The sequence below is a fragment of the Hyaloscypha bicolor genome (assembly GCF_002865645.1).
Source record: "Hyaloscypha bicolor E unplaced genomic scaffold K444scaffold_98, whole genome shotgun sequence".
NCBI lineage: Eukaryota > Fungi > Ascomycota > Leotiomycetes > Helotiales > Hyaloscyphaceae > Hyaloscypha > Hyaloscypha bicolor.
The window spans coordinates 682,608-928,553 of record NW_020194600.1 but is presented as its reverse complement, the minus strand read 5'-3'; the positions used below and the strand labels follow the sequence as shown (position 1 = coordinate 928,553).

Sequence of the window (245,946 nt, the reverse complement as noted above, 5' to 3'; positions counted from 1 at the left end):
AAGCACCGCCGCTAATTCATCTTTGATCGCTCGGAACTCAAGTCAGAAAGAGCACGGGCAAAGAATTGTCCAGAGCTCAAGGAGTCTACAAGAAATGTTCGTGCGCCCCGTATGCGGAAGCATACGGGCAAGCCTAAATCACCTCTCTTTAGCACACCCGCCGCGGCGTTGGGGTATTGTAGCTCGAACTGACGACTCATCCAATATAATTCCCGCGCCCCAGTGCAGTACCAGCAATGCTGGCCAGAGCACGCTCTACTCTTCGTTGCCACAAACTCAGTCAGCCCAATGCTTGGGGCTAGCGAGGAATTCTGTCCAAAGAGATAATGACAACCATCTAGAAGTGACAGCAAGTTCGTCCGAATATTTCTAGACCAGATGAAGTCTGCTGTCAAAGATGGCTCTTGTACAGCCACCTTTTGCTATTGATGCATCCATCGGATTGAGGTCCAAGAGCTCTCCTACTGAGCCTGAACCCTTGCCGATGGCAGAGGCGCTGCTGCTGGGGATGGCCGGCAAGGTTCTGCTTGAGCAGCGGGAGCGATTCAAATCTCATACATCTCGTGTCCGACGTTGGAGGAAGAGGAACGATTCTATATGCACTGAGAGCAAGATCGGGAGAAAATGGCTTCAATGTCTAAGCGTTCGCCAGGTAACGTGCATATTTTTATTTTTTTTAACGCTACGAAAGGAATTTTCATCTACGTTTATCAATCGAGCTTTAGGTTGATTATCATTATTTAGCCTGGGGAGATATACGCGAAAGGGATAGTCTACACCAAGAAAGCCTTTGTCCACAGCCCCAGACTAGCCTAGTACGACCACCTTTTGGACCTCCAGGCCATCCGCCTCGGGAGAAAGCCCGAAAACTCCCCTTCTGGATCTCGATCCGGTTATCGCTCCTCCAGGATGAGTAGTTTAACGTTCAGGGACGGACTCCGGCCGTAGACGCTGACGCTTGAAGGAAGAGGGACGAAAACCATTCCACCAAAGTCTTCTTATTATCCGCAAATAATCCTCATATAACCTCCAAGCCTCAATATGCCTCCATAGCCTAAGCCTCTTGATAATACAAATAAACCCAAGTGCAAAAATGCCCGTTAGATGTGTCCCCAATATCTCCTCAACCCCGGTTAAGGGTACGCGTTATCAGCGCGCAAAGGGTGGGACTCCCTTCGTTGGCGAGCGGAATAAGGTACCGATTTCTTATGGAGTCTCAGTCGATTAGAGACTGGCGGGCGAATCTTGTGTGTCGATATTGAATAATAGAGGAGACACGAGTCTCGAGTCGAGGGGAGGAGTCGATTCGAGTCGGAGCGGTGGCGGCGGTGAAGGAGGAGGAGATTCGATCATTGTCGCCAGTTCGGGACTCAATCCTAGCCCTGTACCTCTCTAAAGAGATAGAACAATCGGTGGACCGATTGCTACAGGTTACCAGACCGCACCACGAGGAGGTGTTGAGTCGTCGCGGTCCCATCTACGTTTATCAATCTCGAGCGAGATTGGCTTAGTGAGCGCTGACTGAAGTGAAGTCGAAGGAGGGTGCGAAGTTACAGAAGAAGCTGACGATGGTCGGACTTTGACGTCACTCTCCAACTGTTGTGGGCCTGCCTGCATGTTAAGTCCGATAATCATGCACAACTTCCAATTAAGAAGAAACGCTGCAGGGGTCTCGCCATCGGTGCCTACGGCTTTTACAGTAAAGTTATGCCATAAGTACCGCGTAAATTGAGGTTCTGACTGCATGTCTCCGAGTTGAGAAGAGTATAAAAGGGTCAAAATACCAGCAAGTACTGGTGTGTAAGATCTTACGATTGCCCCTGTTGCGATGCGCCGCATGAGTCACTCGGCATTCTTCGCTAAGCTCTTAAGCGAAGTCAATATCTCCCCCTTAAAGAGAAACGCCACAGCGGTAATGCAGCTGAACACTATACTTGTATACATACAATGAAAATTTGTGACCGCTGAGCTGTAAGTTATCCTTTGCACATAGCTGTAACACAGATTTAATTGCCAGACGTACAGCTGGCATTCCTCCGATTCATCATCACCCGCACACCCCAGCACGACCTGTGGCTTCACATGCAATGTCTCCAACCATTCAAAACAACACCATTTTTCTCTCGCCAGAAGAAGATGCTCGTCTGCGCAAGAACTTCAAAGACAGGTTACAGAAATGTCGCGAGCTTTCAGGCCAGCGACGCATCCCTTCAGATCCACAATCTCTTCGAAGTCAAGTGATATACGCGGATCTGATGTCCGATATGCAGCCTGGCCCACAAGCACAGAAGGATGGAGCAGGCTTAATTGTTGCTTACGCCGTCGGTACTCCGTACCCGCCGTGCACTGTTCCCCTGCAAAATCTGAAGCCGATGGGAATGCATGAGTTGAGGATAGATACGCATCATCGCGGACGTGTTCTTACTGTCAGGCGGTGGGGGGCGACGCCTGTGGTTAAGCTTAAAATTTGTTCTTGGACTGTCGTGCAAGAAGTGAGGGAGGAGGGAGAGGGAGGTGGGGAAGTGGACAGGCTGGAGGTAGGGTTGTGCAAGGATGTGCATGGTGTGGATATATTGGAGAGCGGGGAGGTTTTTAAGGTCTTGGAACCGTGGTTCACCGTTGGTGAGCAGGGAGAGCTGACAATCCGTATCGACCATCGTTCGGACCTTGTTTGCATTGATAGCACCCCTTCCAAAGCGGATAAAATTGGCCGGTTGAAAAATACGAGGATGGAGGTCACGAAGATAGCTAGGGAGTACAAGGAAGAAGGCAATGCAGCACTCAAACAACGAAACCTGCCACTGGTCTATTCGAAGTATACCCAAGGTCTGGAAATCATCGGGGCAGCAAAAGAAGACATAGCCTGCGACCTCTTCCGCAACCGCGCACATGTCAACCTTCTGCTTGATCGACTGGATGGAGGAAAGAGCGATGCACTCGCTTCTCTCACTGGTCTTCCGGACCAGAAACACAGAGAGCTGGATGGCAAAGCATATCTCCGCGCCGGTACTGCAGCTTATCAGTCTGGTGACTTTCAGGAAGCGAAGCACTTGTTTGAGGAGCAGCAGCGCTTGTTGCCAGGTGAAAAAGAGGCGGCAGCGAGGATAAGTAAGACTGAACAGCGTCTCAAGGAACGGGAGACTGGCTGTTATGACTTCAAGAAACTCAAGGCCAGTCTCCTGCTATCATCGTCTCGTCATGGGGCAAGGGTCGACGCAGCAAGCTTCACCCGCAACGTGGAGATCAAACCGAGTCCAGGTAAAGGTCGTGGACTGTTCGCAACGAGAGGCATGGAGGCTGGCGAGGTTATAATGGCCGAGAAGAGTTTCTGCATCGTGTGGGCAAATGAAGAGGAAGCGCTGACGAGTATGACGTATGATTTTCGCGATGACAGGATCCGTGTGTTCCCTGCCGGTTTGTGTAAAACTGTTGTTCGAAGACTCATCGACAACCCCTCACAAGTTTCCAAATTTTTGGATCTGTATGGTGATTATCGGGGAACTGAGAGTAAAGGGCAGAGCGGGCGAGACGGAGACCGGGGAAAGGCGATCGATGTATTCCAAGTGCATGATGTTGTTGCGAGGAATGCTTTTGGTCCCGATCCTAGGAGCGCCAGCGCAGGCCTCTGGATCCTCGCATCGTATATCAACCATTCCTGTCTCCCAAACTCGGAGAAAGAGTATGTCGGAGACCTCATGCTCCTCCGCGCTACTCGTTCCATCGCTGCTGGAGAGGAAATATTGCATGCTTACGATTTATCATCCGACTACGACACGAGGATGGAATCGTTGATGAGGACGTGGGGATTTTCTTGTGATTGCAAGCTATGTGTGGCAGGTAAGGCAGATAGTGAAGAGGTGAGGAGCAAGAGGAGGGAGCTAGAGCGCGAGGCGGATGCTTTAATCGAGAAAGGAGAAGGTAGTAGTAGGCTTGCTGTTGTGAAAGCGAGGAGGTTGGTGAGGGAGATTGAGGGGACATTTGATGAGGAGAGGTATAAAGGGTTGCCGAGGATGGCGGTGGCGAGGGTGCAGAAGTGGATTAGTGAGGCTGGGAAGAGATGAGGATTTTGGGAATTTTAAACTGTTTAATTTTGAGGATTACGGATGCTGCGAGGTTGCACACACACTTCCCCATTGTAACTGCATATTGGGCATTCAATCAAGGATAAGTCACCATGACACATTGTCGTCGATGGGTGCTCATTCTATATCACGCCGAACTTACTCTGAGCCTTGTGTCACATCCGAGATGCAAAGGGTGTTACAAGATCTGGGCCGATGCAATGTGTATTAATCGGCTAGGCACAGCGTAATGCAATACACAGGTGCAACAGATGGGAGCCATATATCCTATCGCCCGTCATACGATCATCTAACTCGGTGCGGCGTCCAAGGAAACCGACGCTATTTACGCCGTCTTAGAGTCTCTGGCTTATGGCGGACAACTTGCTTGTTCCCGCCGAGTGGTTATACCACAAGTACAACGATACAGAACTTGAGAACCTGTGCAATACCATTCACAACCACATCGCCAAACACATACTACACAAGATATTCATTCAAGTGCTTCATTTATGTTAATTGAATGCGTATATCAAAACATCACAATCTACCGAGTTCGAGGATCGAGTTATGTCTCCACATAGGTTTCAAACATTTTATCTAATACGTCAAGGTAACATGTAGATTTCAGACTATCGAAAGTATTTCATTTTTCTTGTCGCTGCGAGTGCTCATTCGCCTGCTCACTGTTATTCTTCCACAGCGTCCTAAACTCACTACTTATAGTCTCCGAATTTGGATCCTCCAACACCTTAATCTGCCCTTCGCCCTTAGGTATTTGCCATACTAAATCGTTGCAATTTTTGCGCCATTCGGGGAGACGTGGCAACATCACATGATTATCTCTCTTCGGCCTGCTTTCACGGAGAAAATATGTCAATCCCTCGTCTGGAACGCCGCATATCTGTTCTCCAGGAAGGAAGCTGCGAGGCTCTAGATACTCAACTCAACATAATGCTTCTAATATTAGAAATTTTTTAAGGCCTAAAGCGTCCTGCAGTTCCGTAGATGCTTTCCAGTCTTTTTTTTACGGGAGTTCTTTAGAACCTTTGCACCGCCACCGTTGTGTCGATCTTTTAAGCTCTTCTTTCAAGCACCCAGTATTGGAGTATAAACCTATGGTTGAAGTAGGTTGCGCGATGGGTACCCATTATCGCCACCACAGATTTGCGATTTCGGATGATATGATCAGCTTCATGCGAACGCTTTTCCGTTGAGACTCGAAGACGACTTTAAATTTACGCGATTCAGGGGTGCGAGGTAAATTCGCTTCGATGCGGGGTAAAGTAAACAGTTTCTGCTACCCACCAAGGATACTCTTGGCTCTCATATTAAACTAGATGATCCCACGCTGGTTCTTCTGCACCCGAAACTGTGCTCATTACTTGTTCTTTGATACTTCTTTTTTGTCGTCTTCCCGGATTCTGACCGATTATCTGTAAAGACTCTAGGGCCTCTGCTTCAGCTCTGCCCGTCCAATGGTTTCTCATCGCCATGATTGTGTACAGATTCACATCATTTGTTTTCAATTACTAATTCTAGGAGTCACTACAAAACCTTATGGAATCAAAATAATTACCATTTATGTCCCATTTCAAAGTGTCACTTGCAGGAATAATCTCCCCACATCGCTCAAAGTGGCGAGCAGAACCAAAGATACCAATACTGTCTCAAATCATGACCATACCGTCGAAAACCTAGATGCATAATGGATCAAGGATAAGAGCCAAGTCAAAAGTCTCCCGATTTTCAACAATCGGATCAAGTGCACTAAAATTCAGTGATTCGCTACGACAGAAGACTATAATCCTGATGCTGGACTTCCTACGAAACGTCTTCATCCGTTTCTGAAGAAGAAGATGATAGCCACGGCGATCCCATTGCGACCGCAGAGCCACTCGTTGTTTTCACCCACGGCGTAACTCCACCTTAGAGGATGCACATCTCACTGCTTTCTGTCAAGGTTTTGCGCGTGAAGCTCCAATCCTGCTGTTCGAGGATACGAGGTCAGAACTTGAACGCATTCATGTGTTTCTTACGTCAGGAAATACCTATCCAAGTATCAAAACATTTGCTCGTCAAAGTGCTAGTGCCAGAAATGCAGCAAAAGCTTCCAGTAAGACCTCTGACCCCTGACAATCCCAAAGTTAGCTAACTCTCAATTCTAGTCCACACTCCTATCAAGCGCCTAATCTCCTTCATCTATCCTCTGGTCCAAGATCTTGATTAGAGCTACGCGGATCTTCTTGCCCTGAGCCCGGACGTCGAAGTGCTTTTCGTTGTTGGAGACGACGGCCCCTTGGCAGTCGAAACCCACTTGGGCGAAGTCCGCGAGCGTATGTGTGCAAAGTCCTGGATAAAATTGATCAGAGGCAATCACGACTTAACATGTGGACCCCAGAAGAGATTGAGAACACGCTGGGTATTGTCTGGCAAACTGCTGCGCTTTGGGCTAAAACGGAAAGCCTAGATCCAGACTTATCGGAGTTGAGCTTGCAGACTAAGTACGACACGAGCAAGGCCGAATGGACGTCTTGGCAGACACCTGAGCCCGATACCCCCCAGGCTGCTTCGAACTTTAAGGTACAAGCTGAGGGCGGAAAATGCCGAATGGTGGAGGGAGTTTTCGGTTCACATTGCCGGGGAACAAATCCAGAAGAAGGGGGAAGAGAAGTAAGGGAGTGAAGAAATAAACAAAGCGAATCATTTTACTGGGAAGCCGTTTCTATCTATATTACACAAGTTTTAATTACAGTTGCACTGACTAAAGCTCAATCTGCTTTCGGAATTTGGCCAACCAAGCTTATTGCCTTTGTCTCATTTTTGTGACGTTTTTAGAACGGCTTTCTTTATATAGGTATCTGTATAAAAAAGATTTAATAATAAAGAAAGCTGATGCAACTTATCGTTAGCAAAGCTCACAGGACGATGGAGATCAGTACAGATCGTGTTCTTGCTCTATCTAATGGGTCAAATTTAGCTAAAATTGTGAAGACAAGCACTAAGAAGTGCAGAAGTTAATCATGAGGGGTAGGCAAGGCAATGGAAAATCCCCATAATAATAGACAACATATAATTTCAATCCCTTAGCATCACCGTTTTGCGATTTATTATGGAAGGAGAACCCCTTGTTTTAGAACTACTAGGCCATAAAGCTCAGCTTATTCACAGTGAAATAGAGGATCGGGCTGTATATCAAGTACATCCGCAGACAGGCGTCACAATAGCGGCAAGTTGGCTTTCAATTCCAAACCATCGATTGAATATCTTGAGGCAGCGAGCTTCTCTACTGACCTATATTAACCCACTCGGCTTCATCCCTCCATAACTTCTTCTCCTTCCTCTCCTCATCACTCACGGCCTCCCAATCCGGATCATCTCTCACCTTAACCCACTTGCCCTTCCCACTCGTCTTGCCCCCATTCTCAGCGCTCTCTTTTCCCACCTTATCACCCTCGGCAATATTTCCCCCTGTAATACTCTCAGGAGTCGAGGCTTCCTCACTGTTCCCAAACGGCCACAAAATTGTCGAAAGAAGTCCCTTCTTGCCCACTCTCACGGCCAGAGGCGCCTCTCCATTTGGAGCTGAAGGCCCTGCAACCGCCCACCTTTCTTTCTTTCCCAACGTATCATCCGAGACCTGTGAGTCTGAAGGTTGTTCGAGTATTTGTTCCTTTGCTGGTATCTGGCTGACGTTTTGAGAGGTGAGCGCTGGCTCAGATTCAGGCATAGCTGGAGTCTCTGTCAAAGTCAGGGCCTTCAAGCCCCGCTCAATCTCATCAGAACTTCTGCCCCAATCTTCAGTCATAGTTGAATTCAACACCTCGTTTCCTCTTACCTCTCCGTTGTCCCCTCTATCAGGAACCAGCCTTTCAAAGTCCCTGAGCTTTTTCTCGGCACCGAGATTATGAGGACGACATTTGCTGCAGAGCTCGTTGATTTGTATTTCCCTGGGTTTGGAAGCCATGTTGTTGCAGCGTTTCTTGCTGGCGTTTAACTGATCGTAAGGGGAAATCTGTGAGAGGATTGGGCTAGCGGTGGTACTCGAAGAGACCCCGTAGAGACAGGGCGAGATGTGCATTATGCGGGGTGATTGAGAAAAGGATTTGTGGGTACAGGTGTAGATGCGGAGGGTGTAGTGGCACTTGCTCGGGAAATCCGGTGTTGAGTTCACGCCTGGCTGGTTGGATCTGTTGGGGTGGGGCATGTCGAAGTTGAGGAGCTTCTCAAGTTCTTTGGGGTTGAACATTGGTGCTTTGGTGGAAAGTTTCGGGCGATTTTAACGTTGAAATAGATGGAGAAATACTTGCAAGGGTGGAAAGGAACGGAAATCACGTACAGAACAGACGGTGACGACGTGTTGAATCATCCTTTTAGTCATGGTGAAGATAGGAGTGCAGGAAATGAATGTTGGTTGCGAAGATTGAAATATGTTTGCGTGCATATGAAACGTTACTCGAGTTCTGAATATAGTTCCCCTCACGTAGTGTATGGAAATTTGATCTGCTTAATTCACCCGCTTCAACGCTTCTAAGCGCCGAGGATTCACTGTCCACTTCGAGGACAATCTCAATGTACCAGCTCAATGTGCGAGAGATTTGGGACACTGAGCCGAGTTGCAACAAGGCTAACTGCCAGGACTGCCAGGATTCATTCTCAATTTCAAGGACAATGAAGTTGTCCCAAAAAATTCGGAACATTGAGGTTTTCGACGGTATAACTTTAAGATCGTATAATCCACTAGAATGGAGGCTTTCTGTGTGTTTTCGTTTTCGAGGCAGTGTGGCTATTGCAATTTTACCAAACGATCACGGAAGCAACTCCTGAGAGCCTCCCCCCACGTGGATCTCCACATCCAATGGAACCTCACAGATGCATGTGGAAGAGGGGTTGTGGCTGCCTTTTGATAAGCCATTCATTGGCGAGAATGATTAGGCTTAATCGGCACCAGGTCACACGAGCAAGAACAAACGTGCATATCGCCCGAGACTTGCAGTGTTATCAGAAGCCATTTATGATTCAGAGTATGGACACGTTTTTAGTTGCCTACTCCAGCCGCGTCCTTGTCGTCTTCTTCCCCGCACTTCCGGGGTCTCCCAACTCAAAGCCGACTTCGAAGAAAGCAATACTACAACGCTCAGAGTCCTAGAACACGATTAAGAAATGGAATCTCCAGAAAATGGATCAGACTCGACTTGCCCGAGCTGCGGGACTGTAGGTGTTGAGGAGAAACCCTTTCCTATTTTTGACTGTTTCATAATTTGCTCCTTAAGACAATGTCCTCTCCCGAAACAAACTATTTTTGGGCAATTGCTAACCCCCCCTTCATCCAGGGAGACTTCCATGGTTTCTGCCATTACTGCCAGTATGGCCTTGGTTCATGAGACTTTGCGTGGGGGGGAGGGGGTTTGGTGGGAGCATACGCTTGTAGGGTTTGGAAATCCTTCGTTCTGATGGACAGAGGGGATGCCGGATTGAGACTTTTTCACCATGCAGTTGCATAGCAAACCGATGCTGTATCAGAAACCTTGATACCTGGGTGCAGTGAACAAAGACGAACATCAGAAAGGATCTTGATTGTACGACAAACCATCGAGAAAACATTGCCTACCTCGAGGCACCCCCCAACCCAACGAATGTTCGAGTACAGCAACGTGCAATATACAACGCTTCCAATCAGCAAGTAGACCGTACCCCGGAGAACCGTCTCCAATTACTTCTTTCTTCGTGCAAACCGACCGCCAAAGTTTGCCTTCGATACGTGGTGCTCCGCCGGCTTCGACTCATCGACGATGATATCTGAATCAAGATCCAACGCCTGATCTTCTCCATCGCTCGATTCTGTTTCCTTTCCACCACCGTGCGCTGTAACTTTTCGATCACCAGGACTGACTATCGATCTCTGCCGAGCTGCTGTCGCTTCTCTATGTTTGTACTTGCGCACAGAGATGGGCTCATTGAGTTGCGCTGGGACTCGGTGGAAGTAGTAGTCTTCCTCGGAGGGCTCGCCTTGGTATGAGCCGTTCTGGAGGTACCAGTCTTCTTGTTGAGGCTGATCTCTGTCATTGCCTGTGTCCCAGCGACATGACACGCTACAGTCGACATGAAGATATGAGAAAAGTTGCTTGGGCTTGCAGGGCCGTCGGGACTCCCATGATGAGCAGCGGTGAATGTTGTCGGATGGCTTTTGAGCAATGCAGCCGCATTTGTATTGCCTATAAATTAGCGCTGTATTGTAAATGGATGGTACAAGGGGGCTGAGCGTACCATGCGTAGGAGAGACACATTTTGGAATCAGTGGGTTTGTGATCTGCATGAAGTTTGTCTTTGATTATGAAATCTGGAAACAGAGCAAAAAGCGACAGGTCAAATTGTTAAATGCACTTATGATTTCCTGCTCCTTTGTGAATCACCGAGAGGAGGATGCTGAATCAAAGCGAGTCCTGACACGCAACGCAAACCCAGCGCTTTTGCGCAAGCATCACGAGAAGGCCACGTACAATTGATACTACATCGAAAATTGAAGCAGCAGTAAGAACCCATATTCTCCAGAGCACGGAGGCTGCTGTCTCCCAGATTTGCCAGATTGCACAGGAAAGGAGCTATCCCTCTTGGTCCCAGGTTTCTTGCCTTTATTTTCCAACGTTATATCTTTGGAGAATGAAAGTTCAGTGAACCTAAACTTCGAACCATCCGGCATCATCCATTATGGGTGAGGCAGGGTCTGTGAATAATGCAGAGAAACTCGTCTCTCAAGCTGAATGCAAACTTATGAGTGAGGACAGACATCGAGGCCAGTTCGTACTGCAAACTCGGTCGCAGGACAACCAAGGATGATTTACAGAGCCCTCATGATAAACCACATTATTTCCGCATCTTCGTTTCAGGCATTTTCAAGAATTCGGATCGAGATCTTGCCCATCCTCGATTCACTCAACTCGACGAATCAGGGAGCACTCTTGACTTCTCCCTAGATGATGGAATCGAACAATATTGATAGCATGACACCACTTGGTGTAGCAGTGGAGGTTCAGAGAACACTCTTGTCTCTCCTTTGAATTTCGTGTGTGAATTGGAAATCCGACTTCGCAACGCACGTGACCTTCTTTTTCTAGCGCCTCGATCCGCGCCTATGCTAAGCCAATCTAGAAAATCGTCGACTCACCTCCTCTTCTTCCTTCCCACAATCACTATTTCACAAACATCATCCACATCACAAAATGGCGTGGAGACAGCAAGGAAGCACAGGTTCTAACAACATTCCCTTGGGAAACAAGCGCAGATTCGGCGGTGCCGGTGACAGCGCATCCCCTCAGCACGACAGCAATGGATACCAAGGTTCTGGCGGAAGCTCCGATGGAGGCTTCAAGCGTGGTCGCAGCCCCGTTAGATGTAAGTTCAATACTTCCCGTGGACGCGCATTGATTAATGATTGCTCTGCAGCTGAAGATCCTTCCGGTGATGGAGCCAGGAGACGCAAGAAGAGAAATCGTTGGGGCGACGCCACTGACAACAAAGCTGCTGGCCTCATGGGACTTCCGACTGCCATCATGGCAAACATGACAAGTGAACAACTTGAGGCTTACACTCTTCATTTGCGTATCGAAGAAATCAGCCAGAAGCTTAGGATCGAGGATGTTGTCCCTGCCGATGGCGACAGGTAAGTTTTCCCTCCAACTCGCAACATTGCCGAGGCTAACATTTAATAGATCCCCATCCCCTCCTCCTCAGTATGACAACTTCGGTCGCCGTGTCAATACCCGGGAGTTCCGATACAAGAAGCGCCTCGAAGACGAGCGTCACAAGCTGATTGAGAAGGCGATGAAAGTCATTCCTAACTACCATCCGCCACAAGACTATCGCCGTCCCACTAAGACACAGGAGAAAGTTTACGTGCCAGTCAATGACTATCCAGAGATTAACTTCAGTATGATTGCTAACCCTCTAACGTTTCTAACCTGTTCCCCCCACCCCCCCTATTTCATTACTGTGTGGCCTTGCGCGGCATTTGAGAAATGCGGCGCCCTGTCATCACTAACCCGTCACTCAATACATTTTGCTATTAGCTTTTGATCATACACTAACACTTAGCTTGCGCTTCACTAAAGTTGGCTTACTTATCGGTCCTCGTGGAAATACCTTGAAGAAAATGGAAACTGAGTCCGGTGCCAAAATTGCCATCCGAGGAAAAGGTTCCGTCAAGGAAGGAAAAGGTCGTTCTGACGCCGCTCACACCAGCAACCAGGAGGAAGATCTTCACTGTTTGATCATGGCCGATACCGAGGAGAAGGTCAACAAGGCCAAGAAGTTGATTCACAACATCATTGAGACTGTAAGCCCCCCGCGAATGTTTCATAATTCAGCTCTAACCATCATAGGCTGCCTCGATTCCTGAAGGCCAGAACGAGCTCAAGCGCAACCAACTTCGTGAGCTTGCAGCACTCAACGGTACGCTCCGAGACGATGAGAACCAAGCTTGTCAGAACTGCGGTCAAATTGGTCACAGAAAGTACGATTGTCCAGAGCAGCGCAACTTCACGGCCAACATCATCTGTCGCGTCTGTGGAAATGCAGGACATATGGCCAGAGATTGCCCCGATCGGTATGGATATCGTCGCTACTGTTGACAGATGAGAATGCTGACTTGTGGCAGACAACGTGGTGCCAACTGGCGCAACGACGGTCCTGGAGGTCCCCCTGGCCCTGCACCTGCAGCTGGGCGTATTGGGACTGGCGATGCTGTTGACAGAGAATATGAGGCATGCCATCCTGCCTTTCTTAATTAAACCAAAACTAACGTGATCTAGCAACTTATGCAAGAACTTTCTGGTGGTGCACCAGCCAACGGAGAAGCTCCTCGACGCATTGAAGGCGGACCTGGTGGAGGCTATGATCAACCACCTCAAGATGATGTCAAGCCATGGCAACGAGGACCTACTGGCGCAGCTGCTCCGTGGCAGAAGAAGGATGACCGTGGATTCGACTCTCGTGATGCGGCTCCTGCTGGATCTGCTGCTCCTTGGGCTAGAGATAGACCTCGCGGCGATGGTCGTGGTGCCGATCCTTATTACGGAGGCGCTGGCGCTGGTACTGGCTACAATGCCCCCGCTGCTGCCAACCCGGCTCCATGGGCTCAGCAGGCTCCAGCTTACCCAGCCGCCGCTCCATACGCAGGATATGCAGCTCCTGGCTACTCCGGCGGTTATCAACCTCAAGGAGCTCCACCTGGCCTCGCCGCTCCGCCTGGATTGAGTGGTGCTGGGCTCAGCGCTCTCTTACAGCAATTCGCTGGCAGTCCCCCACCACCACCCCCAACCTCGGCAATCCCCCCTCCGCCACCTGGCTCAGCACCCCCGCCTCCTCCGAGCGACCAACCTCCTCCCCCACCACCTGGAAACTAGGGCTTTACTGAATCTGGATCGCTCACCACTAACACATGATGCCCGTTTCATAGGATGGACTCTGGATGTAGATTGCTTTGGGCTGGCTTCAGGCTGGCTTGGTCGCTTTGAACTTGCACCCTGACTTTACTTGCTTCCTGCGGATGTGCTGACTGCAGTACATAATTTGTAGTTTTAGAAACAGAGCTTGTTGCTCCCCTATTTTCTCGTGATATTGCTTTCCAACTCGATGTTGATCTCTCGTTCATTTGCAGAAAGATCTGCATGTGGAATGTAAAAGTCCTGCCTTATTTTTGCCACGCTATGCTCTCCTTGATCCAATGCTTGAGTAAAACATAGTATAAAGGCGGCCAAAAATTTGAGACATTGAAGTGAAGTCAATTAATGTCCAGTGGTTGGGGATGGGGAGGAGGAGGGTGAGTTACTTGTCAAGCAATGTATAGCTCCCAACGGGACACTCCCATCCGCCCTTCAGGTTTCTTTGTTCCTGTTAAGCTGAGATATCAGGGAGAGGCTACTCTCTCATTATTCATGTCTTAGTTGGGATATTAGAAGTTCAGTGCCAGGCGGCGTCGATACCGCCTCGACGGCCACAGGCTGTTCAGTGCACAGCAGTGAAGCTGGACATCGCTCAACATGATTGTGACTGTTATGCAGTTGATGATGCTCCTCCCGGGTGATACCAATCACAGACACTTTCTGCAGGCAACACACAAAATCAAGATCAAATGTGCTCCCCACAAGAACATTCGAGTGACTCGTTGGCTCTCGAGGTTTTGGAGCTAATTGGGACTGGTGCGATTAAGGGCAACGACATTGCTCTTCGATGCAAGGGAATCGGCAAAGCAAGTTAGAGGTAGTCTGTGGGAAGCTGATTGAGGGTGGGAAGGATTGAGGGTGTGGAGGGAAGTCTGCTATACCCTGCCAATGCTGCACATCGGGTTCCTAGTCAGAATGGAAATTGACATCTCTTCTCGACATTTAAAAGTCCCTTGAACTGTGGTATATTAACAATTAACTAAATACTGAATGTCCCTTGAGATAAGGTACATTTTAAAACCACTCCCCCTTGAATGTCCCTCGAGTTGCGTACACTTGAATGTTGTTAGTCCCTATATACCTCTTAAGGTAGGACATATTTAAAGTTCATTCCCTTCTGAAACCTCAAAGTGTGGTACATTAAAATCCACTCCTCCCCAATGTCCCATAATGTATGGGACACTGAGAACCCGTTCCTTCCTAGATGTACCCTCAGGTATGGTATATTCGAAACCGCTCCGACCCAATGTTTCCATATGCAGGGTGCATTCAATATCTGCTTCATCTCAAATGTCCCGAGAGTTGTGGTACTTTCACGTAGAGAGCGGGAACAAAATACAAAAAAACCAATAGAGAGACAAGGGTTCCATTGTCTGCAGAATCTCAAGCATCAAAACTCCATACACCTATCTAAAAAGTGACTTTCATTCCTACCCCCAATCACTTCGTCCTCCGCCGTTTCCCAGGTCTATCCCGCTCCGACCTCCACCACCCGCTTCTATTCCACTCCTCAATCTGAGCAAGCGCCGGATCAATTCGATGAACACTCGGGCCTCGTGGGCCCCTATTCGCCGCCGCCAAGCTCCTCATCCTAGCTCTACGCTCTTGCCAAGTTTCAAAAGCGCCTACGCATATTAGCATATTTCTATAAATTTGGGGAACAAAAAGCTTACATTCAAAAAGTCTCGTTTGCAAATCCTCCAGCTCTGTTTTCAGCTTGTCAATGAGAGCTGAGAACTTCTGATATTTCTGCGACTTGTCGGTGTTGCTGTGGTTCAGGGCGTCGATCTGCAGCTTATCATTTGCTGCTTGCTGTTCGAGAGCAGCGATCTTTTCTTTTTGGGCGATTATTTGGTTGTTCAATGCCTCGATCTCTTCGTTGCATGCTAGATGAGGATCGAAGTCGTTATCATCCATGGGCAGGGGGCTGTTCTCGCCAGCACCGTCACTTGCGTTCCCCTGTTTCTGGGAATATTGTTTGACGTCGTCATCATCGTCTTCGCCGTCGTCGTCTTCCTCTTCGTATGCGTCCACCTGCTTGGTCAGACGTGTTATCTCAACCTCAAGACCAGCGATCTTGTGCCTAAGTCTTGCGACCTCAGCTACACAATCCTCTAGGTTCTCATCCGGCTGGTTTGGAGCTGGTCTCTTCCGACTTCTCAGTCCTGTGCTGGGATATTGAGCATTGAGATCAGCCAACTTCTCTTCGCACTTCGTTTTTTTCAAGCGCTCTTCTTGCCAGGATTCGAAATTCTTATTTGCAGCTTTCCGAGATGACTCCGCCCTCTTTTTCTCCGCCTCGAGCTCAGCTTCTGCTTGAGCTAACTGGTTCTGGAGCTCCTCGACACCGTGAGAAATGGCGTCCGTTTCTTCAGCAGTGTTTGCCTTCTTCACGAAATACTGAAGCTTCTGGCGGAGCGCCGCCTTCTCTGCTTCGCACTTTTGCTTCTGTGTCGCGAGCTGCTCCTGGAGTTTGTCTTTGTCTTCTTGGCAATAGTCCAGATCCTCATTAAGAGCATCAATATACTCATCGTTAGTAGTGGCATGTTTTTGGCAGTCTGCTAACTCTTTCTTCAGTCTTGCAACTTGATCCTTTAGTGGTTGCACCTGCTCCGGGACGGGTTGGTCTTGGCCCGCAAGCGCAGCTTCCAATCGTTCGATTTCTTCGCAGCGTTCCTTCAAACTTTCTTTCAGGCAAGCCGTTCCCTGGATACCCGTTTCCCGTGTTTCCAGGCAGTCAGAAAGATCTTTGTTTGCCTGCGCAAGAAGATCGTTGAACTTCTTGGCCATTGCTTCGTGAGCAATTTCACTGCTACTCAGCTTCTCCGTTAGCTCCCAGATGGTCCCTCTGTAGCTAGCTTCTTTCTGCGCCTGTTCCTTTTCTAGTTCTTTGTCTGTGTCCAAGTCCCGCTGCCGAATGGCTACTTGGGCTTGAAGCATTTTTATCAGACGGTCTACTTCTTCCTCACACTTTTCCAGTTTGTCGGTGGCATCTTCGCGTTCATCCCTAATTTTTTGAACTCCCTTCTTCAGAACAGCCATGGATTCAGCTTCCTCAGGGTTTTCAACCTTCTTTTCATGCTCTTTCTTGCATTTCTCCAGCATTGTCCTGACCTCCTCCAGAGTCTCTTTCAGGTCCCGGATCTGTTGACGGGGATTTTGGAATTCCAAGTCTTCGTCAAGCTCGGAGTCACTGAAGAATGTTTGGTCGTTCCTCACAGCTTCCTCATACTTGATCCCAAGAGCCTTCAACTTGCGTTGCAGCTCAACAATCTCCTCGATAAGGGCCTCGTTATCAAGTCCTTCCAGGTCGTGGGGTTCCTCTGGTTCTTCGACTCCAAGTTTGAGGACATTGTCTCTGAATTCCCGACAATTTTGCAACTTGATCTTCAAACTAGCAAGATCAGCTTTCAAACTGGCGACCTTCTCGTTCTGCACCCCGAAGGCCTCGTCTTTCTCGGACATCTCTGACGCATGTTTGATCCTCAGCTGTGCATTTTCCTCGATCCACCCACGTTGCCGAAGCTCGTCGCTCTGCATCATTAGGTCTCTCTGATCGGTCAGGAATGCAACTTGAGCTTGAAAGAAGGTTCGCCTCGCCAAGAGCTTGATCAGCTGATCCCTTGACAGATTCTCGTAGAAGCGCAGCAGAGCATGGTGTTCTTCCTCGTCCTCGTCATCCGAAGCCGACTCGTCCACGTCTGAGCCTGACTCTTCCTCCTCAACTGTATTGCCCCGAGCCTCCTCACAGATCTTCAACCGGTTCTTCAGATCAAGGTTCTTAGCTAAGATAGCTTGGTATTTCCATGTTCCCCAATCCATGTCGGGCTCCGCACCCCATACAACAGTTTCGCCCTGTCGATAGGCGTCCAGCTCCGCCAAAAGTTTCATCCTTTCCTCAAGGAGCGATTCTTTGTGGATCCTGTCGATCTTCCCATCTATAATCTCGAGATTCAGTCTCCTGATCTCCTGCTTTAAAGCTGTGACGGTTGGCTCCAGTATATCAAGATTGTAGTTGTAGCAAATATCGCGACGTCGTTCCACCTCGAACTTCTCTTTCTCGAGTTTCTCGACCTTGGCTCTCAAGGCTGCGATCTGGTCCTTCACTTCCTTAATCCTGGAATGGGTTGGATTAGCACTTTCGAATTCCTCATCGAGGTACTCGGCAAAATCGGTGCGCAACCGTTTGGTTAGCTCTTTGAGCTCATCTTGCTTGCTCTTCAGTGGGGCAACAAGAGACTTCAACTGCTTCTTCGCCTTCTCGAGCTCTTTCGGACAGTCCTTGTCGCCGCCTGTTGCTACAGGGGAATGGCTCTTGAGAGTATGAAGTTCAGACTCGAGGTCGGCGATTTTGTTAATTAGGTCTTGGTTCTGCTTTTTCGCCTGCTCAAACTCTCTTGGACAATCCTCTCCAGCAGCGGATCTTGCTTGTTCTTCTGATTGGCTGTTGAGATCAGCAAGTTGAGATTCGAGGTCAGCGACTCTGCTGTTGATCAGATCTCTTAATTGGGGCCCCTGAAATTCTGCTTCAAGTTCGGCGAGTCTGTTGGTAAGAATTTGGATTTGCTTCTTGGCCACTTCAAGCTTCCTCGGACAATCTTCGTCACCCCCCGGCGCTCCTGAAGAATGAGCTCTGTGATTGTGGAGTTCGGATTCCAGCTCGGCGATGCGGTTAATCAAGGTTTCTCCATTTTGGATGTTGGCCATGTTGATTTGAAGTAGTGCATGTGTGTCAAGATCGCCGGTGTTGCTCATCTCATCTCCTTCATCCTGCAACCCTGAAGATAACTTCTTCTGAGGAGATACATCTCGAACCCGCTGTTCCAATCTGGCCCTGAGAATAGTTAACAATTCCCTGATCTTGGCGACGAGATCGGCTTGTGGTGGTATCTCGTCCGCCAAACGTTGAATGAGGGCTTGGAGGACTTCGGGGCTCACGCCAGCATGGTAACCATCGCAGGCCCGTTTACGCTTGCTGTTAGTTTCGCCATCCCCGATGCAGCGCTCTAAACATCCGAGTCTACCGATGAGGATCTGACCGCTCGCGATGTTGGACTTGGCCATCTCAAGGTATGCTGACAAGATTATCTCGTCAGCGTTAGTTTGGATAGTTCCATTGGCTTGGAATTGCTCGAGCTTCTGATTACAAAGGTCGGTTTCCAAAGTTTTCGTAGCAAATGCCAGTTCTGCTGTTTTGGCTTTGACTTTGGCTTCTCCATCCCAGGCTCTCTTATCTGCGTCTCTCATGACGGCGAACACGGTTTTTGAAGGTCGTTCTGCGTATTGGGGAATTGCTGGTAGTGTTCGAAGGATCTTGCCTATGGTTATCGTGTGTTCAACTGTCTTGCGGAAACTATCAAGCACTTGGTCGAGCCCATAAGTGTTGACTATCGGCTGTGTGTTCTCATCTTTGGCGGCGTCGGCAGCATCATCCTCGTCTCTTGGTTCGATTGGCTTCATTGCTGTCTCCAGGTGAGCGCCAAGAGCCTGCAACTCCACCAGAGCGATTGCGACGGTTCTATCAAGGGATAGTTTAGCCTCCAATGACTTGAACTCATTAGGGTTATGTACATTGGCAATTGTCTCGAGCGCGGATCTTTGGATTGCAGCAAAGGCTGTCTGAGCGATGTCCCTCTCGGTTCGGAGGACAGCGGCCCAATTTCTGTGGATGGCAGTGCGCTTCTTTTGGTGGTTGAATTGCGTTTCGGTATTGGCATCGATATAGAATTCAAATCGCACAACCTTTTTCTTCAAAACGCCGAGTTTCAGAGCTATCGAGGCGAGCCTTGAAATGTCCAGCCCTGGATTGTCGTTCTCAACATCATCCAGAGCTCTGCTGAATTCTTCATGAAGCTCTTCGAGAGCCGAGCAATTGTCACTACGAATCTTGCGAGCTTCCACATTGTTGTTTTGGAGTTCCATTGCCCCTCCAAGAGAGAATGAAGCTGGTTCGTGGACTTTCACCTGCTGTTTCAAGGTTACCTCGATCTTTTTCCTCTCTTCGACTTCTTGGAGAGCATTTTGAAGCTCGCCCAGAAGGACTTGGACTGAATCGGTGCCGTCATCTGTGATTCTGGCTTTGATAAGTGCGAGTTTATTAGCAACATCTTTGGACGGCTGCGCCGAGACATGGCCTGGTACAGACATCGTTGGGATCTGGGTTCTCGATCTCAATGAACCGAGACAACTTATATTGAGCTGAAACGATATAATTCTATCAGGGAAGTGCAGACTGTGAGACGAAAAGATGGTGATATGTTTGAAAACCGGCGGTGTCAACATATGAGTACTCTGGCATGCTTTGTCAAGGCTCACAACCCTTCTGGGGAAAAAACTCAACACTCCTGCTTGCGGCATGACTTCAATGCTAGAGTCATAGAGCGTGTGTTCTTTGTTCGGGGGAATGTGAACCGCTATTGCCGAGTCGTTATGGGAGGATGAAGACATTGTCTGAAATCGGTCAAAGAAAAAAAATGAGGTGATGAAAGAAACACAATGTGATGCTATCGCGAAGTATACCACTTAGGAATCTGAAAGAAACTCCAATATTCTGGACTAGGAGGGTTTTGGGGGAAAGCTTGTGATAGAACATGGCACATGGTAATAGAAAGCTTAAGTACTCTTGAATGCCCTTCCAGAACATGGCATTTGGACTTGACAGATGGCCGCTGCAGGTGACTCCAACCACAGTTATGGCGCCAATTCTCAAATTTAAACTCAAGATGCCCATATTTTTGGTAGACTGCTGTCTGCGTAATCGTTCCGGGTTTGAAGACTGTTGCTGGGGTGGAAAAGGGGCACGCGGACTGGAAGGATAGTGACGGCTTGCTGGAAATCCAGCAGACTTTTATCCCAACGACATCTCCTATCCGAAGAAACATGACACTTGTCTGTCTTCCCGCTCTCCTTGATGAAGCTGGCACTTTTTAAGATGCTGGATATTAATTGATGGAGGAAGCGAGGTCGGTGAAGGAGTTACCCCGGATCGCCGACGGGGCTTCATTCAGGATAGGTCGATGATGGCCCAGGATGACCCGTCCCTGGACCTCGGCACAATTCAGCAAGGCAAAGGGAACGGACAACCACAACTCTCGCACCCGGGGACGGACAGCTTGTCTCCCTTTTCCGTCTGACAACTTGCAAGGTATAAGACCCAAGGTAGGCCCAGCTGTCTTCTGCTCACTTCGGACAAGAAGCAAGCAGGAGCCCTGAAGATGTCACAGTCCCAAATCCCTCCGGGACTTGAGCATTTCTCTCGTCTCAACGCGTCTATTTGGTACCACCAGCCGGCCGCCAGAACACCCTCCAAAGATCCGGATTTTGTCCTCCTGTTGGGATGGATGGATGCGAAACCTCGACACATTGCGAAGTACACTTCAGGCTACGAGAAGTTGTATCCATCTGCCTCGATCTTGGCTATCACGACAAGCTCCTACGACGCTGCGCTCTCCTCCAATGCCGCGAATATTAAACGCATCTCGCCTGCGCTCGACATTCTTTACACGCTGCCACCGAACGCGAAGCTCCTTCTGCATTTCTTCTCGAACGGCGGAGGGTTCACAACAGTGCATATTGCAAAGTGTTACATGAAGAAAATGGGGAAAGCTCTGCCCATGACAGCGACTGTGTTTGACAGTGTGCCTGGATATGCACGGTTGCAAGCACAGGTGCGAGCCTTTATGGTAACCCTGCCCAAGAACATGATATTAAGAGCCATTGCGGCTCTTATGCTTTACATCGCGTACCCCATCTTCAAGCTCAGGTACTTGTTGACGGGGACCGTGGATGTTGTGGAAGATATGCGGTTAGCGACAAATGATAAGAGCTTGTTCGATCTTGATGCGCCAAGGCTATATATCTACAGTGAGGCAGATGACATAGTCGAGCCGAAGGATGTAGAGGAACATGCAGACGAGGCCAAGACACTTGGTTACACGGTTTCTAGAGAGAAGTTTCTCACAAGCGGGCATGCTGCACATATGATTCAAGACCCGGAGAGATATTGGGGTATTGTACGGAGGCTTTGGAGTATGGTTTCATAGAAGAAAATTGATAGATCGATTGTGGCGTTGTTCAGGAAATGATAGAACGTTGTGGCTTTGTTCAACTCTCGTGGGCGTCGGCATCTCATCGTCGATCTGCCAGTTCTCCAGTCTGCGTCTTCTTCGGCTTGAATCTAAGCCTCATTTTGCTTTGGGTACTTTGTGCTACATGAAGTTGTACGTGGGGATAAGGAAGCTAAGGCAAAGTTGGAGCTGGATCTTTCTTATTCGTGGAAAAGGTGAGATCGAGATCTGAGGAGCGCAGCATCCTATGCGAATAAACTTTCTTCTTCTTCGAGTCTCACAAGAGATCCATCTTCCTGTTCACGCCCTCATCTTCAATTGCACCTTTCCCCCATTGCATCTGTTTCCAAGCTACTTCTCACTTCACAACAATATCACAAGGAGCAAACAAACACCCCTTCAAAACATCGAAATGGGTTCAACAGTTGGTCTTCCTGTCTCCAAGTTGCTCCGTAAGTCATCTTCTCCCCTCAACGCATAAATCCTATCGACCTATCTGCCCTATCATCGGTTCACCTTACCATTTATCCGCCTACTTCTGTACAATAAACTAACAACTATCCAGCCATTGCACCTTTCACCCTCTACTACCTGCTCCTCTCGGGCCGCAACGTTGCACAACGCTTGAAGACCGAAGTCTTCATCGGACATACCAGCACTTTTGTCTGTTCCCATTTCCCCTCCCTCATTCCCCGCCTATCACTTCTCTAACAATCCAAATCCCCAGACCGCAAAAGACGCTGCCAATCCAACATACAGACCCAAGCCCGATCCTCTCCATGGGTAACTTATTCTTATACTCTCTTACAATTTTTATTCTTTATAAAACAGTATTAGAACTCTGAAGCAAGACTAACATCCCCAGTCGCAATCCGCTGCCACTCCAACTTCCTCGACACCGTTCCCCTCGCCTTCATCTTCCTCATCACCGCAGAACTGAACGGCGGAAACCGCAAGACGCTCAACTATATCATGGCCTCTCTCCTCGCGCCCCCTATCGCACAGGCTGAGGGTAGATTGAGACTCCAAGGTAAGTTTGGCAATAATGGGATCGGTAGGCCGGTGGGGTATTTTGGGAGCATGGGTGTCCTTGGGGGACTTGCGGGATATGCGGCTTTTCTGGTGAAGGGTTACTGGGAATTGTAACATGAGAGAGATGGGGTGATGTGTAAAGGCAGTGGTTGGGACACTGGCGTGGAGTTGGTTGTGAAAGCACTGATTTGTGGGAAATTGATATTTGCATGGTAGACGGCTGCAGGAACGTGGTTATAGTATGCTGCGGGCATTGAATAGGGATAGGATGCTTCTCCTCTGCCGTTCTTCACAACGGGCCATTCCAGGGTCGGTTAGGTGGAGCTTTTTGCGTTGCTTTGCCTGGAACATCAATACAATAAAATTCTTTGTTTTGCTTTGCTTCCATCATAAACACGATGCTTTGCATTGTTTACATTACTAAAATAAAATAAAAAGGGGGCGGGGGGATATAAGCGAACTAATGTCCAACCACTTTCCAAGATCCACCCCCTTCTCATCCCACCTCATCCGGATGAAACCATTTCCCATGCCTATATACCGAATCAGGCGGTAATTCCTGACTCTGTAGCTCAAAGCCCTCACCGCAAACTGCCTGCCTCCTCACTGCAAAATCAAAATACAGCTTCAACCAAATCGCCCGATCCCTGCAGTCGCTCGCCCCGAACCATTCACTCTGTACACACTTCGGCATATATTTATTCAACACCTCTTTCGTCGCACGCATCCACGGCTTCGGAATCGGCCAGTCTGAATAATGCAAAAATTTAGCTTCCGCAAGAACGAAATCCGGATCCCATTTCTGATTTCGCGAGGAAGGTCGAGGATGCGAACGAAGGTAGTGCGCATGATTTTTTCGTCGGAATTCGCCAGACAACAGGTTATACGGTCGTTGCGGGATCCGCAGGATATGGTTTCTGAAGAGCGAGTTCAGGATATCCATATCGTAGTCATCCGGCGTTGCTTTCTCGATTGCAGAGGAGATTGAAGCAAAGGAGGAGGCGGATGGGGTGACGAGCAGCATTTGGCTGGAGAAGGACCAGCCGGTTGGCTCGCCCCAGTAGACGAAGGGCATTGCCAGTGGTGCTTTTTGGAGCAGGAAGAGGTCGTCGAGGTTTTGGAGGACGACGGAGTCCGAGTCCAGGGCTAGCACACGGTCGAAGGATGTGAGGTTGAAGGCTAACAGCTTGGTGTAGGAATCGGCCCAGGTTGATTCTTTTGTGCCGTTTTGGTGGAGGACGTCGACAGGTTGGAGTTTGACGAAGTAGTCCTTCTGAGCTTGTTGGAGGAGACGTGCGATTGGCGTGAGGTCTTGCGAGGGGGAGACGTCGTCGATTTCGTTGGGGTCCCAGGAGGAGGGGTAAAGCATGATCCTATGGGCAATTAGCTCTGGAACTGTATATTTGAGAGTCGCCTTGCCTCTGCGCACGACTTCCAATGTCCTCAATCTCGCTCCATACCATCAGCGCGTTGCAGAGGTACTCGGCTGATGTGACATATTGCGCGTAGTATAGCTTGCTCCAATCGATGCTCGGGTCCTCCACCTTTTTCACCGGCCTTGCAATAGGGGCGCGATTGCCATCGTCGTCATCATGATTATGCTGCAGCACCCAGCGGATCGCAAAGAACAAAAGGCAGCATACTGAGAGGATCTGGATGGGAGACTGCGAGACAAGGCGCCGGATTCGTCGTTGGTAGTAGTGATAATTGGCCATGGACTCATACGTTTCCCGATCGCATTGAACCGACACTCCCTCCGCGCATAGGGTACACCGGAACGGTCCTGTAAACGGGGATTTTCCTGGTGGGAGGCATCTTGGTGTTGTCGATACATGGTGCGGGCGAGAGATGCGGCCCAAGACTCTAAAAATAGACCCTTGCCGTCCGTTTTTTTCTTTTTGCCGGTGGGGGTGTCATCTTCAAACCCAGCCAAACAAGCACTTCACCGTGTAACGTGAAAATACAATTCCACCAGCATCTCGTGGAGTTCACGAAAACATGGTTACAAATCCGATCTTATTTAGATCACTGGGAACAACATGGAGTTCGATGTGCGGTCCTTATCGACACGATTATCCGAACTTGATGGCATTCCTCGAATTCTGGGAGCAATTGCCTCCTTGGAGACACGAAAGCTAGCCTCCGTTCTCCCTCTACCCGAGCTCGAGCAACGCCAAAGACTCGAAGTTCCACTTTCTAAACCTTCCAATTGAAATTCAGATCCTCATAGTTCGAGAATATGTGCAAGACTAGCCTATTGGCCAAACTCCAGACCTGATCAAAGCTCTACGGCCGGAATCTGGAATCTATCAACAAGCATTGGCGGTTTTCTACTTCTTGAGAACCGTCTCTATTTCAGATAATAACGAGCACAAAGTTTGGGCAATGCCAAAATGGGTTCTCAGGAAGGCGATATCTGTTGATCTTTGGTACGGGTAGGTTCATTCGCTTTTAACCTCAAATGTTAGCCCCTCTCTCTGATGGTCGCAGAACAAAACTCCGCAAGGACAGCTTTTCATTCTAGTCTGACCTTCCGGCTCGAGTACTCTCAACCTTTCAGTATTCCAACATTCGCGCCCTCACGCTATTGTCCACCTTCCGAGACGAAAGACTCTTGTTGGATGAGAAGCAGCTTTTGTTGTTTGTACGAGTCGTCATCGCCCTGCTTCCACTGCTGGGAAAATTAACTCTTGAGATCCCACTGGCTATTTGTAACTGGAAAGCCTATGCCCCAACCGCGAATGGATCCTGGATCTTGAGTACCTTCTGAAAAACACCAAGAGGGCCACTGACGTACTACACTAATGGGTAGAATCTCAGAACTCGCACCACGTAGTTGTCCTCTGGGATACAGGAGGCAATGGAACATTGACATGGACAGACGCCATGTACTGGCGCAGTATTAAGTGGGGAATCGTGCTTGAATATTTCGCTGCCAAGTTATACTTCAACCACCTTTACCATGTGCTCTTTTTCTGGGAAGAAAACTGTCTACAGTTTCTTGACCTCAATCCACGATAGCTGTTGCATAGCTGCCGTGGTAGGTCCTGTAAATGCTACAGGTTCATCCCAGCAAGGGTGACAACTTTCGATCCGGAACCTGATCACCACCTTGGGCCAGAGGAGGAATCCGCTTCGCAAGAAACGCGACCCGAATCCAATAACTATCGCGTTCCAGACGGACTTTTTTATCGTCCTCGTGTACCGAGTAGACACATGCGGCTAAAATCAAGACACCGCGAAGCTGATAGGCCTTTCGAATAAAGATCAGCCGATCTCGAGGGACCTTGCACCAGTTGCCGATCACTTTTACTTCTGTGCACCAAGCATATCTCAAGAATTGTGAATACATCTCCATGCTTACCGTCAAGTCGTGTTTTTGGTTTCTCGAAAGAAATCCATATTTGGGGCTGCAGAACTTCAATCTAGGTCTACTCCTTGCTTTTTGTTGGTGTTTCGGCTCAAGCATGCAAGGGCGATTGATTGTGCAACGATGAAAATTTGCAACGCGTCGTCCGGAATAGTCTCCTTGTTTGCATTTCCAATATGCCGTCCCCAAACGTAACCATGAACTTGAATGCTCATACGACGAAGTTTTCTCCCATGATAAGGTTCTATGCAACAAGTTCTCGGAGCTAATGGGGAGAAAGTAGCAGTCATTCACGAAGTCAGGCCAAGGGAATATCACCCCAAGCAAGCACCTCGAAAAGCAAGTCAAAAAAAAAACGCGATGACAGCTCTCCAAAGTTTGATATCATTAGGCTTCCAGTTGAGCTCCGGGAAGTTGTATTTAGATAGGATCTGCTAGAATGGACAGATGGCAGACCAACTCCGAATTTGATCAAGGCATTGCGACCGAACTCGCGGTTGTACAACCAAGCGCTGGACCTTTTTTATTCCCTCAAAGTTTGTCCGATTTCACCAAGAAACTGGGGTGAAGTGCTATTGGTACCACAATCTATTCTCCCGAGGGTGCTTTCTGCCGATGTCTCCACAGGTCCACAGGCTAGTCAAATGTGTCCTCTCGTACACCATCTGCTTAATTCTAAGTGACATAGTATTGCTATCTATACCCTGCCAGGGCTGCCAGGGTATATTCAGGTCCGGAAGTTGCGGCAGGGCTCCCCTATCATCGGCTTTCTGCAGACTCAAAACTTCGGTAGTTTCATTTTAACACAACCTTATTAGACGGAGATGGTTCCACGACTAGAGACATCCAGTCTCTCGCGCCATACGCCGTTGCGAAATTATCCACGCTTGTCCGTCCGACAGTGGATATACTTGTCTATGTCGCCAAGTCGAAAAAAGATAGCCCGATCAAAGAAATCAGCAATGGACTGGGCGTCCCTCGCAAATGGGGCTTCTAGAGAGCGTCCCTACACGCTCAGAATACCGTACATTATACAACCGGCGTATGCTTAGCGAGAAGGTGTGAGTTCAAGCCACGAGGAACAACTTCGTAAGGAAGGCTCACAAAGCAGCAATTCTGACATGTTTCACATTTGACATTTGCTATAAAATAAAACACCAGAAACATGTCCAAACCACCAAAATCAGCCAAGCTGCTCTTTGTTTTCTGTTTTCAGATACTCGCAAATCATTCTAAGCATGTGCACCGTTCCTCGTTCTCTTCTTCTGCGCTGATGACTTCTCTTCAACCTTTTCGTTGTCGATTAGGCTGCCATTCTCACCACCATCAAGACGAATCACACTCTTAATGAAATCGTGATCCGAGAACTCTTTGTACGCTTCCGCTGCGTCCTCAATCCGCAATTCTCTATCAAAAATGAAGCTAGGCTTTGCCCTTCCGCTCTCGATAAGTCGCTTGAGTGCAGGTTGATACTGGCGCAGCTGGACGATACCTGACTTTATGCTCTGGCCCTTGAGCCAAGATTCGCCGAATGGGATTTCGAAGATGCCTTTCTTCAAAGCTAGAGTAGCACCACCTGAAATTTCACGCCGTCAGTCGTGTCCCTCATGGCGATGAATTAGTCAAAAGAGACATCACTTACCAGCATCCTCGGGAATATAAACACCAATCACCCCAATTCCACCCCCAGCTCTTACGACATTAATAGCTTGTGTGAGTACAAGGTTACCCTCGTTGACGCCCTCCGCATTTACACATTCGTAGCCGATGCAATCACAGGCACGGTCAACACCTTCGGGCTCGTACTTCATAATCTGGGCAACGGGATCTCCTTTACTAAAATCGATGGGTATGGCGCCGATGTTCTTTGCTTTGGCAAGGCGTTGCGGCACACGATCAACGCTATAGACCTTGCTAGCCCCACGAAGGAAAGCAGAATAAGCACAGAGTAACCCAACAGGACCTATACATTCGTCAGTCAACCAGGAACCCACGATCCCAATCGTATAGTCTCACCAGCACCAAAAACAACTACTACATCCCCGAACACGAAGCCAGAACAGTCCAACGCCCAATTCGCTGTCGGGAAGATGTCCGCCAACAGAACATAATCCAACTCATGCTGCTTCCCCGTCGGCAGCAGCAGCAAATTTTCACTTGCGAACGGTACCCTGACGAAATTGGCTTGACCGCCGTTGAACTGTTGCAGTCCAGGGAGGGTCCCGACCCCCAGGCCGCCGATCACGGGATCAACGCCTTCGAGGCCGTCTTCGAAGACTACAGCGGAGACGATTACGCGGTCGCCGATTTTGAGGTCGTGGACTTTGGAACCAATTGCGTGTACGACGCCGACGATTTCGTGGCCCATTGTCATCGGGGGCTTGACGGGGAAGCGGCCGTGGAAGGTATCTGGAAGACGGATTATGGGTTTAGTACACGAGATGAGAAATTGGAGAGAGTGCTTTGAGGAATGAGGACTTACGGAGATCAGTGCCGCAGATTCCGGAAGATGTTACTCGGATTACAGCATCGGTAGGCTGGGTGATCTTGGGGATGGGCAGGGTTTTGACTTTCATGGAGAAAGGCTTCCCGTCAAATTCGACGGCTTTCATTGTCTCATGATTGCCGTTGTGCGGATGGGAATGCTTCATGTTAATGAATTGGATGTGCCTTTAACTTGAGGAAAATATTCTTAATGGAAATTCGGCCAGAAGAGATGGTTTGATGTGAAAATGCAGCTATGTCCTTGACAGCAGATGACTTTCAGACAAACCAGAAAACTGAGAGGTTCTTTTTATTTCTTTTATATTATTCAGAAGACCCTGACGTTCTCCCAGAATAGAGGCAGCCACAAGACGCAGTCACAAGACGCTTGAGATGAGATGAGATGAGATGAGACGCACGATTACTCTGTCACGATCTCTCGTATTCCCTCAGCTTCAGGATTCCATATTTCCATTCCAGTAGGGGTGGACAATTAAATTTAATGACTACTCGATTAAGATACAATTAAATATAACGCTCTTGAGCCGATTAAGCGTTATATTAAGGGGGTCCGGAGGAGGGTTTGAATCAAGTCAACCAAGGGCTAGAAATTAATGCCCTTGACATATACTTCTCTCGCCTTGGAGAAAGATTCTTCCTACATATCAGGTCAGATATCAGTGCTTTTATTAACTAGATATTAGTATTAGAGGATATTAATATGAGTGGGAGGAGAGGAATAGAAATATAGCTTTAGTCCTTTTCACTATTCCACGTCACCGTTATTTTCAATAAAAATCATAAATTTACGCATAAAATAATGCAGATAATAAGGGTGAGCCCATTATTATATATATACGCTAAGCCGATTAAATAATAATTAATTCATTAAAAATTTGCTAACCCTACATTCCAGAGACACAAACCCCTCTAGTTCTTGGGCAGCCGGGTGTGGGAATCCAGGGGTTATAGCCTCAAGCTGACAGATAATGTCACGCATCAGCCCTCAGCCCTACGCATTCGCATAGTGTCGGCCGAAATGTGGCGACATAGGCTTCCTCAGTCGGGCGGAAAGCTACCCTTGCCGGCGAAAGGAGTAATCGATTCGATGCAACAGTGTATGGTGATCATTATTGTAGCCTCAGAAGCCGTTCTTCGTTCCTCGTTTAAAAGGATTGCCCCTTTTTACAGCAAGAGCCAAGCGAGGAGGGCATGGTCAGGGCAGGAGGCACTCAGGAGCAGGGATCCGCCGTATCGGTGCATCGGAGGCGTACCAGGCTCGTCAATCACAGCAGGAGAAGTTTGAAGCAAAACAAAACCTGTTCGAAAACATGTTGAGCTATAAACTTACTCGAGTAATTTGCACATCGCAATTTGTGGTTGAGACAAACATGCATGCCACAACGCGTTTTGCGCATCACATACCGGACGGTGTGGCGAGTGGCGGGCACAGCCCTGCCAATCACGGGCCGATGTCCTACATAGGTAAGTTAGACGCTACTACGAACCTTGACTATGCAATTCCCTTTCTAACGGCCGCGTGTGTCTCCTGTCTTTTGTTCATCTGTTCCCAAGAGTCCTCGCGATATGTAGACCTCGCCATCATGAGGGGACGGCCAGTTGCGATTGTCACTCTCTCTTGCTTCATCATTTTCATCATCACTGCGACGACATATTGGTGGAGGACAATCGATGACGATGGGAATCACCGATCCCTCTCGAGCCTGCTTGCTCCGTTGAGCCATGGTTTAACAACTCCCAATTCAGCATCTGGCGATTTATTCCCAATCGGCAAGAAAGTCGCTGTGATCGTCGAGACACGTCCTCTACAAACCCTCATCCCACTTATCCTCCACTTCGCAAGCATCCTGGGGCCCGAATGGCCCATCCTCTTCTTCACGCGCGCCTCGACTGTCAGCACACTCTCAGCATTCGGCCACGGCTCACAGCCCTTCAAACGCCTTGTAAATTCCGGACAAGTTAAGATCATCGAGCTTCCCACCGATCCCTATCTAGGGAATTACCTGGGCCTCAGCCACTTCCTCGCGTCGGAATGGTTCTGGGGGCAAATGGGACCTGCTGAATACATGCTCAACTTCCAAACCGACAGTATATTATGCGCAAACAGCGGACGACAGGTAGAAGACTTCTTCGGGTACGACTTCGTCGGCGCGTGGCACCCTTGGGTTCCAGGGGCTTTCAACGGCGGACTCTCCCTTCGAAATGTGTCCCTTGCGCGGAAAGTCGTCAGCACGTATAATATTGCGGACGATGTGGGTGGAGGAACAAAGGATGGGGAATACGAGGATGTCTGGTTTTGCAGGAAGATGAAGACTCTTGGTGGACGATTTCCAGATGAGAAGAGGGCTTCAGAGTTTGCAGTCGATCTTGTGTGGGGTGAGAGACCGATGGGCTACCATGGTGTTAGTAAGGATGTGCAAAAGGATATCCTTGGAAAGGAGAGGGTGAAGCAGATGTATGAGTGGTGTCCTGAAGCTAAACTGGCGGTCTCTCAAAAGGAAATCATAGAGTTGAATGAGGATGAGAAGAATAGCGGCGCCATTGTTGAGGATGTCCAAACTACAGGCGGAGGAAGCTTATCTTTTGGGTAGGATACATAGAATAATGCTAATCAAGGCGATACGGTTCTATTTGCTGATAGCCCTTTTACGAGGGGCAATGCTTTTGTTTCTACTTCACCGGGTTTTTCTGGCCCCATAGGCTGAGATAGCCATCAACAGGCTTTTGACTTCAACCCTTCAACCCTTCAGCCCTCACCTAACTTCTATACCTCCGCAGCAGCAGCGAGTCTTCTATCCTTCCTCCAAACCAGCAGCCACGACAACAGGATCGCTGAGATCGCCACAATAAGGAAGCAGAGACAAATGACATACGACTCATGATACCCCGGTCCGAAAATAGTGCTGTAGACATGTGGACCGACGATTCTACCAAACTGAGCACATGCATTGGTCAAACCGATGCTGATACCAGCAGCCACCGTGCCGTCGAGGGCTCTGATGCGTTCGGGCCAGATGACTGGGTACGCAGAACCGGCACAGGACGTTGCGACGATGAGGCAGAGGTATTTGACGGTGGCGTTTGGAACAGTAATAAGTAGTATGTAACATATTATGATGGTGGATTCAACTACCTAGAATTAGCAGAGAGAGCAAAGGGAAAGCTGGGACACTTACTCGCAACGGCGGTCGTCCAAGGTCTGATCCACTTCTTGTGCAACATGTAGCCCATCAGGTTGAGGAAAAGGAAGCAGCAAACATAAGGGGGCTATGGGCAAGCCAGTACTGTAATATTCGGATAGGGGGGTAGACAAATCTCAACTTACGATGTTCATCAACTGAGAGAGCGAAGTAGTGGTGAAGCCAAGCTGATAAATGACGGTAGGCAGTGCATAACCAACACCGAATCCACCAATTCGATGAGCGATCCAGTAGACTGTGAATGTGTATGTAGTCGGATCAGAGAAAAGCGCTTTGAGGGTGTTGAAATCCCAGTGTCCCTTCTCCCCCGATGGTGCGGCATCGGACAGTCGATGCAAGATGAAAGCTTTTTCTTCGGCATTCGGAAAGCGAGCTGTTTGGGGGTAGTCTGGAAGTCCAAACAGTGCCACCCAAGCCAAGAGAATTGCAGGAAGTTCTTCAATGAGAAAAAGCCATCTCCATCCTGCGAGGTGTCCTAATCCATCCAGGAAACCGATTGCGTAGGCCAAAAGTCCACTGAGAGCGCTGGCCAATTGTCCCACAGAGTAGAAGGTCGCGATACGCCAGCGCATTTCAATTGGCTTGTACCAGAATGACATATGGTAGAGAACTGCAGGGTAAAATCCAGCTTCAGCCAAGCCAACTGCAAATCGTACAACCATCATCCCTTTGAAGTTCTGAACTGCTGCCAAAGAGCAAGCACAGACACCCCACATCACAATGAGGACAAACATCCATCGTAAACGTCGAAAGCTTTTCAGAAGCAGCGTGTTGGTGGGCTCGAAGAACAGGTAGCTGTAGGAGAAGATGGAAAGTGTCCATGCCCATTGATTCGGGCTCAAGTGCAGTTGCTTCTTGATGTTAGTGCCGTTTTCGAGATTGATGATTGCAGCATTCGAGTAATTGGAGGAATCGATGACTCGGAAGATGTACACGAGGGAGTAGAACCAGACAAGCCAGAAATCGGCTTTCTTCAGGACCTTCTTTTCGTATGCTTTGCCCAAGAGCCTGTCGGCAGATGCGCCATCCTCGAGATCTTCACTTCGCGGCGGAGAAGTAGCGTATGAAGTATACCCCCCGTTCTGATCTTTCTCGACGCTCATCTTGCTCTTAGACTGGAAGGGTATCAAGAAATTTGATAAATCTACGGAATCCGGAGATATTGGGGGCGAAAGGACTCCCTTGGAGAAAAAGGGAAAGAGATCTCCTATTAGAGAGCGACGGTTTATAAATGCTCAGAAATTATACAGTGCTGGATGACGAGTGCGTTGTCGGTAAGACGACATAGCTGCAGACTGGCTCAGACCCATTATTACCACGAAGAGAACTACTCATTCAAGGTCTCAGCGATAAACTTTTGGCCTCCAGGGACGGCATTTCACTCTCCCCTTTGAAGGTTGACTCGGATTCTTTCACGATGTAGGTAGATTGGCTGTGAGTTGCTAATGGTGATGCTATTGACAGCTCTTGTCACGGAATTGTACGATCCCACTTTCAAAGTCATTTCAACTCAACTTCTTCTTTTAGAGACGTGATTTTGCAGCATGCAAGAACCCCTCACGGTGATAAACTGGTCTCCTTTCCGTTCCCAAGAGATAAACGAGAACTGCACTAATGCGGCACTATGGCACTGGAAGAACATGAATCAAATAAGATCGGCTTTTAACAGTGATGCAACGATAAGTATTATCACAACATAATCTTATTGTGGGGTTTGCCAATGATCTAGGGTGGTTCGTTGCTGGAAAGTGGGGAAGAGGATGATAGCCGCTTCCAAGCCACCCGTGCTTTGGCCAAGCCCCTATATACAAGGGTAAAGTATGACAGAGCGGGGTATTTGAACTTCAATCTGTGCTTGTCTGGGCAGAAATGCTCTTTGCAGCAAATTAAAGAATCCTTGGGGCAATGGTCTAGAAATCATGTGATAAATAGCAAAGCACGCAATCGATGCAGATCTTTGGCAATGTTGTTGAGTTGCCGAGTTATCCATTTTCGATGTATTAAGCGGCGCGAAAGCTACTCGACGCCTCAGAACATCTATAGCATTGTCGTTATTTGGGTGAATTGTTTGATCTAGGCTCTTTGTCTCATCATGGCTCCATCAGCTACCGAGCCCTTTGAATCTCAGACAACAACTACCAACCGAGTTTTGGTTAAACCATGGAGTCGTCCACAGCCTACAACTGAGAACCTTGAATGGGCGCCACTTGTGAAGATTGATCTGTCTCGTTTTGATGAACCAGGTGGGAAACAAGAACTTGCGAAGCAACTTTACGATGCTGTCACTCGTGTTGGATTCTGGGTCGTTGTCAACACAGGTATTGACGATGAGCGGGTTCTCAAACAATTCAGCATTGGCAATACATTTTTCAAGGAGCCTTTAGAAGAGAAATGCAAGAATCCTTGCAACTTTGCTGAGGGGGAATACTTCGGATACCGAGAAAATTCGCGATGGATCGGGGATACTAGAGTGAAGGAGAACATCGAGATGGTATACTTCCGCCTTATCTTAAGAACCATGTGCTAATAACTTGAAGCTCAACATCCCTAAGGCAATCCCGACGTATGAAAATGAGCCCAAACATGAGATCGTGAAAGAGAACTGGGAAGAGATTTCAAAATTTCATCGCGACGTTTGGGAGAAAGTTGCACGCAAACTTTTTGTGCTTATCGCCATTATTCTTGAGCTCCCGGAGAACTACCTTGCGGATGCACACGCATACGATGAAGACTCAGATGACCATTTGCGATACATGATTTATAATGTCAGAACTCAAGAGGAGTGGGATCGTGCCCAGGCCTATTCGAAAGGCGGCCATACCGACTTCGGCAGCTTGACTCTGCTCTTCTCGCAACATGTTGCTGGTTTGCAGATCCGGACTCCAGGAGGAAAGTGGCAATACGTGAAGCCAATCGAAGGCGGTATTACCTGCAATGCTGCCGATACCTTGACCTTCTTGACGAAGGGTAAGTACTACCCTCTCATCCGGACAGCTTCCCAGCTCACATCCAACAGGTTTCGTTAAATCTACCGTTCACCGTGTCGTGACGCCTCCAGCTGACCAACTCAACATCGCTCGACTGGGGCTGCTCTACTTCAGTCGGCCTGGAGATACCACTCCCATGAGGCCAGTTCCCTCGCCTGTTCTCGACCGGCTCGGCCTCCTGACCCCTGAAGACAAGGACCTTAACGAGCCAGTTGTCAGTGGCATCGAATATGTTCGCGCCCGAGTGAAGGACGTTCATCATAAGACCGTAGTGGATAAACGCGAGGGGACTTCGTTCGAGTTCAGGGGGTTGAAAGTTCAGAATTATTACGATTAGGAAGGAAGGTGTGGGTGACGTCGGCGACACAAGGCTTCGGAGCCATCCTGTTCGGGACTAGTTCAGAGGCTCCTCCTTTTCAATCCGGCTCCACGCGTGCTCCTGTAGACTGACCGTAACTAATTTCCCGACATCTTCCTTCTTTGTGAATGGGAACATTTTGGATACCTCTCAACTCTATATCATTTGAGAAGACCTTAGTATTGCGTGGTCTAAGCAAATAGGGACTGGGATCATGTGACCATGATCTTTCCATGATGTTTTGATATTCTTTCATCTGATTTTGTACTTCTGGTAAAAGTCATAGTGTTGCACTTCTGTGGAAATCACACTCTCTACACACTCAAGTTTCTTTGAAGTCGTTGGTCGAATCCCAATTCTGCTACCCAATTGTTGAATCCTGATTCCTTACACTGCAACCCACATATCAGACAAGAAGCGCACTCTTGTTAGGACTGCACAGGAAATATAATGGATTGTCTTCGTTAGAAAGCTTTTGTGACTTGATTTAATGGAAGATCTATTTCCCAGTCGCCATCCCAGATTTGCTTCCCATTGTGCCTTACCCTGAGCTGTCTGCACCTTGTTGAGGTCAGCGGCCACAGCGCGGTTGGAACTGCCAGCCTTCCTGATTCTGGGTACAATCGCCAACGGCGGGGGAGAAGGCACCCTAAACAGCATTGATACTAGCTTAGACTTAGGCAAGAGCGCCGTAGTTCTATTCAGTGCTTTAGACTATCTGAAATGCCGCTATGTCTTGATTGCCGGCTGCGAGGTTCTTGTTGTTCCGTCAGGGAAGGCGTTGTCTGCCTGGGCGGGCATCAGGATTGCGGATGCGAGAAGGGGAAGGAGGAAGACGAGGGAATGATGCATCTTGAGTTTGGTGATTGAGAAAAGAATAAATTTAGGATTGTAATGAAGGTGTTACTAAAAGATTGAATGTGATCAGCGCAGCTCATGGAAGAAAATGAAGCAGAAACGAATGTAAGAATTGAAGCTGTGATGATCAAGAAAGGTTTTCGGAGAGACTGCTCTTCTTTATCTTATTCTCACTCCAGCATATATCATACGCATGAGATTGTATACTCACTCTCGCCTGAGATGTTGTCACTGTCAGCCCATTCGATTATGTCTTGTACCTCCGCATCCTGTCAAGAAAACCGAAACGTTTTTCAAACAAAACATGAGCAAGAGTGCCCTTGTCCAGCAAGAACGTAGGCAGCAACCAACAACTTCTTGAAAGTATTTGCATGTATATTTTGTTTGTCGTAAAGGTCAAAGGATAAGATTTGATGGGGGCGTTGGCGGCAGGGAAATCAAAGCCGAACCCCTATTTCCCTCGGCTAATCGCAGTTTGGGTCCTGGGAACCAATCAGATCATTGGGATCGGATGGCCCATACGATTTCAAGCATTCGGACGTTGATCTTCCTAGGGCCCGGGTCGAGTTGCGCATATCAGAATCAAGAAACGACATTGTTGCTGACGCTTAGATGCTCGGTCTGCGTCGCAATGCCTTGATTATGCTGCATGTCATGCGATAAACGGTCGCCGTGGGGCAATCAAGTTGCTGATGGTTTCCAGATTAATAAAACCTAGAACTCTCGGATCTTATCACCCATCGTACATTCACCTTTTCATGTTCGTTTTCACAATGTCACTTATCTCCCAAGCCCAATGATTTTTTAGCAATCGTATGTATCTTCCTTCCACAAAGTGAACTAGCAAGTCGCATCACTCAGTCTGCGCCCCCCCCCAAGCTTTCCGCCCCCGAATGTGCATTGTCTCAAAGATAGGCGGAGCGCCAGAACGTACCGTCATAAAGATCAAATCAAAGAACTCGGAAGTATCACCTCTATCTGACAAACTCATGGTTCCTGACCAATTCAACAAATGTGGATTTTCACAGCTGAGCGTTCCGCTGTCTCTTGCTAACCTCGTTAAGCGATTATAAGGGGCAAGGGAGGGACGTTCTTCTTGCCCGCCTTTTGTGCGCGTACCAGGGGCTAAAGAATAGCCGAAAAATAAGCCCTACTTTATGACAAAATTATAAAATTTAGCCTTCTAAGCGTGGGGAAATGGGGCTAGAAGGGAATGAAATTCTTAATTGCATAAGCACCCTGCCAGGGCTGCCCTGAAAGGGTGCTTACACGTATCCTAATCAGAGTTGGCCTCCTGTTTTACCCCTTTGGGCGGACAATCCTGGTTTGAGAATGCTATGCGAGCAGAACAGAGTTGTTTGCAGGGGTTGGCAGGGGCACCTGATATGATATGTATGGAGCTGCACAGGGGAGTGGTGCTCCGCACTGCCACTCTTGAGACGCAACACGGCTTGTCTCGAGAAAAGAGGGAACTTCCTTCGTTGGAATTGAATAAATAGACAGCAACCACAGCCGGTCAATCCCTGGCGATCTTCAACAACACTTATGAGAAAAGGACTAACTGAGGAACGAGTTAGTTACGTGACCATTTTTTAATGCCACTAGCTCTGGCTTCAAATGCGGTCTCCAATGCGGATTCTCGCAATATCATGAGTCCGAAATTCTCGATTCCGGCCTGGAAATGAGAACGAGGATGTTGCAACGACAGGAGTGTAATAATATGAAGAGCACAATGATTGGACCGAAAGAACCCCACGAGGCTGGGGCTGAGTCAAGCCACCTGACGCCCGACGAGGCTCAACTTGATGTATTTCATCTTCACTCTCTGCTCATGATATCGCCAAAAATGAAGATAACGAACGTGAAGTGAGATCTGCTCGTGTCTCTTAGCTCGTGTTGTGAGCTCGACTTCTCCAGAGTGTATTCAAGAGGAAAAAGGTGTGAAGGTTGCGACAGCCTCGCCTTGAGCTTTCCAGAATGGAAGTCCTAGCCACAGCCTCGAGCGTCCTTGCCGTCGTCTCCTTGGCCTTACAACTTGCTGACAATGTCCAAAGACTCGTTGACTTTTGGGATTCTGTCAAAGAGGCTCCAGTCGAAGCTGCGGAGATTAGATCCCAGCTCCAGATACTTGGTGCACTTTTAAGGAGCATCGAACGAGAGGGTCGACGCTCACCAAACGACGATGGAAGCAGTCTGGGCCATGGTTGTCTTCTCGTTTGCAAAGGGAGCGTCGCCAAGCTGGAGAAGCTGTCGAATGGATGGGAGCAGGAATTGAGCCGTAACGGCTCAATTCGGCGCAAATGGTCGTGTTTGAGGAAGGCTTTGAAGGGGAATGAACTGGATCGCTACTGGTGCGAGCTTGAACGGGCCAAAAGTACACTGATTATGTATTTGTGCTTGAGAAATGGGTGAGCTATGGCATTTATGCTTTGTTCACTTCAAATACTGACTTCGAACAGCCAGCTTCAAGACTCGTTGCATCGACTTATAATGAGGGTGAGACCGGCACCTCTGGAGGACTGTAAACCATCAACCATCATTAAAACTGTTGGATCAGTTGTCCCGACAACCATCGGTAATCGATTCAAGAAGCTGCATCTTGGCACAGCGGTGTACGAGTTGCACCTGAGCTTTGGGGTCATCCGCATACGAATGGTCAGGGAGACAGTCATCGATAAATGCTCTCCGCCAACGCACTCGCAGATGATCAGACACCCTAAACATTGGAATATCGTTGCCACCCTTTTGCCCAAATTCACGCTGTGGAGAGTACTCGAATTTTCTTTCACCCAGAGATTCAACTCTATTGGCGCTGGACTTCGGACCTTCAACATTCGGCCGGGCTGGTCTCCGATCTTCGAATACTCTGGTCGAGGGGACCTACAAAGCGTCAGAAGGCTCGTCGAAGATGGTCTCGCATCGCCCAATGATGTGGATCCGGATGGGTGGACTGTACTACACGTAAGCTCCGCCTTTCTTGGGAATATTGTACATCAACTGAACTTCCATTTTAGTGGGCTGCAGGTGCTCACCAAGCAACAATGTGCCAGTTGCTTCTTGCTCTTGGTGCTGTACCAGATCCTGTGACTAAACGTCAGGAGACACCACTTCTCGTCGCAGCACGGGCAAATGAGCGACCTCTGGGCAGGGGCTATCTTCATCCAAGACATGACGAAAGCACAACCCTAGATACGATGAGGGTCTTGGTTGAGCAAGGGAAAAATGACCCAATGCAAAGTGGCGATATTGGATACAATTCCATCTTCATGGCTTCCAAGAATCGTTCTGGTAGATCGCTACTATGGCTCATACACCAAGAGGAATATGAGCTTGACCTCAGTTATACAACACCAGGGGGGACCACAGCAGCGTCTTTGTTTGTACAAAGAGAAGACTTGTCCCCAACACTATTTGAACCACTTCTCAGTAAGTGGACGGCAATTGAAGCACCCTGTGCAAAATGGTGGCGCCCTCAATTTGCCAACCGTCACGTTAGAATCCTAGGTATGGTCCCAGGCGATACCACGCAGAACTTTCACTGACAGAAAGCAGAACCTTCAATGATCCAGTATGCTGTGTGGACTTGGTACGACAATCTTCTGAACTCTTATGACGAACGTTTCCCACACCACGGCCCCGTAGAGGAATTTAAATCGGTTCCGTCACCGCTGGCCACTATAGAAACACTAATTGCCTACGGAGCGGACCTTTATTGCAATGGTAGTTTGGTCAAAACGCTCTTGAGAGGATTGGTGCTAAATATAGTTCAATTTGATGGAGAGGAGCGCCCTCTGAACGTTACGAGATACTGCATGTCTAGATGGCTGGAGCTTGTCCAACAGCTTGGTTTCGACCTCAAGGATTACCTCCGGATTGAAGCCGAAAAGCAAAAGGGGCGGTGTTATAACATTGGAGCTGGAATTATAATGGGTGTGTGCTTTGATGAGGATACTGCACCACATATATGGACCGTCTTTCAAGGGCCTCCAGAAAGAGAGAAGAATGTGGTTGTGGATCGCATCACCAGTTGCGCAAATTGGAAAGAGTGGCAGTTCCTTTTTGCGCTCCCAAAACCGCCACCTCGATTAAAAACACAAGAAATCCTGGAGCAGTCGGTAGGAGTAATCGCGTTCCAGAAACAATGCGCTTGTCCTGAGTTCGGGGTTCATTTGAAATCCTGCAAGGGTCCAAATATTGAGAACATAAACGACGGCTCTAAACCCTCACCGGGCACACTCGCCTCCGCGATCCCCTCAAGGAAACGCAGAATTGTTTCTGCGATACTATACTACATGATCTCTGCGACGCGATATCGACACGAATTTACTTTTTATGTCTTCGTTCTGGCGTGTTTATTTGGATGCAGCTACTTTGCTCGATTCTGGATTGCGGGTGGGGTTTTCTTGGCTTTGAAACTATTTCAAGATACCATTTCATACTGGATTTGATATGAATATTTTACAGTTGGTCTCTTTCTTGGGAAAGGCTTGGATGAAAGGGGTGAATGTTTATTTTCCGATGACTTTCTCTAACATAAGATACCCTTCAAGTTCAATTCAGCAGATATCATCTCCCTCCAGATATCAATAAATCCCTACAATGACTAACGCCAAGGAAACAGAGGATCAGACGCTGCTACGCCAAGAAATATCTGAAGCCCGAATATCAACTTTGGGGATAGCTTCACCAGCCATGTCTTACATCTACATTCAGCTCCAGCCCGCCAAGAAACATTAGTTTTGACAACCAACACAAGAATTCAACGTCCCCTCAAGATCTTCAAGTCTAAACCACGAACCTAAGATACAATAAACTGCCCTCCACACTTAAAATGCATCTCCAACCTCCAAGCCTTTTGCTACTCGCGGTCTTCATCGCAACTGCTTCAACAAAAGCTCTCCCCTGCACCACCACACACAAACCGGAGAAAACCCACACTCACACACCGTCAAAAACCTGCACTCACAGCCACCAAACAATCATACCAACCTGCGACCCCGTCTTCACCTGCGGCAATCCAGTAATATGTCCGCCGCAGGACCCTGTCGTCTGTATTCCAACGGATCATAAGTGCAAGATCGCGACGACTTGTACATGGTTCGTGATCTGCGATAATGTTGCGACACCTTGTGGCGGGGATAATGTTACTGAACTATGTGTTGATAAGAGTATTCCTTGTCGCTCACTGGCGGGATACGTGCCTTGAAGATTTTTTTTATTGTGTAAGGGTGCGCGGAGGGTGGTCGTGGGGAGATGCGGGTTACTGAATTTGAGTTTGGCTCGTGGAGTTGTTGGGGAGGTGCTTTGGGAAGTGGAAACGAAATCAAAGACATATGTATTGAGAGCGGATTTTATGGGAAACGGCGTCTTCAAAAATGGTTCAGTCAGTTGCAACACTCACCTCGGTAACAGTTACTGTATGATGAAAGGAGCGCGCTTGCCCGCCACGAACCATAATGATAATACTCGCTCCTCGTCTCTACCCAGCCCCTAATGTTCGCTGACCAGTATGTAATTCTCCAGCGGGCCGTGAATCTGGCATTTCATCTACTTCTGGGTTGAGGGTCGACATGACCGTTCATATTGACAACACTTCTTCTGTGGCCAGAAAACGTCCTCCGCGGAATCAGGTCGGTCCTGCTCGGAACTCAGTGCCGAACTCTGACCTCGACTCCCATCACACAACCAGCAATTGCTGGCGGTGGCAACGTGCGACACAGCAGCAACCCATCGATGACCCTGCATACGCTCGTCGTCACGTGGGTGTGCAGCCAAACGACAGAAGCCATAACCTGGTAGCTGCTCCTGCATCTGCATCTCGAAGCAGGATTACCAGCCGATCGCAGCCTCAACCTGAACCACCTGCCAGGTATCAGCTCAACCCGCGCCTCCTCACCGGGGAAGTGGACTTTCAACTTCCCCACCGTTCACAGACCACAATCGCCATCATCAGGAAATGAGCTGACCGCCTCCCGCCCCAAGCTTCCAGCCTCGAGTCTATTCGAGCAATACGTAATCAAGACGGGAGGCCTTTGATTCGTTATATTCATCCGATGATCCAATTCCGTGGGGGCAAGAAGGAAAGGGTCTGAATCATGGATTCATGGTGATGACCACGGTCAGCCATTTGGGCAAGGTACTTCGCGATGAGTTTCCCACTCCGTTTCATCGCATGTGGAGATGGGGAGAGAATGTGAGACCTGACGTTGGGACATGCTTTGCAGGTATGCAGCAAGGGTTTTTCTGCAGATCGGTAGAGGGGCCGTGCAGGTTTCGGGGGCGAGAGGAGATCGTTTTTGCCCTGTGTCACCGTTTGCGGTTGTGCGATCTGCCGGGTGGCTTGCAGGGGGATATTGGGCGATGTTGAGGCGAGCTGATGGCCGGTTCCAGCGGCCTTGACCAGAAGATGAAACGAGATCGGTGGCTGGGGTGAGGCAGCGCGGGCGTGATCCCGTGTCGGATGTGGTTGAAGCTGGTGCTTGCTTCTTAACTACCGTATACGCTGTCGCACGGCTCGGAGGGAGGTTGAGGCACAGCATCGGGATTTTTCTCCAGCCCCGGATTTCAGCGACCTGGTGTGGATCCCTTTACGACCAAAGCGTCCAGCACCGCAGGGCCGGTAGGGTTCTCTTGAGATCGTTTGCAGCAATGTGTCGTACAGCGCGAGCTCGGCTCTGTCATGCAGGTAGCCGTCAGTTTGCCCCTGTCAGAAACGGCTGTTCACCTCTAGCAGATGGGCCATGAGGGAGCAGTGCCACATCTGCAGAATCATGAGACGAGCGAACACGTTCATTCGCAGATCTGGTCTGTGTCACCAATGGTCGGACACGTGCAGTGGAGCTGCTGGTAAAGTCTAGCCGGACTGGCAACCTCGCCTGCTGCAGAAGCCACCCCATGCACTGGCCAATCAGAGAAAGACCGAACTCATCGAGGATCAGGAATGCTATTGGGAGACATTAGCAAGTGTGAAAGATGACAGATATAAACTTTTGCTGCTTCAACAGACCTGTCCGTGTCCATCCATACTGGGTAGGAGACGGGAGGCTTGGTGGGGCCGTGACTTTTCACAGTTCTTAGATTGAACAAGCAGGAGAATAGCAAGCAATGAGAAGGAAAGATTGATAGCAAATGCGGAGGAGGAACGGTCTTTCCCGCCGGCTTCTTCGGTACCTCTAGAAGTCCAGCGTCTCATGTCTGCCTTGGAGTATCACTCGGATCTACCATCCCTTGTGGATAAGTCAGTCCCATTTGAACTTCTAGCCATATAAGTGTATGTGGGTCATCCCACAAACATCATGTAGAATACTTTCCACTTGGTTCTAAGTTTTGCTTCATATTTTTGACTTTTCTGCAAGTATCTGTCCATAAGCAAGTGGAATTAGTGGGAGTTTCTGGATATTTCAAAAAGTTTGGTACCGTGGTGGAAACAGGCTTCAGTCTAAGGTAAGCAATACCGCCTTCCTGCTCTGCTGGCGGTGAGGCGAGCCCAGTTTGGTAACTTGGAGAAGTGACATGCTGTGGCAGTTTATCTTTCGAGCGTCTCAGACCAAGCGACCCTGGGCAGGAGATAAGCCGAAGAGCGATTCAAAGCCACGAACCGCAGTGTTCTCCGCTTAGATTGTCGCACTCTTGAGAAGGAGCAGTTATTTGAGGTCTCAATCCTGTACGGCGCCAATTCTTCATAGACTGACCGCTTGAGTCTTCTGAAGGTTTAACTTGACCGCTTGGAGTCGGCCGTTTGGAGGTCTCCCTGCATTGCATGCGCAGGAGGCTGACGGCTGTTCATGTACATCGGGCGTTCGACGTGGAAATAGAACATTCGCAAAGCTACGTTGAGCTAAGACAGGGTAGCGGTGAGGCGTTACCAAAATGTTTATCAACGCAGAGCCCCGGATTGCCCCGAACGGCTTCGAAGCCTTTGTCCCATTCCACAGAGCGGAGTCAATGCATCAAAGACTTGTTGAGATGACGAACAACGACGTGAACGCTTGGAGTGTCTGCCGGCCCGTGGCCTTGTCGACTTCCAGTATCTGGGATCAACAGATAGATGACTTCGGAAACGAAAACTTCTCTGTAAATCAGCTCTCGAAGGAAAAGATGCAGGTTGAGCTAATGATCAATAGGTTCAAAGCCCTTATGCTGGATACTTCCAAGAAACTTCCTTGGCCGTTCCAAGACAGGCTGTCGATTGCCCGAAGACTTCTTCGTACACAGTCGCTCACAAGCCCCAGTGCCAGTCAAACAAGAATCCAACCGCTTCTGAGCAGCCATACCAAGACTCAGCATCTGATATGAATTTCATTCAGAAGCAGAGCCCAATGCTTGGACATGACTATTCTCAGTGGAGTCTTGGACGTGGGCGTGGCAGCTTTACGGAGTTTTCGAATTCGAACATGCGAAATGTGCTCAAGGACTTTCCATGTCAAACCTCGATCGAGTCAAACCTCACCACGTTCACGCCAGTCTCTTCCGCTCAACATTTGCAGGCGTCCTACCGAGACGAGTCCTTGTCGATGGGCACCAGTTTCAACATGGACAGAACCAGCCCCAACATAGCCTACAACAGCTACTCGCCAATGACCACATCTGTGAACCCTCAGTCACTCATCTCTGGCCTCGACAACGGTCACGGCTCATCGAAAAAGGTGGGATGGTGGCCGCAGACTTTGGCCGATAATAGATACCGAGATCAAGTTACTTGTGAAGTCCCACTGACCTACGACGGTCTTCCAAAATGCCAGACTCAACAACTTCAGCAGCAATACTGTGATCTTTGGAACACCACCACACAGGGGACTGATGATTGGACAGCACAGACCATCGCCTCAAGCACCATTTCTCCAAAGGTCCTGACATTGAACGTCTCTTCCACTTTGTCATCTTCATCTGGTTCTAGTCAAGAGGCTATGATTGGGCTCTCCGGGCTAGGCACTTTTGCAAGCAGCAGCGAAGAATCATCTGACCAATCTGGACCGGAGACCTTGGCCGTTGTAGAGCCGCCGCCGTCTCGTCCTCATAGACAACGTCAGAATCTCCCAGAATCGGCGCCAACTTCACGCAGAATCATGCCGGTCCTCCCCAGCAACGACTTTGCGCAAGATAGAAACACCAAGAAGAGATCAACGAAGTTTGTCAAGTCAGCAAACAGTGCCCGCAGAAGATCCAGTCCTGTGCCAACCAGTAATCAAAGCACCAAGCATTCATCGTCCTGGAGAGCTGGAGTATCTGCTCCACGGCCGAAGAAGATCGAACCAAAGTATGTGAGCCCAGAGCCCGAGCCACTCTGGGCCACGCTGGCTCAATCATCAACAACGGCGCAGGCAATGCATCACCGAGACGGAAAGGACGATTTCCTGGTCCGTTCGAAGCTAGCTGGCATGTCATACAAAGAGATCCGTCGTCAAGGTAAATTTTCCGAGGCAGAGTCGACACTGCGAGGGCGCTTCCGTACTTTGACCAAACACAAGGCCGCCAGAGTGAGGAAGCCCGAATGGGATGACAACGATGTAAGTCAGCTGTGCTCTACGACTGATACAGCTGACCTTTAGGCAGATTCGACTTCTCAAGAAGGCAGTCCGCAAGCTAACCCACGGTGACCCAAAGAACTGCAAGGTTCCCTGGAAGCAAGTTGCTGAATATATAGCCAACAATGGGGGCTCATACCACTTTGGCAATGCCACCTGTCGGAAGCGCTGGGATGAACTTCAAGCCAGATCGGACTGCTGATTAGATTGAGCATGGATTTTAAACCTACGGACGATCGAGGGCGTGTATGAATTTCGGAGAGGGTTGCATACTTGCATTTCGATAGGTGATTTTGTGCGCTGAAAATCGGAGTTGAACTGCATGGCATGTGCGTTTGGTGCAAAATGGTGTGTTTTTTATTCTGGTTGGATTTGCTGTTATTGATTATAGACCTTTAATGGTAGTCGTATAATTCATGGCCTGGGCTATAATTTCCCTCCTTTTGCATCTGTAGCTGGCGGTACACCAATTGCCAGGAGAATATCTTTCAACTTCTCCTCGTCATTGCGAAAGGCATCCCATTCTTGCTCGCTTTTCACTAAAAGAGTGCCTCCAAGAATGGTGCCATTGAGAAGAATGGGACCCACAAGGTCTCCATTATTGGCCTTTATCTTCGAACCTTCTGACAGTCGTGGACATAGTACCATGGCCTGATTGGTGAGGCAAAGATTGTAGGAGAAAGGCATCTTCTCTGGAGATAGGCCAGAATTCATGTCGTCTGATCTCTTGGCAACGGCTACACACCGCTCAAGTAACGACGTATATATGTCGTGCAGGTCTTTCGGGGTTGGATCTTTGGTCAATGGGTTGGCAAAGTACGCGAACGGGAGGACTGCTTGAAATTAGTCGCATGTTGGTCGGACAAGAACACAAATCATACCGGGTTCGAGAGTATTTATGAGCCTATCAGCTAATACCTCCCAATTGCCGCCTTCCTGTATGCCATTACGCATGGACTCGACGGGAAGGAATTGAATATGCCGGTGCGGCTGGCTCGCCCCCGAAGCTTCCCCGCTGTTGAAGAAGCCAAAAAGTTCTTCTCCATTTTCCCTGTATGCCTTCATGCAGGCGTATGCAGCTTCAAGATCGTCTTGTTCTAGTGGGTCTGTCTGTTGTTTAAAGGTTTTCGTAGCGAGAATGAAGTGATTCGGAATTACGGGGAATTTGTTGAGGACGAGGAAGTGGGACGGAGATAGGTCTGTTACGAAGAGGCCTTTGGGAGGGTTCTCAAAGGGGTCAATTGACTTGGAGTCCGAGAGTTTGTTGGACTTGGGCTTGTTGGCAAGAGCTGGGGAGAAACGAAGTTGGAACTGAGTGATGTTAGTCGCTTTTTCGAGGATTCGAAATGAAGTTTCATACTGGAAGGCCTTCGCAATGGAGGATTGAGACCCGCGTTTCGAAGAACGTTATATCTCCAGACGCTTGAGCAGCTTTGAATTGTTTGCAAACAAGCGCTGGCAGATTTTGGATTGTGGACATCTTATCTTATGTTCCTGAATTGATGGAGGAAAGAGGTGGATAGTCTTCGTCATCCGAAGGTTCGGAGCCGGTTATAAGTTTTTCCGGTGCAATTCAGCTGGGAAGTATCTCCAGACTTCTTCAACAGTATAAGATTGAAATTGGATCTATGGAATCTTGCAACTATTTGTTGTTTCTTGTTCAAGTCAAGCGTCAAAAATTTGTACACGTTTGGATAAAGACATCTTCTACTTTCTGATAGATCGCGTTCCACCTATTTTGAAACAGACATCTTGTTGTCACAGCACTCACCATCATATCTCCTCCCCAAAGTTCGATTCGAGCTCAGATTTGGTGACCCCAGCACCTTCAGCAATTCCATCCCCCATCCCCTCCATACACAGCGCCAGTCACATAGGAGCTCTCAGGTCCCAACAAGAAAGCAATGATACTCGCCATCTCTTCTGCGGTTCCGTTCCTCTTGATGGCGGTGGGATTGTCCTTCCCCTCATCGGGATTCCCTTCCTGTGCTTGAAGCAACAGAGGCGTCATGATAGCTCCTGGAGCCACGGCGTTCACACGAATCTCCCGATTACCAACTTCCTTCGCCGTACATCGAGTCAACCCAACGACGGCGTGCTTGCTCGCCGAGTATGCTGCACTTCCTGGAAAACCTGGAGCATATCAGAAGTTTGATCACAAGATAATAATGGGAGAAAGATACCCATGACTCCCTGAATGGAAGAAATGTTCACGATGGAACCTCCATCCGAGATCTTCTTCAACTCAGTTCTTAGGCAGTACATCAACCCCGTCAAATTGACCGCCATGATCCGATCCCACTCCTCATCTTCCACATCAGCCAACTTGGTAACTCCGTGATATTTCCCTATGATTCCAGCACCGTTCACAGCTCCATCTAACTTGCCATATTTCTCGATGATGCCGTGGATCCAGGAATCCACATCAGACCGCTTGGTTACGTCGACTTTGGTGACGGTGAAAGGGACGCCGAGGGGAGTGAAGTGTGATGTTGCTCCTTCCAGAGCTTTGGGGTCGACGTCTGAGATACAAACTGTTGCACCTCGAGACGAGATGAGCTTGGCAGTCGCAAGACCAATGCCAGATGCTCCTCCAGAGATAGCGACGACTTTGCCTTCCATTGCTGGTTTGTCTCTCAGATCATCCGGATGGCTCTTGGGCTGGTTCAATGTGAGATTAAAAAACCTACCAGAGTTCTCAAAAACAGCTGTCACGCTTTCACACGGGCTGTGACACCCCGCTGGTTCTCCTCGGTGCGTCGTCCGGAGTCTTTCCACCAACCCCGCGTTGTGGTGGTCGTCATGATTTGATTTGCTCGTGAAGGAATGCGCCGAAAAATAACCTCCCGCATTAATGCTGCACTAATGCTGCATAAATCTGGCAAGGAATTTTTCTTAGTGGGGCAGCAGGGGTGCCGGCTTCCCCATGTTTCAGGCGTATGACCGCGTGCTGCTTTGCGGAACAACGACCGCTTCTCTTAATCCGCGGCACTTTCTTCCCATTCCTCCTCCAGCTCCTTAAGTGTTTTGGGGACACTCCATTATATCTTGATCAACTAGTCTTCATGACCTGTTAATTCGACCTCCCTCTCCTCATCTTACTACTTCGCTGCGGGGTCAGGAAACCTCCGCGCTTAAATATGCGCTGGACGACTTACCTCCTAGCTGCGGCTGCAGCCGTGAGGACCGAGGCTTCTTCGTTGCACCCACCAGTTTTGCCTCTCTTTATTCGGAATCCTTACTTGAGCACTTGGTTGGGCAGAGCCAGAGGGGATCCCTGGGATCGCTGGCCGATATTCTGGACTGGGCAGGAGGTCTGAAGATATAGCTCAAGACTGTGGTCAGAGAGACTAATGTGGTCTCTAGATCGGATTCTCCGTACTTGCAGCAGTACCAAAGTCCGACACAGTGTTCCCGCTAATTGGCAGACCCCACGACTCCCTTCCTAAGAATGGAGAAAGGTAGCGTCCCTCTGCTCGATATTCGGGATCGAAGCTAATGGGTTTGCAGTTTCAATGTTTCATACCCAACCTACCTAGGAGCTACCTTCGATGCTTCGACTACGAATCTCACATACAAAATACCTGCTCCTAGCTACAACATAGATCCTGCCGAGATCACCCTATCGTTCCTCTCTCCCATTACTCCAACGTCGACCCTACGACAAGCCATACCTGCTTCATACTTGACAGTACATGTTACCGGATCCTTTGATATCGATGTATACATTGACCTCAATGGGTTATGGGTCAGCGCAAATAGGGGCAATGAGATTGTCTGGGAGCTCAGCGATACCAAAACTTCTACCTCGAAAGGCTTGAAAACCTGGAAGGTCAAGAGAAGAGTGGAACAATTACTGACTGAGGATTGGGATCGAGGAGAATGGGGTACATTGCACTTTACTGGCCCTTCTGATGTCAACCATGAGGCCGGGACTTCGGCGCTCTTGAGAAACCGCTTCTCTCGCACAGGAAAGCTGCAAAACACTGTTGATGGCAACTTCCGCGGAATCATGGATGACGAGCCCGTCTTTGCATTCTCTAAGTCTTTCAGATTGAATGGTACCTCATCAGCTAGTGGTCTGTCTTACGACAGCGTGCTCTTTACAGTTGCCCATATTCAAGATCCTGTCATCCAATTCGCTTCAGCACGCGGCCTCACTTGGATGAAACCATTATGGGCCTCTTACTACCATACGGCAGATGAGGTGCTCGAATGGCATTATCATGATTTCGACACTGCTTTCAAGCTGGCCAGCAATTATTCGCTCCAGCTAGAGGAAGATGCCCTGAAGTCTGGATCGGAAGACTACAAGGATATTCTGGCAGTCAGTGCACGCCAAGTCTTGGGTGCCACCAGCTTTGCTGGTACACCTGATGACCCAATTATCTTCTTTAAAGAGATCTCGTCTGATGGTAATATGAATACCGTTGATGTTATTTACCCAGCCTTTCCATTCTTCTTGTACACCAATCCTAAATGGTTGGCGTGGCTGCTGGAGCCGCTCATCGAACATCAACTCAGTGGTCAATATCCGTAAGTCCAAAGTAACTTTCCCATGAGGTTCAGTATCTAACAATACCCCAGAAATGATTACAGCATGCATGATCTAGGTGCAAGCTTCCCAAATGCTACCGGGCACCCAGACGGCCGTGACGAATACATGCCTGTGGAGGAATGTGGAAATATGCTCATCATGGGTCTTGCGCTGGTCAATTCATTGAAATATGACACCGAACCCGCTAGTATTTGGTCTGCTGAAGGAAACCCCAGATACATCGAATCAGAAGGAGGAAAATTATCCCTCTACATTGATGCTGATAAGATGGATGACACTTTTGGTGGACCAATCTCAGCAAAGGGAGAAAAGCAAGCTCGTCAGTGGGTATCGAGATCATACAAACTGTGGAAGCAGTGGACCGGATATCTTGTCCGGGAAGCCCTGATTCCAAGCAATCAACTATCAACGGACGATTTCGCTGGCTGGCTAGCAAATCAAACGAATCTTGCTTTGAAAGGAATCATTGGCATTCGAGCAATGTCGGAGATTTCAGAGCTTGTGGGAGAGACTAAAGATGCAAAATACTACCGCAACGTTTCCGAAAGCTACATCAAGCAGTGGCAGGAAGAGTTTGCTGTCTCTCGAGATGGGACACATGCTAAGCTGGCATACACCTGGTTTGGCAGCTGGACAACGCTCTATAACCTGTTTGCAGACTCGTTGCTATGCTTTCATCTACCAACCTCTACTGTGGACTTGAATGATGGCCTTGCACAGAAGCCGATGGCTACGCAGAAACCTATCAAAGATCCAGTCTCGAAGACAGCTTTCGTCGGCGAGAAGATTTACAAGATTCAAAGCGATTGGTATCACAACGTTCGGCAAAGATATGGTTTACCATTGGACAGCAGACATTTGTACACGAAGAGCGATTGGGAATTCTTTGCCGTTGCTGTTGCAAGCAAGCAGGTTCGGGAAGAGGTAGTTCAATCAATCGCGCTTTGGGTAAATGAGACTTCAACTGGTACGCGTATCCTGGCTTCTTGGCTCCGTTTTTAGGCTTTTATACTGACAAATCGAACAGATTCACCACTTACCGACTTATATGACACAGAAGGAGACGGCGGGTTCCCTGGAATTGCATTCAAAGCTCGTCCTGTGGTTGGGGGTCATTTCGCCTTCTTGGCATTGGAGAGAGCATGTGGTGGAAAAGCGGTACAGGCATTGAGCTTCCTGGATTCCGAGCCGCCTAAAGACCTCTCTTATCTCATGGACGGCAGGAGTGACGAATTGTGATGTGGATAAATGACTGCTACCGAGAATCCAGAGAGGCAAGGGTCATGTTGATCATTGAACTTTGCTGGATTCCGAGCTCCATCAAGAAAACAAGATCATACAGTACTTCGAAATGAGCTCGACATCAATGTAAATGCATGATTCAGCCGCATACGACATTTTTTAGAACTTTCAATACTTTTTGCCCCCTTTTCCCAAAGGGTGGTGGCTCTCAGACGTCTCAGCTTTGTGGAAAGTTGCCTGCGTCTCATTTGAGTTTAGCGCTTACGCTAGTGTGACTCTCGCTCGCTTAAGGCATGCGTGAAATAATATTTCGATCTGTTCCCTCGCAAACACGACACCATCAACCTTCCATCCGTGATATCCTTCATCAAACACTTTCCATTCTCACATCGCCTTGAGATACCTCCTACTTTACCTGTCCACAATACCCGAGCGGCCTCTAGCTCAGTGTTGTTCGGACAGACACGACAGCTTTTGTCAATACAACAACCTCCCTCAACCTCAGCTTCACCTTCCACACCCCCGATTAACAACTCCACCATCATGGCTTCCATGGACTATGAGAACGAGAACGGCACTCGTTATGATGGTAAGTCGACTAATTTTCATCTTCCACCACTTTGCGCCCTATTTACTGGCCAAAAAACTTGGTGTTAACTTGACGCGCAGACGAGGCTCCCCGTTATGAGCGCGATCGCAGCGCATCTCCCCGTCCAACCCGCCGCAACGACAGCCCTCGTGGTGGTCCCCGTCGCTCTGCATCTCCCAACGGCAATGGCCATGCCGAAAGCCGGTCAGTATCTTTCGCCTTCGCCACTGACACATTTTTCTGACATCTCCCAGCGGTCCTCCCAAGAACGAGCGTGGCCCTCCCCAAGATGACGGTGCAGTCAACCCAGGCTCCAACCTCTTCGTCACCGGCATCCACCCTCGCCTTTCCGAGCAAGAGGTTACCCGTCTCTTCGAGAAATACGGTGATGTTGAGAAGTGCCAGATCATGCTTGATCCCCACACCAAGGAGTCTCGTGGCTTTGGCTTCGTCAAGATGATGACCGCCGAGCAGGCCGATGCCGCCAAGGATGGTCTTCAGGGTGAGGTTATCGAAGGTCGTACCTTGAGCATCGAGAAGGCTCGTCGTTCCCGTCCTCGTACCCCAACTCCGGGCAAGTACTTTGGTCCACCGAAGAGAGGCAAGCAATTCCTAACCCTTTGTCTTACACAATTAACTAAAACACCAGAAGATGACCCTCGACATCCACCCCCAGGCCGTTATGGCGACCGCTACGATGATCGTCGTCGTGGAGGAGGAGGCTACGGAGGACGTGATGATTATCGCGGATACCGCCGAGATGATCGTGACCGTGGCTATGGCAGAGACCGCGACGACGGATACGCCCCCCGCGGAGTCGATCGCTATGCTCGCGATGACCGATATAGCAGCCGTGGTGGTGATGACCGACGTGGAGGCGGTGGTGGCTACTCCGATCGTTATGAGAGAGGAGGCGACCGTGGCTCTGCTCGCGAGGCTCCGCCAGCAGCCGCCTATGGTGATCCAGCACCTCGTGGAGAGGCTCGGGAACCATACGGAGGTAGAGGCTTCGATGACGAGAGATTCTCCCGTCGTGATTATTGATTGCTGACAGACCTAGGTGGTGAGCGCCCTGCTCGTTAAACTCGCACGATCTCGACACCGGCAAGGGCTTTGGATCTGCGGTTTTCATTGATGCAGGTGCACTTCCACTTGTGCATTAATCTTTCTTTTGTCTTCATCATGGTCCAAAGCTTCGAGCGGCGGAAAAAGCGGGTGCCTTACACTTTCATCGGCGGATCGAGCGAACTCACTGTGTCGATAATGACTTTCTACGGATGCTTGGGATTTCCTTTTGCTTTTCATCATCAAGTCTCTTCGGCACGACATTCGGTCAGTCGGGCGGGTTCAGCACAAGATCAGCTCCTTCATTGGAGTTCGGGTGTCTTTCCCTGGATTATCGATGGGCCCTCACATTCAGCACCTCATGTCCCCATGTACCACTATGCAGCTTTGCGCAGAGCATCTATCACATCGCACCATTGAATTTCGGCCATTACGCCTGACGAATCTGTCTCGACTTCGTCGTCTTTAGTCGCCTAAAGCAGAAATTCGATAAGCACACAAAAAACAACCCACTCGCAACCTTCGTGATCAACAAAATTATATCTCGCATTTGGACGCAGTACACTGACTGATCAGCAATCTTTCCAACGTGCTCGCTCGCTCGTTCGTTCGTTGAGACTCTCTCGAAGCTCGAATATCTTGATACACTTGCCAATATGCCAATCCGCTCCTCGTCACTATACGCCGTAAACAATCAAACAATACAATCCATCCATCTATCAATAATGAGGCAACTAATCGTAAAACGCTCAAATCAATCACAATTCCGTGCCTTACCAAAGACAAACAATCAAACATCCGCCACCGTTCAGCCAATACTAACCAGAAAGCTGCCGGCACATTCCACACACAAGATCCCACGAAAAATTGAACGCCGCGAGCGGAAGAAGGTAACACCCTGAAATGGAAATATAGGTGGCTGATATATTACATTTTATAGGTCTTGTTTCAGTCCTAGGTTGAGCCGATTCCTTGCTATACAAGCTTTCCTTGCTATATACTCGCTTTACAGCTAACATTCTTGACTTGATTCTGCAAAGGACAGATAAGGGGAAATGGGGTGACTAACTAGGATTCGATGGCGCTGGAATGGAATGGGGAATGTGGCGTGTAGCCAAGATTCCCATTATGGGAAAAGGAATATTGTGGCGTTCAGGGGGCGTGAATTTCTTCCCGTGCCGCAAAGGGTGTTGCCCTGAGAACCGTGGCGGTGGGTGACTTCAGTTGTGTTCCTTCATGTGATGTTTTTGCTCGTCCGCTCTCTAGATTCCAGAATATATACATTTTCAATTGAAGAAATTTTTTCCAACTTGAGACGTCCTTGAGTTTTATGTCAAAGACCACCCGCCCATTCAGAATTCCCAGTCCTAGCCAACGGGCGTATTGCAAAAGTCAGCAAGCATCCATAGTCTTCCGGGCCACGCTACCATCTCAAAACATTTCCTCGTGGTAAGCAAGCAACACGATCCAGAGTGTCGAGGTACAGAGTGGTGTCACGGTGCCATGGTCTATCACATGAGCAAGATCTACCACACAGAGAAACCAACCCAATCAGGCTTCCTTGAGGTAGTACAAACACAATCTACCAAGCTTCGCCTAAGGAAAGGCAGCTTGTGAATACGGAATGGCGCTGCCTTCATAGTCACCCTCAAATCCTCCTTCGGCAGTACGAGCAAGGCAGAGAGCTGCTCAGGCAATGCAAATGTCAAGTTGAATCATTCTTTTGTGTCTTTCGTTCAACACCGTGATTCGGAAGCACCTTGTAGAATTTCCTTCTATGATTCAAGACACTGAACTATACCCCTAGAAGCTCGGATGTTCCTTTCTCCTACAAGGGTTCAATACTCCTCTGGCGTCCAGCTGTTCTCGCGTTTCTCTCTGTTTCTCAAACATCTGAGCATCTCCACTCTCCGCTTCGAACTTATCGAGCTCCCAAAGAACACAATACAAAAGAATTCACTGAACATCAACATGTCCTCACTAGACCGTCTACACACTCCCCCAACAAGCTTTTATCTCGCTCTGCGGGGGATGATGGCTAACAGTAAGGCGGCTGAAAAGCTAGAACCCGTTGAGGGGGGAAAGAGAGAGGTACTGGTGAGAGGAAGGAAGTCTGGTGAGAAGTGGAAGGAGACTGTAACACCAGAGTCGAAGGGGACGAAGGACGAGGTGGTTAAGCAGTGTAGCGCCGGTAGGAAGAATTGAAGAGGATTGCTAAGTGTCATGGCGCTGGGAGGGATAGGATAATACAGAGAAAAGGGAGGAAGAACGGGGTATTGAGATACAGTGTTGAAGGGAAGGCGTTCTCCTTAAGCCGCGAGCGAGACTTTCGCAGCTTCCACGTGGAGGTGGAGGAGGAGGTCATTGCATCATGCAGGGGTTATGAAACAAATGTACATATTCTACATACTCCCTTCAATCTCCTTCCTTGTACTGCTCTATAAGTCGAGCGTGTTGGTGAATCATCAACCACAATCATCTCCAGGCATACAATACCCGCCTCCCTCACTGTCCCCGGTAATCACAATCTTTCCCCTCGAGTTCAACACCTCTCCTTCTCCAGCGTCTCCTTTACTGCTCGTAGGTCTCGAGTTAACATCTACATCCATAGGCGTGAATTTTCTCTCTGCACTGGGGTGCGATTCTTCGACCGAGAGGTGCTGGAGACGGTTTAAGGCGCGTGGGATGGGTGGGTTGCCCATATAGTTTTGGGGTTTGGTGGAGCTGCTCGCATTTTGAGGTGTTGGATTTTGGGGAGGGGCGGAGGGTATTGCTAGAGGGCATTAGTTGGGTTCAAGATGGGAGAGGAGTGGTGAGATGGAAATGTGGTGGGTGGTGGGTGGTAAGCGGGGAAGGGAAGGAAGGGAAAGGAGAGAAGTTACATTTCTTTCCGTCGACATGACCGAGGTTACGGTTTGGGTCTATAATGTCTCTTACTCGGCGCTTGAGCTCTTTGGTTTCTGGGTATAAAAGTTAGTCCATAGTTCGTGACCTGAATAGAGATATGTTCTCATAAGAAGAGGCTTGGAGAGGGGTTTTAGCGGAGGTGGAATAAAGAAATATTCATACCCGGAAAACCACCTTCCGCTTTTCTATCCCATAACAGGTACTCTTCGATAGTTGCCTCATCCTCCTCAGTTGGACCAGGCTCTTCGTCATAGAGATGAACCTTGAAGATACCTCCCGTTCCTGGCTGCAGCGAGACTTCTCCCAAGTCCGTACTAAAAGTTTGCAACAACTCTTGAGCAAACTATGTACACCAACAATCAGGTATGTCCTTGATATCAAGTGACTTGGAAATATTGTGGGCTCGTTTCACTCGAAAGAACTGCCGGATCGGACCGCGACGGAGACAATTTGAGACTGCGGGGAAATGACATGAGACCCGGACCGAAACCAGGCCGGCATGAGATCGAGAGACTGGAAATAAGGAAATGAAGGTGTTAACGCACGTAGGCGGCTCGCAGATTCCATTTGCAGGCCGTACAGAACTCGATGACAATGCGCGGGTATCGAGTCGACAAATCCGCCATCGCGTGCTCGTTCGTGCTCTGCCCCGCTTTGGCGCGATATTGTTCAAGGTAAGTGAAGAGATGGGGGTTGGGACAATGAAATGAGGTTAAGAACCGGTGGATCAGATCAGAGACTTTCGTTGAATATTGCGGTCGGCTTGTGTTGATTCACGAAGTTGATACGCCAAGTTGATGCTAGGATATCAAGGCAAGGTTGGTTTGGTGGAGCGGCTGTTCCTGGCCGATCGCTTCAAGCTTGCTCCTCCGGCAAATTGGAACCCGCTCTGCTGGGACCGAGTTGCACAGCAGCCAAATTTTTATGGGATGATTGTCTGTCCAAATCAATTTTTGAAGGCTCTAGCCTGAAACATCCCGCGAAAGTCCGTAACTATACACATTGAAAGGTTGCTCCTGCGAACATTACAAGCGTCTCCCCAGCCTCCTAAAGGCAGACCACCTCCCGACCGCTGATATGTACGCTTGAGGTATTATCGTAGAGACTAATCCGAATACGCCTGTGAACGCCCTCATCTTCTCGAATATCGTATCGCTCTTGACTCATCCCTTGATTCTTCACATCACAGTGCAGCAGCCTAGATTGTAGCAAGATCAGTATGTCGACAACGTCACGATCCAACTGATTTGAACCCACCTCCTGAAGTTTGGACAACATATGGGTCTTCTCCCTTTGGAATACCACCCCAGATAGACGGAACCATGAAATCTTTTGTGCCATTGGTGTAGGAGATGGTGCTAGCGAATGTTTAGCCCGAGGTTCTCTACTCGATCGACGGAGCACTAAGTCATAGAGGGGCAGAAGGGAAGAAAGCAGCAAACAAAAAGTAAATGTAGATCAAAACTTTCAACGATTTGTGAAGACGAAGGTGAAGTACCGTACCTCTTTGCGGCTTGAGAAACGGGGATGCGCTCTCTCTCCAAATCCTCCCGAAGACGAGAATTCAATTCTGTGAGACGTCGTAGCTTAAGATCTGCCATCGATTGCTTGTTCTTCTTCATCTGACCGGGGTCTTCTCGGGAGGAGTAACCTGAAGGCATGGTGAAGGTGTTGCCGGTTGATGTGTATCGCGACTCCTAATCATTACAGCAATTGATCAGCAGGCTGTCCGAACACGACGCGAAGGAGACTGATCGACGGACCTTGGCTCGTGTGTGCAATTGCAATTGCAGAGCTTGCGACCACTCGCGCGACCTGTTTTCGAGGTGATTGAGGTGAGGAGAGGAGGTTTGAGTGTGCGCCGCGGTGAGGTCCTGAGCACAGATTCGGAAGCAATTTGGGGGTGCCGAAAGAGGAACAGCGCTGATTTGCTAGCACAAACTTTCGCGTTCACGTGCTCGTCTATTTTAGCCCCATTTTGATTCTGAGCGAGATCCCACATTGAGAAAATACGGTGATCCTCATCACCAGCGCTCGACATCGATCCGCCATTCTACCACGATACATAGAACAACCAGAATCGATCGTCGAAAAGGCAAGCCTGCCTAAAATGGCTCCACCACCCCATCAGAAGCCGGAAAATGTTCTCAAGCGCGCCCAAGAGCTCATGGGCGTCGGCCAGTCCCCCGCGGCCTTAGTTTTACTACACGAACACATCACATCCAAAAGGTCACGAAATGTTCCCATCGCCTCCTTGGAGCCGGTTATGCTCCTCCTCGTGGAGCAGTCCGTTGAGCAAAAGAAGGGAAAGCTAGCGAAGGATGCCTTGTATCAATACAAGAACATCTCGCAAAACACAAATGTTGGCACGATTGAGGTACGTGATGGCAGCTTTGGGTTCACCATACGTGGGAGTATAATGCTAAATACTGTACAGTTGGTTCTCAAGAAGTTCATCGAGCTGGCAGAAGAAAAGGTGAAGACAGCGCAAGCAAAGGCAGACGAAGTCCAGTCCACCCTCGAAACGACTGCATCCACCGTCGATGATTTGGAAGCATCTGAGACACCAGAGTCTATCCTCCTATCCACTGTATCCGGCGAACAGTCCAGAGACCGCACAGATCGCGCTATCGTCACGCCATGGTTGAAGTTTTTGTGGGAGACATACCGGACCGTTCTCGACATCCTCAGGAACAATGCACGATTGGAGATCATGTACCAGAGCACTGCCATGCAAGCATTCGAGTTCTGCCAAAAATACACGCGAAAGACCGAGTTCCGCAGACTGTGCGAGTTGCTCCGAAATCATGTTCAAACTGCTGCCAAGTATTCTGCTCAAATGCATGCCATCAACCTCAATGAGCCGGAGACACTTCAACGACATCTCGAGACACGTTTTCAACAATTGAATGTTGCAGTCGAGCTTGAATTATGGCAGGAGGCTTTCCGAAGTGTTGAAGATATCCACAATTTGCTCAACCTTAGCAAGCGACCACCGAAGAACATCATGATGGCGAATTACTACGAGAAGTTGACCCGAATCTTCTTGGTCGGGGAGAACTATCTGTTCCACGCTGCTGCTTGGTCGAGATACTACAATCTTCTTCGCCAATCCGCCGCTATGGTCGCGTCAGGTCAAAGCAAGAAGGCAGACAACCCAGCAACCTCGGAAGCTGATCTCTCTAAGGCCGCCTCCTTCGTTCTTTTGTCAGCCCTCGCCATCCCTGTTATCAGCACTTCAAGATCTCGAGGTGCGTTGGTCGACATTGATGAAGCTAAGAAGAACAAGAACTCCCGCCTCACTCACCTCCTCGGTATGGCTCAAGCCCCTACTCGTGCCGTTCTCTTCAAAGATGCCATGAGCAAGGGTCTCCTGAAGCGTGCCCGCCCTGAGATTCGCGAGCTTTACAACATTCTCGAAGTTGACTTCCATCCTTTGTCTATCTGCCAGAAGATCTCTCCAATTCTGGCTCAGATTGGCGCCGATGCCGAGATGGAGAAGTATGTTCTCCCTCTTCAGCAAGTCATCCTAACCAGACTCTTCCAACAATTATCCCAAGTTTACGAGACTGTTGATCTCGCCTTTGTTGAGAATCTTGCCAAGTTCCCCGAGCCATTCCAAGTCACCCGAGATACAATTGAGAAGTTCATCATGAACGGAAACAAAAAGGGTGACCTTGCAATTCGAATGGACCATGCTACCGGAGTTCTCAGCTTTGATACTGATGTTTTCTCATCAACTAAGGCTATCCAAGCTGGCTCTAGCTCCGGATCAGCTGAAAGCGAAACATCTTCAGTTCAACGACTCCAAAACACCCCATCCGAAATTGTCCGCACGCAGTTAGCCCGCTTAGCCAAATGTCTTTATGTCACATGTCAATACATTGATCCTTCGTTCAATGAAGCAAGAGTCAAAGCTCGAGAAGCAGCATATGCACGAGCCAGGGCTGGTGCTAATCAAGAACATCGGGAGACACTGGCACGAAAAGAGATCATCCAAAAGCGGAAGGAAGAAGCATCAGAAATCCAAGCACGGAAGGAGAAGGAAGATGCCACCCGGAAGCGCATCAAGGCTGCACAACTCCAAGAAGCTGAGGATAACCGTCTCAAGTTGGAACAAAAGGAGCGTGAAGAGAAGCGTATGAAGGCTGAGCTGGACCGGGTACGGAAAGAGGAACTCAAGAAGCAAATCGCCGATCTCAAGATTGGTCCCAAGGCTATTGACATTGATGTCGATGACCTGGACAACCTTGATGCCAATCGTCTCCGTGCTATGAAGCTTGCCCAACTTGAGCGTGAGAAGAACGACATCAACGAGAAACTCCGAGTCACTGGCAAGCGAATCGACCATCTCGAGCGAGCTTTCAGAAAGGAGGAAGCCCAGAAACTGCCAGAAGACTATGCTCAGCAACGTGAACGAGACTTGGAAGCTTATGAGAAGACAAAGGCTCAGACTCTGAAAGAAGCCGAGGCTAAGCACAAGGAGAATGTTGAGCTCAAGCACAGATTGAGTCGATTGGTCGACCGCTATGAGAGCTACCGCGAAAACATCGTTGAGCGGAGACATGATGAATTCGAGAAGCGCCGTCGTGATGCCGAGAGAGAGTTGGAGAAGGCGAAAGCAGCTCGCAGAAAGGAGTTTAGAGATCGCAAGGCTCGTGAGAAGCGTGAGCGTGAAGAGAGAGAGCGAATGCTGCGGGAGGAGGAAGAACGAGCCGCTAAGGAAGCAGAGGAGAAGGCTGAGAGAGAGGCCAAGAAGAAGGCTGAATTCGCAGAACTGAAGGCTATCCGAGAAAAGGAACGTCAAGAAGCTTTGGAGATGGCTGCGCTGCAGGAGCGACGAGCTGAGGAGGCTGCACGACGCCGAGCAGACGCAAAGGCTGCACCTCGCGGGCCACCAGCCATGGAACGACAAGACTCTGGCAGCGGCGTACGACCCCCATTGCCTTTGGCTGGAGCCAAGCTCGGCTGGAGAGAGAAGGAGAAGCTGCGCGCGGAAGGAAAGGAGGTGCCATCTGCTCGCACCGAGTCACCCATGGCCCGTGCCTCACCAATGGGTCGCGCGGTCCCCATGGAACGCACCGATTCCAACGAGCGCCCCGCCCCCTCTGGCCCGCCACGTCTCGCCCTCGCGGGTGGGAAACCATCCTGGAGAGACCGTGAAGCTGCAAAGTCCGGCGGCGAGCCTGCGCCATCCTCTTCCCGTGTCCCGTCGTCATCCGGCGGCGCCCCTCTCTCCCGCGGTCGCTCTGGTCGAGGTGAGAATGGCCGTGAGGATGCCGGGTCACCTGCTGCTCCTGCTTCTAGCGAGTCTCTTCGACCCTCGGCGGCGCCTGGCAAATTCGTGCCTCCTCATCTTCGCAACAAGACTTGAGTCAGGTGACCTGACAGATTGGATGGGTGATGGATTGATTTGATTGTAGGAATTATGCATTTGACTGGCGTTTGCGTTTCCCTTTTTCTGAGGTGGCGACTGGATGGATGGATGCGATGTTGCTCCGAAGATCTGGTGTTTCTTAGATTCGCACCGGGAAGAAATAAAGTCATGACTGCATCTCATCATCGCTGTTCACTGCTTGCCCACTCCTGAAATGATCTGGCGCAAGTGTAGATTCTTTTTAACAAGAAACAATGTAGTCAAACTTCCTGGATGTGAGACTTTCCCTCCTCCTAATCGGGCCAGCGCTCTTCTCAAGTCATACATTATTGGCCATCAAGTGGGCTCTTCTTTTATGCTCGGCACCACTACCTCTGATGCCTGCTTGTAATGAAGCTAAGCCGGCTCAATCCAAAACCACCAAATCCCCCTCTGAACCAATTCATCAGACCTTCCATTGTTTACAATATCGTTCCATAGCGGAAAGCATTGATGCGGCCGTGAAAATTGAAGTGAGTAAGAAATGGAGTTTCGAGTCTACTATGTGCTGCCTGCTGAATCACCCGAGAAGATTATCGCATAGAGGTTATGAGGCGCGCCACTCAGCGAGATATGTCTGTCGATTTTTCTGCCTTGCACATTAAACGCGCTGAAATGAAGGAAGGTACGAGGTAAAACGTAAGACTCAGATGGACTTAAGTATGAATATACAAGAATCGTCTTATTTGGTCCATCCAGGAACAATGGAAAGGCGTATGGATGCGCTTCGCATGGATAAATCCCCAGTGAGTCTTAAGAACGAGGTATAACACTATTTCTGGACTGTGGACAGAGTTGTTGTCTCCGTAGACATCTGCTTGGGTCTGCAACCCATCTCTCGCGGATCAATCAGCACTGAACCACTCACCCCAGGAAGGCTCATTGTTCCAATCCTGCCACCTGAAGGTATCATCTTGACTATCTGGTCCCCCCTGAGGGCAAGTGCTATCCGCGGCTTTTCTCTGAGAACTGCTAGTTGCTGCTGTGTGCTCGCTGCCGTATCCGGGACTGGAGAGTACAGTTTCGCTCAACGATGAAAGAGAGGCACCAATTGTGTTAAAAGCCTGTGGGTCGTGCATTGGCTCGTGACTCTGAAAATTGGGCTCAAATGCCGTATCTTGAAGAGGAGGCGGTTGTTGAAATGCTGCATTTAAAAAGTTCGAAGGTGTGTGCATCGACATTCTCTCAACGGAGGGATATTGGGGGCCGAGGGACAGATCCCGAGGACTTGGAGACGGAGGGCTTATCAGAGCATCTGTCATCGAGATAGACTGAATGTCTGCTTGTTGATCCTCGTTCATCCTCTCCGAATAAGACCTGAACAGCCTAGCTTGGCATTCTTGAATGGTGTCAACCAGATTCGCAATGAGCGATGCCTCAACTGGTTGCATCTCCCGACTGAAGACCTCCAGCACACTCGCCCTTACTAGACGTGGCAGCTCCCGGCGTGCATACTCTTCATAGTTTGCGAGGTCCCAAGAATCAGGCGATAAGGGAGCTCCGTCTTGCATTGGCTCAAAATCTGATTGTTCAGCGCCATGACTTCATTTGATTGAGGGAGTAACTTACAAGGTGAGGGAACATCTTCATTCGGAAACAAAAGTCGATACATATCTCTCCATCGATCTTCATCGGTCTGATCTCGGTGAGCCTTCTTCCTACTCCTCAACTTCCTCTCCATCTCAGGCGTGAGCCCATCAGGTGGATGGCCAGGCTTCACCTGGCAGATTTCAGTGGCGTCGACAGTAATGTGTGCGTTCAGGATCTGCTGATTATCGAAAGTCTGCCAGCATCGTTCGCAATATGGTGCCATTTGGTGCTTCCTGTTGAGATGTTCCCTTCAAGTGATTAGTAGCTAAGTGAACGCCGATGATGGGTGCAATACTTCACTCGAGCGATGCTTGGCCAATGCGACAACGCGCAAGAACGATGAGAGTAGATACTATACCGGCACGGGTCATGCTTCCGAAACATGCAGGCAAACTTGGGGCGCTCGGTAGGGCCATTTGCTGGTGGTGTGGACTGGCTTGGGGGCTGATGACTTCTGTCACTACCTCTATCAAAGTCTTCCCCGTCGTCCTCCCTTTGTCTCTTTCTTTGAAACTGCTGCGATTGTGCGGAGTGTTGATTTGTAGTCAATCTCCCGAGTTGCCCAGGCTCGGGGTGTGAATCTCCGGGGTGCTGTCGAATATCTGATGGCCATAACTGATTGAAGATCACCCAAAACTCTGCCATAACTCGGTCCACCATAGCTTGACGAGCTGGATCTAACATAGGTGTGACAAATTGCTCTTCGTCAACATGGGCATCCGCAAGGCGTGAGAGAAGCTCGTCGGAGGTGTCTTCACTTCCACTTTGTTCTGATTCGCTGCTGTGGTAGTCGGATGAAGTAGAAGATGACATGTCTCTATCCAAGCCTTCGCTTTGGTTGGTATGTAAGGCGGTCTGATCCGCACGAACACGGGTTCTTTTGGAGACGGGAGGATCGCAATTGGTTGGAGGTGAGATTTCTGGCTGGTGAGGCTCCTCGTTACTTTCGAGAAGTTCATTTAACGCTTCTAGGCCGTCCAGCAGCCCTCTGTCTCTAAGTTCTATGATGTAGTGTATGATCATATTCCTGTGCTTCTGAATGAGAGGACTTGGGAAGCCTTCCTCTATAAGTTCCTTCCGAAGCTTCTTCCAAATTGGTTGGTCGTCTGTACAATCAGAATCAAGTGTTGACCCTTCATAGCCTCTTAGTTTTGCTATAATCCAGCTAAGTGATTCTCGAACTTCCGGTAGTGCATCACCAATCTCTCGTTCGGCTCGTCCTTGGGACCCTGCAGAAATCAGGTTGAGTTGTAGGGTAATAGCAAAAGTATATGTAGATATCTTGACTCGAAACTCGCTCGGGCTCTGTATCTTTCTCTTCCCAAATTGAATGTAGTTCCATAGTTGTGGTAGTGGCTTGTCCACACTCACAGTGTTATATTTTTCAAAGATATCATGGAGTACAGAAAGAACCTTCCTGCAATGTTCGAGTGATGTTTTCAGACCTTCTTTTCGACTGCTATTTTGTCGGTTCAGTAGCGATTCTGGCCTTGTGGATTCGTCTTCTAGACGGCGAAGCACCTCCTGTAGGCTCTCAATATCGCTGCTTAACATAACGTGGCCCCCACAAGCTCCGCGACAACTAACACCAACGTTATAGGCCAGCTTAGAAACTTTACGGATGTCCATCATGCATTCGATTGTGCTTTCACTAGAGCCTTGTGCGCTGTGGGCAGCAGCATTGCTCTTCGCAGTTTCACTGAGAGTTGCCAGTATTCCAGATGATCCTGGAGTAGCCAAGGATGGTTCAGCATCGCAAACATTTTGGATATCGCTCTCTGAATTTTGCCGCTGGATAGATTTATCATCGATTCCTTCACTGACCGGAAACTGAAAGGAATTGACAGTTGGTTTCCAATAAGAGCGTCCCTTAGGATCGGTTACGGGAGAGACATGGCTCTCTGAAGCCGTACGGTGCGTGCTACCCTTGGAATCGCCGCACGTAGTATTTTTAGTCTCGAAGATGCAATCCCATGTTTCTAGCCTGGTCGCACACCTCCTGCACGGCTTGTTCCCGTCGCACTGCAGACAATTAGTTCCAAGTAGCCCGCTAGCGCTGTGGAAGTACAGTGGTGTATAGCGAGAGCGCATATTATCATCAGGTAATGGAGACACGAATACTGACCATTGCTCGAGCCTTCTTGCAATTAAGACACGTATATCGTGAGCCCAACTTAGGATTCTTTCCAAGAATAGGTCCGGTAGGGACTTTAAGTCGACCCGCGCTGCGATCTTCTTTGACAAAAGCACTGCTTCGCCATCTCATAACGCCATATTTTTGGATTCCACTTGACGTTCTCGCCTTCTGTAACGTCAACTCCTCCTCAGTACCCCAGTCCTTGTCAGCAATCTCGGAGAAACTTTCGTCCTCATCGGGTGTCATTTCCCCTTGGAACCGATACTCCGTTGTATCAACGATTGACTTTTCTCTTCCTGGTCCGCTCAGTAGTGGGCTTGGAACGTACGGTTTTGAAGTTAAGTTGTGGAGGACGCATTGCGGGTTGAACGCGATCATGTCCCCGACTAAGGCATTAATATCACGGATATGGCTGCTGGAAGCCTGTCGTTGTACGTTAAGTTGACGTTGCGGTGGGCGACAGGCAAGAGTGCCGCCTCGTGGGTAAGGGGGGGAGGTGGAGTCCGGTAAGGACTGTGTAGAATTTGATGCAGGAACAGCGGTCATCCCACGCGCTGTCGATACACAGCCAATACTTGTTGTATTTGACGCACATTCTCCACTTTCTAGTGCTCGCGATGATACCGTACTCCTTCCACTGGGTACATCTTCGTCCAGAGGGGGGTCTTCGCCTTCAAGACCAGGATTCACCGTCGCAGGACTCCGATGATTCTTCTGGTATATCATTTTTCTGAATGAAACCAGCGAAAATAAGCGGATATTCAAGTCTCCAATCAATCTTGGGTATTGTGTCTTCAGCTGTATCCTCAAGTTTCGTCCTTGAAGCTGTTTTTGGGCAAGGCTTCGACAACAGTGACCGTCACGTGGTGAGAGTGCACTTGCCCCGGCTGAGGTTATGGGTGTGACGATTACACTAGTAGAAGATCACCTGGTCATATGAATATTGACCACAATGTAGAACTCCACGGCGACGGATAACCTGTATTCTCATTGTCGATGATGTTAAGGTCGGCAAAACTTTGCCCAGCGGAACTCGCAAATGCGCATAACTTCTGCAGCCATCCCGTCCGCGTATATGATTGGCCAGGCACAGCCCCCTATGAGACATTGCAAACTTGCGCGACATGCGCAAAACTCGGAGAGAGAGGATTTGCAACGGTCTGTGAAGTTGAGACTCGTGACGAGAGAAGAAAACCGAAATGAACATTTGAAGGATGGGCTTGTCATATATATTTGACAATGACCACTGGGTCTGTGGATCTGGTATCCGGCAAAGCGTTGAACAGACTTCGATTGTACATTGTATTACTGGGAGATTGTTTACAGCTGAGTTCCATTCCTAAAGTGAGATTGCGTGACGAAAGTTTAGCGTCCTCGCACTGACGGCTGATGCCCTTTTATTAGCGAACCAAGAGAAGCGGGTAAACATGCCTGATAGAATTAGCGGCAGCTCAGATCAGACAACTAATGGAGTCGAGTAAGATGTCCTGTTCATGTCTATTTCTAACTATATTAACACGGTATTACATTAGCAAACCTGCAAAGGGAGAGAAAGCGTTGTCGTTGAACGCGTATCTTTACGCAACGGACTCGATTCAGGAACGCATGGTTTATGGCCCCAGGGAGGTACTGCCTGTCACTGTGAAAAGAATGGGGACGGATTTGAAGAAGCTAGACAGGGAGATAGCTGGAAACCCAGCTCATTCAGAAAGAAGTGCAGGATAAGTAACCGTAACGCAAACAATTTTCTTTCATAGACAAGGTTTCCAGGGTTTAGCACGGTCGCGAAGACTGTTGGATGATGTTGAAGTTGGGGTTGGAAATCATGTGAGCGGTCTGTGAACAGGGGAGGGGCTCGGCTAGTCACGGAGCTTGTAACAAAGAGGAAGCTCAGTCTTGAAACTCAAACTCTTCTGCTCCTTCTACTTTTGGACCGTTCCAATAAACCGTGCCGCCATGGTTCAGTGCTCCATGATTGGGCCAAAATAGGGGGAAATGCTCAAACGGGCCATGGCAACGTCTCAAAGGCGGCTCACTTTAGGAAGCTTACACGGTTTTTAGAAGACTTCCACAATAGTCACACTCGACTTTTTCTTTCGATGGTTCTGTTTTAGTCCCCTGACATGAGCTGCTGCTGCTTTACCCTGAGCCGAAGGTGAGCATGCCTGAGCAGAGCCTGAGCCCCCGTTATGGAGCCTATTTTGGCCACCTGTGCGCCACGGCTACAGTTACCCTACCAAACTAGGTCCGCGAATCTGTTTCTACTCCCTCGTAGGGGTTTCTACTAGAGCTGATTTTAGATCCATCTTGTCAAAGACTATGTCAGTAGCAATTTGGCCTTATAATTTAGGTTATCGTGTATAACCCCATTTTTGCTACTTATTTAATATTTGTAACGGCACGTGTGAGCTGAGTCGGGGAACAGTTTAGTAAAGGATGTAATGTCTTAATCTTATATGAAGTAGCTTATATATAAGGATCTTAAACTAGAGAAGAAAGAAGAAGAAGAAGAAGAAAAAGTAGCGAGAGCTATAAATATCTTAACGGTTAGTTACGTAAGGGTTTGAGCCTCAGTTAATATGGAAAGTAGATAGTAGTCACACGACTAGGTAACGGTTTGTCTAAACCGTCACAAGCTTCTTATCTATACACGAGTAATTATAGTATTGTGAATTTGTGATAGGCATTGTTTTAATAACTTTATGAGAATAATGCCCTCTCTGATAACGAAACCTGAAACTATAAATTTTGATAATTGATAAAGAGAATACCTGGATACCCAGGAAGCATCCACAACAGCATAAACGCTCACAATATATGAACCACACCCTCACTCAAGCCCCTGGCATTATCGACCAGAGACCAGTCCCTCGCAAGTAGCGCACTTACACAACATGGAATGCATTCCCCCGTCCTCAGAAGATAAGTAGTCTTACGCTTCCCCTGTTCACGAGTATTATATAGAGTAGCTAAAGCAGCGCACCGCGCAAAGTCATCTCGAAACTCCCATACGCAGCAATCAATTCCGTTTTGGTAATGGAGATTGTCGTAAAACTCTTTATCCATCTCCCATCCTTTGCTGATAAAAGTGCAAAGCCATGGCAGTGAGAGACAGGAAATCTTGTCACAAGACGTGCGGCCAGTCGAACTGATGATGTGTCGACCAGAAAATCCCGGCTGGATGTAAACAGTTCCATCAGAGATAGACGCCTTGTAATAGAAGTATTGGAAAGTGATCGATTTATTGATGATAAATCGATATATTGGAGGTTGACAATCTGTAAAATGACTAGATACAGGAGAGTGAAGAGTAAAAAAGGAGAGGAAGGAATCTAAAGTACAGTTCTTATATACCCACTAGTGGGTGGCGATTTCCTCCAGTATATTATAAATCAGATGACTCATATATATTAGTGAGCGTTCCCTGAGCTTCCATAGTGAGTCATTATAAATGAGAGTGGCGAAGCTAATATTAGTAGTTGAACCTGGTACTGGAAGGACTAGTAAGCTAGTACCAATTCAACAAGAAGGCTACTTCACGTTCCGTTGATCGCTCTGTAACCAAGGATGTGATGGAAGCCTTATCATTCCGTAATGCGTTCTTTGGAGGAGTTCCCACCGCCTCCTCGAACACAGCCTTCGGGACTTTAGGGATGAGGCTGTCGTGGTATAAACCGTCAACAACGGTGTCGTAGCTTCGGCCTTGCCATTCGATATGACCTGGGATGATATGCACTTTCTGGGCAAGTTCTGCACTGGAGCTCAGGAGTCGCAAACTGTCCTGATAGAAACAGAGCCCCATAGAACAAAGTGCTGTACAGATATCTGCCGTGTTAATGCTTGCACTATGTTGCGGCCAGATGCCGACGAAAATCAGAAAAGCAGATGCTAACGATCCAGGTACGGGCTCCTTGAATTCGTCCGCTTGTCTGCGGTTTATATCATTACTGTTCAAGGTTCGGAGTTGATCAAGACAGTATTCCCAAGTCTGATGGCCTTTTGGGGGCGATCCTATGCCGCGGTATCCCCATATGAAAGTGCAGTTTTGGTATATTTCTTCAAGACCGGAAAGCGTTGGGTGTAGGTCTGGCGGGTACTCTACGCCAGAAACGATTAAGACCAGGTGATAGAGGGTGAATGCCATAACAACCAAGCAGCGACTATGGTATTTCAGCATATGCGGGTGACAAGTAAGACAAGAACAAAGCGATTGTAACGACCGCAGTTGAAATTCGATGTCTCGGCGAGCAATGTCAAGAGTGACCCCGATAGCTGTGTCCAGACTGTCCAGAAAACCAATCCCGCATTTGAGCTCTGGGAAAGTCGAGATAACGCTTTGAGCGAAGCCTCGCCCGTATACAGTTTCTGAGAGATATTTGAAGTTGGACTCTGTCACTGATTTCTTTGATTCTGATTCAAGTTCCATTTCGCCCTTGGCAACAGCGGCGTATATACGGGCGATGCTCCCGAGAAAACCGCCAAATGTTTTGGCGTTCTTGATGAGTCTGTTGTTGAAATCCGCCACTCCGAAAAGACGAGATAAGCATTCATCCCAAGGTGCCCTCAGTGCAAATTTGAGAATACTCTGATCCGGGGTTTGGATGAGTAGTGATGTGTGCGACCGTAAAACGTAAGTTGTATTTGCCAAGAGTAATGAATGCCGTTGAAGGTCGACTGCAACATAGCGCAATGTTACTTGAGCGGTTTTATGCTCAGGCGTATTCGTGTAAACCAGACGTCCGTTCTCTTCCTCCACCCGAACAGTAAAGTTGAATAGCCACTGCGCAATCCCGGCGATAAATGCACATTCATTGTATCCGAGCACCGTAATGTTATCTACTTCACCACGAGAGATTTTGAAGAGCCCGTTCAACACTCGGGCAATATCCGCTGCTGGAGAGACCATGATAGAAGACTTCTGCCAGTCATCCCATACTTGAAGATGCATTCCAGCCACCGTGTTCGAGAAAGAAGTTCGAGTAAGGACACCAGCGCACGCTTTCGCCAAAGCCAGGAACTGTGAATGAGGCGGTTTATAGTCGTCTGGAAAGCCTTCAATAGACCAAAGTTCCCGCAAGACCCAGGCAGTAACGGTCTCGCTATGCATCTCGCCCAGACAAGAGCAAAGAGCAACAAGGTCAGTCCCTTTCGGGTCTTCAGCAAGCAGCTTAACAAAGCTCTTATGCCCAAACCCAAAGTAAAGGATCTGCTCGAACCCAGGTACTCCCCGTAGATTCTGTAGAGCGTCATCTACCCGTTTCTCTCCAAGACCCCCAACCTTGAATCTGTTCGCCAACGCAATTCCTGCCGCATAGGTGGCTGGCTGGACACCCGCGGATGAGAAGCGCTGAAGCGTGGAAGCGGTCAGTGAATACAAAGCGTTTCCAAATGACACCCAATCTACCTGGCCTTGCTGAGGAAAGGCTGTATTAGTCGAGACCAGAAATGATGACGGATCGTTAGACATGGTTCTCAAATGCCACAGCAATCAAAAGTTGGTTAGGGAAATGGTTCTGTTTGTTAAAAGTTTGGGGTTTTTACCTTCGAACAAGAGGCTGCTGCCTTCTCTTTCCAAATGTGTTGTCATGTTGTGGCTGCGCCTGCAAGCCACCATCGACAAGTTGGCCAATCATAGCCGCATATTTGTTTCATACCTTTTTGTTGCCATGCCTGAACTGAGGCACGCGTCTACCAGGCAGCCTTTTGCCTTAAGCTTTCAGGTAAGCCGTGTCTCTCTTACTAACTACTCATGGTTTCAGGATTAGTTAGTTGACGATAAGAATATGCCGGGTGTGGGGTCTGATAGCAAGATTCTCGTCAGAGTGGCCGGACTTCCTAGTTCAATGTCAAGGATTTACCTAACGGACAGATGTGAGGAGTTTGGCGTTGAAATGGCTGGGGTTGGTGATAGAAGGGCCTTGGAAGTACGGGATTGATGGCGCTTCGATGGCGAGGAGTTGACCTTACAAAGTGAGAAGGGTGAGGAAACCGCGAAAAAACTCGGTTGATGGCAGGAGGGAGAATCGCCCCATTAGTGGTTCAGTTCTGGTGCATTTGCATCAAAGCCGGTATAGCTCGGCAGGGTCAAAATTGATCCACGATCAATTGCCATGGAATCTGCTTTCCAACCTAGAAGAAACCATCGAAATCGGGGTTCGGAGGGGTTTAAAGCTGAAGGTTGTCATACCACCTCTTTGGTTTTCTACCTCCGTGGCCGATATGGGTTTGACCTCACGGTTCACAGATGTTTTATCCCTCCTACCTCGTACAAAATAGATACAATTCCTCCGTTCGAGCTGCCGGGACCAGTTATAAGTAGTTTTCCTACATTGTACTTGACGAAGACTCATTTTTTTTTTTTGCAGAACTTTGTGGACTGAGAGCCGACTTTTCAAGTGGAGTCCGTAAAATTGGTTTTGAGGATGAAGGTTCAATGGGAGCACCTAGTCAGGTCAACGGGCTTAACTCAGATCTAGAGCCTGTCTCGAATATGGCAATCCATGCCAATTTTGGATTCAACATCGATTTCTCTGCACCAGTGGAAAAGGCTCCACTCCAAATGGTCCTTAAACAGCAAACCGAAAATTATTAAACTGCTTCTAACATAAGTTTGCTTAATATATATATTCCTAACTTCCTCTATTTTCGACATTCAAAGCTTAGATTTCCCAGATTGTCTCCAATGTATAATCTATATTTTATAGCATTAATTTCTTGTAGATTTTGTAATACTTGGACAAACCACGTGATTGTTAGTGCCGTGTTAGATGATGTCCTCAACCACACAAAACCAACTTCAACAACGCATCCATCCTCATGTCGAGCCGCACCTTAATTATGATCCAGTTTCAAGTGCTTAGAAACATAAAGATATAAAAGGGTTAGACTCAATTTCCCTACAAGAAACATTCGATTCTATAAAGTTTTAGTATCTAGGTTTGGTCTAAACTTTTGGCTGGTGGGAGTGTGGGTAGTAAAAAGTGGTTCGGCACCTTAGTGCAAGATAGTAACCAAAAAGTGTTGTGCTTAAATTTGTGCGTATTGCCTTAGGCATAAATATGACTTTTAGTGCTTAAGCATTATAATTTAGTATGCTTACCCTATAAATTAGTAAGTAGAGGCCTATAATTATAGTGCCCTCACTTACTAATTAATAGTACTCTTATTAACTAATAGTACTCTTATTAACTAATAGTACTCTTATTAACTAATAGTACTCTTATTAACTAATAGTACTCTTATTAACTAATAGTACTCTTATTAACTAATAGTACTCTTATTAACTAATAGTACTCTTATTAACTAATAGTACTCTTATTAACTAATAGTACTCTTATTAACTAATAGTACTCTTATTAACTAATAGTACTCTTATTAACTAATAGTACTCTTATTAACTAATAGTACTCTTATTAACTAATAGTACTCTTATTAAACTAATAGTACTCTTATTAACTAATAGTACTCTTATTAACTAATAGTACTCTTATTAACTAATAGTAACTCTTATTAACTAATAGTACTCTTATTAACTAATAGTACTCTTATTAACTAATAGTACTCTTATTAACTAATAGTACTCTTATTAACTAATAGTACTCTTATTAACTAATAGTACTCTTATTAACTAATTAATAATACCCTTACTACTTTTAACTAGATAAGAATCTCCTCTTTGTAAGGCTCAAAATTAAGATTAAGAGGCATTTTAAATACTATATAATATGTAGAAAAATGGAGTAACGAATAGTTACGATTATGTAAAGAAGAAAAAAGTCGCTTATTCGCAAAACTCTGTTGTCCCTTTTGGTCATTGGTGCGCGCCGGACGGACAATTAACGAGGAAGCTACGAGCACAGCCACTACGTAATATTCCTATTTCTAAACGTCTCTTCTACACTTCCAGAATTCTCATCTACCTACCTATCTCTGCGCTGCCCCAACATCTCTATTCCCGACGCTAAAAGAAGGATCGCATCTCGTCGTCTTCCTCAACCATATTTTCTATCCCGCTTTCTAGGAAAGGGATTTCACTAGCACACATGAGAAAACTCATCTCGTCCTAGCCACACACATCACACGAGATGGCACCCTTCCCAGCCTGGATGGGCGGATTCCCCTACATATCCTCTTCTGGTTCATCGCCATCATCAACCTCTAAATCAACCATGACAATCCACATCGGCAAATCGGAAACCACATCTTTACGCTCCATCTTCCCCCGCCGCTCCCCGCGCTCTCCATTCGGGTATTTTTGAAGAGGTTAAAGTGAAGAACATATACCACTTTGATCCCGATCACAAAAGAACAACTCACTCTTCAATTCATACCCACAACCATAACTGCCATGCTCCAAAACCAAAGCCAAAACCAGCGACTTCAATGACTGAATTTACTAGGTTTTTCCAACGGGAATGGAAGTGCATAAATCGAGGACGATGGGGGCAGTCCAAGATTGCGGCATTCAGCTCGGGTCCAGTGTTAGTTATTGGGTCGGTGATTTTGCTGAGTTCGTTCTTGGAGCGTCGGGGCAGAAGGAAAAGTGAGGGGCAAAGGGCTGCAGAGAAGGAAGGGGAAGATTGGGGTGATGGATTTCAGTACAGGTTCCAACCGAATTCGAAACTCGAAATACATGTCTCTTTTCTACACTTGCAGTACCCCACCGCTTCTAATAAAATCCTATAAAATCGTCGAAAACTGTCCGCCAACTAATCCCGCAACTCTCCGATGACTTCCATGCTCCAGCCAGGAGCGTCATCCGTCCAGGTGATTGCCTAACCCCACCTAAGCCCAGATCTCAAATCCAACATCTCAAAACACTACAAAACATATACGGAAAATAACTCAGCGCCCTCCCCCCCCCCACACTATTCTCCCAATTAGTGGTATTTGAGACACTAATCATAGTTTCTGTCATTCAAAATTGAGCTCTGCCTGATCTAGATCACCGTATCGTCTCAGACACCTCTTCCTGACTTGTGCCTTTCCTGAGTCCTGCTTTCTTGCTCCTCGTACCTGCATCTTTGTCCTTCTGGGACCCGTACAGTAATGTGAAAAGGAATTTCAAGGCGTGCTTTCTTATTCAATCCAAGTGCGGCCACCAGTGTTTGAATCAACTATCCGTTTTTTGATTCAATTTGAGTGCAGTGTGGCTAAAGCGACAGTTCGTTTACCGATTTGAAGTAGCCGACTCGTCACAAAGGCGAGTGAAGTGTACTGGAACTGTGGAAGTCTTGCTGATGCGTGCTTGTGGTTACCGAGAGTTGCTTGGTAGACTTAGCCATGAGTCTTGGTTTGAGGTAGACCGAGAAAGTTATTCGTGCTCAAGTTCGTTGTACTCTACGAGTGATAGTGGTGACAGAAATTGTTGTGAATACCATCTTCAGTCCATATCGATTGTGGTAGGATCGGTGTTTTACATAACGCCGCAGAGGTCGGATCCCGTGAAAGTTGAGCGGGATTGAATTGCGCTCATCAGCATGGCGAGACGTCAATTCAGGGGCTTTTATTTGTGAATTCGGTCGTTGTGTAAGCCTTTATCTGACCGGGACGGCAGGTAGTGCAATGATCGGGGCCGAGGGAGGGTAAGAATCTCTGCGTATTCTTATCTGGCTCTTTTGTTAGTCTCCTCGGTCCTTGGTGGCCGATTCTTAATCCTTCTGGGCTCTCGTACCGTTATGTTGTCACAGCCTTCTACCCTTTTACTCTCACAACAGCAATTATTCTCCCGGAATCCCCAATACCCATTAGGAAAGAAATTCGTTGTGTACTCTTCGCGAAATGTATACTGTGCGCCTGCTGATGCCAGGGTAGCTATTTGGCAGCTGTCGCGGAGTGTCTGAAGCGCGAGGACGAGTTGCTGAGTGAGAAGCTTCTCCAGCGGGACCCCATGGAACACATGAACTGAGGGGTTTTTTTTTATTCTGGTGAGATATGGATCGAGAACGTCGTCTGGGAGGACCAAGAAGACGAAAACCCAGGCGGGCGGCCTTGAACTGAGGGGTTTATTATTTTCTTTTCTTTTTTTTAAAAAAAAAAATCGATGTCGTAAGTGAAGTCCAATGCAGGGAAAGTAGAGCCGCAACGCAGAGATGCGATGTGCAACGAAAATCCTTGGTTGTGTCACCCTCTATTCACCTGAAAAGTAAAGCAAGCAGGTTCGATATTAAAAGCAAAGGCGAGCCGGTTCGACGCAGAGATGAGATGTGCAACGAAACCCCTTTGTGGGCTGCGCTATATTCACTTAAAGGCATGTTGGTTTGACAACGAAGTCGAAGGTGAGTTGCAACAGGAGAGGTTGGACGTGCAACGAACCCCCTTTTCCATAAAATAGAGCCTTTGATACAAGTGTTTACTTCTTTGAGTGCTTTGAGCGTGGAAGGTGCCTGGACTACTGTAGTCTGAGGACTGGTTCAGAACGTGTGATGTGCAAAAGAACACCCATCCATGGTACTCACTCTCCCCTAAATCTTCAGATGAAAGCGACTTCTCGTCTGGAGTTTGGGAGAAACTATGCGACTTACAACAAAACAATGGCAAGGGCAATAATGACACGGAGTGGCTGGCGAACAATGGTGAAGAAGTTAATAATCGAATGATGGAGCAAAATGGCTTCAAGAAAATAAGTTGTTTAGACGGTCCCTCGATTGTCGCTACTGGGGGGATTGAAGATGAAAATGCGAGGGTACTTCGAAGGATTCCAACTCCCTCACTAATGTGAACGAGAAGAGAATGTGGATACGAAATCGGTGAGAAGTAATTGCATAGCCCAGACCCAAACTCAGTCCGATGAGTGTGATTCGAAGACATTATGTAAGACAGTTTAACCTAAGTCTAAAGACTAGCTGTTTCTATCCGTAGACTCAACTTGAGCAAAAACAGAAAAGCTTGCGAGATATTTTCCGCAGATCTCGTACTTGTGGACAAGGCACTTGCATGTTCTCTCGAAGGCGAAGGGCGAAGGGAAGTGGAGTGGACTTTGTGGAATGTTGAGAAGTGAGTGTACGGGTAGATGCACGTGGGAACTATATCTGCGCAAAGAGAAGGAAAATGGAAGGGCGATGTGATGTCTTGTAAAATGATGAGGAATGGCTTGGAAATCCATAGCGTCGGGGACATGTGCAGTTGGTTGTTTTGCTCGGGAAAAGGCATCCCCGAAGGTCAGTTGGCGAAAGGCTTTTCGAGGTTCTACGATGCTGTCATGAATTATTAGTTCTCCCGAACATCTGCCACTGGCGTGTGCTTAGAAGTGTCGATCAGAGACGCAAAGTTATTGAACTTTGAGTCCAGGACGTTAATTGCCTGTAAGTTAGACCATTTGGATGAAAATAAGGGTGCTCAATGTGGAGTTTGGTTTAGTAAGCCCACCTGGTGCACTGTGACCGCAGCTTGTTATCTTTAGGCTGGGGTTGTGGTCCGTGGCGTTGTTGATTTGCGTTTCACAAGACACTTTCTTTTTGAAGATGACTGTTAATTAGTTGATATCGGGTTGCCCGTGAAGGGTTCTCGTGGATTGTGTTCATCTCAATGATTTGGGTTTTACCTAATCGATAGTGGTTGCGGCTGGGGTCGACGACTCTCAAGGCATCTCTCAGGAGCTTGGGATTTTCAAATATTGATTGCACGAGAACCCATTGGAGTTCGTGTGAGGCTGTACGAAGACGAGCACGATGGATCTCGTACCTGTGATATGTCGTATCGGCACTAATGTGGAGTCTGGACCGACAAACACCGTACATAGCGTGAAGCTATCACCACCGGCCTCCAGCACGAATTCAGGATGTCTAATTATGATGACAGCTGTAATGCTTGCCTGAGGGAGCTGCAGAATTCGAATCTCAAAGGCCTGCAGAAGGTAGAGAGCAGCGTCAAAGCGCAACATGAAACGAAACATTCGATCTCGCTCCCTGCTCAGATCTGTGCGGTTGCGGCTGGAGTTGTCGTCTGATCTTTCTGTGGCGTTTTCGAGCAGGGGAGACGAGTTCTCGCGGTTTCTTGCAGGTGGAGCGCGAGAAACATGTTTTCTGCGTATGACTTGCGGGAAAAGCTGCGGCTGGCTCGGTTTAGAGCGCAGGAACGAGTGGCGTGCAGTTTGTACAAGCTGTACGGTGCAATCTATGTTGTGAGACGGGAGTTGTTGTTCCCCCGTTATTTTGGGATCGGAGAGTTCAAGAGTTCCAGAACCCCACCTGGTGCACAGGGGCAGTGGGCTCGCTAGGGACTCCATTGGTGATCTCCCGGACTTCTCCCTCAATCCATACATGCTGTGCTCTTGGTTCTGGGATGCTCCCCTTGCGTTTCCATCCGTCCTTCAAAAGATGCAGCTAGATGAAGTGTACAAGCCTATCTCCACCATCACGAGAACCCAAACACCCCTTCATGCCCATAGCCACGAGCCAAGAAGCTCTCTTCCACTTGTTCCTCCGTGCCGGACTCTTCAAACTCTGGATCTTCAATGGGTCCTCTCCATTGGCATCTTCCGATTCGCTGGATGGCGTCGAATGGAGTCACAAGGCGCAGTAAGCCTCGCGAATTTCGTCCAAGCCTTATGCACGCTGTTGCGTTACTAGGCTCGGGAGTCGGGCACTTCTGTGTTCCTGACTAGGCCGTATCGGCCAAATTACGCGCAGGAACTATTGACAGGGCCTCCCAAAGGGGAAATTCTGTGGTCTTAGCAAACTTAAGCGAGGAACGGTCTCATTGAACAATCGCCTCCCTGAACAACGCAGCCAATCGGCAGCCACCTGCGGATATTTGTTGTCAACGGCCTGTCCTTGGCACGGCTGCGCTTCTCTCAACTCCACATCTTGAATATACCTTCGTCCTCCGTCCACCACGAGAACGGGCTCACAGCAAAATCGTCCGAAGTCTATTGCACTACTTGAACACCGCCAGCGTCGCCCATGAGCGATGGACGTCTCCACGAGCAGTCCAGCTGGGTTGCACGTAATTTGCCGATTTGGCCGACTTCCAGAAGCGCTTGGCAGTGACACGGCAACATCGAGGCCAAGTTCTGGACCCTTGACATGCCCACTCTCGGGTGGAAGTCCTCAGGACCGATGCCTTTCACGACTTCCACGCTCGGATTACTCGAGGTCCGACCTCCTGGTTGGCTTTGACCCTTCGCTTTCTCCGTCCGGCAGCCAACCTGCGCCACGCGAATCTGTTCCTGGCCATATTGGCAGCATGGCATCGGCTGGCTGGCCAGGATAGATCGGACCTACCATCTTCCCTGCTCAGGTGCCCTACCCCAAGCTGGACAAGGGTCGGCCGGGCATCATAGCCTCGTCCGAATATATCGGTGTTTGACAAGGGTTATGAGGAAGGGCCTCGTCGTGGGATTTATATATTATGCCCTTCCTCCTCTCTTCCTGTTTTCTAGGTCAGACTCCGCTTCAACAGTGGGCAGCTCTTCTCTTCTTCTCAATCTTTCTTTCATCCCGTTGCTCAAGAGAGCCTTCCATCATGTTGAACCTCAACTTCTTTACTGCTGCCGCCGCAGCGTTCACGCTCGTTTCCGGTGTCAGTGCTGGTGGTTATCCTGTCAATATGATGAGGAGAAACCAGGAGCCCTCTCAGCCATCTTGCACAAACTTCACTCCTTTCAAATATGCTGGATGTTTCAAAGATCTCAGCAGCCCAAGAGCTCTTCTTTACACCGGTCCCTCCACCCAAAACATGACGGTTGAGACTTGTGTGGCTTTCTGCAAGGGTATGCCAACGACCAACTTGACATTTCAGTAACTAACGGCATCCAGGAAATGACTACGAATACGCCGGTCTGGAATACTACCGGCAATGTTTCTGTGGCGCTTCAGTCAATGGTCCTCAAGTGGATGAATCATACTGCAGCTTCCCTTGCACAGGTAATGTTGAAGATGGCAACATTAATGCGATTTGACGCTAACGGGACCCCAGGGGACAAATCCGAGACTTGCGGAGGCAACGACTACATCAATATCTACCAAGATCCTACTTTCCCAGTAGTTGACGACTCCACCATTGCGGACTACCAACCACTGGGATGCTACTCCGAAGGAACGAATGGCCGCTCTCTCGCCTGGAGACAAAATCAACTCAGCACGACCAACTTGACTGTCGATGAATGCCTTTTCGCTTGCAAGGATGGTGGATATTCTTTTGCGGGTGTCGAATATGGGCAAGAATGTTATTGTGGAGTCGTTTTGGGCAACGGCACTCTGCCTGTGGACAGCTCCAGGTGTAACTTGAAGTGCACGGGCGATTCAAGTGAGATTTGTGGCGGCCGATCAACTCTCAATCTCTATGTTGCTCAGGATTTGGAGTCTTCTCAGCCATGCGATGGCGGATCTTCATCATCGAGCTCGAGCTCTGTACCTCCCACTACGTCTTCCTCGCCCCCCTCGACACCCCCGAGTCCTCCTACGACATCCTCGAGCCCACCGACAGCAAGCACAACTCCAACAGTGAGTTTTGTCGTTCTCTTGTGTATTACTAGTAGCTCGTACGCTAACATCCGGGCTTTCAGACTTCAAGCACTCCCACAACAAGCTCGACCCCAACCGTGCGAAACCTTCTCTCACATTATCCATTCAAATTTGGCTAACCTTGGGAATTCAGACCTCCCCCACGCCCACAACCTCATCGACTCCTACGGCATCTTCAACACCTACAGTGAGTTGATTTCTCTCCTACGTGTCAATTATGAAACGCTAATATGATAACTTCAGACGTTATCTACTCCTACAGCATCCTCAACACCAACAGTGAGTTAATTTCTCTCCTACGTGCCAATGAGGAAACGCTAATGTGATAACTTTAGACGTCGTCTACTCCTACGGCCTCTCTTTGCACGTCCACATACGCTGTCACTCCAACACCAACCTGTGAATACAAGTGTGGAAACTGGTGTTCAACTCCACTTCCTACATGGAGCGGCAAGACCTCTTGTCTGTCCGCCGTTGCCAATTGCGAGGTTCAAATTGCTTCCTGCTTCAAGAACGCCGGCTTCCCAGCCAGCTTGAATTGCTTCGCCTTCTCCTCGTGGTGCTCATCAGTCTCAAACTATTGCGGTGGCTACTGCCCAGGCGGAAGCTGCTCCAAGAGTGGTTGCACTTCTAAGTACCCACCAAGTGGCCAACCATCTCAACCAACCGAAACCTACTCAACCTCAGTCTATACCTGCCCGGCAGCGTCAACATCATCAGCAAAGCCAAGCACCACGAGCTCCTCTAAGCCGTCAAGCACTAGCTGCGTGCCGATTCCCACGAACTCCAACATCTGCTCTCAACCACACAACCCAAGCAAGGGTTACAGCTCCACGTCCCCGGTCGGCAGCATCCCTCTTCCATGCCTGACTTGCAACAATGTTTACTCGGATTACAAAAAGGGTAACACCCTCAAACTTTATTCCTTTGCCGACACCAATAAGTGCCCATCATACTCCAAATCGCAACCCAAACAAGGTTGCCAGGACGCATGCGACAACCAATACGACACCTGCATGGACACATACGCTCAAGGCTGCAAATCCAACTCCTGGAGGCGCGGCGGATCTGACACCTATTCTACCGCAAGCACCAAGTGCTGGAACCAGTGGAACGACTGCTACAGTGTGAACTCTAACGTCAACGCTGGTAGCCGTTGCAGAAGCTGGAACTCTGGGTGGTCGTAGAAGTATTGATTTCTGGGATGGTGAATAAAATGGTCTGCTAGGTCAGACGTAATTACGAGAGATTTTGCAAAGAACTATACTTTATGTCGCTCCTTAAATGACCCTTTTTATGTAATGTTTGGATCACAGTATGAGTTGAGGTGGGAATGGGGTGGTAGTGTGATGAGTAGCTGGAAGAGAACCAAAAAGATATATATTCAAATTTCATTTAATTTCCAATTGATGCGTCTACTGAATTGACGACAGTTGAGGTTGGGCCTCGAAATTGGCCAGTGCCAAAAAAATCCAACATCAACCAACATCCTGTCTAGCCTTTCTGAACACGCTCCTCTATACTTCACAGAAGCGATAGTATTACCTCCTCATCACTTACATTCAAGCATCTTGTTCAGGTAACATTGTTTCTGTACGTTGCGTGGATATTTCGGGATAGCTGGGTAGTTAGTGGAGTCGTTGGTGTGTTTGGAATATTTTACTAGACCACGGGATTGGATGCTATGGGGAAGATGCTGCAATGATCATAGCGTGATCGTGGATAGGGGGAAGATGACAGGAGGTCTACAGTTGTGATCACGTGACAAATATCTTACTTTCTGGGCTCATTTAAACTCAAGAGATCAATCTTCCCAGAGCCAATCAGAGTCAAAGACAGCTTTCCCATTTATCTCTCCATTTTTGGGGATATTTCCCAGAAGAAAGAGACTTTGGTCAGTCAGCATTTCGTGATTGCAGATTACCAAGCATTCGGCATTTTCGAGCAGTGTTACCCGAGGGGTGAGGTCAATGTGGGGTAACATCCCATCCTTAGTCCAAATTATCCTACATAAGACGGCGTAACTTCTCTTTCACACCACTTCATTCTCAAAACTCTATCTTTATCTGAGGATAACTCTATATGACAAGCCGCCTCACACAACTCTCAACTCAACTCACCACCATGGCGTCACGACCAGACATCCACCTCTACACAACACAAACCCCCAACGGGATAAAAATTTCCATCACGCTGGAAGAGCTCGGGTTGCCTTACACAGTCCACAAAATCGAAATCAGCAAGAACGTACAAAAGGAGCCTTGGTTCCTTGAAATCAACCCGAACGGCCGGATCCCAGCCTTGACTGATACGTTTACCGATGGGAAGACGATAAGGTTGTTTGAGAGTGGTAGTATCCAGCAGTATTTGGTGGATCAGTATGACAAGGATTATAAGATTAGTTATCCGAGGGGTACGAGGGAGTACTATGAGATGAATAATTGGTTGTTCTTTTTGAATGCTGGGGTTGGTCCGTAAGTACTTCCAAGTGTGAGGAGAGTTGAGGGAGGGGAGAGGCTGACGGGAAACAGGATGCAAGGCCAAGCGAACCATTTCAGCAGATACGCACCAGAGCGCATCGAGTATGGTGTTAAGCGCTATGTGAATGAGTCGAGGAGGTTGTATAGTGTGTTGAATACTCAGCTTGAGAAGTCGACATCTGGGTATTTAGTTGGTGATAAGTGTACGATTGCGGATATTGCACACTGGGGGTTTGTTTCTCCTCCACTTTCCGGCTCCTGGGACTGACCAGATTTCCAGATGGGTCACTGCGGCATTCTGGGCCGGCATTGATATTGATGAATTCCCAGCGTTGAAAGCTTGGGATGATAGGATGCTTGCTAGGCCAGGTGTTGAGAAGGGCCGTCATGTTCCAGATCCGCACCGTATGAAGGAGCTGAGTAAAGATCCGAAGGAGATGAAGGAGCAGGCTGAAAAGAGTCGAGCTTGGGTGCAGCAAGGCATGGCAGCTGATGCGAAGAAGTGAGGCGCCTCATGGCTACAAAAAGTGTATATTACCACGGGAAATATGCATATTTTGGTTTACCTTTTAGCTATTTATCGTGAAGGGCATGCTTGGGAAATCCATGGTTGCTTACTTCCAGGGTCAATAAGGGGAAGGTCAAGTATCGACGGAAGCTCATCATTCTGTCTAACTTTCTGATCTATTGGAAATCAAGTAGTACTCTCCTCCGATGACAGCAAGTGCTGTAAGCCACCGCCTTCATTCTAAAGGAGAAAATCCCATGCCTTTCAATCATAAATGCGCTCCTATCTTACAGGCAGTAAGCGCTGAAAACCAACTCCTTCGTTCTAAAAAAGAAAATGCCTTGCCTTGCCTTTCAAATCACCAATGCCCTCCCACTGTACAGCGAGTGCTGCAAATCCATAATAATTCCACTTCCGAGAGAAGAAAGAGCTGTCAGTCTTCGATCCCGAGCACCTACTCCGTATCCTCATCGTCCAAATAAACAACCTTCAACCCACAATCCGGCATCACCTCCATCTTATTCTTGAACTCCGCCCAAACATCCCGAAATTCTCGCTTGATATGCTCCATCAGCCCCTCAACCGTCGCATTCTTCTTCTCTACCATAATAATAGGCATCCTATACGTCTCCTGGGGATCATTATGGCAATTCGCGGGACACCCAGGGAATGTCAGAGTCTTGAGGGCAGGCCACCCACGCTGTGGAGCGAGGACGATGAGTGCGGCAATCGAGTTGTACTGACGCATACGTTGTCCAATATGGAAGGGTATTTCAAGATGGCGAACACGCTCTCTGTCTCGGACGATCGAGGGGGTCTTGGCGCATGCCACGGCTTTTGCGGTCTCGACGCTACCGCCGCTGGAGAGGCGCAAGACGTCGATTTCGAAATTGAAGAAGGTACAGGCTCCCCGAAGGAGTGTGGTGTTCTCGAATGCTGGCTGCAAGGTGCGGAGAGCTATGGCTCGGGCCTGTGGGCAGACTTGTAGAATTCCTGGTGGTGGGTTTTTGGGCTGGAAGAACTCGAGGCCGGGACGGCTCTTGGGGGCTGTCAGGCAGACGGTGCGAGAGTTGGGGACAGAGAACTCCCAAATTCGGTGTTGGAGCTCAGTGGGCAGGTTGTTGAAGAGGTGGAATTCGGTGAGTGATGGTGGGGGAACCTTGAGCTTGATGATGGGTCGTGGAAGTCCGATTTGAGAAATTGGCACGAATGTAACCATGCGTTGAACCATGGGTGACATGCTCTGCTTCACTGATTGATAATGTTCCTTAGAGAAGAGAATTAGTCGTTGTTTTTGGTCCTTCTTAAGTGCTGCAACTACTCCAAGTGATCGTGGTCCTTGCTGGGTGTGGGTGGTTGAGCTAGATAGTAAACCGACCATACGGATCTCAACTTGATCGAGCATTTCCGAGGACAGTTGCTCCATCTCCCTCAGCAAGAAGTCGAGATGTTGTTGATCGAGAGCGGTGAAGACGTACTTCTGGCCTTGGCTTGCGAAGCTCTCCTGCGAGAGGTTGCTAGAGGAGGCTTGACCATCCTTGCTGCTCTGGAATGAGGTTCTTTGCTTCTGTGTGTTGTTAGAGCGCAATGGAGGACCAAATATGGCAGTTGTAGGTAAGATCGGAGTGCTTGGAGCTGTGGTTTCTTTGGAAAACAAGCGGCTCTTCTTAATAGGACGGTTATCGGCGACACGAATTTCCTTTTCCTGCTCTTTCAAAGGTGTAAAACCGGAATTGAGTTTCGAGAGATCGATCGTTTGTTGGTCCTTTGGACCGAAGTCGAAGTTGATGCTATGACCTGTGCTGAAAGGTGCTAGTGCCGCTTCACCACCATATCCACCACGCTTCTTTGGAGTCGAAGGTGCAACGCTTTGTGAAGTCTTGTGATATGTGTGAGTATGAGAAACAGCCCAAGAAGTAGATGCCAGTGGAGCGAAACTGATTCCAAGACCAACAGGCTCTTCGGCGCCGAGAGATATTTCGGGGTCCAAGTCGAATCCGACGATCCCCAGTCCGGTAACATGGCTTGAGAGTTGTCGGCGTACCCCATGGACCGAATCGGATGGGATCTGATGGCTGGCTCGATCTTGTGAATCAATTGAAGTAGAAGTGCGACTCGGGGCACGAGCAAATGTAGGCAAGATCGGGGAGAATTGATAGCTTTGGGTGAAGGCGTCTACCTCAGACGGGAAAGGAGACTGTGGCTGGAACCGAGAGATTGAGTCCATATTGTCCTTGAGCGCGAGATCGACAATCGCAAGGTTGTTATTGTTCTGCTCAGAGTGACGTTGTTGTGGAGAAGGAAAAATCTACTGTGCGGTTCTATTCTGCGATCGCTAAGAATGGGAGCGAAAGTGCCGAGAACATATTGCTCACAGGAGTGAATCTCAAGGCCGGCTGGCACGAGTCCCATGCGAGCCAATATCGTCCCCAAGTGCGGAGAAAAGACGGCTTTCAGGGGTGAATTTCGAGGTTGGCTTGGGCGATTGGTTTTGTTTACGCGAGCCGATATCGACCCCTTTTACCCCTTTTGGGTCAGCGGTGTGCAGTTGAGAGCACCTTCGTAACATGTAAGGACTACATCTTTTGAATGTCTCCGCAACTCTGATATAGCGAAGACCGGTCGTAGATGCACGCCTAGCATTCACTAGGGATATTACAAATTGGTGCTATTTTTTTGATCCTTCGTGAGAGGGTATCGGCACTTGGGGATGCGAGGAAGTGACGTCGCCATTTGAGGTCCTGGCGGCATTCTTCACCACTGATCATTATTATTGTTTCTAAGTGTAATGAGCAAGCGAGTACCCCTCGCGAGAGAACAATCTTCATTATGAGCACCAGGATATAAGGGGTAATTCATACAGAGGGCCCAAGTTATCTTACAAGCTCATGACGCCGGTCTCTATGCTTCCCTAGCCCTATACTCCCGCTCAAATACATCAAACCAACTCATGTTGTCATTCCAATTCTTCAGTGATCTTCGTGTTCCTCATCATTACGATTTATCGGCGGGGCGTTGATGAGCCATCCAATGCCCGAAGCTAGACTACCCACTGCCGCATTCTTCAATTGATCCCTCTTCCGGATAGGAGCTTTAACTGTTGATTGTGATGAGGAATCGCCGGTGGATCCTCCTGAATCTATGCTCTCCCTTGAGGCATTTTGCGCTTTCTCTTGGACGGTATGGTTGCCTTTAAGCATAGAAAGTGCTGAAAATCCATTCTGCGCACGAGCCATGCTGGCACGTGAGAGATCGAATAGGGACATTGGAGCTTCCTCCACTGCACGAGAGTTTGTTGTCTTCTTCGCTGGCGTTGGTGCATATCCACCTGGCATAACTTGCTCATCCCCTTGAGCATCCCATGCTTCTTCTTGTTCCGCTTCTTGTTTAACATGTGACTCGAGCTCCTCTTCACATCGTCGATAGACATTCAAGATCTCTTGCAATGTTGCCTTTGGTGCAATTCGCAGTGCCTGTGCCAAGCAATCCATTCGCTGCTCCAAATGGCGAATCTCGAGATTTCCACTTGCATTCCCAAGATGAGTGGGCTTCGTGGTCTGGGACGTTCGTCGGTACTTTCCCGCTTGCAGTGCTGCCCGCCAAGACCAGTCATCAATAACCTTCGGCGGCGGTTCAGCAAAGAGGCCGGTGCCTCGACGCTCAAGCTCGGGCGTACGAGCATGCGCAGGTCCAGCAATTTCTTTCAAACGAGTCACCACGTAGGAATAAGCGGTCTCGAAGTCGTCTTCGACCAGGGCTGCATCAATACACATGCTCACAACTCGCTTCTCGGCGACGGACTCCTCTTCGATGACCTGCTCGGGTTTCAACGCAGTTTCGCCGTCAACTCTTCGAACAGTCAGGCCTGCTCTAACCATGTGCTTCCCCATATCAACAAAGTCGCCAATTTTGGTATAACTTCGGGAATTCTGGTCGAGGATCTTGCCGATGATTGATATGGGGTCCCCATGAAGTCGGAGACTGACGGGCTTGAAAGGCTCGCCCTGCTTGAATACAAGGCGATATGCTCCCATATAGTGCGTAACGGTAATTAGATGTTCAAGCTGGTCCTTATCGAGGGAACCATCCAACGTATCCGGGAAGGCTCGCAAGCTGCCAACCTGCATCAGCTGATATCAAGCTCAAAACACTTCTAAAACTTACATGTCATCACATTTCTTTACTCCCCCTCGAGTTCTATTGGCATTTGTTGCATTGTCGTAGGCATTCATCGCAGCGGATATGATGGCGTCATGGAGAGCCTTTTTAGACAAGGGCCGTTCCGGTGAAGTCTCGTATATTGATCGCGCAAGAGTATAACCTATATGCGCCGATCAGCGATTGAATGTACAATTTATTGTGTAACTTACGTGTATTCGCTAGAAGTGCTTTGAGAAGTTCTGCTTCAATTGACTCTTTTGGAAGTTGCCCCAAAACGCCCTTTCCGTTTCCAGACTCGCTCCCTTCAAAAAGCTCTTCAGCACCCCAGGTGCGCAGCCAGAGAATTTCGCTCCTTGTTTTCATCCAATACCTGTCATCGCTTTTCGGGCCGTCTCCAATCCGTGACATCAGCTTGCTGAAGAGGAACTTCTGATCACGCTCATCTTGCAGAAACACAAGTTCTCCAGCCCGCCTCACGCTGAGACTGCAGCCTGCCTTGGTACACAAGAAAGCACTTATCAACAAGACATGAAGCAACTTTAGTGACTGCTCGTTTGGTGTAGTCAAAATATTGTGGTCCTCCAGAAAATCATTCCGGAGGTAGGTGGCAGATTTGGAAGACAAAATGTTGTCCTCAAAATCCGGTACAGGAGACAGTAGAGCGGCGGCAGCTTGCAAAGTCGGAATTCTGTCTTTGTCAAGAAGAGTGGTCATCCTGGTCAAGATACGCTGGATACCATTCAGAGCCTCCTCTGATTCCTCGGAGATCAAATATGCCGCCGCGAGCCCCGAACGGGCAAATCTTCGTTCCAGGTGGATTTCGTCTTCCTCTGCCAGCCATGTTGTCCCATCTTCATAACCACCAAGATCTACATCTGCCGGACCATCCCATTGCTCTACAGCTTCGACAGCAGTCTTCCATGATGTCCCAGCCTGTCCCAGAAGCCACTTGAACACTACTTCCCAGCCAACATATTTGGGCTCCACTGAGGGGGTTTCATCCAGCCGCTCAAGAGATTGTAGACTGAAGGAGGAGTTTTCACGGACTTTCCTCCGCTTCCATCTTGTATCTCCGTACAGCCATGGCCCAACTAAGCCTTTCAAGTCTCGTCCAACGGTTGGATCAGGTTCCGTCGTCGATTCTTTTCCCGTTTTTGAGAGCAGCAGTGACACTCCAGCCCGGTCGTCTAGTGTTTCGAATTTGGCAATCGTGAGGGCGGCCCCATCGTCAGGGTGATAATCATAGTTGAATCGTACCAAGGGCAGAATTGTAGATATCATCCAGGTTCGTAGGTAATCAGAGTAGTGTAGGAAAGGCGTGAGCAGCCCAGGAAGTTGAGTTAATAACCCAGTGTTTTCGTCAATTCGTAGGGCTCGGTGGATGAGAAATAAAATAACAGGATCTGCTGGTGCATCTGCCGGACAATTCGGCCATTCTAGAGGCAGAAGATGCAGTTTCCGGACCTTCTTCTGCGCTTCCACCTCGGTGAGTTCGAGGAGCGCTGAAGAATCGACGGGAGTTTTTGAATCTTCCACGATCCGCCCACTTATGAGATCTTCAAAGAATAGCACATATGCTGAAGAATCGAGGCTTTCTGGAAGGTGGCTTAGGAGGATACGTAAGACGAGTTCGGTATGGAGTGTCTTTCGATGCTGGGAAACCAGAGTTCTAAGGGTTGAGAGGTCGGATTTGCTGGCTAGCTGCACAGCCAGGAGTACGGCTTTGGCTGGAGATATCCCAGTTCCTGCCATGCCTCAAGATTTCCCCAAGGGGCGCAAAGTAAGGACGTGGGATATTTCTAGAAAGTTGGCCAGCTCTGGACAGCTTGTTTGTCGTCGCCTGATTTATAGGGCACCCATGCATAACCTCGTGCTAGTGCATTGATCCGCGTTTAACATCACCTCTCCAAAGCTTCACGGTGAACATTCGGAATTGACTGCGCAAGATGTCTTCTGGCTTCGGACTCAATGGAGGTATGTGGCAATAATACGAAGAAGCTCTAATATCATGTTCTGGACCCAGCTGCGAGGTTCAATGGCTGACCTTGCTCTGTGCAGGCCCCTCACGCTGCTTCCCCTTCTGGCAAGAGGTTCTAGCTTGCTATGTTGTCAACACCACATCCGATGATGATTCAGGAAAGCGGAAATGTGCTCCGGTGCTAGAGGATTACTATGAGTGCTTACATCACAAGAAGGAGGTGGGTGAAGCTCTTAAGCGAGGAAGCATTTCAGTGTCAAGGAGCAGGCGCTGATTGTTACTTCTTTCACAGGCCACAAGAGTACGAGCATTACAAGCAGCATACCGAAAAGCAGAAGCAGCCCATCCTCGAGATGATGCACCAAAGGCGGGTCAGATAAGAAATCTGGGACTGTTGGACAAGGGTGATGATACCAAGGCTGTGCTGGGCAAGTGAGCAATGGTCATTGGGGATTGTACATAAGGCATGAATGGACCATATCAGGACCGTCCAAAAGATGTTTTTCCATGGGGATGATCTAAAAAGGGTTCTTTCTCTCGACGTTTGTGAGTATCGGCATTTTCTCATGGTGGGAGTGCCAATGGGCCCTTCCTATGTTTCTCGATCCTTTGTATGACTTCTGAATCTACTGCAAGCTCGATTGTGGTTAATTCGGACTTCTTTATTCATTGAATCTCTCCCTGTTTTTATCCAATCCTTGCATGGAATAACGATTAGCTCAAGATACTTCACCGTGGACAAGAATTCACCAAGGCTACAATTCCAAGCCTCGTGCAACATTGACGTGGATTATGCATATCTTGCAGCTCGTCTCTCAGTTCAATACGTTTCGTTCACTACGCATCTACTCAGCCAGCATTCTTTTGGGGTAGCTTTAGGTGCAGCATTAGCCAACTTCGCGAGAAGTACGCACCATTCTCATCTAACAGAAGGATAGCCGCACACGAGAGCTGGGTTGAGAAAACGCTGACAAGACCGAAGTAACTTTGCCCCATATCATCCTTGCCACTGTGATGTCTCCACGTTTCCCACTACCACCTGAAAATTGCATTTTTGATCTGCTTCTCTCAACCCTCTTTCGCTCCTTCCGACGAAAGCGAAGCCGCTTTAGCCACATCATAGCATTCACCCCGAGCAAACCACGTTAAAAATCGCCTTACATGTTGGAACCTCGCTCTTTCCAAAATCAGGTTCTCGTGTTCAACTGCAAAAGACAGGATCATCCGTCAAAATGCCCGAGCATAACGGCATCAAGCTGTCCATCTTCTCTCAAGTAGCGCAGACCCTTCATCCTGAGCTTCCTCACTTGCATCCCGAGTTCAATCATCCAGAAACCTCGCAGTTCGTGAATTGCGCGTTCAGGTCGACCGACCTGCCGCATAGCGTTGACCGGACTCCCCCATCTGCAGGTTCGGACAGCAAAGCAGATCGTATCCTTGGGAGACAGCCATGTGTCGCTGTCTATATCCCGTCTGTACCAGGTCTGCTCCCTTGCAGCTTAGTCTTCAAGAGTTTCTGCTAAGGTGTAAAGGAACGCGTTTCTGGATTCGATACAAGATCGAAGAATGGGCCGCAACTCAATCCCAATGGTACTTCTTCAAGTTACTCATGAACGGGAGGCAAGTCACGACGTGGGGTGCGCATTCGAGAAGAGACTCCTGCGGGCAAATCATGAAAGGTCTCTTCGACCCGAGCGACCTCTGGAATTACGAACACGACGGAGTCATGTATAAGAACATGGGATTGGAGCAACGTTCCTTCTTCTTTACTTTCGAGAAACAAGACAACGAACGCTCTGCGGCAACAGACGGAGGTCTCATCGAGATCAAAGTGTACCGTGCGAGGGGCCGATGCAGAAGGATGCCAGCGCCAGCCGAGTTCAGGAGTCAGGACGACTATGGAATCACGTAAGGGCAACACATAGAATGCGCCGAATGCTTACTGATACTCTCTTCAGGATGCCTAGTCAAGGACTTTTCGACAGACCGCAAGATGCAAAGTTTTACGACTGGCATCTTAAGGATTCGAGTGATTCGCCATATGCTACATTCAAGTTCCACTATCGCAGTTGGGAAAGCCTCCAGTCCCTCAACCTAATTCCGGCGGACCATGCGCGAATCCTATTTCCACCATCAGCAAGCGTGCTTTCTCTCGTAGGCCTTTCTCGAGAAGAACAAGAAAAGCTTCAGGAGGATGCAATGCCAACCAGTGAGGAATCACCTGCGAAGGCCTCCGAAACCTCTGAATCTTCAGTGGTACCATGGCTCACCTCAGTATTCGATGACAGCCCCGAGTCTGGAAAGAGTTGCGACAGGAGAGAGTTCGTCGTCCCGCCGGAAGTGCTGGAAAATTATTCGCTTCGATTCCCTGTTCCAACATCAAAGTTCACTTCTGCCGTGATCGACAAGCGTTCATCGCCAAATGGTAGCCCTGTACCACTCAATTTAAATCGGCCACTGCCACCGATCCCGAGCCGCAAGAGTTCCCTCAGACATAGGAGAAACGTCTCCTCGGTCTCGACGAACGCCCCATCTGTCACTGCGTCCTTAAAGTCTTATTACGAACGCGACTGTGAGAGTCCGGAACCAGCAGACATTGGCATTGCACAAGCCGTTCATGTTGCCTATTCCAGTCCAATCGTAGCTACTACAGAGGGAAGCTTAGACACCGCTTCGATTTCATCTCTGTACATGGATGACCCGTCAGGGAACTCGCCTCTGTCAGAATTGGCAACTAAGAGACAAGGCATGGCTTTAGAATCTGCGTCCGGCACTTTCTCCCTTCCCAATGTAACGATTCGGAAGTTCCGGCTCTCAGGCAGCAAATTCTCACCCGCAAACAAGACAACGCCTGCAAACAAAGATCTCAAAGAGAACGAGCATACCCCACTACTTGATAACCAAACATCTCTCTCGCTAACGGAGTCTGAGTGGATGTGTCGAACTCCTTCACCAATGAAAACTCGCCAAGACGATGGGTTCCCAATATCCAAGCTTTGGAGCCCAGGACTAGGTACAAACAAGAAGAGCCCCGAAGGGTGTGCGCCACGGAGGAGATCATCGCTGCTGAGTCCCAAGGTTATTGGTATTCCTGAAGAGGCGGCTGATAGTCCGGCGCCGGATGAGTTTGATGACGAGGAGAGGATTCGGACTGGAAACTGGATTTGATTTGAAGCTTGCCCTCATTGCAAAGCAGATCCTGAACTTCTTCTTCTTTGGAGTTGTATTGACGAAGATGGTGCGAGATGCTGGCATTTCTTGTTTCTCCTCCTGGAAGGCTCGGATTTTTTTTACCGCGTACGATCGTGGGTGAGAGGGTGGTTGAGATGTTAGAGTACAATGCTTTGTAATGTAGAGTATTATTCTGGGGTCAGAGAAGGGACCTCGAGGATTGATCTGGCGTCGCATATCGAGTAATCAGTGCTCGAGACCCTCTTCAATAATGTAGTAATGCTTAATAGATAATCTTCAATGACAATATTCCGGTGTGAATGCACTTCTTGAACACACTGCTCTCCTCGTGTCCCATTAACACAAGCGGAAGTTGTTATAGGAAAGGTGGAACTGTGTGACTCAATTGAATGCCGCTCTGAAGTTGGTGCATCGACTTACATTTTGAGTTGTCGGACACTAGATTTCGAAGTGTTCCAAAGACAACTCCCCTTCTAATCCATCGACGAGGGGTGGCAAAGCTTGGGTCTCGTCGCTGTTTGCTACTAGGCCATGCGTATTTCTTCCTTCAAGTAGTGAAGGCACAAAGAAAGCACAAGGACTTGTAGACAACTTTGTCTGGACGATTTCAGCAATTGGACAACTGGCAATCAATTTCATAGAGTCTAACTGCTCTGGCTAGATACCGCGGTTCTTGTAGAAGAGGAGTTGGACTTCTTCAATGTCTCAATGATGTGAACTTTTGGGGACATCACGAGCCGGGAAATAGGGGGAATTGTCTAGCTGTGTTGACTCGCAGCAAACTCTACGGCAACGAGGGGTTCAAATTTCAGTTCAGTTGAGTCTCTCATCCCCGTGGTACGGGCCCGTTTTATATTCAGTATGATGTTCTAAGACGTAAGTAAGGGAATTGGCGGGATATTGATTGTGGAGGGTTCTGTGAGAAAGAGGGGTTGTTCTGCTTAAGCGAGGCTGAAAAGGGGTAAGCTTGGCAACTCGAGAAGGATAAATACAGGACTCGCAACTCTCTCGAGGTCCCTCACCATGACTATGTTAAACAACCCTAGAATATAAAATTGTTCTCCTCCACAAGTCCTCAGATCTGAGCACTAATGGATTCTAGACTCATGAGCTCAAGGAGAACGAGCCCAACAAGTTTTGTTTTCAAGTTTTGTTTCCGCGGATGTGGAGGAGGCGGTAGACGATATCTTAGCTGTACATCACCTTTAATAGCGTTTATGTGGGGGGAAGTGATATAAAAAGAAAGTTTGAAGGCGTAGAGCAGTAAAAGGAGAGACCAACACCTTTCGGTGCTATCAAGTATTATGAAATGTCTTTGTCATTGGGACTTCCGGACACATTTAGGAGAGTCGAACATGTATTGTTCTATCACTTTCAGGTCCATTCACAGAAAATGGAAACATGGGGCAACAAGTCACTTCCTTCGTTCTCGAGATTCAATATTTATTGTTCATTGTTCTAAAACAACTTCTGGTCACATTGGACTGAACGGAGATTTGATTATTCCATGACTTCCAAATATACTCGCAGAAGTCATCTCCAAACTCAACACTCACTCGCGCAAGTAAACCGAAACAAAGTATAAATTTCTCTTTTATTCCAGGGTGAAGAGGATTGGGGGATAAAACACTATGAACTCAGTCTCAATGGGGAGAAAGGCCGCTATAGCCACATGGATTAATTGGCTAAGGGTTTTCCAGAGCTTTTGGAAGGTAGAAACAGGTGGGATTTGTGCTTCTCGAAAAAGATCTTGCCAGCCGAACTGGAGCGAAGACCGAAGTATAAGTTGAATGAAGAAACTATGTCAGAGTCCGGTGCTCACTGGGGCAAGAGAAGACCATATAAACCCATTTCGAGGTAACAGAGAGACCAAGAAAGAATCTGGTATCGCTGGAAATACAATAGATCACCGAGGGGAACCCGGCGTTGATAGCTTAGGAACGTCCTTCCTTCCTACCGCTTGTGACTCCGTCGACTATTTCAACTCTCACCTTCCTTCTTCGCATCAGCGCGGCGCCGACAAGTCTGCCTCCCCTTCTTACTCCGTCGGGTATAATCCCTTCATTTCTGGCTATCTTGAAACTTTGATACCCCTCTCCCTAGGCGTCGACGAATAAGATTGAAGTACCTACTTCAAGTAGAGAGAAGAGTAGCTGCGACTGGGCAAGTTTGTGTTGAACGACTCACTTTCTAAACCACATTTTGAATTTTCCACGCTGGCTTTCCCAGCAAGCGAGAAGTGTAAAATAACCCACTCGAGGCAAGGAATAGACCAAGAGAGAAGGAAGTCTTCCTATGCCAACGGCAGGGGGTACCAGGACTCGCACTCCCGTTCCACGGCCGGGTAGCCATGTATATAAAGAACGCCGGGTAAGCACCCAAGGAAGCACACTCTCTGAAGAGACTCGCAAGTGGTGTGGCAGGACTTTGAAAAGGGCCGAGGATTTCCTTTGAATTTGCTACGATTTAAAGTTTTACCATATGATACAATGGCAGGTGGCAAGACATATTGATGCAGAGGTGAGACGAATCGCTGTCACTGTCCGGTCTTGTTGTCAACGTCTCGTCCGCTATCAATTTTCGGCTCAGCATTAAGTGGCAGAGAATGGACCCGGCAATGCTTTGTACTCCCCGGGGAGAACAACATAAAAAATATTTCTGAATCGTCATGGCGGCCCATACAAAATAATTGCTGTATACCAGTCCATGGTATCTGGTTTTGTTTTGCTTGAACTTCGTGCCTCTTCTTGAGGGCTAAGGGGCAGATGGATATATCGAGAGAAAAAATGTGCTTTAGCAGCATAATGAAGCAGAAATGGGAAAATTTTACAATCTTTAGCTTAAGTAGAAATTCAGCAGCCACGCAGGTCATATGAAGCATGCAAACCCTCACTCGAGGGAATGAAATGAACATAAAGGAAGCAAAGTGAGGCAGGGTGCTTTCAGGTGGTCATGGGAAGAGGTGCGGCTCCCGCACTAGCAAGTGGAAGAAAAACCTTCCAAAACCCAGAAGGATGCGAAAGGAAACCTAATTCTGTGAGACCCTCAAACTGCCTTGGCGACTGGATAATAGTAGAATCAAACTGTCATTGCCAAAGTCTGGCTTGTTGCCGCCTCCTTTCCCGCTGTCAACTACCTCGCCTCTTATCTCAGCAAAGACCGTTCTCATTGCGACCACCCTATCAAGTAATCGGCGGCTGACGAAACTTGACTTAGCTCTAATCTGGAAACCTCATCCACAACGCCCCATAGAACGTGGATAACAAGTCAAATTGTTGATCTCCTCCTCTGGCTGTCCGCTAGCATCTCGATTACTGTATCGTGATTCAAGAGAATCACTCTGTGTGGAAGCAGGAGATAGATATATGCTAGCCTTGTCTACTGAACGAGACTGGATTACTATGTCAGGTAGGAGTGAGTGTATAGTTATCGTTATAATTTAAGGTGAGATCGAAGGTGGAAGTTCAAAAGTAAGCCGGAAGCGAGGGGGAAGGAACTGGCGTGCCAACCTTCACTCGAGCTCTGTAAAAGACCAAAGTTACAAATCCCTAAACGCCAATTCTTCGGGTGAGGCGTGTGGCTCCAGCACAAGGAGAAGCAAGAGGCGACAACCATGCACTAGAAGAATGTAAAGGGAAACGTCACTTGTGCCCTCACTCCCCTAATTTGCATCGGCAGCTACACATGGCAGATTAAATTTCTTGTTGTCAATTCCCTACCTGTTGTCATCCTGTTCCCCATTCTCATCCGTATAACTAGCGAATTAGGATCTGAATTTGCGTTGACTGGGAAGTACGTCCACGGCGGAGCTGGAAAACTGCTGCTGCGCCTGCTAGCCAGGCAGTTAATGCTGGGGCTAAAGCCAGGGACCACAGCACGCTTGGCTGTCTGGAGATCAAGCCACAGATGGCGATGCACAAGATAAACATGAGGATGAGGGGCCGTGTTCAAGCCAATTCATGACTGAGCTGGCTGAAGAGCAAAGTTTCTTTGAAATGCCAATGCATCTAATTCTCCCCCCCCCCTGAGAGCAAAGGAGTCTCCGTACTTAAATAAGACGGGGGTTGAAATCTAACTGCGAGGCGGGGCGCGAGAGCTAGATATAGGGATTGTCCATGGGGTGGTGGTTGGAGAAGTGGAAGCTAGGAGCAAGAAGTATTCAATCTTACACCCCTATTCAAAGAGCCTCAGCCCAAACACCATCGCTCACTCAAGACACCTCCCAGAGTATAAATCTCACCCTCTCGCTCTCGTTTCCACTACAAAAACAAAACCGATCTCGGATAAGAAGAATGTAACGCGCATCCAACAGGCAGGAGTCGCTGCCTTTTTGCTTTGCCATCACCACTTGACGGGGTGGAGCGTACACGCAACCTTTTCCAACACAGTGGGGCCCTGGTTCGTAAACACCGTTCTCATTCAGTTGTCGATGCCACCCTTGCTGTCACGTCCGCGTCTGCTGTCACTGGCCCTCCTCGTCATAACAATCGCTCTTGCTCCCACCGTACCCTGTACCACGCAATACTTGGGAGTCGACGGCGCACAAGCGCAAGTCTGCTGGCCTCGACTTTGGATACCTCGAGCACAACGCTGCGAGGACGCAGGCGCCATATTACGTATTCTGATCAAATTCTCATTGAGCTCAACAGCGATGGAGAATTGGAAGATAGACATAAGACCAAGCCAAACTCCAGTACGAATTACGTTTGGTGTTCAAGCATACCCCTCCGCATTCACTTGAGCCGGGCGATTCAACCCCTCAAAGAAGAAGGGACCAGAAAAACGCGGCCGTAGGACGTAACGCCGAAAGGATCAAGCAAGCCGAGAATACTTTAAAGCTCCATCATCCCCGGAACCAGAAATCAACGAGACACAGCAAGCGAGTCCTTTCTTCTGGGAGACCAATTCCGACCTCACTCGGGGAGCAAAAATTGGGCTTTCTTAGAAGCAGGAAAGTGAGGCTTATGAGGAGTACCCCGAAATTGATGAAGAGAGAGAAGACACCTATAATCATCTACCTAGACGCAGTTTGAGTTGTGTTGTCAAGGCCTTGCTTGTTGTCACCACGCCCCACTCATCCCAACAATCCTCCACTCGCACTCGACCCATTAGCTGCGACTCTCGAGAATACATGAGCCTGGAAAAGTTAATACCTTATGCACAGCCGTGGGAAGAAGAAAGCGAGGAACGTAAAAGGCGTCGCTGTGTTTGCCGAGTAGTTGGGAGTGTTGGCATGAAGGAAGGTGCCGCTTGTCTGGACGGGGTTGTAGATAGGTGATGGACATGGACAAAGGGAGGGCGGGAAGGAGAACAGTCGGAGACTGCATGACAAACTGAGAAGTTTGGCTTAGGTGGACCAGTGGAAGGGCTATACCAGTTCCGATATCACCAGGCACGCCAGTGGGGGTGTGCGTTCGGGAACATAGTGGGATGGAAGAGAGGGCTAATATCGCCGTGAGGTAGGTTTGGTGGTCCCGGCGCTGAGATGCTTGCGGCCTGCTTATTGATATGCGTTGTCTCCTCTATATATGCGTTCTCTGATGCCATGGTAACCACCGTGTCTGAAGGCACGCGAAATTCCTCCATGAAGGTATGATGATGTATAAATTTGTGTGAATAGGAAACCGTGCTATATCAAGACGAGGGGGTACCTGCGTAGATATAAGCCAGACCTGCGTGTTAATAGAAACGGGATTGCTATATTAGGATACAGCGACGGCTTAAGTTGTCGTATCAGAGATCGAAGCAAGAAGTTCAACAGTAAGCGAGGGAACAAAGTATATATAAGCCCTTACTTGAGGTAAGGAGGAGACCAGCAAGAGCATGGATGGAAATGGTGGTGGAAACACGGCCTCGGGGAGAGGTGCGGCTCTTGCAGCAGGAAAACAAATTATCGAATGACTGTCCAGACTCAAGAAGTATGCAAAGCTGACTTCATCGGCCATGGATACAGAGTACGGCAGGTTTCCCGGTTGGCCAGTTGACCCCCCCCCCCCCCCCCCCCCCCCCCCCCCCCACCAAGTCTGAGAAAGAGAAGAACGACGACTTGTCCCATTATCTGCAGATTCAATCCTTATTGTCCCATATGCAAGGAGGCATCGAGAATGGGGAATGGGAAGAGCAGTTGCAATTGATAGCAACGGTCAAAGTCCAGCAGCTCCTTGTTAACTAGCCCATCGCGATGACTGAGAAGAAGAAACACAGTCATCCCCCGGAAACAAGAACAGGATGAGCGAGGAACCCGAACACGGCAAGAAGAAGGCCGGCGGTTCGCGACGAGAACGTTCCAGATAACGAATCGTCCGATGATTCAGCCGATATCCCTCGTGTTCCAAAGTCAAAGTCCGACAAAAAGAAGGGGGCAAGAAAACGCTGTAGTCGCCAAGTCTTCCCAATTCCAAAGGCAAGAACAAGGAAAATCGACGCGTCTTCCACCAAGAACGACGAAAAGCCAACGAGAAGGGCCACAAGTTGAGGTTCGACGTTTCGCTTTTCGTGGAAACAAGGACGAACGAGCTGGAACAGTCATCCGACGAATCCGATCACACACACTCAAGGCAAAAGCACCGTTGAAGAAAAGGACATTTAGCTGCACCTTCTCGAAGCAGAGCCTACCGTCGTGCGTCCGATGCTATGAAGGCCCGGTGCATCTCCTCAAGAAGACGACCTACGCAAGCTTCTCAAAGTACATGAGCGGCGATTTTACCACATCGTGGAAGCGCAAGATGAAGAAGTTCGTCTCAACCCCGTTGTCAAACCCTTGCATGCCGTCATCTCCCTCTTTCCTGTCCCCTGCCCTCCCCTCCTATCCACTACCCCTCCGTCTCAACATACACCGTCCCCTCGCCTCCGCACGTCACGACCGCAGCTCCGTCAGCCTCTGATCGAGAGACACAAAGCTGCGCAAGGGCGAGTATTATAAAAGAAAGCTTCTTTGGCCGGAAATGGATTGGAATTGAATGTTGGTTGTGAGGACTGCGAAGTAGGAATAGATCGCCTACTCAGGGGATCTGGGGGTGGGGCGAGGTTGAGTATCGGAGGGATGGAGCGAATAGAGGGAGGGACTTGGGCAACTTTGCTTGTAAAGTAAGACCAGGCAAGATCTTGCAAGCTGCGGATCCTCGATAGCAGGATATCATATTACGGCAGATCAGAGAAACGCTCTTCTTCAGAGCATTCGGAGATAGTGGAGAGAGGAGCCTTGTCCCATAAACAAACAATAAAGGGGGAAAGGGGTTCACGGAAGAGCAGCATATCAAACACAAATACCAAAATATAGTGGAGGATCGCGAAGCAGGACACATATCATCATAATGTAAGAAATTAACTTTCATTCACCCTTAACAGATCAGCGTCAGCAACTGTGGCATGCATACGGAAGGCTATGGAAAAGGACGCCACCACCCAGACGCCACCACCACCACCACCACCACCACCACCCTCACCGCACAATCATCATTCCCATCAACATCAGCATCCAGCACACCCCAGAGATCCATCCATCTTCCAACGTCAACAAGCAAGCCAGTCGAGAGCTACACAGACAAAAGCACCACCAGAGCATAACATTCGCGCAAAAGCACCCTCCATTTGATTGGGAAGGAAAGAGAACCCCTCCTCCCAAGCTCTCGCACATCGCAAGTCTCATATACACGCAGAAAAAGGTACGGAAGCAAGGTCGTTTCCACCTCCACCCAAGTCTCAGTTGAACGGCCATTGAATGTCTAGAAGTACCCCCCAAAAAATGCTCAAACCGTCTCTTCTTTTGTGTATAGTCGTATCGTTTCGTAGTCGTGTCAAAGTCGGATTCTCGAGCGATTTTCATGGTTCGTTGGTCGGTCGTATTATCTGAGGCGAGGAAAATAGGAGATGTGTACAGTCAGGATGCGTTGTGTTGAGAGGGAGACTGCTGGATTGCGAAAAGTATGCTGCACGCGACCACCAAGTAGGTATGTTTCTGACAAGGAAGGAGTTTCGAGATCGAGAGATATTTCGAGTTTGTTGCAAGTTCGGGACGATCGAGAGGGAAAGGAGACAGACAGTGTCGAGAGAGGTAGCGCGTGGACGATTCTTTGTCATGAAGACTCGAGAGGAAAATCGAAGATTTTGCTTATCTGCGGAACCTGCTATACACAAGGAAGTTCGTAATTGTTCATCTACTTTTTATTCTGCTTCCTCGGAGGAGTGACGGGCCTGCTGGCACCAAGGCCACCGTAAACGTACTTTGGTTTCTTCTCCGCTGGTTTCAGGATCTGCAGGGAGTCAATGGATGTAATTTTTGTTGAGATCAGGGGAACAAACCTGGAATGAACATAATAGACTCTCATCCACGCTCATCATCGCACCTGCGTTGTCAAACTCTCCACAGTAGTTAGGCGCACTGAACAGCGTAACCAACTGCCGCTTTGAGAAGAACTCGTAACCGTCTTCGACAACTTGATGAGCTCGGCATATCAAATCCATATCATGCTTTTGTAGGAATCGAGAGACGACATCGGGTCCAAAGGTGAAAGATACACCACGGTCGTTTTCACTCCAACCGGTGATATCTTTATCTGGATCAGACCAGAGAAGATCGCAGAGGAGACCACAGTCGGGGATCTAGGTGTTATCAGCAAGAGCTCAAGCCCTCTCTCGGTACGCCGAGAGATGGCAAGAAAAGACAATTCATAGACTTACATCCGTTGGGCGCATGACACGGCGGATCTGCTCCATGGAGTTCAGGTCGGGACTCAAACCACCGTGCATTGTGAAAATCTTCTCGTCAATGATTGCTGCAATAGGCAAGCAGTTGAAGCAATCAGTGAACGTCTTCCACAGCTTGATGTTGTACCGTCTCTTGCATTCGTCGTAGAAGCCATAGATGCGGTTGATGGAGGCGCATTCGTGGTTGCCGCGCAAGATGAAGAAGTTTTCAGGATATTTGATCTTGTAGGCTAGGAGCAGGCAGATGGTCTCGAGGGATTGCTTGCCTCTGTCGACGTAATCACCAAGGAAGAGGTAATTTGCCTCGGGAGGAAAGCCGCCGTACTCAAACAAGCGGAGGAGATCATAGTATTGGCCGTGAATGTCACCGCAGATCTGCGAACAACAAATGTCAGCTCAGGGTCCTTCTTCGTGTTTTCGACGATCCACAGCGCAATATGTGTACCTTGATGGGAGCTTCCAGCTCTAGTAGAATAGGTTGGGAGATGAAGATCTCACGAGCTTTGGTGCACAGATAACGGATCTCTGCCTCCAAAAGCTGGACCTGTTTGCCGGGGCGGCTTCCTCTGACCTCCAGCAGTCTGTCGATGATGGAGTCGAGATCAACGTCGTTTTGGTCCGCCATTGCTTCTATCCTCTCGTGGAAGGTGACGGGGGGTTTGTTGTGGTTTCCGCAGTGAGAGGGTATGGAGGGGTTATCTACTTCCTAGATTCGAATTCGCTGTTACGAGGACTGTGATTCACTTCTCGATCTGGGGCGCGTGTAGATTCAGTAAGAGACTAAGCAGGTGGGGAAAAGCAAATTCAGACTGGCGCGTTGAAGAGGACCTCAACACGTTCCGCAGGAGCTGGAACACATACAATGAAGTGAGATCGGCCTCAATGGAGCTTTCTGCGAAAAGCCGCGTCTCCCTGGACCCTGCGAAAATTGTATTCCGCCTGTGTGGTCGTGGGTCAAGGGTAAGCCGGAAGAGTGTCTATCGGGGTCACCTCTTGTCTATGGCGACTTGACGCAGAAGTATGTGTCGGTGGGCTGATTATTCGCCGCTGTCGACTTCGCTGGGTGATTCACGGATTGCTCGTCGATGAATGGTGGGGTGGGCGTGAGTGTGTCGAGGGATTCAGAAATCCGAGGCCCGCAACCAACTTGCGTTTTCAAGCGCGCTTGATAAACGAGAGCCTTAAAAAGGTTCTGGAACGCTGCTGGGCGGTGACTTCGAATGCACGCAATGGCCTCGCAGGAGTGCGCGAGGGTTGACTCTGCTCGAGTATGGCAGGATGGCGCTTTGAAGGGCAACTTTCGTACGGTGCTTTCGCAGGCAAAGGGGGCTCGGGGGCGGATGGTGTTTGAGGTTCGTGTGGGCAGGAAGCTGCTCGGCGTTCTGGAATGCTAATGTTTGGGGGCTGACAAAAATGTCAAGTCGTCAAGATGAGGGCAGCACAATGAATTGTTCGGATTCAAAGGGTCGCTGTCGCGGTGTCGTCGTCTTTGTGAGTGATGTTGGAAGGGGGGAGGGAAGAGGCAACAACCTCTTGGCCTCAACTCCTTGCGCTTACCAACAGGGGTTCTCAAACACCTTAAGCAGCGATCCGACCGGCGCTTATACCGCCCATAGCTGCCGTTTTCTCTCGCCGCTTCTAGATTGGATTTCTTCGCTCGGCCATTGGCCAGCAGCACTACATACCAAGAATATCTTTTTACTTTTTGATATCAGTGACGCTCCTTCCCCACTTAATCAGTGCGCACACTCCACAACGAACACGAAACCATACACCAGATACGTGGAGATTTGAAGACGTCCAAGTATTGACACTAGCTGATCGACAGCCTAAGTTGGCTGAATGTTGGGATCGGGGTTGGAAGACCACGGCAGGCAAATCTTGATCTGGATTTGGGGAACGAATCGAATGTTCTGGCCTTCCGCAGGGGGCTCAAAAACGTTTTCTGATCCAAGTATAAAGCATTCAGTATTGAAGCACTGTGGTTGTTTGAGCTTCGTCCAGGAATGTATTGTTCAAAGCAAACACTGCAGGTGGAGTGATAGAGAATTGCTTTACTAAGTGTGGCCTGTCCTCTCGTTCTAGTCAAATATGTATATCTTCGCCCGCAATCTTCTTTCATACCATATTCCCAGCCGATGATAGTGCATGGTCGCAGACAACATAGTTTCAAGTTAAAGATGCTCAGATGCCTTCACATTCTATGTACTACAAACACTTAAATACCCCACCCGTTTCCAGCTTCCAGCAGTTGATTCAACTATCTCAAGAGTGCCTCGACCATGCTCCCATCAACCTCCCATTCATTGCCAAATTCTTTCTTGCCATCAACGGCATGACTTCCACCGCCAATAGACGAAAACCCGAACCTCCTCCTTCGACAACGACGACGAGCATTTACAGAGAGCCACTTTCTTTCACCGTTCTACATACGTAAAGAAAATGAGTGAACGACCCTCTATTTTAAGATCAGAAGCAGACCTTTCCTTGTTCATGTTTTCTTCAGTCGATATGCATCCTGTTCACAAATCAGCTATGTCGACGTCCGTTTTATCGTTACCAGGTCGTGGATAAGAACGGGTTAGGTTTAGAAGCCAAGAGGAGCAGGGAAGTGGCTTTTGGGGAAGGGGGGGGGGAGGTGAATTATAGATGTCAAAGATTTGTAGGCATATCGTTTCAATATCCCAAAGGTTTCCTGGTACATTTCGAAGTCCGAAGTGCACTCTGAATTTTCGGAGAATCGGGGAGTCTTCGGCTTGCCAGACGTACGTGATGTTCCTCTCGATTCTAGGGCACGACTGACTTCTATCGAAGCGTAAGAGCAGTTTAGGGGATTAAAAGTATAGATGCGATGGGCAACAATGATCGACTGAGATTGTATCCACACCGTTCTATTAAGAGTGAAGCAACGAGCTCCAAGGGGATTAAAAATATACTTGCAAAGTGCAACAAACGTAGCCTAAACATAAGCGAAAGAGTGAATACTGCCAGCTCAAGCTTTTCGTTGCACATCGCTTCCATGTTCAAGGGATTCTGGTGCATTGAGATTGTCCCGATGATGTCTCGAGGTGGATTGGTGTCGAGGGACAATTCAGGGGCTCGCTCGGTAACTCGGCAATGCGCACAACATCAAATCACCACAGCATCAAGACACAAGAGATCTGTTTCCAGCAGCTCGAAAAGGGATTTCATTATACCATCCACCCACCCATCCCCATCCAGTCATGAACCCAGCCCGCTCGGTGATGCAAGTAACAAATGCCATCGTCCATCATAAACGCCCCACAGACCAACCGTTTAAAAGCCCCCATATTTTACACATAAAAGGTCCATCAATCAGAAAAAAAGAGGAGAAGAGGAAGAATTTCCCAACCCGGAAAAAGAGATCTAGTTTGGGCCGAAAATGCTCATCATAACGATCTCCCTCACAATTGGCATCATGTGGCATGCATTAGGCAAAAAGAGAAACACACAAGAAGAGAAGAAATGCAGAATATCAAAGTGACCCTCCGACCCGTACGCTATGCTGATGAAACGACAATGATGAGAAAGAACCCGGAACCAATTTTTGATGGAGATGATGCCGAAAATGCAAAAGCCTGGAAGAAAGGAGCAGAGTCGCGAGGATACAATGCCGCTTTATAAAGACGATGGGTATCAAGAACAGCCTCCCAATGCAACTAATTGCCAACCGCCTCTCCGAATATAAGGTACAATCATCCCAGTCAAGGGGATTGCGTATGGACATGTTCATCCTAATGTCCGACCACTATGTATTGTTTGTTGAGAATTGGCGCGAGGTGTGGTAGGGCTCGGCCGTATTGTGCTTGCAGGACTGTAATCGGGTGCTACAAAGCCTTGGTGGGGGTTCTTCTGTGCATCCCACCCTTCTTCGCTCAGCACACTGAGCCACCCATTTCCAACCTCGTTGCGAAGTGCTTCGAGTTTCTTCTTGTAGATCTCACCGCTTACCTTCCAGTCCTGCAAGTCGTTTTGAGATTTGATCAGCGGACCATTGTAAGATAGCGACTCGATGGGAGGTAATCGAGGTGCCACTGACGTATCAATCCGAGGGATATCTGACGAGCTTTGAGTTTGACGGGGTTCTGAAGGTACGTATGATGGTAGAGTCCGAGGTGAGGGGTCGGGACTGACACCATAACCGCTATCCGATCCGGCAGCAGTAAGAGTAGCTTCTTCTGCCGTAAACTTGACCGTAGGTTTGGAAGGAGAAGTTTCGGAGGTCGAGAGATCCACAATCCTCCGCTTGGGGGTCCTTCTTCGCCGCCCGGAGGAGCTGGTATAGACTTCGCTCGTTGTGGATTGGGGCGCCGGCCGTTCCTTGTGCAGCACGGCAGGTGCACGCTGTGTTGGGTAGTCAATGATGGGTTTGTTTACTTCTACCGCAGACAAACCATGATCTTGTGGAGGCGGCTTGACGACAGGCACATTGGGCTTCTCCGCTGCACGTTCGACAAGGTGTCTTCGCTCCGTGTACCCTGGACCAGATGCATCAATGGAAATGTCCTCTGTATAACCAGGGGTGTTCCTGAAAAGGTTGAAGATGGTGATTCGGTAATTGCTGTGTGTTCTAGTGAAAGGGTTACCCAGGACCCAGACTTCTCGAAGATCAGGAATCCCAGTCAGTCTAGCCAGTTCCGTTGGATCAGTCATCCTATTGTCTCTCAGATCTAGTCTCTCTAGGGGATAGAGTCTTTCCACGCCAGCGATAGATATCAGTCGATTCGATCGTAGATTCAGTGCGGTGATGGCTGGTAGAGGATTTCTTGTCAATGAATGAAGTGAATCTATCATGCAGTTTGACAGGTTGAGCGCTCTGAGGGCTGTAAGTGTCGCCAGGCAATCAGGGATCTGGGCGAACAGGTTCGACGACAGGTCGAGGGAGTGAAGTGTATTGGCCAATGGGGCCAAACTTGACGCCGAGATCGAGGTGATACCATTATCAGCAAGACTAAGGTGCTTGAGGAATCTCCATTTCGACAACGGCAGTATGCCCATGGAGAGCAGATTCGAAGAACTGCCTCTGGGGTTGTGCCATCCTTCTGACATGCTTGAGTGGGAGCTTCCGGATCCGGAACGCTTCACCTTGTATGAACCTCTGAGGTGTCCGTGTGATGACCCAGTCCGTGAGCTTGGTCGCCGCACCGGAGAATTGCTCCTTGGTCTTGACTTGGTGGGAGATTGTGCACCATCCGAACCTGATCTCACCAGTGAGACGCCTCGCTCGGCCTCCTCCTCGATATGACTCTGTTGATCAGGAGAGCCAGGTGCCGAGTTGGATTTCACCAATTCCGCATGTGGCAATGTCGGACTCCGCTTGGGGCTTTGTGAAGCAGCCCACTGGGCCGTTGGGGACAGTTGAGCTTTCGAAGAGCGCCGCCGACGCTTGTCCATATCATCCAGCACAATGTTTATGAGAAGGTCTGCGGGGTCGTCGACTCCTGCGCGCTTCACAGTCAACGATCTCAGTTGTTCGGCCAGTCGATCCCAGCCAAAGAACTGCCGAATATCAATGTCACTTATTTCCAAAGCACTGATGTTCTTGAACGCGTATAGTGGAACGGCACTGTCGAATGGGAACTCCTCGTAGCCTTCGATCAATCGGGCCCGTCGGTCAGGAGCAAGTCTGAGACAGGGGATCTTGGTGAAGGCGGAGTATAGGTATTTCAAATCTGCTTCAATGGCTGCCTTTTGCTTCTCAGTACGTGCAGCGGCCCCTCCAGAACCGAGGCCAAAATTGGACCACAGGGAAGACATGCCAGACATCACGCTTCGAACACTAGACACCGAATGTACTGAGCCATGGTCAGAGCCTCGACCTTTGGGCCTTTGTGACTGACCCAGGAAAGAGACATAGTTTGCTGCTGAGGTATCTGCGTGAAGGTTCTCCAGCCTTACGTTCATGGGGCCAACAACGATGCCTAGATCTTCGAAACGGGAGAGCAGGTAGAAGAGATGGTGGGGTGTTAAGGCAAGCTTGGCAGGCTTGATGTTATGGGACGCAAAAGTCAGGTACGGTAGAGACAGAGCCGCTGCGAGTGTACTCGATGTTGTTGAGGACGACGCGGAGGACGGTTGGTTCGTGGTTGTTGGTGATTGTGGTACCGCCGAACCTCCAACCGCACCGGGCACAGTCTGAGACGAGCCATTCTTCGAAGCTTGTTGGCGTCGTAGTTGAAGAGCATTTGCCAATGCCTTCTCGTGTGTCCGGACAAAGTGGGCCAAGTTCTGCAGACAGACAAATGTTAGCACGCGCGGCTGAGGTAAAGTCGAGCCTCGACAGCGAGAACGAACCTTTATGAAGAACTGCCCATCCTCGGTGTCCATCATTGAGGATGCATAGGGTTCGATGTAGATGAATAGAAAGTCTAAAGCCCATCGGCGGATCCAAGACTCCCGCGGAAAGGCTCCCTGCTGCCTTGTATCTCGACCACGGAGAACCTCGTGAGGCAAGCGTACGACTCGAGCCGGGAGACGGGAGGATGAATGGCGGTCTGCACGTCACACAACATTAGATCGATCTGCAATTCAGGGTGCGTGATAAGGTAGGAGGACAAAGTAACGGTGTATCAAGTCGGAAGTCAGTGCATCTGGAGCCTCGAGTCGCTCATGGGCCTTGTGTTGTTGCTCGAGACGGCGAGGAGGCACGGAGACGGAGGCTTGAAATGATAGATTCTCAAGAGGCCTGACGCACATGCAATGCAGCGGCACACACAGAGGGAAAGTAGAACGAACGTACCTCGACAACCACCCTTCTCGTCGTCGTGGGAGTGCTCAGCACCGAGAGCAGAGCAGCTCCAAGGCACTCGCTCGCTGAAGCAGAAAGGGAGGGGAGGTGGACGGAGGAAAATCCCACAGTCCAGCAAGGACTTAAGAAGGGAACGATATGATATCTCAGTTTAGTTCAAAGTTCTGCCGCCGTCTCAAGAGATGGGGGGCACTGGGACCGGACCAATGATGAAGGGAATGGGAGTTTGGGAAGTTATGCAGGCGTATGCAGGCAGCGAGGTCGCTACAGGTTCGTGGAGGGTCCACCTCAGCCAGGATGATATTGGGTCGGTTGGCTCGTGTGGCTCCTGTTCGTGCAGGAGGAAAACGCACACTGCGAATGTCTGCTGCGAGTTGAGGGGGCAAAATGCGCAAAGAAGGAATGAAGAAATGAATGAATGAATGTGAAGAAATGCGAGGCTCGGGAGCAGCAGCGCTGCAAGAGAGGGAGGGCGCGGTGCGGTGCGGTACGGGTACGGGGTCTACGGGTCTACCGAGTGGCGGCTGCGTGAATGGGAGCCAAATTGGCAAATTGGCAATGTTGTGTTGATGCTGATGTTTGAGCGAGTGAAGCTTCCCTCCCGCGATCTAGCGGCTGGCTTGATAACCGCGACCAAAAAAGGCCGCCCGAGCCCGAACATATTGATTGAGATTGAGATTGAGATTGAGATTTCGAGATGCCCGCCGAGCTGTATCCTTGCGCTGCGGGTTACAGTACGTGCAGTCTTTCTGGCCATGTTCATGTTCCCTATTGGGAATGTCCCTCTTGGGGATGTCCCTGTTGGGATATACCATACACAGGCATGCATGGGAATTGATTGAGCACAGCTTGCCTCCTCCCCACGAGCCAACCGCGTCCAGAGGTTCTCCCTCTCTCATGCTGATGCTGGTGCTGATGCTGAATGCTGAATGCTGATCTTGTTCATCAACAGCTTGAGATTGCCCAGTGGACCCTGTGAACTCTGTGCACCCTGTGCGATCCCTGCTGCAGATGGGGTGGGGCTGTCTTGAGCCGTGCCAAGCCAACTTTGCACCGCCAAAGCGGAGACGCCTTCCCTCCAAATCTCCCTCCTCGGCCCAATCAGCTCCACCTTCTTGATCTCTTCGATCAACCCCCCCTCCCCTCCCTCCGCGAACACCACCTCGCCGTCGACATGAAAGGAATGTGAGAAGCGGCTGGGGTCGTCGTCGCCAGCCTGCCTCTCGCGACACCTTCAACATCCAGCCAGCGGCAGGCTAGTCGTCCATTCTTGCCCTCACCGCTTCGATCCGGCAGCCAAAGGGCCACCCAAAGGGCAGGCAGGCACTTCCCCAATACTCGTCGCCACACACGGTGCATTCGCACACACGCAACATCATACACACCCTCTTGCGCGGTCGCTGACCACAGTCACATTATCGCTGATCAGCGAAGGTCCGAGACTGGTTCAGCCTCACGCCTCGCGCACAGGTCACCAGAGAAATGCGGCCAATCGTTTCGATTCCTGATCGACACTCCTGACAAGAGCCATCGCAGCCAGTGCCCTCAGCTCACTCAGATCATGCTGGATTTGGCTGTGTCTCACGGGTGCACCGTGTGGCGAAGGTGGCTTATCAAACTCGATTGCGATTGATCGGTCATCTGAACAATTTTTATCTTCAGATGCAGAGAGGGAACGCACTTACCAGCAAGCGAACGGTGTGCAACAAAAGCAACGACATGACGCTCCGTTGCAGCGGCCGGCGGCCTGCGATTCGACAATGGAATACTCGAAGTGGCCTACCGCGAGCCTGCAGCAATGCTGCCGGTCATGGACTCATTGGGATGATTCTGCATGTGCTTGGCGTCTGCTCTCGGCTGCCAACCCACTGAAGCATTCAGTTTGATAATACCGCGCATCACCCAAGATGTGGGGTTTGGCCGCTGAGATTTCCGAGGCAGGACTAGAAAACAGAATCACAGACCAGACCAGCTGACATCATTTGCCCAGGTAATCAGATCGACTATCCCAGGATTTTCGGCTTTATTCTCCCAGAAGTGGCAGGTTGGATCGGCTTTGAGTAAGCTCGAAGATGGGGGCACAACTCCATGACGAGGTTGCCCCTCCAAGAGTCCAAGGATTTGTGGGATCCTCTGGGATTCTCTGACAGCGGTAGCGGTGAGGGGTGCAAGGGGGTGCAAGTTTGAATCGGACCCCCAAAACGCTGGTACAGGACAGTACAGTAGTAGGAACCTTATTTGATCAGGTTTATCCGTGCTCCGTGCACTGTTTGAGATGCACATCACTCGAGGCTAAGCATCATGGGCGGCTTGCGCGCCTCATCCAGAATGTCGTCCGGTGATTGTTCCGATGCCGCCGAGGAGGGGCCCAGCCAGTTCAACGGCGAGATGTACGAAATTTTCTCGAAACGCTTTCGAGAAATATCGTGGAGTGTGCATCAACCGACTGGGGTCGGCATCGCTCACCGATGTTTCGACAATTGACGAACACCAACGAAACACTTCCCTCGGGATCACCAGCCGCCAAGGCTGCATTTTAGTCTATCAAAGTATGTATATGCCGAATTATTGCTGCAGTGTTGTTTATGTTTGGATCAGACCACCACACGGCGTTTCGCCATCAGCGAAGGCATTGATTCCTCTGCGAGTTCATGGAGAAGTTTTGAATCAGTCACTCTCGGCGGTCGAGTCAGCAGCAGCCGACCAAGTTGGTGTACCACGACCCCAAGTCACGTTCTGTTATCTTCCAAATAATCAAGTTTGGTAGACTTGGCTGTCTTACAATCATCCGATAATCAAGGCAAAAGTGATAGAGTTTTGAAGAGCATACCAAGCTTTACGCAATCACCAGTGATACACCGGAGGTATCCCCGAGTTGGATATCGTAGGTTTGAACTATTCTTGGAACATGATCAAGGTTAGTCGACCAAAGATTCAGATCTAGTTTTGAATCGGCTTCAGTGGATACTATTTGATCAGCCACGTTTTCAGAGTTCGCACATGCAAAGGATACCTTCGAAAGTTCGAGCGGAACCAAGCTTGCAACGGAAGAAGATTTGAGCTGGGTCACATGGTGCTTCACGCCCTCTTCTTGATTAGTAAGAAAGGCCTTATATCCTCGGAGGAAGATAAGGGCGAACTTGTTGATTATTCTCATAGAGGACTTGAATTCAACACACCCTCAGCAGCCCTGTTGTTTGGAACTTCATGTATTGAATACTTACTAATCCACAGCAGTATTGCTAATGTGGTGTTTGATCAATGTTTCTTTTGTTACTAAGTTCATGTCATCTGACTTTATCTCACGGTGTTGCATTACGAACATTCTCGTTCAGGAATCATCCCCGAGTGTTCTCCAAGGTACTCCGAGAGTTCAGTCGTTCAGATCCTTTGAATGAGACCAAATGGTACGGAAATGAAAGCATTTCTTATCAAGCAGAATTGCTGATCCTTGAAGTTAAGTTACGCCTCTGTAGCTCCAGAGGAATTCCCAAGTAAAACTCAGCAGAATCCTCAACCCAGCGATTGAGATCTACAAAATGGCCAAAAGAACACAGCAACTCAGAATATTCATAACCCTCGACGTCAGCGCTTCATGAACCCCAGTTCACTTTGCACCCAATCCTTATTAATCCGATGATCGCAGCCCCTGCCCCGCAGCGTATAATTTGTACCCCGCCGGCTCATTGCCCATCCACGGCTATCTACTTGTAGCAACTTCGAGATGAGCAGCCCAGAGTAGGCGTACTAGACTTGTACGTTGCATTCTGAGGCATCATGAGTGATTTGGCCACTACAGTATTCAAGGTTTGAATACAGCAAGCTAGTGTCGGATATGCAGTGTTTTCGACATTGAGATCATGAGCTTAGGCGGAGCGGCTTGACAACAATAAATGAGTTGTCTCGTCCCGATAATTGACAAATTGCGGAAGTTTGACAGCAGATTTGTGCATGGAAATCCCAAGCCAATGTACTACTAAGGCGCGGGCTTTGAGAAGGTACAGAGTCAGCAGGCGTAGGATCAAACTTCTTTTGTTCTTCGATCGGCGCTTAGGGGGTACCTCCACAATTGCTTACGCATATGCGAGGTATTGTGAGCATAAATGTTTGTGAACTCAAGGCAGCGAAGCGAGCATTCAAGTATATATATGCGATATCCGATCTTGGTACGTGTTGCATGGCACTGCCGCCGCCCCCCAAGTGCCCTCTGCGTGCCTATGTCACGTGTTCAGGGGCTTGGCTCCTGGGCATGTTTCACCCCTATAAGCGCTCCGGAGCACCCAATTTATGCTCCTCAGAGAGCGCATTCTGCACTTGCGTCAGTATGCCTCGAACTTTATTCCTCGCTCGAAGCATATACAGCTCTCAAAATTGCCGGTAGCTGTATGTACGATTAGAGAGCGCGCCGGGACCAGCTACAGGAAACGACGCAAATACTACAAAGTTTCTTCCCTGCCAACCAAGTATACTTCATCGTCGAAGGGAAGGAAGTGCAGACGCAGGAGGAGGAAAATGGCCGGCCTTCTGCCTTAGAGTAGCCACATTCGCAAAAAGCTGTGTTGAAGTCGTGGGTCGTCCATCCATGAGCATTTATGTCGTGAGCCAACAAACGCCAGCGCGCTTCGGCGGATTAGAGGGCAGTATGAGAGTTTATTTCTGCCCTGCCACAAACGTAGGAATCAATCGAAGCCCCGAGAAAATCAATCCAGTCGTCAAAGCTCAGAGATTTACAAGTACTGTACAGTCCAAAATCCTAGTCACCCCATTGTATTCCTTCTCTCGATACTTCTTTAGAAAGCCTCACCCTATCTCCTTTCTCTCTGTCTCCTCCTCCCCATCTCCTTCGCTCCCCTCACTCATTCACTCACGATTCAGATCCCGATTTAGCCTGCTCATGTCTCCCTCCATCCCGCTCTTGCATGGAAACCCGCAGCTTCGCCACCAGTCTACCTCTCATCAGCATGCTATCCCAAGCCTTCACACACTCCTTTTCCAAGTTTTGATATCAACTCACCAAATCGTCATTCCCCGTCCTCCCAATGCCGCCCGGCTTCGGGACAAACGCGTCCTTCACCTTGCTCAACAACCCATACTTCTTCTTCCCTCCCTCGCCTCCTCCTCCTCCTCCTTCTCCCTCGTGGCGGTCCTCACCCTCCTCCATGTTATTGTCGTACCCCGCGCTCTGCGTCGACGGGTCCCGAGGCCCCGTTTCTCGCCTCTGCGTCTTGTCTGTGCGGGTTCACGGGCGCTTTTCTGCGGGCATCGATATCAGCATCGCTCTCGTTCGAGAGCGTGCGCCCTTGGTCGGAGGGCTTGTCTGAGCGGGACGGGACGGGGCGGCGGAGGGGTGGGAGAATGTGCCGCTGACTTGTTGCGAGTTCGTACCGGGGTTTCAAAGAGGGGGGAAGCGAAGGAGGGAGGGAAAGGAGGGACCTATACCAGAGGCGGTTGAGGCGTCTGGACATGAGGCGTCGGTGGTGTTGGAGAATATGCCGCCTACTTCGTTGGAGCTTATTTCGGTGTTGCGGGTTTGATTTGGATTTCTTTTGTTTGCTGTGTTGTAGTTGTTTGAAGAAATGTGTGAAGGGTCCCTTGAAAACTTTTATAACGGAGGAAAGGTAGGAAAGGGGAGTGAATCGAAGGGTTGCTGGATATAATGTTGCTCTTCCAAGAGAGGGGGAAGGTTTGACGTCACGGATTATTGTCACTTTGAACCCCGCACCCTTGTGCCGTTGAGTGATTTGCCACGATAAGAAAAAGGTAAACGGAAGATTGAGCCATCGAATTGAAGGCAAGGCTCAGAAATGGTTGTCCTGTAGGGATTTAATTGAGGCGTTTGGTTGGGCTCTGCTAAGGTGTCAGTCGAATAGTCGCTTAGGAATGATTGACCCCCTTTTGAAAGAGGGCACGTGCGTCGCCCATATACTTAAGCTCACCCCCGAGACGCAATCCGTCGGTCTGCATACAGGAAAGATAAGTTCGAAACCTCAACTCTGATCATCGAAACTTCTGTAACAAAAGAGCTCAATGGACAAGATTCAAGATTGGGACTTCCCAGGACATTGGTATCACGTTCTATTCGCACCTACTGTACATACAAGTATCCCCCCATTACAGCACAAGTCTCCCAGGCTCCTCCTCTAGCACCATCTTCACCCTGTCCAGGAACAGCCTTGCCCTCCTCTCCTCCCCCTTCGGCACCCTGACACTAAACACATTCACCTCCCCCGACAAACCAGGCAATGGCCTACCTCCCAACCCTTTCGACGCAGGCCTGCTCTTCCCCGTTAAGATATCAATGATATCCACCTCTTTCCTCTTCGGCAATTTCGCCACAGGAACCGTGCCGGACAGTGCCGTGATCTGAGGAAGGAAAGTGCCTCTCACGCCACTGGGGATTTTGTCCAGCCCGAGAACTTGGCTGAAAAGCTCATCAGCAGACGCAGCTTGCGTTTTCGATCTCGGGAGATTATCGTTGGCTACGTCCGTAGCTCTTGCAATGAAAGTAGAGAGGGGCATGAATACACCCAGCGTGCTCTGTATCCGTTTCTGCACTTCGATGACCGCTCTCATCGAGATCGGGACTGCGACTTCGAGGTCCTGAACAATCGCTGCTGGGATCGGTTCCGCAGCGGTTTTTTTGGGTGGTGCTGGCGCCCGTGCCGCGAGCTTGATGTTGCTCAGGTCGAGGTGCGTGAGTTTTTCGATTTTGGTGGAGAGCTCGGTGGGGTAGGAAGAGGAGATGGAGCCCATGTATGCTAAGACGTCGCCCTTGAGGAGACGGTTGTTTGGTCCACTGGGTGTCATTTTGTCGATTGCTGAGGGCGCGAGGCCGTGTTCGTGGATTAGGTGCTGGACGGAGGGTAAGAGTGGGTATGTTTGTTTCTTTGCCGGCCCGGATGGCTTCACAGGTTCGTCCGCAGATGCAGCAGGTTTGGGCGTAGGAGAAGCTTCTACTTTTGGTTCCGACTTCTTTTCCGGTTCTAGTTTTGAGGCTTCTTTTTGAGGTGGATGGGCAGCACTTTCTTCAGCCGGTATTTCCAAGGTACTCAGATCGTCTCCTGGTTCTGCGATGACTCCAATTCGTGATCCCACTTTAATCCCCTTGGCCCCATCTCCCTGAGTGATCTTTGCGAGAATCCCATCATCCTGTGCTTCCACATCCATGGACGCCTTGTCCGTTTCAATCTCAAGCAGGACGTCTCCAGCGGAAAACGAATCCCCCTCCTTCACAGCCCACTTGGCAATATTTCCCTCCGTCATCGTCGGTGATAGAGCTGGCATAGTGAAGTTCTGAGCAGCAAGACATGCCGCTGAAGTCCGGAACCCTGTTCAATGGATCAGTAGCTTTTCTTTGAATCCCCCCCCCCCCCCCCGAATAAGTCCCTACCTCGAGCAGTGGCATCTTGCCGCAGCTGCCTAGCGGTAAGCCTAGCTGACAAACGATAAGCTGTCGCAAAAGATGCCATGTTGGCCACAAGAAAAGGGAGCTCAATTGAGCTTTGCAGGTTGAAGGGCGCGGACTAAGACTCGTGAAATTGTCAAGGTGGTTGAGTCCCGCCAAAATCCGATGGTCGCGCTAGACAGGGGTGTGCTCGATTCGCCGACAGCTCCATGAATTTTTTGGACGACAGTGAACCGTGGACTAACTTCACGAGTTTCTTCAAGGTGAGCTCTGAGCAATCTTGAGGAGGCCAATTGGATGTGTAACTAATTGACTGCTATTACAGATGTCAGCTTTCTCAAGAGGATGCCTCTGTGCCTTTACTCCCCGAATAATCCACCTCTTCTCCACCAAGAGCTTCCAACGCACCCAATTCTTCTCTACATCTCCTCTTCTCCGCGCAGCAAAGAAGGCCCGACCTCCCTCGGCCATCAAAAAAGCTCTTCCAACCTCCAAACCAAGCTTCATAGCCCCAAAAGCCGTACCCCAAATCACACAGGCAGCGTCAACCTACCAATCGTACGCCGCAACCCTAGCTCAAAAGCTCCATCCTACACTCCTCTATACAGCGCCCTCACATACTATGTTCATGGCAGCCTGCTACACAGGCTCAACCTTCTGCTTCAGCTACGCCATCGTATTTTTATGGTCAAACATCAATACTGCCGAGGGTCTCGCGCCTTGGGTTTCCACCGCCCTGGCCGGCGTCGCCATCTTCATGGCTGGGTTCGGCACCTGGCTTATCCTCGGTCCTGCGAGGCTGATAAAAACCATCACCGCGATACCGAAAAATGCAAACGCGATATCTACAGCTGTAGGCAAAGCCGCAACCCCCGAGCTGCAGATCGAGGTAGAGTTAAGGAAGATGTTTCCCCTCCCTTTCTTCCCAGCAAGGAAGATATACGTCAAGCCCGAAGAGATAATCCTGCCTCTTCCGCTCGTACCGCCACCCCCGAAAGCCCTTACTGTAACCGAAATCCGCGAACTTCGCATTGCAGAAGAGGAGGAGAGCAGGAAGTTGTTAGAGTATGAGCGGAGCCATATCATGACGGCGCCGTTCCGGCATATGTCGAGGGGCTTCTTTCAACTGTTTAAGGCGATTGGGAGGACGTGGCATAGGGAGGGGTTTATGAAGGTTGAGGTTAAGGGGATGAAATATAAGTTGGATGTTACAGGGGGTTGGGCGTTGGACAGAGGACGGGCTTTGGATCGGTTGGCGAGAGTGAGGCCTGGGTTGTGACAGCTTTAGGTATGAGTATGAGGGAGAACTCACGTATTATATGTACATCTAAGAGACGTCACTCCTGTCTTCAGGTATGGATTCAAAGGCCGAGTCTGCTGTAGATTAAAGGTTACTCAATGATGACTTGGGGGAGCGAGTTGAACAAATATTTGAACTGGTTACCTGGATTCCTCGTTCTTTTCATTCCATATTCCTCTTCACCACTTCAAAATAATCAGACGAAATCGTAACATGTCAACAGCCTCATACAGTGAATACCATCTGTAGCAGGCCTCCTAGACCCCCATGCACTGAAGGGAGCATAGCGTTACTACTTGGTCATGTTCTGCTCTCCACCGAGGGAATGTGGAAAGTCAGCCTTCAACATCTCATTGTACCAAGAACATTTGGAACATTGAAGTAATACGCAACGAAATATAAATCCCTACCTGAAGGGTGAATTTGAGGGTAAACGTGAGGAGGGTAAATGTCAACAAGACCGCGATATTCAACAAACGCAAACAGCTCGGAGAAATTTAAGAAGAGTGAACATAGCTCTAAGAGGAGTGAGTACCCCAGTTGGAAAAGTGGGCCTCAAGCAACATTAATGGCGAGCCGAATCAGTCCACTCCTTCCCTCTCCCTGAGGAACACTCAAAAGAAAAGTCTGCAGACGAGCAACAGAACACCGGTTATATCCAGCGGAAATAACTCTATTCAATTCTAAGGTTCACATCGTTTCAAGAAAAAAAAGTTTGAGTGTATGAGACAAGGAGGAGCCGAATCGGGAACAGCGAGTCGGCTTCGTTCTTCGTAGTGAACATAAGATGAGTAAGAATACGAGAAGAAAAAAAGAAGAAAAAAAGAAGAAAAAAGAAGTCGTGATCAGATTTCATAGATAGGCAGAAGGGGAAGGTGTAAACGTGTGGGTGTCATGAACGGAGAGGAGGGTTGAGTCGATTCGGTCGATTTGCAAACCTATCAGACTCGTAGCAGTGCTAGCCGTTAGATGGGATATGCAGCAAAATGTGCTAATTCAGAAGTCCCCCCGAATTGCATCGATCAGTGACATGGATCAGTGACTATAGAATCCCCTCCTGGTGTGATTGCATCAATATTGTGCGTTGTCCTTAACCGAGAAGGATTCCTTTACCCCTTTCCATCCTTTTGTCAAACCCTAGCAAAAACGCACTTTTGTCCGATGCCCTACCCCTAATACTACCAAACTTCCTCTCCCATATCAATTCCCTCCAAACTCACCATTCCTCATCGCAAACAGCGGCACGCTACTATCACTAATCCCCTGAATATCAATTCCATTCGGCACGGCCGCCAGCACCGAACTCTGACCCGGCCCAAGTGTGGACGTCAATCCCAGGCCCGGCCCCAGGCCCGGCGTCAAGCCCGTCAACCCGTTGGAGCTGGGCCACTGCCACAGGGACTCGAAATCGATCTCTGCGTCGCCCAGAGAGTCGCTATCATGAACGCTATCTGTGCTGTGCGGATGGCTGGAGGTACGGGCGAGGTCGAAGAACGCGTCGAGAGAGTTGTGGCGAAATGCCATCATGTCCGGGTCGCCTGGGGAGAGAGTTTCGTTCGAGCTAGATGAGTTGCGCTGCATAGGTAGTTGAGATGTGACATTGGCCGGGCTCAGGCTTGCGGTCGAGTTGTTCCGACCTGAAATTGGGTCGGTCGCAGCGGATGGATGTTCTGACGCATGTGTGCCTTTCCCCTGGAAGAGTTTATCCATAGGGTCATTAGCGTCATTCACGGGGATCAGTTGCTGTTGTGCGAATGTCTGGGCCTGAGCTTGAGCTTGCTGTTCGCTGAGAGTCTGCTGATCACGTGTGGCTTGCTCTCTCTGGACAACGTCTCGGAAGGAGGTGAGAATGAAGAGTAGCCGGCTTCCTTGCGGATCTTGCTGAGCAAAATAATGCATGATGTTGATCGCATTTGTGATATTCGAATTTGCTGATGGATTATTATAGATGCCCGAAAACTCATTTGCAAGAACTATGAGAGCAGCTGCAAAAAGGAAGTAACTAGATTTGTGAGCATTGGTCAATCGTGCTCACGAAGATCAGACTTACAGGACGAAGGGAGTTCGATGTGGCAAGTATCGACCCTCCAAAGCCGTCTGAACCAAGGCAATGCTGTGACTGCTGGAAATCACACAGGCCTCCGCAAACTTGTCCATTCTGGAGCTAGATCTTTCCGAACGCTGACCGGCCTTGGTTGGATCTTGATGAATCTTATACATAACGAACAAGAAGAACGGTCTAGTAAGTAGAACAATTGAATGGCAGTACAGAAGGTTGACATGCAGAATCGCAATTCCTTGAGCTGGGCTGGCAGATTTTGCCTGCTGGTAGTGTAATGACGGATCTAGGGTTTTATTCCAGGCTTTGCAAGCATCTGCAATTTCCTGTGCGATCTTTGTGGAAATCTTCCTCTTGGAGTAGACCTTTTCAAGAATGACACCAATCACGTGACAACTACGCACCGACGCCTCAAGCCCGAGAGCATGAGGCCCAGTGAAGTTTGCGTTTGCAGCTGTTGGAAATGGCGCCTGAGGGAAAGGAGCTTTCTCTCTAGTAGATAAAGTGGTGCCTGAGCAATCGCTTTCTCGAATGGCTGTTGGTCGACCAAGTGAAGCGGCCAGAAACCGGTCGAGAACAAATAAAGAACGCCAAAGGTTCCTTCTAATGGACTGTTCAGCACTGCTGAAGATACACATTGTCTCTTCTCTATGGAGGCCTAAAGCGAAAGCAGAACGTACGGCCATGCCTGAGATATGATGAGATCAAGTGAATATTTGAAGGGCAAGGCCACTCACCGTAGAACGCATAGGCTGCGTTCCTTTTGGAGACCGCTAGGTTATACACGGCCATGAGAGTCAGTGCCTGTATGCTCCAGAATCCCGCATCTTCAAACCCTGCTGACGGATCTTTAAGGTGCTTAGCGTCTAAGTAGAAGACCTCGGCCCGATCTGCTCGCTCCCCTTTCAGCTTTTGTATGATTGCATCCTCACGAGTCCCAGGTGATGGAGCAGCCATGACGAGACCGATCGCGAGGACAAGAAACAACAAGCAAAGCCAATTCGGGTCCACGCTCAGTGGATCTGAATAGCACGTGTCGAGGGTGGTCATGAATGATTTTCGATGGAAAACCTCCACTAGTCCATTGATCTGTTCAAGCTTAGAAACGTTTCAAACAACAAGAGGACTGAGCTTACATTTGTAAAATACGATTCGACAAGAATATTGGCCGTTTGCCTATCAGGAAGCAGGTGAGTATGTCGAATGTTTTCTGGTAAAGTGATGATGTTTTCGACAATTCTGTGTCGTCTGGGGTCTAAAGTGAAAGGTGACGGGCCTGCAACATTGTCGACAATCATTCGTATCAATTGAAGGAACGACAGGGTAGCGGAATCGCCAATGTATACTGATGGACTCATATTAATGACCTTTCCACGTCTCCAAGTGCTGAATGGCAAGAGAGCATGCCGATAAATGACTTACACAATCGCCCACTGGGGTCTTGGAGCATTCTAGTATAATTATACACCTCAGCCTCCTCATCCTTCTCACTCACAGATCCCGCAGAGACCAGAGCCGAATCAGCGCCGGGAATGTTGAGTCCTGCCTTGGGCGCATCTCTTTGGCCTTCCAGGAAGAGGCCCTTCGGCGGAGCAGCCAACTTCACATCGTCATCCTGAAGCTCATTGACTATCAGTCTATGGCTATCAGTCACTGAAGTCCATTGGGGGGCTTGGGGGCTTGACTGGGTGTGGCCAGTTTCCGGGGATATCTGATGAGCAGGGCCGGATGTATGTCCGTTCGAGGGAGGGTCAACCATCCGACGCTTCGGTGAAGGAAGTATCCCATCGGCATCATCTTCGGAGGCTCCATACACACAACTCAGGCCTCGTTTTGCACAAGTCTGACAAGGTTTTACTCCATTGCACTGGAGTTTGGGTCAGTCTAACGACATATCTTGGAGAAACGGTCATGAAAGCCACCAAAGTGGGTGTTTCGGTGTGGAAGCAAAAAGCGGTGAGACATTGAGAACTTGGCAAGTTGACGGAAACTGTTAAGGCATCAAGAAGAAACCAATAAGAAACCCATCGTGTGAAGTTTTGACAGGAATTCGCCCACGTTGGCTAGCGCACTGGAGAAGGAAATATTGGTCACATGACCCGGTAGTTGAGGCACCCGTCGAAACGTCAAGGGGCCTCAAAGGAAACCATGAAAAAACATCGATTTGGATATGAGATTCCTGGCTCTCCACGTGTGACTGAAACACTGGAGCGGAGGGCCGAGCCGGCACTGGGTCTTCCCGACGGTGTCGATCAACTTGAAGCGGATGCTGCCCTCCCTGCGCCAAATGAAGTAATATCCCTCATTGTACATGAGATTCTAGACTACAGGAACGTATCATGTGATGGCGCTCGAGGGTGAGTGACAGAAGAGGGACTCGGATGGAATAGGTCACAGTCAAATGAGACCATTCTCACTCACTTTCTGTTTCCTCCGCTTGCAAGACTCGCATGCTTGGGCAGTTCGCTGCCTTTTGTCAGGGTCGACTTTGGGGCGAGTCATGGCGACTATCCAGTCATGTCATACTGATTCGACGGTGATCCTCCTCAAGGCCTGGCTCGTTCTGGCTGTGGCTCTGGATCTGGACGTTGAGTCGTTGCTTTTGCCGGGCGAGTGGCTTGGGAGCATGGGACGCCTTCTGGACACTGTGGTTCGTTGGGTTGCTGCGGGTACTGTATCTTGTACTGTATCCGCCGGTCTGAGGCTGCGTTCGAGATGAGCAGTATCGGATGAGGGCTTGAGGAGAAGCTCGAAAAGTTGGAAGTCGCGGATGCTGGCCGTCTTTGAAGGGCGCCGCACGCATCACACTTCCAGGGCACAACCACCACGGAGAGCGCCAGACACTAAAAAGCAAACCAGTCCCAAGCCGCTCCTCGCTCTTCAGCTGTCGCTGTACCACCCTCAGGTCGCACAAATGTTGATCGTATTGCAAAGCAATCACCAAGATCATTGAGCAGAAAAGAGTTCGGCGCATCGCCCCTGCCGCCACGAAACCCATTTTTCAGCCGGCGCAGATTGCTCTGTCGAATGTACGTCAATCCCCACCCTTGACTCCATCAAAACTCTGCTGCAATTGCCAACTTCCCTGCTCTTATGCTGTATCACCATCGGATGAGGCCCTCAGTCCCGAGTTCAAGAGTTCGGGACGCCCTACTCCCGTTTAAATCTGGATGTCGATGACTACATTGGCGCTCTCGAAGCAAGTGCTGATGCGTTTTGAAGGGTCCAAGGGGAGTGTGGCTGATGAGAAGGTGGCTTTCCAGAGACATCACCTCTCGGTCCTCCCCTTCAACTCCCACTTCCGGGGTCCCGCGGTTCCCGCCGACCTTTGCTATGGCTGACACAGGCCGTCCGGCCTGGATGATTGGTTTCTGGGACGGCATCTCTGATTGATCAACAGCTTCTTCTCCGGAAATGGCTTCGCAGCCCGCGACAGCTGTGAGCCACATCTTCGCCATTGGACAGCGTTACACTACACCAGCCCAGCAAGCTGACCGTCCGACCCCAGGTTTGACGCGAGCTACCCCACCTTGCTGGGACCTCCTCCACGCTGCGGGGTCTTGGGACTGCCAGCATTGACCGCTACGTCCCCTTCTGCATTGAGAAAGCCCCGAGGAAGAGTGACGAAGCTTTGCTCCTCTGTCGGGTAGTGCCCCAATGCCCAGACGGCGAACTAGCCTCCAAGCTCTTATTCACGTCCCGGGCCCTCGACCATATCTTATCATGGGCTTCAGGATCAGCAGCAGATGCAGGCCGAAGCATGCCATCATTGACACTTTGACCTGCGCTAGCAGTGACGACCAGGCCCCAAGCCGGGCTCGGGCCTTCCTCCTATCGATCTCAGACATACATAACAGAGCCGACGAAACTGCGGGCTTTCCTTTTTCTGACCAATTCAGAGACAATGACACAGACCAATGGCATTCGCACAAGCAGCCGGTACTCTGTCCTGGATGGCGCCAGGAAAGCCACCGGAGCTCTGCGGAAGGCTGCAGCCGAACAGCTCTCCCCAAGCATCCTCCAGCACCTTGAGGCCGTCACTTTGACGACCACTACGGATGGAACTCAGATATACTTCCCTTGCCCGTTCAAGGAGACTGAGGCTCTTGTCGCCTTGAAGTCAGTAGAAGCAAGCGTTGTTGCAGCTATTGCTGCCGAACGGTTCAATCAAGATGAGTCGAAGAGGAAAATCGAAATCGACCTCGAACGAACCGCGGCCTTCGGGTTCTCAACATACATCGCAACAATTGGAGGATTTGGAAAGCAAGATGCCAAGGTGAAATCGAAGCTAAAAGGTAGTCATGCGTCGACAGACCGTCGACAATTCACTCTGGCTGATACAAAGTTTGTAGACACCGATTTGCTGAAGGCGCAGTCCATCCTGTATCGACGATTGTCCGCAAACCTTTACGCAACCAAGAATCCTGGGGAATATTTCCACATCCATGGCTCGCTGGAGGCGTCGACGACGTTGCGAATGATTGGTTTGGAGCCATACCGACCCGATCTCACAGATTACCGAGGGTGCCTCGACACGATCGAAAGTCATGTGAAGCAGTTTACGACCGCAGAATTGGAGACCATGAATGCCAAAGAACGACAGGCCGGTGTCACAACATTAAAATGGGACGATTTTAAGCGCACGAACCATGTAAGTTGCTGCTCGTGTCTCATTTTTGGAGGAGCAGAACCTCATATCGTAACTAGGGCCGCGCTCTTCTCGCTCTTCCACCTTGGGAGGTCACCAAGATTAATGATTCTTCTCCTCCAGCTGCATTTTCATCTCCTCCAGCCCCAGCTAATCCCACCTCAAAACCGCAAATCCTCTCCGGCATACGGGTACTGGAACTTTGCCGTATCATTGCCGGTCCGGCTATTGGCCGAATACTTGCAGAATACGGAGCCCAGGTTATCAAGGTCACTTCCCCGAATCTTTCTGATGTTCCCTTCTTTCAAGTTGATGGCAATACTGGAAAACACACCTGCGATTTGGATCTCAAATCCTCTTCTGGACGCCGAACCTTCGAACAACTTTTAAGGACCGCAGACGTTGTGCTTGATGGCTACCGACCCGGAAGCCTTGAGAGATTAGGATATGGCCCTGAGCAAGTCGTTGAGCTTGTGAAAGGCAGAGGGAAAGGAATTGTCTACGTGGCTGAGAATTGCTTTGGGTCCGGAGGAGAATGGGCAGGTCGACCTGGCTGGCAGCAAATTGCCGATTGCGTGACTGGAGTCGCTTGGGCCCAGGGCAAGTTCATGGGTTTGGACGAGCCTGTCGTGCCTCCGTTCCCAATGTCCGATTATGGAACTGGATGCATGGGAGCTATCGCTGCCCTGACAGGACTTTTGAAGAGGGCAACAGAAGGTGGGAGTTGGGTAGGGAGGACCAGTTTGTGTCAATATGACATATTCCTGCTACAGCTGGGACTTTACGATGATGCGGTGCAGGAGAAGATTCGGACGGAGCATGACGCCGCATTCTTTGATCTAAGACATGCTGATAGTGTTGATGAGGTTGGTGGGAGAGCATTGCAGAGCATGAAGCGGGCTCATCCAGAGCTTTTTGATAAGCAGCTGATGCAAACGGCGTTTAGTAAAGGGTATCAAGAAGAGATATCATGGTGCAGAAGCCCTGTCACCATAGAGGGTTTGCGAGTGGGCTTTGACCGCACGAGCAGACCGAATGGGTTTGATCCTCCAACTTGGGATGGATGGGAAGTTGAGGAAGCAGTGGTCGATGGATGAAGCAAAAAAGCATGGGATCACGACCCGCGGACGGCATACTTGTAACTATGTCTTAACATTGCCTGATTTACCCAATTTCTTCAGCTCCACATACTCTACATTGCCAGAGCGTCTTTACTTCTTTCCACACGTGAATATGATGTCAATGTCAAGAGATCAGGAGCACATATCTCCAGCCGGTGAAAGTATCCTCGTACGTAACCGCCCCTGTACCCGATCTCACGCACGTGTTCAGCCTTGTGGTAGCCTTGTACTGTACATCGGCCCTGGCGATCGGTTACGGTCCGAGTTCCCGGGTTCGGTTCCCCTTTTCCCTGTGTCAACACCACATCAACCGACCAAACAACGTCACTCTCTTCCTTGCTTCCTTCCCTTTTTGTTGCACATCGCTCGGAGAAATTCCAGCCGCGAGTGCTTCTTGCTCTTGAGGTCGTTCGATGTGGCTTTTTTCCATCAGTTTTCCTGCTTGTTTTCCCCTGGGAGAAACATCACAAGGGAGGCCACTGATGCACAGCATCATGGAACGAGCTCCAATCATATCTCTCAAGCAAGAGATTGAGAAAACTTTGTTGCACTTCGCGTAGTTAAGTATCTAGTACCAACTCTCCATGTATATAGAAATCATCCGATGTGGCAGTTTTCTATCATGTACCTCCCCTCCCAGCTCTTCCCCGAAGGCTGATGTCGGTAAGCCTTTCACCGCACATTGCTTTTGGTCAGGTGCTTCGAAACCCCTCCTTGCAAATATTCTCTGCATGGGCACCTGATGGGAAGGCAAGGTGTCAATATTTATGCCCGCGGAGATCTTCAAACTCTCCCGTGTACTTTACGCAAACTGGATCAATGCCAAATCCAAGCACGCCAACTCCCCGCGAAACCATATGTATGGGGGATACTCCACTCTCTTCAAGGCAGCTATGAAAGGCCACTTGAGAATCGGCTGGAGCAGCGCCACGATCATCATATACACAGGGTCAATCCGCTTGGCACCATGATATCATGGGCCATGGCGAGGCAGATTCCACACTCTCTATTTGAGTTGAATGATCATCCTGGATGCTATTCACCACAGGATCCAGTTTCGTCGACCAACAACAAGCTGCGACAACAAACAATGTGAGTACAAAGTCCGCATGATGCGCTTTGACTAGTCCTTTGGGGGGATATTACTTGCTATGGAGCTAGGTTTCCGATGAGCATTCTAGCCAGCCTGAGAGTACAGATACCTGCCCCAATAGTAGAGAAGCGAGCTGTTGACCGCTTCGACACAAGCCACTTGCAGGTATCCATCTCAGTTGGAAAACACCCTGAGTGCTGGTTCAACCTTGATGACAAGTGCGAAAACGAAATGCGCCTTGGTACCAAGTCTGCCTCTGAGTTGGCGTCACCCGATGTGGCAGTTTTCGATCGTATACCTCCAGTATTATCCCTTGGAGAATGGCGTCGGTGAGACTTCCACTGCACAAGCCATTTTAATACAACTCCAATCACTTCTCATTATCAACATCTTCAAGCATCTTTGTTGCACGTCGAGCATCTCATGTGGAGCCGAAGGACCTTACACAGTTTTCTTTCTCCGGACCTTTTCTCCGATCCCTTCGTCCTATTCAGGGGTCGCGTTGTCAAAGTTAACAACACACACACACAGTCTCCACTCCACCGATTCCACATAGCCAAACAGAACCAGAATAACCAGTCACTTATTTGATATTACCCCCCTCCTCACCGCTTGCATAAATCCTAACCTCGAGATAGAAACATAACACCACTTTCTCCTCAAATAATCCATGCAGCTTCTTCAAGGGTTCACTGCACCACAAACTCATAATCAGTAATCAATCCTATCGTTAAAGCCTCACAACACATCCACACATTCTCCATCCCTTCAATAATTCTACAGCTTTGTTGCACATCGTAATCCGGCTCGCTCCATCCGTTTCCGTGCCGACTCGAAAATGACTTACAATCATGCTATCTTCAGCGCCTCATGTCCACATGCAGTCAATTCTTCCCATTGTCCACTTCAATGATCAGTAATCCTTCTCCCGCCCCCTTTCGCCATCACAATCCACCAATAGCAGTACTTTTCACACGAAGACGAGTTGGACAACGCTCCAGAAACGCGGAAATCGTACGTCGGTGACATTAATCGGGACGTATTATTATTGGTGGGGTCCATCTTCGGCTTCTGGGTTTCAGCCTCTTTGGAAGGTGGCGCGGTCTGGACCATGGTCGATTTCTAAGAAGCCCCTTGTGGAGACTGTGTGGGGGAGGGTTGTAGCCGACCCGAGAAATCGGGTATGGGATTTGTGGGTAATTGGAATTTTTCTTAATTGATTGGAGCTTTGAAGGAGGGGGTATGGATCCAAGGAAGTTGAATAAATGGATCCAGAGAGATGGGCGAGACGTGATGTAATTGAGAATCTTAAGGAAGGAGTGAAGTTTGCGGAATGGATTGTGTTGAGTGTGTGGTGTTCGTGTTCCACAAGACCCAATGCTCCCTAGGATCGTACCCGAGAACTCGGATCGGAGGACCACCTACATCATGCAGACCCCTGTTTGATGTTCTAGACTTTTGAAATTCGCCACGAGCTTGTTTTTCATAGAAAACACTTCGAAAGAAAATCTGATTGCGTCCTTGAGTTGAAAGTCTAAAGTCCACTTGAGGTGGGTCGGATCGCTGCTTATTTTCAATTGCAGAACACATTAAACACTTCGATATTAGATGACCTTCTCTAAACAAATTTCTTCTCCTCTAGAACCGCATTACGTATTTGATGGAATTGATCTCCTTTTACTTAGCTCATGCCAATAATAAATTACGTTGCTGCAAAGATTACTTGAAGTGTTTGGTGTTATGAAGCCATTCCGCAGTCCGTCGGAATACCACCTGGGCAGAATACGTTAGTAGCAAACAAACTGTCGAGATTTGTTGCACATCGTCGAATCTGAAACATTCTGCTTGCAGCCGTTGAAAGGGGGGGGGGGGGATTAGATATTTCTCGACTCTTGGAAGTTGGGGTGCCTCGAGGATTTCCGTTTGCGGAAGGTGGATAAGGAGGAGAATACTGGATTCGTTCTCGGACGAGCAATCGACCTCAACGATAAGGATTCCACCTCCTAATGAGTGACTGAAATTTCCCCAATTTTTTGGACTACTTCCTTGGGTTAAGTAATCTTCAAGTCAAAGTTCGAGTCTGAATAATTGCACTGCTGGTTCCTGTTGGATGCAAATAGGGGTCGATACAAAGATAATGAAGCCAAGAGAAGGCCAAGGTTGCCCGGAAATGGACTGCAAGAACATAACTTGAGAAAGCAATTGTGTGTATTAATAAATTCTCCATGCTGAGTTCATGAACAGAAGACTGGTATGGGTAAAGAATAAGCTTATCCTCTGGGTCTCTTACAACATTTCTTTCCACTTGAAATTGATCTTGCTGTCACTTGAGAGCATCCATATTGTTACCCCCCCCCCTTCTATGAGATCAAGAGTTTTAGGCCACCTCTTAAAATGTCTTCTTTGAACGAGACAAGATGGGCATCACCAGGAGCAAGGGGAGCTCTCCTCGCAAGCCCGCCTCCAAATTGCCACCCAAGTATCCATTCAACAACTGCAATCGCAGATCTCTTCATCAAAGTCTCCGTCCAATTCGCAATCCATCTCAGAAATCTCCCTCTAAGGAACCCAAATCCCCATCTAGACCCCCTACACGACCCCCCAACGAGATCCCCCTCCAGGTCTACTCTCCCGCACTGTCAGGGTCCGACCTCCACTCCACTCCCATACCAGATAGCCAGACACGCGGAGAAAGAGGCATGCAGCCCAGTTTGGATCTGAATCCTGCCGTGACTTCGAATTTTCACCATGTGCCTTCGTCATGCAAGCTATTTCTGCAGGAAGCAGCAAGCCGTTGCTCTTCAGATCCCTAAGTCTGCCTTCCAGATCCCGATACAGCTACCAGCAACAGGATCCAGACCCCCGCACCATCCATGTCACATTCGACATGAACAATCTCGTGTATCATGGCTTGCCAGTGCCGGTGCCCTACACCCTCTCCTATCCCATAATCGACGGCCCCTCAGTCCCCACTGCTTGCACCCACACCTCGTACCCGCGCCCAGACGACCTCTCCTCAGGGCCACTCACCACCGGCCGAAGACCGATTTGGATGTTGTCTTGTCGGGGCTGAAGAGGAATACTGTAAGGAGGGCTCGCTCGCCAGAGGATTGTGGTTAAGACTATTTCGATACACCTCGCGGCGTAAAATTAGCGAAGGTAGCAAGGAAGGAGCTGCACCTATAGCAAATGACATGCATTATCTGTCTGTCCACTCGCCGCGAATGAGTCGACCTCAACATGCATGGTATAGACGCAGAAATGCCCAATTTTGCCACACCAACCCATTATATACACAACTATTCCATCCTCTCCTTATCTAACAACTCCTCCCTTTCCATCACCGCATCCTCAAACTCATCCCCGGTAGTCACAGCATCGGTATCCTCCTCCGTCGCCGTCGCGTTCTCCGTATTCTCTTCGCTGTGCCGCAGCAAGCTCCGCATATCGTCTTCACTGAGGATACTCTCGATGCTTCCCCTTCTGACCCCAACTCGAGTTTCCCGCCTCCCTCTCTCTATGACTCTTTCGATTTTCAGGCGATTGGCAAGGAATTTGAGTTTCGGGAACGCGCTCTGTTGGCCGACGTGGAGCATCCTAGCTAGTTGCTTCGGGTTGGGATCACTTAGTATCCGCCAGAAATCAGAGATGATGGAGCGCGGCCAGATGGTGATTGTGCCTGAAAATTGCTGCAGCCAGATCTCGCTCCAGTCCTGCCCCAAAGGTCGAGGTAAAAGCTCGAGATGCCGGACCACTTTAAGCCATTTGTTGAGATCGAGTTTGAGGTATTGCTCGGTAGCACTTCCTAAGAACCCGCCTCGCCAGCCGCGTCCTCGTCTGTGGGTGACTGGCTGTCCGACCGAACCGCGGGAGGAGAAGAAAAAGAGGTTGATGTGTGGGTTGACTTGTGAGACGATGCTGAAGTTGACGTTGAAGTGGAGGTTGAGTGCTTTGAGTGGGATATCGGTACGGAGACTGCCGTCTTTCCATTTATGGCCGAAGGAGTAGGGAACGAGGCTTCCATCTCGAGTCTTCATCATTAGCACCACCGGATTCAAGATACCCGGTACCGCGGCTGATGCTAAGACTGCTGACCAAATGACACAGTCAGGGGCTGTCAGGTAGTTTGTTAGAATAGTTGGAGAATGAGGATCAGCAGGGACACAAGAGACGTTGAGTATTCTCCCTGTCCTCTCATATGCCTCTCGGAAAGTCATGCTCCCTCTTGTGAACCAACTGCATCTCTTAGCCCAATCCAGCGAATCGAATCTGGCACCTGTTTTCCACCATCTTGGCGCCCAAACGGTGAAAGGCTCTGAGCAGGCATTGATTCTCCCTGCTAGTGCTGGAACGAGCAACTTTTTGAGCTCGTCATTCGTCCTTGTCGCTACCAGTGCAGCAATCAACGCTCCACCAGAAGTTCCTGTGATAACTTCCGGTAATAGATCTGCGTCCAGGAGGGCTTTCACCACACCAAAGTGGTAATATGCAAATGACGCTCCCCCGGATAAACAAAGTGCTGTTCGGCCGTAGTTTGTATGCAAACGTTTGAACAGCGTTCTCTTCTCATCCGGAAGGAGTTTGTCCGTGTTGACGAGTATCGTCAGGCCTTTTTCGACTGCAGAATCGTTAGTTAGTTGATTTCTTAATTGGATTTAGAATACTCACCTTCGTCAACAAATTCCTGAACCAGGTTCTTCGTCCCGTAATAAGTTTGAGAATATAACCTCGAATTCTCCACCCCCACAAAATTGTTCTTCACACACGCCTCAATCAGGGCTTTCAAGTCGTCCACCGCTTTCGAAGGGCCCGAGTTCCCATTTCCCATCCCTATCTTACTACTACTCTCCTCCTGCTCAATCTTCCTCCTACACTTCCTAATCTGATCCAAGACCCTCCTAACAGTCTTCGAATCATAGTACGCAAACTCGTCCATATCCTTCCACTTATCGTTCCCCAGAAACGTATCCAGCTCCTTCGCCTCCATGACCCAATCCGAGTAATTACTCGTAGCATGAAGCTTCTGCCGTATACGCTCCCTCTTCCCCCGCCACGCAACAAAGTGCTCATAGAGCCAAATATACAACCGCGTGAACAGATAGCTGATGCCCAGGCCCACGACCCACGCTCCTACAACACCTAGGAACGGCCATTTCAGCAACGTATACAGATACCCCTCTCTCGTCTCATCCCTGCTCCTCCTCCCCCCGCCCCCAGTCTTCCCCTTCTCCTTTTCCTTCCCTTTCGAAGACCTCCCTCCTTTCCCCCTCCTGCTGTCCCGTTTCCGCCACCGCTTGGGCGTCACAGGCGCCCAATCATTCTGCGCCGTGATAAACAGACTCTCCCTGCTCCTCGCTCCGTCTCCCCCGATCACGCTGTCCCTCCGACTCACAACCGCGCTCTCCCTTCTCGAACTATCGAAGCTATTCCTGTTTGTTGTCGGTGAGTGTAGTTGCGGTGAAAGGAGAGTCAGGTCTTCGGAGCTGGGACTTGGATCGGGCGCCGAGAGGGCGTTGGCGAACGCTGCTAGGTCGGCGTCGGAGACGAACTCGTGGTCGAAGTCGGGGAGGAGGGAGGCATCATATCCTTCTGCGGAGTCTGGGGCTGGCCCGTCGGTCTTCTTCGACATGTCTGCCATCTCCTCATTCGGTCCGTACTTCTTTGTGTTTGGAATGGAGTTGCGGTGTGAGTAGAGCTAGGTTGGCAAATTCGGCGTGTGTTTTAATTTGGAAGAGGTGAGCATCGTGTCCTAGCTGAGAGCCTGAAGAGGAGTTATGAATTGAGTTTGGACTGAAGTGGTTGCTTCTTGAGGTGTTTAGGTTTGAGAAAGGTACTTTGTTGGGAATGTAACTTCAGATGGAGCGAGGCTCGGCCTCCCACAATCAGATGACGTATCTGGTGCCTTGGCGCGGCGAATTTCAAAGGGGCAACAGTTTGAATTATTTGTTGGGGAGGTATAGTTTAAGAGAGCTTGAACATTCCTTCACTCTTTAATCTTGATCAGGTATCTTACGTAGGAGAGTGTTCCTGCTAGAAATGGTGGGGTCAAAGTATGGGGAGGGCTGGCTCGGACATGGGTCCGAAATAAGCAGGGCGGGTTCAAGCCTCACTCAGCCCAAATGGAAATGGGCTGGCGATATCAGCCTCAAGAAGAATCTAGTAGAGAAATGTTTCTTGATCGCAATACTATGCTGGGTACAAACATGCTGGCAGGTCCAAATGACTCGGAATGGCAAAGTCTTCAAAACCGAGGCACGGAAAAAGACCTGTGTAAACGCCAATCATAACGTTCTCCCCCTCTCATCAGCCCTGGCCTTCTCTCTATAGCCTCCTATCTAAACATATTGCGACAACCATCTGATGCCTTCACCGTAACCTACTTTACGTTAGAATACTCCTCAGAAGAGGAGATTTTGGCAGCACTTACCCTGTCTCATAACAACGGAGCACATGAAAACCTCGATAGGTCTGATACCCTCAAGAGGAACCTTGCCCTTGCCCGTTGTCTGATATAGTCCCAACTGATGTCTCAACTCATCCTCACTGACCGCATCCGGGTGATCGATCTTGTTACCCAAAACCACGAACGGGACCTTGCTTAACTCCTCCATGCTCAACAGAGCGTCGAGCTCAGCTTTTGATTCAGAGAGACGCTCGTGGTCCTTAGCGTCAACAAGGAATACGATGCCAGAGACTTCTGGGAAATAGTCCTTCCAGAGACGGCGAGCTGGACCATGTCAGCCTCGTCTTACCATGCTGAGAATTGGAGCAGATTATGCCATACCTTGTTGATGACCGCCCAAGTCGAAAGTTGTGAATTTAACGTTGCCAATGGCAAGTTCTTCGGATGCTGGAGAGCTGTCAATACATGCGCACGTGCTTGCGCCTGCCAGCGCATCTGCTTGAGGACAACTCACTGGGATGGAGAGTAGGTTGGAGGATAGCGACTCTGTCATTCTGCACGCATCCCAACATCAGCCAGTGTTTCCTATCCCTCGAGCACGCAGCCAGCCTTCTATCCAAGCCGCAGATCTCGATGATTGTGAACGGGTCCATCTCAACGCACCTTCAACATATGCAGCAGCGTCGTCTTTCCCGCATTGTCGAGACCGAGAAACAGGAGTTTTGCATGCTTGTTCAGGAGTCCCAGCGATGCAAGAGTATCCCAAACTATTGAACAGATAACAATCAGCTCGCCATCCGGGCAATGTCCCCCATTTCTCAACGAGGGTCTGCGAGAGAGATACTTACACCAGTTAACAATCCACATCTTGAATATGTGATTACGGGGTGGCGATTTCGGTATTAAAGGTTGCTGCAACAAGAGTGCGAGATGGGGGGTTATTTTGTAGAGTGAACAACTTCCTTGATGGCAATGGAAACTTAATTTGGCGCTAAGTTTTGACGGCCTCAGTTTCAAGGCATGTACGGAGCGACCCGTGTCCAAGTGCTTTTATTATAAGAGATTGACAAGTTAATGACTGAGTATGCCTATTAGAAATGTTTTCTAGAACCTTTATAAACGCCTGACACGCTTTGTGTAAACTTGTCATATATATTTGTGGTTGAAATTCTAGCTCCTGGTAAAAATACAAGTGTCCTCACCTGATTTGTTTCAATATGTGATTGAGAACATCATAGGACACGTCAGTTGCTATACTTCAGTGGCTATCCGGAAAATATGTCTCTGGGAAAAACAACTAACCAACTTGACTGGCCCAAGCTGGTTTTGTTGTTGGTGATAATAGCCAAGTGTCCTTAGTCCACAAACGTAGCATAATGTGCTCGATCACACTGGAACATTGAGAAGACAGTTCAAATAACGAGCTCAAATAACGAGCTCAAGTAACGAAACTAAAATTCCGAAACAAGCCCGCTAAAAGCCAGATCAAAATTGAACGAGTGGCTATTCTTCGCCGCCCTCCCATCCCCTTGCCTTCCCCTCCCCGATCCACCAGTAACAATCTCAATCGACCTCCCAAATGCTGCCGGCGCTATGCTATATGCTCTAAAGGGCCCAAACAATGACCACTTTCAAGTCGATCTGGTATGATGCAAGAAGATTCATGTGCTGCACGCGTTGGTGACTTGACAATGATCTTGGTAACAAAGGAAAATTGGGTATGCACAAATCCGCACCGCGCTATCAGTCTCGACGGATGGGTTGTAGAAGCAGTATTTACAAAAGAATAGAATAGTATGGATGAGCAAAGCAGACTTGTCTGCTTCAACATCCGTGTCTCCGAAGACTCTGTACAAGGAGCCTAGGCAGACATCATGTATGGGTCTTGTGCTCCGATGGTCTTGCCGGCCATCAGCAAGCCAAGCTCCCGCATTCGCTCGGCTCCTTTGCCAGGTTGAGGTTTTGGACGCTCCCCCTGCTTGTTTTTGCGATTGCAATGCTTTTGATAGAATTTCTCCTTGCGGCGTTGACGCTTCTGCTCGAGGCCCTTGACGATGTCGATAGCACCGCGAGTGGGACCATCATTGTCGTCGAGACCATTGCCTGTGGCAGCATCGAGACGGGAGGCTTGATATTGGCGGCAAAAGGCATTGGGGGTGCGGGGTAGAGACTTTGTGTGAGTGAGACCTGGTCGGGACCCTAGCGGCGCAAAGGCAATAGCATGGCTGACTCCCTGGGTTGTCGGCGAGCCAGGTGGGGAGCGGATGGTTCTCGCTGGTGGAGGAGAATACATACGTCTTGGAGAGTGACCGAAAAGCTTGCGAGGTGGAGGTGAGCGAAGCCGTTGCTTTGGCGGGGGAGGAGAGTGCATTCTCCTTGGTGGAGGGGGCGAATGAAGTCTTCTTGGAGAATGGCCAGGTGATTTGCGATGAGTTGCGATAGAACGACGGCGACCTTGATGTGGCTCTTCGTCTGACTCCTCGAACTTGCCATGAAGCCAGACATGCTCATCACTGTCGTGGGCAGCTTCAACCTGATCACGTTCGTCCTCCTCGTCTTCGGGGTCCGAGGTTGGAAAGCTGGGGTCAATATCTTGCGGTGTTTGCTTGTGCTTGGCGTTTTTCCTGGCCTCCATGCAGGAGACATAGGCAACCTCGAGAGGACGGTCTTCGTCAAGAGTACCACAGACGAAGTCGGTACTATCCGGAAGATCAGGGGTGCCAGGACGAATCTTGATTGGGCGGCGCCGCAGTCGTCTCTCCTCTCTCGGCGGCTCCATATGATTCAGCGAATCTATGGATGAAGCTGATGCAGCCCTGTGAGCAGATGCTCTATAAGTGCTGGCTTCGCCAATGGCTCGGTTGCGAATTTTCTTCCCGGGAGTCCAGAATGCGAAATCTCCCTCGGCGTCACTCTCGTCATCTGATTCAGCAAAGCCAGCTTCATTATCTGTCTCATTTCCGTCTGAGGCTTCAAAGTCGGATCCTTGGGCAATGTCGTCGACATCTTCCAGTTCCTCTTGGGAGTCCGAATCGCCTTCGTCATCTGACATATTGCCATCCTCATCGTCATCTTCCTCGTCCTCCAATGCCTCCTCCTCGGCCTCGTTACCCAGCCTTCGAATTCGGTTCTCTTTCTCCAAAGTGTCGTTGATAGTCAACTTCGCTTTTTGGACTTCTGCGTCCTTGCGAATCCACTCGTCCTCGTGTATCTTTTCGCTTGCAAATTCATTGAATCGAGTAGCTTCTGATGCTTCAAGGGTATCCTCATCAGTAGAGATATATTTCGGCTTGGCTCGAATAGCAACTGGTGAGACATGTCGAACTGTGGACGACGAGTCACGATGCGGACGTGAGGGGGTGGGTACGCGGGGAGATTTCTTTGAGATGGATGGGGATTCAGGCGTAACACGCTTCTGAATCTCTGACGGTTTTGATTCCAGATTGGTTTTTGGTAGGGTCTTGATTGACTTGTCCGAAGGCTTGGGAAGAGCGCAGGCAAATGTACATCTCCGGCGTGGAGCTTCCGTGTTGGTCGTCGCAGGTAGAGGCTCTGGCACAGCTGCGAGTGTCGCCTTTGGCTTCGCGTCCTTCTTTGCATCACACATGAAAGAGATGGTCCGCCTCTTGGGTGCTTCCTCAACAGGCTTAGTGGGAGAAGTACCGGCAATCTCTGGGACATTGTGACTGGCGATTATAGCCGTTGGCGGGGGTATAGAGTTCGTTGCCAAGGAATAAGGTGCGAAACTGGTGTAGGTAGTATTCGGGAACGGAGGGCTCGGTGTGTTGGTGCGCGCAGGACTGGTCAGACCACCATCGCTCGTAAGCTCAGCTGTCGAGGCAAGACTGGCATTGCTCATCATCGAACGTCGACGAGTTAGGTCGGTGCTGACCTGCATTCCGGGTTTGGTGGCTTCCATCTCAGGGTTCTTCTGGAAGGCCTTTGTGAGGAGGGATTTGTTTCGCTCGCCTTGTAGTCGAACGGCGGATTTGTGAAATCCTGATAGTGATTGCTCTCGAGGAGCGCGACGATCCGGTGGCTCGTCGACGTCTGCTGGAATCTCGTCATCCGTAATCGCAGGTTCATTGGCAGCTGGCTGAGCGCGCCAGGCAAAGAAGTTTTGTATTCCCATCTCGATGTTCTGATCGCGATGGCGGTTCATGGTGAATATTAAAAGGTAAAGGGCGAGAGCAGCCGACGCAGGGCAATTGAGCGTCTACTCTCGAGGGTAAATTGAAAGCTTTTCGGGCTCGTCGTAAGTGGCAATAGCCAAGAGGAAGATCGAAATCTTGTTGTGTAACCGAGAGTCTCGGAGACTCTATGGCGTCCCTGGGCACCGTGGGCGGTGGGCGTGGTGCTATAATCGAACGGCCATCTTTGCTGTGAAGGAGCAATCCAAGTGACTTCGCGGGAAGCAAAACGGACAAGAGGTTTGTTTCGAGGAATGAAAGTTGAAGCAAAATGTCGGTGGTTATCGGGTTGTCGTCGCCAGGTGAGGATCGGCTCGCGCCTGACAAATGGTGGCGGTAGAGAGGATTTCTCTGACGGCAAGAGCGCTTGGCTGCGCTTGGCTTGGCTTGGCTTGGCTGTGTGAGACGGAGAACGAGAATGAGCCAAGGCCGGCTCAAGTCAACAAACAGGCTGTTGTTGACCAAAAAGCAACAAAGGATTTGTCGTTAGTGTTGTGGAATTGGGACGCAGAGAAGAGTGCCAGTGCCAGTGCAAGTGCAAGAGCGTGCGGGTGCGGGTGCGAAAACGGCGGAAAAGACTTGCTTAAAGATTCAAGCAGCGGCTAACGACGTGGTGGAGCAGGCAGGGCTGGCGCATCCTCCAGCGGCGTGAGCGATCGAGCGAACCTGGTGTGCGTGCGGGCGGGCGGGCGTGCGTGCGTACAGCGCGCGAAAACTGGGTGAGTGAGTGGTGACACTGATGTGGTGTGGGCCGCGCTGCTGGTGGCCTCCTGCCGACCTCCTGCCAGTCCTCCTGCCCTCCTCTTTGCCGAAAGCAAGAATGGCGCGCCAACAGAGGGGCCTGCTCATCAAACCTCCACGGCCTGCTCTGTCTGAGTCTCTGACCAAAATAGTGTCGATTGTTTCCCACTCGAGTTCTGAATGCGGCAGAGGAGGCGCCGAAGAAATCTCCGGCTTTAACTCTCCAATCTCTTCCACACATCATCGAAACGGATCCGTCTCTGCAAATTTCTGGACGTCATTGTCATACATATAGTAGCTCATTTATACTGTAATCATCATTGATCGTTCGTTCGTTCCTTGTTTCCTTTCTACAGTACTTCCACCACCCAGCAGAACTGCCGCCCTTTCAGCTCTTTTCCTGTCTGTCAGACCAATTTGCTCGCGGGACCCTCGAGTCTGATTTCCCGGTGGGAGCACATCATTCCATTACGACTCAACCATCCCAGACACCTCCCCGAAAGCCAAGGTGGGGTCCGTCAAACATGGTTTCGAGGACGTGGGGGTTTGTTTTTATACTCCGTCCGGCGTACGCCCTGGCCGGCAGCGAACGCGCACCATCACGACTCAACAGCCCGGAATGCTGAAAAGGGGTCGAAAAGCTTCGATCAATCTCCCATGCAATGATGCAACAAATGCTGCACCTCGAAGCTGCAAGCTGCAATGACCCGTGCTGCCGTTGCTCGAAGAACGAAAGCTCCGCCCGCGTCTTCTCTCCGATCTTTTGGTCCTCTCGCAGCCTCCTTGCGCATGGACGGGCCCCGCCGAAGCCGCACGATCTTCCTTTCTCCGGCCAATAGCATGGCTGCAAATTGCGAATTAATAATCCATGCTGACCGCCAAAAAGTAAATTTACTTCCAAGCAGAGGAGGGGTTCAAATTGTGGGGTACCGTACTTGCGACACGTCAAGTCGAAAGAGCTGCAAGTGCGTGTTTGCGCTCAGCTGTTGCAGAGTTAGGGGCTTTTCAGACGCTCCTCTATTTCGGATGCATCGAATAATCGGCCTTCTTCCTATCTTTCAGGAGATGGTGTTGTGGCACTCATGACTCTCATTCACCAGGTCGGTCCTAGCAAAAGTTGGACTTGGAGGCGGTGAAATGTTAGCTCCAGTGATCCTCATGATACTGCAACTCATCCGTAGTGGTCGGATGAAGGATGAAGCTGACACACAGTAATTAGTTCCCTGGGACCGGAGATGGGCGGTGAAAACGATCTTTGTGCACGCAAACCACAATCAGAATCTCCAGATGATGATGTTGGACGTCTTCTCCGTCCATCGATCCCTCGGCGCGTCTAGCCGGTAGCACCTACCAGAGAGAGAGAGCGCAGCGTCTCATGCCTCGGAACTCCCTGCATGACAAAATGTACACTTGCACCGGTGGACAAATTTGACATGGTTGACCTGCATACTTGCATGGAGCCTAAAGTGGTTGGTGGAGGTTAATCCCTCATACTGCAGATTCCCGGCCATTCTTCGGGATACCGTTTTCGCACTTAGTCGGAAAGCCTCCTCGGTTCCTCTCGGCCGATGGTTTCACTCGCAAGCTGCGGCTAAGAAAAGATTTTCCATTGGTGAGAGGATGAAAGGATCTTGTACGGGGATCGGAGGGCAAATGACGTCGATGAAGCTATTGATGTTCGACTACGTCTCCTTCAGGTGGAGCGAAATCTCTGTCACACCTGCAGGTGTTTCTCCCAAACACTTCCTTTCATCGATAGCTGTTTCCGTCTGAGTCGACAATGTCCCAAGACAAGCCGGATCATTTAAGACACTTTCCATGTGGATATTCCATCGAGTTGTAGGACATTCAAAGTATCCCTCTCCTCCTGTCTCCGAGATACTGAAATAGAGAAAATCTGATTCCTCTAGTAGTCTAGACAAATGTCCGACTACGAGTTGGGATAGTGAAAATTCAGTGCCGCTTTATTTGTTCGGTGCGAGGCAAGGCACCACGCACTCATCTTGGACCAAGACTCCCAGGTCCACACACATGCACTGTGTGGTCCCGCAACATTAAAGATTGGGACTGGCTGATAGCATCAGGCGATGAGCCCCCTCTTCTTTCTGTTCTCGTTGTTTGTCCCTCCCTTATCCCTCAGCTGGGACTTCCATAAAATTATGCCCAACCTCGTTGAAGGTAATCTCGCAGAAGTCCCCACAAGCAGTCCGCAATAATAGGTGCTTCAATGCGGGAGCATAATTCAATGGAGAGAACAGCGAAGAATGAGAACGCAGGAGTCCATCTCGACCGAGTACAAGAGATGAGGAAGAACGGGCAGAACAAGTACTACTGACTAGCGGCACTTCATACCCTCTTCTTGATTAGTAAAGCACGTAATATATCTTCGGGGAAAGATAGAGACGAGCAAGTTGATTATTCACACGAGAAGCCATAAATTCAACAGACCCTCAGGACTGCTGTGGTCTGGAAGTTGATGTATCGATTCCTGACCAATCTACCCGGTGTTCTTGAAATAGATGTTGTAGCGACAGAATCGGTCAATACGCTCGGAGGCTGGGAGCAAGCCTCATAAGGTAAGGGTTATAATTGAAACAGGGTGGGGAGAGGTTTTAGGTGTGCTGAAAACCAGTGATGAGGTTGGGCTTGCCATGGAGGAGGGAGCACTGAGAAGCCCCCCCAGCGGTGGACGAAAAAAAATGGCCCTAATTTCCAATGTTCCACCTCAAGTTGGACATTCATCTGCGATATGATTCTGATATGCTGGATAATTCGAGATATTTAAGGGGACCAGTTTTCGAACGCACTATAATTCAGATGTACATTTAGAGGAGAAGCATTTGCAATGTCCAACTTTGACTGGGTACATTGAAATTGGGTGTGCCTTTTCTATTCCTAGTGAGCCGTTTGGATTGAGATACTCCTCGAATCGAAAGCACATAAATTGAGGCTATTGATTTCTGACCACAGCAAAACTCGAGAAGCATCTCACTTATGGAGTCGTCGTAGAGAGTACGAGGAACAGAAATAGCTGCAGCTTTGGGCACTTCTCCCACTGTTGTGAAGATGTTCACTTCCCTTGCTTCGCGTGGTACGTCTTCAACGAGATTCATGGGCAGAATCATGAGAATATTTTTATGGAACGGGTATGATTTAATAGCTTTATGAAAGGAAGGAACTGATCGACTTTATAACACGGTGGATGCCAAAGGAGGTTTGGAGCACCTGTGTTCCATTTTACGTTTTAGGAATGAGTCACGTGATAACCGCGCTAATTTCAAAATGGGAGCCGAGCGATTGAACCTCATCGGAAGCTCAAGCTGTCCAGCTCCTCAACGACTCAACATCTACCAATTGGACATCATGAACTCTCTCCGTATCGCTCGCACAGCTCTGCGAGTACGCCCTACGGCTGTCAGGGCCCCTCTTCAACGCAGAGGATATGCTGAGGCAGTTTCGGATAAGGTCGGTATTCTTGGACAGATTTTGCGGCCACAGCTAACATCCTCCAGATCAAGCTGAGCTTGGCTCTGCCCCATCAGGTATGTCGAAATTGGTCCGGGACTGCATGCGAATATATGGTTTGAAGTTGGGAATCGATTGAATTGGGAAGGGCTGGTCGAACGATGCGTGGGAAAGGAGGAGAGGTTGTTGATTCGGAACTGACCACAAGTCAACAGTCAGTCTACAAGTCACAAGATGTTGTCCAGGTCAACATTCCCGCGGAATCCGGCGAAATGGGTGTGCTCGCAAACCACGTTGCTTCCATTGAGCAGCTGAAGCCGGGACTCATTGAAGTTATTGAGGAGAGTGGTGGAAGCAAGCAGTTCTTCCGTAAGCATGCCAGATCAATTGACACGAACGAATGGCTAATGTATCATCTATAGTCTCTGGAGGCTTTGCGATTGTCCAACCAAACTCGGAATTGAGCATCAACGCTGTTGAGGGATACCCATTGGAAGACTTCAGCATAGACGCTGTTCGATCACAGATCTCGGAGGCACAAAAGATCGCAGGTGGAAGTGGAAGCGAGCAAGACATTGCTGAGGCGAAGATTGAACTTGAGGTATGTAAAATTGTCTGTACTGTGTGGCACCAACTAACGTTATGCCAGGTTTTGGAGAGCTTGCAAGCTGCTCTCAAGTAAAGATGAAACTTCGGTTCTGGGGAAGGAGGAGAGAATTATAGAGGTAGCGACTATGTACATCATTGTTCCTTGAAATGCATCCCGTGGAATATTTGCTTGCACGAGTCTTGATTTGCTGTAATTCGTTGCTGGTCGTCCCTTCCCCTTTTGTTTTTAGGGTTTTGGGCTCCCGAGGAACGAGAACAAGCACCCTCATCAATTTCTTCGCAACCCTCTTTCAATTAACACAAGCTTACATCGAGTAAAGCTGCTCGGTGACTTGTTTGCTTCTTCTATTCATTAAAGGACATTCTGGTCCTAGGTATTCTTACATAATTTTTGGAAGCTTGACAAGTAAGACTCGATGTCTCGACTCACCCAGATCAAGCACATCCGGCTATGAACTATCAGTGGCGATCACCAGGAAAAGGTCGGTTTTCCTACGTCGACACACCAGTCCCGATCCGCAGCAGCCTCCAAGATGCAATACGTCCAGGTACTGTTGCGTCGCGCATCGAATCTCTTCAGAAACTTGCGAGCCCAAGTCTTCCACGATCTCATCCTCCACCTATCTCAATCACACGAGGCGAGGATTCGCGCATTGGTTTTGGTCGGCGCATAAACAATCGTTTTGGAAACCCCGCTCTCCAAAATACCAACCCAGACGAAGAGCCGCACAACGAGACCGCATGCCATTCCTTTCTTGGCTTAAATACACCTAGAGTAACCCACGAAGAACAACATGATATCGCTGGTCAGAGAACGAAATACGCTCGGTCGCCAGGAATCAATGGCCAAATATTTCCCGATGGCAGGCCAGCGAGGACACAGCACGATGCTGTCGCTCCATGGGAAGTGCTTTCAAGAAGCCATCGGACTAGAACCATGGGTCGACATGTCACGGACCTAGAAAGTGATATGCAGACGGAGAGCAACATCTCTAGGAAACAAGCACGTTTTACGGCAGAGAGCTCAACATCCCGCTGGTGCGATGAGGCGAGGTATCTCGACCTCTACCGTCGAAATATCGAATCGAGACCAGCAGATACCATCAACTCAGAGGCCTCCAATGCTACAAGCTCTACGACCCGTCGGCAAAGCGTGCGAGATCTTTTCAAGGACTTTGGCATCGAAAGACCTGCGGGCCTGGCTTCTAGAGAGACATTTTATGATAAGTCAGAGGCTCCAAAGCTCATGAGGCGAGGGACACAGTGCCACATCTGTTCTAGTGTGAATCCGAGCGTTTCCATCGCTTGCTCCAGATGTAGTCACAAACTCTGTCTGAGGTGTGATGCATCGCGTGAAAATGAGGTTGTGGGCGCCAAAGAACCAGATCACAGCAAGGAAAAACTCACTTCAAAGGAGAATCGGTCAACATATCGAGCTATCAATGAAAGTAATTTCAAGTCAGCTGAACCGCGGAAGCAGGTGCCGCTGCCATCCCTGCACATACCACAGCTACCAATCAAAATCCCAGGTATGCAAGCTGTCGACTTATTCGCTTTGCTGAAAAAGTCGTCCCAAACTCTCAAGCAAGACCAAACTTTTCGGGAAGAACCATCAGCAATTCCCTTTCTCTCAAGATCACAGGTGCCCAGGCGTGTGAAGGACTCGCCATTTATGATCGCTGACTTACTCGCTGCGAAGGGGTCTCTGTCTTCGGGTCTGATTGAAAGTCCAGCCAAGAATGATCATCTTAGTTCTCGAAATGCCCAAGACCATCAGCTGAAGGAGGCGAGAAAGCAACAGGAGGCTACCTCAGCTTCCGACGGTTGCAAATGTAGTAGTTCAACATGCCGAGCGACTCATCACGGCCATCAGCCATATAGACACGCAGTATCTTGCATCAAGAGGAAGAGGCATCGCCATGTCCAAAAAGATACAGATAAGGGCTATTCGGCTGACACAAGCCGAGTTGAAGAAGCAATTCATTCACACTCCAAGTCCTCTCACGCCAAAGAGCATCGTACTGAAAAGCACTCCCATAGGGTTAAAGCAAATGGTCGCCCTCCTCCCATCCAGAGGTCATCCGCCATGGGCCCTCAGGTATTCGGCGAACGGGAAGCATTGGAGTTCGTGGAATGCCATGGCTATCCTCGAACTGGCCACTCTCGCCTTGGAAGCCCAGTCTCCTCTGGAATTGTTGGGGAGTGTCAGCACTGTCTTCATGATTGCCACTGTGAAGCTTGTAAAAGCACACATCACAATGTGCGATGCTGCGTGCACGCTGATCACCAAGCAATGGCTCATCGCCATCTCACCCCCCAAAAAGGGGCGTCGGTGGTCTCTGAGAAGGAACCCTCTGCGAGTGAAATGAAACCATCCGATATACTAGCATCATATAAATCTGCTGGGGCTGCTGCTCAAACCTCTGAGCAGAAAATCATCATAGCAGCGACTAAAGCTACCAAGGATTCTATTCGCCAAGGTCAACCACCGAAGAAACCTCCAATTACTAAGATGCCTGGTATGCCGAGGGCCAAACGATCTTCTCTCATGGTGGACCACTTCGCCAAACCTCCCACGCCACCTCCTTGGGTGACCAGCCCCCGGAAGCAAAGCAAAGCAAGCATTGCTCAAGCTGAGCGATGGAAAGAGATAGGACGAGAAGTTGTTGAAACTGTGTTTGGTGTCGAACCTCGAGGAGACCCTCCACCTTCTTTCAAAGAAAGACCTGCTTCCCCGCCACTTGCTCCTTATCCCGCAGGCCACCTTCGCAGGAGTAATGATGCGTTGGCTGCGCTTCGTTTTCTATATGAACATGATGAAGAGCGGCGGGCGAGTCTCAGACGGCCTTCACAGAGGTCGATCATTGAAAAGCTTTCGAGACCATCCAGCACCCGACCCTCACCAAAGATGCAAGTATCTCCGCCTGGCTCAAGAAGAGCTTCCAGAAGGTTGAGTGCTCTATTTCAGCTCAGAGAGAAGAATCCAGTACCACTGTTGAATCAAAAGCTCTTGGAACACCAAGAGGAGCTGCGACGTACACAGAAGGAAGGCGATGATGGATTGGAAACCGTTGCTAAGGATGCCCCAGATGAGTTTATCTGCGATCACGAACGCGGGGAAACTGACCGCAATGGCAGCCGCAATGTCAGGCCTGAAGAAACGGGCAGAGCAGAGACGATCCGCAATGTGATGTCTGGAGAAAGAGACAGAGATGGGAGTATCAAGAGCGATGCGATGGATACCGTCAGAAAGAAAGCATGGAGAATCAGATTGGTCGATCGAGTACCAAGTCCAGCCTGTGTCAATGATCAGCCTGTGGAGCAACACAGGCTAGCCGATGACGAGGTTCTTAGCAGCAAGAAATCTCTTGTTTCTCTGCTCGAAAAGCGGACTGAGGTACCACCGCCGGACTCAGAGAATCATGATTGTGTTTGGAAGAGTAGATTGTTTGAGCTAAATAGGAGGGGATTAGGTATTCAAGGTGTCACGGTTTTGTTGCATTTGGAGAGGAGGGAGGATGTTATTTTCAAGGCTGTTGATTGGAAAGGTGGGGACTTGAGAAGGGAGGATTGAGTAGTGAGATTGGAGAATGTTCATGCTGGGTTTGGAAAAGTGGAATAGAAGGAATTGAGACTGTTTTGTCTTCTCATGAGCAACTCCTGCTCTTACGTAGACTTGCTCCTCTCTCTTCGTCGTTATTTCTTTCGGGAATCTCTATTTCAATTTGCTCTTTACCATACATTTACAACGCCTTTGTGTATCGCATGATTCGCATACGACCCTGTTGTGGAGGTGATCAATGGTAACTATCGGCTGAATGCCGATGATGGGGGTTTCATGGTGCTCGATTCCGAGTTGATTCCGACTTCGTCCACGATTAAGCGAATCTCGTTGTCCCTAAGATATCCCCGAACCTTGAATCAATGTACAGCAAAATATTCAGGGGTTAAAGGGGGGTGTGGTCCGGTGCTATGGTGAAGGCGAGCCCGGGATGACGAATGTAAACAGAGGTGCTGATTTGCAACAAAAGCTGCGGAGTCAGGATTCACTCGAGAGGTTGAGGATCAGATGAAAGATACTCTTGAATAGAGTTCACTGTGCTGAGGAGCGCTTCCTATAACTAGCCCACAACATATGATGCATCGGGAATATTTCAAATATCCCAGGGACTTCTGGACATTGGCGGAGTAAATGCTTCCATAAGCTAGGACATTGAAAGGTCTGTTGCGAAGCCATCCTTCTCCCATTAGTGAAGGCAATTAGTGGATTCGCGCACCCTCATTTCAGAGCTCCAGAGGCCAGTAGCTTTTTGCTTCCGCAAATGATGAGGCGTCGATCAGGCACAGGACCTCACTGCCCCTCAAGCAGAACCCGTCTTTCTTCCCAGGCTAGGAGAGGCTAACCTCCCTTTTCTTTCAAGAAACGTTCCCAGCTCTCTTTCCCTTTCACCAAACGTCCTCCGGGCTAACCATATACTTCTCCCCATCGCTCCTCACATGCTTCCCATGCACATCCCGTTTTAACTGCTTCCTCATATCCCACCCATCCTCACTATCCTTCGTCTCGTCCGTCGGGTCATCATTGTAATAGTCCTTCACTACCCTGAATACACTGTATCCCAGCCCTTTGTACAAGCCTTGGGCAACTTTATTGCTCTTCCGAACGAAGAGATCCACGAACCAGGCATCATACTCGTCTCCGGAATTCTCGAGGGAGGAAGAGAGAGTGCGGGCCAGGCCTAAACGGCGGGCATGCGGGGCAACAGTCAGAGCGGTAATGTGGGCGTGGAAGGGGAGGTAATGCTCGGAATGGATGTAGTAGCTTGGGGAAGATTCGAGCTTGCCCATTACTGGGACAACGTTAGCGGAGACTTTCGTAGAGGGGATAGAGGGGCAGTGCTGTAGCCATCGATAGTCCCGTCCAGACCCTCAGCTACGTTGAAGAGGTGTGGCCATCGAGCTAGGTAGGAGAAGTAGAAATTTAGGTCGTAAGTCTCGGTCAGAGGGTCCAGGTTGGTGGGGTTGAATTTGAAGACGTCTGTTGCGTGGAAGGGGCGGAGGGATGTCATCTTCGGTGGAGTAGCTCTTGGGAGGTTGGTGCCTGTGACGGAGCGGAATTTTTGTGTGGTTTCTCGGGTTGAAAAGGACTTGATGTAAAGTTCATCTGATCAGGTGAAGTCACGAAGGTTCCTGGTCCCGCGGAACGGATCAACCCCAGGTTCCAGCCACGCGGTGACCTCACCAAACACCTCGAAACCCCCGATTCGGATTCACAACGTGGAAAACGTCACTTTGTGTTCTGGTATGATTCGTAGCAAAAGAAATATCTGCGCATGTTGTCATCTTGTCGACAGGGGTCACCGCCGCCAATCGCAGATACACGAGCCTGGTTATTGACCAGCAATTCTGCTATGGGATCAACGTAAGAAATTACTGAACCCTGCCGTCTCCACGTCGACCCGGACAACGACCAAAATAATACATCTCCTGTCTCGACGTCCACGGCGCGCTTTCCGACGTGTCATACGCACATTCCCACGAGACTTTGCTGACCGGAGTGCGAAACCAGGGGCCAGGGAGCTCAGGGAACAAAGGAGGATCGTAAGCTTTGATCAAGACATTTGGGGGTTAAGAAGGAAGACGATCGAGCCAGGACGAGAATATAGACTTGGTGTATACTACACAATGCCTTCATCTCCAAAGACGCCGAGGCATAGCAGACACCCGTCGAACATCGATCTCTCCTTTGCTTCGCCGCAATCATATAACGAAAGCCCTCGCAGACACTCCAAAACTTCTATACATACTCCTACGACGCCTAACCGGAACAGTCTGCAACGCTCGGATTCTATCGGAATAGATGTGTTTAGCAGTGGGGGGCCGGCGCCGCCTTCAAATGGACTTGGGAATCTGGCAGATGAGCTGGCGGATGCTTGGGGTGACGAAGAGGGGAGCGGAGAGGAGGATGAGTACGGGGAGCCGGAGATGAATTTTCAGGAGGTGAAAGAGGAGGGAGATGGTGGGCAGACAAGAGATAGCGGGGTGGATGTGTCGAGCTCGCCTGTGGAGGGGTCGCTGAAGCCCTCCGGATTATTCCCTCCTGGCGGTGGTCGAGGACATAGGAGACAAACGAGCGAGTACGATGGGAGTGATTATGGAGGCGATTCAGATCTTGAGTCGGCTGGTATGCCTGTTGGGCTCGTGTCGAGGATGGATATGGTTGAGAGTTTGGCTCGGAGGGGCATGGAGAATAATGGCACTGATAGGGATGGCGTTGTGAAGAGGGTGATCGAAGGGCTGAAGGATTTGGGAAGCCAGTCTGGTGTCGAGGGTGGAGCTACAAGGTATATATCTCCATTGAGTTTCTACATACCTTTTCTAATGATCATACAGACTCATAACTGCACACTCAGCGCTCTCAACACACTTGATGCATCAATCCCGGCTCCTGCAATCCCTCGCATACGCCGTGCTTTCTCCTGTAGTAGCACCACCCGATGAAGACTTCATTGACGACCTAATGCCCCTTCTCGTCACCATTGGCGAATCTATGCCTCGGCCCACAGCGGCAGCATTCAACTCCCTAACACAGCTCCATACCCTCACCGCCGACCTAGTCCAAACACTGAACTACCTATCTGACACCCTTCACATGTCAAGACAGACAACAACCACTGCTACACGACGATTACGAAGTGCACGAGAACTAGTAGCTGAGATGAGGAAAGAAGAAGATGCCAGAGAAGAAGGAGAAAGATGGCTAAAGAGACATAATTGGTCAGAAAGACTGGGCAACCGAGAATGTGCTGGCGTATGTGGGGACGTTGTAGGAGGCTTCGAGGAGGTATGTAATGATTGGAGAGCGAGACTGGTTGCCCAAGCGGAGGCTGTCTCTTGATTACCTATATATCATACGATTGAAGGCTTTACTTTGTTGCATATGGCTGTGGGAAGCGAGTGGCGTTCTTGTTGGTATAGATAATAAAGCCAATAGATATGTGTGTGATATGATTTCTGAAGTTCTCAGAAATTTCGTTCATTTCCGTTTCCTCTTCATATATCTCGTAGACAGCCATCAAAATCGCTCTGTGCCTTCGTCATTTCTACTTTCAGAAGATATCAGAGGCAAGATGCTAATGTCCCTTGCATGATAATATGCAAGCCTTGTTTTATCAGGCCAGCCAAAACGCCACAATCCCCAAATGTGTAACCCTGAGATTCGGTGGCTTTGCACAGCCCCATGGTGGTGCCACGTGAGCTCACATGCAAAAAGACGGATTTCCTTCAACCCCTCCAAGGCTGAATATTGCCTCTTCCGACACCTTCGACAATCAATTTCTAGCTGAGAAGTAAAAAATGGATGCCGTTCAATGTCGCGACTGTGTGGGTGGAGCTATCCATACAGGCAAGCCGACTGGAGTTCAGATCCAATTTCACGGCCTCCCAGCCTATGTGACTCGGCCAGATGAAGGGACACCAGGAAAAGGAATAATTATATTCATCACCGACATCTTCGGGTGGAAGTTTCCAAACAGTAGGCTCCTTGCCGACAAATATGCCAAAAATGGTGGTTATACAGTCTATATACCAGATTTCATGAGAGGTCAGTAAATCCTTCCACATCTATCGCTCCATGTATTCACACTCGATTGCCAGGCAACGGAGCTGCTCCAAAGGCTGCCGAATGCATGCGCGTCACAGCCGCCTATGAAGCGCCCTCCTCGCTTCTCTACAGCATCTTCGTCAAGCCATTCTTGGCCCTCAAAGCTGTCTTCCTCCTTGCCGGCCCAGCTTTCCATACCCGACGATCTAAGGCCAAACCGGTCGTCTTCGACTTCATGCGAGCGCTCCGAGCCGACCCGGCGACCGCTGATACCAAAATCGGCGTCGTTGGATTCTGCTGGGGTGGTCAGTACTCAATCCTTCTCGGTCAAAACGACTCAGGCCATGGTTCAACAGAGTCCATACCTCTCGTTGATGCAGCATTCACGGCTCATCCTGCTCGATTTGAGATACCGGAAGATATCAAGAAGGCCAAGGTTCCGTTGTCCATGGCCTTGGCGGAAAACGATCTCTGGGTGCCGCCGAAAGAGGCTCAGATTCTGAAGAAACTGGAGAAGGAGGAGCCGTATGAAGTTGTGATTTTTGAGGGGACGAAACATGGGTTTGCGTTGAGGTGTGATGAGAAGGATGAGGTGCAGATGGCGGCTGCTGAGAAGGCGGAGGAGCAGGCTTTGAGGTGGTTTAAGAAGTGGATTGGTTGATGTTTTGCGGGTCGGCGCTTCGGTTTCTCTTCCGTTACCCTACAATTGGTCCGAATCTTCTATTAAAATGGTTCTAGTATACATTCCCCTCGTTTCGCCTTCCCAAGTCACCGGTATCATCTGAATGTATACCCCTTGGAGTATCGGCACATCCTTTGTTGCTGAATGCGCTCGGATCGTCTTCCTTGGATAATCTGTGTCATCTGGCTTGAAATGGAGTGCCTTGACTGTGCCCAAGATGTGTCGTGGGTTATCGGCGTGGGATTTAACGAGTTCTTGGCGCTTTGTTTCTGATTCCAAGGCATGGATCAGGAGCGCATGCGCCTTGGCAACTATATTGAACGTGTTCTAGTGGTGGAAGTTAGAGTATATCTTCCATTTATCTAAGTGGTGGACTTGCATACTAAAGTTCCCATCTGCTGCTTTGCGCTATATAATCTTAAGAAGGTGTCTTATATATTGGATTCCCCCTTGGTGTGGTGCTAATGTACCAAATTGTAGGGGACATTCAGTTATTCCTCTTCTGCATTGTCCAGTTATTCAGAATAATGGTCTGTTTGAATTATCGGGAATATTCAGTATCTTATATATTACCGACTTTTTGAGAATATCGAGTCGATCTGAGTGTCAAATAAAGCCCTTGAGTTATTTGTCACGTTTGGAATTGGGGGCCATATCGTGGAGAGCGTTGGCGGACGAACGAGGGACGAGCTACATGTGACGCCTACAAGCCAAGTGTGCATCGATTTGACGAGCGAGCGCCGACGATCGAGAGGAAAGGCTTGATCTTGAAGGCAAGATGCAAGCGTTGCAAAGAACCAGACTTGCCTGCACATATACGCACGAACAAGCCCCAAGTTGTGGGAAATTGTAGCAGCTCAATGTCCCCACCGATTTGGTACATTCGACGAAATAAAGATTGAAATGTCCTCGAAAAATTGTGACATTGATAGGAGACAAAGCTGAGCATTCTCAAGTCACGAATTGAATTAGGCCTATTTACCCAAAGTCGAATCCTCGTAAGTCAATACCAATACCCTCCTCTCCAAGCATGTACTCCCCCATTTCGTCTGCGCCAATCCCGCTCATATCCCAAATACTTGTCGATATCCTACTCTGCTTTAATAACTCTTCAATGATCAGTCTACTTCGCCGAGCCCCAGCCCAAACATTTTCGAGTTGGGTTAGAAAATGAATACATGCTTCAACGTCACCGGTGGCGTCTTCGTGGGTGAGAGACGAAAGGCGGAGTCTGGGGTGAGATTAGAACTGATGGCAAAGATGGAAGAGCCAAACTTACATCAGGACTCCTGAGAGTGCAAGGTAGTGCGTGCAGAATGCTAGGTGGTGGGACGGAGGGACGCGAGCTTGGATGAGTTCTGCCACCCCGATACAACTTCTCGCTGCGTTGACGCATTGGAGGAAGGAAGGGTGCTTGCTGGAGAAAGAGACACGGTTGAGGTCGGGAATGAGAGGTCTGAAAGAGTTAGGACATCCTGCATTAAGGAGTGAGGTTCGATCACCTGTGGAGATTTATCACACAAGCCGCATGCACGATGTAGAGAATGACGCCCACCGTCAGATGAGGCGAGTCATAATTCACACTATTTGCAGAGAATCTGATCGAATCAGGTACTGTGTTGAGCCATTCAAATAAATCGGCGTCGAGCGACTCGAATAATTTCTCCTTTCCGGATAATCGACTCGTCGTAGACCTCCTGCGGCCGTTCTGCCATCGAAGCGGATTGACGGCACGAATAACCTTTCCAAATATTTGACAGAGCTTGGAGAAAGCTATGAAGCCGGCGAGTTGCGAAGGTGTTGCTGGCTTGATTCTGAGATCTGGTTGCTCTTTGCAATACGATTCTAGCTCGTCATCATCGAGGTCCAGAGGTATCTCGCAATCGCAGTCAGAGTCTTCTACGCCCATGGGCCGACCGAGGCAGATTGAAAGGAGTCTGAAAAAGGTCAGAACGGTAATCCGGGTGGAACTGACTGGGATTTACCTGTCTAATCCGTAAACGCTCCACCAGACTCGGCGGCATAACTCTTCTTTCAGAGTCTCACCAGTCCCTCTTTCCGGAGATCTCTGGGAGAAAATTCAGCTTGATCAAATATCATGTGGAGACAGATTTACATGTAACCCTAAATCTTGAGCTGCTCGGACTGCTTGACCAGCAAACTTCCAGCTTTGCGTGAGGGTATTCCAGCAAGCAGTGCATATGGAGAGCAATGCCAAACATTGAACTTGTTCAATAGAGCCCTCTCCAGTCGACTTGTAATACAGTAAAAGAGCGCTTTCATAGTATTGTAAGCCCGTGAACATGCCGGGATTTCCAGGCTCTCGAGGCAACAGTCCAGAAGCGCACGCACAGACAGCAAAGAAGACAGACAGAAAGCCAGGATCAAGAGTTTCCCCTGACCGATCATTAATTAATACATTATACCGCTGCATGAAATGTGGCTTGTATATCACGGGCATAGAGAAATGCAAGTGATCAAAGTAGAGGTTGACAAGAAGATCGGAGACGTAGCGAGGAGGTCGAATCAGTTGTTCTGCCTTTGGGAGGAACGGTAATGGAGGCCAAGTTCGTCCACGATCGAAGAAAGGTAGCTCAAGAATGCTCGTATTAGTTTCACGATGTCGAAGGTCAACTGGAGTCGGTGGAGTGTTGCCCGTTCCGGCTTCTGGGCTCAATGTCTTCAATGCTTCGATCAAGACCATTGTCCCAGTGCCTCCAACATATCTGAGTTTGCCGTACGAATCTCGGGTCATCACGTGGTCCTGGATATTGATAGGGGTTTCGTCGTCTGCCTCTTCATTCCCATCTTCGAATTCCTCGCCCTCATCGACTTGGCCGTCCTCAATAAGAGCTACCTGAGCACCATTTGAGGACATCGTGTCACCTAAATCAGGTTTATTCGCTGTCTTATTGTGCATTGGCTGGGACATATGGACAGAAGTATTAGGAACTTGATGTTTGAGAGACTCAAGACTTCCAATAACTTCATTAAACTTGGCCAGCATCTTCTCCATATGCTGACATAACGTATCGACTTTCTGGAAACGCTCATCCAGAGTCGCCAAGAACCTAGACAGAGTCAGCAACAGTCAAAATAGTAACAGCGCTTACTCACTGTCGGCTTGTTGAAGCATTGTCATTGCTCTCAGGATATATACAGGCTCGGTTTCGATTCCTGCAAGGCTTGCAAACATCATTGCCGTCACATTTACTCTACATCCAGCGGTGAGCGGAAGTAGACGATTCTGAGCTACGAGGCTTCTCATACCTTTTTCTTCCGACACTCAAGACATGCTCGCCATACTCGTCCTGGGCGGCCGCTGCTTCCTTGTTGGCCGTCGTCTCCGAGCTCGATGCCGAGCTCTGACATGCTTCAATAGTTGCCGGGGAGAATTGACACGCGCTTATTGTATGTACTTTTTCGAGGCAACAAGGGGGGATGAAGGAATTCCCACCGCAGAACCAAAGACTATACTGGCATTGGCGATGTATAAAGCCCACTCTTGAGCGTGAGCGTCTTGATAAGGAGTGATGAGGCCCACATTATCCCCGCTTTCCCAAGGGTCCGACCATGGCATAGAATGGCCACATAATTTCGAGGGTGTCAATGCAACTCGAGTCGTATTTGGGAACTTTTCGCTATAATTCGAGCCAGTTCAGTTATGGGGGAAATATGCTGTCGATGAGATGAAAGGAGGTTGGATTAGATTGGGAGTGAAAGTAGCCATTCCTACATGCACCTACCTCGCTAAAATGCGGGAGGTCAATAAATTTAGAGCCTAATGGCTACGCGTTCTCGCACTTTCAACTTCTCACGCTTCAAAATCGAACATTGCTTATCGAGACCTTTAATCTTGGGTGGACGGGCGTTCCTCCGAGTTGGGCCAAGTTACTGAGGCCATTAGCGGGCTAGCGGACAAATCCGAGAAGCGAAAAGTGATTTTCTGATTTTCTGATTTTCGCGCCCACACCCCCCCACCACACCTTACTAAAAAAAAAAAAAGTATAGCATATATACCTTATTCTCGACTACTCCTAACCTCCCCTTAGCTTATATAGTCCGTAAGGCAAATCCCATAGATTATGAGATATATCTCTATCTCCCTTACTTTCTATATTCTCTATACTACCTATATTACTCGAATTATCTATATCTTCTTTATTCCCTTTTTCTCTAGTATTCTTATCCTCCTTTATTATAATCTTTTTCCCTATTATTTTCTAATCTTATATCTATTTTTATACTTGCTTTTTATATTTTATAGATAGTTAAAGCTTTAATATAAAGGGTTTTATAGATATAGAATAAGGCTTTCTAGACTTAGTAGAATTAGTATTAAGTTAATAGAAAGTATAGATTTTATTATTATTATTATTATATTTATAATTTATATAAATACTATTAAATTTGCTTTCTATAACTATATAGTATTTAAAAGGGCCTCTTGATTTCTTCTTATTACTATAAGTAATATAAGCTTAAGAGAATTTGGTTCCGTAAATATATACTAAGCTTGCCTCTAGATTTGCCTTATCTTTCTCTAATTTTTTTAGCTTCCTGCCCTAGTATAGCTCTATTTCTCTAACTTTAGCCTTATTATTAATTCGCTTTACTACTTTAGTAATATTATTAGGTAATATAAGAAAATTAAAGTATTATTATAGAAAAGAAAAAGAAGATTATATATAAGAAGGAAATTAAAGAATAAAAGGATTTATTAGTTAAATATATTAATAAGAGAGAATATTATAGACTAAGTCTAAATTATTAGAGGATATATTATAAATATTTTTTATTTATTTATTTATAGCTTTATTATCTTTTCTATTACTTTTGCCTTTACTAGAGCTATTACTTAAAGCTATATTTAATATATTTTTAATAAAGAAAAGCTTTAATAATAGTATTATATATTAGAATTAAAGTTATTTTTAGAAAGAGGTTAAGATTAAGATTAAGGCTAAGATTAAAGCTAGTATAGTTATATTTTTATTATTTATTTTTAGAATATAAAAATATATATTTAATATAATTATTTAAATCTAAATAAATTTATAATAAATAATATCTAAAAATAGAAATATTAGTATTTAATAGCCCTAGATTAAGTATATTTAAATATTAAAAAAATTATAATTTTAGGTATTATAGTTATAAAGATAAAGATATAAATATTTTTTCTCTTACTAATTTATAAAAGCTAAGATATACTAATAATAATTAAACTATACTTAACTTATATAATTAGCTAATTTACTTTACTAATTATAAATAATTCGAGGTAATTTAAATCTCTTTAAATCTCTATATATAGCTTATTATATAAACTTCTATATCTCTATATTTAGTAATACTATAATTATAATTTTTAGATAAAAAGAATTCTCTTATTCTAGTATATATAATTATACTTATTTCTTATTTTTTAAATATATAGTTATTAAATTAGAAAGGCTTAAGAATTCTAAATAATACTTTTTCCTAAGAAATATATATTCTTAATAAATAATAAAAGTAAATATGAAATTATATAATAATATAATTACCCTATACTAGTAACTTTATTTTCTATAAAACTATAATTTTATTTTATTTTTATTCTAAAATCTCTATTTTTTTTCTATATTTTTTTAATTTTACTATTAATATTAAAAGCTTTTATTCTTTACTAATATTTTCTTTATTAATACTTTTATTAATATCTTTATTAATATTTCTATTAATACTAAGAATTAGTATCTAACTATCTTATAACCTTTCTTTCTTCTTTCTTATTTTTCTTTATTTCTTTTTTTTATTTCTTTTCCAAATTCCTTTTCTAAATCCATCTTTTTTTAATACTTCTTCTATTAATACTAAAAGCTAGTATCTAATTACCTTATAACTTTTTTTTCTTTCTCTAAATCTTTTTAAATCCCTCTTCTAAATCCCTTTTCCAAATCCCTTCTTCTTTAATACTTTTATTAATAATACTAAAAGCTAGTACCTAATTACTATTTCCGGATTACTTTTATCTAGAACTTCTATACTATAAGTTTTTAATCTACTTACTCTTTAGAAAACTAAATTTTAGATCTCTTTTTTCTTTCTCTAATATCTTTTTCTTTCTTTTTCTAATATCTTTTATATTTTCGGGCTCTTTAGAAATATCCTCTTTTAAACTTCTAAAAAAAGAAACTAATTCCTATTTAGATTCCTCTAAACTTTAATATTTCCTTTTCTTTTTTAATATTTATAAAAGCCTTTAGGCTATTACTAAATACCTTTATTTTTTATCTTAAAATATATACTAATTTATTCTTATAGGAAATAGCCCTTCTTTTTTTAATCTTAATTTTTTTAATATATACTTCTTATTTTTAGGCTATTTAGATATCTTCTTATTTACTTTTATAAAATATATATTAACTTATTTTTTAGTTTTCCTTACTTTACCTTTTCTTTAATATTACTATATATATATCTAGTTAGTACTAGTTCTTATAACCTATAATTAGGCTTTTTATTTATTAAATATTTAGGTATTTTATTTTATTTTTAATTTATATATTTTAATTTATATATTTTACTTTTCTTTTATTATAGGTTAGAACTTAAATAGTATTTATTTTAAGTACTTATATTCTCGGGTATATAAGACTTTTATAGATTTTTTAGAATTATAAACTAGCTTATTTTAGTTTAGGGAGCTTTCTTAAAAGTATTTCAGGAATTATAATATTTATTATAACTTTTTCCAAAAATTAATATAATATAAGTATTTCTGGTCTATTTTTTTTCTATAAAGCAAACTATTATCCTAAGTTTATATAAAAGTCCTAATTATTTCTTAAGTTAAAGTATAAGTATTTCTTATTTCTATTAAATTAAATATAAAAGATAATAAGTATCTTTAGGCTAGATTATAATACTAGTTAAGTACTAAGACTTCCTATACTTATTTCGCAAACTTATAATTCGAGATATATTATATTTAATAAGGCTTTTATATCTAATTACTTTATATTATAATAAAATATCTTAGTATTATAATTAGGGAAATTCTACTTTATAATCTTATTTACTATTTATAAATTTTCTAGCTAATAAGTCTTAGCTAATAGCTAAAAAACTTATTAGCTACTTTATCTAAAGTCTCTAGAAATAGGAAATTATTTTAATAAAGACTTAGTATTAAAAATAGGTTTAATTAATTAATCTAAATAAGGAGTTTATAATAGAAGTTTCTATATATAAGTAATTTCATATAATAAACTCAAGTTCCTATCTCTAGTTATATAAATAAGCTATATAAGAAACTTTTTCTAGTCTATTAGAATAGTTCCTATCCCTAGTTATATAAGTTATAATATATAATAAACTCAAACTTTTTTTAGGTTATTTTTAGAAAAATTAGTAAGCTTTTCTAGATAAACTTATTAAGGCCTTGGTTTTTAAAGATATTAGTCTAGCCTTCTTACTTTTTCCTTAAATAATAGTTTAGCTCTTAGAAATCATATATAAATATTAGAATAAATAAGGAAATATACTATATATGCTTTCTAAATAGATTAGAATAGAATTTATAGAATTCCCGTAATATTTTTATTAAATTTATAGTACTAGCTAGTAAAGATTTTAATAACCTTAATAAGACTTGAATTATAAGCCTGGCCCTTAGATTTCCTGCTTAATTTAAAGATTAAGTAATCTATAATAGGTTATTTATTATAAAATATATTATATTCTTTTCCTAAAAAATACCGGGTACTAGTAATAGTTTAAAAGCCCTAAAGCCCTTGAGATTCTTTATAAGTTTTAGGCTTTAAGGCTTTTCTATAGCTAGCTAATTATATAAAGTTATGTAATTATATAAGTCCGGTATTAATATAAAGCAATTAGTAACTTTATATATAGATATAATATAGTTTTTAGTATAGCTAATCTAATATATTATATATCTATATATAAATACTTATAATTTTATTATTATAATATAATATATCCTTAATATATCCTTAATATAAAAATCTTTTTATAATCCTAGATTTTTAAGAGCCTTCTTTATACTAAAGGCAAAGTATATAATATTATTTAGGTATTAAACTTAAAAGGCAAAAAATTATAAAGGCCCTAATAATTATAAGACTTTATAAACTTAAGTAAATTTAAATATTATAAAAATATTAAATTTAGTAGTCTAATTTTTAAATTATATAAGAACTAATTAAAAAGTATTATTTTAAAGTATTAATTATAAATTCTAAGTATATATATATTTATAAGAAAATAAAACCTAAAATAATACTAAGCTAATTATAAGATATAGGAAAAAGTATATTAGATATTAGGCCTATTTTTTCTTAATTACTTTAATCTCGGCAAATATTTATATATAATTTATTAGATCTTATATAATAGATTTACTTAGAAGAAATAAGATTAATTAGCCTAGGGAATTTAATAATAATAATTAGACTTTTATTTAGGGTAATAAGTAAAGTACTAGTAATAGCCCGAATATCTTAGGTTTTACTTATAAAACTAAAAATATTATATCTATTAATTCTCTATATCTAATAAGAAAAAGAAGTAATATATTTATATCTCTAATATACCTATTACTATAAAGTAATACTTATATAATCTATAAGATTAATTATAGTTTCCTTTATTAAAAAAGAGAATAGTAAAATTAAAAAAGAATCTAATAACCTATTATTATTATTATTATTATTACTATTAGGATTAGTTTTAGTAATACTTTTAATAGTACTTTCTGTATTATCTTATAGCTCCTAGAGATTAGTAAATAAAGAAGAATTCTAATATATATAAGTTAATTAAACCTAAAAATAAAAAAGAATTTATAGAAGAAATAAAAAGTAAAAGCCAGAATTAAAGAAAAGAATTATATATATACCTTTATTTACTTACTAGTTTATTAGATTCTTTCTTATTCTTAAAGTCTTATACTTATACTAGTAGGTAATACTTTTCTGGGCTCTCTAGGCCTTTTTAGTCTATTATTTAATTTCCTTAAGTTATTATATCTTCTAAGTATTTTCTAGCTTTTTATAAGTAATTTTAAGATAAAGATCTTTATATAGAGTTTTCTTTTAAGTATTTTTTAGTTTTTTATAAGTAATTTTAAAACAAATATCTTTATATAAAGTTTTATTCTAATATAAAATAAGGAAAATTATTCAAATACTTTTAGGGCCTAGATATATACTATAGTAAGAAAGATTAAAGATAGTTTAAATAGAACCTAGTAAGACTATAAGTTCCTGGGTTCTTTTACTATTAGAACTAGTATAAAATACTAGTTTATTTATATTATTAATAAATTAATAATAGTAAATAGGTTTACTAATATAAAGAGAGAAATAAGAAAGTAGCTACTAAGAAACTATATTAGAAAAAATAGAAAAGACTTAATTATTTATTTCAAATCAAAAGCTACTTATTAAAAAACATCTATTAGAATTTATATAGAAAATCTAGTAAAAGAAATAGGAGAAAACTTATTACTAATTTCTTTAGAAAATTAGATAGTTTTTTACTTAGCTCTCTAATTCTTTATATTATTAAATACCTATTTATAAAGAACTAGCTATAAAACCACGGTTTATAATTTCATAAGACTAGATTCGGCTATATTTTAATTTATAAGACCTTAAAAAGCTCCAGGTAGCCTATTACTAGTATAAGAAGCTATAGCCTAGATAGTAGCCTAAATAACTCTCGTATTTATAGCCTATTAAGCTTATATAATAATATAAATACTACTAGAAAAGTAATTAGGTTAAGTAATATAGCTTATAATAAAAGGAAATATAAAAGAAAGTAGTTATAAGGCTATTAAAATAAGAGAAACCTGAAATAAAGCAAAACTAGTACCTAGTAGTTATATAGTAATAGTAATTAAAGAAATAGATATAATAAATATTTCTAGAAAAAAAGATATAGGATTAGGATATTAAAAAAAGCTAGGGATCTAAAATATTCCAGATATAAAAAAGAAAATAGATATAGACAGAATTCTAGAGCTATAAGATTCAAGTTTACTAGTATTACTACTCTAGGCAAGTAAAGTAGTAGCCTTTATATTATATTTATTATTAGTAAATTAATAGAACTTATAATATTAGATATTATTATACTAGTATTTAGCTATAAAATATATAATATTAGGATAGGTTTTAAGAAATAATAATACTATTTTAAGAAATAAGAATTTAAGAATATAGAATATTTATATAATAAATAAACTTAATAATTCTATTAGTATTACTTTTAAAAATAAGAAAAAGGTTTCGAAAATAATATATTTAATAATAAATAATACTTATTTTAATATATCTAGTTATTTTATAACTAGCTTATTTAATTACCTTATATTATTAGAAATATTACTAATAAAGGGCTATTTCTAGATAAAGTCCTAAACTATTAGGAACTATATAGGTATTCTTCTAGCCTATATATTATTTATATACTTTATATTTATTAGAATAACTTATTTAAGAATCCTATTTTATATAATAATAGTATTATATTTACTAGTTAGCTTCTCGGACTCTTCTAATATTAGTAGCTGCCCTAAGGCTATATATGCCCGGACTATATATTAGAGCTAGTAATAAGCTTAAATATATAGTTAGTTACCGTTTCTATTAGTATCTCTTATATAAATATTAGCTATATTTATATTATAAAACATAAGCTTCTAATAGTACTATTCTAGTATTTCTCTTAATAAAAACTTATTAATATCTATATTAGTATATAAGTAAACTATTTATATAAAGCTATATAAGATTATATTACTTACCTTAAACTAAATAATTATTAAGGATTATATTATAAAGCTTTATATCTATAGGGTAACCCTAGTACTATACCCTATCTAAAAGCCTCGTATATAGTCTAAATAGCTTACTAGCTACTATATTAGGCCTAGATCTGTTTTTTCTAATCCTATAAATATTTTATAAGTCTATAAACCTATATATCTTATTTTGGATTTACTATATATAAAATACTAGTAAAATAATCCGGTCCTATAAATATTAGTAATTATAATTCCCGGTATAGGCCAGTTCCTAAAAGTAATTCTATATATACTAATTAGAATTAGTTATATAATCCAGTACTATAATACTAGATCTAATAGCCTTAATAAAAAGTAATATAATTATTAGTATCTAATATTTCTTTCTAATAATAGAAAGAATAAGAGACAGATATAGGGAAACAGAATTACTTATATACTACTAGTATAGCTAGCTTTTCTAAAGCTCCTACTATTAGGATTTAATCTACTAATTCTCGGTATTTTTCCCAGAAATAAAGTAGTCTTTTATATATATAACTAATAAATTAGCTATTTGCAAGAATATAAAGTATACTTTAGTAATAAGAGAAAGTTTAGAGCCTTAATTAGCCCTAAAGAAATAAGAATAGTAGCCTATTTAAATATAAATCTAAAAATACTATTATATAACTAAATAAGTAATCTAATTAGAGATTCTAATATATACCTAGATAATATTATATAAATAAGTATTAATATAAGTATATATCTTAATCCCAAATAATAATAGCTTATTATATTTATTAATTAACTAAATCTAGTCTGGCCTAGATATAATATATTTTCTTTTCTTAAACTATATCTATTATATTTATAGTATAATTACCTTAGAATCCAGGAATTATAATATTATATATAAGTTCTCTTTATAAATAATAAAATATATTAGTAAATAAGGCCCTAATTTTCTAAGCTAGGGCAAAATAGTAAAGTATAGAAAAACTAACCGGGTTATTAGTAAACCTTATTAATAGAAATATATATATAAATACTACTATTTATAACCTATAACCTGCCTATTATTTAGCTCACTTTATAGTATTATAAATAGTTACTTATTTACTACTTACCTATCTATTATAATTATATAGTAAATAAGACTAAGCTTCTTATATATATAAATAATTCTAGTAATTAAAGCTATATAATTATAATTCTTAAGATCCTTAAGTATTTCCTTATTTATATTTCCCAGATAATATAGGATTATAATCTATATATAAAGAAAAAACATATTTATTATTTAAATATATATTTAGATATTTTATTCTTATAATTATTATTAGACTATATATAAATTAACTAAGATTCTATATAAATATTTTAATCTATTTATAATTTCTTTTTAATTAATATTTATATAAGCCTATTTAGTAATAGCTTTATAATATAGTAATAGATTTATTAAAAATTATAGTATTATTTTAATAAAATCTATTAAATTATTTTAATAGGAATTAAGTTCAGGGTATATTTTACTATTATAATATACTTTTTAGTAATATAAGTACTAAAAAACTCGAGTAATATTATTCTTATATAATTTTATTAATTAATTACTAAAAAAAAAAAATTAGCTAGCTTCTTAGTTATTTTAATAGTTTAATTTTCTTATTTCTAATCTCGGGAATATTAAGGAAATTATTAGATCCTATTAATAGTATTATCCTAGAAGGGCTTATAGCCTATAGTTACCTAATTATAGTAATTTGTAATAAATACTTAATTTTATATTATACTATCCGGCCTAATTTTGGTATAATTTTATACGGTAGTATAGGCTCTTATTTTATTAATTAGATAAGCAAGCAGTCTTACTATTATTATATTATCCAAGCCGAAAGTCACGTGTGGATGCTATATCCCTAATTAGGAATTCTGCCTTGGGGAGGAGGGGGGGGGGGGGGGGGGGGTGTGCGGGGCGCCAGTGCGAAAATCAGAAAATCAGAAAATCACTTTTCGCTTCTCGGATTTGTCCGCTAGCTAGCTGTGGGCCTCAGTACAAGTGGACATTTCCCGGGACCAAGGCCAAAACTAGGTACAGCTCGTACTATCGATATCGAGCTCAGTCGAGCAAGTGCAAGTCTTCGGGTACGTCAGCTTAGAAGACTATTGCCAGGTATGAAGCGCTCTCTAGAGAAACGCGTGTCAACTTTCTGGGGTTCTCAATAACAATCTGCGCATTTCCACTTGGGCCCGCTCTTCTCCGTTCTCCTCCGCTACTCAGAGGCAGAGGCCGCCTGCACTGGCTGCATCATTCGCATGACTCTCCTTTCTCCTCTTGCCACCTTGGGTGGGTTTCCTCAAGTTCTGCCGTCACATACCAGAAGTCAAATAATGCTCCCATTCTTGAAGGCGTTACGCGTTGGGATATTACTGGTATGTGGATGAGAGCAAGGGATCCGAAAGGAGACGGTCAAGTGGGGTCTGCCCCAGCTCCCACCCCCTCCCACCTTTGCTACTAAACACTCTAGCGCTATCCCGTTTCTTCCAGACTTTCAATCTTTCTTTAGTCACTTGGAACTAAAAGTCGAACCAAGCCGAACCGGCCGGAGCTGTTCCGATATTGTAATCTTACTCTACATCCGGCACGCCATAATCAAGTTATATAACCTGCAAGCACTTTCCAGTCCTGGTCAACAACCAATCAAATTCATTTCAAGATGTCGGCAGAATTCACTTCCGCAGTTGTTTCCAACACAGGGAAGACTCGATTTCGAGCAGCTCTGGAGCGAGCACGAGATGGCGGAGCGCCATGTGTAGGGCAATGGATGGAGTTTCCCGGATACAATTTAGCAAGAACAATTGCTGAGCTAGGCTCTGATGTATGTCTGTTTTCAATTAGGTTGAATTTATTCTGACATATCGCGATAGTGGGTGTTGGTGGATTGCGAACATGGAAACATTGCAGATAATGAGATGTATCTTGCCGTTGGTGCTATTGCTGCAGCTGGAGCGTCTCCAATTGTGAGAATACCGGCAGGTGAGGCATGGATGATGAAAAGAGCACTCGATGCTGGAGCCCATGGGATCATGATCCCCATGTGTGAAACCAAGGTGTCCTCATCCCCCTCCCCTTTATTTCCCCCTTGTTATCTCAAAGAAAATTGCTGAAGTAGACAGGAACAAGCAGAAGCCATCGTCAATGGCATGAAGTATCCCTCGAAGGAGTGGCCGAATGGTATTCGAGGTGCGGGAGCTATGTTTGCCCCTGCCTACTTCCAGCAAAATGGCCAAGATTATTTGAGGCACGCGAACGACAACATCGTAGTCATTGTTCAGATCGAGTCAAGAAAAGCCGTTGAGAACTGTGAAGAAATCGCGGAAACGTCCGGAATTGGTATGAACCATTCAAGCTCTCCCACGAAATATCGTCAGGAGTTTATCTAACACGTGAACAGATGCGCTTTTCATTGACCCGAATGATCTTGCAGCTTCAATGGGTTATTTTGCTTTCGACCATCAAAAGATTGAAGAAGTGCAGCAAGCAACTGTGAGAGTTCTGAAGGCCGCGAAGGACGCTGGAAAGTTTGCAGGACATTTTGCCTTGTCTGCAGATATCGGTAAGCTGGTGATCATAGATATTCTCTCTTTCTATACTGAGGAACATGAAATAGCTGCACAAAGATCCAAGCAAGGATTCCATTTCATGAACTGTGGAGCAGGTATCTCGGCAATCACTGTCTGGATGAGCAATGAGATGGCGAGAATGAAGACCCTTATGGACAAATGAACTGGGAAATAAATGCAAGAATATATATTTGGTTATCTAGACTGTATTTGATTATTCTTGGTTCATTATCACAATTTTAATATCCTTCCTCGCAGCTTGGGCCTTGAAAGCGTCATTAGCTTTCGTGAGCGGATATGTTGAAGTGATCAGCGGTGCAAGGTTCACAGCTTTTCTATCTAACAGATCAATCGCATCAGCAAAGCAGCCAGGGGTATAGCGGACGGTTCCTTTTTCTCAATCAGCGACAATCATTTCCAGGGATTGAAACACCATTACCTTTCATATTCAGCTCCTTTGCCGTGAAGAGGAAAAGCGGAACCGAAGTCAGCGACTTTCCCAGCCCAGCTTGTATAACTGAGAAAAGTTAGATCTCGGTTAACACCGGATTTCATAATTGAAAACTCACATGTGCCTCCTGATTTCGTCAACACCACGGCCATTTGAACGCAGGCCTCAGCACCAGTTGCTTCAATCGTCAAGTCGACACCAGATCCAAGTCCATGCTCAGCAATAATCTTGTTCATGAAGTCCGTAGCGAAGGCCAAGGGCTCTACTTTGTCAGTGTTGAAAGGGCAGACAACCCCAATATCGGCGTTGTACTTAACCGCAAAATCAACTCGGGACTTCTCAATATCAAAGGTAATGATTTTCTTCGTCCCGTAAGCTCTGGCCACGGCCATCACAAGTAAGCCGAGTGGGCCACAACCACTTTCGATAATTATTAGCAAGAATTTCAAGAATTTCAATGCAACGGGAAAACTTACAAGACTGCCACGGTTTGATGAGCTCTCATATTTGCTCTCCTCCCCAGCTGAACAGCAATAGCCAGGGGTTGGATACAGCCAGCTTCCAGCCAGGACACCGACTCCGGAATCGGGACAGTCATGTGAGCAGGACACACAAAATACTGCGTCAGGGTGCCATTTTCAGTATGGCCACAATACGCAAGATTCGCGCAGATGTTAGGATTTCCACGAATACAGAACTCGCACCTCCGCACTATCAGCTTCCGTTTCCATGGTGATACTGGAATCAACTCACTTCATACAAGCAAACCCCGGCTCAATCGCAACTCGCTGACCAACGGTCCTGCTCGTAACTTTCGATCCAACTTTTGAGATCTTGCCTGCTGACTCGTGGCCAAGGACAGGAGGCGCTTTTGCTGGGTTGGATTCCCAGACATGAGCATCCGAGCCGCAAATACCGGTTGAGATCACTTCCACGAGGACATCTTCCTCGCCTAGTTCTTTCACGTCACGGTGCTGGATGTCGACGTTTGAGGGTGCGACCCAGACGACCGAGCGATTTGAGGTGATTCCATTGGCTGAGTGACCGTTCGTGAGTGCTTCTGTCATTTTTGCGTGAAGAAAATAAGATGTATAAAGAACTTTCAATGAAATTTCTTCCACTGGTATACAAATCAACGGCGTCTTTTAGTTAGTGGTGTGGAGCACAATACAGTTCTATTTTCACCTCGAATCCGCCAGCGGCCGAAGCATAAGCTTGAAATTGACGGATCTATTCCGACGATATTATTAGGTTATCATTGCTAACTTAAACCTCCTGTAACATTTGCAGTTGTGGTTATTAAGTGTTGGGCAATCGCCTCTCAAAGGTGGGGAGCTGGCTCGGTCCGAGATCCGGCGGAGTCTTCTCCAGGGACTTTCCAACATCTTGACAACAACCAAACGCTAAAGGGAAATGTTATTCAAGGAACCCCTACATAAATTCATTGAGGGGTGCGAGGCCGAAAAAGATCGAGGACTAGAAGCACTTGCTTAATGATTATACATGATTCATCACAATTCTATACATTCGGTCTTCTAATGGCAATACTTATGTTCACAGCTGTACTTGGTGAGAGAGAAACTCAATTCAGAGCAAGGTGACAAGCTCCGAATCCAGCATTGTCCTAGATAATTGAAAACAATGAAGTCCTTGTCCCTTGAATTCTTCGAATCCATTGAGGATATCGATTTAGCCCACGTATTGCAATGTACTAAAGTCTCGAGGATAATGTGGTCACCGTCTCTAACAGTGTCCCAAAATTATTGAGAAGAACAATAATGTCCTCGGGTCTTGCATTATTTCGAACTATCACGGAAATTAAAGTGCCTCTTCCTAACAGCGATGAGGTCATCATTCTTACAATGTGACTAGATCATTGGTAACATTGTACTATTGGCTTCTTGCACAAAACTGCACTGTGGTGGACATTGACGTACGTGCCCCTTTCGGATATCGCATGACTTGAGGCACAATCAAGTCCTTTCTCTTCTAACTGGGACGAAAACACAATCAAATTCATTGTTAATTGCCCTTGAATTTACGATACTTTGAAGCTCCCTTGTCGACCCTGCGAGTATTTGAAATTGGGGCCGTAGCATGTGGCCTGGGTGCGCCCGGGGGATTGGCCTCGCTTAGCGATAGGGGCAAAAAGGTCAGCACAAAAGCACCAAAAAATCGAACAAAAGAATGCATCACCACAAGCCATCTTCAAACCATGAAAAGGAATTCCAAAAAAAAAAAACAATTTCTTCTGTTCATTTCCGAAACGGGGAATCGAACCCCGAGCTCCTGCGTGAGAGGCAGAAATGTTAACCATTACACCATCTGTTGCTTGTTAGTTATTGTACACTTGAAATTTGTGTTGGTTGAACATACTTCGGATTTTTGAATTGTGCTAGATTTTGCTTATTTTAAATTATTAAGGTGCTTGCAAAAGTGGGGTTTACGGGATCCAAGCACGTGACTCATTCCGACAATCATCCGCTGCCCATCCATCGTCTGATAGGATGCAACACCTTTTGACTTAGAAGACCAGAATTACTATTTTTGCTTCTTGTACTTGCAATCTCTATATATTGAAGCAATGAACCAACAAGGCAAATTTCAAAAATCACTTTCTCGAAGGCTGCTTGCTCTGCATATTTTAAGCGCGTTCTGCCAAAGAAATCTCAAGCAATACTAATGGAAGGTCCCACAGGTCTGAGCCAAATCTTGAACTTGAGTTCTTGATAGAAACGAATTTTTATTTTATTTCCTTCTAAGACCACGATAATCCTGTCGCCAAACCTCACATTGGCGACACCGCCGGGTATGATAATCTCTCTCCAAGCCCACACAATCCTGACTCCTCTCCAAAAAATCTCTTCGCAGAAAATGCTACATATGCCATCTATGCGTCATATTTACACGCACGCACTCTCTCTATTCGTCATCGGAATCCGTCCCCAGCGCCTTAAAATCCAACCTCCCTCTTTCCCCCTCAAATCTCCACCTCACACCCTCCCACCCCACTCTCCTTTTAACCCCAACCTCAACATCAGCAACCGGTTTCCTCACCGCCGTCCCAAGTTTCTGGAATGCTCGATCGGGCACAGAATCCATCCCTGCCACTTCGAATCCCACAACGATGCCAGCGACGAAGGCGAGAATCTCCATCATTGCGAAGTGTCGGCCAGGACAGAGATGCTTGCCGCCGCCGAAGGGGAAGTAGCCCTGGTTTTGCTTGCGCCGGGTTTCTTTGTCGAGGGCGCCTTTTTCTGAGGGGAGGAAGCGGGTGGGATTGAAGGAGGAGGCGTCGGGGCCCCAGATTGAGGGTGAGGTGTGCGTGATTCCGGATGGGAGCTGGATCACTGATGGTGATTTGAGGGAAAATGTGGAAGACGAGCTAGATGAGGTGAGTGTTGTTGGTTCTACTACTGCCCGAACAGAGGTCGCGGCGTCGATCAGACGGAGTGTTTCGTGGAAGGTGGCCACTAGAAGGGGACAATGGGACTGGAAGAGAGCGATGTCCATCACCGCTTCCTCGGTGCCATCTTCTTTCCTCTCTCGTTTTACTATGCCCTCTACCTCTTTCTGAATTTCATGCAGGAGGGATGGAGACGAGAGGATATAGCTTAGTTGCCAAAATGATGTGGGCACAGAATTTGTAGTAGCTAAGAAGAGAGTTGAAATCTCGAAGTTAGCGATGTCGTCGGCTGAAAAGCCCCATTTTTGAGCGCAGGCAAGATGTGCGCGGATCAATGTGCTGCCGGTGAGCTCGTCGTGATTCTCGTAGTATTTTCTAAAAACTTCCTTGATTGCTGCTCTGCCTCTGTAGGCTTTTGGTGCGATTATTGTCGGAAGGAGGTTCAGCATGAGCAAGGTCATATTTTCCTCGAAGTCCCTGGAAAACATTAATTTTCGAAGATATCTGGCTGCAACGCGACTCACCATAAATTGTCTATGAGGCTATGGTCTGCGTTCATGGGATCATGAGGTCCGTATAGCGCGTCCGCAGTGGCCAGAGTCAAAACATCCCTAACCCATCTGTAAAGACCGACCTTCTTCTCCCCTCCATCAATTACATTAAGATGTTCTGCGACTTTATCCAGAACTCCCTTATTTAGCTCCGACAAACCAGTGCCTGGAGAAAGCGCTTCTAGCATAAGCTTGTGATGCTCGTTCAGATACGAGTCGCCTTTATTTCCATTCAGACATGGACCACTAGGGTCGTAATTTGGCGCGGTTTCGCCCCGAATAATCTTCATCCCCGCTTCTCCAATATCGAATGCTCTTTGTGACGACTCCACAACGAATTGACCGAAGTCGAAGGCCTTGGTATTCCGGTAGACCGCTTGAATTAAGGAAGGATCGCAGATGACATAGATCCGTGAGGAGAAGATCCGTAGTGTGAACGCAGGATGTGTCGGTATTTTAGAACTAGAAATATATTGATTAGCTCAAGGCCTCTTTTACGGACCCAACTTTTCCACTCACCTTAACATCTGCATGTATCCAACTTGCCATCTCAGCATCCCAAACAGATGTCCAATTAAGGGAAATCTCGGTTTCAGAAGTATTGGCTCGTCCGCATCCAACTCTCCCATCTTCGAGGCCACCACGAGACTCATCCCCAACACAACAGCAATTGCAGTGGCGATTACCACGGCGCTGAACATACTGCTGCCATGGCGCTGGCTCCGGGCGAGCTCATTCGAAAATGAGATTGCGCTCGCATTGCTGAACTCCATGATGCCCCTACACCGATTCGAATCACCTCAATTGAGGTCGCAAAGCTCCCGTTCCACAGTCCTGGCCCGTCATTCGATGACCGAAATGCCTTCCAAATCAAATTGACGGAGATTAACAAAAAAAAAATTGAATAGCAATGAAGGTGTACTTGGCCTCTGAGATTTCACAACAAGGAGGCTGCGCCTCGGTTTCTTCTATGAGTTTGAGCCACTGGGCTAAAGACAAACCACGGTCAATGCACAAATCAGGAACCATGTTGCCGACGGCCTTTAATTCGGATTGCAGCAATCACCTCTGCGGATCTGCGTTTTGAAGACGCAGAGGTGTAGGATGTGGCGTCTTTGCCTCATCCGGGTTTCACACTCCCGTCCACGGCGTTAACTTGCGCCAAGCCACGGATGGCCCCTAGCCGGACTTGCGGCTGTTTGAGCCTCCGAGCCAACCGCCGTTTCGAGGTGCTGGTATCGTGACATGATTCGTGAGATGTTTAGTTGGACAGGGCGTCAATGATAGCAGAAGTGAGAAAAAATTCCTCCTGAAGCTCGGGGGCAGATGTTGTCCATGTGGCCGAGATGAGCGGGCTGGAGGATTGTTGAAAGTCGAGCCGAGAGCCCCCTAATAAAAGACATCTCTCTGCAAGCGAGTGACCAGCTTCCAGATCAACAAATGGGTCCCAGACAGCACCACAGCCAGTACCTATCCGCAAATCCTCAGAAGGATGCCACTTATTCCGAATATAGCTGTCGTTTAAATCCAGGACGGAAGATCCAAACTTTTTGAAGCCATAAATAAGAGCCGATTGTCGGGCAGAGCAGCAACGGCAGCATCGTGCTCCAGACTTCGCTAGTTTCAGCCCCGGATTTGAACTTGCAAAGAAGTTCCGGGGAAGGGACAGCCGCTAAAACGTAGAACACTTCACTTCCTCACACAGCTGTGACAACAGCCACCTTCGTCACTCACAAACAATGTTTTATTGAAAATGGATCATCAATAAAATTTTCCTGCTCCATATCTTCATTGGCAGTGATGGCACGAGAGTGGTTGCGGTTAAAGTTGCCAGTTGGCTATCGGGCAGCTCCCCGGGAGCTGCCACATCCGAGACCACAATTTCTTCCCTCCCCTCTTGATCAACGAACTTCTCGTTTCCCGCCGTTTTTGTGCTCAAGACATTGAACAACATCAAAAATGCTGGACACAGGCTATTGTAATAGGCTTGATTTTCCAAGTCTTGGAACAGACTCTGTCTTGAAGACCCAGCCACCTATGTTTCTGCCCTTCTCCTTCTCCTTCTCCTTTTTGTATCTTGGAGTTGAAACAATTGCGTGCATCAACTTGCTGCTACGCACTCGCTGTAGGACGAAGTCACTTACCAGTCATAGGAGAACACTGTTCTGTCAGGCTTATTCATTCATTGAAGGTACATGCAAGCGATGCCATTTAGTGAGCTTCTGATGTTGCACGTTGGATCACTCAGTGTGAGATCTCCAAAGCAATCACCCTCGCACAGCGAGTTGAGGTACCTCCAGTGCAACAAGATATTTTCTCGTCCTCCAATTCCACTCCTACATGCCTTTCATCCCCCAACTTCCCCCAAAGATCCTCTACATTCATTCCACCCCTAATAATCCGGATTGGTAGTCTCGAGCAGGTAGCCAAGGAATATAGCACTCGGCGACCTCGCAACAAGCCAAGTGTGCTTCCACTTCAGTCCGGTAATCAGATTGACATCCTGCTCCAAATCCCACTCCATGCCCTCCAACGGATTCGGCTCCGCCACTGTCAAATCCTTATCATAAACCTGACTGAGCTGACTCGCTACGCCGACACCCATCGCCTCTCCCTCAATCCCCTCAAACGCACTCCAAGGATTCCTCACCTCTCCACGCTCACCGATCGAGACCCCATGCACAGCAACCATCGGAAGGTATTCCCACGCTGCCAGCGTCCGTACCTTCGCCAGATCCTGCACCTGCTTAGCCAAGCAATGAAAGCGGTGAGCCTCTGCTCTCAGCATCTCGAAGCTCACCCCGCGCAGGCTACCACAGGGTCTAGAGCCTTCCGTGTCGATAAACAAGGTGTCGCGGTCGAACGAGAAGTATATCTTCGGCTCCACCATCCACGACGATCCTCCAGGTTGCGAAAAGCCCTTCAGGCCGAAGCTGAGCTCGTAGACTTCCTTTGCTACCTCACGAGAGTCGCGGCAGACGTGGAGTGCGATTGGGATTCGTGCCCTGCCTAGAAGTTCCAGTTTAGCATGGATTGCAGGCGAAAGAAATCTCGATACTTGATGAAGAGAGGACACGTACTAGTACACTTCGCATCAGCTCCCTCCCCTCGATACCTCAACTTAACCACCCTCGGTCCCGGTAAACTGGCCTTCCAAATCTCGAGCTGCAGCTCCTTGGGCAGTTTCGGGAAGCAGGTAAACTGCCTCTCTGCTCGCGCGAGCGGAGTGAGCAGTGGCTGGTGAGCAAGCGCGCAAACAGCAACCATCTTCTCCACTGCCACACTGACGGCTTCCTTCTCGAAGCTGCGGGATGTTAGGCCTTTTGTCTGCCGGAGAGCGTGCAGTTGGTTGGTGGCTGACGAGATCGAGGACGCGTTGGCGAGAACGATTTGCGAATTTCGCTCCGAGTTCGTGAGCTCAAGAGGGTCACGGCATTCACTGCGGCGCTGAAGAGAAGTTTAATGTGAGTCGTGCTAATAGTGCGTTGAAAACTGGTTTCCTTTCGGCTGGATTGCTGTCTTTTTGAAAATTGGTACTGTTGGCCTGGTCTCAACCAGGATCAGACAACACGTTATGATCAGGAAGGAAGGAGGGAGATAATGGAAATAGTAATGGTAATGGCGCATTCTAGGTAAGCTCGTTTTGGCAGCAATAATCCACCCACCCCGTCCATCCCAAGCCGTAGGTATATTTGGTCATAATCCCATTACACCAACTCCAGAAGCCGATCCAAGCCCTAAAAGACCTGCGGAAAGTAGCAAAAGTAGGTTGCTTCCCAGCCTTTAGTAAAGCAGATAGCCATCAAAGATTCGCACTCTTGAAAATGATGCATAATTATTCAATCCTCAAACTGTAAGGACTTCCACTCCCATCCATCTCATCGTGGCTTCCTGTGCTGCTCCGTCCGCCTTTCACACTTGCATCTCTATCACCGTTTATCAAGGCGCAATCATGCAGGCTGCCTGCTTCATTTTGCTGATACGTGGGTATGCTTTGCCCAAACTTTGGGTCAACAGGTGGTGCCATCTTGAATCGTCTGGAAGGTAGTACTGATGCTTCGTCGTCGACGATAACGACCATCCAGACACCTATGGCTCCGTTGCTCCCAATGAGAGGTGTGCAATGAATCCATCTATTTCTTCCTTCCAAGTCCGTCTTTGAGGCCCATTTGACCTTGGCTGTAACACCACGACCATCAGCCAGCGCTTGTATCAATCCCTCACGAACGCGATTTGACCCGCGGATCTTAGCCATGAAAGGGCTCTGCAAGATGCCGGGAATACGAAGACTGGGGCTGGCGAAGAGGATCCGAAGGCTGGGACAGGGGCGAACAAGGAGGTAGTTCTCATAGATGCCACTTAATCGGCCAGCGCCGTGGCTCAGACCACCATACTCGGTGTTAGCATCAGGACTCCCGGAGCTGATGAGCACGCGAGGCTTGCTCCAGTTTCCGTCGATGTAGTTGCCATACTTAGCTTCATCCTGATTTTCCTTCCGCATTCTTCCCCCCCACCGGCGGACAGTATCGAGTTCTTCGAGGTTGAACATTTGGCTGAGATCTTGGAGCTCATCTCTAGGTAGCTCCTCCTCCCTCACTTTTCCATTCTCTGGGGTTTCCGAAGGTTCTGACTTATTTGCCAGACATCTCAACGAGTCCATACCCGAGCATTCCTTTACCAAGCCAGAAACGTCAACTTGGGCTCCGATGAAGTATCTGATCGTGCCGCGACTGTCGCAAAGCGGTGCACACATCAGGAGGTTCATGAATGGAGATCCATCTCGCCGACTACAATGGGCATTAGTTTCAGCTAAGACCGTTCCTTCGTGCTTTACTTACTAGTTAAGAATGACTTCACAGTGCTCTTGACCCGCTTCGATCTTCTCGCGAATTCTTCTGACACTGAACGGATTCGTTTTTGGGCCTTGAAGAAATCGGCAATTACGGCCAAGCACATAGGACATTCCGTATTGTGTAGTTCTGTGAAATTCTAATAGACTGTCAGCAGACGCATGAGAGAATAGAAATGGTCGGAACACCTTCGGATGCAAAGACAATTGGATTGTCGGGCCTCGAAGGATCTGTTAAACAAAAGACTTCTGCTAGACCTTCGGACGCTTCCCTCAAGTGCGACGGCAAAGTTCCAGTGATCCTCCGCTGGATTGACAAGCTCACAGTTTGTATATAGGAATGTGTGATATAAGCTGGAAGATCTTCTCTGACCAGAGCATCAAATGCTAGTCTGGCTTTCTCCTCCAATTCCGTATTATCAGTTTTCGTCACACTGGTCACCGTGAAGTCAAAACCTGATATTGGTTCCAGTGATTCCGCAATTGCATTCGAATAGTTGATGGCTTTCAGCGCCTTGACCGCATCCATGTAGTAGATCAAAATCGAACAAGAAGCTTGCCTATAAGTGTTCATAAAGCCCATGAATTGCAGCAGAAAGTCTGGGTCTCTGAAGATTTCTTTGAGATGTTCAGTTGAAAAGAGGAGTTCTGATCTCGTTTCCAAAGAGTATTGCTTGATTACTTTCTCAGCCGGCGCCACCAGATCGAATGATTCTGGATCCAAATTCTCCTCGTCCAAAGGCTCAAGTTGATCATGTTCGTCCAGTCCTTTGTGCTGAAGGGGTGGCAGAGATATCGCAACTGTCCGGTACGATGATATTTCTGAATCCGCTCCAGAGTCCGGTCGAGAACCCAATCGAGAATCGGCGGTTAATGGAGACTGTGGAAGCGATCTCATATTGCGTTGATGACCTTGCCTTGAGCTTGATCTTTCTCGAAACTCCATCTGATCTTGGTCTGCTGCTCGGTCGGGGATTTCTATTGGGCCCGGCGGTTTTGAACAGGGTTTGCTGCTAGTTTGAAGTCAGCAAATGAGAAGATCTTGTAATTAGAGTTGTACTTACCTCGAGCGTCTTGGGACGCGCGGCGAAAGGGGTGTAACTAGTGCTTCGAGCTTGCGAGTCTGCGGCACATAACCTGGGATCTCGGCAGATGGTCTTTTGAAAAAAGATTTCTCGGGAGTTGAAAAGTCAGGCCGGTGGAGGAGAATGTCGTTTACCGCGGCGCCACATTCCGATCCTTCGTCCGGACTATGTGGAATTGGTGACAGCTTGTGGTCCGAAGGCATACTGGCTGGAAGGTTCAGTCCTGGGGGAAACTAAGCATGATATAGCGGTCACTCGTGGCAAGAATCTCAAATCGAACAAGCTCTCATAAGCGCAACACGTCCGGGACAAGATCAGCGGGTCTTTTGCCAGTGCTAAATTTTAAATGGAACCCGGGTCCTGGGGATGGGAGGGTTTCTAATACCATAGCGCAGAGCTAGAAAAACAAAGGGAGGAGCACGTACTAAAGACCAACCTTGGGGCCGGCTCCTTGTGCCCGATATCTCGCACTGATGATGGCTGTGCAGGACAGGGTTAACTATGCTGCAGTTGTGCTGGTGAGTGTGGGTCGTGGATACTCGATGGCGTTGGAGCCACGCTATTGACTCTAGATGCTGGTGTAGGCTTCATAGACGCGGAAGAATATTGACAAATTGGCCAATCACCGTCAGGATCTGGGGGTTTTTGAAGGATGGGTAACGACTGTCCAGCCCTTCCCCTTTCCGTGGGTCTTGGGTGGAGGCAAAACATTTCCCTGGTCTTGATGGTGCAGCAGAACCAACGGTGCAGAGCAATAAGTGCAGAACCTTAACGTCACCATCCTTCCCACAAGGGAAGTCGCACTGGTCTCCCCAATCGAATGCCATATTCTTTTTCTCAGAACTCCTGAGATCCGTTCACGGCTTTGAACAGCCCATTCGTAAGTTTGATGTCGACGACGACGTTTCATGAGGCCAAAAGAAGGCTCTCTTCGCCATGAGAATGGCGATGTGCGCACGTTGAGAGCTTTCTACAGCTACCTGCAGGCCCCTGCAGCCGCGTGTTCGGCGAGGTCCTCCAGAATGATAAATCGTAAAATCCAGAGATCTCCACATCTCACGCGGGGCTGGAGTAATCGCATAAGGGGGCGGTTTGTGGCTAACGCGAGACACGCCATGAGAAGTTTCTCCAGGCTTCATCACCCATCACTTCTTCACGACTTGGAAGAAGATCTTGTGCAAAAGTCGGTGAACATCCCAAAGGGGTCAGCCCCCGGATTACGTAGTACGCGCAGACCAGACAGGGGCCAGGGCCCGATAGCCCCTGTTTGACATGATTCACCGTTTCAGCCTTGTCCATAAGGTGGTGTTGTATTTGCAACCTCACTTGATGGTTAGCAGTATTTTCGTCCGAATCTTGACCTATTCCAAGAGGGTGAAAGGCTAGAAGCGTCTCTGCGAGCCTTCCATCTTGGCGGCCTCATCCCCCATCAGCCAAATCTCGAAGCATCGATGACGGAGGTAGGTAGCTCGCATGCCCAGTGGTGGGACCTCCCAGCGGCCCGGGCACCCCCCTTTCGTGGAACCGTAGCGAGCATAAGTACAAGCCCTCCTCCAAGCCTTGTGGATGTTGACAATCTGACAATTTGACAAGGACGCAAATCGATAAATGCCGTCATGGTTGTGACGGCATGCATTTCTGTTTTCGCGGTTTACTCGTACGGAGTACCTGCATGCCATGTCGCTGGCTTGCTTCACGCGTCTATTACCCCCGATACACTTCGCCCAGGCACCAAAATTGAAAAATTTGAAAGTAGACTCTCAAATCTGCTCTACAAATATCGTGCAATACGTCTATTCGGTGTTTGGATCGCCATTGGCCTCCATATATCTGTACCTATACACTTTATCCCTCGTCCAGATTTCACTTCTCCCCTTAGGTGAGAGCCGGACATGAAAGCAGGTTGTACTGTACGTACATCTAAAATACTTCTATCTTGACATTTCGATAGTCGGCGGAAGTGGAAAGACTTCTTTCTGGAATCCTGGACTCAACGGCTTCGAGTCACAGCGTGTGGCAGTGGCTCAGAACCCATCCCCTGGACTCCACTCCCTACCTGCTTCCCTCGCTCGATACATAGCCACGTCTCCCTGTTCTTTCGCTTCCTGCTTCTTCTTATCACACCAAGCTACTAACTCATTGATCTTCTCTTGGAGCTGGCGGCCTTTCTCTACGTCAGGTCGACCCTGGGCCTTTTCCTCATCCGTGAGGAGCTCCGGGGTGCTTTCCCACTTCTGAGACAACGCGCGGTGGCCATTCTCCTCTTCCTGTAACATTGATCGCTCTTTTTCCATGGCACGGAACTCCTCGTACTTCTCTGCTCCTCCAAAACAGACTCCAAACCCATCGCAATAGCACACATGCTCTGCTGGACATACAATTGGCTTTCCCGTAAACACAAACTGCCAGACATACTCCCACACTCTCCCACTAATATCATCTGACAAGCTTGTCTTCGACAGCCAATCTCGGTAAAATACGTACCTTGCCAACGGTAAACTTTGAATCCTATCTCTCGATATAGCAAATTGAGCACAACATGGTTGAGCTAACACATTCGGTACAGGATCGAGGGGGAAGAGTTCGGACCACGACTTCGCCAGCACTGTTTCTTCCTGCTTGTTGATATCCTCTTCCACATTCCCGGGATGCATCCAAGATGGGCAACCAGGCCCCCAGCTACAACGCATATTCATGAAGCCTTCTCGTTGGACTCGCTCTGCCGAGAGCCTTGAAATCATCTGGACCGAATCGCTATCGAGGAGTTCGTTGTTGTGCCAGGCGAACCTGTGAGAATGCATGAAGATGTTGATATCGGAAAGATTGTGGAAATGATCGATGATGTATGTAAGGTATACCATAACTTCATGTCCTTTGTTCTTCGGTGGATGTAATTCCGCATTCACGTCATCTACAGTATATATTGCCGCCTTGATAAAATCGCTTCCACCAAAGTTTTCCCTAATCCACGAGACATCCTCGCTCGAAGTCCGCGGGGTGACCAGCGTCTTTGTATACGGCATTCCAACGGGTTTGACCATCCCGGGCTGGAATGGATTATTCATCATTGGTCTTGAATTCGTCTGAGGGTCGTCGTGCTCTGGTGCCACAATAGCCTTTTGCTTCCCGGTATCTTGCCCTAGCAATATCTGGGCAAGTCCAGATTCCAGTACAGAACTCCAACCTATAGTCGGAACAGGCAGCAGAGGCTTGAACCAGACGATGAATCCAAGAGTAAGAAACGACAGTATCGGAATCAACTTCCTCGGAAACAGCATCACTTGTTTGAACATCGTGGGCTGGTAGTGAGGGTCCTGCGTAAAGAAATTAGCAAATTTCAAGATCACCTGAGCATATGGAATTTTGGTGACGCACCTTCTTCACAGCTCCAAACATCGCCGCCAGGACTCAAGCCCATATCCCACCGGGAAAACAAGAAGAAGCGAAGGTGCTGTTCCGTCCTTGCCAAGGTGAATTAAGGGCAACAGGGAGGAATGAATGTCCGGGTGGACGTGAGCACACACTGATTTCAGATAAAGTAAGGGGGCGCGACTTCCCTTTTCAACTTGATGAAGGCTCTCTCCTTTTCGCTTTCAGTACCAAGATTGTGCCCCTCACTGACAATTTATTCATTTCGAGGCAAATGCACGTTTCCTTCAACAAGGCTTTGTGTGGAACGCTAGCTTTTGCGGTTACCGTTCTGTTTTTTATGGTCGATGATACCGCGATCAACGTCACCTCTCATTGTTCCCAAAAGTTCCAGGACCCTCAACCTTGACAAGGTTGATGAGGGAATTTTTGGAAAATGTTATCCTCGACACAGTACCGGCTGCTCTACGGAGGTCCCGAGGCTGCGAAGTAACTCGCAATACAGTCGGTCCGATCCAAAAGCGACAAAATGAAAGAAAGTCTACCAAAATACTAAATGATATAAATCGTATTAATCGGAATTATCGTATATCTTATAGTAATCGATTTCATGTTCTCCGATTTTTAATACCTTTAATATTGCGAGAGTTATAAAGCACGTGGTCATTTTTATACGAGCTCGCATAGTTCGCATTTTGTATGGTCAAAAAAAAAAAAAAAAAAAAAAACGTCCGTGCACTTTAAAACTCAATTACTAATTAACTACGGATTGCATTAAAAATCTGATTAATAGATTTTATTCGCCTGGATCTTGTCCATAATTGCATTAGTTGGTATTAATTAATCGGGGCTGTGGTTGAAAAGCTACTGTGGGCGTAAAATGGCGACTGTTTTGTCGCTTTTGGATCGGACCGACAGTACGAAGGCGGGCGGCATTAAAAACCGTCCATCCGCAAAAAAGCGAGGAACACCAAAATCGCTACGTTTAGAAAATTACACCAAATCTCAACGTAACATCTAAAAGTCTTTAAAATAGCTTTGCGAGATAGAAAGGAAGCAGATCTAACTTTTGTGGAATTTTTGCGATAATTAAATGTGATACGGAATTACAAGAAATTCTTATTGCAGGGGTCGGGATTGTGCCCGCGCTCGCTTAGCGAATTGGACGAATTTTAATGCCGTCTGCCTTCGTACGGAGATCACGGCATAAAGCGACGGGATTACGGGGTATTTGTGCTTGAACGGCATTCCAGTGTCTGTTTCTGGCGCACTCGGCCACTAAATTGCCCTATTTCTAGGCCATTGCCCTAAAATACGCTAGAAGACGGGAGCAAGGGGTACTACACCTTTTCGGGGCTTCTCCCCTGTACTTACAAGGGATAACTCGCTAAAGAGCCCTATCGTAACTACCCGTTTAGCGTCCAAGGGCTATTGTTGCTCTACTAGCAGCGGCATTTACCCCTGGAGATATTCTCATATATTGCGAATGTCTTACAGCGCCTCTTGGGATCTGCTTAGGCCATCTAGCCTAAAGTTATAGGGCCTCACAACGCGGTTCAACCCCTAAATTGTGCCCTGGGGATGCCAAGGGCCCAAATGCCCTGTAATCCCGTCACTTTATACCGTGATCTTCGTACATGCGCATGCAAGGGACGGATTGTTGTTTCCCCCCTTTGGCTGTTCATAGCCCTTTCCAGAGCAACATCCCTTATGCTCTTTTCATTTCGACAACAACAACTGGTAACTGTCCTCGATGACACTTTCGAACCAGTTCCCAAGAATACTTCTTCTATTTATGCAATAGCAGCTGATAAGTGAAGCACTTCCCTTTGGCCAAAACCGATCCAGCTCTTCAAATTCGAAATCCGTCGAACTGGCGTTTGGATTCTTCCCAGAGGTGTTAATTAGTGAGCCAGAACAGACGTTTTGGTTTATCGCGTAGGTTGGTTCTGTGAACATCTGGTTGGTGAAGACACTACATATCTGGGTGCCGTATATTGTTAATATTGCTCCGTGGCCACGTATTCTTCGCGTTCTGGCCCAGAAAGCAACCGGACTATGATTTATCAAGCTTGGATGGGGTGCGGACTGTGACTTTCCCTGGCAGCTGGAGCGAGGGGCAAAGGAGAGAGGTCTAGGTGATATTCTAGACTTGGTGCATTTGCTTGGAAACATTCAAGGGCTAGAAAAGCTAGTCATTGAAGGGTATTATGCAAATAATTGGCTAACATATTTGGAACGTAGAATGTCTGTGCGAGTGCGAAGTATATGCAGAAAGAGCGTGCACGGAGTAGATTTTGGCGGTATTGGATTTGGGTATTGAATGTATGCAGAGACAATACAACTCCTTGGGCCGTGGCCCGTAGGAAATGAATTATATATTTTCATGGAATCAAATCTTCTGTTCCCTGCTGATACTTCCTAAACGTCTCCAAATGTCTCTGATTATACTCACATATAAACTCTTCATCCTCCAAATCCTCACCAGTCAAACATCCCCCTTCACGAAAGTCACCACTTCAAGCGGCCTGCTTCGAGATACATGCTCCTCGCCTTTGGTGCTCACGAAGGGAGCATGTCCAGTGCCTCAGCTGCCGAGATTCGATCTGAAGGTCTGAATCTTGTTAACCCTCGAATGACTGGAAGTAGGGGCTGCAGAGCTGGATCTCGAATATTGTCGTGGAACTTTTGGTCCAATTTTGGCTGCGTGGGCGCTGTAGTTGCTTAGGTTTTACGATGTTAGAGAAGTCTATTTAAATGGATCAAGGATTTTTGAAGGGCTCAACGACAAACATACTGCGCTGCTTCCCCATTTGTCCGGCTGTTATCTGCATAAGCTCCCATTGGGGCTGCCACTCCGCAGGCAACTCTTCCACGAAACTAATCATCTGTGGTACGAGCATATCGAGGCCCCCCCAGTGCTGAAATGGTCGTGATCCAATTAAGGACGAGTAAATCTGTTGATCTGGATGTCAATTCATGTCCATTCATGGACGTCTGAAAACTATCGCACCGTAATTCCTGCACGCCAGAGATTGAGCCTGTGATCAAAGTGGTCAGTAAAAATTGTCTCAGGAGCCCTCAAATCTGGTGGCTGAGCGAGACGATTAGGCTTCGATCCTTGAACGAACGCTTCTCCAAAGTCTATAAGCCTAATGTCTTCATCATCTTCATCTATCCAGTTCACCCATTCGGCTTTCTTGACAAGTTGTTTCGGCACACCCGGTTCCAAGGCCTGGCCGTCAACACGAGCCAACGCTTCGAACTCTGGTAATCTCATCGAATCTAAACCTCCCTTCCGTCCAACGCGGTTAGTCATTATCGCCGCTTTGCTCAGGCGCTACTCACTCTCGCCTCGCCCTCTGCTCAGGTTGCTCAGTCACGTTCCTGCTCCTTCCAAAGCCCTAATATTCACGTGACCTACGACCCATGACAAACACTCTTTCGACTTTATTACCAGTATTGACTGAATTACATTAATTTTGATTTCTCTAAAGAGTATATTAGCGCAAAACGTTATCTAGCCATGCGATATTTAAACTTTCTATTTTATTATATAGAGCTAAAATCAATAATAAAGCAAACACAAAGTTGATTGGCTAGCTGCCTCAAATGTTTTGGCAAGATTAGAGGCAGTAAACCAATTAGAATCGCGCATTTTCATCCTACTCTAAGTGTGAGCTACATCTTGCAACTTGATCATTAAATCTGTTATAAGTATTTAGAAGTGTTTAAGTTACTATTGTTGCCCACGGCATAGGTCTATGAGATTTAGAAGTTTGTTTTGGCACGTGATCTGATCATGCACGAATGGGGATGGACGGCTGATGAGGGCATCGAGCCACCTCAAAATGAGCCTCCGCCAATTATCAATTGACTATACTTTCCGTTGAACAAAACCGCATTATTGTACTAGAGAACTATTACCAGAACGGTCTGTTCCGCCAAATTGTATCTTACTTCATTACGAAGCAGGGCTTTTGATTGTAAATGCCGAAGACGTGTCAGGAATCCTATAAACGATAGGTCTCACGACAATTAGCCTTAAACCGGAACGGAATTCCCAGTTCTTAATTATTCGTAGTACGAGAACTAGTAAATATTTTAAATCATATCCTATTGGCTACGCTGTCGAGCATGCCCAAATTGAGCGGGGAATAAGGTAAAGGGATTCGCTATAGCACCACAAGCACCTTCCCGGAGGAGCCCTGCTCCTGTAGCTGAATGTTAGGTGCCTAAGGTTTTAAAGTGAGCCTTCTTCGGAAGCCATTAGCCAGCTCTGAGAAAGTACCAAATAGGTAGACAGAATGTCCATCGTTACATGGCGGTGAGATTTTATTAGAAGAATAAACACACTCGCAGCTAATCTCTTTAATATTCTCTTAGGCGTTTGAATATAAGTGGCATACAAAGACAATAGCTGCAAAAGTATATCAAAATACGCCATTCACTCCACGAGCACTCATATGGAACAAAGCTAAATTAGAATTTTTCCTCAGAACCGAGCAGAGCATATCAGCCTGGGTTCAGACCCTTATTTGGATACGTTTCCCACAGCGTTCGCCACCGTCCACAGTTTTTTGCCAATTTTTGCCATTTTGTAGAATCACTCTCTCAACATGTTGCTAAGAGCCTGAACATCTGCAAGCGGTCCACCATGCTCTTTCTTCAAAGAATTGCTTGAAATGACACTCGGGCTCGCTGCTGCCCCTCCCAATGTCCGCCCGACGGGGGCTACACCCTCACATGTATTTTGGCCACGGGATTCAGTTTCGGAGGGAGTAACAGGAATGGGGTCCTGAAGGTTCCGTCAGCTTGGAACGATCGGAGCAGTGATGCGATGAAGAAGGGAAACGTACTGGTGGGATGGTTTCAGGAGCCTTCACTATACCCACACGGTCGCAGATGTTCCCACTTTCATGCCTTCCCTGTACCGCAATTAAATGAGAGAAGTTATCCAGGTCTGGAGATCCCACAGTCAGTCCGGGCGATGCCCTATTCCAAGTGTCGTTCTGCAAGTTTTCGGCCATGTGAGACCTCTCTGTAGTGTGTCTGGTCATTCTGAGACGTGGAACTTCGCTGCTCGCAATACGCAGGCTGTATTTGCTGTTCTCAGAATCGTGCTGAGCCAGCTGGCTTGCCATTGCTGTTGTCATTCAGTTCGTGAAAATATCGGCTCCACTTCGGTTAGCGACAGAGGACGCTGTTGGCTAGAGTGTTCCTCCTCGATCGCGACGAAAAGCCATCACCGTCTGCTTCACAACAGCACAGAAGGTTCAATGCTCAGTTGATCTAATCGACTTGATCATTGCGAACGCGAATACAATGCCATTTGCCGGCCTAATCTCCCGTTCAAGGGCACAGGTTTCAAGGCCTTGAAAACATGCCATTGCGAGAATATTTATGATTCCACGTTGCAGCTGCACACAGGCCCTGGGATTTCTGGCCAAGCGCCAATATATTCACTGATATATAGCGTCAAGCTCCCTGTTTAAACTGCGAGCCTGGTCCAGATCGAATCAAAGGTCATAATGTCACGTGATCTACAAAACAGCAACTCGTGAGAATATTCCTTCGTCTACTCCTAGCTGACATCCGTCGTTTCTAGCCAGTTTGGACTGTTGAAGCTTGTGCTATGCCAATTCTCCCACTTGGAAGTTTCAAGCATCGATTTTTAACGAAGGGGAACACCAAACGGCTGCCGCTCACCAAAGAGATTTCGCCGTCAAGACAATATCCACGCTCAACACTTGGTGGCGCGAAATAAAGCAATCTAAGGTAAGATTAAGGAAGGAGGCGCATATGATTGTCTTCATAACTGCCCGAAAGTTTGGAGCTTGCTCTTACTTAGGGAGGTCACCCGAAGGGGAACGCTAGAGCGAAATTTCTCGAAGTGTTAGGCTGAACTCTGGCTTTGTTGGCACCCAGTGTTAATGTTGAACCTGGCGGCAGGGACTCTTCATAATGAATACACGGTTCATCTTCCTTTCCTCAATGAGAATCCAGGGCGATAGCGAAAAGTTAGAGATTGTAATGGATCGTAACGATACGCGACGGGGACCTCCTCGTTGAGCACAGAGGCATCGAGGCCATTCTAATATGGAAGGTAGTCGCCACGTGAAGAGAACTCTCATCGAGCGTTGACACAGAGATGGGTCGACGAAAGGAGTCGACGAGACACCGCGCAGGCTGCGACGGCAACAATGCGGATATCCCCCGCAGCGTTTGCTTTTCAACACGATGTTGATGCCTCGACAGACGTTCTGAAGTGTTTGATAAGGACTAGTGCTGCTGGGATGTAGAACGGCAGGCTTGGGTATGTCCGTTGGTGAGTGGGATTGACCAGCTGTGTCCGCGAAGGACGGCCACAATGTGGGCTCGGGGAGCAAGATGGTTGTGCAAGTCCTGGTGGTCAAGATTTTCATCACGCGACGGACCACGTGCCATCGCGCAGCTGCCAGTCCCCGGGAGGTAGGGCAGAAAGTTAGTCAATAGAGGTTGGATGACGAATGAATAATGACGCATGGGCTCTGTGCGCAGGCGGTTGATGATGATGATGCTGATGCTGATGCTGATGCTGATGCTGATGCTGATGCTGATGCTGATGCTGATGCTGATGCTGATGCTGATGCTGATGCTGATGCTGTGATGCTGATGCTGATGCTGATGCTGATGCTGATGCTGATGCTGATGCTGATGCTGATGCTGATGCTGATGCTGATGCTGATGCTGATGCTGATGCTGGACGTAGACTCGCGTTCGGAGCGTGAAAAGGCTGGCAAAGGTCGTGGTGCTCGGTTGGCCTCCTTTCTGCAACTCTGGCAAAGAAAGTAAGGTGAGCACTCGTAAAACCAGCCGACGGTACTCGTACTGAACGGCGACACACCGCATTGGGTTTCAGTGAGGTGCATTCTACGCTGGACACGTGTGGCTTCGGCCTTATAATAGCGTACACTTCAAAATTCTATCAAAGTTTCAACAGGCTCACTAGCTATCACACCAATCCATCCAGGACCGCCGTCTTCAACGTGGTGAGCTTCTAGGAACGAATCGTCTCGAATGTAATAACACCAAAATCTATCGTCATTTACTCGCCTAAAATTAATCTCGCCATCACGTTCATTATTTCTGCGAAAAAAGATTCTACACGAAGTAATTCATAGAGGATCTGACGTGTATCGGTTCGCATTATTTGGGCCTTCTTCCCCTCCCCCTGAGAGGCCCCCTCAGCGTAGTTTGAGCCCAGGTCGGCCAGAAAATCTCAGACTCTATGGAGAGCCGACTTTGACAACTGGTCGGAAAATTCTCGTGGCGCTTTGCTTGCCAGATACTAACAAGCTCATATATTTCCTGCACCAAGGAGGTGCCACGATTCGTGGAAATTCCAAGTTTACACCCCAGCTACAACTTCGCAACGCAATACAATTAAAATAGGAAATCTAGATCGACAACAAAATTCGCATTTAGCACTATACTTCCATCCACTTTTCGCGTGTCCCGATGTTGTGTTTGGCCAAGAAATCGCAGCTTTCATTTTTGGTGTTCCGCCCATTGTGGCATGGCTGGGAAGAAACCCAGGCGTTCGCAGCAGCGTCCGAAAGGACCAGCGCAGCCATACCAAATTTATCTACAATCAGGTCAGATTAGTCATCGTAACTTTTTCGCTTAAATCCTTGCACGCTTCACCCTACTACCATCCCATAATAAAATTTGAATTAGTTCTTACTTCTTTAATAATATTCCTCCAAACTTTAAATTATGGCTATTGTATCAAAGATTGCCCGAAAGGAGCTTACTCCGGCCAAGAGATCAAGGCTTTGGACTCTCCATTGCGAAGGCTATACACCCACTCAGATTTCAGCCAAAACTGAGGTACCCCGTACTACCGTTACTTCATTTATCCAACGGCAATCCCTTGCGAATAATAATACGTTCAATTCCAAGCCAAGAAGCGGTGCTCTACAGAAACTCGATTTTAGAGCCGCTCGGAAGCTTATACGAGATGCAGTTAAGGAGCCAAGGACAAGTCTAAAATCGCTTGAAATACCTTCCAAATCCAGCAAGCATCTTCATTACCGTACAGTCGCAATTCTCCTCGAATCCTTTGAAAAAGCAAAGCGCAGACCACGCAAGAAGCCTTTTTTGACCCCCTTGTACAAGTAAAAGCGTCGGATCCATTGCCGGGAAGAAAAAGCCATGAAACGGAATAATCAGAGGATGTATTAAAGTAATAAGGTGACTTTTGAAATTAGAGAAGATTTGAGGGGTTTCTGGGTAACCAGGGGAACTGGAAGGGAAGAGAAGTATACGAACAAGAATTTACGACCCATATTTAAGAGCGGAAGGACTAGTATGGGTATATAAAGTTGTTTTTATAAAGATGAGATGGGGCCGTTATATATACTATTAGAAGAAGAGAATATAATAGCAAAGTAGTATAAGTAAGTACTTTAATACCTATTTATTCTATTCTATAATAGTATAAGAGAGAAATATAGTAATAAGATTATAATATAAGAAAATAATACTCTGTAATATATTACTAAAATTATTACTAAGTATTCGGAGAATAAGGGAATTAAGTAAATAAAATAGCTATTATAACAGCGGGATTAATATAATAGTTAAAGGCTCAAAGTTCAAAGAATCTCATATATTAGAAAATACTAAACTATAGAATAAAGTAAGGAGAATGCCTCGACCTTTAGTATTATTCCGCCCAAGTAATTCTGGCTTAGCTTCGTTTTATACCTATTTCCGATATCCTGTCTTTAGTAGATCATGCCCTTATACTAGCTATTATATTACTCTCTCTCTAAAGAGAAGTCTAAATGCCCTTATTTAGGGAATTATTTAGCTATAATATAGAAAAGAAAAAAGAGGAAATAATAGCTACTAACCCTATTCCGTCTAATCCCTATAGCTTACTTATAATTAAAGTATAGTCTTAACTCTACTAAAATAACCTAGTTCCTAGTATATTCCGGCTAGTTCTTAGTATTCGTTACTTGTATTATACCTATACCTATATTAATAATATAGTCTGGGAGTGCCATATAGGCTATAGCTAATATTAGAACTATTATTATTAGGTAGTCTTTAAATAGAAATAGTAGATTAAGTCTATTTATTAAGGCAGGCTTTAATATAATAGCTTACTTGCCTTTCTTTTTAGTTAGAGTAATAATATTTAGCTTAATTATATTACTTCTAAGCTACTTAATTAATTTCTAGGCCTTTTTAAGCTTAATATATATATCCTCAAGTTAATTCTCTATTTTAAAGATTTATATATTAAGGCCAGATATTTAAGCTACTTTATTATTAAATTCCCGGGCCTTAAGCTTTATAATTCTAGTCTTATAAGAACTTCTAAGAAGTTTTCTAATTTCTTAAATAGTATTATATACTAATTCATTAATATTTATAAGGTATTACTTTTTTACTTTAGCCTTTAGCATTATTTACTAGCTCTTAGTTTTAGACTAATACTTTATATAATAACTATTATTTAGTACTATATATTTTCTAGTTATAATAGGTATCTTAATACTAGTTTAGCTATCTTTATTATAATTAGAATTTTCTTTATTATTAGAATTCTTATTATTATTCTTAGTTTTTTTATTATTAGAATCCTTACTATTATCTAATATCTTATATTTCTTAGATATACTAGCCTTATTTTCATTAATCTTTTTAGTAACTAGCTTAGTAAGGTTAATAAGGAAGCCCTTATTAGTATTATTTATTCCGCCTATTAGGCTATTAGGCTTATTATTACTAGTAACTAAAGCCTCTATTTTATTATTCTTAGAATATTTTACTAAAATATTCTTTATAATAATTTCAGATATATTTTTAAGAATAATACGGGCCATATTTTATATATTAATCTATTCTTAGGTAAGGAAGTTACTATTTTTATCTATAAAAGTAATTTGGCTAGTAATTATATTAATAATAATTATAATTACTAAACTTGAGATACTATTACTACTATTTAAGTTATTTAGGATCTAGTAAATAGCCTTATTTAGTCCGGCTATAAATAATATATTACCGGGATTTCTTATTTATTTCATTTTTATTAATAGTTTTATTAAAGTAATAATAATAATATAAATAATTGAGATTATAAAAATTAAAATAATTAGAAAGGTTTCTCTCGATTTTTAATAATATTTCGAACTAATATAAGCCAGTATTTATTTTTAGCTTAGCTTTAAGAATTTACTTTTTTTAGTAATTTACCTAAATAGTAAAATATAATCTAGTATAATAAAAAAAGATATTTTACCCAGATTTCTAGAAAAGAAAATAAGTACTAATATAATAAAATAAAGGAAATATATTAGAATTTAGATAAAACCCGGGAAATATCTAGATTTTTTTTTTCTTCTCTAGTTATAGAGGCCTTATTATTAAGGTTTATTATTATCTAGATAATCTTTATTAAACTTATCTTCTTTAGTATATTAAATCTATTTATTTAGCTAGATAGAAAATCCTATTTTATTAGAGTTCTATTTATAGAATTTATATAATTTAAGTATTAAGTTCTTAAAGTTTAATATAAGATATTATTTATTATCTATATTTTATTTCTTTTATTTAATTTTATAATAGAGCTTATTATAAAGTACTTTAGAAAAAAGAATCTTTTCGATTTCTTATTCGAGTTTACTATTAACTTTAGTAAAATTGAGCTCTTTATTAGTTTAGCCAGGTAATAAGTTAGTAGGATTCTTATAAAGCCTATTTATATAAAAGATTAGCTAAATTCTATATAATAAAAAAAGGTCTAATTAATATAAATAGCTAACTATTTTATTAATTTTAAATAGTCTAGTAAGGAAATAGTCTAATTTATTAGATAGGTAATCTGTTTTCTATATTTTTTTAATTATATAAATTATATTCTCTAGATTAAAGTCTAGTTCTTACTATTTTTTATTAATTTATTTAGTTTAATATTCCTAAACTACTATTATATATTCTCGGGTATAATTAATAATAGTATTAATTCTCTTAGCCTATTATTATACTTTTTTCTAATTAAGTTTCTTTTTTAGTATTTTAAACTCTATTATTAGTAATATCTAGTTAAAGTTTAGCCTGAGTTTATATCTATAATTAATTATTAAGGGAAATAAGCCAGTTAATTTATATAGGTAAGTAATATCTATAATATTAAGTATTAGAAATAAATCTACCTAATTATTCTAGAAATAATTAATAAAAAAATAAAGTCGGGTATTAATAATCTAATTAATAATTTCTATTTATTTATTAGTTTAGATATATTTTATAGTCGAGAGCTTTAGCTTAGTTCTAATTAATCTTAATAATTTATTTATAAAGTCAGAAATAAACTAGGATCTTTAATTACTTATAATAATAAAAAAAGAACCTCGGAATTATTAAATATAATAGTAAAATAGGCTAGTAATAGTTCTGGCTATAATATTCTTAGTTATTACTAAGTAAATATATTATTATATTCTTTATTTATAAAGCTAGAAATATAAAAGTTTATAAATAAATTATTTTATATTCTTAGGAGAACCGATAATAAGTATAATAGATCTAGTATTTTATTTCTTAGCTTATAAGACCTTTAATATTTATAATAGTTTATTATAAAGTAATTAATATTTATAGAAAAAATAAGCTATTAATAAAATTTTTAAACTAGGATTTTTATCTTATTTTAACCGGGATATATAATAATTATTATATTATAGATTTATTATAAGAGCCTAGTTTATAAATTATTATATTTATCTAATATAATAAGTTTTTTATTATAAAATATATAACTATTTAATATTTCTTATAGATTTGTATTTTCCCGGGCTTTCTTATATTTATTTTCTAGAACTAGGTTTATCTAATTAGCTTATAGAACTTTAATTATAATAAATAGCTTATTTATTTATTTTATTTTAGTAGAAATAAGAATTAGGTCTAATAAAATAACTTATTTAGTTTTTTTAGTTTCCTTAGCCTATTTCTGAATTAATATAAGTTTATTTTTTCGGAATAAGATATTAGTAATAATATTATCTTTATTTAGCTAATAAGTAATTTAGTAATAGAATTATAATAGGAAACCTATTTATTAGATTTATTATTTATTTAAGAGTCTCTTAATACTAAAATACTCCCGAGCTTTATAATTAGTAATAATTAGAAAATTAGGTAAATATTAGTTTACTAGTAATATATAATACTATTATATATTTATAAAATATTATTTATATATAATTAGTAAAGTTATTATTTAAAAGTAGGAATTATAGTATTATAGTATTAATATATAATCCTTAAATCTATTAAGCCTAAAAGAGTCTAGTTTACTAGTTAAGTTACTAATAAGACGCGAGGTTATATAACTATATCCTATTATTTATATCTTATTACTTATATCTTATTACTTATATTCTATTACTTATATTCTATTACTTATATCCCGTATCCTATATTCTATAACTATATATGTGACTTCTAAAGAAATAGCTATACTAATACTAGAAACTTTCTAAAAACGCAAAAAATAATATCTTTCTCTAATTATATATAAATTTCCTAATCCGGCCTAGTACCAGATTTCCTAAATACTTTATATATCTATATTGCTTCCGAGGTTTTAGTTATATACTAAAGGCTATAGCCTTTTATATATAACTTTCTTTCCTATAATATTCTCTTATTTTATATATTTATTTCCTGTTTTATTTATACTTAACCTATTTCTCTATATCTAATTATATAGTATTTGTATTAATTAGATACTTAAGGGTATTTATTAGCTTTAATTTCGTTATAGAATTAGTAGAATTTGATTTTCCCTTAATTTATTTAACTTCTATAATCTCTCGTTATTTATATATCTAATAAAGGTATATTATATTAATTATTAGATACTTTTCTCGAGTAGTTCCTAATTTAATAAAGCATTTATATAATAATTTCAAATCTATATAGATTACTAGTAATAGTTCTATTTCTAGTACTTTATTAATTATAGATTTAACTAAAGTACTTATATTAAAGTTATAAGTAATACTATAAAGTTCTAAAGCTAGAATACTTCTAGTAATTCTCTTATATTTAGTAAAGAACTAATAAATAATATTAGTATATCTAGTTCTATTTACTAGAACTAGAATATATCTAATTTAAAAGAAAAGATCTCTATTATTTATAAATAAAGTATTTATAAAAATAATTAAATATAAGAACTTCTTTACTAGCTTTATAAATCTTAGTTCTCTAGTAATATTCTTAATTTACTATTAAATATATTTATTAAATACCTTTATATTAGTTTTTAAGGGTTTAATAGCTTGAATAGTAATTAATAAATTATATAAAGCTTCTGGTTAATAGACTAATATAATATATACTTCTCTAGTATATTAGGTAATATATTAGTTCTTAATAGAGAGATTTTAATAAATAGTACTTCTATTACTTATAATAGTAGTATTTTTTATAGAAATAATTTAGAGGTTTTTATACTAGTATTTTTATATAAAAGTAATTCTAGTAGTATTTATATAAATAATACCTTTATTAAACTTAAGATTATAATTAATAATAAGGTATTTATACTTCTTAGCTAAGAACTTAGTTTCTTAAAGCTTTAGTTACTTTATTTTCATAAAATTATTAGTTCTAATAAATAGAGTATTATTAGTTTAAAGGCTAATAATTCTAAAGAGTTATTTATTATAGAAGAGGCAAGAGTTATAAGTTAATTTTTTTATAGAAAGCTTATTAATATAGTAAGAATAGTAAGTTTTAAACTAGTAGTTTCTAGCTTCTAGTATATTATATAATAGTTTTATAATCTTTAGAACCAAATTATTATTTAGATTTAGCTTTCTAGTAAGCTTATAAGATAAGTTAATATAAAAATTATAATTAAATAAGGTTATTAATTAGATATAAGCTTATAAGATATTATATAAATATAGCTTTATAATATCTATTATTATAGTAGTAATATTAAGGATAATTCTTTAGCTAATATATTAAATAATAAGTAATTATATTAATACTATATGTTTCTTATTATTATTATAAGCCTAAATAACTAGTCTCGACTTCTTAAGTTCTTTTTCTATATTTTTAATTTTAATCTTATTAATAAACTAAAAGTTAAAGATATATACCTCTTTTAGTATCTGAGATCTAGAAGTAATTTTAAATATATCCTTTTCTAGAAGGCTAGTAATTTTAACTTAACGGGAGTTCTTATATAAGTTATTATCTTATAAAAATACTATAATATCCGGGTTCTTATAAGGGTATTCTCTATTATACTTTAGTAAAATAGCGGGAATAGCAGGAGAAATTATACCTATATTACTTTTAGTTTTATTATAAAGTTCGGAAATAGGTTTAGGTTTAGGGCTATTAGTAATAACTTTAATATCTCCTATATAAAAGGGCTTTATAGAAGTTAAATAGAAGATAGTATTACTATATAATAGAGCTAGTATAGAGTTCTTTTTATTAATAGCTACTAGCTTATATAGTTTATCCTAATTACTAGATTAACTAGTATTTCCTTTATATTATATAAGAATATCCGAATTTAAAAGAAGTTTATAAATATTAGTAATATTAGAACTATTTCAGGTATTTAGGATATTTATAATCTGGTATTTAGCTTAAAGCTTCTAAATTTCTATTATTATTTTCTTAAGTACTACTAATTACTATAATATAATTAGTAATAAAGTATTATATTTAGTTATTTAAAGTAAAGTACTATAAACTAAGAGAATTAGGATAATACTATTAGGTCTAGTAGAATTATTAATAGCCTTAAAAGCTATTTAAAATATAATATCCTTATTAATTCTATTAATTTCGGCTATAATAATAAGGTAAGTATATTAAATTAGGCTATAGTAGTATTCTATAATTCCGACAGAACTATAAGCTTTTATAGAAATAATTTTAATTTTAATTCCTATAGTATTTATAAGCTAAGTAAATTTCTTACTAGTAAACTACTTTCTAGTATCTACTATAATCTAATTAGAAGGGCCTAAATAGGTATTAATCTAATACTATTTTAGGGTATTTTAAATATATAATATACTAATATTTTAAAGCTATTAGCCGGCTTAATATCTAGTATTTTTATTAATAATATAAAATATAGGCTTACTAGAAATATAGAAAATATTATTAATAATAAAGTAATTAAAGCTAATATTATTTTTTAGGTTAAACTTAAATTATTTTAGTAATTATTCGAATTTCTAGTATTATTTATAATATTTTATAAGATATTTAAAGGCTTCTATATTAATATTATAGCCTATTTATTCTAGTATATTTCGAAGTTTATTAATAAATAAATAATTAAAATAGTAATATAAATATTATAATTTGGCCTTTATAAGAAAGCAGGAATTATAAATAAAGAATTCGGAAATAAAGCTTTATAGAGTAATATTTTAAAATAGAAAAAGTATTTAAAACATTATATTATAAATATAAAGTATTTATTAGAAATAATAAAATAATTAGTAAAATTATTAAAATAGATTCCTAGTTTATTTATATTAGCTAAGCTAAATAAAAATAAAGTTTTTATAGATATAATATAGAATTATATTTACCTAATTAGTATTCTTATTATTATAGATCTAATAGAGAATATAGATCTAATACTAAACTAGATATTAACTTAATCTTTAGTAATTTCATTAAGTTAGATACTATTATTAGTTTACTATAAAGCTTGGAATTAGTTAGAACTAGTAATTAAGAATCTAGAGACTCTAGTATTAATTATAATTCTATAAAAGTAATAAGTATTATATCTTAATATATTATTAATTATAAATATCTAGATATCTTCTATTTATTTAATAAGCTTTAAGGTATAGTTTTTACTTATTATCTAGTATATAAAGAAAAGAAATATAAGGTTATTTATAAGGGTATTAGTTATAGAAATAGTAGGAATAGGGGCTATAGGAGTAGCTAGAAAGCTCTTAATAGAAATAAAATAGGAATTAGAATAATATTTCTTTTCTTTATTTATTTTTACTAATAAGGCTTTAAAAGTATTATTTACTAGTTTATTCTTATTATTCTTATTATTTTCTTTTTCTTTAAATTTAGTAATATATTATATATAAATACTACTAAAGTATTTATTAAAGTTATAGGTATTTCGGGATCTAAATTAGTAAATATTTCTATTTTTAAATCGAGCCTTTTTAGCCTTTTATTTCTCTAATATATACTTCTATAAGCGGTATTTGGATTTCTTATATATAAAATATAACTTCGGAGTATAATTATTATAGTTACGGGACTTAAAGTAATTATTATAAGTTCTAAAGTTATAGCTAAATCTATATTAATAATTTCCAGACAAGTAATAGTTTAGAGAATTTTGAAAATAGTATTATTAATTAGTAAAGAAGATCTCGGTATTAATCTATTATTTCTTTTTATAAATAATAATAGATAATTAGAGCTTATTAATAAGTTAGTTAAGATTAGGAAAAGAATCCGAGACTATATATTAGTATACTAGTATACCTTAATAAGAAGTAATAATCTTATTATATAGAAATTCGGTATTTTATAGGGCAGGTACTAGTCTATATTATAATTTATATAGGTTATTAATTAGTAACTAGATAAGCTCAAATATTATCTTTTTAGAATATTATAAGGTATTTATTAGTAAGTAATAAGATAATAAAATAAATTAGTATATTATAAAACTATAGTATTAAATTTAGTATAAAACTAATTTCTATCTTTTTTATAAGGTCTAGGGAAGCCTCCTCTAAATAGGAGGCCCTAATAGTATATATATAATTAGTAATTTATAAGCCTAATATATATAATATAAATAGTAGTTAGTTAAGATATTAAAGGGCTATTAAATTCCCTAATTAATATCTATAATATCCGAGATTTATTATATACCTTTAAGTTATATATAATCCTATATATATTATAATTATACCTCTTTCCTAGGATCTTATTCCCAAGATCTATTAATCTATTCTAGTAAATATTTAATTAATTATTTATTTAATTAATATAAACTTCTAGTATTTTAAAAGATAGTTTTATTAATATAATCTAGATAATAGATATAAAAATTATCTAATTAGATTAGGGCTAAGTAAGCAAGAAAGAAAAATAATTATATTCCAGGTATAGAGGCTAGCTAGTAATTATAATTTCGTTTGGGATCTGAATATTCTAATTAGCTTAATCCAAAGTACTAAGATACTATTCTATAAAATTAATACTATTTATTAAATCTTATATTAGAATAATCTAAATAGCTATATAGAAAGTATTTAATAAATATTTATATAAGAAACCCATATAAATGTTTCTAAGGTTCTAGAGATTATTTATAGGCTTCTGGAAATATATATTAATTAGTTATATTAGTTTCTAATTAGAACTAATATAAAAACTAGTAATTAATTCAGGTAATTCTCTACTTCTATAAAAGGACCTCTTTATATTATTATATACTCTCTTTCTTTCTAATAACTATATATATAACTTTTTCTATTATTACTTTCTAGCCTTTTTTTCTGCCTTTTTTTAAGTCTTCTTTAATTATTTTTAATTAATTCTATAATATCTTCTTCTGGCTTTATTATTCGTTTCTGTAATAATAAGTATAAAAGTAACCTTATAGCTTCTTTTTCTATTACTAGTAAATATTTGAAATATTTCAAGTATTTGCTTATTAATTCCTTTATTTTATATATTATAGTACCTAATAAAAAGAATTATAACTATTATAATAAGGGTTCTGAGTCTTATATATTAGTAAGTTCTTTAGCTTTAATATTTATTAAAGCTAATATAATTTTAGATTTCTTACTATTTATTAGAGGCTTACTAATTCTGGAAAGATACTATTATAATCTTTAAGAAATTTCTTAAAGTATATCCTAAATAGTATTATATTAATAAAAATAATACTATTAATTAGGTTTTTAAAGACTAGAAAAATACTAATAAGCTTCGGAATTCTTCTTCCTATCTTAATAAGGCAAATAATAATATTATTTGGGTTAGTATCCTAAAAATAAGTTTTTTCTAATATATTTAGATATTTACTAATTTCTTAAAGAAATACTATAATATCTATTTTTAAGATATTAATCTTATTATCGAGCTTATTACCGAGATTACTAAGTAGTCTACTATTAGTACTTTAAGTACTAATAATATAATACTTATAGCTATTTAGAATCTGATTTTAGAAGTTCGGGCTTTTTATAAGATATATATAGCTATTATAAATTCCTTACTTATTTCTTTTAATATCCTTAATACTAATATTATTATAGTATAACTATATTTTATTAAAAAATAAGCGGATTTCGGAAAGTATTAGCTAATTCTTTACTAAATCCTAAATAGAACTAGTATTTAGTATTCTTATTTTAGAAATTAGGAATTTATAGGAATTAGAGTTTATTTATTTGAAATACCTATAGCTAGTTTATTTATAATAAATCTTTCTTAATCCTAAACCTTTTTCTAATAATTTAAATATAATTTTTATAAGCCTTAATAAAACTCTAGAAAACCTTTATAAATAAAAAACCTAAAGAAAAAGTATCTTTATTACTATTCTGGGCTTTTTCTTAGCTATCTAGATTCTTTTTTTCTTTTAAGTAGCCTTTTTCTTAATAGTCTAGAATTCTTTTTAATCTTAAAAAATTATTAAAAAGTAATTTCGGATTTTAAACTATAGTTTTAATTATATAATTTTAGAAGTTTCTTGAAATTTTTAAGATTAGAAAAAGCAAGTAATTAGATATTATAATCTTTAAACTAGGCTTTTTATTTAATTAAATATTATTATTTCTTACTTCTATTATCTTATTAATAATTAATAATAGCTTCTATTTCCTATTCTTATTCTTTATTATTATTTACTAATTCCAGAAGTTTTCTGGAAAGATATAGATATAGCTTCTAATTCTTTTTTATTATATATTTTTTAAGAAAGAAAATATAGAAAGTTAGATATAAATAATTATATATATTTAGTAATTCTAACTTATATACTAAATTACTAATATATTTAAGGATCCTAAATAGACTTATAAATTTTAGCTTAAGCTTTCTTGCCTTAAGTTTAATATTCTTTATTAATAGTATTATTTAGGCTTTTTTAAAGTAATATTTAGCTAACTAGTATTTATTATAGTAGGTTTCCTAATTATTTTATATATAATACTATAAATCCTTAAGCTTTCTCTATTTTATTTTAAGAGTTTCTAGCTTTCTATATATAGCTAATATCTCTTTTATAATCTTATTCTCAGGATTCTATAAAAATTAAAAATAATATCCGTAATATATATAAAAAGATATATTCTATAAAACCTAATATTTTGAGTTATTATATATAAATTCTATAAAAAATAACTTTTTAAACTAGTTATTTTTTTAGGTATTATAATAATATCTTAGGTAGTATTCTAGGGTCTAGTTCTGCCTTTTTATCTAATTATTTATCTAAAAATAATAAATTATACTTAAATACTATTTATATATTAAATAGAAATAGAAAGTAAACTAGAACTAGCTAGTAAATACTATTTCTCGGTCGGAAATAATTTTATTAGAGAAGCTAAAAATTAAGAAAATATATTCTTATATAATCTTAATAAGCTCCGGAAAGTTAATAATTTTATAATATATAATATATCTTACTATTTTAAAATACTAGTTAATAATTATAAGAATTATATTAAAATCGGGATTTTTTACTAGATTCTTATATAATAATAGACCTATAATAAAATTCATAAAAATCTTATTCTAGAGTTTCTTAGGCTATAGTAAATTACTAAATAGATTATATAATAAATACTTCTTTATCTTAATTCTCTAATAAATATTATATTCTTAATAATAATTATAAATATCTCTTTCTATATTCTCCTAATACTAGGACCTTTTAAGAAGCTTAAAAGTCTTTTCTATTTTATAATATCTAGTTATTAGATTATTATAATAAAGCTTTATAACTTCTTAATATAAAGCGGAATTATTAGGTATAATAATTCTTAAATAATATCTAAATAAACCCGAATTATTTTTCTAGATTTCTTTTCCTTTAATATTTTTCTTATTAAACCTTTATTTTATAATATTCTAATATTAAGAATCGTTTTTCTAAGCTATCTAGATAATATCTAGAAGAGATTTAGATAAAGGAGCTAGTACTATAGCTCTTTTAGTAGCTATATATATTTATATATAGGGAATTAGGTATTTATAACTATCTAATTTAAAAACTCGAGAAACCGAGAAGTCTTTAGTTCTATTAAGTAATACGGTTATAGATATCCTTATTACCTTAGCTATAATAGTAGAGCCTTTAAGGCATTTCCCTATATCTTGCTTTTTAACTAATTCTATAATTAAGGGATTTATAAAATAATCTATTTACTTATCTTATAGTAAATATTTCTCCTTAGCTATTATAAATATAGTAAGTATTAAATAATACCTATTCTAAAGAGGGAATTTTTTAGATATTTATAAGAATTTCTGAATTATAATTATAAAAGCTTTTTTTAACTTATTTTAAAAAATTAGAAGCCAAGTTATATTAATAGAACCTTTTTTATAATTAGGTCTTCTATTAGGTCTGTTTATTAGATTTAAGGTACTTCTATAATAAATAATATTAAAATTATATATTATAAGATATATTATCTAATATATTTAATAGCTTTCTAGATACTTTATTTCTATAAAGTATTAAAGGTTATTATAGTCTATAATAACCTCGATTATAAACCTGGACTCTTTAAGGTAATAGTACTAATACTTAAAGGTTTTAATAATTATAAATAGTTCCCTATTATAGGTACTATAATTATATTTGGCTCTGGAAAGTTTCCGGAACTAGAATACTACTAGATACTAGTATTTTTTCGGGCTATTACTAGAATTAACTTATTATAAAATAGTACTAGTAATTACGAATTTTAATATATTAATTTTAATATAAATTTTCTTAGAAAAGTCAAAATAAACTAGGATAGATATTATAATAAAAGTTTTTTTTAAAGTTTTAAAACTTTTAGCCGCTTTATCTATTTATATAAAAAGACCGGATTTCTAACCCTTTTCTATTTCTTTTAAGAGATCTATTAAGCCTATAATTACCTGAAAATAATAGTAAATAAACCTATAATAAAAATTAGTAAATTCAAGAAATATTTAGATATTATAGAATAATTCTAGTTCTGGCTATTTAATAATACTATAAACTTGTTTAGGATTTATATAAATATCTTCTATTCTAATAAGGAAATCCAAAAATTCGATTTCCTTAATATTAAACTCGTATTTACTAAGTTTATAAAATAGATTATTTTTATATAGCCTAGTAAATATCTAGTAAATATAATTATAGTATTTATTTTTATTTCGGGAGTAAATAAGAATATTATCTAAATAAATAACTATGAAATAATCTAGAAGTCCTATAAGTATAATATTAATATATACTTGAAATATAGCTAGTATATTAGCTAGCCTAAAAGATATTATAAGATATTTAAAATAGCTATATATAAGGCACGTAATAGCAGGGTAATGTACAAGTAGTCAAGGTAAGTAAGCTGCGGAGTGACGCTTGCAAGTATAACTGATTCCAAGAATTAATTCTAATAAGAGACTAATTAATGCCCCTTCCAAAGCTAGGAGCGTCTCCCTATATATTCCCTAGTACTTAGCCAGGCATGCGAAGCCCTTTACTTAATTAGGAAATCCCATACGATCTATATGATTCCGATCGCAAGCTATACCCAAAATAGGAAACTAGATCTACGATATCTGATACCTGTCCATGCGCCATCACGTGTGCCCATTATACTATAATAGGTTTTAAAAGCCGTTTTCTACTCGTATTTTTTACGAATTCTTATTTAATAATATATATTTTTAAGATCTAGCTTTATAAAGATCTTAGCTTCTCGGAGCTAGTTAAGGATCTTATTAATAAGAAGAAACAGATACCAATTCTTAATTATAACTTAGTTAAGTCTATAATAATTAATATAAAAATATAATTCTTTATCTTTTTTAGGAATAAAAAGAATAGGTATTCCTATTAGGCTTTTATTAGGCCTTATCTAATATTTATAAAGTATATCCTATAAATATAGATATAATACTTCTAGTTAGATTTCTAATAAATTATATAAAGGCCTATACGGGACTATATTATCTATATTAATAAAGTATTTAATATTACTAAGATTAGGAAGTTCCAAAGCTTTATTAGAGTTAAAAACCTCTAAGAAGTCTTTATATTTATTATCCCGGAAATAGATAGGTATTTCTAAGGCCTTTTTCTAGAGGATATTAATTTACTATATTAAAAACTTCTATTTAGTATTACTAGAACTATATAATAAAGCAGAAACCTAGTAACTATTATAAATATATAAAGCCTATTATCTAGGATAGTTATATTTACTTTTAGTTAAGAATAAGACTTGAGATATTAGCTTAGAATACCAGTTAAGCTTCTTATTAAATTCTTTTAGTATTAGGATCTTAATATTATTAGGTTATATAAGTATATATATCTATTATTTCTTAATATAGTTTATATATTATATAAGAATTACTTTATAAATTTCATACTAAAGATAAGACTATAAGAGCTAATATTCTTATATTTATAGAACCGGAGCTTAAAAAAATGCATTTTACTATAATTATCTATAATAAATACCTTAAGATTATAGGCTTAATAAATCTTAAATCGGTTCCTATAAAAGGTTATAAATTCTTAGTTATATTTAGCTAAGATAATAAAGCCCTGGCTTTGAGTCTAATTATTATTAAGGAAGTTATAATCTAATCCGATATTACTAAGTCTACTATATACTTTTAAAATACCTATTTCTAGCTATATTAATCTTACTTAAATAGTTATATAAAATAATATGTCTTTTTTATTATAGCTAAAATTATTAATATTTAAGATTTAGCCTTTTCTTTTCTCTATTTCTTAGGAGGATTTCCTTTAAAATACTCTTCTATAGCTATAATATTAATTTACTTTTATAAATACTTTAACTCTTTTATAATTTTAGCCTTATTAGAGTTCTATTGAGCCTATTTAATATACTTGAAATACTTTATATTTCCTAAAAAGTATTCTTTTTATTTATAAGTCTAATAAACCATATCTAAAGTAAAACTAGTACTTTATTAAGGCCTTAAAAAGGCCAAAGTACTATTTGAGGGTTTCTTATATAATTTTTAGAACTTATTCTTTCTTTTTTAATAGCCTTATAAATTAGAATTTACTAAATTAGGGTCTTTAGGAATAGAGTTATTCTTACTAGACTTCCCTGTTTTTACTTTTCTTAATTTAGGATAAGTAGTATACTTTATTTTCTGAGTTTTCTTAAGTTATTCGGAAATAGATATTATTTTATCTTCTAAAAAAATAAATATAAGTATTTAATAAGTCTTATAATTAGATAAAGTAATATTAAGAGTTCAGATCCGGTCTCTTTTAGGATATAGGTCCTAGTTAACTTCGAGACTAATTATCTAAATATATAACTTGGTAACTATCTTATTATTTTTCTAATAAAGATCTCGGAGTTCCTTAAAAGTATCTTATTAACGGGTTTAAGGTATTTAGAATATATTAGCTAAGTAGGCCTTAAATTACTTCTAATAGACTTTATATAATAGTAGGCTTTATTTTATTATAGCCTCCCAAATATTATAAGATTTGTCCCTAAAAGTACTTATAGTAAAGTTAATTCTAGAAAAGTATCTATTATAAGTTTAAGGTTAAGTTCTAAAGACTACTTTCTATAATATAAGTTAGGTATCCGGACCTTAAAAAGCTTTTTTTAGTCTAAATATATTTTTAGGATATTATATAGTAGCTTCTAATAAATAGTATTAAGATTGTTTTTAAAGCTTATTATATTAGGAAAGAAAGTAAGTTCTAATTCTATTTCAGGAAGTTCCCTAGTAGGAATTACTAAGGAAGATAAAATAGACTTATAAATAGAGTTTCTATAAGATATAATAAACCGTAAGGTATTTTTAAAAGTACTTTTATATTATTCTAATTATAGGATATATTAGTTAATTATATTTATTAATTCTTGCTTTTATTAGAATACTTTAACTTTAGTATATAAGCCCTATTTTATAGCTTGAGTAATAGTAATTCGGGTATTAATCTCGGCGTTTTAATTATTACCGGAATTATTTACATTATTATTACTGGCTTTTAAAGGCTCCTAAGGGACCCTATTAAAAGTATTAGATAAGCCTTTACTATTACCTATATTAGGATTAATCTATTTAACTTTCTCTATAGGAATAGCTTTAGTAAAGGGTTATATATTTTATAGATTTCGAGATATAATTACTTATTAAACTACTTTTTTTAAGGGTAAAGAGATTAGCTTATAAGATATTTATTAGTAAGTAATAAGATAATAGAATAAATTAGTATATTATAAAACTATAGTATTAAATTTAGTATAAAACTAATCTCTATTCCTCCTATAAGGTCTAGGGAAGCCCCTTCTAAATAGGAAGCTCTAATAGTATATATATAATTAGTAATTTATAAGCCTAATATATATAATATAAATAGTAGTTAGTTGAGATATTAAAGGGCTACTAAACTCCCTAATTAATACTCGCAATATCCGAGGTTCGTTATATGCCCTTAAGTTATATATAATTCTATATATATTATAGATATTAAGCTATTATAGTTATTATTATAATAGTATTTCATTTATTTAAGTTTTAATATTAGAAACCAGGGCCTTTAAAGAAGCTATAAATATTTATATAAGCCTTTTTATATATATATTAAGAGAGCTAGTTATTATAAAAGTAATCTTATACTAGTTCTTTTAATATAATAGGAAAAGCTCTTACTAATATCTCTTATAAAAGCTTTATATATTAGTAAATATTAAAGAAAATAGCAAGTTTTTAGTTAAAATTACTATTAGTTCTATTATATTTCTATATCTTAGTATATATTTTTATTACTTCTCTAATTAGCTTTATAATAAGAGAGCTAGCTAAAGGGCTATTTAAAGGTAATAGAAATAGTAGAAGTAGTAGAAATCTATTATTACTAGCTCTTTATAATCTAGTACTAGTAAAAGTAATTATAGGTAATAAAGAAATATAAATAATAATTAGTTTAGTTTATTAATTTCTTATAATACTATTATTAAGAAATATATATAATAAGGTAATAGGGCCCGTATTAAGGTCTAGTTTAATAGTAATAATATTAGCTATAGTCTAGATATATTACTTTTCTTTCTAAATAATATTAACTAAGAACTATATAATAGTAAGTCTTTTATTATTTTATTTAATATAAATACTATTATATTATAAAGTAATTCATAATTTATATAATATATATTAATCTAGATAATTAAGTATTTTAAGGTCAAAATTACTAAAATCTTCCTTAAATAATTCCCAGAGATTATTATTAGTTAATTTCTTTATTTTATACTAGAATAGTCTAGTATTAAGGTAATCTAGGACTTCCTTATTATTATAGATAATTAGGTTAATATTACCTTTCTATTTCTTTACCTATATATATTTATCCTATAGTTCTATTATACTGAATTCCTAAAGTTAAGCCCTTTTTAATATATATATAATTTGTAGTAAGAAAGATTTAAAGATAAAGTAGTTTATAGTAAGTTTATAGAAAGGGTTTAGTAATAAAAATATCCAGATATCTGGTTTAAATATCAGATATTTCAGATATTAAAGTAAATATTTTGCCCTTAAATATTTCGTTTATAATAAGAAATTTAGGAAGTGAAATATTATAATTCCGGGAGAATCTAAAGCTTAAAGAACTTAATTTAATAATAAAATCAAAATAGTAATTAAAGAGTTTTAAGGATATATATAAAATATATATTCCGGAAAGAATATTTTATAGATACGAGTATTATATAAGTAGAAAAGATAAGTTCTAAGAAAATAATCTTAGGGCCAAAAGAAGTTAGTTTTAAAAAATAATAGATAATTAAATAAATAAATAGTCAAATAGCTAACTATTTATTAATTAGTAAGAACTAGAGTTTTCTTTTTTAGACTACCGGATACTTTATAAAGTTAATAAGTAATTTCCTTCTTTAATAAAGTAGTTATTAGTTCTTAATAAAAGCTAGCTATTTTCTTTCTTAGGCTACCGGATACTTTATAGAGTTAATAGGTAATTCCTTTCTTTAATATAAACTAGTTTAATTTTACTATAGGCTACCGAATGCTTTTTTAGCTTAAAAGATTCTATTCTCTAATTTATATATATAAACTAATTAGTATTAGTTTACTAGTAATATATATTACTATTATATATTTATAAAATATTATTTATATATAATTAGTAAAGTTATTATTTAGAAGTAGGGATTATAGTATTATAGTATTAATATATAATTCCTAAATCTACTAAGCCTAAAAGGGTCTAGTCTACTAGTTAAATTACTAATAAGACGCGAGGTTATATAACCATATCCTATTACCTATATTTTATTACCTATATCCCATTACCCATATCCCGTATCCCGTATCCCGTAACTATATATATAACTTCCAAAGAAATAGCTATACTAATAGTAAACTAATTAGTTTTATTTACTATTCCCGAAGTTCTTAAATAATAATAAGAAGTTCCTTATTATAAATTTCGTAATAGCTTTTGGCTTTTTAAAAAGCTTTAAAATAGAATAAGACCAAGTACTATTATTTATTCTTTAGGTTTTTTTAAGAAAGTATATCTATAATAATTAGATTCAAATAATTAGTTTCTAGGCAAGTTTCTCTATTATATTTAAAATAAAGAAATATAAAGATAAAAAAAGCAAATTTTTAAACTAATTAAAGGCATCTAGCTAGGTTTTATTAAATATAAACTTTAGTAAAGTATTTTTTTTAATTAGACGATTTAGGAAATAAGAGATATATTTATAGGCTTAGATAAACCTATAGTAAAAGTTATAAAAGTCCAAAAATAACTATATCTCTCTTTTTATTATAAGTTAGTATTAGTTTCAGATAATAAATCCTAAAAATATTATTTTAGAGATTTTATATTTATATTTATAGATATTAACTTATAATTTGATATTCTAGAGCTTTTATAGAACTATTCTAATATATTATTAATATTTTTTCTTATTCTTAAAGAAGATTAGTATATTATTAATATAGGTCAAGTAAAAGTTATCTAAATAATCTATTAGAATAATATTAATATATTACTAGAAAGTTATTAGACTATTATAGAATTCAAATAGTAAAACTACTAGTTTAAAGAATTTATATCTCGTTCTAAAAGCTACCTATATTATAAAAGCTAGTTCTATATAAATTTAATTAAAAGTATATTAAATATTTAATTTAGTAAATATTAATAATTTAGCTAATTAGTTAAGAGTCTTAATAATAAATAATAAGAAATAGTAGTTCTTTTTTATTATAGTATTTAGCTATTAATAGTTAATATAAAATTATAGACTATTATTTTTCTTTTTAATAAATAAAACTAGTAATAAGAAAAGAAATTCAAATAGCTTAATAAAATACTTTCTTATTTTTTTTTAAATTTATTAGAGCTTATCTTATAAAAATAGGCTATTTTTATTAAGAGATCTGGTTTATTAAAATAGAACCTATAATTAAAGAATTAAAACTAAGAAAGCTTATTTATTATTACTTTTTTAAAAAATATTCTAGTTATATTATATAGCTATATAGAAAGAAATACCCGAAGTTTTTAAAGTTCTTTAGAATTAAAAAATAATATATTACTAAAAGTATTAGATTTATTTATATCTAGGAAATATATTAGATTACTAGTTTAAATATAGTACTCGGCAGGCTATAATATTAGTTATCTAATTATTATAAGTAGTAATAAATATCTCTTTAATTTATAATTCTATTTCTTAAATATATAATTAATCTTATTAATAGTAACTAATCCGATTAAGTTACTAGAGTTTTTAGTACTTAATTAGAAAGTAACTACTTTAATAAAATAGTAAAAATAATCTAGTAGCTTACCTATTTTAAGAGTATTAAAATCTAGTTCTTTCTTTCTTATCTAGTATTCGGCTTTTCTTATAAGAAGGTCTTATAAAAGAATAAGAAATATGTTTTTTTACTTTTCGGGTCTAGTTTTATTAGTTCTTTTTAAGATTCTAGTTAGAGTATTTTCGGGATAATTATCTTTTTAATATTTCTTATTAAAATATTAAATTTTCTAAATAAGATCTAGCTAATTTACTTTATAGTTCTCTGGCTAATAGAATTAATTCCATTAATAGTTTAGTAAAATATTATATTTTACTAGCTATTTCCTTTCTAGAATTATATTATAAGAGCCAAGATTAGTAATAAGCAGGTATTATTAAGTTTAGAAATACTAATTAATAGCTAGATTTATAATAACTAGATATTAAATAGCTTTACTAGATTATTTATTAAAATATTATAAGAAAATAGGGATTTTGAGTTTATATAAGGGCATTTATAATACTTTTATTAAGAGGCAAATATACTTTTAGTTAATTAAAGTATATATATTTATTCTAGTATTTATTAAATATTAGAAAGTTATAGTTTTACCTTTCTAGCTTATTCTATAATTAATAAGGAACTAGTTCCCGCTAATTAGCTAAATAAGATCTATAGGTCCTTAGTAAAGTTCTTATTCTAGGAGAACTATTTCTATATCTAGAGCTAGACTTTTTCTAACTTATTAATATTATATTTCTTATTAAATAATAAATAAAAGTTAGTATTCTTATTATTTATTTCTAAATTATTAGCTTTTTCTAAATAATTCTCTTTAATAAATATAACCTTATTAAAGTCAGGACAGGTACTTTTTATATATCTAGGTTTTCTATAGCTATAATAATAAAGACTCTCTGGCTAGTCTAATTTCTTTTTAAATTTTTGGTAAACTACCTTTTTTAGCTATAAAAATACTGGTTACTAAGATTAATTTATTAAATATAGGGTTATTATAACTCTTTAGATCCTAATAGGCTTTCTAGCCCGAGATAGTATTTAATAGTAAATAGTTTCTATTAGTTATTTCTTCTGAAATTACTTATTCTTAATTAAAAGAAGCCTATTCTCTTATTCTATATATTATTTAGTAAAGTTCCTAGATATATTAAACTTCTTATTACCCAAGTTCTTAAATAACTCGAGATTTATTTTATTTATTAAATTATTATATTAATTATCCGGTAACTTCTCTAGTTTTATTATTAAATAAATAAACTTTATCTAAAATACCGGAAATAGCTTATTTCTTTATTTCAGATACTAGTATATTTCTTTTATTTCCTAGTATTTTATTTCTTTACTTTTATTATAAGCTTACTAGAGAATCTTAAAGATCTATTTAATAATCGAGATCTATTTAACTAATACAGATTCTAGTTAATTATAGATAAAGTTACAAGTATTTCTAGTAACTAGTTATATTATATAAGTAATTTTTAGTAATTTGCTATTAAATTCAAAGAAATTCTATATTAGTTTATTTCTTATATTAAATATCTAATTATTAATCTAGTAATTATTCTTATTTATAAATAAAGTAGAATCCTTAATTCTAATAAGTTATAGTTAATTACTATAAACTAAAAGCAAAAGTAAGTTTTAGTATTAGCTCTTAAATAATTCTTCTAATAAGAACCTATAGTATTTCTAGATATTTATTTATTTAGATCTTTACTTTATTACTTCTTTTTATACTAGTTTTTCTCTTATATAAAGTTAACTAGTAATTACTTCTAGCTTATTAATTTTCTTAGTAAGTTAGTTAATATATAAATAGAATTTCTAGTAATATTTTACTTATTTATTAGCTATAAGGTAATATTTATTAATAAGGTTATCTTATATAAATAATCTTTATTAGGCCTTATTTATTTTTAGAATATTTATACTAATTTTGAATTCTAAATTAGTTAGCTATTTCTTAATATCTTCTTCCGAAATAGTATTATAATAGCTTTCCTAATAATATAGGTTTATAATATTAAAGTCCGGCTCTTCTATTTTATTATACTAGGGCCTTTATCTAATATATTTATAGTAGTAATACTTGGTCCCGGGCTATCTATAATAGCTTTAAAAGAGATATTAGTTATAGAAATAAGTACTAAATAAGTTCTTCTTATTTAATATTAGTAAATTATAACTAATTATTATCTTATCTAGTTTTAAGTTAATAGACTAAAACTAATTATTATTTTTTCTTATTTTAAATTAGTAAATTATTACTAATTCTTCTTATATTAGGAAAAAAAGCTAGTTCTTTTACTCTTATTAGTATTAAGGGAATATTATCTATTCTAGTTAAGAGTTAGGCTCCGAGATTAACCGGATTATAGAGAATAATATCTTTTTTCTTTTATATTAGTAGAGAACTAATTACTAGAAGAGAAATATTATCTATACTAGTTAAGAGTCAGGCTCCGAAATTAACTAGGTTATAGAGAATATTATACTTCTAGTTAAGCTCTCTAGTTCTTTATAGTTCAAGGAGATTATTAAATATTAAAAGTAATATTCTGTCTTTACTTTCTAAGAATAAATACGGATCCTTTACTAGTAGTATTATATTGCCTCTATAGGCCAAGTCGAGTAAGCTTAATATTATATAATAGCAGGATTAATATAATAGTCAAAGACTCAAAGTTCAAAGAATCTCATATATTAGAAAATACTAAGCTATAGAACAAAGTAGGAAGGATGCCTCGACCTTTAGTATTATTCCGCCCAAGCAATTCCGGCTTAGCTTCGTTTTGTGCCTGTTTCCGATATCCTGTCCTTGGCAGATCATGCCCTTACGCTAGCCGTCACAGCCACTATAATTACCCGATCTTAATCTAATTGAAAATCTGTGGAAGTATATTAAGGATTTGATTGCTATACAAAGGCACATGGTCAAAAACACAAAGGAGATAAAACAGACATTGCAGATAATATAGCACCAGATTAATAGAAGCTTTCTCTTAAAACTCTGTAATTCTGTACCAAGAAGATAGGCAGCTTGCCTTAAAAATAAGGGAGGAGCAACTAAATACTAAATAGCTTCAATTTGAGCCTATTTGGGCTAGTTAATTTTAAAAATTGGGTGAAATATATTTGAGCCAAAATGGGGGTGTGAAAATGTTACGTGACGAAGACTTATCTGACCTGATTGTACCTTTAACAAAAACATTCACGCGCATTGTTTACAAAGCTGATTTGGTGATATTAATTCAGCATTTAGATCTTCGTGTATCGGTGTAAGGTCAAGAAGGAAATCTAATCCATGGTTGCGGGCTCGCAAATATACCGGCAGTGAAGCTCGGTTCAAATTGGTTGCAAACAAAAGTTGGGCGTACATGCAGAGGCCGCCACGTAGTCAAAGTGGTGGTTTGAATTCAGCTGCCACATGGCTTTTTCAATCGTAGAAATGAGATACTTGACTCATTAACAAGGCATCGAAATGCACAATCAAGAAAGGGGCAGGAAGGCTACTTCACGTCCTCAACGCAGGTGCTGTTTGTTGGATCTAGACGTACTCAGAGTTGTGTGCTGAAGCCTTTTCACCTCTATAGTAATCAGATCGCATAAATTCATACTTTGTATTATTGGTCATGCAAGCTTGGTTTCTTTGTCAGTGATGGCGCGATAAGCTGTCAGGTTTGGGGTTACAGAACATGCTGGCTCCGCACAGCCTTGCCTTAAATTGCCACGCTATTAGCCCTGATAGGCCCCCATAGACTACATTGGGCACAAATGCTTTATTTATAGTGTTATACTTGCTGCGCATATATCAGATGTGCAGGAGAGCCTCACTCTCAGTTTTGCAATGATCGGTGTTCAGATGCCTGACGTTTTGGTTGTTATAATGGACGTGTTTCTTTATCTCCATCTCCTCCTATGACTATTCGATACCCGAAAGGGAACTTGCGTTTCTTTTAAAGGCTCTCACGGTGAAGCTATGTCGTCGGAAGAAATAAGGCCCCCAGGGCCTACCGCCGTCTCCAGTTTATACGCTACAAATTATGACGAGGCTGAGAGAGCCTTGCCAGACCCACAACTGGCGACCTGGCGAGCTTCTTTAAGATCAAGCTGTTCCAACGGAGCTTATGCGGCAGAAACACTTCGTGGAACAATATCTTATACAGGTTACTTCACATTTCCGACACCCTTGTCTGGCAGCACTGATTTCCTTGAAAGATCACGTGAGATCATTTTTCAGATTCCTCAGCGCCCTCAATATGACCTATATATCACATCTATCGAAGAAAATTTCGACACCTTACGCATCTAATGGAACTGGACATGAACAACATGAGGGCTCTATTGAAATTCTTTATAAAAAATTCAAGAATGAACCCAGTAGGCTTCCCATGATCTAAAGGCTGCCAAAACCATCGCTGAAACATTTACTAGTCGATAGCTACCCACCAGGTTGGCCGCAGTTAGCTGCATTCATGCATAGCGAAGATAATTTTGCTATTTTCAGACGTTTCGGACTTGCACACTGTCGTATACTTGTCCAACTCCAAGCAGAGATCCAACTCTTAGAAAAGAAACTCTCTGCCTTGGACCAGTCTGATGCCAGCCCTGGATCCCCAAACGCTTGGAGGCTTCTAACGGCAGAATTCAAAGAAGGCTGGGATTCTGAGAAGAGGGATCTAGTAACAGAACTTGGAGAAAAACTTTTGCGGTATGGTAAGAGCCACGCTCATACTTCTGTTAAACAGTCCTTGACAACGAACCAGACGCACTGCTATTGAATGAACAAAAGCTTCGAGAATTTGGACACGCCCCAAGAAAGGATCACCTCAGTGTTTTTCATTGGATTATGGCACGAAAGCCTCTTGGGAAAAGTCAATATGACTGGATCTACTGCATTGATGACTTCGTTTCCTTGTCCAGACCTGATCCCTTCAAGTCTTCTATCCTCGCATCGTGTCTCAAGGTCTGTTTGAGCTAATTTAGTCTCACATATAGCTAACCCAAGGACAGTGGTTCTTTAGAGATAGTGACAAAAACTCAAAAAGTTCAATCGTGGAACACTACTCAGATACGAAGATCTTTGTAGTCGCCAAAATCTTTACTATATTACTCGCCGTCGGAATTTTAATCATTCCAGTATTCATTCTTCTTTGGATTCCCAAGAAGACACAGGCTTGCATTTCTGCTACCGTCTTGATATCTGTATTAGTTTTCTCAACGCTTATATCTCTCTTTACTAAGGCGGGGGTCCAAGAAGTCCTTGTCGGAACTGCAGCGTGAGCATTCTCGAGGCGCAATTTTTATTCGACACTAACAAGAACTTAGATATTGTGCTGTCCTTATGACATTTTTAGGAAATATAGAGGGAAATTCGGGCTAATATATCTCAATATAAAAGAGTTATGTATTTTTCTCTTTTATAGCTCTGTTGTAATAGAGGAAGAGAATAGAAACCATGGAACTTAAAGTTACGGTATTGCGGTAATAGTAGGGTTATACTGCTTTAACTTCATGTCAATTATAAGTAATAGTAAGTCGGGAAAGATTTATTTATTTAGATCTAGTGATTCTTTTCGGCCAAATATTGTTAATATCTCGGAACCCTAAGACAATATGTCAGTTGGATGTCACGTGTGACTGCATTTGGTCTAGCTTAGGCTTGATATATCTTCAGTTCCTACACCATCTAGCTAGCTCCTCCTTAGACAATAATACCACATCTTTTGCACCCTCAAAAATGACCAATTGCACACTGCATGCATGCATCCGACACAATACTCCTGGGTCAGTCGGCCTATTGGGGGAATATGTGCTATTAATCGTTTTTACTCTGTATTTTAATATATCAAATCGGTGTACCCAGGATTCGTACACTTCAAGTAGAAGTACTACAATGCGGAGTAGTTAGGTTTGTGGTACCCAAACTCGGTATACTCTTGGCTGAAGGAGGGATCCGAAATCGGTCCTAGGGAGCGAGAACGGATACCTACCCCTATCACCTTGATAGGTTAAAAGGGTGGCTGTGATTTAGACAACAGGCATCAGCAAGATCTATATTTAGACAACATGGAAACTGTAATTGATTCTCCAAAGGAGCCAGAAGAGGATCCCCTGAGCATGATCCAGCTGACATATCAGCGTGGTCAGGGTTCAGGGTTCGGCTCGGATTAGAGCAGCGACTGCTCAGGTCCAAGGACAGAAGTGGACTTTGGAGCGGTCCAGTTTCGGCGCAGATTATATCGGTATTCCAAGGACTTCAAACAGTTCGTCCTGAGGCAGGAACGCTAGTCTTGGGCAAGTGAACACCATATTTGAGCCGCTAATATCTGCTTAAGAGTTAGTCTCAGTTATTGCAAGCAGGATAGTTTGCCAAGCCTCCATGTGCATATGCGGCCTTGTGCATGAACGAAATGACTTCCAGCATCTGGGTGGTAATTTTGAGGATAGTTTCCGGATCAAGTTGGTCCCCGCCCTCGTGATAGTCATTGGTGATAGTGTCAACAGACGGACCAAGCAATTCGAAAACAAGACATTGGTGGCATCCGTTGAGGCCATAATGCACGAAGTCATCGAGTTGTCTGATGATATGATGTATTGCCATCTTCTCTTGCAATGCCCGTAAGACCCCGAGCTCACGATCATTCTCAGTGCTATCGGCACTCTTGACTTTAATTGACACCCACATCTCTAATCTGGGTCTCATCTGTAAGCAAGAGCCTATAGAATGTATTAATGTGCAGTAGAGTAGCAACACTCCATCCCACGCAAGCCAGACGGTTGAGAATCCTCCCCAACCGAGTTTGTGACATACTTTGTAGCGATTCTCCTTGAAGGTGTCACCAAGGCGTACAGGATGGAATCCGCCGGGCCCGTATCGCGACATCTTCTCCTGATTGTAGAGTAGGTTGGATGAGCGGTAGATGGATAGGTCGTTCATAGCCTTATTGCTATTTTGGGTAAGAAGGGTAGTAGGTGTCGTTTGAGTGGGAAGCCTGCGATGTTAACGAAGGTTAATATTGAGGTAATAGGGAAAAAGTAAAACGACCCCCCTTCCCCCCCCCACCAGGTGTCGATTGGGGGCCACTAACCCAAAGTAGAGGCGCTCTGACAGGAACACCAAAAACTCAGCTTTCTCTTTAAATTTAAAAGAATTTATAAAGAATTTATAAGGAATTTATAAGGAATTAATGGAATTTAATACTTTCTTTATTTCCTTATAGTACTAATTAAGCGCTATTTAAGTAGGTTTTTTTTAATAAATAGAATCTGAATTAGTAATAGCTCTTTAAATTAAAGAAGTTAAAGATTTCATATTTTATAGTCTAAAGGTGAGCTTAAGAAAGCCTAGAAATTTAGCGACTAAGTCCCTAAAACTAGCTATAAGAGCCTTACAAGCCCCTAATTTACAGGGCCTTATAAGGCTTAAAAACTAAAACTTAATTAAATAATATATAAAGTCCCTTAAATTAAAAATTTATTTTAAGGAATCTTCTTATTATCCCTTCGTCTGGCAAGACATGGTCCGTACTAGCGGCCGCACACGAATATCCCTTGTTAGGTAAGAATACAACCATCTCCTCCAATCAATCTATCCGCATGATGCGGCCGCTAGTACGGACCATTTCTTGCCAGACGAAGAGATAAGTTAAGAAGCACGTGATTATAATACTAGGGTTATAATATTCTAGCTTATACTTATATTAACAAATCTAACTTAAGATTTTTAAAGAGCTTAGGTAGCCAATTACAAGCCGTTAATACCCCTGCCCCAATCGATACCCTAATCGACACCTGGTGGGGGGAAAGGGGGGTCGTTTTACTTTTTCCCAGAAAAGGAGTCCTAGACCAATACGAAACATATGAGCATTGGTTAAGCTCCCAACGCCACAACCTTCGCACAAGCCCAGCGGCACAGAGACTTCACCTCCTTCCAGGTCCGTCCGCTTCCAAATTCACAAGAACGATCTCAATTTTGCTCCATCACAGCTTGTATCAACGAGCTTCACGTGACCCCGAAATTTTGTGGTGCTCAATGTCCACGACAGATCCGCAAAGCAAAGCAATGAAATCTATGCCATGGCGTTCATTAGCAATGGATCATTCTTTCCCGAAACAGCATCAGTATGTACTCGAGCTGATAATAGCCTTGGTCCATCTATCATCCAATAATGTCGAGGGGGCTTTGATTTTACACTCCTGTTCGAGCAATCCCTCTTTTCCTTGGCACCATCCATTTTACTCCTTTTGGCTGTACCTTTGCGATTGATCAAGCTAGTTGGAATGGACGTGAAAACAATACCTAGTCGTCTTCACTATGTGAAACTGATTAGTCACGGCCTATGGATGCATGCAACGGATATGTTTACTTAATTTGACTTAGACTTCTTTAACTATGCTCGGGTGCCTTCAACTCACACTTCTCGTGCTCTGGAGTCTCGACCCAACAACTAAAACGAGGGTTACTGTTGCTTCGGCTACATTTGCTCTAGTTGATGTTGCAATTATTTGCGTTCTATCCCATTATGAACATACCAGATCAGTCAGGCCGGCTTCAATCCTCATTGTATATTTCTTGATTTCTTCGCTGTTTGATGGAGTACAGACAGAACTCTGTGGCTGAGAAAGAGCGAGCACCCAATTGCATCTATTTTCATCGAATGCACTGTGCTTAAAGTCAGCCTTTGTTGTGTCGCGCTAAGCTAAGTCACGTGCGACACAATAGCCTTTTTGCTATCGAGTCTCACAGCAAATCCTCCATTCTTAAGTGACCTGACATGTGGAAAGCACCGGAAGCCACGAGCGGTATTTTCAGCAGGAGTACGTTTTGGTGGCTCAATCCACTTTTTTGGGTTGCTTTCCGGGAAACCTTGACGTTGAACCATCTGTTCGATCTTGATGCTGAGCTGAACTTAGAAGGATTGAGCCAAAGGTGTATTCAAGCATGGGATGAAGGTAAGCGAAACCACAATTAGGTTCAACTATCTGACATCATTAGTAAATAAAAAGAACCAATCTGCGTTAATGATGACTCTATGGTCAAAATTGAAATGGAATTTTCTCGCACCTATTCCAGCTCGGCTATTCTCATAGGATTTAATTACTCCCAGCCATTCTTGATCACAAGGGCGGTGGACTTTGTTTCCCAACCTGAATTGCCAGAAACGAGAAACACTGGTTTTGGCTTGATTGGGGCTACAGGTCTTATCTACCTTGGAATAGCAGTAAGTCGCAAGACTTGACAGGTGTGTAAATATAGGCATGCTTACGAGCCTGCGGACATGGGTCTGTGGATTACAGGGCACTTTTCACGCGTCGCGAATTGAAAGGCGGCCAATTGAATTCAATTCTATTAAATAACCACAAAATATAATAATATAAAAGGTAAGCAGCACGATAATTAAAAGCTATTGTCTATTCTCTTAATATAATTAGAACAGTACTAGCATCTTTCAAAAAGTTGGAGTTTTCCTTTAGTGGAAGTTGGTCGCTAAAATGCCCTACAATCCACAGACCCGTGTCCGCAGGCTCGTTACTTGGGTATAGCTATCTACAGGTCAATATAAATACCAAGTCTATCGCACAAATTCTATAGTGCGAGGATCTCTTGTCAGTATTATCTACCACAAAATTCTTCAACTGAAATTATCGTCGACCAAGAAAGAAATGCCGATAGCGCTCCCTTTGTATTTTGAATCTAATTATATATCATTTTGGTTATGCAGGTTGCCGTCCCGCAGACATCATCCCGTCTCCCTTCCCTCATAACACACCGCTAGATCCCTTCTGTTGGAGTTACACACGACTGAGATGTGCCAGTGAGTTTGGAAAAGAAGGATGGCATAATATCCGATAGCTGATGCGAAGCAAGAAGGAGCTCTGGATGCCAGTATCTATAATAGAAGTTATCCTAGGTTCAAACCGAATTGATGCCTGCAGGTAGATTGCCTACTGAGTCCACCAAGAGAGCTCAAAGCATAATTTTAAAGGCATTATAAGAAATTATATTATATGTTTTGGGAAAGTTGAAAGTCAAAGGTGTTTAATTAGCGGCCGATGCAGGCAAGAAGCGAGAGAGAGGGGGGGGGGGATGAGCCGTCCGTGTGGAGCGTGGCCTTACAACCCAAATATTTTTGGAGTAGGAGAGGAAACCTTAATGGTAATACTAGGAAATCCAGAATCTTGCTCGGGAGTAAGACTGTAAGACAACTCCAAGATCGAAAAACCTCTAAGGTGGCGATTATTGCAAAAGGATCGGACTCCACGGGAACTTCATGTGGTGTTACGTAGAAGACGGCGAACATTCATTGCGTGCTATTGAAACATTCAAATGAATTTGGAGCTCCTTATTGCCAAATACCCGCCTTCTATATCACTGACTAGAGTATCATGTGGGAGAGAGCCGAGAGACATCGAGGTTGGAGTCCCAAGTCGGCCTCTGCTAAGAGGAACAAGAAGAATTGGTCTAAGAGGAACCTGGCTTCTAACGGTAAAGGGTACTCTGCAGTTGGCTTGTAATCGAACTTATGGAGCAGTCTGTGGCAACAGGTGTACCTGTCAGCATCCTAAAAAAGCAACCCGCCTTTGGCTGTACCTTACCTCAAATCCAGAACAGTCACTATTAAAGCAACGAAGCTAGTTCTTGAAGCAGCTTGCGATCATTTCATTCTTGGCGGCGCTGTTAAAGGCAGAGAAACTTGAAACGGAGAAACTTGAAATCAAAGTATGCTGCAATGGATTATCTTTGAAGCACAACCTGCAGATGCGTGATATTGAAATATAACAAGGAGTCATAAATTTAAAGATATTCACTACTGGCAGCTCAATTTTGGCTCTGATTACAAAGACGTCAAGTCTTTGTCCTTTCCTAAAGCGGTGGACTCATCTTCCGCCCTACAACCATCTCCAAGCTTGGAGCTCCCCACCCAGCTTGCTAACCAATCCCAAGGAGCTCAAACGCAATCCCATGCAATGTCTCCTAATAAAGAGTAGCTACCGACTCTTTCATCTTGGAAAGAACTCTGCTTCTATTGATGTCTCAGTCCTCATGATCTGGCAAGATCCAGCTCCTATCCCTCTCGCTATCAAACGCTCTAAATAAACACTTCACAAGAATGACAGAGACTAGCTCTGAAACCTCTATCTACTCGCCCAAAATTTTATGCATGCTGGCCACTCTTTCTTTATCGAGAAGGTGCTGGCTTCGACTTCTTTGTCCCGCGATCTGTCGCGACATCACACACCTCTTCGAAAACCCCAAACACTTGCTCCAATCTCCCTCGACATGTCTGGGAATAACCCAACAAACTTTTGAACATCCAAAGCATTGTTGAAGATCGAAAAACGGCCCATATTCTGGACCTGCACACCCAATATCACGACGTGCGATCTCCACATCCCTCCTGACCACCCTTCCCAATCACTTCATCAAAACACAGCGAATATAAATCGCAGAGCAGAGCAAAATATATCAGAAGTTTAACCGTCTCTTAGAGTTGAGAAAAGAAGCTCGTCTTCTGTATATTTTAATGTTGAGCTCAACTTATCCTCTCAGCCTCGCCTGCCTCCTCCCTTACCTGCGGGGTCGGTGTCGGGTCACCTTCACATATCCTCAGTATCAGCTTTAGCTCATCGGCGCATCGGCTCATTTATGCCTCCATTCGCGTGGGCGGTGAGCCGAAATTTCCAGATGGGTGTTATGTATTCAAATAAGGTCTTTTCCCTCAATGCTTGAGCGCGTAAATTCGAATGCGCCCACATTTGACACGCCCAATAAGCAGAGAAGTATCCTGTATTTATTCTAGTAAGTTTCCCGTCCTCAGGAAATCGTAATCATATAAAAGCTAATCAATTTACTAGGAGCCACGATTGGGTGCCTTAACACGGCGTTAAATACGACAGTCTCAGACTCCGTAGTGGTGTGTCAGCAGCGTAAATCTAGAGTTTTGCCATTTGAAACCCTGCTCTATTTTTTTTTTTTACCCTCAGAAAGTATAGGCAAGTTGTGTCTCGTTGTGTACGTTAATGGTGGGGACTCGAGTTGCAAATTCTTGAGTTCCACAAACTTTTATATCTGCAACTTTTTTTGGCGACGACGACCTTTAGCGAGACAAAGCCTTATCCCAAGCGAACTTCCATCGATAAGAAAACAACACGGCTAGGAAAGTTCAATAGGATAGAAGGATGTTGAGAATTATTTTTGAAGTGATGCCAAAGCATGTTCATATCAAATTTCGAAATGCCTTCCCTCACGGACTTCCATTCCGAATTCATGAGCGCAGCTTTGTCATATCGCCCCTACCTAAGATGACATGCCTTTTGCGCCCCCGCTGCCTCGCCGCCAGATCTTGCGAAGGGTTGAAGCTCGAAGCTCGAGTCAATGCAACAACGGGTCCAAGTCCTCAAACAAGCACAGCGACACAAACCATATCAATCAAACAACAGCATTGTCTTGTACTGAAGTCGCCGTGTTCAACGGCATCAAGATATATAGGCTCTGCTTACCTACTTTTTGCGATTTGTTGAGATTTGTGGAATTTTGAAAGTAATCCTGATGTTGGATTCCTGGAATGGATTGCAGGCATCCACCAGCCAGCCCCTGAATATCCAGGCCGGGTCTCTACGAATCGCAGAATCAGAAGCCGCAAAGTTCGAGGTCGAAGGGTTCTCCACGTAAGCAAGTACCCATTGATCTTGCGGAGCTTACTGGAATAACAATTCAGTTTGCTAATCTGACAGCAGCAACCATTTCCTGCTCCTTCTAAGCTCCCCTCTCTTCGGCCGCCGAACCCTCTTCCACCGCCTCAGATCTATCACTAGCCAGCTTCTTTATAAAGCAACCTGAAGACAGTTGTCATTGTAAATGAGGGTGACGATGAAATGTCAACGGAGACAGCATAGGAAGTGAAGAGGAAACCATGGAGAAGGCGACGGAAACATCCTATACAGAAGCCCGGAGTCCGTGGCTATCGCGGCGGCACGGCGTTCAAGCGTCAGCAAAAGTCAACGTGGCATACACTTCGAGGATTGCCGCTCAACCGGCAGGCGTCGCCAACCTCAATCCGGCCGTGGAATCAACAAATGCGTAGCTGGATAGCAAGGTCAGCCCATTGGACTTAGGGGTAACTCAAGGCAAAGAACACTTCTCTCAGGTGCAGGCAGCAAGCTTCAAAGAGACAGAAAACCTTGATGCATATTGAAGCGTTTCTCGACACCATGGAAGTGATGGGCTGCGCTGCATTTTCAAGTAGCATACCAATTATTCGATAGTGTTCTCTTCTTTGCCACCTTGTTTACTCTAATCTAGGCCATCGAACCACTCTCGTACCACAGACTCCTATCCAGCCCATCTAAATCACCAATAACTCGGCTTCGATTCAAGGAAGTAACGGCGGTAACTAGTAGGCAAGAACGGCGTATCAAACGACTTCGTGGCAGTCAGAAGTTGTAAGGAGCATAAGATATTAGTCTCGGTTAACAAAAGACAGGAGAAGGAGTAAAACAAGTATCAAAAACCCAATACCTATCACAGTTCAGGACATCCAAAGAGAGGAAGCCAAAAAAAAAAAAATACATGTAGATTGATTTTGGAGTAGGCGGGATTCGAACCGGCATTCCACAGTCTTTCGAATCAGACTCCAATTTACCTGCATGGGAGCAACCACGAAGCACACAACCACGAGGTATGCAAAGCCGTATTGGAGATCTGAAATTTGAACCGTGTGCTTTACCGTTAAGCGACCGCCCCTTTTGTGAATTTGCAACTAAAGAGTGTATTTAGAATAACACGATTGCTGGCAGATACAATCGAAACGGGGAAGAACCGATGAATGAGGAAGGTATCGCAAAAAAATTCAATGCCACAACTTGCACCAATCTCCTCAAACTAATAGGAGAAAGGCACATAAGTAAATTTTAGAGGGAGTTTGGAGTAGACTGGATTCGAACTAGCATCTGACTGAGGTTTTGAGCCTCAGATGCACCACCGAGACACACCTGAAATTTAAACTGTGCTCTTTAACGTTCAGCTACCACCCCTTTGAATTTGTGGACGTTTGCTTACTTCGAATAGTAAGACTGATATCAGATTGTATTTGGAGCAGGAAAGAGCCGAGCCATGACTTGAAGCTGCTTTTGGGGGAGGACCGAACTCAATTTCAGATGAATAAAAGCACAGAAACTGATAGCGCATGAAGCGAAAACGGCAGGAATTAAAGGGGGAGAGAGGGAGAGAGGGAGAGAGGGAGAGAGAGCTTTTTTTTCTTCGCAAGTATATCTCTAAGGATTCCACTTCCCATTCTGTACTTGAAGGCATTTTCTAACATTCAACCAAGGCGCTTTTGTTTTCGGAGGCCGAGCACGAACTCGTGGAGGATCAACTCAATTAAATATGAATACATACACGTCACTTGGCCTTCTTCGCCGCAGCCCGCTCAGCAGCCTTCCTCCCACTCTCCGTATTCAGTCCAACCCCAGCCAGAAACATCATTCTCATTGTAGCTCCGGCATACACGAACGCCACATTCCCCCAATCCATTGCATTCCACTTCAACACGTTCCAGTATACCTGGTGTCCCAACTCTTTAATGCTGTAAAGATGCCCGAAGTCTGCCACCAACAATCCGAACAAGACCGTTCTCCAGACTCTGAGATTGGATGTCGAGCGTAAGACTAGAGCTTCATTGATCGTGAAGAGGAGGTACAGATTTGCCAGTTGAGAGAGAACAACCGAGGTTGAGAGGGGTATGGTGCCGACGTTTGCAGGCGCAGAGGCAGCATGTGTCATTCGCAGATAGTCCAACTGTCGAAAGTGTGCAAAGAATGCGCCGACGAGTGCCGCGATGGGCTCTATCACAAGGAAAAAGGCGGTGTAGAACCTGGGGAGCGTGAAAGCTGGGGATGTCATTGTGGCTCTGGAGGGGTCTGGGCCGTCAGGTTGCGTCTGAAGGCTGCAGAGTGGGATGTGTGATACCGTGAAGAATCTGTCGGCCAACGGAGGTGAAGAATTCGATTATCCCTTACTGGTTGAATCATCCAAACCGTTAAAGCTGATGGAGCTGAGGTTGAGGTTCGTCGGTACCCCGTCCCCGTCTCCCTTGGCTTGAAGTTGGCTGAGACTTGAAACGAGAGATCCCTGATTTTGTTCCTGATCATCAGCCGGGATTGTAAATGACAGCTATTTTCATGCGCCACAGCGCACGGGATTCTTCCAGCTTCCAATTGGGGCCGGCCGTCGTCCTGCAGGATTGCAGGCTGGAAAGTATCGCTGAATGACAGAGCTCCTGCTCCTGAATCGCAGGACACATTGCAGATCGCTGCGGCGCGGCGACGCTGCGACGCTGAATCGCCTCGGCCACTTACTCGTCAATGTTGGGAGCCAGAGAATGCTTTTCCTGGTGTGGCCGTGCCCTGAGCTGAGCCAGCTTCCCGTTGAGTGCGGTGCAAATAGGAGTGCTCGAGGTGCCTTGGCGAAAAGTCTTCAGTCCCTACTCTTCAGCCTTCCCAGCCTGGACTTCGCCGTTGCCAGACCCTGTTGACCGTGCTTGCAGCGGAACCAACTCCGTAAATCACTGACGTTGGCGCCGGGTGGCTAATTTGCTTGTGAGGCTTGATTATTTGCCTTCCCGTTTCCCGTCCCCAGTCCAGACCGTTTCCACATTTGGCGACCCTCCGACCGTTGTGTAAACAAGTCGCACATACTTCGCCCATCTACGGCCATCTTTCCTTTCCTTAGTTATCCCCATAGCAGCAACTCCCCACATTCTTTCACTGATTTTTGCAATATTGGATTACCTGCCGACCCGTTATTCACACGCCAGAGCGCATGAAATCCTCCTCCACGCCGCATTCCTCCATCACGACCACGACCATCCCTGCCAATGCCCTCGTCCAGTCCTTCGCGTCACCTGCGCTGATTCTTCTTCCCATCTGTACTTGAACCGGCCTGCAAGCCGTTGGACAATCTGCGAGGAATACGGCACTCGTAGCAGAGCCTCTGTCAATCGACAACATGGCTCGAGTCTTCCCAATCGAAGAATGGGCACCCGCTCAAGAACGCCGAACATCCACCAATTCCTATCGTGCGACACTCGACTCCTATGGTATACCGAACCCTATGACGCCTTTTAGGAGGCGCCTGCAATCAATGCCTCTGGTTCCAACCGACGATGAGCTGGCGAGCGGGGTGCAAGGGCTGTCCCTTGGTGGCAATGAAAATCTCGATGTCGAAGGCAAGAAGCACGGAGGGTTTCGTGGACTGTTGAGGAAAGCTTCAGCATCTATGAGAACCAGAAAGCGCCGACACTCTCATGTAGTAGCCGCGGTAGATCGACCACAGACCGCGTGGGGAAAGTTAAGGACGGCTACCAGCTTCCACCGACACTCGAGACTCATGCCAACGAGCTTCGATAATGAAGGACCGTTTGACTCACACGAAGAGCTGCTCTCACCAATCCCCGGAATTGGAAATGCGCCTCCAATCATCCCACATGGTTCTGGAGGTGCCGCGGCGCGGGCAACTGCGGCAGCCCAGAACGACTATTTCTTCAGGAATCGGCAGTACCTTATGGTTGACGAACATCTAGGAGACAGGGAGAGTGGAATTGGAATAGCGATCACAACTGCTGATGTCGTAGAGTCAACGGAGGATGTCTCTAGCAATGGCATCAGTCGCGTCGATTTCATAAAGCACCTGCCCTCAGAGCTTGGAATCCAGATACTCAAGCATGTAGACCAAGAAACCCTTCGCAATGCTGCGTTGGTTTCCAGGCGATGGAATACGGTGAGCGTGACGGACGACATCTGGAGAACCGTGTTTTTGCGCGATCAGACAAAGACATACGCCACCAGCAAACCTGTACCTCTTGGGGCTGGCCTTGGACTGCCGTTGAAAGGTTCTGATTGGAAGGAACTATACCGGATTCGAGAGAATCTCCATCAAAACTGGGTAGCTGGAGCTGCTGAAGCAATCTATCTTAATGGACATATGGACAGTATCTACTGTGTGCAATTTGACGAGTAAGAGCACTACTCACCAGAGTAGAAGACCGAGAACTAACGCTTTACAGGAACAAAATAATTACGGGCTCTCGAGACAGGACAATCAGAGTATGGGATATGAGGACTTACGAATGTCGCTTGGTCGTTGGACCTCCAGAAGTTGTCAGCAATCCAGATATCTTGATCGGAGATGATGGTGCGCCAGCCCATTATGCTATCATGCCAGACAGCAACCGAGCAGCGGAATCCACCCCAAAGACTGTCTCATATCCGATTTACCATAACCAATCGATATTGTGTCTCCAGTACGACGAGGAGATCCTGGTTACCGGCTCATCGGACAGTACTTGCATTGTCTACGACATCAAGGACAACTATAGGCCAGTTCGGAGACTCCAACACCATACCGCGGCTGTGCTTGACCTCGCCTTCGACGAGCGCTATATTGTCACGTGCTCGAAGGATGTCACTATCTGCGTTTGGGATCGAGAGACCGGTGCAATGTTGAAGCAACTCCGAGGTCATTCTGGCCCAGTCAATGCTGTACAGATGAGAGGAAATACCGTTGTCAGCTGCAGTGGAGATTTCAAGGTGAAACTGTGGAACATTGATACTGGCAAGAACATCAAGGAGCTCTCTGGTCATACTAAAGGTCTTGCTTGCAGCCAATTTTCGGACGACTCGAGATTTATAGCTTCTGCTGGCAACGATAAGATCATTCGTATCTGGGACGCCAATACCGGAGTATGTTTGCGGAGTATCGCAGCTCACGACAACCTGGTCAGATCTCTGCACATCGACTCAGTGAGTGGAAGGCTAGTCTCAGGCAGCTATGATCAAGATATCAAGGTATTCGACATGAATACGGGATCACTCCTCCTGGACTTCCCAAAATGGCACTCGAGCTGGGTTCTTGGGGCCAAATCAGACTATCGGCGCATCATCAGTACCGGACAAGATCCCAAGATCCTCATCATGGATTTCGGTATGAATATCCGAGGCATCGAGAAACTGGAGAGTTGAGATAAAGTGTACAACAGCGGAGGCGTAAAATGGCGGGCTAGATGCACGAAGCAATTCAGAGGTGGCCCGAGGGCAATCGATACCCAGTTTCTTTTGTCGAGAAGGGTGTTGGCATGAATCAGGGACAATCATGACGAGCGCTGGAAGCATTAACGATGGTGATAGTTATTTAGCATGCATGGATTGCGAGGTTTTCTTGCCAACTTAATGAGTCTACCCGTAGGCATTAATGACAGACATTGTGGAAAAGTTGATCTCATGTGATTGATTCGTGAGACCTTGAACGTGCACTGTGCCGTGAGGAGATATTTCAAATAAAAGCTTTGCGCTCAATGACGGCAGTTTGTTATTTGTCCGACGTAACTTTAGCTGCTATGATAGCTAACTACCATCCTGTATACCTTGAAAACCTGGCTTTTGCTCTTTGCATTTGCACCTGCTCATGCGGCCCCTGGTTTCACGTCTTCTCCCTGAAGCTCACCTCCCATTTCCCCGAAACGAGTAGAAAGGAGAAAATGCCACAGTCACGTGATACTAACATATTCTGTTTTATTGGCCGGTTTAGCGACGCACACAATCTACTGTCCGCAGAAATTCGACCCTCAATTTCGCGAAATCTCGAAAACACTCCCTCTCACGACAACCACAAATATGAGTGCCCTCAACAAGATCGCGGCCACGAGCCCATCTCGCCAAAAGCCATCCGAGCTCGAGACCAGCATTGCTGGCGCTCTCTACGACCTCGAGACCAACACCTCCGACCTGAAGGCCGCACTGCGACCGCTTCAAATCGTTTCCGCAAGAGAGGTGAGCTTTTGAATTAATCCGATTCCAGTCCAGCAGTGGCTTGCAGCCTACACGACCGAGCAACGACGAGGCGACGTCGGCAGACCTACATGCTACATCATACCTGCGATATACTGTGTTTGGATGTCGACGGTGTTACATATATATGCACACATACGCCGAGTTGTGTTGTGGAATCGGACGGGTTGCGGTCCATTGTTTCCTCTTCATCATTGAAGGGAATCACTTGGAGCTCGCATGCTGATTTTTGATCGTGTATAGATTGAAGTCGGCCACGGCAAGAAGGCTATTGTCATCTTTGTCCCCGTTCCTTCCTTGCAGGGTTTCCACCGCGTGCAGCAGAGGTATGTCGCCTTCTCCCTCTCACCTCCCGACTCGCTTGCAATGGGAATGTGATGCTGACGAACGCACGCCAGACTCACCCGTGAGCTCGAGAAGAAGTTCTCCGATCGCCACGTCCTGATCCTCGCCTCGCGCCGCATCCTCCCCCGCCCCAAGCGCTCCAACCGCTCGCGCACCTCGCTCACGCAAAAGCGCCCCCGTTCCCGAACACTCACTGCCGTCCACGACGCCATCCTCACCGACCTCGTCTACCCCGTCGAGATCGTCGGCAAGCGATTGCGCACCAAGGAGGATGGAAGCAAGATCCTGAAGGTTGTGCTCGATGAGAAGGAGAAGGGTGGTGTGGATCACAGACTCGATACTTACTCTGAGGTGTACAAGAAGTTGACGGGTCGTGGTGTTAACTTTGAGTTCCCTCAAGGCGGAGCTGTTGAGTACTAGATGCGGGGAAAAGTCTTACGGCATGGGAATTGAAGGGCTTGTGCTACGGATCGCTTTTCATGATATTTGGGAGGCGTAGCAAGGTCATTCAAGATAGATAGACTTGCAATACCAAAAGCTTGTCATCGCCAATTTCTTTCGTCTCATGTCGTCCCGTGATTGGACTTATGTGCAAATATCAAATGGGTATATTGCGCCTTACATTTAATCCACAGCGACCTTCCCCAACCCAAGCACACACCAATAAGCCAGCTCCCTCTTCTCCCTAACCTCCTTCTCCTTCCCTCCGCCACCCAACCCACTCTCCTCCCCGCCAACCTCTCCCTCCCACTCAACCCTCACAAAAACCGGGATCTCAACCACCTCCTCCCCATCCCTAACATTCCCACTATCCCTCTTCATCTCCTCACTCTTCAGCCACTCGGAGCCCCCAATCCGCAGACTCGGCGGCACAACCTCGACCACCACACTGACCCAATTCCTCCCCCGTTCCCATACTTTGCCGGCTTCAGCTTGGTGCTGTCCTTCACTAGCTTCCGCTTTGGTGCGGCGCTTCTCGCCGCTGAGAGAGGAGCTTTTGTGGTTATCCCGCAACGCTTCATCCCAGACATCCGTATTGGCTCCAACTTCAAACTGTGGACATAGAACTGTGACTTTCGTAGGAAATCGGCCAGGAGTTTTGGCTGGTGTTGCGACTGTTACTTTCACACTATCGAACAAGGGATTCTTGAACGTAAGTAGAAATTGTACCGGCTTCAACGGTGCCAAGAGAGGGGATGCGGTTGGTAGCGGGGGTTGGAGAGGTTTGATGGTGATGCTGGGGATGTAGTTTAGTGCTACGAGGCGGATGCGGAAGCGTGTTGTTTGGACTTTGGATTCGGGTTTCGAGAGGATGTGCCGGCATGTTTTACATCGCTTTGAACGTTTTGTGCGGAGGAGGTAGGCGATGGGGCGCAGGTCGGAGAGGAAGGGAGTGTGTGTTGTTTGTTCGTGTCTTTGTTCAGCAGAGGCGGTACTTTCCCATCCTTCGGTTCTAAGCTTGGTGATTGCTTCGTCGGAGGAAAGGGGGTCAATTTGGAGACCTTCTAGGGCGTCCCGCGCTTCTCTCATGGTACCGGATTTGGTTTTCGACTTCTTGTCTGCGAAGCTGCCGCCTGTGTAGAGTCCCATTATTCGTGATAATGCTCCTGGTGATCCATAACCATAGTCTCCAGTAAAGCCCAGCGCACTAACAGGAGAAGACTCCGCCATCTGTGTCTGATAGAACGCCTTCAGATTCGAGAATTGACTCTCAGGATCTAGCCTCTCATTCGGATCCAGATTGATAGGTGCTTCACTCTCCTGGCTCTCTTCTGCGGCCGATGATCCAGAGAAATCCCGTTTCCGCTCCTCGCGATCTTTCCTCCTGTCCTTAGCTGTGAGAATCGGCAGCCCTCCATTCTTTATTTTAGCCAGCTGCGCAAATATCCCATTCGGCTTCTCGAACTGTATCCCGATCTCCTTGGAGCTCCACATGCAGTAGGCGCAATTCAAGACGAAAGGGCCATTCTGCTGGGATGCAAGTTCTGCTCCCAGGCCCTGTGGCGGAGCTTCGAGACTGCTGACTGAGAGGGGTGCGACACATATTGGGCATTGGAAACAACTTCGTGTACATCTATAGTACGCCATTAGCTCTGTGCTTCTTGTGGCATGATGGGAAAGCTACCGATTCCCCTCCGACTTCACAGTACTGCTCGGCACCTCGAACAAACAATTCGGGCAGTACCACGTCACTATCTCATCTAGCACACATCGCGGACACCGTATCTGGTGGCAATCTTCACAATATAGCAGGTGTTCGAGGGGGTATAAGCTGTAATTTGACCGTGGAGCTCGCGGATCAAAGGTTCGGTCGTCGTCGGAGTTTTCCTCGGTTTCTGGAGGTTGTTCGTCTCCGAGATTTCGACTGGGTATCGAGGCGTCGGTACAGGGGCATTTAAAGTAGGTGTAGGGCGTAAAGGAGGCCATCGTGGGTGGTGGGGAGCTGTGGAGGAGGGGGACTTTTTGGAATGTTGCGCTCCCTTCAGGGAGACGCGCTAGACAGGGGTGGTGTTGCTGCTCAGGATTTCGCGGTCATGAGCTTCATTTCTTCTTCTTCCGATTCATCACATTTTTTAAAACAAAAGTAATTCCTCGTCTTAAAATATCAAACTATTGAATGGCTGTTCTAGTGGTAAGTGGGAGTTTCATTCAGGATTTCGCTCTCACAGTAAGTTTAGTCTGAATTGCTTCCAGAAATTTCATTCCAACCTTGAACCTTCCTTTCGAGACCGGACATTATAATACAGACATTAAAATTACACAATATCATAAGTCGTTGTTTCCCGTCAACGCTGAAGACACAAGGAATTCCAAAGTTAAAGAGTGTACAGGGTATATGGGTAATGAACATCCAACAAAAGAAAGGGTTGCTTTTTCAAACCCTTAAGCATCAAGATAGGCCAACAACTCATCATTGGCCTTACCACCCTTGTCCTCCTCCCACTCAACTTTCACCTCTCTGGTGACTTTCATGTACTGCTCCTCTACATTCTTCTTCAACTGTAGTGGATCCGGTGGTAAGACGGACTCGTCGTATACACTGCTTGGTACTCTCACAAGACCGAGCGAACTCATAGGTCTATCCAAGAACTCCTTGATGGACTTCTTTGACTCCTCAGTCCCAGAATCAGATCCTCTCCTGCTGCCGCTGAAACTTGTAGTTGGACTGTCCACATCATGTGCTTCGCCAGAGGTGTTCGACCATCTTGACGAGAGATCCTCTGTGGATGATGATCCAGACTCTGATGATAGCTTTCGAGGAGTGCCTTGTTCGCCATTGGTGTTTGCAGGTGCTGCGGTAGTGCTGACAGTGTTCGTGCCATTGCCGTAACCATGGACAAGAATCTCGTAATAGGACGCTCGTTGCGGTCGAGGATGGATAAGCTCTGGCATGTTGCCGAGCGTGGTGAGCGCTTTTTTCACTGTGTTCTTGGTTGACTTTGATGAAGATATCGAGGCAAGGCTGGAATAGCTGGAGTCTCCCTTATGTTGGCTCTTGTGGTTAATAGCTCGGTAGTCGATGTCGGGCTTGATCTCATTTGGGGACTTCTCGGTTTCTGCGTCTATTTTCAACTGCGCTTGGAAGTCAAGCTTTGTCTGGTCGGTCTGTGTTCGGAGGAGAGTCTCCAAGGGCCTCTCTTCTTTCCACGGTGGGCAGCCGGCAGTAAGGACACAGATGTTGTAAGGCACATTTTGGGTATCGCGAACCTGTTCAGGAGGGATTGTTGCTGAACGCAGTGTCTGGAGAGTCGCGTAGATCAAGATCCAGCGGACTTTTCGAGCATCAGAATGAGAGAGCTTATCGTTCTTCTCAATTTTGGAATTGGAGAAGTTGCATTCTTTCTCAAAACCTCGGTATGCTCGAACGAGTGTGCAGTCAAAGAGGGATTGGTCCATGCGATTTGTGGCCTTGCACAGAGAGGAGAATGCGACCAAACTTGGGTCAGGCCTCATCTTGTTGGCCTTTGGCACAAAGCTAAATCGCCTGTTGAGGGAAGATCTCTGGGTGGCCTTTTCTTCCTCGGCTTCTGGGAGGAGGGGTAATGGGTGAAGCAGCGGTATGTACTTGTGACGTTGATTGAATGAATCTAGAGTTTGCTGGACACATATGCCTCCTTGGTGTGACAGTGGTAGAGTATCCGATGAGGTAAAGTTGAAATCGACAAGGTAATTGTATAATTTCTGGAACTCCTGGCACATCTGACCATAGATATTCTTTGGGAAAGACGCACTTCGCGCCTCGCAGGATGCTGGTGGGTAATAGCCAAGTTTGGCTACATAGTATGACTGAAGGAATGACCGAAACCTGTCCAGGTGTGATCGAGCAGCAGGCGAGAGTCCAAGATGGGTTTCTGATAAGTCGTCGGAAAGGAATGAACCAAGTTTTCTGCCGCAATTGTCTAGTCGCATATCCATTTCGAATCGAGAACGGGTGACGAGTGCACGTGAGGTCCTGCTCATAAACTTTAGAGGGTTAGCAATGTTCGTGCTGATGGTTTGAGGCGGCTTGACATACCTCAAATCCAAGGCTGTTGATCAGTTTCTCGTTCATGCCAGTGCAATGTGCAAATGCATCGATCCACAAGTCCCTGAAACGGAAATGCTCTGCGAAGAACAGGATTGCGAGGGCATGGTCCGGCTGACTCCTCATGTCTGCATATCCTTCCTCGTCCATGTAGTCCATTATCGCTTGGACGTTGTCCTCTCCTGCAGATCTGAACTGGCTCATGCTGTTCAGCAAACCCACGAGAGCAGCGCCGAGATGGTTTCCAACAAGAGGCTTTCCAAATATCCAAGCAAAGAAATTGCGTGTTGCCATGTGATACAAGAAAGCTTCTTTTCGATCGGCATCGGGTGGTGGTGGGATGTAAAGCTCATACATTCTGGTACTTGCTTGGCTGAAGCAGCTATCTTCGAAACTATCTTCTGACGATGGTGACGCCTTCCCGGCCGTAACCAAGAATCTGTCCACGAGAGGCTTGCATCGAGTCGCGAGAAGTCCTTCCATAGGAACTCGGAAAGCTGGACCTCTTCTAGATTGACCTCGTCCATATAAGTGGACGATGCAGTTTGCTTGAGGATCCCATAATTCTGGATCCTGTGGAGAAGTTAGTCATGCTGGATTGAATTGTATATGAACGGGAAAACATACCTTTCTGAGGGAATCCCAATCTGATGATTGTCGTGCGGCGCCATCCCACCTTCTGACACTCGCATCTCTTGCAGTTGAGCCCAAGCCCAGGTTTCTTACTGATGTTCTCTGTTTCCAGCCATTGGGCCTTTCTGAAACCCCTTTGTATATTGAAAAACTTTTTGAGCGGGAGGATTCTGTTCTTTCTGTAAGGCTTGCGGGTGTTGGGAAGGTTGAAGTTCTGGAAGGAGGCCGAGCCATTGTTAAGGCCATATTTAGTGATATATTCATCCTAGCGAACTACAACGACGTATGATTTTCTCGTTGCCGTGTTGCGTCACTGCTCCCAAAGCTGCGAGGTTTGGGTGTTTGACAGTAATAAAGACGTCAAGTTGGGAGGTGCCAAAGGCGAGAGCTAAACCTTACGAGTTCGGCAATTTTAGGGGACCGACTGAGAGTCGAGCGCATCCAGCAGCAAAAGAATCGATTCGGAATGACTCAATGGGATCTAAGATCGAAGGGAAATTCATAACCTTAAAAGTAGAGCCGATTGATGAGATCACGGGAAAGGAGGAAGAAGAATGGAGGGGAATCGATTTCTTCTAATATGTATGCACATGTCTCACCGGCCCTCCGCTGCGAAGTGGCCCTGCAGGGAATCCCCGATTAAACTATTGATAAGAGCGGGATACTAGGAACCCACATGCACCAGTATCTCATTCAGCTTATTTGCAGGGTTCGGCTTGGGGAGCCACGTAGGTTACCCATTATTCCCATTGATCGAATCACGAAGCTTGAAGCTTGGGGAGTTTTGTGGCTGGGGCTGAATGCTGGGCGGCTGGCGGTGGAGAAGGGTCTCAAGCACGCCACATGAGTTTCTGGGTCGCACAAGCCTGTCGCCTGGCTCATCTCATATGCATGGGATTTGCACACCTCAACCCAAAATTGGCAATTGTTCCTACCGCTTCCAGAACGGACTTCATCAGGCTCGAGCGCTCGAACAATCGAAATGGTGGTTGTCAAAGCATCGAGGACGTCTTTCTCTTCAGGGGGGCGTTGGCGTTCTTCACCATCTCGAGTGAAGCAACCTCCGTGAAATCATACTTACTGTACTGAACAGTGAAGAGACGACTTTGAAGGCGCATCGCGGGTGCGGGGCATGTCTTGGATATCATGATCCCGTTCTGGTAGCATGACTAGGATGACTTGCATGCCAGCGAGCACCTATGAGAAGTTGAGAACAGCTGAGCGATACTGAAGAAGGGGAGGGGCACGCACGGAGCTCCAAAGGCTTTGAGGATTGGCCGTCTACCATCTCCCGTCTCCCGTCTCCCTTCTCCCGGCTCAGTCAGAGTCTCAGCCGCTTTGGCACACCGCCGCTGACTCGCTGAGAGCATGATTTGGAAGAAGAGTGTGCGGAAGTGAAAGGCTGCGAGGCTCCAAGGATCCACACAAGGCCCCCCGGGAAGGTGGCTTGCGGATCTCGAGGTCATTGGGCCCCTTAACACATCGCAGATGTTCAACCTTGCAGCAATGCCGCCCGATCGGGACGCTCACCAAGGATCAAGAAGGCCAATCTTTTGACCCATGCTTCCTCGGGACACCCCACCTGTTTAGCGACCGCGGCCTCGGCCGCTATCTAAAATTGGGCCATCTGGGCGTCGAGATGGCTCTGTGCGCGCCCACGAGCAACAGCTTGGGGAAAGTCTCCGCTACATCGTGGCATGAACATGAAGGCTTTCGGAGAGGCAGCTACTCTAGACATTCGAAAGCCTTCAGCAGAACTTTTCCTCCGGAGTCCGCCATGTGCCCCCATGCCAGAAGACAGGACTTCCCCCACATAACTCCGTCCTCTGGTGAGCCACAGCACAGCCAAACTTTCGCATGGGGCAGCTTTGCGTTGCAAGGTTATGAAGGCTGTCCCGCCCAGCAATGCAGCGAGTGATGACGCCTGCCGTTCCGCATCGCCGACCATGAGAGCGCTCGGCGGAGGTCGAACACCCACGCAGAGTTCAGAATTGCGTCAGTTATGATGGTGGTGGTGGTGGTGGTGGTTGTGTTGAGAATGTGAGAAGATCATCGCTGCAGAAGTCGGTTGTAAAGTTCCAACCTTCTGGGGATGACCTCTCCCGCGTATGTATTGTCACTGGAGGCTTGGATCGTGAATTCTGATGGGCCACCCATTCGTCATGGACCAGGTCGATCATTTCTTATCTTCATTATGTTTGTCAGTTTGACAGCTGCTTCGATGCGACCGAAGTATGCTTCAACCCTAAACGGAGTTACCGCCGGAACATCCTGTGCGGCCACTGATGTCATGCTTGAAGGCGAGTGTGAATGCATGAATCCTCTCTGTCGACCACGGCCGACGGGAAGCTTGAAACCCATTTATCGAAATGTGAAGCCTGTGCTTGTTGATTGCTTTCAGGTGTCCACTGCTGGAAGGTGGTCGTCTTTTAATATTAGAATTTGAAACTCAAACAATCTCAATTGTCTGTTGCTCGCAGTCATTAAACTAATCACGACCTCCCTCGTAAGGACTATGACAAAATGCTAATCCAATATGCCCAAAAGTGAAGTTGCTATGATTGCCAACTTTGTAAACTTTGTAAACTATTAGCCCAATCCATTTCGTATAGGCGTCATAGTCGGATGAGTAAGAGAGCCGCAACTTCAAGAGTCTCGCAATCCTCAACGTAGCAGGGATACCTCGAATAGCCAAACAGCAGTTGCGCAATCCGGATATCTATACCACTCATGTCGTGAAGCTTGACTATCTTGTGTTCTAGCTGGTCTCTTGGAACTCCTTTTCACCAAGCCTCTCTTTAACCTGACACGGACACAGAGCGTGCCCCCGGCGACTTTGCTAAAGGGGTCTAAACTTATTGGAGTAGCGCGAATAGAAAGGACTTCAAAGTTCCCAATGTGATTACGGGTTCTTGAGCGAAAGAGTACTTTGGAATTGGCGGATGCTTATGATTATGAAGGCGCTCCCGAGGCTGGAATGTCGTCTTTGGAAATGTAGCGTCTTGATGTCTCTCTCGCAACGTAGGGACTCAATATCTCAACGGCATGTTAGCAATGCCAAGCTAGTCCGGCGTCAATGTCGCTTATCCATAAGCCCACTGCATAAGTGTCGTTCAAGATTGGTGACAAAGCCTGGGCCAAGCCAGAAAGTGCTGGGAGCCTGTCGATCGTCTTGTTTAACTCGCAACCTGGGTATGTCTGCACAAGATCGTACCGTAATCTAAGGCAATCGGGATGCTATCCAGACTTCTGATTGAACGCTTGTTAACCATGTTAATGTTTTATATGATTCGGGTTATATGGATCATACAGGTCGTCTGAACGACAATGCGTCGTTCATTCCCACACTAAGCGCCGGGTCCGGAATGATAAAGTGCGCTCAGAGTGTAGTCTTTCTTGCAGGACCCATCCTCTGGTAAATAGGCGCGAATGAGATCCATAGATGATGTTCTGCCTTCTCCAAGAGGAATATTCCATAGTGGTGGGGATGATGGAGTGCTCGTCTTTGTTATTGTAGGGGAGTTCAAAAGAGCCGTATTTAGTTGGAAAGTAGTCATGTAGAAAGCCCTTCGAACTGTCGGTTGCACCTGGGGCGGCAATTGTAACCAATGCGCCAGCGTAGATACTGGCCATTCGAGAGCACTCGCGCTCCCAGTCCTCGGCAGAATTCTGAATGATACAGAGAGAATCGATCCAAAGATACTCTACGCCAAGGTGCTTGGTGACCGTGACTGCATCCTGGAAGGGTTTTGGAAGGTCGCGGAATAATATGCTTTGCTTATGTGCTTCATAGTTCTCCTTGTTTGTACATAGAGGTTGATATGCTCCTCGGCAATGACTCAGTGCTCTATACCTCTTGGCGGACGTGTCGGGAGACTCGACAAGTCGAACTTGAGCCTCCCCCCCCCTGAAAAGTAGATGGACAATAGCCAAGTTGAAGATATGGCGTTGCTGTGCTGTATGCATTCTGTTTGTTCAGATACGCATTGATCTAACCATTCCTGAGCGAGGTTGAGAGAGTGACAAAGGCCTTCCAATCAACCGAGTAGAGTTTTGGGAGAGTTGTCTGCGGCAGAAGATATTAGAATTGCTCCACAAGATTGACAATCAGATACTAACAAGACGGCGTCTCGAATCGGAAGAATGGGCCATGATTACCATCATCAGAAAAATCATAATCCGGACCCCTGGTATCGTCGCCAATATCCGACGTACACGCGGCGATAGTAGAACCCACTCAGAAGAGTTTTATTAGACAGAATATCCAGTCCGTCTCCAGGATATGTTTGATGCTGTACAACAAAAAAAGCTTTGGAATAAGAAGTATCCTTTAGGAGGCATGAATCAGGTCTGGCAAGCGGCCGACCCCACTCGCGGAACTGGCCCGTTGCGCCATTTGTACAGTTTGTTTGCGTGAGTTCCGGCCCAGTCCAGCGGACCATTCTTGAGGAGAATGTATAATCCCCATCCTTCTAAGGCTGACTTGCAGAGGTTGCCGTAAGTTTGATGATGTTGGAGCCATTCGCCCTCAGGTTTTAGAGGTACGATTTTCCAGTCCTGTCTACTGATCTTCTGGCAAAGTTTACAAAGCGGCATGGCCATGGCTCGAATTTGGCAACCAATGGGTGTTGAAGGGAACGCGAGATCCACGTAAAGGACTTTTGCCGTTTGGATTGAAGCGAGCGACTGAAGGCTTGGACTCGTGAGTAATTGGTTAACCGCCCCCAGATTGTACGCGTAAGGCCACTCCGCATCTAGCAATTGCCAACGACTGCGCTTGCACCTCATCACAGACACACTTGACACCAGGGCAAGGTGATTTAAGTCAAGGTATAGGGCAGCAAAGCTTCCAAGGTCGTTGCAGATGTGATCTGCTTTGTCCCTTTCCGCGTGAGCCGGGGTGAGGTCTGCCAGAGGTGAAGTGGTTGATGATGAGAGGTCGAATGAAATATCTAGGCCGGGGAATTGACCGTGGTGGGGTAGATCAGGGACTATGCTGTGATAATTCTAGAGATGCTGTCGGGAAACTAGGAGCTTGAACCCACTGCGAGGGGCAAGAGTTCAATGAATTTTGAGAAGTGTTCGCGATCCACTAGGGTTGACTGAGGCGAAGGAAAGCTCGGTTTTTGTCGCTCGCTCATACCTCAAGGTCGTCTGTTTCCAACTTGGTGGATGTGCGTGAGATATTAATTGCGGCGAAGTATCTACCAAAGGCGGCGGGACATGCTTTGCGCTCGAGTCCGTCAAATCAATAGACTGGCTATTGAATCCTCCAGAAAACCATACTCGACAATCCGATGGAGTCATTCGGCGTGTGTTGAGCTTGAAACCAAACGGATCTGCATTGTCCTAGATTTTTCATCGTTTTTAGACCTGACCAGAATAGCAAGGTTTTTGGCCAAAGTTTGGCTGACCCTTCCCGCACCCTGCAGCCGCCTTGCAGATTGAAAATCGCTGAGGAGGTCGTTCCTGAAGGAGTTTGAAGATGATGCTAATAAACTGAATGTATACATGAGATGAGAATACATTGGCCAAGGAATATTAGAAGTATCCACTAGCCAACCGCCCAAACCCCCATCCGCCCACCCCAAAAAAATCGACTTTTAATTAACCCTTTATTATAATTACAAATCCTATTAAATAATAATGTCCCATAGTATTTTCGATATTCTAATAACTTTATATTCATTTTAACCTTGTAATACGGCTAGAATCGCCTGTAAGGTAGTGATTTTGTGATTTTAGTATATACTATACCTGTAATGGGCATACGTAATGGCGCATGGACAGGTGTCAGATGTCGTGGATCTAGTTTCCTATTTTGGGTAAAGCTTGCGATCGGAATCGTACGGATCGCATGGGATCGTGTTTCCTAGTTAAGTAAAGTGCTTCGCAGGCTTGGCTAAATACTAGGGAATATATAGGGAGACGCTCCTAGCTTTGGAGAGGGGTATTAATTAGTCTTTTATTGGAATTAATTCTTGGAATCAGTTATACTTGCAAGCGTTACTCTATAGCTTACTTACCTTAATTACTTATATATTACCCTGCCATTATGTGCCTTATATTCTAATTAATTTGTTACGCTCTGCCGCTTCACTAGTAAATTTAGCGTCACGTGATTGCGATGACGCATGCGGCTGGGGCTAGTATTTAGAACACCAAAGCTCCCGTACTCAAGAGCTTCTCTCTTTAGTTTAGAATCCTCGGAATAGAGCCACTCTACCTTGCTTTCCAAGCCCAGAGACCCGGTCTCGTGACATAATCCAATCTTCAGGGAGCAGTTCATTATAAGGTAGTTAAACTATTAATAGACAAAAATATTAATAGCTAGAGTATTAATTAGAAGAAGCGCCTCTACTACTACTAGGGTAATCCAACCGGGTACCCAGGAGAGTACCTAGTCAAGTACTCTTTATATTACCTAATTAGGAAAAGGAAGTAGAACTCAGACGCCCCTAGAACTAGCTAGTAGAATAATAATAACGGAGAAATTAGCGGCGGCTTACTATTATATTACTAAGTTAGAAGTAGAGATATAATAGAGAGAAGATCTAGAAGAGCTAGAAGCTCAGATCTATTATTTTAAAGATATTTAAATACCCGGTATAGAACCCGTTATATCTCTGGTAGTACCCTTGGTTTAGAAGGCTCTAAAAATCTGAGAACTGCCCATTTACTAGGGAAAGAGTATTAAAGAAGCCTAGAACTTCTTTTATTAGGTAAAGTTAAAATAGTATAAAAATAGTAGAATTATATAGGCTACTAATATAGTAAAGGTTATATATTATACTTCCTATTTTAAGAATATAGCCAGGGATATCTAAAAGTATAGAAAGTAATTAGTAGATATTAATATTATAAATTAAGAGACCTTTATTAAGTTTATAAAGAATTCTATCTTAAATCCGGAAAACTATAGTAATAATATTTTTACTAAGTTTAAAAATATTAAATAATAGCTAGGCTAGAGTATTTAAAGCTTTATATCTTACTTAAATAGCCTATTAGATAATTTAGGATATATGAATTTACTATAAAAGTAAAATAACTTATTTAATAGCTTGAAATAAAAGATCCGGAATAAGATTAATTATTAAGGAAATATTTTATAAAAGAGAAAAAAGCTTATTTCTATTATTATAAGAGTTAAGAATAATTTGAATTTATTTATTTAACGGAAATATAATAAAGAGCTAATAAGATAGTAAAAGAAAGAAAATAAGAGAAAAAAGAAAAGAAATAATAAAGGGAAATAAAAAAGAAGTATATTTCTATTATAAGATTTATAAAACCGGAATAATAAAGATATAGTAATAAAGTCTAATATAATACCCGTATTAGGATTTATAAAACCGGATATAATTTGCTTTACTTATTAGAAAGAGAATTATTATATTACTACTTGCCCTAATTAAGAGAAACTAACTTACTATAATTATAATAAGTCTGGCTATAAGTTATATAAGTATTTAGAACTAAAGAAGCCAGGAAATAGATATAATCTATAATAGTTATATTTATTTATATTATAGAAAATAAAGCTTTTAAAACAAGAATAATAATTAAGATTATTATTAAGATAAGAAAAAGTAAGTAAAGAATTAGAATATTAATTAACTTAAATATAGAGGCTAATTATATAAAGAGAAGATTAGCTTTAAATATAAGTATTTTATTAATATTAAAAATAATTTCCTTATTTTTATTAGAAAGAAAAAGAATTTATTTATATAGAAATTATATTCTTAGGATTATTATTAAGAATATATTAGGAAACTAAAGAAAGGCTAATATATACTTTATATTATATAATTTTAATCTAAACTATATTAATATAATACTTGAATTCTTATAGCTTTATTAGGTTAATTTCCTAATTTTTTTTTTAGGAAAGTAATATAGAAATACTAGATTTAATTATAAAAAATTAAAGTTCTAAATACTAAAAAGTTTATTAAAATAATAAAATATAAGATATATATTTTTCTATTAATTACTTATTTTATAATAAATAATTAAAGAATTATTACTACTATTACTAGTAAAATAATATAAGATATTTATTAGTAAATAATAAGATAATAGAATAAATTAGTATATTATAAAACTATAGTATTAAATTTAGTATAGAACTAATCTTTATTTTTCTTATAAGGTTTAAAGAAACTTCCTCTAAATAGGAGGCCCCAATAATATATATATAATTAGTAATTTATAAGTCTAATATTTATAATATAAATAGTAATTAGTTATAAAGTTAAAGGACTACTAATCTCTCTAATTAATACCTATAATATCCGAGGTTTATTATATGCCCTTAAGTTATATATAACTTTATATATATTATAATTATATTTCTCTCCTAGGATCTTGTCTCTAAGATTTATTAATTTATTCTAGTAAATATTTAATTAATTAATTATTTAATTGAGATAAACTTCTAATATCTTGAGAAGTAGTTTTACTAATATGATTTAAATAATAGATATAAAAACCGTCTAATTAGATTAGGGCTAAATAAGCGAGAAGGAAGAGTAATTATATTCTAGGTATAGGAGCTAGCTAGTAATTATGATTTCGTTTGGGATCTGAGTATTCTAATTGGCTCGATTTAAAGTACTAAAGTACTATTCTACGAAATTAATATTACTTATTAGATCTCGTATTAGAATAATCTAAATAACTATATAGAAAGAATTTAATAAATAATTATATAAGAAATATATTTCTGAGGTTCTAGAAATTATTTACGGGCTTCTAGAAGCATATATTAATTAGTTATACTAATTTCTAATTAGGACTAGTATAAAAACTAGTAGTTAATCTAGGTAGTTTTTTATCTCTATAAAAGAACCTCTTTATATTACTATATGCTTTCTTTCTTTTTAATAACTATATATATAATAACTTTTTCTATTATTATTTTCTAGCCTCTTTTTTTATTCTTTTTTAAGTCTTCTTTAATTATTTTTAATTAATTCCATAATATCTTTTTCTAACTTTATTATTTATTTATATAATAATAAATATAAAAGTAACTTTATAGCCTTCTTTCCTATTACTAGTAAATACTTGAAATATTTCAAGTATTTATTTATTAATCTCTTTATCTTATATATTATAGTATCTAATAAGAAGAATTATAATTATTATAATAAGAGTTCTAAGTCTTATATATTAGTAAGTTCTTTAGCTTTAATATCTATTAAAGCTAATATAATTTCAGATTTCTTACTACTTATTAAAGGCTTACTAGTTCTGGAAAGATATTATTATAATCTTTAAGAAATTTCTTAAAGCATATCCTAAATAATATTATACTAATAAGAATAATACTATTAATTGGGTTTTTAAAAACTAGAAAAATACTAATAAGCTTCGGAATTCTTTTTTCTGTTTTAATAAGGCAGATAATAATACTATTTGGGTTAGTATTCTAAAAGTGAGTTTTTTCTAATATATTTAGGTACTTACTAATTCTTTAAAAAAATACTATAATATTTATTTTTAAGATATTAATCTTATTACTAAGCTTATTACTAAGATTACTAAATAGTTTATTACTAGTATTTTAAGTACTAATAATATAATACTTATAGTTATTCGGGACCTAATTTTAGAAGTTCGGGCCTTTTATAATATATATATAGCTATTATAATATAATTATATCTCGTTAAGAAATAAGCGAATTCCGGAAAGTATTAGCTAATTCTTTATTAAGTCCTAAATAGAGCTAGTATTTAATATTCTTATTTTAGGAATTAGAAATATTTATTTATTTAAGATACTTATAGCTAGTTTACCTATAATAAATCTTTCTTAATCCTGAATCTTTTTTTAATAATTTAAATATAATTCTTATAAGCCTTAATAAAACTTTAGAAAACCTTTATAAATAAAAAAACCCTAGGAAAAAAGTATTTCTATTATTATTCCGGGTCTTTTCTTAGTTATTTAGGTTCTTTCTTTCTTTTAAGTAATCTTTTTCTTAATAGTCCAGAATTATTTTTAATCTTAAAAAGCTATTAAAAGATAGTTTCGGATTTCAAGTTATGATTTTAGTTATATAATTTTAGAAGTTTCTTGGAATTTTTAAGATTAGGAAAAGTAAATAACTAGGTATTATAATTTTTAGGCCAGGCTTTCTATTTAATTAAATACTATTACTTCTTACTTTTATTATTTTATTAGTAATTAATAATAGCTTCTATTTCCTATTCTTATTTTTTATTATTATCTATTAATTCCGGAAGTTCTTTAGAGAAATATAGGTATAGCTTCTAATTCTTTTTTATTATATACTTTTTAAAGAGAAAAATATAGAAAGTTAGATATAAATAATTATATATATTTAGTAGTTCTAACTTATATACTAAATTACTAATATATTTAAGGATCCTAAATAGACCTATAAATTTTGGTTTAAACTTCTTTACCTTAAATTTAATATTCTTTATTAATAGTATTATCTAGGCTTTTTTAAAGTAATATTTAGCTAACTAGTATTTATTATAATAGATTTCCCGGTTATTTTATATATAATACTATAAATTCTTAAGCTTTTTTTTATTTTATTTTAAGGGTTTCTAGTTTCTTATATATAACTAGTATTTTCCCTATAATTCTATTTTTAGGATTTTATAGAAATTAAGAATAATATTTATAATATATATAAAAAGATATATTTTATAAAACCTAATATTTTAAGTTATTATATATAAATTCTATAAAAGACAATTTCTTAATCTAGTTATTTTTTTAAGTATTATAATAATATTTTAAGTAATATTTTAGAATCTAGTTTTACTTTTCTATCTAATTATTTATTTAAAAATAATAAGCTATACTTAAATACTATTTATATATTAAATAAAAATAGAAAATAAACTAGAACTAGCTAGTAAATACTATTTCTTAATTAGAAATAATTTTATTAGAAAAGCTAAAGATTAAGAAAACATATTCTTATATAATTTTAGTAAGCTCTAGAAAATTAATAGTCTTATAATATATAATATATCTTACTATTTTAGAATACTAGTTAATAATTATAAGAATTATATTAAAATCGAGATCTTTTATTAGGTTCTTATATAATAGTAAACCTATAATAAAATTTATAGAGATCTTATTTTAGGGTTTCTTAAGCTATAATAAACTACTAAATAAACTATATAGTAAATACTTCTTTATCTTAATTCTCTAGTAAATATTATATTCTTAATAATAATTACGAATATTCTTTTCTATATTTTCTTAATACTAGAATTTTCTAAAAAGCTTAAGAGTTTTCTTTATTTTATAATATCTAGCTATTAGGTTATTATAATAAAGTTTTATAACTTCTTAATATAAAGTAGAATTATTAGATATAATAATTCTTGAATAGTACTTAAATAAGCCCGAATTATTTTTCTAGATTTCTTTTCTCTTAATATCTTTTTTACTAAGCCTTTATTTTATAATATTCTAATATCGAGAATTATTTTTCTAAGCTATCTAAATAATATCTAGAAGAGATTTAAATAAAGAGGCTAATACTATAGCTCTTTTAGTAGCCGCATATATCTATATATAGAGAATTAGGTATTTATAATTATCTAATTTAAAAACTCAGGAAACTAAAGAGTTTTTAGTTTTATTAAATAATATAATTATAAATATCTCTATTATCTTAGCTATAGTAATAGAGCTTTTAAAGTATTTCTTTATATCTTGCTTCTTAACTAATTCTATAATTAAGGAATCTATAAGATAATCTATTTATTTATCTTATAATAAATATTTTTTCTTGGCTATTATAAATATAATAAGTATTAAATAATACTTATTTTAAAGAGAGAACTCTTTAGATATTTATAAGAATCTCTAAATTATAATTATAAAAGCTTTTTTTAGCTTATTCTAAAAAATCGGAAGCTAAGTTATATTAATAGAATCTTTTTTATAATTAGGTCTTTTACTAGATTTATTTATTAGATTTAAGGCGCTTTTATAATAAATAATATTAAAATTATATATTATAAAATATATTACTTAATATACTTAATAGCTTTTTAGATACTTTATTTCTATAAAGTATTAGAGATTATTATAGTTTATAGTAACCTTAATTATAAACCTGAATTCTTTAAAATAATAGTACTAATATTTAAAGGCTTTAATAATTATAAGTAGCTTTCTATTATAGATACTATAGTTATATTTGGCTTTGGAAAGTTTCTGGAACTAGAATATTATTAGATATTAGTATTTTTTTAGGCTATTACTAGAATTAACTTATTATAAAATAATACTAATAATTATAAATTTTAATATATTAGTTTTAATATAAATCTTTTTAGAAAAACTAAAATAGACTAGAATAGATATTATAATAAAAGCTTTTTTTAAAGTTTTAAAGCTTTTAGCTACTTTATTTATTTATATAAAGAGACCGGATTTCCGGCCCTTTTTTATTTCTTTTAAGAGATTTATTAAGCTTATAATTACTTGAAAATAATAGTAAATAAACCTATAATAGAAATTAGTAAATCCAAGAAATATTTAAATATTATAAAATAATTCTAGTTCTAGTTATTTAATAATATTATAAACTTATTTAGAATTTATATAAATATTTTCTATTCTAATAAGAAAGCCCAAAAATTCGATTTCCTTAATATTAAACTTATATTTACTAAATTTATAAAACAGGTTATTTTTATATAGTCTAATAAGTATTATTATAATTCCCAGATATCTGGTATCTGAGATATCTTACTAGATACCAGATGCCTTCTAGATATATATAATGCGGCCGCCTTACTAGGGAAATATACTTGAAATATACTAGAGATATTTAGAAGACTAAGCCCCTTCGGGACTAGTATACTATAGGATATATATATTCCCTTATAGCCTCCTATATTCTAGTTTTCCCTTCCTTAGCTTTGAATTATCTTTATAAGAGACCTTCTATCTTGCTTTCTAAGCCTTGAATATTATACTTATAATAGTATTTAAAGCTTATTTCCTTTAATCCTATAAAGAATTTCAAATAAACTAATTTAGAACTATTAGTAATATAGGTACTACCAAGATAATAGAACCTCAGAAATACGAGTAATAGACTCTAGAATAATAAAAGCAAAAAGCTTTAGAATTCTTAGAGAAATCAGGTATTTATATCTTTATAAATATATACTAGTAATATATTAGAAATTCCTTCCGAAAACCCGAAAATTAAAGAACCTTAAATAAAGGCTACTCTTTAATTAAGTTCTAGAATAATAGGCACTTATAGGCTAGTAACCTAACTACTATCCTTAAGCCCTATTCTATAATCTTATAAACCCTATATATATACTAGTAATAAGACTACTAAGGAAAATATAATAGAGAAAAAATATAATAGGTTAATTTCCTAGAATATTATATAACTAGGAACTATATTAACTTCTACTAAGTCTTCTGGTAAAGCTCCTACTAGTTTAGGTTATCCCGTTAGTAGCTTTTCCCGAACCAAATATCCCGTTAGTATTCCTAGAGAATTTATAAATAAGTCTATAGAAATAGAATTCTCTGCTTTTATTATAAAGCTTCTAGAAACTAATAATTATATTACTACCGGAAAGTTATATAAATAGGCTAAGGAACCTAATATCTTACTCTCAGATATTAATATTATTATAAAAAGCTACCGGGAGAATATCTAAAAAGCTATTTTATATAAGAATACCTATAATTATAATAAAGCTATTCTCGAGAATATTAAGCTCTATAATACTAAGCTTGAAAATAATATTAAATACTATATAGCCATAGTAAATCGGCTTATAATAGCTCTAATTACTTCTACTTTACTTATTCTAGCTATTTTAAACCTTTCTTAAAAGAATTCCGAATTATTTCCTACTTATTCCTATCTAGAATCCCCTATATCTTATACTTCCTTTAGAGATACTAGAGTTACTAAGCTTCTAGATCTAACTCTCTTTACTAGAGATTATATTATCTTTAATAACTAGCTAGTTTAGATTAAGAATAAGCTATAAGAAAATACTAATTTATATTTTTTAGAGAATCTCAAAATTATTTATATTTCTAGTAAACTTACTAGTAATACTCTTGCCCTAACTAACTCCCATATAGATAAAAATAGTCCGAATTAGTACTATTAGTTCTTAGAGCTCTATTCTTATTTAAAGAAGCTATATTCTAATTCTAATAAGATATAGAATACTTACCGCGATTTTAGTAAGCTTTAAATATACTCTAGTTAAATATTTCAGGAATTCTATATTCTTTTCTTATAACTATTTATAGAAGGTAATATTAGTCTTTAAGATATTAAGTATAAACTAAATAAGAAGCTCTTACTAAAGCTCTAGAAATTAGTATATATATACTATAATAATTCTTCTATTAATACTACTTGCTTTACTTAGTACTATATTACTAATAATTAGTAGATTAAGGCTATATATAAGAAAACTAAGAAGTATAAGAAGATAGGAGCTATCCTAGCCAAGTTTACTTCTAGTACTATATCCTTATATATTCCTAAAAAATATATTTCTAAGAAGAAGCCCAAGAAGCCCATATTAACTATTCTTATTAAGTATATATCTCCTTATAAGTATAAGTAATATTTTATAAAAACCGAGAATCTCTTAATTATTAAATACTATAACTATAACGAGTTTGGCTACTATATTAAATACTATCTAGTTTTATATAATAAGGAAACCAAGATAGCTCTTTCTAGAATTAAGCCGGGCTTAGTTCCTATTTCACTAAAATATACTATTCTAGTAAAGTATTTAGAGAATTCGAGCTCTAATTCTGGTATAGAACCGGGAAATAAGTATTCCTAAAGAAAGTCTTTATTTTAGGGGCTTATAATATAGATTTAGTAAAGATTAACTTGACTTATCTAATAAGAGAAAATACTCTTATAATGCCCTATATTATTAGTATAAATAAATTAGAAATCAAGTCTTTTTCCCTTATTAATACTAGAGCTAATAGTTATACTTTTATTAATATAAAGCTTACTTAATTTATAAAGTAATTCTTAGAAATAGAACTATAATTCCTTTTCTTACCCTATACTATATACGGTTTTAATAGAAAGCTAGCTAAGTTTATTAAGAAATATATAGAAGTTTTACTTCTAATTAATAAATAAAGTATTAATATACTTATAATTATTCTAAACCTTAGAGATTATAATATTATCTTTAGTAAGAAATAGGTAGTATATATTAATATTCTAGTTAATTATAGAAGATATAGGCTTATATAGCTAAATAATAAGCCTAAATTAGTATAATTCAGTTATATTATTAGTATTTTATAATAATAGCTAGAAAAATAACCTAATAAGAAATATTAAAAAGATACTAATTAATGAGATTTTATTATAAGCTATTCCTGGAAATCTTTTATTCTAAAATAATCTTCCTTCTTTTAGACTAATTAGAAGTAATTATATAGGACTATAAAAAAGAAGCTTTTATAGCCTAATTAAGATATAATACCTAAGTAAAAGCTAAAGAAGTAAGAAAAGGTCCTTAATAAAAAATAAATATTAAACCTAGCTATTCTTATTTCTATAGTATTTAATTATATAGCCAAGAAAGAAAATAATATTATTAATTAAATCTCTATTTATAAGATTAATAAGAAGCTTAAAGCTCGGAAAAAAGAAGCTATTTCTGGCCCAGAGAATTAATAACCGGGAGAAATAAAGCTTTAGTAACTATAGAAAATATTACTTCCGGAACTTAAGAAATATATTTTTATTTTCTCTAAGAAGAAATCTAATATCTTTCCTTTTTATAGATTATATAATTATAAGATTCAGATTAAAGACCTAAAAAGAACCGAGAATATTAGATATTAATTCCTCTAGTAATAATCTATTTAAGAGCTTCTAGAAATCAAGTATTTCTTAGAAAATAATCTAGCTAAAGGCTTTATTAAAGCTAGTTAGGCTCTTTTTACTTTACTAGTTCTTTTTATAAAGAAAGCAAATAAAGGTTTATACTTCTATATTAATTTCTATTATCTAAAAGAATTAATATTTCTTTTTACTTATTAATAAGTCTTTAAATTAATTATCTAAGGCCAAGATCTATACTAAATTAGATATTTACTAAGCTTTCTATTATATAGCTATAGACCCGGACTTTTAGAAGCTAATAATATTCCGTATTTACTATAGAGTATATAAATATAATATTCTCTAGGAAGGCCTTATAAATAGCCTGGCTATATATTAATATTATATAAATAATATACTTTTTAAATATCTAGATAACTTTTATATAATATACTTTAATAATATTCTTATTTACTTAGAGAACCTAATAAAGTACGAATAGTATATATGAAAAATACTAGACCATTTATATCTTACTAGCCTCTAAATAAATATTAAGAAATTAGAATTTAAAGTTATATATATAAAGTACTTGGGCTTTATTATTTCTATATCTAATATTAAAGTAAATCCTAATAAAGTCAAAGTAATATATAACTAGTAATCCCTAAAAATAGTTAAGAGTATATAGTTCTTTCTTAGCTTCTATAAATTTTATAAATACTTTATTAGAAAGTATAAATAAATTACTAGACCTCTTATTTTACTTATAAAAAAGAAAATTCTCTTTAAATAATTCAAGTAATATTAAGAGGCTTTTATTTACCTAAAGAAAGCTATAATTTCTATCCTAGTTCTATAATACTATAATTTAGATCTATTTATAATAATAGAAATAAATATATTTAAAGAAGTAATTACTAGCCTACTTTCTTAATAAGACCCAGAAATAGGCCTTTA

At 44.0% G+C, this 245,946-nt stretch overlaps 68 protein-coding genes and 2 non-coding genes across 70 annotated transcripts; 32 read left to right on the top strand and 38 right to left on the bottom strand.

Annotated features, from left to right (window-relative positions):
* The first annotated feature begins 1,810 nt into the window (after positions 1 to 1,810).
* K444DRAFT_442583 (uncharacterized protein) lies at positions 1,811 to 4,217 on the top strand. The gene is made up of 2 exons (XM_024872850.1): positions 1,811 to 1,971; positions 2,026 to 4,217. Exon 2 carries the CDS (start codon positions 2,088 to 2,090, stop codon positions 4,059 to 4,061), a length of 1,974 nt encoding a protein of 657 aa, XP_024735204.1. The 5' UTR covers positions 1,811 to 1,971; positions 2,026 to 2,087; the 3' UTR covers positions 4,062 to 4,217.
* A 5,332-nt stretch (positions 4,218 to 9,549) lies between these two features.
* Positions 9,550 to 10,685, bottom strand: K444DRAFT_442573 (uncharacterized protein). Its single transcript, XM_024872849.1, has one exon. The coding sequence runs from the start codon at positions 10,375 to 10,377 to the stop codon at positions 9,775 to 9,777; it is 603 nt and encodes a 200-aa protein (XP_024735203.1). The 5' UTR covers positions 10,378 to 10,685; the 3' UTR covers positions 9,550 to 9,774.
* A 4,112-nt stretch (positions 10,686 to 14,797) lies between these two features.
* K444DRAFT_664764 (uncharacterized protein) lies at positions 14,798 to 19,648 on the bottom strand (the record flags this gene model as incomplete). Its single annotated transcript, XM_024887000.1, has 2 exons — positions 14,798 to 15,126; positions 15,175 to 19,648. The coding sequence occupies 2 exons, from the start codon at positions 19,646 to 19,648 to the stop codon at positions 14,942 to 14,944; spliced, it is 4,659 nt and encodes a 1,552-aa protein (XP_024735202.1). The 3' UTR covers positions 14,798 to 14,941.
* Positions 19,649 to 20,597: 949 nt separating this feature from the next.
* K444DRAFT_614552 (DUF829-domain-containing protein) lies at positions 20,598 to 21,807 on the top strand. The gene has a single exon (XM_024880549.1). The coding sequence runs from the start codon at positions 20,716 to 20,718 to the stop codon at positions 21,541 to 21,543; it is 828 nt and encodes a 275-aa protein (XP_024735201.1). The 5' UTR covers positions 20,598 to 20,715; the 3' UTR covers positions 21,544 to 21,807.
* Positions 21,808 to 22,954: 1,147 nt separating this feature from the next.
* Positions 22,955 to 24,426, bottom strand: K444DRAFT_442464 (glycosyltransferase family 8 protein). The gene is made up of 2 exons (XM_024872848.1): positions 24,019 to 24,426; positions 22,955 to 23,972 (listed from the first exon to the last, which is right to left on the bottom strand). The coding sequence occupies exons 1-2, from the start codon at positions 24,312 to 24,314 to the stop codon at positions 23,096 to 23,098; spliced, it is 1,173 nt and encodes a 390-aa protein (XP_024735200.1). The 5' UTR covers positions 24,315 to 24,426; the 3' UTR covers positions 22,955 to 23,095.
* Positions 24,427 to 27,150: 2,724 nt separating this feature from the next.
* Positions 27,151 to 28,583, bottom strand: K444DRAFT_564303 (putative S-glutathione dehydrogenase; the record flags this gene model as incomplete). The annotated part of the gene is made up of 4 exons (XM_024877057.1): positions 27,151 to 27,461; positions 27,612 to 27,932; positions 27,986 to 28,378; positions 28,452 to 28,583. Coding segments are annotated over 4 exons (1,106 nt in total), but the record flags the coding sequence as incomplete, so codon positions are not given.
* Positions 28,584 to 29,492: 909 nt separating this feature from the next.
* K444DRAFT_631332 (uncharacterized protein) lies at positions 29,493 to 31,065 on the top strand (the record flags this gene model as incomplete). The annotated part of the gene is made up of 3 exons (XM_024883346.1): positions 29,493 to 29,571; positions 29,645 to 29,938; positions 30,047 to 31,065. The coding sequence occupies 3 exons, from the start codon at positions 29,493 to 29,495 to the stop codon at positions 31,063 to 31,065; spliced, it is 1,392 nt and encodes a 463-aa protein (XP_024735198.1).
* Positions 31,066 to 31,130: 65 nt separating this feature from the next.
* Positions 31,131 to 32,777, bottom strand: K444DRAFT_726358 (MFS general substrate transporter; the record flags this gene model as incomplete). The annotated part of the gene is made up of 3 exons (XM_024888667.1): positions 31,131 to 31,603; positions 31,651 to 31,741; positions 31,800 to 32,777. 3 exons carry the CDS (start codon positions 32,775 to 32,777, stop codon positions 31,239 to 31,241), a joined length of 1,434 nt encoding a protein of 477 aa, XP_024735197.1. The 3' UTR covers positions 31,131 to 31,238.
* Positions 32,778 to 33,649: 872 nt separating this feature from the next.
* K444DRAFT_726354 (Clavaminate synthase-like protein) lies at positions 33,650 to 34,998 on the top strand (the record flags this gene model as incomplete). The annotated part of the gene is made up of 3 exons (XM_024888666.1): positions 33,650 to 34,165; positions 34,212 to 34,641; positions 34,691 to 34,998. Exons 1-3 carry the CDS (start codon positions 33,767 to 33,769, stop codon positions 34,996 to 34,998), a joined length of 1,137 nt encoding a protein of 378 aa, XP_024735196.1. The 5' UTR covers positions 33,650 to 33,766.
* A 2,856-nt stretch (positions 34,999 to 37,854) lies between these two features.
* K444DRAFT_664758 (uncharacterized protein) lies at positions 37,855 to 40,325 on the top strand (the record flags this gene model as incomplete). Its single annotated transcript, XM_024886999.1, has 4 exons — positions 37,855 to 38,285; positions 38,337 to 38,838; positions 38,892 to 39,381; positions 39,430 to 40,325. The coding sequence occupies 4 exons, from the start codon at positions 37,855 to 37,857 to the stop codon at positions 40,323 to 40,325; spliced, it is 2,319 nt and encodes a 772-aa protein (XP_024735195.1).
* A 191-nt stretch (positions 40,326 to 40,516) lies between these two features.
* K444DRAFT_442310 (uncharacterized protein) lies at positions 40,517 to 41,265 on the top strand. Its single transcript, XM_024872847.1, has one exon. The coding sequence runs from the start codon at positions 40,709 to 40,711 to the stop codon at positions 41,081 to 41,083; it is 375 nt and encodes a 124-aa protein (XP_024735194.1). The 5' UTR covers positions 40,517 to 40,708; the 3' UTR covers positions 41,084 to 41,265.
* A 2,481-nt stretch (positions 41,266 to 43,746) lies between these two features.
* K444DRAFT_532578 (uncharacterized protein) lies at positions 43,747 to 45,603 on the top strand (the record flags this gene model as incomplete). Its single annotated transcript, XM_024875089.1, has 3 exons — positions 43,747 to 43,950; positions 44,001 to 45,383; positions 45,430 to 45,603. The coding sequence occupies 3 exons, from the start codon at positions 43,747 to 43,749 to the stop codon at positions 45,601 to 45,603; spliced, it is 1,761 nt and encodes a 586-aa protein (XP_024735193.1).
* Positions 45,604 to 45,827: 224 nt separating this feature from the next.
* On the bottom strand, positions 45,828 to 46,881 carry K444DRAFT_631327 (Ap4A phosphorylase-like protein II; the record flags this gene model as incomplete). Its single annotated transcript, XM_024883345.1, has 3 exons — positions 45,828 to 46,234; positions 46,283 to 46,712; positions 46,762 to 46,881. 3 exons carry the CDS (start codon positions 46,879 to 46,881, stop codon positions 45,828 to 45,830), a joined length of 957 nt encoding a protein of 318 aa, XP_024735192.1.
* Positions 46,882 to 47,031: 150 nt separating this feature from the next.
* On the bottom strand, positions 47,032 to 48,163 carry K444DRAFT_564292 (short chain dehydrogenase). The gene is made up of 2 exons (XM_024877056.1): positions 47,585 to 48,163; positions 47,032 to 47,534 (listed from the first exon to the last, which is right to left on the bottom strand). Exons 1-2 carry the CDS (start codon positions 48,021 to 48,023, stop codon positions 47,230 to 47,232), a joined length of 744 nt encoding a protein of 247 aa, XP_024735191.1. The 5' UTR covers positions 48,024 to 48,163; the 3' UTR covers positions 47,032 to 47,229.
* Positions 48,164 to 48,378: 215 nt separating this feature from the next.
* Positions 48,379 to 51,348, top strand: K444DRAFT_653652 (DUF1793-domain-containing protein). Its single transcript, XM_024885886.1, has 5 exons — positions 48,379 to 48,715; positions 48,768 to 48,862; positions 48,912 to 49,937; positions 49,989 to 50,926; positions 50,987 to 51,348. Exons 1-5 carry the CDS (start codon positions 48,542 to 48,544, stop codon positions 51,196 to 51,198), a joined length of 2,445 nt encoding a protein of 814 aa, XP_024735190.1. The 5' UTR covers positions 48,379 to 48,541; the 3' UTR covers positions 51,199 to 51,348.
* Positions 51,349 to 51,744: 396 nt separating this feature from the next.
* K444DRAFT_532627 (RNA-binding domain-containing protein) lies at positions 51,745 to 52,834 on the top strand (the record flags this gene model as incomplete). The annotated part of the gene is made up of 3 exons (XM_024875093.1): positions 51,745 to 51,790; positions 51,871 to 51,994; positions 52,045 to 52,834. The coding sequence occupies 3 exons, from the start codon at positions 51,745 to 51,747 to the stop codon at positions 52,832 to 52,834; spliced, it is 960 nt and encodes a 319-aa protein (XP_024735189.1).
* A 136-nt stretch (positions 52,835 to 52,970) lies between these two features.
* K444DRAFT_442234 (uncharacterized protein) lies at positions 52,971 to 53,371 on the top strand. Its single transcript, XM_024872846.1, has one exon. It carries the CDS (start codon positions 53,068 to 53,070, stop codon positions 53,293 to 53,295), a length of 228 nt encoding a protein of 75 aa, XP_024735188.1. The 5' UTR covers positions 52,971 to 53,067; the 3' UTR covers positions 53,296 to 53,371.
* A 1,543-nt stretch (positions 53,372 to 54,914) lies between these two features.
* On the bottom strand, positions 54,915 to 56,573 carry K444DRAFT_614541 (uncharacterized protein). The gene is made up of 4 exons (XM_024880548.1): positions 56,308 to 56,573; positions 55,925 to 56,105; positions 55,738 to 55,815; positions 54,915 to 55,628 (listed from the first exon to the last, which is right to left on the bottom strand). Exons 1-4 carry the CDS (start codon positions 56,386 to 56,388, stop codon positions 55,321 to 55,323), a joined length of 648 nt encoding a protein of 215 aa, XP_024735187.1. The 5' UTR covers positions 56,389 to 56,573; the 3' UTR covers positions 54,915 to 55,320.
* A 58-nt stretch (positions 56,574 to 56,631) lies between these two features.
* K444DRAFT_614540 (guanine nucleotide-binding protein gamma subunit) lies at positions 56,632 to 57,597 on the bottom strand. Its single transcript, XM_024880547.1, has 3 exons — positions 57,266 to 57,597; positions 57,020 to 57,120; positions 56,632 to 56,960 (listed from the first exon to the last, which is right to left on the bottom strand). Exons 1-3 carry the CDS (start codon positions 57,421 to 57,423, stop codon positions 56,941 to 56,943), a joined length of 279 nt encoding a protein of 92 aa, XP_024735186.1. The 5' UTR covers positions 57,424 to 57,597; the 3' UTR covers positions 56,632 to 56,940.
* A 275-nt stretch (positions 57,598 to 57,872) lies between these two features.
* K444DRAFT_631322 (putative eukaryotic translation initiation factor 3 subunit A) lies at positions 57,873 to 61,136 on the top strand (the record flags this gene model as incomplete). The annotated part of the gene is made up of 2 exons (XM_024883344.1): positions 57,873 to 58,139; positions 58,200 to 61,136. The coding sequence occupies 2 exons, from the start codon at positions 57,873 to 57,875 to the stop codon at positions 61,134 to 61,136; spliced, it is 3,204 nt and encodes a 1,067-aa protein (XP_024735185.1).
* A 640-nt stretch (positions 61,137 to 61,776) lies between these two features.
* On the bottom strand, positions 61,777 to 65,887 carry K444DRAFT_442087 (uncharacterized protein). The gene is made up of 4 exons (XM_024872845.1): positions 64,894 to 65,887; positions 63,064 to 64,790; positions 62,748 to 63,016; positions 61,777 to 62,700 (listed from the first exon to the last, which is right to left on the bottom strand). Exons 1-4 carry the CDS (start codon positions 65,629 to 65,631, stop codon positions 62,024 to 62,026), a joined length of 3,411 nt encoding a protein of 1,136 aa, XP_024735184.1. The 5' UTR covers positions 65,632 to 65,887; the 3' UTR covers positions 61,777 to 62,023.
* Positions 65,888 to 68,793: 2,906 nt separating this feature from the next.
* On the bottom strand, positions 68,794 to 69,883 carry K444DRAFT_614537 (uncharacterized protein; the record flags this gene model as incomplete). The annotated part of the gene is made up of 1 exon (XM_024880546.1): positions 68,794 to 69,883. A coding segment is annotated over exon 1 (1,060 nt), but the record flags the coding sequence as incomplete, so codon positions are not given.
* A 3,232-nt stretch (positions 69,884 to 73,115) lies between these two features.
* K444DRAFT_442049 (uncharacterized protein) lies at positions 73,116 to 73,627 on the top strand. The gene has a single exon (XM_024872844.1). The coding sequence runs from the start codon at positions 73,288 to 73,290 to the stop codon at positions 73,588 to 73,590; it is 303 nt and encodes a 100-aa protein (XP_024735182.1). The 5' UTR covers positions 73,116 to 73,287; the 3' UTR covers positions 73,591 to 73,627.
* A 1,369-nt stretch (positions 73,628 to 74,996) lies between these two features.
* K444DRAFT_726320 (uncharacterized protein) lies at positions 74,997 to 76,117 on the top strand (the record flags this gene model as incomplete). The annotated part of the gene is made up of 5 exons (XM_024888665.1): positions 74,997 to 75,049; positions 75,155 to 75,182; positions 75,305 to 75,621; positions 75,766 to 75,900; positions 76,012 to 76,117. 5 exons carry the CDS (start codon positions 74,997 to 74,999, stop codon positions 76,115 to 76,117), a joined length of 639 nt encoding a protein of 212 aa, XP_024735181.1.
* Positions 76,118 to 76,495: 378 nt separating this feature from the next.
* On the bottom strand, positions 76,496 to 77,504 carry K444DRAFT_726318 (uncharacterized protein; the record flags this gene model as incomplete). The annotated part of the gene is made up of 1 exon (XM_024888664.1): positions 76,496 to 77,504. Exon 1 carries the CDS (start codon positions 77,165 to 77,167, stop codon positions 76,496 to 76,498), a length of 672 nt encoding a protein of 223 aa, XP_024735180.1. The 5' UTR covers positions 77,168 to 77,504.
* Positions 77,505 to 78,369: 865 nt separating this feature from the next.
* Positions 78,370 to 80,557, top strand: K444DRAFT_631317 (WSC-domain-containing protein; the record flags this gene model as incomplete). Its single annotated transcript, XM_024883343.1, has 6 exons — positions 78,370 to 78,616; positions 78,663 to 78,770; positions 78,823 to 79,349; positions 79,504 to 79,557; positions 79,614 to 79,649; positions 79,706 to 80,557. The coding sequence occupies 6 exons, from the start codon at positions 78,370 to 78,372 to the stop codon at positions 80,555 to 80,557; spliced, it is 1,824 nt and encodes a 607-aa protein (XP_024735179.1).
* A 937-nt stretch (positions 80,558 to 81,494) lies between these two features.
* K444DRAFT_631316 (glutathione S-transferase) lies at positions 81,495 to 82,356 on the top strand (the record flags this gene model as incomplete). Its single annotated transcript, XM_024883342.1, has 3 exons — positions 81,495 to 81,844; positions 81,902 to 82,081; positions 82,131 to 82,356. The coding sequence occupies 3 exons, from the start codon at positions 81,495 to 81,497 to the stop codon at positions 82,354 to 82,356; spliced, it is 756 nt and encodes a 251-aa protein (XP_024735178.1).
* Positions 82,357 to 82,579: 223 nt separating this feature from the next.
* On the bottom strand, positions 82,580 to 83,699 carry K444DRAFT_614534 (uncharacterized protein). Its single transcript, XM_024880545.1, has one exon. It carries the CDS (start codon positions 83,596 to 83,598, stop codon positions 82,813 to 82,815), a length of 786 nt encoding a protein of 261 aa, XP_024735177.1. The 5' UTR covers positions 83,599 to 83,699; the 3' UTR covers positions 82,580 to 82,812.
* A 1,362-nt stretch (positions 83,700 to 85,061) lies between these two features.
* K444DRAFT_592224 (secretory pathway Sec39) lies at positions 85,062 to 88,298 on the bottom strand. The gene is made up of 3 exons (XM_024878230.1): positions 86,729 to 88,298; positions 86,523 to 86,679; positions 85,062 to 86,471 (listed from the first exon to the last, which is right to left on the bottom strand). Exons 1-3 carry the CDS (start codon positions 88,269 to 88,271, stop codon positions 85,328 to 85,330), a joined length of 2,844 nt encoding a protein of 947 aa, XP_024735176.1. The 5' UTR covers positions 88,272 to 88,298; the 3' UTR covers positions 85,062 to 85,327.
* Positions 88,299 to 88,438: 140 nt separating this feature from the next.
* On the top strand, positions 88,439 to 89,382 carry K444DRAFT_614532 (uncharacterized protein). Its single transcript, XM_024880544.1, has 4 exons — positions 88,439 to 88,493; positions 88,578 to 88,717; positions 88,790 to 89,043; positions 89,222 to 89,382. Exons 1-3 carry the CDS (start codon positions 88,466 to 88,468, stop codon positions 88,931 to 88,933), a joined length of 312 nt encoding a protein of 103 aa, XP_024735175.1. The 5' UTR covers positions 88,439 to 88,465; the 3' UTR covers positions 88,934 to 89,043; positions 89,222 to 89,382.
* Positions 89,383 to 89,783: 401 nt separating this feature from the next.
* On the top strand, positions 89,784 to 91,761 carry K444DRAFT_441912 (uncharacterized protein). Its single transcript, XM_024872843.1, has 2 exons — positions 89,784 to 90,405; positions 90,456 to 91,761. Exons 1-2 carry the CDS (start codon positions 89,948 to 89,950, stop codon positions 91,663 to 91,665), a joined length of 1,668 nt encoding a protein of 555 aa, XP_024735174.1. The 5' UTR covers positions 89,784 to 89,947; the 3' UTR covers positions 91,666 to 91,761.
* Positions 91,762 to 97,273: 5,512 nt separating this feature from the next.
* K444DRAFT_664744 (uncharacterized protein) lies at positions 97,274 to 98,573 on the top strand (the record flags this gene model as incomplete). Its single annotated transcript, XM_024886998.1, has 3 exons — positions 97,274 to 97,279; positions 97,403 to 97,449; positions 97,886 to 98,573. 3 exons carry the CDS (start codon positions 97,274 to 97,276, stop codon positions 98,571 to 98,573), a joined length of 741 nt encoding a protein of 246 aa, XP_024735173.1.
* Positions 98,574 to 99,845: 1,272 nt separating this feature from the next.
* K444DRAFT_631311 (Metallo-dependent phosphatase) lies at positions 99,846 to 101,020 on the bottom strand (the record flags this gene model as incomplete). The annotated part of the gene is made up of 4 exons (XM_024883341.1): positions 99,846 to 99,941; positions 99,991 to 100,290; positions 100,369 to 100,770; positions 100,841 to 101,020. The coding sequence occupies 4 exons, from the start codon at positions 101,018 to 101,020 to the stop codon at positions 99,846 to 99,848; spliced, it is 978 nt and encodes a 325-aa protein (XP_024735172.1).
* A 3,125-nt stretch (positions 101,021 to 104,145) lies between these two features.
* On the bottom strand, positions 104,146 to 106,746 carry K444DRAFT_532698 (uncharacterized protein; the record flags this gene model as incomplete). Its single annotated transcript, XM_024875096.1, has 2 exons — positions 104,146 to 106,644; positions 106,711 to 106,746. The coding sequence occupies 2 exons, from the start codon at positions 106,744 to 106,746 to the stop codon at positions 104,146 to 104,148; spliced, it is 2,535 nt and encodes an 844-aa protein (XP_024735171.1).
* Positions 106,747 to 113,196: 6,450 nt separating this feature from the next.
* K444DRAFT_564259 (uncharacterized protein) lies at positions 113,197 to 114,696 on the bottom strand. The gene is made up of 2 exons (XM_024877055.1): positions 114,555 to 114,696; positions 113,197 to 114,492 (listed from the first exon to the last, which is right to left on the bottom strand). The coding sequence occupies exons 1-2, from the start codon at positions 114,631 to 114,633 to the stop codon at positions 113,276 to 113,278; spliced, it is 1,296 nt and encodes a 431-aa protein (XP_024735170.1). The 5' UTR covers positions 114,634 to 114,696; the 3' UTR covers positions 113,197 to 113,275.
* Positions 114,697 to 114,808: 112 nt separating this feature from the next.
* Positions 114,809 to 116,067, top strand: K444DRAFT_614520 (uncharacterized protein). The gene is made up of 2 exons (XM_024880543.1): positions 114,809 to 114,832; positions 114,895 to 116,067. Exon 2 carries the CDS (start codon positions 114,895 to 114,897, stop codon positions 115,846 to 115,848), a length of 954 nt encoding a protein of 317 aa, XP_024735169.1. The 5' UTR covers positions 114,809 to 114,832; the 3' UTR covers positions 115,849 to 116,067.
* A 923-nt stretch (positions 116,068 to 116,990) lies between these two features.
* K444DRAFT_441212 (uncharacterized protein) lies at positions 116,991 to 120,729 on the bottom strand. The gene is made up of 6 exons (XM_024872842.1): positions 120,350 to 120,729; positions 119,351 to 119,795; positions 119,065 to 119,273; positions 118,666 to 119,017; positions 117,920 to 118,616; positions 116,991 to 117,871 (listed from the first exon to the last, which is right to left on the bottom strand). The coding sequence occupies exons 1-6, from the start codon at positions 120,428 to 120,430 to the stop codon at positions 117,070 to 117,072; spliced, it is 2,586 nt and encodes an 861-aa protein (XP_024735168.1). The 5' UTR covers positions 120,431 to 120,729; the 3' UTR covers positions 116,991 to 117,069.
* Positions 120,730 to 121,295: 566 nt separating this feature from the next.
* On the top strand, positions 121,296 to 121,535 carry K444DRAFT_614517 (uncharacterized protein). The gene has a single exon (XM_024880542.1). It carries the CDS (start codon positions 121,343 to 121,345, stop codon positions 121,505 to 121,507), a length of 165 nt encoding a protein of 54 aa, XP_024735167.1. The 5' UTR covers positions 121,296 to 121,342; the 3' UTR covers positions 121,508 to 121,535.
* Positions 121,536 to 121,832: 297 nt separating this feature from the next.
* On the top strand, positions 121,833 to 123,673 carry K444DRAFT_631306 (CoA-transferase family III; the record flags this gene model as incomplete). Its single annotated transcript, XM_024883340.1, has 2 exons — positions 121,833 to 122,579; positions 122,636 to 123,673. The coding sequence occupies 2 exons, from the start codon at positions 121,833 to 121,835 to the stop codon at positions 123,671 to 123,673; spliced, it is 1,785 nt and encodes a 594-aa protein (XP_024735166.1).
* A 4,416-nt stretch (positions 123,674 to 128,089) lies between these two features.
* Positions 128,090 to 130,419, bottom strand: K444DRAFT_631304 (FabD/lysophospholipase-like protein; the record flags this gene model as incomplete). Its single annotated transcript, XM_024883339.1, has 2 exons — positions 128,090 to 129,408; positions 129,459 to 130,419. The coding sequence occupies 2 exons, from the start codon at positions 130,417 to 130,419 to the stop codon at positions 128,090 to 128,092; spliced, it is 2,280 nt and encodes a 759-aa protein (XP_024735165.1).
* Positions 130,420 to 131,101: 682 nt separating this feature from the next.
* On the bottom strand, positions 131,102 to 132,526 carry K444DRAFT_440977 (GTP-binding protein). Its single transcript, XM_024872841.1, has 6 exons — positions 132,042 to 132,526; positions 131,857 to 131,960; positions 131,708 to 131,747; positions 131,575 to 131,640; positions 131,218 to 131,517; positions 131,102 to 131,166 (listed from the first exon to the last, which is right to left on the bottom strand). Exons 1-6 carry the CDS (start codon positions 132,058 to 132,060, stop codon positions 131,126 to 131,128), a joined length of 570 nt encoding a protein of 189 aa, XP_024735164.1. The 5' UTR covers positions 132,061 to 132,526; the 3' UTR covers positions 131,102 to 131,125.
* A 528-nt stretch (positions 132,527 to 133,054) lies between these two features.
* K444DRAFT_644160 (uncharacterized protein) lies at positions 133,055 to 135,325 on the bottom strand (the record flags this gene model as incomplete). The annotated part of the gene is made up of 2 exons (XM_024884931.1): positions 133,055 to 134,482; positions 134,519 to 135,325. The coding sequence occupies 2 exons, from the start codon at positions 135,323 to 135,325 to the stop codon at positions 133,055 to 133,057; spliced, it is 2,235 nt and encodes a 744-aa protein (XP_024735163.1).
* Positions 135,326 to 139,443: 4,118 nt separating this feature from the next.
* Positions 139,444 to 140,336, top strand: K444DRAFT_614512 (ATP synthase delta chain mitochondrial precursor). The gene is made up of 5 exons (XM_024880541.1): positions 139,444 to 139,589; positions 139,637 to 139,666; positions 139,805 to 139,958; positions 140,012 to 140,190; positions 140,239 to 140,336. Exons 1-5 carry the CDS (start codon positions 139,488 to 139,490, stop codon positions 140,269 to 140,271), a joined length of 498 nt encoding a protein of 165 aa, XP_024735162.1. The 5' UTR covers positions 139,444 to 139,487; the 3' UTR covers positions 140,272 to 140,336.
* Positions 140,337 to 140,361: 25 nt separating this feature from the next.
* Positions 140,362 to 141,936, top strand: K444DRAFT_614510 (uncharacterized protein; the record flags this gene model as incomplete). Its single annotated transcript, XM_024880540.1, has 2 exons — positions 140,362 to 141,727; positions 141,898 to 141,936. Coding segments are annotated over exons 1-2 (1,100 nt in total), but the record flags the coding sequence as incomplete, so codon positions are not given.
* A 2,355-nt stretch (positions 141,937 to 144,291) lies between these two features.
* K444DRAFT_614508 (N-acetyltransferase 5) lies at positions 144,292 to 145,048 on the bottom strand (the record flags this gene model as incomplete). The annotated part of the gene is made up of 1 exon (XM_024880539.1): positions 144,292 to 145,048. A coding segment is annotated over one exon (404 nt), but the record flags the coding sequence as incomplete, so codon positions are not given.
* K444DRAFT_614507 (uncharacterized protein) lies at positions 144,957 to 145,517 on the bottom strand. The gene has a single exon (XM_024880538.1). It carries the CDS (start codon positions 145,265 to 145,267, stop codon positions 145,046 to 145,048), a length of 222 nt encoding a protein of 73 aa, XP_024735159.1. The 5' UTR covers positions 145,268 to 145,517; the 3' UTR covers positions 144,957 to 145,045.
* A 366-nt stretch (positions 145,518 to 145,883) lies between these two features.
* K444DRAFT_631298 (uncharacterized protein) lies at positions 145,884 to 147,096 on the top strand (the record flags this gene model as incomplete). The annotated part of the gene is made up of 2 exons (XM_024883338.1): positions 145,884 to 146,542; positions 146,592 to 147,096. 2 exons carry the CDS (start codon positions 145,884 to 145,886, stop codon positions 147,094 to 147,096), a joined length of 1,164 nt encoding a protein of 387 aa, XP_024735158.1.
* A 458-nt stretch (positions 147,097 to 147,554) lies between these two features.
* Positions 147,555 to 148,462, top strand: K444DRAFT_532619 (alpha/beta-hydrolase; the record flags this gene model as incomplete). Its single annotated transcript, XM_024875092.1, has 2 exons — positions 147,555 to 147,801; positions 147,855 to 148,462. The coding sequence occupies 2 exons, from the start codon at positions 147,555 to 147,557 to the stop codon at positions 148,460 to 148,462; spliced, it is 855 nt and encodes a 284-aa protein (XP_024735157.1).
* Positions 148,463 to 149,419: 957 nt separating this feature from the next.
* Positions 149,420 to 152,226, bottom strand: K444DRAFT_614504 (uncharacterized protein). The gene is made up of 6 exons (XM_024880537.1): positions 151,754 to 152,226; positions 151,601 to 151,698; positions 150,600 to 151,554; positions 150,469 to 150,551; positions 149,986 to 150,420; positions 149,420 to 149,939 (listed from the first exon to the last, which is right to left on the bottom strand). Exons 1-6 carry the CDS (start codon positions 151,853 to 151,855, stop codon positions 149,759 to 149,761), a joined length of 1,854 nt encoding a protein of 617 aa, XP_024735156.1. The 5' UTR covers positions 151,856 to 152,226; the 3' UTR covers positions 149,420 to 149,758.
* A 9,314-nt stretch (positions 152,227 to 161,540) lies between these two features.
* K444DRAFT_592186 (Phosphoenolpyruvate/pyruvate domain-containing protein) lies at positions 161,541 to 163,115 on the top strand. Its single transcript, XM_024878229.1, has 5 exons — positions 161,541 to 162,169; positions 162,219 to 162,401; positions 162,468 to 162,684; positions 162,746 to 162,907; positions 162,962 to 163,115. Exons 1-5 carry the CDS (start codon positions 162,008 to 162,010, stop codon positions 163,075 to 163,077), a joined length of 840 nt encoding a protein of 279 aa, XP_024735155.1. The 5' UTR covers positions 161,541 to 162,007; the 3' UTR covers positions 163,078 to 163,115.
* A 13-nt stretch (positions 163,116 to 163,128) lies between these two features.
* On the bottom strand, positions 163,129 to 164,432 carry K444DRAFT_532660 (xylitol dehydrogenase; the record flags this gene model as incomplete). The annotated part of the gene is made up of 5 exons (XM_024875094.1): positions 163,129 to 163,196; positions 163,354 to 163,431; positions 163,484 to 163,785; positions 163,842 to 164,069; positions 164,119 to 164,432. The coding sequence occupies 5 exons, from the start codon at positions 164,430 to 164,432 to the stop codon at positions 163,129 to 163,131; spliced, it is 990 nt and encodes a 329-aa protein (XP_024735154.1).
* Positions 164,433 to 165,625: 1,193 nt separating this feature from the next.
* K444DRAFT_t25 lies at positions 165,626 to 165,694 on the bottom strand. Its single transcript has one exon. It is a non-coding gene; the product is annotated as a tRNA-Glu (tRNA).
* Positions 165,695 to 166,287: 593 nt separating this feature from the next.
* On the bottom strand, positions 166,288 to 167,876 carry K444DRAFT_592181 (cytochrome P450; the record flags this gene model as incomplete). Its single annotated transcript, XM_024878228.1, has 3 exons — positions 167,842 to 167,876; positions 167,296 to 167,784; positions 166,288 to 167,248 (listed from the first exon to the last, which is right to left on the bottom strand). Exons 1-3 carry the CDS (start codon positions 167,853 to 167,855, stop codon positions 166,288 to 166,290), a joined length of 1,464 nt encoding a protein of 487 aa, XP_024735153.1. The 5' UTR covers positions 167,856 to 167,876.
* A 1,736-nt stretch (positions 167,877 to 169,612) lies between these two features.
* Positions 169,613 to 170,589, bottom strand: K444DRAFT_664726 (uncharacterized protein; the record flags this gene model as incomplete). The annotated part of the gene is made up of 2 exons (XM_024886997.1): positions 169,613 to 170,331; positions 170,403 to 170,589. The coding sequence occupies 2 exons, from the start codon at positions 170,587 to 170,589 to the stop codon at positions 169,715 to 169,717; spliced, it is 804 nt and encodes a 267-aa protein (XP_024735152.1). The 3' UTR covers positions 169,613 to 169,714.
* Positions 170,590 to 171,157: 568 nt separating this feature from the next.
* On the bottom strand, positions 171,158 to 172,955 carry K444DRAFT_477513 (uncharacterized protein; the record flags this gene model as incomplete). Its single annotated transcript, XM_024872952.1, has 3 exons — positions 171,158 to 172,109; positions 172,161 to 172,311; positions 172,361 to 172,955. Coding segments are annotated over 3 exons (1,698 nt in total), but the record flags the coding sequence as incomplete, so codon positions are not given.
* A 1,662-nt stretch (positions 172,956 to 174,617) lies between these two features.
* On the top strand, positions 174,618 to 175,210 carry K444DRAFT_440760 (uncharacterized protein). Its single transcript, XM_024872840.1, has 2 exons — positions 174,618 to 174,795; positions 174,850 to 175,210. Exons 1-2 carry the CDS (start codon positions 174,708 to 174,710, stop codon positions 175,137 to 175,139), a joined length of 378 nt encoding a protein of 125 aa, XP_024735150.1. The 5' UTR covers positions 174,618 to 174,707; the 3' UTR covers positions 175,140 to 175,210.
* Positions 175,211 to 175,280: 70 nt separating this feature from the next.
* K444DRAFT_664724 (uncharacterized protein) lies at positions 175,281 to 177,013 on the bottom strand (the record flags this gene model as incomplete). The annotated part of the gene is made up of 2 exons (XM_024886996.1): positions 176,632 to 177,013; positions 175,281 to 176,570 (listed from the first exon to the last, which is right to left on the bottom strand). The coding sequence occupies exons 1-2, from the start codon at positions 176,650 to 176,652 to the stop codon at positions 175,281 to 175,283; spliced, it is 1,311 nt and encodes a 436-aa protein (XP_024735149.1). The 5' UTR covers positions 176,653 to 177,013.
* Positions 177,014 to 181,231: 4,218 nt separating this feature from the next.
* On the bottom strand, positions 181,232 to 181,769 carry K444DRAFT_631289 (uncharacterized protein; the record flags this gene model as incomplete). Its single annotated transcript, XM_024883337.1, has 2 exons — positions 181,232 to 181,423; positions 181,485 to 181,769. The coding sequence occupies 2 exons, from the start codon at positions 181,767 to 181,769 to the stop codon at positions 181,232 to 181,234; spliced, it is 477 nt and encodes a 158-aa protein (XP_024735148.1).
* Positions 181,770 to 183,303: 1,534 nt separating this feature from the next.
* Positions 183,304 to 184,164, top strand: K444DRAFT_664722 (uncharacterized protein; the record flags this gene model as incomplete). The annotated part of the gene is made up of 2 exons (XM_024886995.1): positions 183,304 to 183,455; positions 183,789 to 184,164. The coding sequence occupies 2 exons, from the start codon at positions 183,304 to 183,306 to the stop codon at positions 184,057 to 184,059; spliced, it is 423 nt and encodes a 140-aa protein (XP_024735147.1). The 3' UTR covers positions 184,060 to 184,164.
* Positions 184,165 to 209,206: 25,042 nt separating this feature from the next.
* Positions 209,207 to 210,048, top strand: K444DRAFT_726233 (uncharacterized protein; the record flags this gene model as incomplete). Its single annotated transcript, XM_024888663.1, has 3 exons — positions 209,207 to 209,481; positions 209,514 to 209,731; positions 209,779 to 210,048. The coding sequence occupies exons 1-3, from the start codon at positions 209,241 to 209,243 to the stop codon at positions 210,046 to 210,048; spliced, it is 729 nt and encodes a 242-aa protein (XP_024735146.1). The 5' UTR covers positions 209,207 to 209,240.
* A 1,063-nt stretch (positions 210,049 to 211,111) lies between these two features.
* Positions 211,112 to 211,705, bottom strand: K444DRAFT_644150 (putative srpk; the record flags this gene model as incomplete). Its single annotated transcript, XM_024884930.1, has 2 exons — positions 211,112 to 211,471; positions 211,523 to 211,705. The coding sequence occupies 2 exons, from the start codon at positions 211,703 to 211,705 to the stop codon at positions 211,112 to 211,114; spliced, it is 543 nt and encodes a 180-aa protein (XP_024735145.1).
* A 6,647-nt stretch (positions 211,706 to 218,352) lies between these two features.
* On the bottom strand, positions 218,353 to 218,512 carry K444DRAFT_t24. Its single transcript has one exon. It is a non-coding gene; the product is annotated as a tRNA-Leu (tRNA).
* A 657-nt stretch (positions 218,513 to 219,169) lies between these two features.
* Positions 219,170 to 219,670, bottom strand: K444DRAFT_644149 (uncharacterized protein; the record flags this gene model as incomplete). Its single annotated transcript, XM_024884929.1, has 1 exon — positions 219,170 to 219,670. One exon carries the CDS (start codon positions 219,668 to 219,670, stop codon positions 219,170 to 219,172), a length of 501 nt encoding a protein of 166 aa, XP_024735144.1.
* A 1,239-nt stretch (positions 219,671 to 220,909) lies between these two features.
* On the top strand, positions 220,910 to 222,786 carry K444DRAFT_532581 (WD40 repeat-like protein; the record flags this gene model as incomplete). The annotated part of the gene is made up of 2 exons (XM_024875090.1): positions 220,910 to 221,781; positions 221,832 to 222,786. The coding sequence occupies 2 exons, from the start codon at positions 220,910 to 220,912 to the stop codon at positions 222,784 to 222,786; spliced, it is 1,827 nt and encodes a 608-aa protein (XP_024735143.1).
* A 651-nt stretch (positions 222,787 to 223,437) lies between these two features.
* On the top strand, positions 223,438 to 224,376 carry K444DRAFT_532367 (putative 40S ribosomal protein S7; the record flags this gene model as incomplete). Its single annotated transcript, XM_024875076.1, has 3 exons — positions 223,438 to 223,593; positions 223,855 to 223,937; positions 224,010 to 224,376. The coding sequence occupies 3 exons, from the start codon at positions 223,438 to 223,440 to the stop codon at positions 224,374 to 224,376; spliced, it is 606 nt and encodes a 201-aa protein (XP_024735142.1).
* Positions 224,377 to 224,580: 204 nt separating this feature from the next.
* On the bottom strand, positions 224,581 to 226,383 carry K444DRAFT_532347 (uncharacterized protein; the record flags this gene model as incomplete). Its single annotated transcript, XM_024875073.1, has 2 exons — positions 224,581 to 226,030; positions 226,082 to 226,383. 2 exons carry the CDS (start codon positions 226,381 to 226,383, stop codon positions 224,581 to 224,583), a joined length of 1,752 nt encoding a protein of 583 aa, XP_024735141.1.
* Positions 226,384 to 226,594: 211 nt separating this feature from the next.
* K444DRAFT_564202 (uncharacterized protein) lies at positions 226,595 to 229,643 on the bottom strand. Its single transcript, XM_024877053.1, has 3 exons — positions 229,109 to 229,643; positions 228,473 to 229,054; positions 226,595 to 228,420 (listed from the first exon to the last, which is right to left on the bottom strand). The coding sequence occupies exons 1-3, from the start codon at positions 229,376 to 229,378 to the stop codon at positions 226,840 to 226,842; spliced, it is 2,433 nt and encodes an 810-aa protein (XP_024735140.1). The 5' UTR covers positions 229,379 to 229,643; the 3' UTR covers positions 226,595 to 226,839.
* Positions 229,644 to 229,911: 268 nt separating this feature from the next.
* Positions 229,912 to 230,229, top strand: K444DRAFT_614490 (uncharacterized protein). Its single transcript, XM_024880536.1, has one exon. It carries the CDS (start codon positions 229,958 to 229,960, stop codon positions 230,201 to 230,203), a length of 246 nt encoding a protein of 81 aa, XP_024735139.1. The 5' UTR covers positions 229,912 to 229,957; the 3' UTR covers positions 230,204 to 230,229.
* A 2,195-nt stretch (positions 230,230 to 232,424) lies between these two features.
* On the bottom strand, positions 232,425 to 233,295 carry K444DRAFT_440509 (HET-domain-containing protein). Its single transcript, XM_024872839.1, has 2 exons — positions 233,234 to 233,295; positions 232,425 to 233,180 (listed from the first exon to the last, which is right to left on the bottom strand). Exon 2 carries the CDS (start codon positions 233,078 to 233,080, stop codon positions 232,451 to 232,453), a length of 630 nt encoding a protein of 209 aa, XP_024735138.1. The 5' UTR covers positions 233,081 to 233,180; positions 233,234 to 233,295; the 3' UTR covers positions 232,425 to 232,450.
* K444DRAFT_726216 (uncharacterized protein) lies at positions 233,296 to 234,421 on the bottom strand (the record flags this gene model as incomplete). The annotated part of the gene is made up of 2 exons (XM_024888662.1): positions 233,296 to 234,110; positions 234,258 to 234,421. The coding sequence occupies 2 exons, from the start codon at positions 234,419 to 234,421 to the stop codon at positions 233,459 to 233,461; spliced, it is 816 nt and encodes a 271-aa protein (XP_024735137.1). The 3' UTR covers positions 233,296 to 233,458.
* Positions 234,422 to 245,946: the final 11,525 nt, after the last annotated feature.

Coding starts and splice junctions, on each gene's coding strand:
- K444DRAFT_442583 (XM_024872850.1), top strand. CDS start 2,088: ATGTCTCCAACCATTCAAAACAACACCATTTTTCTCTCGCCAGAAGAA.
- K444DRAFT_442573 (XM_024872849.1), bottom strand. CDS start 10,377: ATGCAGATCACAAACCCACTGATTCCAAAATGTGTCTCTCCTACGCAT.
- K444DRAFT_614552 (XM_024880549.1), top strand. CDS start 20,716: ATGTCACAGTCCCAAATCCCTCCGGGACTTGAGCATTTCTCTCGTCTC.
- K444DRAFT_442464 (XM_024872848.1), bottom strand. CDS start 24,314: ATGGCCAATTATCACTACTACCAACGACGAATCCGGCGCCTTGTCTCG. Junction 23,973..24,018: donor ATTGGAAGTCGTGCGCAGAG/GCAAGGCGACTC, acceptor AATTGCCCATAG/GATCATGCTTTACCCCTCCT.
- K444DRAFT_442310 (XM_024872847.1), top strand. CDS start 40,709: ATGCATCTCCAACCTCCAAGCCTTTTGCTACTCGCGGTCTTCATCGCA.
- K444DRAFT_564292 (XM_024877056.1), bottom strand. CDS start 48,023: ATGGAAGGCAAAGTCGTCGCTATCTCTGGAGGAGCATCTGGCATTGGT. Junction 47,535..47,584: donor TTCCATTCAGGGAGTCATGG/GTATCTTTCTCC, acceptor GATATGCTCCAG/GTTTTCCAGGAAGTGCAGCA.
- K444DRAFT_653652 (XM_024885886.1), top strand. CDS start 48,542: ATGCGCTGGACGACTTACCTCCTAGCTGCGGCTGCAGCCGTGAGGACC. Junction 48,716..48,767: donor TATTCTGGACTGGGCAGGAG/GTCTGAAGATAT, acceptor TGTGGTCTCTAG/ATCGGATTCTCCGTACTTGC. Junction 49,938..49,988: donor CAACTCAGTGGTCAATATCC/GTAAGTCCAAAG, acceptor ACAATACCCCAG/AAATGATTACAGCATGCATG.
- K444DRAFT_442234 (XM_024872846.1), top strand. CDS start 53,068: ATGCTTGGGATTTCCTTTTGCTTTTCATCATCAAGTCTCTTCGGCACG.
- K444DRAFT_614541 (XM_024880548.1), bottom strand. CDS start 56,388: ATGGCGGATTTGTCGACTCGATACCCGCGCATTGTCATCGAGTTCTGT. Junction 56,106..56,307: donor GGAATCTGCGAGCCGCCTAC/GTGCGTTAACAC, acceptor TGGTGTACATAG/TTTGCTCAAGAGTTGTTGCA. Junction 55,816..55,924: donor AGCGGAAGGTGGTTTTCCGG/GTATGAATATTT, acceptor TTTTATACCCAG/AAACCAAAGAGCTCAAGCGC.
- K444DRAFT_614540 (XM_024880547.1), bottom strand. CDS start 57,423: ATGCCTTCAGGTTACTCCTCCCGAGAAGACCCCGGTCAGATGAAGAAG. Junction 57,121..57,265: donor GTTTCTCAAGCCGCAAAGAG/GTACGGTACTTC, acceptor AACATTCGCTAG/CACCATCTCCTACACCAATG. Junction 56,961..57,019: donor TGTTGTCCAAACTTCAGGAG/GTGGGTTCAAAT, acceptor GCTACAATCTAG/GCTGCTGCACTGTGATGTGA.
- K444DRAFT_442087 (XM_024872845.1), bottom strand. CDS start 65,631: ATGATATACCAGAAGAATCATCGGAGTCCTGCGACGGTGAATCCTGGT. Junction 64,791..64,893: donor GCAAGAAGGCTCGAGCAATG/GTCAGTATTCGT, acceptor AATTGTCTGCAG/TGCGACGGGAACAAGCCGTG. Junction 62,701..62,747: donor TGAAGATGTTCCCTCACCTT/GTAAGTTACTCC, acceptor CTGAACAATCAG/ATTTTGAGCCAATGCAAGAC.
- K444DRAFT_442049 (XM_024872844.1), top strand. CDS start 73,288: ATGACTGAATTTACTAGGTTTTTCCAACGGGAATGGAAGTGCATAAAT.
- K444DRAFT_614534 (XM_024880545.1), bottom strand. CDS start 83,598: ATGTCACCCATGGTTCAACGCATGGTTACATTCGTGCCAATTTCTCAA.
- K444DRAFT_592224 (XM_024878230.1), bottom strand. CDS start 88,271: ATGGCAGGAACTGGGATATCTCCAGCCAAAGCCGTACTCCTGGCTGTG. Junction 86,680..86,728: donor AGCACTTCTAGCGAATACAC/GTAAGTTACACA, acceptor CGGCGCATATAG/GTTATACTCTTGCGCGATCA. Junction 86,472..86,522: donor GTAAAGAAATGTGATGACAT/GTAAGTTTTAGA, acceptor GCAGGTTGGCAG/CTTGCGAGCCTTCCCGGATA.
- K444DRAFT_614532 (XM_024880544.1), top strand. CDS start 88,466: ATGTCTTCTGGCTTCGGACTCAATGGAG. Junction 88,494..88,577: donor TGGCTTCGGACTCAATGGAG/GTATGTGGCAAT, acceptor TGCTCTGTGCAG/GCCCCTCACGCTGCTTCCCC. Junction 88,718..88,789: donor GCTTACATCACAAGAAGGAG/GTGGGTGAAGCT, acceptor CTTCTTTCACAG/GCCACAAGAGTACGAGCATT.
- K444DRAFT_441912 (XM_024872843.1), top strand. CDS start 89,948: ATGTGTCGCTGTCTATATCCCGTCTGTACCAGGTCTGCTCCCTTGCAG. Junction 90,406..90,455: donor CAGGACGACTATGGAATCAC/GTAAGGGCAACA, acceptor TACTCTCTTCAG/GATGCCTAGTCAAGGACTTT.
- K444DRAFT_564259 (XM_024877055.1), bottom strand. CDS start 114,633: ATGGCATCTTTTGCGACAGCTTATCGTTTGTCAGCTAGGCTTACCGCT. Junction 114,493..114,554: donor GCAAGATGCCACTGCTCGAG/GTAGGGACTTAT, acceptor TCCATTGAACAG/GGTTCCGGACTTCAGCGGCA.
- K444DRAFT_614520 (XM_024880543.1), top strand. CDS start 114,895: ATGTCAGCTTTCTCAAGAGGATGCCTCTGTGCCTTTACTCCCCGAATA.
- K444DRAFT_441212 (XM_024872842.1), bottom strand. CDS start 120,430: ATGACTCGCCCCAAAGTCGACCCTGACAAAAGGCAGCGAACTGCCCAA. Junction 118,617..118,665: donor CGCAGCCTATGCGTTCTACG/GTGAGTGGCCTT, acceptor ATCATATCTCAG/GCATGGCCGTACGTTCTGCT. Junction 117,872..117,919: donor CATCGAACTCCCTTCGTCCT/GTAAGTCTGATC, acceptor TCACAAATCTAG/TTACTTCCTTTTTGCAGCTG.
- K444DRAFT_614517 (XM_024880542.1), top strand. CDS start 121,343: ATGGCTTCGCAGCCCGCGACAGCTGTGAGCCACATCTTCGCCATTGGA.
- K444DRAFT_440977 (XM_024872841.1), bottom strand. Junction 131,641..131,707: donor CCAACCTACTCTCCATCCCA/GTGAGTTGTCCT, acceptor ACAGCTCTCCAG/CATCCGAAGAACTTGCCATT. Junction 131,167..131,217: donor CTCCGTTGTTATGAGACAGG/GTAAGTGCTGCC, acceptor AACGTAAAGTAG/GTTACGGTGAAGGCATCAGA.
- K444DRAFT_614512 (XM_024880541.1), top strand. CDS start 139,488: ATGAACTCTCTCCGTATCGCTCGCACAGCTCTGCGAGTACGCCCTACG. Junction 139,667..139,804: donor GCTTGGCTCTGCCCCATCAG/GTATGTCGAAAT, acceptor ACAAGTCAACAG/TCAGTCTACAAGTCACAAGA. Junction 140,191..140,238: donor AGGCGAAGATTGAACTTGAG/GTATGTAAAATT, acceptor ACGTTATGCCAG/GTTTTGGAGAGCTTGCAAGC.
- K444DRAFT_614507 (XM_024880538.1), bottom strand. CDS start 145,267: ATGACATCCCTCCGCCCCTTCCACGCAACAGACGTCTTCAAATTCAAC.
- K444DRAFT_614504 (XM_024880537.1), bottom strand. CDS start 151,855: ATGTCAGAGCTCGGCATCGAGCTCGGAGACGACGGCCAACAAGGAAGC. Junction 151,699..151,753: donor TTGAGTGTCGGAAGAAAAAG/GTATGAGAAGCC, acceptor CGCTGGATGTAG/AGTAAATGTGACGGCAATGA. Junction 150,552..150,599: donor CTCAAGATTTAGGGTTACAT/GTAAATCTGTCT, acceptor ATTTTCTCCCAG/AGATCTCCGGAAAGAGGGAC.
- K444DRAFT_592186 (XM_024878229.1), top strand. CDS start 162,008: ATGTCGGCAGAATTCACTTCCGCAGTTGTTTCCAACACAGGGAAGACT. Junction 162,170..162,218: donor TTGCTGAGCTAGGCTCTGAT/GTATGTCTGTTT, acceptor ATATCGCGATAG/TGGGTGTTGGTGGATTGCGA. Junction 162,908..162,961: donor TGCCTTGTCTGCAGATATCG/GTAAGCTGGTGA, acceptor AACATGAAATAG/CTGCACAAAGATCCAAGCAA.
- K444DRAFT_440760 (XM_024872840.1), top strand. CDS start 174,708: ATGACGGAGGTAGGTAGCTCGCATGCCCAGTGGTGGGACCTCCCAGCG. Junction 174,796..174,849: donor TGGAACCGTAGCGAGCATAA/GTACAAGCCCTC, acceptor CAATTTGACAAG/GACGCAAATCGATAAATGCC.
- K444DRAFT_564202 (XM_024877053.1), bottom strand. CDS start 229,378: ATGAATATATCACTAAATATGGCCTTAACAATGGCTCGGCCTCCTTCC. Junction 229,055..229,108: donor ATTGGGATTCCCTCAGAAAG/GTATGTTTTCCC, acceptor ACTTCTCCACAG/GATCCAGAATTATGGGATCC. Junction 228,421..228,472: donor TCAACAGCCTTGGATTTGAG/GTATGTCAAGCC, acceptor AACCCTCTAAAG/TTTATGAGCAGGACCTCACG.
- K444DRAFT_614490 (XM_024880536.1), top strand. CDS start 229,958: ATGAGTTTCTGGGTCGCACAAGCCTGTCGCCTGGCTCATCTCATATGC.
- K444DRAFT_440509 (XM_024872839.1), bottom strand. CDS start 233,080: ATGCATACAGCACAGCAACGCCATATCTTCAACTTGGCTATTGTCCAT.